Source organism: Mauremys mutica, chromosome 1, assembly GCF_020497125.1.
Source record: "Mauremys mutica isolate MM-2020 ecotype Southern chromosome 1, ASM2049712v1, whole genome shotgun sequence".
Classification (NCBI taxonomy): domain Eukaryota; kingdom Metazoa; phylum Chordata; order Testudines; family Geoemydidae; genus Mauremys; species Mauremys mutica.
The window spans coordinates 80,167,682-80,456,039 of record NC_059072.1 but is presented as its reverse complement, the minus strand read 5'-3'; the positions used below and the strand labels follow the sequence as shown (position 1 = coordinate 80,456,039).

Genomic DNA, 288,358 nt, shown 5'->3' with positions numbered 1-288,358 from the left:
ATGACTTTGGATTCTGAGTACTTTAAATGTTAATAGTCTCTTGTATATGATTGTCCTAGTCTTGTCAAAGACCAAAGGCTTCTGAATCTTTTTTGCAGTGGTGGTTCATGTTTCCCTTGGTAACAGTGAATTTTACTTTAAGAAAATCTGCCTCTGTATTCCAAGTAGTACTTTAATACAAAGTTTAAGAGTTATATTCTGTTTTATAAGACCTCTTCTCACTGACACATCTTCATGGGGCATAATGTGCTTTGGCTACATTCCATTCTTGTTTAGAGACCCTAAATTAGGAGTTACCAAGTGCATGCAAACCTAAAATCTAAACTTTTAGAACTATTGCAGTTGGTAGTACCTACCATTGTTTTTGAGGCGGGTGGGTGGGATAGAATAACCGTATCCAAGTTTCAAACAAATATCTTTTGTCTGTCGACAGGCAGAGGATTCTGGATGAGTGATACTGGCTGCTTAATACTTTCCCATATCTTGGATGCTGATCCAGATAATTGCTGTAAAGGGTGAACTCAAACCTGATACTACAATTGCCTGGCATAAATCATGTAACTGCTTGTGAGGCCTTCCAGATCCACCGCTCCCTCTCCGCAAAACCCAAGGACTTTACTGATACTCAGAAGCTAGGAGTAATTTGTCCATTGTTCCTTTGTGGTTCCCCTATCTTTCTCCTATAGTTCAGTTTATAAGCTATTTGGAACAAGGACTGTCTTATTTTTGTACTCTACCTAGCACAAAGGGGCCCCAGTCATGGATCAGGGCTCCAAGATGCTATTGTAATACAAAAATAGAAGCATTGCTTCCTTGTTTTCTGTCTGAAGATAGGAGAATCAAAGGAAGGCTGTCTTTCAGGTACACATGCAACTCTTATTTGATAGGTCAAAGAATATTCCTTTGTCTTTCAGCAAATTAAAGGGTTAGTCTAGGGGGTGTGTGGGGGTTGGGGGGGGTAAATCATAGCTCTTGAAACCATTAAACGTAAAGCTGAAAGGGATCAAGTAAGATGTCATGATCTTATACAGTTCTCAAGTAGCATCTGTTAACACAGCTCTCTCTCTAGGAATTTGAATTTTTTTCAGTGAGCTCTGCAAATCATTATTTGAGCTACTTATCTGAAAAAGCACAGGTTTTATAAGTTCAGTTGCCCCTTGTGTTTTAAACCCACGATTTCCTTTAGTAACTCTATTCTGTAATCAAATGGGGAGAGGGAATCTGCTGCTTTGTCATGTAAACTCTTGTAGCACAAACAAGAATACCGTGAAGTGTTCTGAAGTCTGACGCTTGTTTCCTTCCCTGGAAGCATTCTATAGTAGTACTATATTGCTGTGTAACTGGACTTGGAATATGTGACTGAGTCAGGAAGGGAAACTAAAGATTTTGAATGTCAGCAAACCACTTAGTGTTTCCGCTCCTCATTCTGCCCACATGTGGAACAAGAACAATATTCCTCTACTTCAGAAGAGTGCTGTGAGGCTTAGAGTGACTATGGTTCCTTTGAATGACGACTTACCATGGAATGTCTGTGCTTGTCAGAATCTGTCCTAGACCAAAGTCTCAGACCACATGTTAGCTTGTTTTTTCAAAGCTCTGTGGGCAACTTCTATTTTGTATCTGTTCTGGTTTAAATGGACATCAAGACTCTCTGCTGAATGAATTATACCAAAATGGTAGCCTCTTCCCTAGTTCAAAAGATGTGGGATATGGAAGGATATGCAGAGCAGCAGTTCTATTGTCCCATGCAAACACTAGTTTGGACCCCATTTTGCTTCTAGAAATGCCATCTATGAGGGTTGAGATTCCTATATGAATAACAGAAATTTTGGAGATGATAGTGACTAGAGATTTTTGAACTAAGTTTGTCTTGGTTTACTAAGTATGTAAGTTTTACCCTCTTTGAACTTTTCTGGCTCAGTCTTTGTTCCATGCTACTCAGTCTTGCTCTGTGAAGAGTTAAGTGCAGAGTTCTTGTAAGATTTTTATGCCTTTTCCACACTAAACAAAAAGACAGGATGGTAGACTAGAAGAGAGAGAGAGAATTCTTTTTGTCTGCATGTAGGCTTCTACACCAAAATAAAACTGCTAAGTTTAATTTCCAATTTTGATCATCTCCAACCTTTTATCAAAACTACAAAGATCAAAAATGATTTCCAGTGCCATGTCTCATGTCAAACTTTTTACATTTCAGACCATTGTAAATTGACAATATACTGCACTTGTGGACTTATGTCCACACAAAAACACTTGTTCCTTATTTCTCTAAGTGGAGCTTGTTTGTTTGCTTTCGCTTTTTAACCTATTGGAGCATGTGTTGGGTGTTAAGCTTTCCCTCCACTGGCTTGTCTCTTTGTATTGTTTAAAATTGTGGTCTCCAGGTGAGAAGGTAAAATTATTTTTGATATTCCCTCCATAGGAAATATCCAGTGTGCACAAGATTGTATCTAGCCTATACTGCCACCCATCGCCATATCAAAGCCTTTCCATGTAAAATTAAGTTCCGAGTGGATTTCATGAAGTCACTAGCACTTCTCCCGTTCTGGGGTAGAATTCTGTTTGGGGTAGGCAATTTCCAGAGGGATTTGGGAATAAAACTGTTTTTTGAATTGTCACTTACGATGGAAAGGACTTTTTCAAAGAGAAGCTTTGCAACTTTTCCTAAAGATGGTCAGATGTGGGATTCACATTTTCTCCTCTGAAAGATTTTGTGGCGAGATTCCCTTTCCAAAGATGCTTTGTCACCAGCTGTCATGTGCTTCATTCTGGGCTTTCTGATGTACTTTGTCTCAGGAGTGTACTTGCAGATATCATAAGGGTTCATAGATCAAAGCTGTCTGATATAACTAGTCTTGATCCATTAGTTGCTTTGAAAATTAGGACTATGGCCTTAAAGGACCATGGACCTACACTGCAATTTGCAGCTGATTCCTAGCATTGCACAGTGGCTCTAGTTCTTCTCTGATTAGCATGCCAAATGTATTGCCCATGGGCGGTGGCTCAGGCTAGCCCATGAGCTCAAACCTTAGGGGATCAGGTGGGCTTGGACTTGGACGGCTAGCCTAAGCTGCTGGCTGTGCTGCAACACACACTGCTATTTTTAATGTGACAGCTCAAGCAGAGCTAGTATGAGGCTGCCTACCTGGGCTGGGAATTGCACCTCCCAGCTGTACTACAGAAAGATCCAAAATGGCATTGAAGGCTGATTGGGAACAAGTAGAGAGACTTGAGCAAAGGCCTTATGTACTCTCAGCCATGGGGAATATGGGCAGTTCCATTCCATACATAACAGCCACCCTGAGTCAGACCAATAGGTCATCTAGCCCAGTATCCAGTCTTCAGATGGTGGACAATGCCAGATGCTTCAGAGAGAATGAACAGAACAGGTAATCATCAAGTGATCCTTGTTGCCCATTCCCAGCTTCTGGCAAACCGAGGGTAGAGACACTTCAGACCATGGGTTTTGCATCCCTGCCCATCCTGACTAATAGCCATTGATGGACCTATCCTCCATGAACTTATCTAATTCTTCTTTGAACGCTGTTGTTATAGTCTTGGCCTTCACAACATCCTCTGACAAGGAGTTCCACAGGTTGACTGTCATTGTGTGAAGAGAGACTTCCTTTTTGTTTCTTTTAAACCTGCTGCCTACTAATTTCATTTGGTGATCCCTAGTTCTTGTGTTTTGTGAAGGGGTAAAATAACACTTCCTTATTGACTTTCTCTACACCAGTCATGATATTATAGACCTCTATCATATCCCCCTTAGTTGTGTCTCTTCCAAGATGAATAGTCCTAATCTTTATTTCTCCTCCATATGGAAGCTATTCCATGTCCCTAATAATTTTTGTTGCCCTTTTCTGAACCTTTTCCAATTCCAATATATATCTTTTTTGAGGGGTGTGTGTGGCGAGGGGGGGAAGGGGGAGGGGACAGGACGGGGACCAGAACTGCATGCAGTATTCAAGATGTGGGCATTATATAAATCCATGGTGAGGCAATATGATTTTTCTCTATCCCTTTCCTAATGATTCACAACAGTATTTTAACCTTTTTCGACTGCCGTCGTACACTGAGTGGATGTTTTTCAGAGAATCATCCACAGTAACTCCAAGAGCTTTGAGTGGTAACAGCTAATTGATACCCCATCATTTTATATGTATAGTTGAGATTATTTTCCAGTGTGCATTACTTTGCATTTATCAACATTGAATTTCGTCTGCCATTTAGTTGCCCCGTCACCCAGTTTTGTGAGATTTCTTTTAACTCTTTGTGGTCAGGTTTGGACTTAACTATCTTGTGGTAAGTTTGTATCATCTGCAAATTTTGCCACCTCACTGTTTGCCCCTTTTTCCAGATCATTTATGAACATGTTGAAAAGTACTGGTCCCAGTACAGACCTCTGGAGGACACCACCATTTGCCTCTCTCCACTGTGAAAACTGACCCTACCCTTTGTTTCCTATCTTTTAACCAGTTACTGATCTGTGAGAGGTGTTTTCCCCCTTATCCCATGACCTCTTATTTTGCTTCAGAGACTTTGGTGAGGGATCACCATTGTCCACATGCTTGTTGACCCCGTCAAAGCATTCTAGTAGATAGGTGAGGCATGATTTCCCTTTACAAAAACCAAGTTGACTCTTCCCCAATAAATTGTTTTCATCTGTGTCTGATAATTCTGTTCTTTATTATAATTTCAACCACTTTGTCTGGTAATGAAATTAGGTTCACTGGCCTGTAATTGCTGGGATTGCCTCTGGAGTCTCTCTTAAAAATTGGCCTCACATTAGTTATCTTCCAGTCATTTGGTACAGAAGCTGACTTGTGGAGCCTGTGCATTGTCTTAATTCAATTTCAATAAATTATAGCAATCCAGCTGAGAGTAACCCATTCATGGATTATGGTGCCAAAGTCCTGATCTGGAAGGAATGGATGAAGTCTCCTAGCAAGCTGTAGTAACAGCCTTTTTGGGCGGGAGGGGGAGAAGTGATGCCATCTTGTCATCCAAGTTTAGCAAGGAGTCAAACAGGATTCTGAGACTTTTCACACAGCTTTGAAGGCATACAGTTCCCATTCATCAATGGAAGGTGGAGACGGTGACTTGACCAGCTTGTTGAAGCTTTTCTCCCTTCCATTTGGGTCTTCTGCCTGGGTTCAACCTGAGCCAACTGTTGTTCATCCAAAAGCTAATTTTCTATAGGCATACTGACTCTAGAGGTGGCTGTATCAGTTTAAGAATGAGATTTTTAGCTGAGTGTATCAGTATGCTGTTGGCAGGTAAACCCAGGGGATCATGTCTCCCGGTTATCTCATGTTGATCCTGAAAACCGCTTAATGTGGATTCCTATGCAATGCTGCAAGTGAGGGCCTTTGAAGAGGAACTTGAAACTATTGCTAGGCCATCTATTCCTGCTATGTAATGTAGGTGTGTTTAGTAGTATGTTATGGGCCACGGAATAAAAAACTGCAAAGAAGTCCAACAGCATGAGCATGCAGATCTTGACTATGTCTGTGGTCATGAGGAGGCAATCTTTGTGGTGCCACTAGAGCAGTCTATGTGCTGTGCCCTTGTCTGTGTCCTGGCTGTGAGGTATCCAGGATGTTGGCTGATGTGACGTTTTGGAGGTTGGTGGTTACTATTTTTTTTATTTTTTTATTTTTTTTTTTTGCATGCTTACTGAGGAACAGGATGATGGAATGGCAAACTATTGCATGTTTCAATGAGTTTGGTAGGTATGCTTCTGAGTCCTCCTTGAGACCATTCCTCGCTGAGGCCTCAGCAGCAGCAGTGGGGAGATGAGATAGTTTAGATGTTGTGGAAGTGCAGACAAGGTACCACTTAATGGAAGCCAGGCAGCCTCTTCTCCCGCTCCCTCAGGAGGTGGAGGTGAACCTGGCTGAATACACGCTTGGATTCTGGGACTTTGCTAAGTTCTGACACAAACTATGAGTGGGGCGCATTGGAGGGAAGGGGGAGTGGCATATTCAACTTTGAACACTTGTTCTTCAGATATTCATACCTGTAGGTGGGGAAAATGAGGTGAAGGCATACTGACAGATGTTGTAGGGGTGGGTGTTGGACTTATTAGTCACACAGATGATTCTCTGCTGTGCTTTTTTTTTTTCAGATTAATACTGCGTTCTCCTTTCCCTTGTTTGTTTTTTATACACATATACAACATTTGCAAGTGGAGAAGTCTTGCATATTAAGGGAGCCCAGGGGAAGATTTTTAGCTTCCTCAGTTTCTGGGTGGAGACATGAGCAGGCTTTATTTCTTGATTTAAGAGCAATCCCTTAGGTATTGTACCTGGCACTTGCTGCTGCCAGCAACACCTGGGAGAAGGTTTACAAGGAGGATGGTTCAAACCCTTTGAAGCATTTACTATTCCCATTAGGGTCACTTTGCCTCCTTGATTGCAGTGGCATAGTCCTGTAGATGTTTGTTTTTTGCTGCCGGCCATGGGATTTAGTGTGTGTTTTGCCACTAGCATCCTAACTTTTTCCATGTGCACTTCATCTGCCATAGTTAATCTGTGAATCATGATGATCTTGATTGGCATGGAGGGAGTGGACTGCTTGGAGCGACACTGCTGATAGTGGACAACAGGTGATTATACTGTTCTATTAACTCAGTGGCACCTCAGACTTGTGTTTTGGGTGGCTTGTTCTCCTAAGGCAAGTTGAAAACTTCAGGCGATCAGCAGTCTTTGGTAGTGGCCGACTGGTGTAAAGGAGCTGGATGTATCTGCCTGGATGAGGCAGAAATGGGACCAAAAGGGTGGTATGGTAGTGACATCTGATATCCAGTTCTAGGGTAAAGAAAGGATCCAGCCACATGTACATTTGCATGTGTAGGTCCAATGATTGCCTAGGAGAATTCTGTTGTCTATATGAAGACTGAGGACAAGGAATTTGGGGTTTTCCAGTACCATGGTGGGCAGCAGGTCTCTGTAACTTTCTCCAGGAAGCTGACTAGTTTCCATCTGGAGGCGCTACTAGGAGTCCTAGGTTCCCCTTTTTCATCACGTTAGAGGTCCCATAAATGCACTCAAATGGCTTTTGTTTCTAGGATGGAATGTCCTCTGCATCTGAGGCTTCAGGGGAACAGGACTGATACTCCACTTTTTTTCTAATATGTTCTGGAGTCTGTCTTGTCTTGTGACACTATCCTGTGTGGACTGGCCATGCCAGATTAAGATTGAAGATGGCATTGAACCATGTTTTAGTGATGCTCGCAAGTTTGGATGCTTCATCCAAAATGAAATCATGGATACTTGATGGTTTTGTTGACTACGGACTTTTCATTTGGCAGCAGGCGCGTCAAGCCCTCTTCTCTACTTAAAGTTGCTTCAGATGCCCAACTTTAGGATTTATCCTAGTGCATGGTAATAGTGGGGATTTGGGAGGGTGTGGGGAAATAGTTTGAAGTCCTTAGGAAGGTGCTGTTGTACCAATTTCTGGATCCGACAAGCAACATTTTGCTGTAGACCAGAAAATGTGCATGATAGTCCTCTGATGGGCACAACTGATTAAGTGGCGGTGTAGTGGATTGTGATGGGCCTTACTTCCCTTTCCCCTTTTTTACTCAATCAGCAACAGGGATTTCACATTCCTACGCAGGCTGCTGCTGTTGGGAGGATATGGAGGAGTCAGTAGGGTAAGGTAGGTAGTTGGAGTGAGTAGCCAACAAGGAGGGACTATTATGTTAAATCATCTACATGCTGGGGGGGAGGGAGTTGGAGAGATGGAGGGAGGAAAAAAAAATCCCTGCACTTCCATATATAGACAAGTTAGGAATCTGAGGTATTGCTGTTTATCTTTGTGAATATGAAAATAACCTTAAATCTTTGTAGAGCAAAGCCACAGAAAAGTTGATCTCAATTCTGATTCCCTAAGGAAGTGTAGGGAGAATGCTGTAAAATTTATGTAAACCAGAGTTGTTTCACAGAAATAGTGCTTGATATCCTATGTAGTAATGTATGCTGTCCATTTTCTGAGCATGTGAAATTTGTTTAGCTCATTCACTATGCTCCGAAAGAAAAGGGAAGATGTATGGCTTGGCTTCCATGAATGAGTCTTCAAATGAAGGTAAAAACATTTAAAAGGTTTGAGATTCAAAAGACAAAGTGGAAATAGGGAATCCTGCCCATTTAGGGGCTGCTGGAATGTAGGTATATCAGGCCTGGGATGGTTTGATAAAATGACTTGCTTTGATGTTTCCTTAATGGAGAGTGACAAGAGATGAGAGCCTAACTCCTTACTCTTTGAAAGGTAGTAAAAAGAAGAGTTTCAGCATAGTGAGCCACTTAGCTAGGGCAACATATCTTGCAGGAGGACCAGGCTCAGTCTTACTTTGCATCTCATCATTGTGTGGTCAAATATTGACTCCCTTTTATTTTTAGTGTATTATTGCACTGTATTACAAATTCTTAATGAGCATGTACACAATTTGATGCAACAAATGTCTAATGCCACAGGGATCTGAACTACAGGACCGTCACCCATGCCTCTTACCTCCCTGACTGCACATCTACTATCCCCTCAACAAAAGTCAGAGGTGCTGCTTATTATGCTGTGAAAGTGAATAAACAGAATTTATTTCTCTGCTGAGTCTCAGACAAGGATCCTCGAGTGAAGGAGCTTGACAATAGCTTGTTTAATCAGAAAGCTATTTTGGTGATAGGAAGCATATAAATGCTGTAGTGTTAACCAGCATACTCTACATTTTGATTATGCTTTAGAAGATAGTGTAATGCTTTCATGTAACCTGTTTGATTACAAAAAGGGTTATAGCTTCAAAAAGGTTTATGTTTTACATTGACACATCTTGCAGTTTCTGTCAAAGTATTGTGCCTGGCTAGAGATTTCCAGTATCTGGGGGAAAACTTCTGAAAGATTCCCATGCAGAACTTCCTGTAACTTAAATAATGTGCTCTTACATGACATGACTAGACTTCCTATATCCAATAATGTACTATATAGCATGCAACTCTGACCAGTTCACCACTCTTGCTTAGGGTTGTGGATTAAGTTAAAATATAGCACTTGGACTAATGTTCCTGCAGGGCTGTTCATTTGAGGTAAGTAGTACAATGTAGGCAACAAGAAATGTTAGAGGTGGAGTGAAAAAGCTCAGGTTTCAAAGTGGAGGATTTTCGTACTAACAGACTCAAGAGGCATTGGACAAATATGGATGTGGGGCAATGGGAAACTGTAAGAGGAGCTGTCTCATCAGGTGTGGCTGGGGGAGAGAAATCTGTTTCACTCCTTTTAAAATTTCAGTGTCAGAGAATCTGCTGATGGAGTAGAATTAATAATTTCACCTTCTAGCAGCTGTCCTATTTTAAATCTTAGCAGTTCCTCCATCTCAATTTTTATCCCTTTTGAGAGAGGACCAGCTTTATGTAGGCTGTAAACAGCATATTTAAACCACAGTGATTATACATATTTGGGGCAGTCAAAACAATTAAGGTATCTCCAGTAGAGGGGAAAAGTTTCTCCTCTAATAGCAAACAATCCAAATAATTGTATTTAAGAATGTAAAAGTCTCTAAATCAGACTTGACAGGCTAAAAAAAATGAATTGTTAGTGATTTATAAAGCCCTTGTAGAGCAGGTACTGGATGAGTTCAGTGGAAGTTTTTTCTGAAGCTTCCTTAAATTAGACCTAATCTGAAAAACTCAAGTATATCATTTAATGCAAAACTTTTGGATTGAGAATAGCAAATTAAACACTGTTTTAATACTTCAAGATATTTAAATTGGCCTTTCAAGAAATATCAGATAGTGGAACAGTGTCCTTGATGCAATTTTTGAAAAGCTTACTTTCAGTCATGAATAAAATTAAAAACAGCAGAAAAGTCCAATAATTTCTTTTCTCAACGTGTTGCTGTTTAATTGGTTCAAGAGGGAAATTAACAAAAGGCCTTTTGTATGGACAGTTCAGTGTCAAACATCCATCCATTAATTCTTAAAATAACTTTTTGTAATATAATAGGAGGATTATGTCCCTTCACTCTTTCAAGCTCTTATTCATAGGCTGAAGAATAAACACAGGGCCTCCAGGCCTCTCCAGTCTGTTTTGCAACATAGCCTTGTATTAATGCATGGGAATATTTTGAAAGAACTACTTAAATCCTTAAACCCTTGTATCAGTTTGGTCCTTTGCCATACTCAGGTTTGGAACTTCTGAATTTTAGAGGAATGTTAACAAGATTTGATCTTTCTTGGTAAGTTAGTAGGCATTTAAGGTAATATCCTCTTAATCAGGTGTTTAAACCTGGACACACTAAATGGGGGAGAGGGAGAACACTATGAATACATTAATATCTAGAGCCCCGGTCTTCTCTAATAACGGTAAATATAGAGTGGCCTAATAGTTTCTGATGGCTTGATTTCTCAAACGATCTGTTAAGTTCCAACTGGTAGACTGTTTTGAGTCTTAAACGGGTGCTGTTACTTGCAAGAGGTGGTCCCATGGCAGCAGGCTCTGCAGACACCAGCAGTTTCTAGTCTTCCATATTGCCACCAGGTGAAGGTCTTGGAGCAACAGCCAATTCACATTATTTTCAGTAAAAGGAACATTTACTAATGAGCTTCTGTTAGAAGCTAGGTAAGAGTGGAACTTCTGAAACTATTTAAATGTGCTATCAAATTATTCTTTGACCGATCAAAAGATTTCAGGACCTCTAACTTTTATTCTAAGGAACCCAGGAGCCATAGGCCTGGTCTGTTCTAGGAAACTAGTTCGGTATAATTACATTGCTCAGGGGTGTTAAAAATTCACACCCCTGAATGATGCATTTAAATCAACCAAATCCCTGGTGTAGATAGTGCTAGGTCTGTCAAACTTGCTACCACCTCTCAGGGAGGTGGGTCACCTACACTGATGGGAGAAGCTCTTCTGTCGATACTACCTATATCTTTACTGAAGCGCTGCAGTGGTGCCACTGCATTGTTTTTCTTCTCTTTTCTCTCTCCTCTTCTCGACAAGCTCATAGTAATGAAGCCTTATGTTGGTAGAGGCTGTCCTCCTTTCCACTGCAGGGCTGGACGTATATTAAATGAAAAACTTATCTATTGAAAATAGATGTCAACTAAAACTGTTTTCTGGGAGACTTTTAGCTATGCTAGTTAAGCTCCCTCCTTTTAAGCTGTTCATTCCACTGTCCACTCTCGAGCAAGTTGCACACAGAGAAGCAATGTCTCCAAAAGGGGCAGCAACATCATTCCATCAAAATTACCTAATCCAAGCACCTTTTCAGTTACTCCAATTAGGAATATCTCTTCCCCCCACCCCTTTTTTCTTCAGATTTCCTCTTTTTTTTTTTTAATGCCAACTTGTAACCTGGCTCCTGGTATCTGTTTAGTTTAGACTTCTCAATTTTGTATAAATCTGAATGCAAATTTTGCTTTTTATAAATAATTTTATGAAACTTGCCAAATTGGACCCTGTTATTTTACACTCTAATTGCAAAACACAGGCCTTTGTACAACAGTTCAGTCCCAAATCTCTTCTAATGTTGTGGGTTTGTTTTGTTTTGTTTTTTTATTTTTTTAAACCTACATACAATTTTAGACTTAGATAACTTTTTTTGTAAATTAGTCACAGGAACAAAATTTGAAGTGAACTTGTTCTCCTAAATAGTATAATTGCTAGCAAAGCAATTTTTCATCTTCTGCCTCCCCCCAGGAAGTGTCTGAGAGTCTCATTTATTTATACAGCAATTTATAGTGTGCTAGGAGCTTCATGGAACAAAACAGTACCTGCTGTGAGGATCTCAACCTAATTTGTACACAAATAACTTTGTTTTTTTGTTTTTGTTTTTTTAAAAGTACTTCAGTATAAAAATCCTGTTTGACACCAGCTATCTTAAAATTAATCTGTGAAATTTAAATGCTTGGAAATGGCAAGCGAATTCAAATATCTGGAGGCAGTTCTTACCAGAATGCAGACTTGTTGGTTCTTTGTTGAACTAATTAGATTAAGTCAGAGGCTTTCCCAAGATAATCACTTTGGGAGTCTTTTCCCATAATAAAGCTGGGCTGCTGATAATGTGCAGTTAAAGGTCAAATTCTTTGCGAAGAAGAGCATCAGCTAAGTCTTGCAACCTAAAAGTAACTTTGAACTATTTTAATAGTTCATAATCTAACCCAGTTGCAAAGGATATCTAACTTTGACATTTGAAGGTTCATGAAGTGTTTGAGTAAACTGACCACCATGTGAGTGAGATCTGATCCCCTCTGTGTGTGTGTGTGTGTGTGTGTGTGTTTACTTTCAACTTGCATATTGCTCTTACTTAAAGATTTGTTAAATACATATGAAAAACATCTGCCTGTGTTCTAATTGTATGCTGCAAATACCTTAAATATGGTGGTTTCAAGGCTGAGGAATTACTTGGCAAGATAGTATTTTAGCTAAAATTCCAATGGTATGTCATGAGGTTTGTCTCCAGTGTTTTATTTGTTGTTGCTGTGGTATATTGGCTTACTTGCATCCTGTCTTGCAAATATATGCTTATCCCCCATCTGCCTACTGCGGGATTCTTGAACTGTCATCAAAAGCTTTTAGCACTGGCTGCTGTCTAACCTGTTACTGGACTAGCTGGACCTCAGTTCTGATCCTGTAGGGCAATTGGGGGGAGGGATAGCTCAGTGGTTTGAGTATTGGCCTGCTAAACCCAGGGTTGTGAGTTCAATCCTTGAGGCGGCCACTTGGGGATCTGGGGCAAAAATTGGTCCTGCTAGTGAAGGCAGGGGGCTGGACTCAATGACCTTTCAAGATCCCTTCCAGTTCTAGGAGATTGGTATATCTCCAATTATTTATTTATTTTTTATTTTATAATTCCTTTAATCCTATTTTATGGAAGTAACACTTCGACTGTCCAGGCCTGACCTCTCATTGGGTGTCCAAAGTATGAGCCTTAATTGGGTAGCTTCTTCCTTTCATTAGAAAATACCAGTTAAAGCTTTGCTTACACATACTTGTATGAAAAATGTAGAATCCATTATGAAGGAAGGGGGGCTTTTCTTGTATTGAGTTATGTCAGGGGTAGGCAACCTATGGCTCGTGTGCCAAAGGCGGCACACGAGCTGATTTTTCAGCGGCACTCACACTGCCTGGGTGGTGGCCTCCGGTCTGAGGGACTCTGCATTTAAATTTAATTTTAAATGAAGCTTCTTAAACATTTTAAAAACCTTATTTAATTTACATACAACAATAGTTTAGTTATATATTATAGACTTATAGAAAGAGACCTTTTAAAAACTTTAATGTATTACAGACACCTGAAACCCTAAATTAGAGTGAATAAATGAAGACTCGGCACATCACTTTCGAAAGGTTGCCGACCCCTGAGTTATGTCAACAGGTCTAGCTGACTGAGAAGCTACAGTTCTGTCTCAAGCACATGAATTTGAATGCAGCTTGTTCTGTAGTGATTGTCAGTATCTTGATGATGATTTGGCCATGTGATTAAGTTTGCCTTATTGAGATGCTTATAGTAATAAAGGCTCCAGCTTTGTCCCTCAGAGGCTAATTACTAAGCATAGAGACTGAACTACTAGGTGACATGTACTGATAGTCCCTCTAGGTTATTGCTGACAGCCATGTAGGGAACTTCATACTTCTAGTACCCTGTTGTATTCCTTTTTGTGAGTAAATAAATGAGTCGGTTTCTAGAGCTGTCAATCTGGTACTTTTCATCAGCATTGTATATATTCTTAGTTCTCACCTCCAGCAGTTTTAAAATCACTTAGCTTAGCTGCAAGTATACCAAAATTTACATTGATTCTAACACAATCTTGCACTGAAATGATTGAAAGCCTTTTTTATATTTCAGAAGAAAATATTCTCATTTAACACTGTGTTGTACATGTGACTCCAGATTGCAGAAACAGCCAATTTTGCCTTTCTGTTCTCTAGTGTTCACCTCCAGTAAAACCATATCTCACTCTTAGAAGCACGTTCTGGGAGTTAAAACACTTGAGAAAGATAGGATCCAAACTAGGCCGATTAGCTGGACCTAAGATGCCATCTAGCTCCATCCTAGGAAAAGGAGTCACCTGGGTTTTTTGTTCTTTGATTGTGACCTTGGACAAATCACATTGCAGTGGAGAAACTGAGGCAAAGGGATAATGATACTTGCCTGCTTTTTTGAAAAGCACTCTGAGTTGGATGAAAAGTGTAATGTAAGAGTAACTATTTTTGTCATTCCATTAGTTATTGTAATTATAGTGATGAACATTGAAAGCTGGCTCAGAGGTCTTATTCAAATCTGATTTCTTAAAATGCAGTTTGTTTCAGGTCTGAGATCTAGTTGAAGTTCACCTTTTTTCTGGGTACCTGGAACAAAGGCCATATCAGAGCGTTAATTATCTTGATACTGTCCCTTAAGTCTAGATATTTACTTTTTCAGTTGCAGTATCTTTGCATCAAAGGAAGTAACAACTTGTGTAAAAGCATGATACTTCAAAAAAAATACTGTGGGGAGGAAACTATATTCAGTGCACTGTGAGCAAGCAAGCAGACTATTTTGGATCAAGTGAATGTATAAACTGGCCTGCTCAGAGAAAGTGCTTTATGTTATCCAGCAGAAGATATAGGTTTGTAACCAAAATCTATTCTCCGGGTGAACTAGAGCTAAGATCCTTCAGAGGCTGGTGGATTGAGGTTTGTCCAAATAGTGATACGATATTACCCAAACACTGAAGGGATCAAACTTCACAAGGATGCCCAATGGGGGTGTGGAGGTGAAGGCCAGGTTATCTGACTAGTTGTGGATGGAAGAAGCCTTGTTAAGTCCTAGGTTTTCTCTGAGACATCTACTAAGCCCTGGATTCTAGGACCTGAGCAGGTTTTTACACACTCCCACAGTCTTAACACAGTAATGCCATCTTTCATGAATGCAAGCACATGGGTGCTGTGGAAACTTTCTTTTCCGATGCTTTTGTAGCTGTTGGTTTTTATTAGAGTACCATCCAGAAGCCACGTTAAGATGGAACTCAATATTGCTGGGTACAATATATATAGAAGGAGGCAATCCCAGCTCTGAGGAGTTTACTAACAAAAGAAACAAGTGGGTGTAACACATGGAGAGAGTGCAAGGAGGATTGAGGGTAATGGGTACCAAGAATGTGTAAACCAGGAAAGGTTATGTAGCCTTTGTGCCCATTTCACAGAACTTAAAGACTCAAGACATAAGCGAGAACCGTTAATCTCTTTGACCAGATGACTGGCTATTACTGTTGGCAATTTATGGTAGGCATCAAGGTAGACATGTGTCTTAGGGATTTGAAGGACATGGTTGAAGCTTTATACATCTAATACTGCATCAGTGTAATGTACACTTTTTGCTATTTTGATGTAACTTTGTTTAAATAAGTTCTTCCAAAATAGTGTTTAAGAGATTTGAAAATACAGCTATAAATAGTGAGGAGTAACATGGCTACCACTCTGAAACCTGTCAGCTATAAATCATGGCTTTAATATTCTTTTTCCCTAGATTGTACACCTCATATGACTAACTTGAAGAAAAGGAGCTAACCATGGGACGACATTCAAGATTCCTCTCTGGAAAGGGTTGCTGATGTCTCACTCTTCTATTTGGGTGATGTGTATCTGCTCATCTGACTGTCTTCATATCTAAAGGATTTATTTTACTTTTGGAAGTACTTCAAGTCGAAATTTTTGTTCCTTTTTGGAAACTGTTTCCTCATTCTAAGGACTGTATACATCATGGGTGACATGGCTAACAACTCAGTTGCATACAGTGGTGTAAAAAACTCTGTAAAAGAATCTAATCATGGAGATTTTGGAATCTCACTTGAAGAGCTCCGTGCCCTTATGGAACTGCGATCTACAGATGCAGTGCATAAAATACAAGAATGTTATGGAGATGTCTATGCTATCTGTACAAGATTGAAAACTTCACCAAATGAAGGTAAGTGTGTTGCGGTAGCATGTGTCCAGAAGATCTTTATTTAAATTAGATCAGTTATTTTGGCTCTGAATGTGGTTATAAATAATTAAATAGAATGCTAGCTTGTGTTCGCTGTTGTAAGAATAGAATTATGATAATCAGTCATGGTAGTGAATAGCAAGGTTTGTTAACTAGACCAACTTTTGTAACTGATATAAAATTACACAGTCACATATTTCAAGATTTCAGAAACAATGTCATGATTCTCAGTTACAGATCGTAGCAATACATCAACTACACATTGCCAATATGAGCGCTCATCTGTTGGCCAAGATGGGGGAGGGGGAATGTTTTAATGCATGGGCCCCTTCTATTGCAGTTTAAGCAATGAATGTTTTGAGTTAAATTTTACATTTTTGAAAACTTGAATTTTAAAATGCTTGGAAATTGGAGGATCTGAAACACTGCATTTATTACTTCATCTTCATCCTCTGATAAACTCTTATTTCAACTATTTTGTCTAAATAAGGGAATTATGACTTTAAATTGTTCTGGTTTTTACATTTTTTTTCTTGTCTACTTCATTATTGTTGAATCCTGACGAGAAGCCTATTTGCTGCTCAGGCAAAATGGAGTAATGTCCTCAGGATTGACTTGACCTGCTCTAAATTTGAAGACAACTGTTTTTCCAGCATATTTACATGTTGTAAATAGAATTGTCAAACTTTTATATGTAACAGTACTTCAGATTTGTTCACGGCAAATTGCTTGTTCGTGAGTGTGAAAGTGATAAAGCACCATGAAAAATTTAATGGATGAATTTTGCAACTTTATCAAACAGACACATGAGGCTTATGTAATCTTACGGTATCTCTGAGCTACTTTTGTCAATCTTTTTTTTTTTTTTTTTTGCTGATTTGCATATTCTACAAAACCATCATTGACTATATCATTCAGTACTCTAATAAAGTATCATGAATTACAAATATGTCTAGAAGTGCTGAGAAGAAAATGCAGGCTTTTTTTAAAGCCGACAGAATGACTGCATGTTGATGCAAAAAAAACTCCTGCTGTACTCGTATTTCAATCTGCCATAGTCCACACATCGGTCACTTATGCAACTTCATATTAGCAGTCATTTTATTGTTACCAGTTTAAGAATCCTTGTAAGAGTTTTATTACTCTCTGGCTAAGCAGCAGCCCCTCAGATTGACCCAGGGATATTGAAACAAGAGCATCAGATGTTTTGGTGTTGAAAGTGGGGGGAGGGTGGCTTTCCTATTCTCCTGTGCTAGCAGAGATCTGGAATATTCCAAGCCAGAGTACAACATTAGTAGACCACCAAACAGGATATAAACTTGAGGATGAAACTGGTCTGAGGTGAGGGCAAGAACAGATATAAATATCTTAGACAATATACCATTTAGCATGATTAAAAGCACATGCAGTGGAGACAGTTTTGTGTAGGCCACTGCAGCAGATGAAGAGATCAGTTGATATCATTTGTCTTAAATTCAGATACTGGTGAAAAGTTGTTGTACAACTGTTTATTTGTTCCAGGAAAGGAACGGTAGCATTGTAGAAATAGAAACTTGAATGTTAATAAAAATTGTGCCTTAAACAGGACACTCCTTATACATTGTGATAAATGTATCTTAATGACTAATTCCAATTTTCTTTATTTTTTGTGATCTGAGTAAACCTTTAAGGGGTAGGGATATCATGAACACAACCATGGCTTGTAGGGCAAACTTAACAAGTTTGAAACTAGTTCTCAAGGGTTGTTTGTCTGGCACAAGATTGGGATTTACCATATGTGCCCAAACAGGCTGTTCCAGCACCAGTTCACTACCTGGCTCTTTTAGTGAACTGATCTCTTTGACCTCTACCTGGACCTACTGTTTTATGTTGCTTTCCCCAGTGGGGCATTCTTTGTCACTCCACCGGCAATGAAGTGAAACTTCTTGGTGGTATAAATTGTGGAGTGTCTTGTGGTATCTCTTTACTGCATAGTTAATCTGCATGATTAGTGCCCTAGTTTTGCTGTGGGGATGCTTGCACTTTTCCCGCATTACTGTTTCTGCACTTGCCCATGAGTCTGGGAGCATACCCCATGATTCCCTGTGCTGAAACACTTGGATTCTTTCCAGGTCATTTGTGTTAATTGCAGGAGAATTTGTCTATCATTGAGGAGAATTGTGGGAAGGGCATTGGAGGACTATTGGCAATCAAGTGACTTTTGCCTGTGTTCTTGCTGCTAAATAGGCAAGTACTAGTGAGAGAAAGTGGAGCCCCAGTTCTAACCTATTACCCTCTAGCCATGTAACCTGATGGTAGGAGAATTAAGAGTTAGCCCAGGTTTTGAGAGGAGTTTTAACTGTCCAGTGAACATACGTGCTTGGAAACATCACAGATCAGAAACTTCGTAAATTTCACTTAGCGGTCATTCAGTGCACTGTCAATACTGGAGTTGGGAGGATAGCGAAGACGCACAGAATGGGAGACAAGAGTGGAAAGATTAAATGAGCAAGACTACTAGCTGAATAGATTCAGTACACTCTCATTGTATGTCAGACAAATCCTCTGTGACCTTGCAGAGCTATTCACTACAGGACTTCCCATGTTACTGAAGCTTGTTGTATTATGTGCTGTCCTACGTGATTATTAGAGGCAAAGTAGAAAATGTGCCACAAATCCCTGAAACTTATCATAATGAAATGAGTAGCTTTTTGCTGCCAGTTGGGGGTCTTAATGGACACTAGACTACCAAACCACTAGACCAGTGGTTTTCAACCTTTTTTTTCATTTGCAGACCCTTAAATTTCAAATGGAGGCGCAGACTCTTTGTAGACTACGTTTAAGATTTCCAGACCCCCCAGAAGTCCATGGACTACAGGGTGAAAACTACTGCACTAGACAATCAGGCTAGCCATATTCTTGTATCTTCTGTTAGTGTGCTATCCCAATGGTGGAGCAGCACCTACTTTGCTTGAAAAGTGAATGCAGCAGGTGTAGCAGATGAAGTTAGTGGAATTGTCAGTCTCGTCTGCCATCAAAACTGCTAGAGAAGGTATGTGCCTGGCAGCACAGATATGATCTTCCACTGTAGTATTTATTTATTAAATAATTATTCTAAATGGAGCAGGAGAGAAAGGGATTTCTTGATTTCTATGCCCCGTTTAAATTCTTGCTCTGCATCCATACATTCAAAATTATTGTAGTGTATAGTGAATATGCTGATACTGGCAGTAAACTTTCTCCAGTGTATCTGAGGGGTAACTGATCAGCTAAGGAAGGTTGTACTCAATGTCTCTACAGGGTCAATATAACTGTAAACGAAGCAGAGTTTTTCTATTTGAGACACCTAGTTCAAAAATATGGCTCTGGACAGACACCAAATCATTTTATTTAAATAGGTGAGTAACTGTAATGGAGGATATAAAAATTCTTGTGGTATATACTCCTGTGTACCATGCAGCAATTTAGACCTAAATTCCCCAGAAGGACCCCAAATTACTGTATATAAATCACAGAATTTCTTGGTGAGCTGGCAACTCTGGTAACAGTAATGGACAATGAAATGATTTGACATTTAAATTTAATGGAAAAATTCTAAAGAAGTTAATGAACTAGTACATTTCATTATCACCATGGCCTATTTAGTTGTCTGTTCTCTGTTAATGTCTTTCAATTCTGCAAACTCTGCTGTTAACTCCTTGCATCCCAGTACTTTCTCGCTTTTTTTTCCCCCTGAAAGCTTTCTTTCCTTAGGTATAGATTCAAGCTTTTCTTTCCTCACGGTTCTTAAAATGCCAGCATTCTATACTCTGTTGGGCTGGTCAACTTAAAGTTCCCCTCCAACCAAGCCAAGATTGTAACTGTAATGTAACAATTATTAAATTAATGTCAAAAGGAAACATGAACAAGGAACCTAGACTTAGCAGTATGGCTGCACAACTGAGATTTGTGCAGCTTCAGCATAGGTATTAAACTCGGCATGTAGATCCATAACATAAAACATTAGTTGACCAATATGCAGTTACACAGCTTAAAACTTTAAAATTTGTGCATATACAAATTCCACTGTTGTTTTGTACTGTCCTACTTTTCAAATTGACCTTACAACTTGTAAGTGAGGACTAGCCACAGGTACAGTTGAAGTTCTAGCATTCAGTTATTATGATGCATTTCTTGCTTTAAGAACTTTTGTTGTCTTTATGTGGGAATGAAACTAAGCTTTGCCAATTACAGCCCAAAAAAGGGAAGACTTTCAAATAGCTGCATGAAAACTGTTACAGTAGAAGTTGTCTTCATAGTTTCATCTTCCATAAAAATCTATCAGATTTTTAATTTTAAACTTCAGTGTGTAACAGTTCCTGAACTAATTACCTTCTTGTTGGTGTTTACTACTGCTGACTTTCCTCTTTGAAGACTTCTTTTGCAAAGGCGTTTGAAATGTGTATATAGCATACTATAAACCCACCCCGGGCAAGTGACTTTTTAAAATATTCCTATAATTTTGTTCTACTCCCAGTGTAGGAGAACTTTAGCCTTCTAAAATTACTAAATTATAACTAACTTCAACTGTTAAATTGCTAGTGACTTAAGGAATTATCTAGTCCATTAAACTAAACATGTGGTGTTAGATTTACACTTAAAGTTTAGTGTTCACTTCTGCATGTACCAGAACAAATGGGGCAATCTGCGGGTGAGTGAATTCACATTAGGTTTAATACAATTTAATTTTGACAAACATTCTCCAAACTTGGGCTTGAAACAGGCTATGTTAGCAAAAACCTCATTCAGTTACAATCAGGAAGCCATACTGGCAATTCTTTTGTCTTTTTGATCTACAGAATTAAGAAGGCTTTGCCTGTTGACCAAAGCCTAGTCTATGCTACATAATAGTGTAAGTCCCCTTGCGCCAACCTGTTTGCACATGCGTCTGCACTCAAACGGACATAAGCACCCTGTTTAAAATGACTCATCTCCCCAGTGGTATAGAGTTATGGCTGGCTACTGAGGTTGACATGGTGCAGGTGTAGATACCGCATCACCTCTGTTGATCCTAACAGTTATCCAGCAGCTGTCCCCATGATCCCCATAACCATAGGAGAGTAGCTCTTTCTGCTGATGTAGTCTGTGACAAGGTGGGCTGGTGCCAAAACAGGATATGCATGCTGTCTATTGCCCCCTACTCCCCAATTTGGGAACCCCACTGCTGCAAATCCATCTACTAGTTGCTGAGAGTCAGTCCTGTGTAGTAGGAGATGATTAATGACCTCTACACACTTGCATAACAGCGGCCCCCATTGTGTAGTTTCCAACTCCAAAATGACTGTTACTGGGTAATGGGGAATCTGGCATTGCAAGCTTCCAAAATGCTATCACCACTCGCTTCTCCACTGACAATGCCACTCTCATGCTGGTGTCCACACACTGTAAGGCTGGGGTGAGCTCAGCACACAGACCCAGGAATGTGGCCTTTCACATCTGAAAGTTCTGCAGCTGTTGTTCGTAGTCCTAAACCTGCATTACAATGCAATCCCATCATCAGTGCTCGTTTTTCAGACCCAGAAGTGGTGTTCCTCCATCTGCAACTGCTCTGTGAATGCCCCAGCAACCTCGAATTGTACTTTCATTGTTTCTCAGCAAACTGTTCTTAAACACATCCTCACTTCCCCATTTGTTGCAGTACTTCCTGCAGGTCTGCAAGTACAGGAGAATCATACATACATCCTGTCTTTGCATATTCATGAGAATAGCTCAGAGCTCTGTGGGTTCTATGCTTCTGTCAGGGATAAGCGGAGACTGAGAATTGCTGCATGAGTTTGTGGGATTTTTTTTTTATTATGGGTTATGGATGATCTGATGGGTTGGAGAAGTTGCATGTTGGGAACCTCAGCCCAAGGTCCCAGAGATCCCTGGACATCCTTATTCTACCACAACTCACTTGAAAATTCTCAAAAGGTATTGCTCCAGATGGTGGGCATGTGGCACACTGGGATCCCTACCTGTGGTGTGCTGCATTTTGTATCAACGCATTCAGTATGCATTCGCCCTAGTGATATACAAACTTTGGTTGATGCAGTTACATCGGTGTAGAGCTGCTAAAGTTTATAAGACCTGAGCTAAATCCTAGGTGAATGTGTCTATGTCCCATTGGGAATTTCATTTGGTTTTGATAGCTATTCAGAAGTGTAACAGTAGTGGATTAGATCGTTCATGTTGTAGTAGGAACTTGACATGTTCAGAAAGCTGTAACAGAGCAATCAAGGAGCACTACTGAATGGCCATCCCTAGGTGAAATAACGGGATTGCTACCTCCAGGGCCTCTGCTTTTGAATGGACTCTTCATGGAAATCAGATGGTGTAGGGGGGCTATCTGCAATTCCCTCTGGTCTGCTCATATGGCTAGGAGAGCTGTAGTTCTTTTTTTTTCCTGTTACCAGAGAGGGACAGATACTCTTTTAAAAGGTGGACTTCTCCAAAGCTGCAGTATCCTCACAAGAACAGAAGACACAGCTAGAAGAAGTGGAGGCAGGCCTCTCTCAAAGGAATTGGACCAGATTCAGGGACTTGCAAAAAGTGAGAGATCCCACTGAGGAGGATTGTGTTTAAGAGTTTCTATAAATTGCTAACTTTTATGCTTTAAGAGTAAAATGTGTGTGAGAAAAGTCTTTGTAAGTCTGTTTCCTTACTTTACTATCACACTGTCCCTGATGGGTGTAATTCAGAACCAGATCACTCTCAACCAGGCAGACTGTGGAAGGAACATGTTGAAGCAACTAGAGGGCTCAGGAGGGTGGTGGCACTAGTTCCAAGGCCTAGGTGAGCAAGACTGCAGGATTGGACTCACAAGTGTCAGACATGGGGGTCTACAACTGGGGTGTGTGTCTGAGTGACGCAGCTCTAGGAACAGTAATCAGTCACTACCCAGACAGCTTTAACCGCATGTGGGATTCCCAACAGACTGGTGTCAGTTTAGACCATGGGACAGGATAGGTTGCAAATTAATGTTTTTCTGTGGTAGGGTTTGGCTTATTTTCAGTATCCAGTACTATTACTTGCAAGTAGGCTGCTACTTGAGCATTCAGCAAATGCCTCAGTAGTGGCAGCTTATCTGCATAAGGGTAGATAGTTGTTAGTTTTTTTCAAGCAGACTTGCAGAGAAGGAGCCCTAAAGATGTTGTGATCCTCACTTTAGGTATCAGGGAAACGGATATCTCCTGCAACTGCCTCATCCATATTACTATTGTTGAGCTACAGAAAATGGTTCTGTTCCTAGCAACACATTAATAAGTGTGCACTTAGTGCTGGGGGCGTGGGGAGAGAAGAGAATAACCTATTGGGGTTTGGCCTACTCACCTGTGTTTTGGCCTTTTCAGTTCAGTCATGAAGCAGTCCCCTGGTGATTATCTTGCTTTTTCTGGAAGTGTTAGTGAGAAATATCACTAACTATCCTGGGCTTGGTGCCATTCATTTAGTCGGCATCTTGTGTGCTTGCACTAGCATACTGAGAATGCAAGCCACAACTTGAGTGTCTTATTGCTCCTTATATGTGGATCTTCAAGTTACTCAACTTACAGATAGTGACATGTTTGACTTATGGATGTTGTTGGGGTACTGTTAAAAGCAACTAAATATTCAGGCCCTAAAATGGAGACACTCCTTCAAAATACAATGTTCAAAATTTTCCTGTGAAGTTTTTTTTTTGGTAGTGATTCTCAAACAAAACTGGACATTGAATAAAAAGGCCTTTGAAACCCTGTTTAAAGATTATAAGAAATGTTGACAGAAAAGGGTCATTCTTTTTCCATAGGCCCCCCCCCCCCTACACACACACACCCTTCAGGGGTAGAATAGGATAACATACTGAAAAAATATAAAAATGAAGAATTGCTAATAGTACAACTAAAAGCTCTGATAACTATACATTAATGATTTGTAACTAGGGATAGTGAATGAGTTTGTATGAGAACACTTATGCCAAGCCTTGCTAGCATAAGTGTGATTTTGCCAATTCGTCTTTTACATAGAATTGCTGATTTGCTTAAAGTGATTCTATTGCAAACAGAACAAAGGTAATGTGCTGGAAGTTTTGAGGTCAAAACACAAACTTGAAATGACAAGAAGCATTTTAGTGGGATGACCCAGAAACAGGATAACACAACATGACCTAAAAAAATGCAGAAGTTTATGTAAATTGAAGCTTGCGCATGTGTAGTGTACTGGTTACATAAAGTGTGATGTGCTAAAAAGCTGATTGGAGAAACATTCAGTAATATGGAATGTGAAAATGTAAAATAATCCAAGTGAACATGGCTCATACTGGAGAAATATTGAACCACAAACTGAAGGACAGGAATGAGGGGACCAGACCAAGGGATCGGAGGAGGCGACACCATCATGAGCTCCCTGTATGATTGAAGTGGCCAAAAGAGCTAATGTGATCCTGAGATGCACAAACAGGGAAATCTCAAGTAGGGGTAGAGGGCTTATTTTACTTTACCTTTTGTATTTGGCACTGGTGTGACCACTGCTGGAATACTGTGTCCAGTTCTAGTGCCCGCAATTCAAGAAGAATGTTGATAAATTAGAGATGGTTCAAAGAAGAGCCATGAGAATGATTTTAAAGGACTAGAAAACCTACCTTATAGTGACAGACTCAAGGAGCACCATCTATTTAGCTTATCAAAGAGAAGGTTAAGGGGTGACTTGATTACAGTGTAAAACTATGGGAACAAATATTTAATAACGGAATCTTCAATCTAGCAGAGAAAGGTAAAACACAATCCAATGGCTGTAAGCTGAAGTTAGAGAAATTCAGGCTGGAAATAAGGTATAAATTTTCAATAGGTGAGAGTAATTAACCATTGGTTCAAATTACCAAGGGTTGTAGTGGATTCTCCATCACTGATCATTTTAAAATCAAGATTGGATCTTTTTCTAAAAGATCTCCCCCCCCAAATAATTCCTAGAATAGTTCTATGGCCTGTTATACAGGAGGTCAGACTAGATCATAATGGCCTTTTCTGGCCTTAGTAGCTATGAGATATAAGAGAACTTCTTGGTGCCCCGCAATATGGTAGCTTGAGCCCCCTATCGATTCAGACTTGTCTATTGTCTGGCATACATATATGCTCAGATACGTAAGAGACAATAATTCTCTCTGAAATGGTATAAAAAAGGCAGAAATAGATTAAGCCTAAACTGGGTGGATTTGTGATTCAGTTTCCTGCTTTTTAACCCCAATAATTTAAAGATAACACTTTGTATTATGTAAGAATCATCCTTGGAATTACAGACCGGCAAGTCTAACGTCGGTACCGGGCAAATTAGTTGAAACAATAGTAAAGGATAAAATTGTCAGACACATAGAAAAACATAAACTCTTGAGCAATAGTCAACATGGTTTCTGTAAAGGGAAATCGTGTCTTACTAATCTATTAGAGTTCTTTGAAGGGGTCAACAAACATGTGGACAAGGGGGATCCGGTGGACATAGTGTACTTAGATTTCCAGAAAGCCTTTGACAAGGTCCCTCACCAAAGGCTCTTACGTAAATTAAGCTGTCATGGGATAAAAGGGAAGGTCCTTTCATGGATTGAGAACTGGTTAAAGGACAGGGAACAAAGGGTAGGAATTAATGGTAAATTCTCAGAATGGAGAGGGGAACTAGTGGTGTTCCCCAAGGGTCAGTCCTCGGACCAATCCTATTCAATTTATTCATCAATGATCTGGAGAAAGGGGTAAACAGTGAGGTGGCAAAGTTTGCAGATGATACTAAACTACTCAAGATAGTTAAGACCAAAGCAGATTGTGAAGAACTTCAAAAAGATCTCACAAAACTAAGTGATTGGGCAACAAAATGGCAAATGAAATTTAATGTGGATAAATGTAAAGTAATGCACATTGGAAAAAATAACCCCAACTAAACATACAACATGATGGGGGCTAATTTAGCTACAACGAGTCAGGAAAAAGATCTTGGCGTCATCGTGGATAGTTCTCTGAAGATGTCCACGCAGTGTGCAGAGGCGGTCAAAAAAGCAAACAGGATGTTAGGAATCATTAAAAAGGGGATAGAGAATAAGACTGAGAATATATTATTGCCCTTATATAAATCCATGGTACGCCCACATCTCGAATACTGTGTACAGATGTGGTCTCCTCACCTCAAAAAAGATATTCTAGCACTAGAAAAGGTTCAGAAAAGGGCAACTAAAATGATTAGGGGTTTAGAGAGGGTCCCATACGAGGAAAGATTAAAGAGGCTAGGACTCTTCAGCTTGGAAAAGAGGAGACTAAGAGGGGATATGATAGAGGTATATAAAATCATGAGTGATGTTGAGAAAGTGGATAAGGAAAAGTTATTTACTTATTCCCATAATACAAGAACTAGGGGTCACCAAATGAAATTAATAGACAGCAGGTTTAAAACAAATAAAAGGAAGTTCTTCTTCACACAGCGCACAGTCAACTTGTGGAACTCCTTACCTGAGGAGGTTGTGAAGGCTAGGACTATAACAATGTTTAAAAGGGGACTGGATAAATTCATGGTGGCTAAGTCCATAAATGGCTATTAGCCAGGATGGGTAAGAATGGTGTCCCTAGCCTCTGTTCGTCAGAGGATGGAGATGGATGGCAGGAGAGAGATCACTTGATCATTGCCTGTTAGGTTCACTCCCTCTGGGGCACCTGGCATTGGCCACTGTCGGTAGACAGATACTGGGCTAGATGGACCTTTGGTCTGACCCGGTACGGCCTTTCTTATGTTCTTATGTTCTTGGAAGGATTTAATATATAGTATCATGCTATATTCCTACCTTTTAAGTTAGCTGTGGTTATAGAGTGTGACGCTTCTGGCTTATACAGAGTTTCATGAATGGGAGATGCATATGATTATAAAAAAACAAATGCTGAAATTGACTTTTTTTTTTAAACCTTTAGGTCTAAGTGGAAATCCAGCCGATATAGAGAGAAGAGAAGCAGTGTTTGGGAAGAACTTTATACCTCCTAAAAAGCCAAAAACATTTCTTCAGTTAGTATGGGAAGCACTACAGGATGTTACCCTAATTATATTAGAAATTGCAGCCATAATATCATTGGGCCTTTCTTTTTACCAGCCTCCAGGAGGGAACGAAGCAGGTAAGTAAACCTTGAAGCTAGAAATATTTAATATATGTAAATTGCAGTGTTGTGAAACTTCAATTCTAAATTTTACATAAGATCAATTTTAATCAGCCAATGGAGGCCAAGAACATTCTTATTCAAAGTAATTTTGCTTGCTTTCCATTTCACTTCTCTACTGGGATAACACTAGCATAAAAAACAGGTGCATTGGTTGCATTTAAAATAGCAATTCCAATAATATTCTGTGTTCATAGTCACATTTGACTGTGAAGTGATATCGTACACAAGCTTTAATACTTCAGATGCGGTTTAAGCAGCAGGAACTGCTGGACTCGTCAAAAGTAAACAGCCCACACAGTTTGTTTTCATGCAATAAAATGCAAATGAATATTTAGCTTTTCTTTCTTGAAGATTCTGAATAAACAGAATTGTTTCCAGATAGTGTTGACCAGGTTTTTTCCACTGGGAGCTGGCATGTCTAGCAGTCTTCTGTTTCTCATTTATAAATGATAGTTAACACTGTCTTTGATCCTCCAATTCAGAAATGAAAAGATTCTGTCTGTACAGTCACTCAGAACTATCAGTTTAAAAACGTGAGCACCTTCTTTGGAGCAGGCTTTCAGTGAGGGTTTTTGTTTGGGTTTTTTTTTTGGGGGTGGGGGGCAAACATAATGGTGTCTGCTTTGCTTTGACAAGTTGAAGCTAGAATGCAAAGAAGTGTTTGACTAAATAAAAATGGACATACAACTGTTTCCAGTCTGGTGCTCTTTCACCCCGTTCCCAGACATCTTTCATGAGGTTGTAGAAGCTGACCCAGCCATCAAGACAAAGTGAAACCCTATCCAGGCTGCATAGATAGCAGAGTTCTTGCTACAAGTCCTTCTTCTCAAGTTCAGTGTAGACGTTCTAGTTCTTGTGACTAATGTGATCACAGGTCTGAGTCACCAAGCCATTTTCTCAATTGAGCCAGCTATTTCCATACCTGTCAAAGAATCTTCTAAAACCCTTCAGACCTAAGGGAGACAAGCAGATGATCTGACTGAATTTGAGTAACCTTCGCTGTTTCAGAAACTAGCATAAATATCAGCTAAACAGAATTGTTTGTAGTATAGCTCAAGGATGACTTCATAGCAGGTGGATTTCTTTAAATAAAATCAAATTTAATCATGATTTAAATCATCAAGCAGGATGCACTGATTTAAATTGTTTTAAATTATTTTCCATTTGTACTTTTTAGTTTTTCTGAAAGGTTGATTCTCATTAGTTGTAAGCATTAAAACATGTTGATTTGCTATTAATTATAGCCTTTACACTAAATTTAGGATATCTGTACACATTTATTTAAGCAATCATGTGGCTTAATTTACATCTGAATTTTACTTGGATTCTTAATTTTTAAATTTATTATAAATGGTGAATCTTATTTACTAGGGTTTTTTAATTTGATTTGTGTTGAGCTCTGATGGAAATGCAAATTAAATGCAAAAAAAATTTTTTAATGTATTAGATATAACAAATGTGATGAATGACTACATAAGAAAAAATGATCAAAGTTAACAAAACATATTTTACATTTAAAACTAAAGTGTTAACTGTTAGTGAACAGAACTGATTATTTCTGGTCACATCCTTCAAGATTTTAGAACTAGAAGATCTCATATTTTCACACCTAACTGTTTTTTTATTTTTTCACTCTATGAATAAAAAATTTCCCTGTGCGCGGTGGCAGGACTCCGGATGAGCGGGGAGTGTCTTTCCCTCCCCATGGAGCCAAACGCTGCCCTGCGGGAGTGTGCAGCCGCAGCCCCCAGAGCGCTGCGTGCGCGGCAGCAGGGCTCCAGGGGAAGGCGGGGGACAGGCAGGCAGCTTGCTGCACTTGGCAGGACGCTCCAGTCCAGGAGTGCACACCCTGCGGCTTGCCACACCGGCAGGCTTTTTAATGGCACACTGGAGTCCCAGCAGGCCCCAGTGTGCCATTTAAAAATCGGCTTGTGCGCCGTCTTTGGCACGCGTGCCATAGGTTGCCGATCCCTGCTGTAGATCATCCAGATTGACAGCTGCTGCTATCAATTTGGATGGCAGAGTTTAGTAACTGTTCCAATCATAAATCCAAAATAAGTTTCACAACTACCTTTTACAGCTTGTTTAGAAGCACTGTCGTTGAAGTCCTTGCCAGGGTTTCTTGAAATTTTCAAACTGAAATTTTTGCCAAAGCATGGCTTTTGTTTTTATGGTTCAAAATTTGAAGGAAAATCCACTGTTGCAGCCTTTGCCTCTACTGTGACATTTGAGGTGGGGGGAACATTTCTTCATGTAAACAGAAGTTAAAAGCATTGTCTGCTCTGGAAGACTTGAGGTGGTTCAGAAGATAACTAGAAATTAATTCTAGATTGAAAACATGACAATTTTTTTTAATTTCAATATCTCATCTTATTCTGTTCAGGACTGGAAAAAGCATACCAGGTAATGCTTGTAGTCAAAGGTAGATAAAACAAGACAGTGATGAAGATTTACCAGCCAGGTCAAGAGAAACATTGGGAGAGATCAGTTTCTGTGCAACACATAGCTGTTGAGATGGGGAGAGTACTAGGGTTTTCTGCCAACATAGTGGTGGTGGTAGAACCCTCTCAAGGGCTCATCTTTTGAATAAGCTTCTAGCTACTAACTATCTGGCACACTTAAAGCTCCACATCGTTTTAGCTGCTGGAACAGAGAAGAGTTTTTCTTCCTTTCCTGCCTAGAACCTCTTCCTAACTGTTGTTTTGGGAGGATCAGAGGGAGACTGAAAAGGGAGGTTAAATATTCGCTCTTCTGCTACTCCACTTCACATCCTGTTAGAGAGGGGAGGAAAGGTCTCCGTTCCTCTGGATCTTCCCCCAGCTGCTCAGAGTTTTCTCCAAGCAGCCAGAAGAGTGAAACAGGCGTTCTTCTGTTTCACTACTGGCAGAGTTCTGAATAGTAGTAGGGCAACTGACCAAAATCTTGTCACTGAGCAGCTGCCGGGTAAAAGTGAACAAAAAAGATTTGCTGGAGCTGGATAGCTGTTATCTTTGCAGTGATAAAGACCCTTAAAATTTTCAAACTTAAGCACCTAACTCTGATATCTAAATAAATGGTCTGATATTTTTAAACTGAGCACCTATAATTCCCACTGAAATCCTTCTTTGCCTTCCTGAGTTTCTGAACTACATTGCTTCTCTCCTCAGATCCTAATTGTTCCTACTCTCTCTTGTAATCTCTGAATGAGACATTGACCAGCTTTAATTTAAGCCTTTCTAAAGTCAGTGTGAATTTATTCCTTGTGAAAGTTAATATGGATTACAAAGGAGTTTGTTTTTGAACTTTTAAAAAAAAGTCTTTATTTCTTACAGCATGTGGAGCAGTGACTGTTGGTGAAGAAGAGGAGGAAGGTGAAACGGGTTGGATTGAAGGAGCTGCAATCCTTTTATCTGTCGTTTGTGTGGTATTGGTAACCGCTTTCAATGACTGGAGTAAAGAGAAACAATTTAGGGGGCTGCAGAGCCGCATTGAACAAGAACAGAAGTTCACTGTCATCAGGGGTGGACAAGTCATCCAGATACCAGTAGCCGACATAATTGTTGGGGATATTGCGCAAGTAAAATATGGTGAATATATATTTAACTCAATTATTTGACTTTATTAATAGTGTTTCAAGTTTGCAGTTTTTAATGCTCTGTATTTTAGGTGATCTTCTGCCAGCTGATGGTGTACTTATTCAAGGAAATGACCTTAAAATTGATGAAAGCTCATTGACTGGAGAATCAGATCAGGTTAAAAAGACTTTGGATAAAGATCCTATGCTGCTGTCAGGTGCGTGAATATTAATATTTAACTTATAGAATGCAGCAGTTGATACTAGGTTATAATTGATCCTGAAACTTGAATTTGTAGAATTCTGGTTTTCCTTCCTACTGGACATAATGACCCTGCTGAGGGCTTGTGCTATCGGGACTCTGCCATCAGAGGCAATGCCTAATAAATCTGTATATATTAGCTATTTTCACCTGCAAAGTGACTTGCAAAAGACTCTTCTAAAATGGGCTGTCTTGTTATCATTTATGATATGTAAACTAGACGTGAAAGCTTATTAGAAAGTTTTTTGAGGTTTATCTTTGAAATACCGGCAATATCAAGTCTGGTCTGGTCTTGGTTTTGTTGGAGGATTTGTTGGATGGCTCACAGTGTGTTCATGAGCCCATGCTTTATTGATGTTATCCATTCACAACGTTAACCAAGAAAGCTAAATGTTTAAAACAAAACCTGTGCCTTCAGCTTTGTTTCTTGTGCCTTTTGTCATTTCTTGAGTATTCTACTCACCATAATCTCAGGGCAGACAATATGAAATTTCTAATGCAAAACACAAGCATAGGCACAAAGTTTTGGCAGGGGAGAACCTTTTAGCTCTATATTCTACATAAGTATGTTCAGCTTTTTAAAGGTGGCTTGTAAAGAAGAGAAAATTGTATCTCACCACTTAACAGCAGAAATGTCTGAGGTTTGATAATTTTCTTTGTTATTTTTTTAGTCCCTACAGTGTAGCTAGCTGCGAGATTTTTTTTCTAGTACTTGGAATGAAGGAAGAAGACGACAATTCTTAGATTCACAGTTCTGCCAGTTTGCAGTGTGCTCTGGCCAAATCACTTAACGTTTGCTTTAGTTTCCCATATTTACAAACTCAAATCTTGCTTACCTCTCAGGACTAGTGGAACAGTTAGCTGTTTGTAAAGCACTCTGAAATTCCTGGGTGCAAATTCCTGGGTTAAGTTTGTGAGAATGTCTGAGTAATTGAGTGGGAAATAAATACTAGGATGTGGTAATTACGGTATCCCAAAACAATATAAATCCAACTAATAAATTTAGTTTTAACTATAGAAAAAAAATTCAAACATGTTACGGTATGGAAATGACTAACTTATAAATGTTCATAGTTTCAGAGTAAGGTAAATTGATTTTTAAAGACAGATTAAACTCTTAATTTTTTCTATTGTGCAGAGTTGTTTTGGATACCTAACTATATTCCTACACCTTAACATATTTGGATTTTTTAAATTTAGCCCCAACTCTAAATTGCTTAGTTTCATAATGCCTGGTTTTGAGATAAGTGATATCCCTGTAGGGTATTTTGTCCTAAACTGCTGATACGTACTCTTACTACTTTTGTCTAAGAATATAATTTATTTTAAAATAGGTTATTTTGCTGTCAAGACAGTGTTTACTCCTTAAGAGCTTGCCTTGGCTCTGATTGTGCAGTTGTAATATTAATGCTAGCTTTTTAACTAATTTTGTTGGCAAGTAGCTTACATAAGAATGTGACTATCTTTAAATTAATTGCAGGATTAAGCAGAATGAAAGCCTGGCCTGTGAACGGGAGAGTTTCTGTTAAAACAAGTTAGAATAGCAGAAGAAAGTGCAGGAAAATGCCTTATGCATTTTTAGATTGCCCTAGCATCCAATTAGTCTCTTAAGAACAATCTGTCTAAACTCTTTAAACTTTTCTACAATTTTAAACACAAATCAAGGGATTGTATATAATTTAATCAAGTATTTAGTGACTCTTCTATTAAAAAATACCACCACCACCAAAAAATTACAATAACATTTGATTGTATTGCTTTGCCAGCTGGCTACTTTTACACTTACTGGGAAAAGTATTAAGATGTACTCTGTTTCAGGTACCCATGTGATGGAAGGCTCTGGAAGAATGGTAGTTACTGCTGTAGGTGTGAACTCTCAAACTGGAATTATATTTACCTTACTTGGAGCTGGAGGAGATGATGAAGAGAAAGAGAAGGAGAAAAAGGACAAGAAAAGTAAGCATTTAAATTTTAAATGGCTGAAAAATGTAATATTAGAGTTCTTTAAAGTTTATATTCTCCTATCCTATCAGTACTGTTTGGCAAGGTCAGTCAGACTGCAGTGGCCTGTGCAGAGCACCTGTTCCCATGTAATGTCTTGCAGCCAAAAATCTTTCAACATGGCATCTACTGTCTTCTCAAGAAGACAAATCAATGGAGAACAGCTCTTTGGAAAAAGTTGTCTTACTCCTTATACTCTGTATGACTTTTTCCATAACTTCAGGTCTGACAACTGGCTATTGGAACTAAGTAGTACCAGAAATAAACATGAGGACTCCTAGAAGAGGGCCTTAATCATTACATCACTCACTAAAAATGTCTTCCCAGGTAGTTGGGAAGGACTTGAAGCAAAATATTCCTTCCACAATAATCTATATAAATTCTTATTGGGATGATATTCTGATTTAGGATCTCTGCCAAAGGCTAATTATATTTTTCCTATCTTAAATAATTCCATGTTCCTTTTTGAGGTACACAACTCCATATCTTATCCTAGAAACTTCCCCAGAACTTAAAAAAGGTGGTCCGGGTTACTAAAGCAAAACAGTAGCAGAAGATATGTTTGGCAATTACAGTTCCTTTGGAACCTTTTTATGGTAGCTCAGCACAGAGAGTATCTTTTCTCCTCTTAACCCTGTCTTTTCTTACTCCTATTAGAAATCAACAAAGGCTTCAGGTAAAGCAGGCTAATTCTTTAAATTTAAGAAAAACCAAACAAGCATTGACCCCTTGGCATGGAGTTAATGCATCTGTTCCCTTCCTCCTTCAATGCTATGTTTTTAACAGACTTTCTGATATAATTCACATTAGCCAAAGCAGACAAAGAACAAGACAGCCCTTTTGGCAAGTAACACTCTTTTGTTCAATATTGACTTGTCCCTACATATAATCTGAGTGCTCTTTCAAAAACTAGGAACATCTCTATTTCTCATAAATCTGGAAACAGCACTTTCTGAATTAATTCACAATGCAAAATTGCAGAGAAATCCTCAGCCTAGATCTGAGGATTCAAAAATCATGACTGTTTTTTTATTTTGTAGCTTAAGTGTCAACCTGGATACCTTTCCAGTTTCAGACAATAACCATTTATCAAGCCAGCATTGGTTGTGGAAATAAAGATCCACTTAACTAAAGTCATGGTTCCCTCGAGGGCAAAGAGAATAGTCAAGGCAATGACCTAGAATACATATTTACTAAGCAGCATGGACTGGATGCCAGCCTTTGTCTGGCACATGTTGATTGCTGTGGTGAGTCTTTCTCCTACCCAGTTACATTTAGGCTTATAGTAGAAACTACTGCTGTGTGGCTTATTGAATTAAACTAGAGACTTGACTACTGAAGTAACAGTGGGGGGGGTTTCTCTGCAGAAAACAACTTATTCTTCTGTCAAAGGTAGTATTGGAAGCCTATTCAAACTCGCTTTGGTGTCATTGCATATCAGTTTTCAATTAAAAATCCTATTTAGTTGCTTTGTTTCCATTGTCCTGATTAAAACATTTTTTGTATGTAGAAGCTATAGTAGTGTAGTTCAGCCTTGTATTCAGCTCTGTAAATGAGTTGCCTTAAACTAGGAGTGTCCAAATTTTGGTCCTTCTGGGCAAATGGTAAGAAAATGTGCACTTGTGTTCCCTGATAGCTCCTTCCCCCTCCTCTCTCAGTATGAGTGGATGAGTGAAGAGCAAAGCAGCCCCTGACCTGCTGCTCATTTAAGAGAGGGGAGCCACTTTTTGGAGAGCTGGAGCTGCGTAGCCTTCACAATGGAGGGGGGAAGTAAGGGGGAAAGGAAGCAAGCAGCTGGTGCAGGAGATGCTGGCGCTTTGAGGAAAGGGCAATAGAAAGAGAGGTGGGAGCAGCAGTGGTGGTCTCATAGAAAAAAAGACGGTTACTCACCGTAGTAACTGTTCTTCGAGATGTGTTGCTCCTATCCATTCCAGTTAGGTGTGCGCGCCGCGCGTGCACGGCTCTTTGGAAGATTTTTACCCTAGCAACTCCGGCGGGCCGGCTGGGCGCCCCCTGGAGTGGCGCCGCTATAGCACAGGATATATACCCCAGCCGGCCCGTCCGTTCCTCAGTTCCTTCTTGCCGGCTACTCCGACAGTGGGGAAGGAGGGCGGGTCTGGAATGGATAGGAGCAACACATCTCGAAGAACAACAGTTACTACGGTGAGTAACCGTCTTTTCTTCTTCGAGTGATTGCTCCTATGCATTCCAGTTAGGTGATTCCCAAGCCTTACGTAGGCGGTGGGGTCGGAGTTAGATGTTGCAGAACGCAACCGCTAAGCCAGAGGCTGCAACAGCTCTGGACTCCCGGACCAATGAGGCAAAGGTGTGGACCGAGGACCAGGTAGGTGTACAACACATCCCCCGAAAGGGAATGCGAGCCAGGAAGGCAGCTGAGAAGCGGACGCCCTGCAGATGTCGAAGGAGGGCAACCGTTGCTCTCCTTGCACAGAGAGTGGCTTCGGAAAGAAGACCGGAAGGAAGATATCCTGGTGGATATAAAAGGCCGACACCTCCTTGGGGAGGCAGGTCGGACGTGGTAATAACTGCCCTTGAGGAACACAGTATACCTTGGGCCTATTGTGAGAGTCTGAAGCTCGGAGACTCGTGTGGCCGCAGGAAAGACTACAGGAAACTGCCTTGCAGGACAGTTATATCAATGAGCATGTTGACATTGGCTCGAATAGGGCAGTCATAAAACTGGGTAGAACCAGATTGAAGAGCCAGGTTTATGGCGGGGCCCCACTTGGGGGGGTGTATAAACGCTCCAAGCCCTGAGGAACCAGATGGAATGGAGCGGGATCTCGGCGGGAGAAACATTGCGCGTTTCGGAGCAGCATGAGAAACGCTTCCACTCGGCAGATACTTTAACCGAATGGATGAATTTTCTACCACCCCGGAGAATCCCATAGAACCAAGACCGAACAACGTAACTCGGATCGGTTTAGCCACGCAGGAGTCCTGCTGTGAGGTGCAGGGATTACAAGACCGGGTGGTGAAGGTTGTCGTGATTCCGCGTCATGGGGTCTGTGCCAAGAGGGATGCTACCGACAGGTGTAGCAACATGGTGTGCCAGTGCTGCCCAGGTTACACTGGAGCGAACCCGATCAGGGGCGCTCTGTCCCTGCGGAGTTTGAGCAGGACCTTGTGAACCAGCAGGGACAGTGGACAGCGTACGGCAGATGGCTGATCCATGGCCTCAGGAAAATCCTCCAAGACCGAGCCTGGGGAGAGGCCTTGGAACGAGGAGAATTTCTCTCCCTCTTTCCGTTCTCGCGAAAGCGAGGAGGGCTATGCGGGGGAAGACCCACTTCTGGAAAACGGAATAGATAAAGACGGGAGGAAACCACCACTTGTGAGACAGGAAGGATCTGCTGAGATGATCCGCCAGCTGAATCGCCTGGTACACAAGGCAGACTGCTCTCAGCTTTCGGACATTGATGTGTAAGGCCAGCTCTTGCGCTGACCGAAGGCCGTGAGTGCGAAACTACACCAGGTGCGCACCCAGCTGAGAGATGGGCTGTCTGTCATGAGGGACCCAGAGGGGTGAATGAAACCGCATCCCCGGATACACCGGGGAGGACGCCGACTCCCGGTCGAGGGAGCCTAGGCTGCTCGGGGGAAACGAGACGACCACGAGTATGCCATCTCTGCCCGGGTGGCACCCCCAGGTGAGCCACGATTGAAGTGAACAGAGGCAAAGCCTGGTATGTTTAGTTGCAAACGTGTAGACAGCCATGTGACTCCGGAAACCGAGGCAAGGGCGAGCCCAAGTTGGCGGGAAGGTCCGTAGACCTTGTACAATTGTTACCTCGCCTGAAACCAAGGCTGAGGAAAGCAGGCTCTGGCGAGTCTGGAGTCCAGGACGGCCCCAATGAATTCCCTTCCCTATATGGGAATCAGAGTGGATTTTACTATTGATCATCAGGCCTAGACACAGGAAAAGGTTCGTGTCGATGCCCGCATGACTGGTACTTTGGGCCCAGGGGTTCTTCGAATGAGCCACTCGTCTAGACACGGAGAACGTGTATCAGACGGTGGCGAAGAAAGGCGGCGATTACAGCCATGCACCTTGAATACCCCTGGGCTGTATAGAGGCCAACCGGGAGGGCCGTATACTGGGAATAACGATGGTAGGCCCCAAACCGAGGGTACCTTCTGTGTGGAAGAGAAATGGCAATGTGAAAAACACGCGCCCTTCATATCGAGGGCGGCGTACCAGTCTCCGGGATCCCAGGATGGGATGACGGTTGCCCTGGGTACCATGCGGAACTCATCTGCATCGTGACTTGTTGAGTTCCTGCAGGCCTAGGATAGGTCTGAGACCTCCCTTCGCTTAGGGGAATAGGTTTCGCCCTTAGGTACCTCCTGTATAGCTCCGATGAGGAGGAGCGTCCGCACCTCTTGCCAGAGGAATCGCTCGTGAGAGGGGTCCTTAGGAGGGGCGAGGATGGGTAGGCTTTTGCCCCATTGGTGGTCAGAAGGACCCTAATTCTGGCTCCTTTGGGGTGCGGATTGATGGCCACGACCGTGTAAGCCACGCCCGCTGGCCATCTCCTGACCTTGTCAAGGCGCAGGGTAAGAGCGGAGGTTGGGGACGGAAGCGTCGGCGCTGAATTACCGGCGTGTGCATGCCGAGAGAGAGAGCAAAGTGACCCTGCTGCCCTTTAGGTTCTGCAGCCTAGGGCCAGTGTTGTCAGAGAACAGGCCTGTGCCACTGAAGGGCAAGATCTGTATAGCGTGCCGCAGCTGCGAGGGAAGGCTCGATAACTGGAGTCCTGAAACGCCCCGCGTGGCAACACCCGAGGCCAGAGTCATGGCAGCGGAGTCAGCTGCGTCCAACGAGGCCTGGAGGGAAGCTCTCTCCAGCTCCGTCCTTTGCTGCAGGAGGGCATCGAACTCTTGACGGGAGTGCCGAAGAACCGACTCTGTAAATTTGTCCACCGCCACCCACAGTAGCGGATAAGCAGGGCTTGCTGGTTCGCTACACGAAGTTGCAGGGCCCCCTCCGGGTACATCTTATGGCCCAGTAAGACCACACGCCCAGCCTCTTTGGATTTAGGGGCTGGTCGCATTTCGATTAGAGGAGGGCCGGAGGGGTATGTTCCTGCCCCCGCCTCATCTGGGTAGGAGGAGGAAGAAGAAAGGCCCGGGACAAGCGGGTCCTGTGTGGGCTCGAGCTCCTGGACGACCTCCTGATCCGGTGGGATCTGGGAGCCCGGTGCCGAACCGGGGGTTGCTCTGTACTGGTCGGACGGGGACGACTAATTGTCACCTCTGGCACCCAGAGCTCGGAGGGAACGGAGCGAGATGGGATCACCGGTACGCCTCTGGCGTGGTAGTACACCCACGGCGTCCAGAATGACCACTGATAGGTCTCCTGGAAGACTCTGGAGGGCACATCGGAAAACAGAGTGCTACGCATATGAAGTGTCCGCACGGGACGACACTGATGCGTGGCTGGATGGCCCTGGAGGAGCTGAAAGCTCTTGGTAGAGTCTCCGTCTGTAACTGACGTCGCTCGATGCGGCACCGGGGATCGGTACCGGTAGACAGACCGGTACCGAGAACGGGACCTGCCACCGAAGCTGTGCCGGGCAGTCGACCGAGGGCGGTGCCTGAGGCTTGATCGGAGCTGAGTGTCCCGGACCGGCGAACGGGATGCTGACCGGTGCCGCGAGCACTACTGGTACCAACATGGAGAACGGTACCGAGACCTAGATCGGTGACGGGACCGAGAACATCTGCGGAACCGCGACCCTGAACGGTGCCGCTGTGCGGTGCCGAGGTAGGGTGGTCTGATCAAGGCAGGCTTGCCCATCGACTATGTAACCCCCACCGGCGGTGCCGGGGGTTGAGGCAGCGTAGATGCTGTCGTTGCAATCAGCCCTCTCGCCGTGGACACTGTCTCCGGCGTGGAGGGAATAGTGAGCTCGACCATAGCTGGCACCCCGGATGCAGCTTCATAGTGAGCTCGACCACGGTCCGTACCGGGGAGTGTTCCAGCACCGGACTCGACGGCTCTTGCCTGGCCGGAGTTAATGGTGCGGGCATTGTCGGTGCCGCGGCAGACATCGGTGCCGGGCGGTCCCACTGAACATAGCGCTCGGCTGCGGAGCAGGCGGCTCGGACGCAGCTTCCTAGCGAGCTCGACCACGGTGCGTACCGGGGAGCTTTCCGGCACCGGACTCGACAGCTCTTGCCTGGCCGGAGCTAACGGTGCGGATATTTTCGGTGCCGGGCGATCCGACGGAGCATAGCGCTCGGCTGCGGAGCAGGCGGCTCGGACGCAGCTTCCGGGCGAGCTCGACCACGGTGCGTACCGGGGAGCTTTCCAGCACCGGACTCGACGGCTCTTGCCTGGCCGGAGTAACTCTTCATCCTCCAGGAGAGAGGTCCATGCCGAGGGTACGTCGGAGTCAGCGACGGTGGTGCCAGGAGGCCTTGGCGGCACCGGCGGTCCGGTGCCGACGGAGCGCGCCGTGAAAACTAACTAGTGCTCGGCGCCGAGAGCGGAGGAGCAAGAGCTGCCTCCCTCAGGAGCTGTTTAAAACGAAAGCCCCGCTCCCCTTTGTTCACGGATTAAGGGCCTCACAAATGCGGCACTTATCTGTGAGGTAAGATCCCTCGAGGCACTTAGGAGAAGATCTCTTGTCGGCAGCGGCTTGTGGCCGGCCGAGCATTAGAAAACCCTGTGGACCGGGCATCGGACCCGGCCCCGGGTGAGGGGAAGGAGATAAACCCCAACCCCTGTAAAATAAATACACTATACTATTCTACAAACAAACAGAGTTAACTACAACTATAAACAGAACGAGAGAAAACTACGAGTAGCTAGGGAAGTGGAGGTCAGCTGAGCTGTGCTCCCCTGTTCCAACGGCCGTCACGGGCGGAAAGAAGGAACTGAGGAGCGGATGGGCCGGCTGGGGTATATATCCTGCGCTATAGCGGCGCCACTCCAGGGGGCGCCCAGCCGGCCCGCCGGAGTTGCTAGGGTAAAAATCTTCCGAAGAGCCGTGCACGCGCGGCGCGCACACCTAACTGGAATGCATAGGAGCAATCACTCGAAGAAGAAGATAGCAGTTGCAGTAATTGATCTTAGGATCTTGATCTTGCCCCTACCACAGCTGACTTCTAGGAGGGCTGAGGTAGTTTTTCTAACACAAAACACGATGTGAAACTATCCAGATTTTACATATTTGCCCAGGTGGCCATTTTGTTGCAGATTGTCAAAAACCTTTGTGGATACCCACTAATGATATTCTCTTATATGGCAAATGACCAGACACATCTCATCTGCAGTATTGCTAAAACATTACTAAATTTGTGGTTTCAGTTTTGGCAGTTACCTCCCTGCTCAGGTTTCAGCTATGCTCCAAAGCTTTGTAGCATAGATATGTTAGCTTTGGGGGCGGGGGGGTAAAAATCGCATTGCCTAGCTGACATAGCTATGCTTGCAACCCCCTCAGCTTTTTCAACAGAGTATTTTTCTGTCAGCATAATTAATAGCATTCATGGAAGGTGTTTAGCTATGCTAGGAGAATTCCTGTCAGTTTATGCTGCATCTTCATTAGGTGGATATGCTGGCATACCTACACCAGTATAGCAGTGCTGGTGAGGCATCTGTAGTGTAAAAAGCCTAGTTCTGGTGCTGTAACAGTCCAACAGGTACTCCTGGGGGAATTCTGTGCCACTGCACAATGCAGAATTTTGCAGAAATTAATATTGTGTGTGCAGAATTTCCTTTTCCGCACAGAAATGGGTTGCAGTGCTGCTGGCCGCCACTAGTGGCCTGCTGGACCTGACAGAGCCCACCTCGGACATAGACACTACTGGGAGAAGGCGGGAGGGAGCTAGAGGGTTCCTGGTAGGTGTAGTTCCCTGCACGTTCTGGGGGAAGGAGATGGTGGCGCACAGGAAACTCCACACAAGCCTGGGACCCAGCATCAGACTGTTTCTCCCTCTGGATCCCTGGGCTCTGAGGGGTAGAGGAGCGGATGTCTGGGGTGGGGTGGGAGGGCACAGCTGGGCTCTGGGTGGTGGTAGGGGGTATATCTGGGCAAAGGCGGACCTTGAAGCTGGGATCTGAGGGGAGAAGGGGTGCGGATATCTGGGGGAATTTTTCTGTCTGTATTGTTAGATGTACTTACTGACAAGTATTTTGAAATAAATTATCAAATAATTGAAACTGGTTTGAATATGTAGTGTTATTTTGACAAAAAAATTGCATAATTTTGAAATACTGTGAGCAGAAATTTTTTTGTGCTGAATTTTTAATTTTTCGGCACAGAATTTCCCTAGGAGTAAACAGACTGAACTTCAAAACAGGAACGTCTAAGCTACCTGTTTTGCTGAGAGATGCAGATCTAACAAAGTTGATATTTATACTTAGATGATTAACCCATAGCTTGATGGCTCCATTATAAAACAAAAATTACACAAGAAGTTACTTTTCCTCCTAGGTATCCAGTCAAATTTCCTACATTTAAATGGAAGTTAATTGATGTGAGGTTACAGAAATAAGACTTGAGCAACTTATTTTTTTAATGCTTGTATGTTAGAGAGAGATGGAGCTTGAAAATTACAGTTCCTTATTTTTGTTCCTGACAGGTAAAAAACAAGATGGAGCTGTTGAGAACCGCAACAAAGGTAAGTATTTAATAACATTTCTTTTTGTATAGGTGCCTATTATAGAAAATAGCTTGTGTATCTTGATCAGCCTCACCTATATACAGTGGTTTGTTTAAATATTATAGATCTAGGTAAATGTTGTCAGAACCTAACCCAAAAATGCAAATATGAAATGTCCCTTATGATTAAAATCAAAAGTAGCAAACGTTAAGACCCACATTTCCTAACTTCACCCCAAATTTTCAAACAGTGTCCAATGTTAAATTTCAAAAAACCTTGGCTAAACACCTAAATAGAAGTGACTTGAGCCCCTCTAGGTCACATAGCATTCATTTCTGGTGGTGACCCTGAAGCCAGTTTTGACGTGATCAGGGATCACTGGTGACATTATTGATCAGCTGGGAATGACTGGCTTCAAGGACACTACTAAAGCTGATTTTAATGGGAGTTGGGATTGCTGAGCACATGCATCTCACACTGATTCCAGTGTCTGACTGGACTTTGTAATTATTCATTCATATGCAATTATTCATTCATATGTTCTCTACATTTCTAAATTTAGCCAAAGCTCAAGATGGTGCAGCCATGGAAATGCAGCCCTTGAAGAGTGAAGATGGTGGAGATGGCGATGAGAAAGACAAGAAGAGAGCAAACATGCCAAAGAAAGAAAAATCAGTTCTACAAGGCAAACTTACAAAGCTAGCAGTTCAGATTGGCAAAGCAGGTATGTTTTTTGGTTTTTTTTATTCATATTTTTGTGGTTTTTGACACTGAACAAATTTGGTGTCATTGTTCTGAAATATTCTGGTGGCCCTGCTCTGAAATAACCTACTCATAGGTAAGGTTTTTTTTGTTTTGTTTTGGAAAAGATCCTTTTCTAGTGTCACAATGGCTTATTTAATTAAAAAAATATGGCAAAGTCAAGTTAAAGCACATATACACTAATTGTAAAGTGAAAAGTTACAACAGACCTGTATGTGCTTTTCTCTGTGTGTATAATCGAATGAATGTATTGGTAGTTTCTCTTGATGAATATAACACTAGAAAGTACAGCTTTAGAACATTGGTTTCCAAGATGATTGTGTGTGATGTATTTTGTGAAATATTTCTACCTTTCACACTACTTCTCACTTTGGCATATTATATGCCAACAAATGTCTTTCCTGGAAAACTGTATGTTTGACTAGGCAGTGTACTACATAGAAATGTGATTGTAGGAACTGTTGTCCTTTGTCTGAGCAGAGGGAATGTGGATTTGTAATATTGACGTACACTGTTGAAGATCGAAGAAAAAGTCCTATTAGAGGGCCCACTATTGAGGCATTCTTCTCTGATTCCTCTTCCCACAAAGTATATCAAGGGCATCTTTATCGATTACTTTTGTTTCTTTTCTGAATATTTCTTTTGTGTATTGGTGTATATTCAGGTTTGAGAATCTGTTCCCACTCTAATCAAGCATGTTGTGTGTGTAGGGTTTGTTTGTTTGTTTGTTTTTTTGTGGTGGTGGTGGTGGTGCACAGAGGCTATAGGATACAAGTAAAGTTAAGTTACTACTAAAGTTGACATTTTGAATTCTTGACTCTGCCCTTCCAAAATAAATGGGGAAGTAGATGTGAAATGTCATTACTGAAGCTTATTTTTTTTCTTAAATTGATTAGTAATGACCTTGGAGCTTTCCTAGACGCTAATGATTGATGCCCTGACATACAGCTGATGAGCACTAGCTCAGTAACCAAGTTATATCAGCATGAGAGTAACTAGCTCCAAGATCACTATTGGTATCATCTAAGCTAAAATTTTAGAACAGACCCTTTTTGGCAGGCAGGAGCAGCTTGTTATTCCTAGGGTTTATTTTGTTGGGTTGGTGGCATGTGCCGGTGTATCCATAGAGTGTCATGTTGCATGTCCATCTTCATCTGATACTTCCAAAGGATGGTGTACCAACAAATTAGGTTTTTACATATGCTCTTTATTTTCTTAATATTGTAAACTAACACAACTATTCTTTCCACTCATTCCCCTTATTACTTTATCTTAAATATCAGAGGGGTAGTCGTGTTAGTCTGTATCCACAAAACAACTAGGAATCCAGTGGCATCTTAAAGACTTATTTGGGCATAAGCTTTCATGGGTAAAAAGCCCACTTCTTCAGATGCATAGAGTGAAAATTACAGATGGAGGTATAAATATACACAAATACAATATTTATCTTAAATATTTAGTTTTAATAATTAAGAGATTTATTTTAAAAGGTCTTAAAGACAAATGTGTCTCCATAATAAAAATAAACTACATAGTTTCAGCTCTGTTAGAAGCACATGACTAAATAAATGCTTGGCAAACAATTGCTTATTTGATGGGATGAGAAGGCTAATTGTTATGTTTATGAAGAGGAACTAGAAAGTGCACCATTTTTAAAGTAATTAAACTAAAATGACCTACTCATAGTTGCATTGTCCTAAAATTGTACCAAAACCATGAAAATTATTGCAGTAGGGCGTTTAACACAGGAGTCGTTTCTTGATGTACGTAGTTATGCTTATCTTATTGGAAGAGAGGAGGGAACAGATTTTTAGAAGTTGATGTGCAAAGAGTTCACATTCAGTTGCATTCAGTAATTATACTGAAGTGTTTCATATGTAATTCCACTTCCTCCAGGCATTCAATGCAAGTTTTTCTTTCTAAGCAATGTTTTACTTCACATTTGAGCAGCTCACTACAACTTTCTTCTGTGCCTTTCACTCCCTTGTTAACATAAGAAGAGGGATTTTATTTATCTTCAGCTTCTTTAAAGAGATCCTTTCATGCCTCTTCTTTCTGCTTGCACTCTCCTGCTCTCACTCTGAAGTGTTCTCCTTGTTTCTCTCAATTCTGTCTGCTCCTCTATCTGTCCCTAAAATTAATCCCATTTCTCCTCTTCCCCAGTCATTCCTCTGGCAACTTTTTTTTTCTATATGCATGCATGGTATTGTCCCACTAGTGTAAACTCTCCCTCTGACCCCAACTCTCTCTCCATCTACTTCCCTATCTCTCTCCTTTCATTTGCCTTTATGCTTAATCAATATGTTGTCTAGTTCTGTCTTGAATGTATTTTCACTAACTAGCATTATGATCCCCTACAGTCTAGCTTCCATTCACTCCACTGAAATTGCCCACACCAGTATCCTGTTGTGAAATATCAATGCGTCTTCTACATTTTCATCCTTCTTGATCAACCTGCTATCTTCAGTGCTATTCTTTCTCCTGAGAACTCTTCCCTCACGCATAAGTCTGTCACAAACGTGCTTTGCCCTGCACCTTTGTGATGACTCTTCCATTACTTGCATCTTAATATAGAGTGTAAGAGTTTATATAGCCAATAAAAAATTGTATTTGTGAGTTTGGGAGCTAAGTTTAGAACTGCTTTGAGAACCATCAAAATCTTCTGACTTACCTGTTACAATTTTATGCTTAAGATTTTTATTATTTTTCCCATTTTAAATAACATTCAGATTTTTGTATTTAATCTGAAAATGAGGGTAGGGTGTGGTTTTTTTGTTTTTCTTTTAAATCTTATTTTAGATGTTATTTGTATTGTAGATAAGATGTATCTCTTTTTAAAAATAACTGCTTATCCTTTTCTTTTTAACAAAAGGTTTGTTGATGTCTGCAATCACAGTCATTATCCTTATCTTGTATTTTGTAATTGATACCTTCTGGGTTCAGAAGCGACCTTGGCTTGCTGAATGCACACCAATTTATATTCAATACTTTGTGAAGTTCTTCATTATTGGAGTTACAGTCCTGGTGGTGGCGGTACCAGAAGGTCTTCCACTTGCAGTCACTATTTCACTGGCTTACTCTGTAAAGGTATGTGTAGAAATCATGCTTAAAGGTGGGCACATAAAACAGTTCTAAATCATGCAAAACAGGAAACTCTACACTGTTAAACTGTCTTCATTGGAGACTGAGGGAATCTTACTTCACTCATTCTCGTCTGTAGTACAGTACAACGAAAAAGCATTGTGGCGAGTTGGTATCTAATCCTCTGTGCATTAATATAAGTCAGGGGTTCCTTGGGGCAGAATAATGTAAACTTAGAAATAGTCTACTTGACATGAAGTGAAGCATAGTGGTTCTGGTGCATGGACTTGGAATAGAAGAACTTCTGTCATATGTGCATGTGTGTATAGTTTTAGCACTCCAGTATGCTTGTCATATTCATACCACAACCTCTTGTATTAACTTAAAATAAAGGTGTGTGTTAGGATTGCGCACTGAGCTATATAAGCTTCCCTTTCTGCCACTAACACACTTGTCCAATAAGCAATTACTAATTAGTAAATTTAAGCTGAAAATGATGCAATAATCCTTCATAGTCTGCTTGGGTACATGCCAGTTCATTGTTTTCCCCTACTTTTGAGTCAATATTGCAGAATATCTAGAGCCTACTATCTAGTATAAGGTATCTGCTACCTTGGTAAACTTCAGATTCTTAGATTTCTTTATTTTCTTCCAATACAGTAGTGATAATGAAAGGCTGAACAGTGCTTTGAGATTGGCATAGTGCAAACAGTGACTGTGTGCTGCTTTTTCATACAGCTCTGCTAATGTACCTTTATTGCAACTTGCAGCAGCATTGGTATTCAAGACCTATAGCCCATTTAACTGCCTTTTGGGAGCTAGAATGATTGAAACTAGGAGTTTGAACGAATGTCTATAGGCGAAACTCATGCACTACTTTTCTGCACCATCTGGTCTGTTTCTCTTGGCTGTTCAGTCCATTATCACAGATTTCTGTTCTTGAATAGTCAAACTTCACTGATTTACTTGAAACATTTTAAATAAAATTTGTGTGATGTTCTGACTATTTTTTGTTAAAATTCTAAGATGACTGAATAGTTGGCCTTTAAGCTAAAAAAAAAAAAAAAAAAGTTAACAAAGTAGTTCTGTCTTGCTTTCCAGTCAATGAATGGAGAGCACCCTTTAATGCAAGCTGAAGTATTTAAGTTGTATGCTAATCGAGAAAGGGCTCAACCTCCCTATATGTCTGTTCCCCTCCACACTCTTTTAAAAAAAAAAAAAAAAAAAAGCAGTTGTAATGCAACGGTCTTCTACAGCAGAGACATTCATCTTTGGAAACAGTTGAATATTCATCTCCGGTTGATCAGTCAGGAGTAGATGCTAAACAAAATGTCTTTTTATTAGAAGTGGTCTGCTCAGATCCCAGATTCTTTTAGTGTAGCGATACAGCTGATCTCACCTTGAGTAATTCGCTGGAATGTTACTACTTACTCACCTGAGTTTGACATACAAATGCAGCAGAATATGGACTCTGGCTCTAATAGACATGTTTAAAATGCAGTTTATTGTAGCATGGTATATTTGGGTGTGAATTTTCTGAGTTTGTATGTGTCAGTATTTGGGTTGCCAACCTGAGACACCTTTTAAAGAGGCCTGCCCTTCTGCAGGTAGGTATTAGCGCTTTCTGAAGATCAATAGTTAAAAAGTCAGAAGTTTTGAAAGTTGAAGCACTGGTGGTGGTGGTGGCAGCTAGATGTTCATATTTGCTTTTTTTTTTCTTAATAGAAAATGATGAAAGATAATAATTTGGTGAGACACCTGGATGCTTGTGAAACAATGGGCAATGCAACAGCCATTTGCTCAGATAAAACTGGAACATTGACCATGAACAGAATGACAGTGGTGCAGGCTTTTGTCAGTGAAAAACATTATAAAAAAATTCCAGAACCAGATGCTATTCCTGAGAAAACTCTGGCTCATCTTGTAACAGGAATTTCTGTTAATTGTGCTTATACTTCCAAAATACTGGTAAGTGAATTTCCTTACTTTTATACAATAGTAAAAATAAAAAGCCATTCATCTTTAGTTCTAAAAAAAACCCTGTACAAATAATGGTCATGTTTGACCATCAGCTAGCTGATTTAAATGTGTATAAACTGAGTTAAGGGTGAGGTACCTTTTTAACCTTACTGTAATTTAGGACACCACAATATTTCACTTGGTTTGGGAACCATTCAAAACACAAATACTGGCTTATTTTACAGTTGGCATTACTTTGAACTGGTGATTCAGAAATGCATTCTTCAAGAAGCTGACTTGCTTATAATACCTAATTCTTAGATGAACTTATGGATTTTGTTTTACAGGCTAGGGGCTGTCTCCTCTGCTTGGAAAGCATCTAGCACATTTTGGGTGCTACCACAATATAAACATGTGAGAGCAGTATAGTGTGTTCACTAGCTATAATGAAAAATGCAAGTACAAATAGTGGCTTCATTTAATTGATCAGTTTTTATTCCTGGATAATGTAATGTTAGTAGAATAAGTGCATAGATTAAGGGTCAATAATATCCATCACTGTTCATAACTTGATTCCTTTTCATTATGTTGAGCATTTGTGAAATGAATAGTTCAGTACCTGTATCACAAATCTATTGCACAACTTGATATCCAGTATAAATATTGCACTCTTTTTAGTTTACTTTTGTCTAGCAGTTTAATAGTGGGATCCACTTACCTGATTCCTATACACACCACCAATCGTGATCTCAGGAGATATTACATGCCATATATAATAAGGAAAAATATTGAGGTTGCTTTCTGAGTAGACAGAAAAGTGTGAAGCATATAGCAGAGTATGGCTTACTTGCCTTAAATACTCCAGCCAATTACATAAGTTTGCCAGTACCCATCTATATGTTAGGGAATATCAACTCTACAATATACAGCTAAATTAGAACTTTTTCTGTGGAAAAAGATGTTTGCTACTGACAGGCAACACTACCTGTAGGGAAAATTGGTGAAAATTTTCAGAAAGTAGACAGTACGGAGAGAAATATCCAGTAAGAGTACAATAGGTGCATATGAGTGGCTCAGTACTGAGGTTCATTCCAAGAACATGCGTTGCTCCAATTTCTCTTGTGCAGATGGTTCAGGACCTATAATATGCTTGCACAGGAAGAGTGATTTTTGTAGAAATAGTAGGAAACAACCCTTATGAATCAAGTATCAGAGGAGTAGCCATGTTAATCTGGATCTGTAAAAAGCAACAGAGTCTTGTGGCACCTTAAAGACTAACAGATGTATTGGAGCATAAGCTTTCGTGGGTGAATACCCACTTCGTCAGACGATATGATGAATGATATTAGTGTTACTATACCTGTAAAAAGGAAAGTTGCTCTAAGCCTTTTGCTATATCCAGTAACAGTGGTACCCCTGACTTTCCCCATCCCCCAAAAAACACCTTACAGAGAAGAGGCATCACAATACCGTGTCTAGATCCAAGCTACAATTTTTAACTCACTAGTATCTTAATATTCTAGAATCTGTGAAAAATACTAAACCATCTGCCTGTTGAAGTTGTTAATGTTATGTGTCATGTTAATCTGCAACAGCATGTCTTCTAATTTGAATAGGCAAATTTTGTCCAGAATATATTAACTATATATTAGGCTAGCTGGCATCAACTAACGGGAAAAACTTGGAAAAGACTTTTTTTAAAAGCACTACAAAAATCAACATAAAATGGGTTAACTGATATGAAAAATTTAAATGAGGTATCTTCTACCAATTGGAGGTGTTTCTAGTGAGTCCAGCAGAGATCTGGCATTGGCCAATGCTAATCAATCAATGTGGGAGGATATATAAAGAAGTTGGTAAAGTTTGCAGATGACACACATTGGTGGAGTGGTAAATAACGAATGGGAATAGATCGGTGTAATACAGACTAACCTAGATGGCTTGATAAGGTGGGCTCATTTGAACACCATGTGTGTTTAACGCAGCCAAATGCCAGATCCTACATCTAGGAATAAAGAATGTAGATCATAATTAAAAGATTCAGCGGTGTGTCTTGGGAAAGTGGGGGGTGGAAAATGACTCCTAAAATTATTTAGGGATTTTGGTGGGTAACAAACTGAACATGAACTTACAGTGCAGTCCTGTAGCTAAGAGGGCAAACTTTGTCACATAATGCAGTTTACCATGGAACTTGTTGCCAGGTGATGTTGTGAAGGCCAAAAGTATAACTGGGTTCAAAAAGGAATTAGATAAGTTCATGGAGAATAGGTCCATCAGTAGCTATTAGTTTGGATGGCCATGGACGCAACCCCATGCTCTGGGTGTGCCTAAACCTCTGGCTGCAAGAAGCCGGGGTTGGATGACATGGGATGGTTCACTCAACAGTTGCCCAGTTCTGTTCATCCCCTCTGAAGTATCTGGCACTGGCCACTGTTGGAAGACAGGATCCTGGACTAGACAGACCATTGGTATGGCCATTCTTTTTTATCCTTGGCTGTATAAGTAGAAAAATGGTGAGTAGGAATAATGAGGTGGTACTGTCCCTTTATATGGCATTAGTGGGATCAGTATTGGAATATGGTATCCAGTTCTGGTGTTAGCACTTCAAAAAGGATGCTGAAAAGTTGGAAAGGGTTCAGAAAAGAGCTAAAAATAGTTTGAGCTCTGTAAAATATGCCTTACAATCAGACTTAAGTACAATATAGTTAGTTTAGAGAAGGTTAATGGGTGACTTCATCATGGCCTACAAGTACCTACAAGGGGAAGAGATTTCATAGTAATAGGTTCTTTAATCTATCAGAAGAAGACATAATGAGTCAATTTTTGGAATCCAAAATTAAACAAATTTGGACTAGAAATAACTTTAACAATGAGGGCAATTAAGAATTGGAACAATTTGCCTTTGAATGTGGGGGATTCTATCATTTGTAGTCTTCAATCAAAAGTTGGATATCTTTTCATAAAGATGTTGTCACTTGAACAGAAGTTATGGGATCGGATGTAGAAACTGTTGGGTGGGATTCCTTGACCTGTTACAGGATGTCTGACTAAACAATCATAATTAGTCCCTTCCTGGCTTACAGTTTATGAAAGCTGCTGATTTCTTTTCACTTTGATCAGGGCATTTATAAAAACAGATTTTTTAACACTTGTAATAAGTGACTTTGATTTACAAATTCAGCAATTCATAAGTGGGGTATATCTGGTTCTAGGATGGTAATAACTTCACTTCTGCTACTCTAATAATGGAGTACTGTATTCTGCAAACGAGAATAGAATTGCATCTTTTTTTTGTTTACAGCCTCCTGAAAAAGAAGGTGGCCTACCACGTCATGTTGGTAATAAAACAGAATGTGCCTTGCTAGGATTGCTTCTGGATTTAAAACGAGATTATCAGGATGTAAGAAATGAAATACCAGAAGAGGCACTGTACAAAGTATACACCTTCAACTCAGTCAGAAAATCAATGAGTACGGTGTTAAAAAATTCTGATGGCAGTTTTCGGATATTCAGCAAGGGTGCCTCTGAGATAGTTCTTAAAAAGTAAGATTAATTTTTTTAAATGTTATGTACATGTAATTGACAAACTAATCAGATAATTTTATCTTCCCATTTGAGAACAGTAAAACTGTTAAACTATACCATGCAAAAGTACTGGCTCTTCTATGTATTGGCTGCCACCAGTGCATATTTTGGGATATACTCCTTTCTCCTGTTAGTCAAGAAGGTGACAACCAGCTGTAACAAAGACTTGTTTCCTACTATCCTGAGAGCTTCTCTTACTATATTTTGCCTTTTTCACACAACTGCTTTTTCCTATTTCAGTGAAACAGGAAAACAGTAAAGTAGGTTTCTCTTTTCCCTTTTGCTTCCCTAAAATTACATTGCAGAAGAGGGAAAACTTGCATAGAAGTTAAAGTGTGGTTCAGGTAATGGCACGCTTCTTCGTATACTTAAGCAAACTCTGAATTGGCTTTTGAGATAGGAAGCCGGTAAGTGGGCAGAGCAGAAGGCTAATCACAACCACAGTGCCATGATTTTAGGCTCAAGCAAAGTGGGAACTCTCTATCTGTGAGACAACCACTGCCCCAAAATGCTTGCTAGACAGAAATAGAAACAACAAACCATTACAAACATTACAAAATTGTGATTTGACTGCTTCATAGCTTTTGTTTGAGTAATAAAAAATTAATAATATTTAAATATACAACAATTGTGCATCTTTCCTTCTTTACTTTGCTTCTAGTCTCAACAAATCATGAGGTAGTTTGTGAATTTTCTATTTGTTTATTGACAAGTGTGGAGTTAAATGTGTAGTTTTTAGATCTCGGCCTTTTAAGAATTTAACTTAGTTTTCCTATATGCTTTTTGGGACACCTGAAATTCATATTTTGGCTATAATGGTGGTGGGGAATGGTTGAGTCATTTGGTACTTTAGAATGTTAACACATCTACTCAGTTGTATGTAATTATTACTTAATATTTAAAAAGCATCTTTCTTATGCTTCTGAAGTTAGTGTATATTGTACTGCATTGCAATGTATTTGAAGTTTTAAATAGTGTTTCGTTTTTTTTTAGTGCTTTGCGTGAGGAGGAAACACATTTTTGTATTTCCTGGCAATGAGAAATCAAACTCTTCTACTGTCAAAAATACACCTAATATTTCTTTCCTCATTAGTCAGGTCCTCTAAACTTACTACTTTCTGAAACAAATTACCTGCTGATTTTAGTGAATGTTTTTTACCATATCATTTGGATCAGTTTGTGCTATATTCAAGTATTTCAAGAGATGAAAGAATAAACCTATGAAGTGATAAACTGCTTTTGGGCTATTGCAATGCTCTCTTTTGTAGTCTGTCTAAAGAGAACTTGCAGTTCAGTTTACAGATTGTTGGCACTACCTTACTAATGACTACACTGCTTACTTGCTGTGGGTAGGGAGAGGTCACTTGTTTACTGCTAAACATTTATCAACTCACTACCAACTTTACTGACAATATATACAGACAATTCAAAACACAAGGGCACCCAGGGGAAGGGGTATAGCTTGAACACAAGAAAAACCAGGTGTAAAACTCAGACTTGCAAAAATAACAAGTCTGAAGCTAATCTTAGAAATATCATTTTTATTAAAACCTTGATTAAAATCACTGTGGTTTGGTCTGATGTCTTGCAGGCAGATATTTTGGTGTCAGACTAAATTAAGTACCATATAAATTGATAAGCACAATTGATTTTAAATCCTACTCCTGTACCATGTGAAACATTGGGCCTAGTTCTCAAATTGCTCAAAGCTAAATTTCTTAATGCTCACTCTGGCCAGCTGAGTCTATCTAAATACCAGTTTAGAGAGTTTTCATTCTTTGAAGGTAATGTTAGTTTATGCTCTCTCATCCACCATAGCTGCTGCTGCTTTTGGGCATTGTCTTGTGCTGTGGAGCACCCCACTGTCCATCTCTCACTGAACATAAAACACAGAAGTACAATAGACAGACAGACAAATATATTAACTTTCAATTTCTGCCATTTTAAGCGCCTGCAAAATCTAGTGCTTATATGAGGGGGAGTTAATGTAAGATTGACACCACTTTCCTTTGCCTTTTGGAGGGACTGAAAAAATTTGTCCTTTGAGGAAAATGATTAGTTATACCTGCAAGCATTACAATTTCATTTTATCAGGTGTTTAAGTATGTGGTTCTGAATCTTACCATAAACTGAATCCTTTATTTGGTATTTAGTCACTTCTTCCATTCTTTTTTTAGGTGCTTCAAAATATTGAGTGCTAATGGTGAACCAAAGGCATTCAGACCTAGGGACCGTGATGATATTATAAAAACTGTGATTGAACCTATGGCCTCTGAGGGACTCAGAACTATATGTCTAGCATTCAGAGACTTCCCAGCAGGAGAACCTGAGCCAGAGTGGGACAATGAAAATGATATTGTCACTGGTCTTACATGCATTGCTGTTGTAGGGATTGAAGATCCTGTGAGGCCTGAGGTAGGAAGAACTGTGAATTCATTGTAACTGTTAAACTATTTTTGCTAAAATAAATCTTCACCTATATCAATTTGTTAGGCATTTGGATTCTTGACATTCTTTACAGGACTGTTTGCCAAAAGACAGTCTCATTTATTTACTGTGCTTAAGATTTAATGTTGCTTATGTGATGAAAGGTGGTCCAGGAACCTAGTGAAAGTGTCATAGGTGGAGACTATAAATAATTAAGACTTTCATATTGCCAGTGTGTTCCTGTAGCCCTCTACAATGACCTGGAAGGCAAATGGAACAATCAGTAAGCACTCAGTAGTAATGCATTCACAAATTTGCACATTATTTAGAACCAAATATTGGCCATTGTATTCTGTGGGATTTGAGTCCAATCATAGAATATCAGGGTTGGAAGGGACCTCAGGAGGTCATCTAGTCCAACCCCCTGCTCAAAGCAGGACCAATCCCCCGACAGACTTTTATCCCAGTTTCCTAAATGGCCCCCTTAAGGATTGAACTCACAACCCTGGGTTTAGCAGGCCAATGCCCAAACCACAGAGCTATCCCAAAAGTGAGCACTACCAACTCTAGCGTACTGACAATTGGAAACAATGGCAAAATCATAAAACACGCAGAGAATACAATACTGGTATTTGTTTTTGTAAACCTTAACTCCAGAGCTTACTAACGTGGCATGTGGCTCTTTAAATATCTGCAAAGTATACGATTTATTTCATAGTGGTGCACTGCAGAAAGTCTGATAGTGAAATACACAATAATGGTCACTTGCGGGTATCCAACAGAAGAAGCTCTTTAAGTAATAACTAAAAAGAAAATAAATGTGTTTGCAAATTAAATTTTATGGGGAAAAGAAGTCTCTGCATGGACATGTGAATTATTGATGTTAGAACACCAGCTTTGCTTGGGTCAGCTGTTGAGGATTGAACTGAAGGACCTCTACTACTTGAGGCAGAGGCTAAGGCCATTATCTCAGAGGCAGTGGAATACTTGTAAACTTCTTTATGTAGTCCAGTACTAGAGGTGGCCATACAGTCTCATTGGGTTACTGTGGGTCATGTCAAGAATACAGTGCATCTTTTTTCAGTAGTGGAATTTGGAGGGCCAAATTTCTATTACTGTAATCACCCATTACTTTATTTGGTGGTGCTAGGACAAGTACTAGGCAATCAATATGAAAACTACAATAACAAGCTTTTTTGCATAAACAGGTACCAGATGCAATAAAAAAATGCCAGCGTGCTGGTATAACTGTGCGTATGGTCACTGGTGATAACATTAACACTGCTCGTGCTATTGCTTCAAAATGTGGCATTTTGAATCCTGGTGAAGACTTCATATGCCTAGAGGGGAAAGACTTCAACAGACGAATACGTAATGAAAAAGGAGAGGTGAGTCTGTTTTGTTTTGTTTTTTCTGTAGGTTTGCATTTGTCTTTTATAGTATTTTACTTGCACAGTATAACTAATCTGCATTCTTTGTACAGATAGAGCAAGAGCGAATAGATAAGATTTGGCCAAAGCTTCGTGTGCTTGCAAGATCTTCACCCACTGATAAACACACATTGGTAAAAGGTAAAGTGCATGTTCATTCAATGTTTCAAAAATTCAAAATGCAAGTTTTTACCAGACTCAGGCTTTTTAAAAACTAAATTAAGCTTGCCCACTGTGTCTGTTAAAATTGGATGAGCTCCGTACCTGAGGTCATGTCTCACATCCCAGTCCTTTCACCGAAGGAGTACTTGGCCCATCTGACCCAAGTATTGTGCATAAACACAGAGCACTACAGTCAGGCTGCCCCACAAACTTGTAATTACCAATACTAAAATTCAAATTTGTTTGCTTTCATTTTAGGTATAATTGACAGCACTGTCTCAGAGCAGAGACAAGTTGTAGCTGTAACTGGAGATGGCACTAATGATGGTCCAGCATTGAAGAAAGCAGATGTTGGCTTTGCCATGGTATGGACGCTAGTCTCTTTACTTTCAGTGGTTAAAAATTAACTTTGGTTTTTTTAGGCTTTTTTAGCTAAAGTATCAATCTTTCTTGTTGTGAGTGTCATGTGAATTGACAAAGCTGAACAAATTTGCTTGTAGCTTGGTAGCCCGCTGAGCTACCAGAAGTAGCATTGACAGCTACCGCTTCCCACACTCTATTTTCTTCAGACTTCCTTGCCTTTTAACCTAAGGTTCAGGTTTTCAGCTGTAGAGAATGGAGGTGTGTTCTTGTCTCATAAGATGTTGAATGAAATCTACTTAAAAGTATTCGTCTCCCATCAGTTTTAATAATTACAAATCAAACTGTTTTTATGCAGAAGTTCATTGCTACCTCTTCTGCTCCTTTTGTCATGAAATTCAGTGGTACTGTAATTTGATGCTTGTCAAAATGCCTAAAATGAGATGATCAATGTTTGTTTGCAATTGGTTTTCTATAGAAATAATCTTAGATCAACAACATAGCCTGTTGCAGCTTTGACTGGAATTAAAAACTTACTTCTAAAATTTACCACAGATATTTTCCTCCAGTACTTTATTGATCTCTGTTTTATACATTTGTCTAAAAGTGACCTGTTAGGAGTGAAAAGTTAAATGAGTTTTTGGACGCTCAGAGCTTCCAGTTCCTCACAAATGTATCAGATACAGAAGGATGTTGGATCTCCAGTCAGAGCAGTGTTTTGTAGAGACCATGGCCCATTGCATCTGGAAGCACCTTCAAAGAACAGAGACCAGGTCTTGGGCCACAGACTCTGATTGCATCTGTTTAACAAATTCCCTCCAAGATTCTCTTTTTCTAAAAGATGTGCTCTGATTCAAACAGGAATAATTTCAGGGTAGTTCTATGGGCCTGCATTATGCAGAAGGTCAGACTAGATGATCAGTTGTCCCTTCTGGCTTTAAAATCTATGAATAAATTTCTGCAATCCTCTATCAATCAGAGCTTAAACTCTGAATTTTCAAAATCCTCCTGTCCAAGTGACCATATGCATCAGATCTTGGCTGGGAGATCATACAAAAAAGTTTCTATACTTGGTGAGCTGCTTCCCTATAGTAGTCCAAGCTTTAGAAACTTCCAGAAAACAAATACATTTGTGATGCACCAGGTGGAGATTTCAGAGGTAGTGTCCCAAAACTGTGGTCTGATTTGAATTAGTTGGACCACAACCTCAACAAGAAAGGAAAGAGATCTTCTTCTGTTGGGAAAGCTTGACGTATGGGACTGGGCAGTATCTTGCCAAGTGCTTGTACTATTCAGTTTCCTAGTGCATTACAATTGCTTGATCTTACTGAGTGGGAGCACACTAAATTGTTGGCTTTAAGTATGTTGACCTTAAAGAATGGAGAGGAGGTATGGGTTACATGATCCTGATAATCCCACAGTATTAAAGACTAATTTTGTTCCCACATATATTGGCCATTGAGATTTCCAGTATAGTGAGACCCTTTCTGTTCAACCTGCGTCATCCAAATTCAGGCATCTCTTTATACTAGAATCTGGTAACTGTACCTGTCTGGCTAGATCCTGAGAGGGTAGAGAGCAGCTGGATTGCAACCTTAAATTCTCCAAGATGAATTTTCCATAGCTTATTAGAAAGTTCCAAGCCTGTTTTGAGTCAGATATTAATTTTGGACTGAATATATCAGGATTAACTAATATAGGTAAAACTCCCTATCATATGTCTATCGCAGGTTAATGATTGGAATTCATTATTACCTGATGGATGTTTAATCTACTTGATGAGTTTGGTCTCCATCTCCAGTTGACTGACTACATAACACCCAATGGTGATTTTCAAAAACAGGAGCTGAAAAGTTGGGCTCCCAAATCCAATTTTTAATTTTAGCTCTGACTAATATTATAGGCCCTTGTTGGATGCATTTGTGAAAAGGAATAAGGATTTGAATGGGCAGGGAGACTGAACTAATTCTTCATATTGTACCTATTCTGTGGATAAACCAAAGAGAGTTACTTTCTAGGACTTCTCGTTGGTACCCTTTGACTAAAACTACGTTAATGCTCTAAAAGATAAAGTAACTTCATATTGTCATGTGAAACTACTCGATTATTTTCTATGTCTGGGGTTGACATCCTTTTTTATTTGGCACCTATTTCATCTTTCTGTGAACATTTTTCTAGCTTCAACTTTATGTTCAGTTATTTATAATTAACTACCGTATATACTTGGTCATAAGCCGAATATTTTTGGTAAAAAAGTGACTCATCAAGGAGCAGGGGTTGGCTTATAAATGATTCTACAAAATTTGATGATTTTAAACACTATGGAATCATTTGAATTGAATATCTAAATTCTTGTTTTGTTTACCTAGAGCATTCACAGGCATGGAGCCCCTCAGCTCCCTCTGGGCGCAGCTCCCATTGGTTGGAAATGGCAAACTGTGGACACTAGGAGCTGAGGGGCTCCATGCCTGTGAACGCTCCAGGTAAACAAAACGTCCAGATACGCTAGTGGCTTAACCTAACAGGTCAGGAGCCAAAGTTTTGGCAACCCCTGAAATATATGGTCCGCTTATGAAAGGGTCATACAGTTTTTGCTATTTTTATCTAACTATCTTTGGGGTTGGCTTATAAACGAACGGGCTAACGAATGAGTATATACAGTAATTTTAATTAACTTTCACATTAGGAAGACAAAAACAACGAGGTGTCCGGTGGCAACTTAAAGACTAACAGATTTATTTGAGCATAAGCTTTTGTGGGTAAAAAAACCCCCACTCTTTCAGATGCATGGAGTGAAAGTTACAGATGCAGGCATAAATATACTGACACACATTACTCACGAAAGCTTATGCCCAAATAAATCGGTTAGTTTTTAAGGTGCCACCAGACTCCTTGTTGCTTTTTGTGGATACAGACTAACATGGCTACTCCTCTGATATTAGGAAGACAATTCATTTTACATTAACTTAATGTAAAAAAAATTAATTGTTCCAAGGTCTTACAAGAGAGGCATGGGATTGCAGTTGAGTAAGGCTGTGGAGAACATAAGTGGATTCCTGGAATTCGAATGCACTAGATGATGATAGTGCTCTCCCCTACACTTGAAATTACTTGAGTTACAAGGAGGGTTAATTTTAAAACTATCCTCAATCATGAGATGTTAATGCGGTCCATACAAAACTGATACCTCCTTTTAAGCACCTAGACTTGAGTTCAAGTTTCTTCTGTTTTTTCTGGCTACTTATCAAGGTGGAATTCTGACACCAACTTGAAGATAAGAATGTACACCACGTTATCTCTGTGGAATTTGGTGTCAGGCGGATTGGTTACAAGATCCTGAACCTTTCTTATTTTAGGGATTTTTTTTTAAATGCTGAAGCTAACATGGATGCATTTTTCCTAGAACAGAAGCAGATATGTAGACAGTAAAGCTTCACTTGGGAAAGCAAAACAATAATAACTCACATACCAGTCTCAATTAGCACTTTTCAGGAGCATAGCTTACTATTGTATTGATGCCAACATGTGAAAAATACTATTTTTCCTCTAACTAAAACAAGCACAGTTGCATCTATAATGACATTCTCCAGCCATCTGAATTTTATGAATTTTAAATGTTGAATTGAGATTTTTATTAAACTGATATATACCAGTATTGTGGCCTATGTATTTTTAATTTCTCGACACTGGGAGTTGACTTCCTGGCAAAAGAGTGCTTGCACAAATGAATATCATTAAATATTGCTACCAACGGGCCCAGTATCTTGCATTCAGTGGGGGAGGGGTATAGTCATATAATCTTCCTTGAAATCTATAAAACATAATTTAGCCTCCAATGGGATTTTTTTTTAAATTATAAAAGGTTAACTAATATATCTCAAGGCCCTCATTACCCAGTGCTTATGCCTTATATACATGCACACTTATTTTTCTGTTTTTTGCAGAGAAGCATTCTCTATTATAAAACAAAAGTTTCTTCCAAAAGGTGCATTGTTTCTAATCATATGAAGTTAATTTCTGTCAACCCATATAAATCAGCTAGATTTTGGAGCACAAGCTGCAGTACTGTACCACTGCACTATCTGGTGGCTCAAAAAGACTTAATAGTATTACTGTACTTAAGCCATTTCAACCAACCATGCTGGTTGGGGAGCCACATAAACTTAGATAATAAATGTCTGTGTATTTTCTCAATAACGAGAAACCACACAGACAAGTCTGTCATTATTTTGTGTAATTATTTCACCTTTTATGTTCTTTCGAAAATGAGAGCAGAAAGTTTCTGCTCTGATTGAGACTCTGTAGTTGTTTTACCTGTGCAGCACCTTTAGAGAGGCTCCTTTTAAATATTACTACACCATAGACAGATTACAGCTCACTTCAGTTTATAAACTATACTTTATATTTCTGTGATATACTTTACAGGGACAGTTTTACAATGGGGATGGCAAAGCATGAGTAGTACTTAAATTATAGCAAAATCATGACTGAGTCTTATCAGGAGAAGCACTATGGACCATGAATCTCTAGTATACTGAGGATGTGGGTGTTTGTTCTTTGTTTTTTTCCTCCAAGATTGCTAATCCATTGCCAACAAATGATGAATGAAATAAAAAAGACTCTAGGTTTAAAGGCTCCAGCTTTCTCTGCAGACTCCTGCTTTAATTAAAACAGCAATTGATCATCACTATCTTGAAATTTTGTGCTGGTATACATGGTAGGAAACGGACTGTTCCTGTAACCAAGCATTTAGTAAAGATAATCTGAGAGAATAAGTTAACTGGGCAGTGAAATAAAACTTTGATGGGAAAACTACCTTAACTTTTATAATTTCTTTATTGGATTGCCCAAGCTATTCATCTGCTTTTAAAAAAAACAAACAAAAAACTGTTTCCTCAATGCAGTTACATCTGGTTGTTTTTGTTTTTAACCATGTCAAGAGGTCAGGTTTATCTAATGGTTCAAATTAAAAACTGAAGAGATGCTTAAACTAAACAAAAGGATGATTTATTGTTTGAGCACAAGAGCTTAATCTGAGCATATAAAATGTGTTTATCCTTTGGTACCTGCCTCAGTGAAGTATTTCTTCAACTTTTGTATTTTATTGATAATTTTTAAATAATATCAACTTCGGTATCTTTAACTTGTTAAAATTTCAGTCTTGCATTTCAATTTTGTGCTTCAGACCTTTTAAGAAACAATATTTGTTCTCCAAAAGTGAGCTTATTGTATGCCTAATGCTCTAGAGTGTACTTTTCCTTAATTGAAAGTTGTGTAGTAGAAATGTAATTTTGCTAGATATCAGTTATTCCTGCTGTTTTGATTCACAGTGTTCCTATGTATGTTCTTCCTAACAGGGTATTGCTGGAACAGATGTAGCTAAAGAAGCTTCTGATATTATTCTCACAGATGATAACTTCACAAGCATTGTTAAAGCAGTTATGTGGGGACGAAATGTTTATGACAGTATCTCCAAATTTCTTCAGTTCCAGCTTACTGTCAATGTCGTAGCAGTAATTGTTGCTTTCACAGGAGCATGTATTACACAAGTAGGTACTGGTGGTAGCTGGTTTCAACTAATTTAAGATCTGAAAACATGTGCCTCTTTAACTGAACTCTTGCATACTGAAATCTTTTCAAAGTCATCATTTTGTGTGCTGTTCTAAAGAATGTACTGCTCTTTCAAAGCAATACACCAAATTTCCATATAGCAAATGTTTTTTTTAATGGCTGCAACTTGTTCATTTCTAGGATATTTATTGTGTTATCTATTAGGAAACATATCCTTTTTATAGGATTCTCCACTTAAAGCTGTGCAGATGTTGTGGGTAAATCTCATAATGGACACATTAGCATCTCTTGCTCTGGCAACGGAACCACCTACTGAATCTCTCTTGCTGCGGAAACCTTATGGTAGAAATAAACCTCTGATCTCTCGCACGATGATGAAGAATATTTTGGGTCATGCAGTCTATCAACTTGTGGTAGTCTTTACACTCCTGTTTGCTGGTAAGAATATTATAAAATCTTTGCTCATTTTCTAGAAGTTAAAGCTAATTTATTATGGCATTTCAATTTTAGTCATGTTAATCTTGACCTCTTTAATATTTTGATTCTAATTTTTTTTTTGTTAATTCATGATACTGAAATGTCTTATTACACAGGTGAGAAAATTTTTGATATTGATAGTGGAAGAAATGCACCTCTGCATGCTCCTCCTTCAGAGCATTACACTATTGTTTTTAATACATTTGTGATGATGCAACTTTTTAATGAAATCAATGCCCGGAAAATCCATGGTGAAAGAAATGTTTTTGAAGGAATCTTCAACAATGCCATCTTCTGTATTATTGTTCTGGGCACGTTTATTGTGCAGGTAGGTAATATAAGATTTTAGTTTAATATTGTTAGTCATATTTTATTTATTTGCACTAAAGGTGTATCACCATTTCCAGAGAAAATAGTGTCAAGTTTATATATCTATAAACGTGAACAGCTTCGTTTTCCCACATGGGAGGAAAAGTTGGTTCAAATAGACCATTTTCAATTGAGCTTTAAAACTTTGTTACAAATGTAAAATTTGAGCCTAAAATATTGGACCGTTTCCCATTATGGAAATCTATACTTTTAAATCTGACTTTGAAAAGTTATGTACCTAAATGTGTTCTAAATATAAATCACCCATTGTGAGAACACTTGTAAAGTGCAGCAGCTTCCTATATAATTAGCTGAACTAAGACCCATTAGAAGAAAAAGTGTACAGTTATCAAACATGCAGTGTTGATCAGTTTATACCCTTACAAAGTGAGAATTAATTATACCTACATCAGCTTGGAAATATCAGCATAATCAAATCAAGTATTTGAATGGCCTGCTGCAACAAACTACATAAATTGACTATACTCTGAGATTATATTTCCTTTAATTTATTGTAAGTTTAATGACTACAAACATCTGTACAGTCTGCTAAAATTTTAAATATTTCAATCACATGACATCTAACTTCCCAGGCCAAGTAATTCTAGTATCTTTCAGCTTCACACATGTGAATGACAATTTAACTATGTTTTCTGGACTCTTAAACTTGTGGTTTCACATTTGTTTCTAACACCACCTTTTTTTATGGTGGTAGTGGTTCATCAGGAAAACTAGAAATGTACTAAAACTTATATTTAATACTATGCTATGCTTAACATAACCTTTAACTGCCAAGTACAAAATAGCCACTTAGCCTTGCCGAGACACACCCACGCCTTTAAGATTGTTTTACCTGAAAACTTGAAATTCCATAAAATTATGAAACAAGGAAGCACTGTGATTTAGAGATAAGAACACAGGAATAGGATCAGGGAACTTGAAAATTCTAATCCTGGCTCTTACACTTGATTTGTTCTGTAACTCTGGGCAGGTTACTTCACTTTTCTATCCTCCCAGTCTATAAAATGGGGCTAAGACTAACCTACCTCAAAGGTGTTTTTTTAAAGATTGTTTATGTATCACTTAGCAAATGTAAAGTACTCTACAGAAACTGTAACACATTGGCACTCTGATACAGCATTGTGAAACACAGGATTTATCCTTACTTGTCAGCTAGATAAAACAAAACTTGAACTGGTCAGATGGCTTCCAGTTCATTAACTGAAGTCTCTTACTTTTACATCAGTGCCAACAATGTATTTAGTAGGTTGTCTCATACAGTTCCAGAGTTGAAAAAATTAACGCTTTGCTGAGTTGGGCAAAATGATTCCTTAAAAAGAGTAAAATAGGTATCCTTGGAACTGAATCTCTCTGCCTCAGTTCCCTATCCATAAAATGGGATTAGTACTTTCTCCTGTCCTTTTTTCTTGTCTTGGCTGTTTGGTTTGGGAACTTTTCAAAGAGAAGACATGTCTGTTTCTTACTATATGTATGTACAGTGCCGAGCACTGTGTGCTCCCCAGTCTTGGTTGGTGCTCCTTGAGGGCTCCATAATACAAATGACAGACAAAAAAACCCAAGAGTACAAGGTTAATTTTAAAGTAATTTGAGTTTTATTTTTTTAAAGCCTAAAATATAATATGTGAAGCTTTAGGAAAAAGATCTAGTTAGCCAAATGCTAACTTAAAATGATAATACACAAATGGAGTGCTACCATGCTGTAATGTGTATACACTACAAATATTAGTTTTTAATGCTGATATTTTGGTTTTCCTAAAATCTCTAAATTTTGACAGGTAAAGCATACAAATGTGTGTATGCTTATGATAGCATGTGTTTGGCTGCCCTCACTAAACAATACATGGATAATTACTACAATTTACACTTAACCTTAATTTCTGGTTTGATTTCAGATTTTCACTTTTGCTCATATTATGGTTCCTAATCAACTCTTCTTTGGTTTTATACTTGCTGCTAAGCTTGAAATGGATGTGCAGAAATGCTGTTTAATGAGTGCTGTGTTAATTGCTATTTTTTGGACAATCTTTAAAATAGGAAAATACTACTACTATGTCTAGTTCTGGGAGGGGAGTCCACTTGATACAGTACTTGCTTTTATACAACCTAGAGTTACAACTCTGCTTTGTAATACACATCTGTGTTTTGTCTAACAGGGAAAAAAAAAGTTGTAAACATAAATCTTGGTCTCTGTAAAATCTGCTGTTTTTCTAGATGTAGGCATAAAGAAAAATATTATTATATTATCTGTTAAATTGAACCAGATTAACTGTTTAAATGATCACTACAATCAGATTTTACTTTTGAAGTACAAGGTAAGCATGGGGGAGAACTCTTCTGTATCTAAGGTGAGGTTTAGATTGAAGATGGTGCCTGGGGAATTGCAGGGGATCAAAACACTAAAACGACAAACTAAAGTTAATATATTACGTAAACAGCTTCTGTGACTAGTGTTACATTTGAAGCACCAAGTAGCTAAAATTTACATCTACTACCTATATTCACTAATTCACAAACTTCAATAGGTATTGCTTTCTCTGACTTTTTTTCCTTTTTCCACAGATAATTATTGTACAGTTTGGTGGGAAACCTTTCAGTTGTTCAGAACTTACAATAGAACATTGGCTATGGTCCATTTTCCTGGGAATGGGAACACTACTCTGGGGCCAGGTAAGTGTGTGTACAAGCTAAGACAACCTGAGATGAATTCATGTTTTGCTTTGCTGATATATTTGGGTTTTTCCTTTTGGGTACATATGAGGATTGTATTGACATCCAAAAGATGTTAAGCGTGTTTCAAAATTTTAAGTGGGTGTTGCTGTGTGTGGGCTACATGAATAAATAGTAGACATGTAATTTGACAGTTTTTCTAACTTTTTTGTATTACCAGACTCTTTTTTAATATACTATAATGACAACTGTAACATTATATTAATGTAGTTTTATGCTTTTAATTTAAATTTTCTTTATTTAGTGAAGAGCTTGCACTTAATTTTAGAATTCCAATAGCCTGAGTTCAGCTGCACACCTTTGAAATGAGGTTGTAGGGGGATGAGTTCTCACATTTTTTGCAGCTGGAGAGTGTCCAGCAATACTGAGTGAATAGGGGGATATCGGGACAGTTGCTTTACACTGAAAGTTGCATCTCTGAAGTAGAAAGATATGTTTCATTTTTAAAATAGTTTTTGCGGAATATTATAGGTTAAAGGAAAAAGTGGCAAAGTCTTCAACATTGTATATTCAGTGACTTCAAATACATTTAAAAAAATATAATTTGTACTACCATTCTTCTTTCTGTTAATTCTTATACATCTTTTCCTTCATCTTTAGCTGATCTCAACAATTCCAACCAGCCGTTTGAAATTCCTTAAAGAAGCTGGGCATGGAACACAGAAGGAGGAGATTCCCGAAGAAGAGTTTTCAGAAGATGTAGAAGAGATTGATCATGCTGAAAGAGAACTGCGTCGTGGTCAGATCTTGTGGTTTAGGGGCCTGAACAGGATACAAACTCAGGTATGGTCTTGGAAAAGGTAGGAGGAGATGGTAGTTGAGGTTTTTAATTAAATCTTCCCCTTTGTCCCCTTTACCCCAATAAGGTGACAATTTTAAACTGTGTGACTGAGATTTTTCTCAAGATGGGGGTATGGATGGCTCTGTAATCCCTCAAGCTCCTTCTTTACTTCCTTCAGCTCTAAATGCAACTCTTGCTTGTGTATCACTCTATAAAAAGTGCCTTTTTTCTTTACTTCTTGTGTGTTTATAGATGGGATGGTCCTTTCTCTTGTTCTCTCTCTCTCTTGCTGAGCAAGCTGTCACAATCTCTGATTCCTTGCAGATGGATGTAGTGAATGCTTTCCAGAGTGGAAGTACCATTCAGGGGGCTCTAAGGCGGCAACCTTCCATCGCCAGCCAGCATCATGATGTAACAAATATTTCTACCCCTACACATGTAGTGTTTTCCTCTACTACTGCTTCTACTACTGTGGGGTGTGAGTGTGTGTTCCTAAGTGCATGAAATTAACATTTCCTAATTCACACACCTAACGTTTCTCATTTTCTCCTTAGTCTTTAAATTCATCGTTCAGGCTTTTCATAAAGCTTTCTTTTCACAAAGTGGAGTCCTCAAGACTTTTTTCTTAGAGGGCTAGAGAACAGATGGAAACAGTTGCAACAAAAGACTTAAACATGAAAGCTGTGAGCCTGTATGTACTGTGCCTTCATTCATTCATGTACAGAGGGACTTCTTAAAAACTGAAATAGGAAAACTGTTGTAAATTTTCGAGTATATGCCTCTAATGAATCATTAGATGAAAATGTTCATAATTTACTCAATGCAGCATATAACATTAAACTGGTCCAACGAAAGTAGGTAATACCAATTTGAAAATAAACCATAATCTAAAATAACATACAGTTGAAAGTTACATATTTTACATTTTAACACTTTCTCTGGCAAAATATATGATTTAAATTATTTAAATTAAAATTTACAAAGTTTAAAATGTAGACCAAAAAAAGCTTGCTTCTGATAGGAATGCTTCATAGACTGAATCTTACTTTTTGTTGGACTTGTTCTTAACCAGATGGCAATATTTATTTTTCAACTTCAGGGTACAGGTTAATAAAATAGGCTTGTTCCAGATAGTTACAATAGTAGTAAATTTACAACTATACAGAAAGCTGCAGAAGCATTCAGCCAATCAACCAGGGGCATTGGTAAGAACATTAAGATATTTGAACTGTAAAACACTTTATTTAATTCAAACTGGATAACTCTCTCTCTAGGTTCATTTGGCAGCAGTACATAAACTTCCAGTGCAAGTGATGTTTTGTCAGTTACTTAACTCTGTTCTCTTTACATTATGTTCTCCAAACTAAGTGGCATCTGGGTTTTTCAGCCTTCTTCTGTTAAGACTAGAAGTGTAATAGTTCGTTTTAAAATGGATACTTAAATGCATTATATCCTCAATCTCAAGTATATCTGTTTCGTGTAAGTATTTTCAGCACATTTATTTATAGGTTTAATATACAAGTATCTTATTTAAACAAATGTGTAAAGATTAAGCTTTTTTGACTAGATGAATTTCCCTCCTGTTTTAATAATTTACCTTTTAACATTTGCAAACATTCTTATGGGTTAACTAAGTGGCAAACTTAATTAGTTAGCTAAGTACTTTTCAGGATAGTTAACTTAAGAACTTTCACATTGCTGGCCTAAGTGCTGGCAGAGACTTTTTTTTTAAAGCTTTCAGGAGTTTTCTTCTTAAAAAGGAAGTGTGGTCCTCTGGGCTCTGTTTCTGATTCAGATTTCCTGTATGCGCTTGAGCAAATCACTTGTGTGTCTACCTGTTTTCCATTCTGTAAAATGAGGATCCTTCCCTACCTCACAGGGATGTTGTGAGGCTTAATTAATTTGATGTTTGTAAAGCACTTGGAATCTTTAAATGAAAAGTGCCACAAATACAAAGTACGTTCTGTTATTTGTGGGAATAGGGATGTGCAGTACAGCACTGTATTTTAAAATCTGATGTCTATGGGAATGTTCATTAGTTACTTCCCATATACGGAAAGAAACTTTGGGTTACATTCTGCCTGTTAAGCAGAGCATTCTGCAAGTGGTAGTACACAACCACATGACCCTCTGGTGGGCAGCCAGGAAGCATTTTGCTGTCCTGATGTGGAAAGGGGATTAATTTGCAACACTGCTTTAAGGAGCACAGCATCCTGTCCTGGCACCCACCTCTGATAGCCAGTGTCTCAAGGTGGAGAAGGAGCCATGCCCCCTCCTTGGCAATTACAGGGTCATTAAGCCTAGCTTCAGTATCAGGCATATGGGCTGAGACTACAGTAAAGAACAAAATTCAGACACACAGATGAACAAAATATGTTGGGAAAGAGTCAACATGGCTTTTATAAAGAGAAATCATGCCTCACCAATCTATTTGAAATCTTTGAGGTTCTCATCAAGCATGTGAACACAGGTGATCCAGTGGATATAGTTTATTTGAGCTTTCAGAAAGACATAAAAACAGCCATACTGGGTCAGACCAAAGTCCATCTAGCCCAGTATCCTGTCTTCCAAGAGTGGCCAATGTTAGGTGCCCCAGAAGGAATGAACAGAACAGGTGATCATCAAGTGATCCGTCCCCTGTCACCCATTTCCAGTTTCTGGCAAACAGAGGCTAGGAACACCCAAGGCTCTTAAGCAAAGTAAGAAGTCATGGGATAAGAGGGAAGGTCCTCTCATGGATCAGTAACTGGTTAAAAAGATAAGAAACAAAGGTAGGAATAATGGTCAGTTTTCACAGTGGAGAGAGGTAAATAGAGGGGTCTGCAAAAGATCTGTACTGTTCAACATACTCATGAATGATCTGAAAAATAGGGTAAATAGTGAGGAGGCAAAGTTTGCAGATGATACGAAATTACTCAAGATTGGTCCAAAGCAGACTGTGAAGAGTTAGAAAGGGATCTTACAAAACTGGGTGACTGGGCAACAAAATGGCAGATGAAATTCTTCATTGATAAATGCAAAGTAATGCACATGGGGAAAACATAATTCCAACTATACATACAAAATGGTGGGGTCTAAATTGGTTACCACCATTCAAGAAAGAGATCTTGGATTCACTGTGGATAATTCTCTGAAAACATCTGCTCAATATGCAGCAACTATCAAAAAAGCTAACATTAGGAATGGGATAGATAACAAGACAGTAAATATCAAATGCCACTATATAAATCCATTGTACTCTTGCACCTTGAATATTGGATGCAGTTCTGGTTGCCCCATCTCAAAAAGGATATATTAGATTTGGAACAAAGTACAGAGAAGGGCAACAAAAATTATTAGGAGTATGGAAAAGCTTCCATAGGGGAGAGATTAAAGAGACTTCTCAACTTGGAAAAGAGACAACTGAGAGAAGATATGGTAAAGGTCTATAAAATCTTGACTGGTGTAGAGAAAGTGAATAAGGAAGAGTTATTTACCAATTCACAATACAAGAACCAGGGGTCAACGGAATTAATAGCAGGTTGAAAAGAAACATAAGGAAGTACTACTTCACACAATACACAGTCTGTGTGGACCTCGGTGCCAGGGGATGTTGTGAAGGCCAAAAATAAAACTCGGTTCAGAAGAGAAGAAGTTTGTGGAGAACAGGTCTATTAATGGCTATTAGCCAAGATGTTCAGAGAGACAACCCTAAACCTCTGATTGCTAGAAGCTGGGACTGTACAACAGGGTGGATTACTGTTCTGTTCATTCCCTCTGAAGCATCTGGCACCAACCACAGTCATAAGACAGGATACTTGGCTAGATGGACCATTGGTCTGACCCAGTACGGCCATTCTTAACTTTTTTTTTTTTTTAAAGCTATCATTGGGGAGTAATTTGACCCTGTGTTCCCCTGAGCTTTGAGGCTGTAACTCTGAGCAGCCCTTATGCAAACCTCGTAGGTAGGGAAATGTGCATGGAGTGCTTATAACACTCCATCACTTTGTAGGCATGTAAGGGCAAGCTATAGTTTAGCCTTTATGGTGGGGAGCCTGATAAGATCAGCAGAATTATGTTTTATATGCTTATAATACATACCAAATTGTCTTCTAAAATACTCCCCGGATATATATTTATGCAGTACCTTTGTCTACGTAAACTGGGGAATTCATTTCTATCAAACTGTACAGTTTTACCATTTAAGAGTAACTAAGCTGCTGATACAATCTCTGAATTGTACAATCATCCCTAGATTTTGCAGGATCTTGTAGCAATGTGAAATTATGTACCACACATCGATATCTAGAGCAGAGGATCTCAAACTTTTTCATATTATGGACCACATCATAGTGGTGTTTTGAGAACTACTTCTCCACCCCCTTGAGATACCTTAACCTCCCTGTGGCAGCTATGGCATTACTTACATTGAAAAGTAATACTTTTTAATTTTTTAATGTGATTTACCAACTGGAGATAAGAACAAGCTGGCACCATGTGGCCAGCAAGTGCTCCTTGAACTATTGGTGAGTTGTGCACCACAATTTGAGAACCTCTGATCTAGACTAACAGTTGAAGTAAAAGGGACACTGTTACAAAAAACTGGTTATATTTTCAGATTTCCTTAATGGTTTTACTCTTAACCCTTCAGTTAATTAAAACTGAAAATGTACTATTCTTCACTCAGCTCGGACAATGGAGATGATCAGTCTAATTTAATGTATTTGATGCATTAACATGTTTGCAAAAAATAACCCTTGTGCCTGATCAACTGGGACCGGAGGATCCTTAACTTTGAATGTTCTTTCTTTTTAATTTGACACATTCTTAATGTGGCTCAAATGTTTGTGGTAATTAAGACAGTCATAGCAAAAATGAAGATGCTATATTGGAGCTTACCTCATACACATTAGGTCTAATTGGTAAAAGTTTTCTGCTGAATGAGTGCAGAGGTTATTTATGCAACATGCTGTGGATTGGTTTATGCTGATGTAATTTGTGGATTTTCCCCCTTCATGGGTTATTTTTAAATTCAGTGCTGTTAACAAAGCTCTTGCCAACTGCAGCAAATTCTTCCCTTTATATATTGCATTTGAGAAAGGCGTGAAGGAAATGAATCAGCAACCATCATTCACTTTATGGTGACTGCCATGATGGCCTCTATTTTAAATACTTCCATTCTTGAAGGGGTGCCTGGCTGTGGAGCTCTGCCATAAGAGATTAGGATGAACTCATGTAATCTTTGGAGCAAAACTCAACCTGTTTGACTGACTCTACTTCTCCTTTAAGGTGGAAAAGAAAACACAGTTCTAACTAGAACCACACCAGTTTTAAAACTAATGTTGGTTAATAGATTCTGTGGTGACTCTTTTTTGTATAAAAATACAACCATAGCATTCCTTCATGTGAGGTGCCTTTATAGACTCCAAAGACCTCATTTTGCTGAATGCACCAGATTTTGTTGATGCTTCTGATATACTGGGATCCCAGTCAAAGAAAAGGAATTAATTTTAATTCTTCATGGTCAAACATGTCTAGGAAGTCTAGTGAAAGTGTACCAGAGTCAGACATGGTTTCCCTGATATTTAAAGCTGTAAGTCATTAATAATGCAGAGATATAAGTGGTCCTAGATGTGCTAAATACCTTGTCAACTATTTGTAACAAGGCCTTTCCTTGTTGAAACTAGTGTAAGGACTCAACCCTTTAACTCAGTAACAATAAGACTTTTCTGATTGTAGGGAGGTACATACACAGCTTTACTGATTTGAGACATTAGAAGCTAGGCTCTCTAGGATTCTTTGCATGAGATGGTGCCAAAATGCACTTTCTGTGACTAGATGGAGTGCAGTCCTTGACAGAATGGTGCCAGTCTTGTATGTAGATTGTATTTTCTTTTCACTGTTAATTGGTTTTTGCATGCACTTCCTCAGTGCCTCTCATGTCTTGGGTTCTGTCAGTGTACATTCTTTTATTGCTCAGGTGCTATAATGATGGATGTGAGAACGTGTCTGTTTTTATATAAAATAAATCAAAGGGAAGTCATGGCTGAATGGCCTTAGTGCTAAATTAATAGGAGCAAAGAACCTGAGTTATTTTATTTTAATGGGACTCTTCATCTGAAGTTAAACACATGCTTAAATTCTTTACTGAATCAGGGCCTAACTGAATAGTACTGAACCAGCTGATCATGGGAATCTGCTGATGAAGGCAGAGGACTCGGAATCAGACCTGCATATTATTCCAGAGTTCTGTGCTGATTTACTCAGTGATCTTGGGCAAGTTACTTACTCTCTGTACATCCATTTTCCACCGGTAAAATGGTAATAATACCCAACTTCTATTACACTGCTGAGAGAACCTCAGTGAAAGGAGCTACAGAAGTGACGAAGCATTTCTATTCCTTTTTGTCAATGTCAGTTTTGCCTGGAAAAATGTATTTGATATTAGTGTTGATTTTTATAGGTACTCATTTAATTACAAGTTAATAGTTAAGGATTTTGATTTCAGACTGAACAGTTAGCAAAACAAATACTTTACTCTGAGGGATTATATGGCAAAGCTAAAGTAAATTCTTAAAGATGCTAAATGCAAAGGTTAATTTTTGGATCTCGACATGTTACCTAAGAGTTCTGTAACCTGTTAGAATGTACACTCCGTAAAAGTTATCAGCTTCTCATTAAGTAACAAATTCTATTAAGTTGGTAGAAAATCATTTTTTGGCTCTAAATTGCAAATTAACAGACCACTTCTAATGTCATGAACCTAATAGTTGTAAATGGTACATAAGCCATACAACTTCAGCAGTATATATGAAGCTTTTTGGACTCTCTTCTTGTGTGCATCTCTGCACCAAAAGCAGAGAACTGACCTCTTAATAGAAGACAGACGTGGCCATGTGTATATATATAAAATTTGTTATAATTAGCCAGTGACAGCTTACACATTGGTTGGTTGTCTTGTATGTTTTTGTCATCTGAGATGCACACTTGTGTATATAAAGGTGATTACTTAAATCTCAGTGGTGGCCTTCATACTGAAATGTGCAGCAATTCCAATACTTGTGTGTCTTGGAAATTTTCATACACTATTCTCAAAAAGAGGTTCTTGTATCTGCCACTTAGCTTGTGTGAAGGCATTTAAAATGCTTAACTTTTTCGCCTTTTGAAAGGCATCAGGAAAAACTTAATTTTGCACATAATGGAAAACAATTGCAAAATGTAACTTGTAATTCATTACAACTTTTAACAAATTGGGGCACAGAACATATTACTTATTATGGGGGGGGAAATGTATTTTGTTGTGGCAAATAGGTATATACTCGAATATTTACAGCTGTTATAGAGGTATCTTTTGCATGAGTCCTGCTGGTAAATGTCCAATCATTGTGACATTCGGTGAACACTTGCTTGGCTTTTTCATAGTCAGTGACATCCTAATCCCCAGCATGAGAAATAGTAAACCTGCGTGCCCCAACTTTTTTAGCCTTTTCCCTTTGGTGTTGAATAAAACATTCCTTAGTAAAACTTGTTGAATTTGTGAATAAGTACATTGGATAAAATTTTCATGTTGACTTCATTTTTTGAAAACATTTAGCCCACGTCAAGCAATGAAATAATTCTAGCACTACTTTGAATTTTTAGACATTTCAGTTTTTTTACAGTACACTTTACAATTTTTATTCCAACTGTAGATTGGCAGTGCTCTACTGAAATGCTCCTCATTTTTTACAGTTTATTGCAAGTTCCACTACATTACATACAAATTCGATTCACTCATGTCTAGCTGTTTGTGGATTCAAACTCATAAGAACCATATTCACTACTAGTAAATCTGCAGCATACTAACAGTGTTTTGTATTTCTTTCATGTTTACAGATCCGAGTGGTGAATGCATTTCGTAGTTCCTTATATGAAGGATTAGAAAAACCTGAGACACGAAGTTCAATTCACAATTTTATGACGCATCCTGAGTTTAGAATAGAAGATTCTGAGCCTCATATTCCCCTTATTGATGATACTGATGCTGAAGATGATGCTCCAACAAAACGCAACTCCACTCCTCCCCCTTCTCCCAACAAAAATAACAATGCGGTTGACAGTGGAATTCACCTTACAACAGACATGAACAAGTCTGCTACCTCTTCATCCCCAGGGAGCCCACTACATAGTTTGGAAACATCACTCTGATTGTAAGCTGAATGTTAACACACTAGCTGCATTGTAAAGAAACAAATTGAAACTGGGTCTTTTCACACATTGTGATGGACAAGATAGTAGTCTTGTCCTGGACTTCAACAGAAGACACACTTGTACGAATGTAGATTTATTTTTTTAAAAAAGCTTTCTGCCAGACTTGAGGGTGCTTTTTGGGGGGCGGGGATAATAATGAACTCTGACAGATAAACGGTAACTCGGCATAAGTGACCTGCGGATCATCAGTTGTACTGATGATGGTCCTGAACAGTGTGTTAGAACTTTAGTTTATCTTGATCCTTTTGAGGGGAGGGCTGGGAAGGGCAAAGAAGCCCTGGATCATTGAATTGATACTTAAATTTCTGCTGTTGGCTGTTAATAATTTGGATTATTTATGTTTATAAATGATACAGATCTGTTTACAAGGTTTGTAGATACTTTTTTGTTCCTGTTCTTAGATGGGAAGCTTCCTTATAAATGATGCAGAGAAAAAAATTAGTCCTTCAAATACTGCTGTATTTTCAGGAAAAGGGTGTTTCTATTGAAACTGTACTAAATTTTGCCTGCAATTTACTTTGTTAAATATTGTAGATAAATTGCTAATACTAATAGCCAAATAGATAACACTAATGCTTTGTAAAAACATGAGCAGTGGTGTTCTAATGAAGTTATGGCCTCTGTCCTAATTAGTTTCTTAAATACATTTACTACTTAATGGTTTTGAAACAACTGTTTAATTTTTAAAAATTTTGAGAAACTTACTGAATAACTTTTTTTTGTTCAGAATTTAGTAGAGGATTGTTTAATGCGGGACATCAATATGTGATGGAACTTGCTTGAAATACTTTTGTTATCTCAGGCAAAATGGATTAAATCAAAATACATCAGAACCTTAGTCCTTTTTGTTTTTGTCTAAACATGTTAGCATAGTGCTGTCTTGGTGAATTGTGAGTGGAACTGTGTTGATTTTTCTAATATATAGAATCCTTCATACAGCATGAGGGCTGTTGGCATTTTGAAAGGTTGTTAGTAGGTAGCATACCTGTTTTCCTTTTTGTTTTTGGAATTTGTTTGTAAACATGAATAAATCTGCCCTTTTATTAAAATAAATATGCAGCGATGGTTTTTTACAGATTTTTCTCAGCTTCATTGGAACCCTTAAAAAGGTAGACTGCTTTATATTGCTAGTAAAAATTAAACTACAATTTCAAGATGGTAACAGCCCCATTTAAAAAGCACTTTTATAAATCAGATGTTGGTGATGGCCCTACAGAATGGATGTAACTTAAGGCACCCAAAAAAATCTTCATTGAGTCAAATACTTCTGGGTGACTGTGGCTGAAAAATTATCTCAGGGTGAAAAGACGTAATGTGAATAGTAAATGTCTTTTTTCATTTATATAACTTACTGTATTAAACCCTTCAAAATCTGAATAAAATCAGGTTAGCTCACATGGGGTAGCTGACAAGTTGTTTGCATGTTCTTAGTTAAGCAGTAGTTTTTGGCACCAAAAAATGACCTGCTAGCCACTGGGTGAGTAAGAGTCACATTGTCTCCACCAATTGGATTATTGTTCTACCAAACATTCCCCCACTCCAGAATCCCATTCTTCCATAGCTTTCCTCTTCTGCATGTAACTTTTTCACCTTTACCTGTCTCCTAGTTTTGTTTTTAGCCAGTGGAACTAATTCTGGGTGAGTGTCCTGATATTCACTAGCTCAGATAAGTAGTCCAGATATAGACATGGTTGACAAGGGGAGACCGCCTACATCCCTAAAGATAGTGTTTTCCTTTGAGCTATGGTAGCAGGTACCATCAGGGTTCAAACTATTAAATCAGTTTTGTGAGCTGTTGTAGATTTTTCATAAGTGCTGCACTAGCCACACAAGGGATCCTGGTGTATGTCTGAACCTGAAGGTAGACACCAGTTGCCCACATAGTAGAGGAGTGCATAAACTAAACTACTTGAAGGAATCAGGCTAGTAATGACAGGAAAGAGGGGAAAAAAATCTAAAAGCTCAGGATGCACAAGAAATTGGGTTAAAAGGCATTACTATTAGAGTGAGAAGACTGCTCTCTCTTATGGGTGTGATCTATATAAACTCTCTGGAGTTCTTGGGAAAACAATGAAAATATTGATTGTTAAAACTGAAAAAAAAATTAGTGGGGGCAATCTTCTTGGGGTTTCAAGCACTGTATCCCACTGTCAACCATTCTTTAAGCCGTCCAAGATATATTTTTTTTCTGTTATGCCCATAGACTTGAAAAGAAGGAGGCTTCCTTTCTAGGCACAGGATATTTGTATTTAACACTTTTATATGACTTCTCCCAAAGCATCTTAGAATACTCGATGTAACTGGAAAAAAATATAAGTTAGGAACTAGGTAGAGTTCTGACTTCAAATAGGCTCAGATGTTCTCCCTACCTAGTTCAGAATAACTTCCTCAATAAATGATAGATTAAAATGGAAGGAAGCTGTTTAAGTCTTTTCTTAAAATGACCCTGCCCGGTGCAATTGAAATTGCATGCTAACTTTTACCTTAATTTAAAATTAAAACTCTCCCCCCTCCCTCCCCCCCCCCGTCCTAATAGTGGTCATGATTCCATTATACTTTAAAAAAAAACTGAATTATACACTTAAGCAGTTGGGGGAAACCTAAAAATGTGTAGGCTTTGTGCACAAATGATTCCTTCTGATCATGTTGACATGCAGTACATTGACTTTGCCTCATAGCAAGTGTAAGTGAAACCTGAAATTAGGAATACTTGTTTAAAAAGGGAAATGCTTTCTTTCTTGTTGTGATCTCAACAAACCATGACATGTTGTTGTTAAGCTTATACAAATAATTATCACTTTTAGCTGCTGAGCCCTTGATTACCTTTCTGGTTGTAAGGTTTACTTGTCTTGCTCATTGTAACACAAATAAATAAATGTGCTGTTCATCTCCAGTCTGATTGGGGACTGATTTGAATGTAATGCAGTACAGTTTAAGATTTTGGAAATGGATAGTTAATGCTACTACTGTAATCACTTTGCTCCTGAAATGTTACAACTTATCTCAATACTGAGTTTGTTACATGCTGTAAAATGTGTACTGTACTATGATCATGCAACATTGACTTTTTCTATTTGTACTGAATTAGCATTTTAGCCAGAAGAATGGTTTAATATAAATCTTGTTTACAAAATAGTGGTTAATTATATCAAATATCAGTCATTGTAAATAGGATGAATAATGGGATGCAAAGAATAACTTACATAAAGGCAGCAAGTCTTGTTCAAACTGAAATTAAGTGTCTTAAATGGGGCAAAAAGTAGTAGTAATTGCTACACATGGAACCTCTTTGTTTCTGTATCCACTTTACTGTCTGTCGTCCTCCCTGATAAGATCTAAATTGTGGAATAGTCTCCTAAGAGAGGTAATGGAAACAGATGATTCTAGTCACCCCAAAGCAATGCTAAGTATACTGTAGGGTACAAAGGTCCTTTAGCAAGGACTAGATACAAACCCATGTCATTCCTACTTCTTCAGATCAACTACACTGGATAAACATATTACAGGTAGCTTTGATTAAACAATTCAGAGAAACTGAACTCTGACTTTACCATCATTATTGATTAATTGCAGATGTTACCACTTCTTCAGGCTATTGTTTGAGGCTTGCTGCAGACTCCAGAAGACGCGTCATGGGCTTATATTTGGAAATTGTCCTAAAGGGCTGATAAGACTTAAATAAATTCTGCAGAAATTGGAACCACTGGAATTATCAGATTCATATTGAATTTTGCGTGGATTTAAACAGAGTAAAATGTCCATCTTAAATTCAGTAATACTTCTTCAGATGCAGAAACTAGTTATTGGTTCTAAAGACTTTTTTCCTTTGAGTGCATGTCTGCTGATCCTCTTGTATGTTGGAGCCCCTCTGCTGTTTGGACTGATGTAACTAAAGCTTTGTTGGATTAGCCTGGCCACCGGGGGAGGCCTGTCCATCTATTTTCTTCCACATGGACAGCCCAGGAGATCTCCATTCTTTTCACCATTTTCTGTTGAAAGCCTCTGAGGAAGTCTTGCATGGACCTCTCTTCCTCATTTTTCCTATTCCTGTCTATTTTCTTTTTCCCGGTTTGCATACAGAGTTTTTACATTCCTCTGAAGAGCCTGTAGCAACAATCAAGAGATTGTTTATGCCATGTCTAAGCCCAGGAGTCTGTTCCCTCTCCTCTAAAGGCACCTACTAAATGCCTTTTTGCTCACAGGCTTCTTCCTGAGCAGGAGAATACAGAAGCTATGGGATGGGTTGGGGCCCACACAGAACATAGCAGCACAGAATGCTTAGCTCAGAGCCAAAAAAGTATTAAAAGAGAACCAACTGCATGTACGGCAGCACTACTTTAGAGACTAAAGTGAGGTACTTTGCACCACAAAAAAAGAAATCTAGCAACAAGAGAGAAGGCAAATTTCTCAGTAGCAGGGGCAAGGGGTTAAAAATATGCACTCCTAATCATTCACCATCTTTGACAGCAAGTACCATTATCCTCTTCCCTCCCCAATGGCTGTGCTCACAGAGCTGGTGTACTAGATGGTTATAACTTGAGGAAAGCAAGCAGGCCTCTTTCCTCTAGCTACACAGGGACTCTTCTGCTGTTCTATGTCCATTACAGGTCATTCATGGACACTTTCCACCTGGTCTATCACTGCCTGGGATGTGCTTATGGAAGTCAAGCATGGGATGCTTAGGGCTGCAAGAAGAGGGGAAATATCTCACCCCAGCTACTGTGACCTTCACTAGGACCTAGTTTTATTTACCTGTCCTGCTGTCATCCCAGTGATACTTGCTAAACTATATCATTATGTCTTTTAACAAAAGACCGAACTCTGGTGCAGGGACAAAAACCAGTGTCAGAATGGGATTGCAAGGTCAAAATAGTCATGCCTACTGAAAAATTATAATGGATCAAATGGATTAAAATAGAGGCCAATGCCTGCTTCTGTAGAAGGAGTGAAGCAATGCTGGCATCGTGGAGGCCTTCACTTCAGTCACCGGCTTTGCTAGGATGTCCCTTCTTTAAGCATGAAGCTTAAAAGCCCAATGTAAAAGACAATATGCACCAGCCCAATAGAACAAAACTTCGGCAGCTTCATCCCTTACTGCTGACTGTACTGGAGGAACCAATCCTCTTCATGTTCTGTTGCCACCATTATGGTGAGAAAGGATGTAAGCATCTGTTCTTGGAAGACTAATAGGAAAAACTGTTTATAGCATCTGTCCCACCCAGGGGCGGCTCTAGCGATTTTGCTGCCCCAAGCATGGCGGCATGCCGCGGGGGGCGCTCTGCCGGTTGCCGGTCCTGCAGCTCCGGTGGACCTCCCGCAGGCACGCCTGCTGATGCTCCACCGAAGCCGCGGGACCAGCGGACCCTCCGCAGGCACGCCTGCGGGAGGGCCGCCGGAGCTGCCTGCCGCCCTCCCGGCGACCGGCAGAGCGCCCCCCGCGGCATGCCGCCCCAAGCACGCGCTTGGCATGCTGGGGTCTAGAGCCGGCCCTGGTCCTGCCTTTCAAGATGGATGTCTAGTTGGAGTCTTGCTTGACCAAAAGTGGCAGAGAATGGTAAAGGAGAATTGATCACCCCATCCTCTTAAAGAATCAAAGGAAAAAGAGAAACCTTGCCCTCAGAACGTATGTTCCCTTTCACCTACAGGTTCTATAGAACAAAAACATTCATGACTGAGCTGAAAAAGCTGTAGAAACAGGCCCTCCAGATAGCTGTCATTGGGATCCATGCCATATTACCTTCGTGTGACACCAACGAACCTTCAAGATTGCCTGCAAGAACCAGAAGATAGTGTGGAAACCCCCTCTTTCCCGTCCGTCGCCCCCCCCCCCCCCGTTTCCTCCATGCCTGAAGGAAATTTGCCTTAAACAAGGAGGTCCTGGAGTAGTTGTTCTGGGATTCTTTTGAAGCATAGAAGGGTTTCTTTCTTTGTGGGGTGGGGGGTGAGAATGGGACTAAATTCCAAATTCATCCTTGTTTTCCCTTCTGGAAGTAGTCATACATCCTCTCGTCTCTAAAGGGGAGAAACTGATACAGTTCCTTCTCAGTTTTCCTTTCCATTCTGAACTTTGGAAGAATGAGGCCTTCCAAAACAACAAGGTCCTGATAAATGTATCTGTCAACCTAGGAGCTTTATGATGGAAACTTATCTTCTGCACTAGTGAGTATCCACCCATGATTTTTCTTAGTTACTTCCATATGGGCTTTTTCACTCCCCTCTACTCTTCTGGCTGTGTGTGTGAGAGGATTTCAGGTTAAAAAGTCATCCTTTCGTATGCACATCCATACACGCCTTTCCCTGCCTGTTCAACTGGAAGACTCGACATACTGTCTCCTCACCCCGAGATAGGAAATGGATGGCAGTTCCCCTATCACTACCTTGACTCCCTCCCCTCCCCCAGACCCAGCAGTATCTCCTCCTTGGGAATTCTCCTTTTTCCTGACTCTCCTTTCTTTTGCCTCCAGGACCATCTCACTGCTATAGGACCATATATTGAAGGCAGGGCAGATCTGTAACCCTAAAAGCTTTCACACAGCTCTGCCAAGCCTGAAAATTGTGGGATCAGAGAAGCTTCTTTCATCATAACAGATCCTCCTGCTAGCACCTAACATCCTGTGACTTGTGATCAATTCATGTGATTTGGCAACACTGTGAGGCTTCTTGGAGGGGACTCCCCTTCCCCACCTCTACCCCCAGGCTGGAGGAGCTGCCATTCTATCCCTTCCATCTCCTCCTCCCTCCCCATCCACCTTTCACAGGGTCTCTGCTGCTCCTCATAGTTCCTGTGTCCTGTCTACCTGTTGAACCATAGAGTGGCAGCCATTTTGCCTGTGCACATGGCTTCAGTCTCACTGAAAACAATGGGAGATAGCAACCTCACTTCCACATGCAGATAGACTGTAGAGAAATGGCAGCCATCTTGCTGGCTCCAGACCAACTGACAGCAATAGAGAAAAAATTGTTTGTTGGGACCTCCCATCCTGGTTTTTGAGACAGGTAAACACCCAAAAGTACTAGTCACAACAATTGTGAGCATTGGCAACACTGCATAATTATATTAACCTTCTGACAGGACTTGAAATGTATGGGGAAACTAGTTCTAGATGCTTTGGGCTGATATTAGCCCTGCTATGTACTCATGCATAACACAAACTGGCCCTGTGGAGAAAGCAGAGCACTTCTCTGACAATTTTAAAAATCAAGATTGGATGTTTTCTAAAAGATCTGCTCTTGGAATTATTTTGGGGAAGATTTATGGCTTTTGTATACAGGCCTTTGTTGAGGTCAGACTAGACGATCACAATAGTCCCTTCTGGCCTTGGAATTTTATGAATACCCATGGCAGAGTACTTCAGGTTTGCATTCACAGCCTCACACTCCAGTACAAGGTGATCCTATTCAGCCTTATGGTGCCAGCCAACCTCAAAGAGCAGAGAATACACATGTGCACTTCTGGATGATCGCTATATTAATACAACTAGCCAACTTTTTTCAAATTTAAATGACCATTTCAAATTTAATTCAATGAAGTGTGAATTCAAATTCTCATGAAATTTGTCTCCCTGATTTTGACCAGAAGTACTTATGCTCACTGTTACAGAGATTGGATTACCAGAGTCCTCTGACTGGGTTTTATGAACTACCAGATGATCAACACACCTATACAAAGGCAGGAACTTCACCATAGACCAGACCCACCCATGAAGGGAGGCAAATACTTGGGACTCAATCAGCTTGTTGTGAAATGGTAAACTCATTTTGAAGTGCTGCCCTTATGTGATGGAAAAATGAAGTAATTGCAGCATTTTCTACTGTAGTTCAAAGCACAGTTACAAAGATGGATGAGAGTTCCCTAAGCAGTCCGCATCTTCCTACAATGGTGAACGTAAACACTCCAAATGGAAGCAATACTATTGTTTCATTGGAAAGGACATCAACAATTCATCAAGAATGATCACCTAAGAGGCAACTTTAAATGTAACAGCATCTAAGTGGAAAAATGTCCCCTGGAAAGTATGTGTTTGTTTGCTAAGGGTTATAAGAGTCCCTACAGATGGTTCAGGCACTCCTTGACTTTGTTGCAGCTAACAAATAAGTTAACTCTTTTTAGGACAAGATGATACAGTTCAGAACAAAAAAAAAGTGGTAGCTGAAACCTAGTTGACTGCTGTATGATTAGTTTTACTCATACAGAAGACCAGTCATCAATGGAATCACACTAGTCAATGAAGATGAGATTAGGCCATAGGGCTACAATTACCTTGAGAAATCCTGGTTCTGAGGTCACTCACCTCATTATGAATCTACTCCTTTGCCTTCTACCTCAAGAAGATCTTAACTCACTGCCCATTGAAACATGGGTCTGAAAAGACTCAGGTTGCAGCATGGCTGCTGAACAGAACCAGTTGAAGAAAGCATGGTATTCCAGGGAAGTCACTTAACACTTGCTCTTTTAAAGGTATCCATATCCAGAACATACTTGACTTATTGAAATTAATGTATAGAATGCTGTGCAGAATTGAATATAAATCCTTGAATAATATATTCCATCTATCTGATCTTAGTGGCTCTTGCACATTCAAACCCGTTGTGTACTTCCTTATCCTTTTAAGGTCACATTGATGGAGGCATCACAACTCAACAGCTGAAGAGAGGCCTTCCTCAGGTAGGATTTCATAACTCTCTAGTTTTTTGGGTCTGAAGATTCCACACTTAAAATGACATTTCATAAATCCAAAAACGTAGCTCAGTGATCTTTCTGCTGGAATCCCAAACATCAAGGAAATTGGCATGCATTAGATTTTCAGTTGTCAAGGTTAATCTTGAGGTTGGTCTTGATGTCTAAAGTCCTTTTTTAACTATCATGAGGTGCAGGGCTGAGACATGAGTTACACATGGATCTTATATTTCTGGTTGGACAACTTTTTAATGAGTGGAAAAGGCAGGCAAGTAAAATGTAAGCTGACTACCTGTTCCAATATTCATGCTCTTACAAAATACAAGCTCAACATGCAGTCTTGGCAACAGATCTTCAGTTCAGTGGTACTGATTTAGCTGATTTGTCTACATAGTGTGTGAGTAATTTCTATACTGTGTCCCCTATTTACGCCCCCTTCACTCTTGTAACTGATATTCCTCCTCCTAGCTCATTTTAGTTTTGATCAGAAAAGTTCAAATATACTTCTACAAGTGTTAGTCACTTACAGTAGCTATAGAGGAACACAGTCTGGAGGGAATCCAATGAGCAGGCATTCAACTGCCCAGGCTTGCCCACATGTGAAGCTCTAGCTGCCTCCATTGATTGACTTGAGACCTGACCCTACATGTAATCAACAAGTGTTCCTTCTTCAAAAGGAGTAACTGAAAAGTAGGGACTTTTCATTTTGCTGTGCATTTGTCTTTAGTTGCAATATATTCTCCACTACCTCTCCTGTACCCTTTTTAAAACAAATGGTACTCTCAATGAAAAGACCTGTTTTCCCTTTCTAAAACCAATTTAGCATAACTTGCTTTTTTTTAAAAATAGATGTGAATTCTAATATACCTCTCAATCTGCCAAGATCCAAATAATGGGACTCTGACTTTTTTTGAAAAGCACACAATGAGACACAACTCCAAGCATGAATAGTTTAAATTGGTGTGGAAATCTTTCGTCAGTAAAAATATTCTATAGCCTTAGCTTCATGATTCTGCATTACGGTTGTGAGTTATTTGAAACAAAACTATGCACTAGATATGTGGGAGGTGGAAAGTTTGGTCTCCACAATAGAATGATGTATGCTAGAATTTAAAAGCATACTTCTGTGTGGGTCTTTTGCTAGAGAGTAACAAAGGCTTTACAAATAAAGATAAAAGGATCTTGTTACAAATATTAAATCTTAAAGAGGCACAGGGTAAAAGGGTCTTAATGCAAGTTCAAAGGTATAGTTTTGTTTTTCAACTTCAGAGCCCTCCTCATCAAGAAAAAATATTCTATTTAAATTTCTAGTTGTGGAGAGTAAGGATTAATGTAAACTGTGTCCTGAATGGAACAGAGAGCAGTTATATGGTGACTTAAATTTTTTAGTATAGATGAGATTTATGCACAAGGCTCGGGTGCTTTAAGAACAGTTACACATGATATCACATTTAATTACAAAGCTGATTGTGATTTATATACTGGTCAAACTTGCACATTAAAAAAATTTTAGAGCCAAATGTATTGGGGCTTCTGAGCATTTTGGGGAGAGAGTCTAAGGACAAGGACACTCTCCAGCTGGCTCAGGGAATAAGTCCCACTCCAGATGTTGGCTAGGGAGAGGAAACCATTGAAAGGATCCAAAAGCCTCCCCACTCCCAAAAGACTGGAGTCGAGCCTAATTCCTTGGAAGAAGAAGCAGGGCTCCACACTCCCCTTCTTCCCACTGTGCACTGGGATTCTTACGATGCTCAGGCATAAATCTTGCAACCTCCAGTGGCACTGGGGTCCCAGAAAGGCAAAACCAAGCATGACTTTTGCCAGGCATCAAATTAATGTTAATGAACAAATCATGGGATAAACCCTCTCCCTTGCTTTTCCCAGCCTGGGAAAGTGTCCACCTCTGAAGACCCCAGCTGCCTCCCAGTGCTCCTATAGGGTGTACTGCCCCTCCCTCACCTGGCAATATGTCTAGGCTTGCAGCTAATCCTGTTACCCCAGTGAAGCCTGTCCTCATGCTGCGGTGTAATGGGAATCGGGTGTCTGGCTGCCATGGAAGGGAGATCACAGTTTGAAAAGGGGGGGAAGAGGTCACTCTTCACCCCTCTTCCACTCCATAAGCTAGCTCCACTCAAGCATCAGGAGCACATCAGGCATTTTGTGACGAGAACAGAGGCATGTAAATATTAGAGTAGTAAATGAGATCTTGCAATGTTCAAAATAACTCTTGTATTAAGTAAAGACCCCAATGGCATTGGGTCGCTCCTACAGTAATCATGTGGGTGCTAGCAAGCCTGGCCAGGCAGGCAGGTAGCCTTTAAGGCTCCTAGGGACATCGAGCAAGCTATTCCCACAGTTGAGGTATTTGTAACAGTACCCATTCATGGTTGAGTGGTCCCCATGCCAGGATCAATATCCTTCCTGTAAAGAGCTGGGGAAGTAGCACAGGTGCATCACCAAAACGAAGCCTCTATGATTTCCAGGGCATGAAGCAAATGGTTTGTAAGGAATTAAATGTTACACAAGAACACAAAGAAACCTCATATATTGGGAATCTCAGGTTTGTGCAGCAGAAGCTCCACCTGTGAAGGACATTGTCACCTTCAGAAGGGGGCTTCATTCCAGAAGCCTCAACCATAACCATTCAGAAAATAAAATCCTATATTTTGTAAGGAAAATATACTTTGTTATTTGGTCAGGGGGATGAATCTTCCTTGGAGTGAAAGGTCTCAGGTTCTGTTTTGTGTCAATCCTTCATGAAATTTGTGACAAGCTCTGACTCCTAAATCAGTGGCTACAAGGAAATGATGAGGTTGTCAAGTGGTGAAGCAGCCATAAATAATCAGTAATCCTAAACTGATACCTTGTGCATCCAAACACACAGGTGAAGAGTTGTCTGCAATCCCAGCTATTAATTTCAATAACATTTCCCCAGAGGAGCTTCAACCCTCACTATCAAAGCCAACATGGCAATGTGTTGGTTGCTACCAACTTCAAGGGTATTCAAGAAGGCACTCTCCCCCTAGCAGAGGGAGGAGGGAACAAACTCAAGCCGATGTGTACAAAGAAACCAAGATAAATTCCTCCCAAACCAACTAAATTCTCAGCATGACAAAGACAAAATGACCACTTGTGTATGAGAGTGTTAATTCCTGCACAAGACTCTTCCCTGTGATCCACCCTCTCCACCCATCTATTCCCATTCATAGACAACATACCAATCAGCATCCTGTAGAGAGGAAAAGACCCAGTCAGCACTAGCCAGCGGCAAAATCAAGAACCTCTGGACCCACTGCAGAGAATTGCTTACCCAGGATTCAAAACAGGCATGGCTCTGGCCATATTTTTACTACCATGGGAAAGATTTGTAAAGATCCAAAACATCATTGCATCAGTCATGTGTTGACAGTGGTCACCAGTAGGCAGTTATCTCCCAGGGCTAGGATGCTGGTGCCATGCATAGGCTTCATCCCCTGAATGGTATTTCTCAAAATGTGCCTCCAGAAATTCCTTCAGAGAACATGGAAATGCTTACCTTGTACAATGCAAAATTTAACCTCCATTCCTGGATCACATCAATGCTGCTTTCTTGGCAAGTAAGTACAAACTCATTCTGAATGCCACCCCAAATTCCATCGTACACTCTTGCATACTCATGATGGAAGTAAGCCTCACAGGTTGAGGCGCATACTTGAAAGACCCAATTCCAAATCTCAGAACACATCCTTTTAGTTCACTTTGACAGCTCTATCAAGGGCATAGCTGAATAATAACAAATATGGCTATATGGGATTGTACCAATGGTTCATCGAGTCCAGTGTCCTGTCTGACAGCGGCCAATACCAGCTGCATCAGAAAAAGAAGCAAGAAACAATGCCCTAGGCAATTATGGTGCTCGTAGGAAGTTTCCTCCTACTTCCTGTTAACTTGGCTTTCGAGTAATGTGTAAGTATTTATATGCTGTTGGACTTGATAAGCAGCCAAGGATCCTCTATTGCACTGGAAGAAGACCAGACTTCCTGAAGAAAGGATGACTCCATCTGGACTCAGACCACGTACACTTCCATAGTTTTATTTTGCAGAGCTTATGGCCAGAAGAGACTATTATATCATCTAGTCTGACCTCCTGTATTTCACAAGCCCTTAAACTTTACCTAGTTGCCCCTGTATTCAAACTATTAACTTATGACCGGAAGGCTTCTCCTGGGTCACTGAGGTTAATCCTCTGCCATCACATTCATCCCCACCACTTAATCCTGTTCATAAACTTATTGAGCTCCCTCTTAAACACAGGTTGTTTGCTCCAACTACTCCTATTGGGAGGCTGTTCCAGAACCTCACTCTTTTGATAGTTAGAAACCTTCTTCAAACTTGGGTTTGACTAAAACATATTTTCCCAGAAGATATCCAGTTTTGATTTTTGAAGACCTCAAGAGATGGAGAATTCACCACTCTCCTCAGTCTCCTATTCTAGTAATTAATCAACCTTACCTCCTTTTGTTTGTTTTTAAAGTGCCTTATTTCCAGTATGAATTTGTCTGGCTTCAGCTTCCAGCCATTGGTTCTCTTTATGCCTTTCTCCATGAGATAAGAGTTCTTTAGTACCTGGCAATTCCCCCCCTTGATGGTACTTTCACACTGTATTCAAAGTCGCCTCTCACCCATCTTTTTTTTTATTAAGTGGGTTAAGGTTTTTAGGGCTTTCAGTATAAGTGCTTTTCTCCAGCCCTCAAACCACTTTTGTGCTTTTCTCCAATTTTTCAACATCCTCTTCAAAGTGTGGACACCAGAAATGAACACGATACTCTAGTAACACTCTCACTAATGCTGTATATAAAGGTGAAAATCATTTCCCTTGTTTACACAGCCAAGAATCACATTAGCCCTTTTAGCGACACCACTGCACTGGTTGCTCATGGTGATCTGACTGTCCACAATGAGCTCTAGAACCTTTTCATATTCACTGCATTCCAATATAGTCCCCCATTCTCTAGGTATGGTCTGCATTCCTTGTTCCTAGATGTATAACGGTGCACTTGGCTGTAATAAAATACATTTTGTTTGAATGGACCCAACTAACGAAATGATCCAGAATACTGTGTGACTGCCCTCTCCTCATTCTTTACTATGCTGCTAATCTTTGTGTAATCTGCAAACTTGATCAGCAATGATTTTATATTTACTTCCAGATCATTGGTGAAAATGTTGACTACCATGGAGCCCACTAGAAATCCACCCACTTTCAAAGTGATACCCCTTTGAAAGCTACTTTTTGCCATTTGTCCAATAGCCAGTTCTTAATTGATTTAATGTCTGCTTTATTGTACAGTGCTAGTTTTTAATCAATGTAATGTCATGTGGTACTAGACCGAATACCTCCCAGAAGGTTTGCAAAGTAGATTTCCAGTCGTTGGTATAAGTATCCTTTGCTAGGAAGGTGCGACTGAGTTGATTCCCAACAGTTCTTTAAATTATATAGCTCTGGCTTCATATGCGGATGTGGAGTGGGGATGGAGGGAGACCACTCCCATTTCTACCTATTGTACTATAATACTTTGCTTCTCTCTCTCTCCCTGCCCCCAACTTCCCCTTTGTTATGAGGGGCAGAAAGCTTTGTGATGCAGAAGGCAAAACTTATTACCAGACTTTTCTTTTGCTAGCAACTTCTCCTCAGTCAACCTATGCGGGTAGCCCAAAAACAACTCTCACCTCCCCCCCCCCCCCGATTTAGTCTTGGAACCTCCCGCAATATTGGACTACCTCTGAATTCCACAGATGGGAGGAGGGTATTAACCCATTATTGATGAAAGAGCAGAAAAGTCTTAAATATGTTACAGAGGAGTGAAGAGGTCCTGAGCTTCATTGTTCCTGTATGGGAGGAAATGCAGAGTTTATTACCACAGAAGAGCAGTGGGTGTGAGGAAAGGGAGGGAGATGAGGTTTCTAGGAAAAATTAATATAAGGAATAATTCCTGTACAAAGTTACCCAAGCTTCCTTTGCTTTCATGGTCTGTGTTCAGGTGGCAGGACTGGCTAGACTCCAGAATCGTTTCAAATAGCTCCTGGCTTGCGGCATGATTTGAGTTCCCTGCTGCAATGCCGTGGCTTTGCCATTCATGGCAGGGGTCTCCACTTCAGACTCCTGCAAAGTGCCCACAGTTCTACATGGGGTGCTGGTGGGGTCCCCAGCAAGTATGGCATGCAGTTCTTCATCAAAGTGGCAGGTCTGTGGGGCCATGCCAGATTTCTTCTTGCCTTCCCTTGCCTTCTGGTATGACTAGTTGAAGTTCCTTCACTTTCCCGTGGCACTGCTTCTGCTCTCTGTCATGCCCCTTTGCCAGCATCCCCCACCCAATGTGCCTGGAGATGGCAACATTTCTGGCAGTGCTTGGGCAGCCTCTTCACCCCAGGGCAAGAGGATTGAATACTACTTGTCCGCTCCAGGCAGGAGCACATCTAGCAGCTCTGTGTTCATGGACCCAGCATAGTTGGACAATCAGATGCAAATGACAAAAGTGATCTGGTAGGCATGCTCGCCAAGGTGGGCAATCAGGAAAAGGCATTTCAAAAACATGTGCAAGGTTTGAAGGCAGAGTGTAGGGCAGGGAGAGCAGGCCTCCAGTGTCTGTGACCCTTGGGAATGGAATTCCAAATTGTAACCAGAGTGGCCACTGTCACAGCGACAAGGGAAATGTGGGACAGCTGCTGAAGGGCTGTTAGGTTGATGCAATATGAGTGTAGACATTTCATGACCTGTGTCAACCCTAGGTAAGTCGACCATGGCTGTGTAGTCATTCGAGGACATGGTGTTTATTGCATCAGAGTAACAGGGACCTTACATTGATACAAAACAAAATTTGGTACAGATAGCACTGCATCAACCTAGTGCCTGTGATGCATGTATCCGCGTATGTACACATATAATCAACATATTACAGTTGGTGGTTATATGCCAGCATAACTTGTATCGACTGAACTTTATAGGGTAGACGTGGCCTGAGTCTGATTTTAAGGAATGACTCACCTGACTGAAAACTTCACTGACTCTATTGACATTACAATGATTCTTAACAACAGCAAGTTTCAATGGATTTCTACAAAGCTTCTCTTATGCACGTGTGAAAGCTTTAGAAATGTGTGGGTTTAACCTTTTAAAAATAACAGGATTATAATGTGTAGGAAAACCCATAGGACCTTATGGGGTCTTCAGTGTGCTTTTGCAGCATTGCAGTTGTTTGCCAACACACATGTTAGGCATAGTATACACCATATTGATGGGTATTATGCACATGGTGTGTGTGTAATTATAGTAAGTGCTGCGAAGTTAACTGAATGTATTATCCCACAATTCTGTTCACCCATGTTAAGCATCCCACAACACTTTACAAAGCTGCGTGAATACTTTGTACCAAGCACAGTTAAGGAGTACTTGCATGGCTCATCAACACTTGGAATATAGTGTTCAAAATGAGATATGAGGAAGTAGAGGGAGGTACCAAGGACAAAGATGGCACAAACAAGTGGATCAAGGTTACACATCACTAAAAGTTTAAGAAGTTTTATAATTTGTCAAATCATACTATGAATATTGCTAGCTGAAATGCCAATCTTTGAAGGACACCATCTGCAAGGTGAACATGCGCTGAGGATTTGCTTCCCAGGAGGGTTTGTATGTCTCCTTTCTGTGTTACACTATTAGTTTTAGACAAATTTGGCTAAGTTCGGTTATTTGGTCTCTTAAACATTTTTAAGAATGAATGGCGAGTATAGTCAACCACTTGACTACAACCTTTAGTCAATGGGGGAGAGGGGAACTGATCTGTCCTGCACATAAGTGTGTGTACTCTACCTGCACCACCAGAAAAGCCTCCTACTTTGAGTCTTCTGTTTCAGTTGCAGGCTGGCTTTCCCAAACCTTCCCAAAGGAGAGCACCGAACACAATTAGCTATTCTAAAAAACAAGCAGCTGATTTATTTGCTGAGCTTGGTGCCTAGGCTGCAGGGCCTTATCTTGGAGTCTTTCACAGGGAAGTTGCTCCCTTTCACTGAAATACTACATTGGCTGTGGCCTCAGCTGTGCAATGTGGCACACACAGGAATGGTGGAGGACAAGCCCAGGAGGAAGGGGAAGATAAATGATTTGCAAGAGACTATGCTGCATCATTAAATGCATTGCTAGGATCTTTGTATCTTGTGCAAACTGCAGTCAGACTTGTGCCTTTTTTTTTTTTTGCTCATGTATAAAGACTTGAAACATGCTGCTAAAAAAGGGAGATTCTGCTTGTTCTTACACTTTCTTTGTTAAGAATATCCCTCTCAAGGCCTCTGAGTCCACTGAGTCTATTCCTTTTAAAAAGAGAGATTTATGGTGGAAATGGGGTGGAGCATTATCTTTTAGAGATTAATCTTTGTAGATTTAGTTTGTAAAAATCACAGGTTGTGAAATCAAGTACTCAAAGTTGTTAGTGCTAGAATTAAGGTAATCTGGGCAACATTAATTTGCCCCCTTGTGTGCATGCATGATTGATAGTCTTTAATTATGATCACATACTAATTTTTCCACAGGAACTTGGCCCATTTAGTGACTGAGTTACTTGTATTACCATAACACCTAGGAACTTTAGTCAGAGACCAGGACCCCATTGTGCTAAGTGCTGTATAAACGCAGACCATTCAATAGTTTTTGTTTCTTTGTTTTATCCTCCCTTATGTGGCACCAGACTTACCCATTACACCCATCCCTTGCATCGAACTCCTGCATTCAATTCAAAGCTTTGAACATGCTCTCAACATTGTGTGAATGCTTCACAGGTGTTAATGAATGTATCTTCACCCTACCTCTTGGTAGTATTTATCCCCATTTTACAGTTAGGGTAGGGAGACACAAAAATTATGGCTAAAGTGTTGGGTGGCCAACTTGAGGTATTTACAGCTTGATATTTCACACCTCAGGATTTTTATAACTCTGTATGTTCAAAGCACAGCTCCTCCAATCAACTGCAGTGGCAGCTCAGAGTGTGCACCCTGCTACAAATCAGACCCCTGAGGTTTCACATTGAGCAATCAGATGATAAACACATGATTAGTGATCACCTCTGAAAAGTATGGTTTAAGTGCCTTGCCTAGCATCAGATTAGCAGTTCTGTAGCAGAGGCAGGGATAGAACAATGCAAGAAAGCCTTCCAGCGAAACATAGCAGTGAATTGCTCAGAAATGCGCTTAAATAACTCCTGGATAGCTGTACTCTTACCAATGAATGTAGCGGACATTTTCAGACAGGCCATCATGTGACTGCCTTATATGTAGACCATCCTTTCTCTTCCTGCAGTCCCCTGACTCAATCCATATTTCACTCTGGTCCCATCACTTGGTGGGAATATTACCTGGTGGCTCCTTCAGGGAGCCATAAGCACATGAGTGTACCTGGCACAGTTCACAAACTCTCCCAACATCTGTTCCTTTTGCGGCAAGAGGGAGATGCTGGCGCACCTCTAGGCAGAGTTGCAGCCCATCTGCTGGCTCTTCAGTACCTCCTACTGGGTTTCTGGCTGCACTTCTCCCCACACCTCCTGATTTCGCACTCCTCACAAGACCTCGTCAACTGAAAACATCCGCTCAATGTTCAGTCACAGTCAAAAAAGCAAACCATGTTGGGAATCATAAGAAAGGGATAGATAATGAGACAGAAAATATCATATTGCCTCTATATAAATCCATGGTACGCCCACCTCTTGAATACTGTGTGCAGATGCGGTTGCCCCCTCTCAAAAAAGATACACTGGAATTGGAAAAGGTTCAGAAAAGGGCAACAAAAATGATTAGGGATATGGAATGGCTTCCATATGAGGAGTGATTTAATAAGACTGGGACACTTGCGCTTGGAAAAGAGACGTCTGAGGGGGGGAAGGGGTATGACTGAGGTCTATAAAACCAAGACTGGTGTGGAGAAAGTAAATAAGGAAGTATTATTTACTCCTTGTAACACAAGAACTAGGGGTCACCAAATGAAATCAATAGGCAGCAGGTTTAAAACAAAAGGAAGTATTTTTTCACACAACACAGGGTCAGTCTTTGGAACTCTTTGCAAGAGGATGTTGTGAAGGCCAAGATCATACCAGGGTTCAAAAAAGAACTAGGTAAGTTCATGGAGGATAGGTCCATCAATGGCTATTAGCCAGGATGGGCTGGTGTCCCTGACCTCTGTTTGCTAGAGGCTGGGAATGGGCAACAGGGGATGATTTGATCACTTGATGGTTACCTGTTCTGTTCATTCCCTCTGGGGCACCTGGTACTGGCCACTGTCTGAAGACAAGATACTGAGCTAGATAGACTGTTGCTCTGACCCAGTATGGCTGTTCTTATGTTCTTAACTTCCTCCTGGTGCTGGTTAAGACAGCCATCCATCACACCAGAAGGAAGAAGCTGGCTGTCAGGCCTGTTTCTGGTTCCTAGTTCAATTGTGTCCCCAGCTACAGGTCCATGGGGCACTGTCTGGGGTTCTCTGCTCAGTGTCCCCTTCTGGTTCCCTGATTTTTCAACCTTTGTTCTCACTCCTGTCCATTTTTTTCATTTATCCCCAGTTTTCAGTTGCATCCTGGATCCAATAGCTCCTCCCTGTCAGGTGAGGGGGAAGATCTAGATCTGCCTGTATCAGTACTTGTAATTAGTACACACCACCTATTCTGCTGCAACAAATGAAGCAGGGGTCCTAAAAACAGCCTCTTTCATAACACAATCCTAATTCACTCTCAGAGCAGGGCCATTCTGTCTACTGAATGAGGCATGGATTCTCTGGAGAAAATAGTATGTGATCATGTAATTACAGTATCATAATTCAGACGCACAAGGAAGGGTGAATTAAATTTACACAGGAAATGCCAGAAGTAAAATTGCCTAACTTTTGCTTGCTTGACTTTGTAGCTTTACTGATTTTTTTTTAACATAGGTATTTTGAATGAACTTTCCTTTTTTTTTAAAGGAAAATATAAAAAAGCAGGTATTCTATCATGTAGAACCATATTGTCACCCAACTTGGGTCACCGTCTAGTTTCAAACGTTTAAATGCACATCATAGACTTCTACTCACTTTGTGAATGCATTTTACAGCTCTTTGCTGATAGCAGCTGAACATAGTGACACAGCACTCCTGTATTCAGTTCCATGTTTTGGAGGATGTGTTCTCTAGTGCTTATGCCCTTCTGCCCATGTCTCTCTCCGTCTGCTCCTAGCCAACCCTTCTCCCCAGCTCCAATCCCCATCTCCATCACCAGCTCGCTAACTATTTCTAAGAAAGGGTAGCTAGAGCAATAAATAAAGTTGACAGTGCTGTAGGCTACTCAAGATACAACCACTCATTGTTTAAGGGTTGTTTGTAGCTTTCTGTCTTACAACAATACACTAATTTGTCAGCAGCTGGCCCAAGCACTCCTCATTTAAGCCAGTTTTATGGATGAACGTTAGTCTATCAATTCCTACTTGATAGAGTAGAAATACTGGGAAAAGGAAACAGTACAAAAATATAAATCCAGTTGCTTTCAAGACAGTTTGAATTATTCAAACTAACATCTCCAGCCAAAGACAACTAACATACAAACCAGGATCCAGCTGCCTTGACAGTTTAGGATGACTGATTTTGCCTGAACCTTAAAGCGGCATTTAAAAAGCTAGAGTGGAAACTGGGAAAGTACTTTCAGAGCTATATAGAATGGGTGCTGAAAACAGTCATCATGCAAAATAGACGCTAGGTGGCACACCTGATCAAACATTACATTGTTGACATGCTGACGTAAACTTGACCCAATGAAGTGACTGTCAGACACTTACACTACTGATTAAAGATTGTAAGGAACTGGGATTGAAAGGAGGTATGAAACAAGACTCCTGAAACCAATAACTGCGTCTCTGAAATGGTACCAATCCAAGTGGATCAGAGAGTCGGAAAAGTTATTAGAAATGTAAGATGTGTTTTTGCTTCCCTACAACTAAGCTTAAGATGTACCTAGGTGACTTAGTTTTTGCTCAGGTTCAGATAACGTATTATACATACTGCTACTGTTTTAATCGGATATATGTAAGTAAATTTTGTTTTTAATTAGACCACTGAATCATAGAATAGTAATTTCACACAGTCCTGAATCCAGAATTGGGAATCAGGTATGAGTCCTGTTCCCAGCTTTGCTGCTAACTGCTTGGGTGGCCTTGAACATTTCATTTAACCTTTTTGAGTTTTAGTTTCTTTAAAATTGGAATCATCTTCTAGATCTGTAGATGGCCTCTGTGACTGCACAATGAGTTCTTCTGAAGTATTAGACAGAGAAATAGCTATTTCTATGTCCCCAGCCTGTAGATGAAATAACTTGCCCACACTTAGAAAATTCTTCAAGATCTATGGATACAAAGCACTACATAACTATGAATTACCTTATTACTACCATATTTTTTTTAATGAAGATAGGTTTTTTTGGAGCTCTTTCAGCTTTCCTGGAATCCCTACAGCAGCACCTTTATACACTCTCCTGCCTCAGACTTCAACCTTCATTCTTTCAAGTTCAACAGCGTACTAGACAATCCAGGGCTCTAGTCTCTATTAGCAACAGCCAATGACAGTCTGTCCTCATCAGTATGCCCTGCCTAATTATGCCTCCCACCCTCTTCCTCCTCGCCTTAACATTGTCTTCCAACCTTTTCCTCCTCGCCATCATCCCCCTTCTCCATATTCTCTCACTTGTCACTCAAGCTCAACTTTCACCTATTGAAGTAAAACAAATAAGTACTGGATAGATAATTAGGAACTGTACCCACTACATATATTAGTAACTACATCATCTTTTAAACTCCCTTTCCTTCCTTCTTGTGAACAATGTATGGATGACATGTGTTTCATCTCCTCTTACTTTTAGACTGCAAACTTCTGAACAGGGAATGGGCCTTATTTGTGAAGCTCCTAGCATCGCTTTACGTTACTGGAAAATAATACTAAATACTAATAACTGGTACAAGTGAAAACTGACTTCCATGAATTTTTTGACCAGCTCTAATGCTTGTTGGATTTTTCTTGTGAAAATGAAGTAAAGTTTATATAGTCTGGTAAAGTGCTATCACTTCTAGATTCTTCAATTTTATCTTCAATTTAAGCGTTGAACCCCTCACTGCATTTTTCAGTGCAGTTTGATGGAAAATATTTATCACTAACTTATGCCATAGTGCAGTTAAATATGAATTCAGTGATGTGAAAATACTATAATGTTTATATTAAGGCTTTCTTCTTGACTTAAAACTAGTGCTTGTTAGATTTGTCTCCTTTTTTTATTAATTAAGTTAATCAAAAAGCCAAAAGTTGGGCTCACAAAAGCCCGGGGTTCAGACAAAGCAGCCTTGCCTAACACTGAATGAATGAATTCAGATTTCAAGATCCCATTCTCTCCCTTCCCACCCCCCCACCCCCGCTTTAAGCTCTCATTTCCTTTGCCTCTTCTCTCTCCACTCATATATTTACCTAACATGTCACTTTTTTGTTTTTTTCATTTCCATATACTCAATTTTTAAATCAATATCCACTTTCATGCTAGTGTTTACTATTGTTGCTTTGTACTAAATTGGATTATTGTATCAACCCCACTGGATATAGCAACAACTGAAGCATGAATAAACTTGCTTTAACTGTTTGTTCTTTTGTGCCCAGGTAAAAGACATCTAAAATCAGAGTTGTTCTGCTAACATAAGTACATGTAATTCTAAAATAAGCATCCTTAGTCAATCAAATCTGTTAAGCTGCCTTTTTAGGTACTATATACAATGAGAAATCGACATCAACACAGTATGATACCTATTTTAGCAACAACAGAACTGCTCAGTTCTTTAATGATGCAAATTGAAGTTTTTGGTTGGAAGAGCTAGAAAAAAATTTGTTGCAATGAGAACTGAGTTAATGAAGAATAATGCATAAGATATAGCTATTCTGCTGCAAGTATTGTAGAGAGTGTTGCCATCGATTGCTAGATGTAGGTTCCTGTATTTTCTAAGGGAAGTGGGAAGAGTTTTTAAATTTAGAAATGTGTGTGGGTGTACAATCATATGGTGATGTCACTGCTATAAAAAATCATAATAGGATTTATCCACAGAAAATTCCATTACTCAGGCCAATCCCATGTTCAGAAAAGAATCAGCATGGTAGCGAACAGGTGCAGGCAGTGCACATACAGTATAAGATTTCAAGGTTTATGTAAAGCCCTTTGCATACTCCGATTGCATGCTGTATAGGATGCTTCCACTTTTCTGTTGACTTAGGCCTGTTAGGTGAACCCAGCTACGTCACTCAGGTGTGCAAAATCTACAGCCCTGAGCAATGCTAGTTTAGACAGGGCTAGGTCAATGGAAGAAATAGATACTGCCTCTTGAGGAGGTGGAATACCTACATCAATGGGTAGGTATAGATACTACCTTCAGTGCAGACACTACCTACACCAACAGCAGTGGTTCTCCCATTGGCATAAGTAACCCATCTTCCAAAGAATCAGTAGCTAAGTCAATGGAAGAATTCTTTGTCAACCTAGCACTGTCTACACTAGGGGTTATATCAGCTTAACTACATCATTCAGGGTGTGGATTTTTCACACCCCTGAGTGACATAAATGAGTCAACCTACCTTTTTTTAGTGTAGACCAGGCCTCAGCCCTTGTCAACAATGTGATTTTATTTAGGAACTGTAGACTTCAGCACCCTCTTTCCTAAGGCTGCATCAGTTGAAATTGAGGTATAGAAGTAGTATTTGATCTACATTCAACCTCTATCAGACACGTTGAGGCTAGTGTCCTTTCAGCCAGGAAGTAGCTACAGCTTTTAGAATGCATTACAACTAGAGCTGTGTGAGTAACTGATTTTTCAATTCACTGGCAGTTCTGATTAAAAATTCAGTTGGGGTCAAACAGAAACCAAAATTAATTGAAAGTTGGACAAAAAATTGTTTTGGATCAAACAATGTTAAGTTTCAATTATTTTAAACTTTTTAATAGAAGCAAAGGCAATGAAGGGCTAGATTCAGGAAACTGAGGCAGAGGTAAAGCCCTCTCTTATTCCCTGTGGACAGGGCACTCACCTGAGATATGGGAGACCTAAGTCTGGATCCCTGCTCTGGAACAGAGATTTGAATCCAAGTCACCCCACTCCTAGGTTACTGCCTTGCCAAAATGGTTATAGGCGATTTTGGTATGGGTCTCTGTCTCTCCTATTAAAGCTGTTCCACTTTGTATAAAATACTTGAATAGTCATTGGGCCAGAATGGGCAAATGACTCTATGGTCCAGTGATTCGGGCATTCACTTAGGAGATGAGACACCTGGGTTCCAGTTCCTTCTCCAGAACGGAAGTCAAACTGGTAATCTCCCGCATCCTAGGTGAGTGCCCTAACATGGGGCTAATAGGCATAAGGGGACACCGTCTCCTCCCTGGTTTTGTCAATGACACCTATTTCCACTTGTGCATCTAGCCCCCCCAAAAATCTCAACATTTTGTTTTGATAATATAGAACTAATTGTTTTGGCATTTCTAAAATTCTTGTTTGTTTCAACCAAAACAGCTCACTGAAATTGACATGAAGTTGCAAAATGTTTTGGTTGATCTGAATCTGCATTTTTCATAAGAAAAAAAAAAGGTTATAAAAAAATTTCACCCAGCTCTAATTACCATGCTAATGGTAGCACATTTGTCAGCTGGTAAATTTGTGTCTCAGATGCAGCATTTCATCTATCCAGTTATGGAGAATTTAAGATTCTGTACCTTGACCATGAAAAACGTTTGCACATCATGTGTATGAAAGAAATTAACACGACCATGGACATCAATTTTATGTCAAAGTTGTTTCAGGTGTTTGGTCAAAAAAGGAGGAACACTGTGGAAAGAGGAAGTTACTTTTGATATTTATATCAGTGAAGCCTCCATGCTATTCTGTTATAATTGACAACAGCGATGTAGGATCCTTGTCAATAATTCATCATTACCAGCTTGGGCCATATTTAAACAAAATGCCTGGGTGTGAAAAGTTCTACACCCTGTTTCGGGCAAAGAGTGGGCTCAGAATCAATGTACTGAATTTAAGATGATTTTTACATGTTCTTAAATAAATGGCAGCCAAGAATACAAATTTATATTATATCATAGTATGGTGTATTTGGAAATAGTAAAACTTCCTTCCACCCCTATTACCATATTTCCATTATGAATGATAGCAGCCCTACTTTATTGCAACTCCACTATAATAAAACTATATTTCCCCAAAACAACCTTATATTTTTTGTTTTTTTCTGGAATCAAAGTTATTCGATATTACATGGTGGCTCTATTAGTCATCAGAAGCTAAGTGATCAGAAGCTGAAAGTTTTACATTAAGAATCTCAAGGAGTGGTTTGGCTAAATAAATCAGCAGCTTTGTCTCCTTAAACATCTGTTTTATTCTACAGGATATTGATGAAAGTTGGCAGCAAATGCTCTTTTACAAATAACTGAACTTGCACAAAAGTCTGAGCCACAATGTACACTGATAAACAAGGGTAAACAATGGGGACCTGCTCAGCTTCAGTGCATCTCAGAGCTGTGTAAAGCAGCTTATACTATAGGAAGTTTAACTTATAGCTGATGGATGGTTTGATTTTATTAATTTTCAGATGAAGGGTAATTTTCAGACTTTGATACCTCAGGCTGAGTATGCATAAGGGGAAAAAAGAGCTCTAATGTAATTAAACAGCAGCATTATAAGCCAAATAATATAAACAGTAGAGTTAGCAGCTGACAGTTATTCTGCCACAGGACACATCTCAAAGCTGTTAAAATCTGTAGGGTAAAAGTGGGTGGAATCCATTTGATTAGTCTTTTGTCAGACATGCTGTAAATCCTTCCAGTGGCTTCAGGCATCAGATTCCTTCTAACTGTCCTAGCACCTCTGTTCTATTTTTCTGTGTCTTTCCTGCTCCTACTATAGCATTTATGACTTCACTGATTACGACAAGCATGAAAAAAAATGCCTGTTAATGTCTCTCAATTCCACAAGATAGTCAAAACATGTTTTGCAGTTTACTTTTTGTTCTATCATGGGTGGTGTATGTAGTTCACATTAGTTTTAGGTTAAACTAAATTGATTTATAAGGGCATGTCTACACTGGCAGAGTTACAGCGCCGCTCAGAGAGCGTTGAAGGGAAACCGCTGTTGTGTGTTCACATGGTCAGCTGCCTGCACAATAGCGTGTTCACACTTGTGGCACTTGTAGTGGTATTTGGAGCGGTGCACTCTGGGCAGCTATCCCATAGAGCCCCTCTTTCTCTTCTGCAGCTAAGAGCTGTGGGAAGGCAGAGGGGGTCACGGGGCATCCTGGGTCCTGCCCCATGTCCCATGATGCATTGCTTCACATCCCAGCAATCCCTGTGCTTCTGTCCGCATTTGGCACCATCTTTCAACGGTTTGTGTACTGCATGCTCTGCCTCTTGGGCTGCAGGAATGGATCCTGAACTGTTGACCAGTATGCTGCTCGCTCTGACCAACGCATCACGAGTGGCAGTGGAGTTATTCCTTAAACTACAAAGGCAAGAGGAGTGTGACATTGATCTTGCCATGCGTAGTAGCTACGACACGAGATTGCTTGTGGCATTCACGGAGGTGCTAACCACAGTGGGATGATGCTTTTGGGCTCGGGAAACAAGCACTGAGTGGTGGGATCACATCGTGATGCATATCTGGGATAACAAGCAGTGGCTGCAGAACTTTTGGATGAGGAAAGCCACATTCCTGGGACTGTGTGATGAGCTCGCCCAGCCCTCTGGCACAAGAACATGAGAATGAGAGCTGCCCTGCCGTTGGAGAACTGGGTGGCAATTGCACTGTGGAAGCTGGCTACTCCAGACTGCTACCGATCGGTCGCTAACCAATTCGGAGTGGGAAAGTCGATCATTGGACTCGTGTTGACGGAAGTCTGCAGGGCCATTAACTGCATCCTGCTCTGAAAGACCGTCGCTCTGGGCAACATGTGTGACATTGTAGATGGCTTTGCACAAATGGACCTCCCTAACTGCGGTGGGGCGATAGATGGCACGCATATTCCAATTCTGGCACCAGACCACCTAGTCACCGACTACATTAATCGCAAGGGGTATCTCTCCAGGCACTTGTGGATCACCATGGGCATTTCACAGACATTAACGCAGGCTGGTGCAGAAAGGTGCATGACGCACGCATCTTTCGGAATGCTGGCCTGTTCAGGAAGCTGCAAGCAGGGACTTTCTTCCCGGACCAGATCACCGTAGGGGAAGTCAAAATGCCCATTGTGATCCTTGGAGACCCCACCTACCCCTTAATGCCATGGCTTAAGAAGCCATACACGGGGCAACTTGACAGCAGCAAGAAGCGGTTCAACAGGCTGAACAAATGCAGAATGACTGTTGAGTGTGCTTTTGGCTGTTTAAAAGCCTGCTGGCGCTGCCTATATGGGAAGCTGGACCTGGCCAGTGACAATATTCCTATGCTTATAGCCATGTGCTGTACGCTCCATAATATTTGTGAAGGGAAGTGTGAAAGTTGGCTGGACCGCAGAGGCTCAGCGCCTGGAGGCTGCTTGAGACCAAGGCTATTAGAGGGCTACATGTGGGGCCATAAGGATCAGGGATGCCTTGAGGCAGCAATTAGAAACTGAAAGCCACTAATATTAGTTGCTATGCTCGGGAGTGCAGTGCTTGTAATGCTAGGAGGTGATTGTGATTGGTGCAGACGATGCAATATGAAGGTTTAACATAACTGTCTGTTGCTTTGCAGGGCTCTGTTTGCTTTCAATTAATAGACTAAAGATTGCTTTGAAACCAACACAACTCTTTTATTAAAAAACAACAACTGGAGGAGAGAGGCAAACAAAAAAACCCATAAACACTGAGGGGGATGGTGGAAGGGAAGGTCCCAGGAGGAGGTGGTGTCCCGGGGCGGCTAAAGATTTGTGTATGTCTAGGGATCGTATCCAACCTTCTCCTTTGAAGTACAATGCAGTGGGTACTGTATTTCAGCAGGGCCAAACTGCAGAGGGATAGGTGTCGAGTGCAGTGGGTAGTGGGAGTCCACAGTGGAATGCTGCGGGTATAGACTGGAGCCAGGTTGATAAGAGTGTGGTGGTGGCTGAAGCATGGGAAAGAGTTTTGCGACAGCGGCTGCACAGGAGGGTGGGCACAGAACTGCTCGGTTTTAAGAGCTAGTATCACCTGGAGCATGTTTTCTTGGCGCTCCACAACCTTTAAGAGCTGCTCCGTGGCTTCATTCTGGCATACCACGTTCTTTCGGTCCCTCTTCTCACTGTCCCGTCACTCGTTCAATTTCTGTTTCTCAGTGGCAGAGTGCATCATAAAATCATGCAGAAAGTCCTCCTTTGTTATTTTTGGCTGCTTTCTAGTTCTGCACAGCCATTCAGCTGCTGCTAAGAGTGAGGCTGGGCTCCCAATGTCATCTCTGTGAATTTAAATGCGTAGCGGCAGGACAGGATAAATCACTCTTCCCAGATCCTGCTGTACACTGGGCACATGGCTCTTGAGGAGAGCCAGCACTGTAGGGTGGGCCTGATGATCATTCCTCTCCCCACACTTTCCACAGGATGTTACCTTTATGGAAGATATCTCACTGCTGAGGGTGAGCAGGGAATCAAGGGAGAGTCTTCTCCAAGACTGCGGCTTCCGCCCTGGCCCTTATATGGCTTGTCTGTGTGCAATGGTTCTCCCCACCCCCTTGTCCCCCTGTGACAATACAGTGGCACAGGGAAGTTACCAAGAAACAAAGCAGCTCTGCTGAAGAACCTGCAGCAGCGGATTGCCCAGTATCTCCACGAGAGTTTCCTGGAGATCTCTGAGGAAGATTCCCGTGTGAAGTGAGGGAGTCAATCAACAGCGTGTACTGCCACTCCGACAAGGCATGCAGTGGGAGACAAGCCTGCTTTCTGCAATCCTCCTCCCCCAACAACTTGCTTCAGTGATTCCCAAAATCAGATCCACTTACCAATTCACCAACATCTGATAGCTGTGACTGGTTAGCCTCCTCCGGGGTAGAAAAGAGCTTCTGGCTGCATGCATCTCTGACCTCAGAGTCATCCTTTCCCTCTGGGTCCCCCTCCACATCCTCATCCAAGATTTCCTCCTCCCGCCTCAGTCCACTTTTGACTGGCACGCGAGTAACCGAAGTATCCACAGTGGTCTTTGCAGTGGAGGTGAGGTTGCTGCCAAACATCACATCCAGCTCTCTGTAGAACCAGCAGCTCGTGGACATAGCACCAGAGCGGCAGTTTGCCTCCCACGCCTTGTGGTAGGCATTCCGCAGCTCCTTCACTTTGACCCTGCACTGCAACGTGTCCTGGTCATGGCCCCTTTCTGTCATGCATCGTGAAATCTGTCCATGGGTATCATCATTCCTACAGCTGGAGCGCAGTTGGGACGGGACATCCTCCTCTCCCCAAATGCTGATGAGGTCCAGCAGCTCGGCATTGCTCCAAGCGGGGGATTGCCTGGTGCATGGAGCAGGCATGGCCACCTGGAAAGATGCGCTGAGACCACTGCACACATCACCGAGCAAACAGGAAAATTCCAAAGTTCAAACCGATGACCAGAGAGGCAAAAACAGGCATTGTGGGACACCTCCCGCAGGCCAATTGCAGCATTGTAATCGACCACGGTGTCTACACTGGCACTGCAGCGCTGTAGCCCCTGCGCAGAAAGCTGTACGTCTCTTGTTGGGGTGGTTTTTTACAGCACTACAACTGCACAGTTTCTACACACTAAATGGCATGGCAGTGTGTCCACTTTGGGAGTTACAGCACAAAAAGTTGCTTTATGTGCAGAAACTTGCCAGTGTAGACAAGGCCTAAATGTTAAGGCTGAAAGTTACTTACCTTCCATTAAAACAGCTGTGAAAGGGGAAGTAGAAGAAATATGGCCTAAATTCCACATTCCCTTTTGAAAACTCTTAAAGGGACACTGTCAACAGGAGTGCTTTAATTTCCAAAAATAAATGTTCAGGGAGCTCCCTTTAAATAGTATGTTCTGACCTTTTCAAAACGTGGAAATCTCCTTTCCTGCTTCATGCTGATATTTATAGGGGTCTTTTAGGCAGGAGCAACACCAAATGTTCAGAAGCACACCTGCTTCTCCCTCCCCTTCATCTCTGCATACACTTACCTGCTATTTTTTCAGTTTCAGCTCGTCTGCTGTTGAACACCCTTTCACAGGGCCTGGCCAGAAAAGGCACATGAGCAATGCAAGAGAAATTATGACAGCACTTTATGTATAGTCAAAGCAAGAAAACAAACTTGGGGTGGAGGAGAAAATTTGTTTTTTGTTTTTTATAAAAATCTCAGATATTACAAGTAATACTACTACATGCAATTTTGAAATGGAAACTTTGACTTCAAGCTGATGTTTTTTAAAATAAAAGACAATCTCCAGTACCATATCAGAAGAAAATGAGAAGAAATAAGAGATATTTCTTTTAACAGATTGAGGCCCTCAGTGGGGTTGCAGGAACATACATGCATCTGCCCATATGGTGCTCACTGCAGGATTGGAGCCTAAACTTTGTAAATGGAGGAGAAAGGGTGGTGGAGGAGAATTGTGCAGGAGAATGGCCTGAATTTTAGTGTGTGTGTAGGCTAACCATGAGCTAGAAATGATACTGACATGTCTGGCATATTAAATATCTGGAATGAGCCATGCTCTGATATCTGTAGTCAATTCTATATGGAGGAGCCAGAGGATGAGAGGCAGGGGAGGGAGCAGCAGCCAGGGACTTGAGGGGTATACAGGAGTGGGGGAACTAGCATAGGAGCTGGGAGTAAGGGAGAGGGAGCTAGGGGTCTATAATCATGAGTGCACAGTCCCCTCTAGAACTTGGAACTGAACCCAGGAGTCTTGAATCTCTGCATTCCTTTGTCAGCAAACAGCTCTGAAACTCACTGGCAAAGTGTCGCACCCCCTCTAGTGCCTAACTATATACTCAACCTACTGCTGCTACCAGTCACTCTGTTAAAACTATGCTGTGCTCTAAAGGTCTGACCCCTGCTGGTGACCAAAGTTGGGGGTCAATATGGTCCCACATAATAGGATTTCTGATATTTCAATGTTGTTTTAAAAATTAGGGAACTACAGTTAAAAAAATCTATACAAAGATAAATAAGGTTGCAAAGTAAAACACTCAAGCTAGGAAAGGACTGACTTAAGATTGCCTCTGCAACTTTAATTCAGCCACCTTGTGGATATGTATTATAGTAGTCTTAAATTACATGAAAAGTATGTGATCAATAATTAACATTTTTTATCCTACTGTATATGCATAAGGTGGCAAAATGTAAGGTTACACAGGCAACCATAGTTCTGTTCTTTCCTAACTTGAGTGTTTGACTTTGCAGCCTTTTCATTTAGCCTAGTTTTTTGAATGTTTATATATAAAATAGTTTTCCCTAGGGATGTCAGCCATTAAAAGAATGCTTTTGTTCCCAGGCTTGGGAAAAGACATTTTTTACGTGGTGACTTTCTCATTCAGAATGATGAGGATTTTCATGTTGGACTGACATTTCTAGCGAAAACGAACCATTTTCACTCAGTATCTGAGGCACTTCCACACAGCTATTGGAGTGACTGCCAACTGAAACAGTATTTTGATGCTATTTTTTGAGGCATCATTTATTATGCCATCGAAGCTGTGCAATAACTTGGTACAGTAGATGGCACTTTTGTATCACAGAAGAATTATTCTGAACCTTAAAAGGACATAGGCAAATACGAGAATTGACAGAATTATTATAAATTTTGTTACCAATCTCGGATTACTTTTTTTTTTAAATGAGAGCGGAACAAATATTTTCATTTTTTATTATGTGTATTTGCCAGCTCTTTGTGTATAACTTTAGTTTAACTTACTATCATGCACTGCTTTGGGGAGCTCACATGCACATTCAAGAGCTTGGACCAGGGGTCGGCAACCTATGGCACGCGGTTCGCCAGGGTAAGCGGCGGGCGGGCTGGGCCAGTTTGTTTACCTGGCGCATCCGCAGGTTTGGCCTTTCGCGGCTCCCACTGGCCGTGGTTCGCCGCTCCAGGCCAATGGGGGCTGCGGGCAGCGGCATGGGCTGAAGGATGTGCTGGCCACGGCTTCTCGCCTCCCCCGTTGGCCTTGAAAGAGAGTTTTTATCAGTAAAAGAGGCAGAGCTGCTGCTGTTTCGGAATTTTGGACCAAGTGTTTCTTTCTGAAAGCAATGGGAACTGACTGTGGAGGCCCCTATCTGCCCAAACCCCTCAACTCTGCTTGGACTACAGATCGTCTCACAGGGACTTTAGGAATCTGTCCCTTTCCCCCTTCCTCTGACCTTTTTGCCGAAAGCTAAGGACTGCCCTTTTCATTCTACAGACATTTGCACTGGGAGGCTGAGGGAACCCATTTCTTCACTGCTCAGGACATACTCCTCCTTGCTCCTCACTGGACTGAGAAACTATCTGTGACATCCATGCAAAGGGAGGGGCAGCTCTTTTTCATCTTCATTCTTTCTTGTCAGCTATCCTTCTATTTCCTCTTCCAAAATCTCCAGTCCCTCTACCCAACACCTAATATTCTTCTACCCCAAAGGTTTCAAATGTACACCTATGATGGTCCACCACTCTGCCTCCCATGATCTCACTTTGCTTTATGACCCCCCTGTCCCTCATGTTTTCACTATTTTCTTTTGCTCTGCTTCTCCCAGGGCTCCGGGGTCAATCCAGACACCCATATTCACGCCTCTTCCAGATCTCCACACTCCCCTACCCTGCCCAATCTCCCTCACCTACACCTTCTGTTCCCCATCTATTCACACAAATGAGCACCTCCATCGCAAAGGCTTTGTCTCCCAAGTGCCCCGTTCATCCATGTTTTGCCCATCCCTAAGGCTTCCTCCTCTCCGACTTACTCACTGTATCTGTCCCCCAAGGGCGAAGGAGAAGAAGTTGCGGGCTGCTGGCAGGCCAGCAGCCGGGACTCCATTCTCCAATCTGCACAGCTCATTCTCTACTCAGGCAGCTAGTAGGTTCCCAACTCTGCCCTATTGTGACACAGAGCTAGCTGGAAGGGTAGAGGAGCTCAGGCAGGGTAAGAGTTGAGCTGGCTGTGAACAAGTGTCTGCTTCTTCAACCCCCTGCCTCCCTACCAGGGGGAGGGCAGATAGAGGCAAGACAAGAGACAGTGCTGCTGCCTCAAGCCTACTGAGATACTTCGCTAATCAATAGCCTGCATGCAGGGTGGTGGTGAAGTTCTGAGAGGCACAGTATTTGCCTGTGTTTACTCATAACTACAATAGAGTTTGTTAGTCTACCCACTTTTTTTTTTACCACTACACCATTGGTGAGGCCTGCAACAGCCACTCTCCTCTGCTACTTTTCCTTTCTCTGTAGTCAGCTGAAATTTAGGAGGTGAGAGGACAGATCCCCATTGCTGAGCAGTAGAATACAATTTCCCAGTTCTCGAGAAGGAACACCCTTCCCACTAGTCCTAAAGACCCCTACCTCTGCTTCCTAGTCATATTCATAGCTTCCAAGTTTTATGCAGATCCTTGTAACATTTTATGTAAATTAGCTCATGAAATAATTTGCACATGACTGTAAACTTCAGCTTAAGGCCAATAAACCTTGCAGCGAGCAGAGACTGGGATAAGACATGGAGTTGCACAAAACTTGGCAGGCGGGTGGAGGGCTGGAGGCTAAAGGGTGTCAAGGGGTGTAGGGGGAGAAGGTGAAGGGAGAATTGTTAAGGGACAATGCCTAGACTACTAGCTTTGATTTTTGCCTCCCCTTTAGCTACTTTACAAAAGTGCTTTGCCCTAGGACAGGAAAAGGCCTGTGATCCCAGGCAATCAAAAGAACTCTGGTGGGTTTAAAAGGGAACATTCAACCAAGGGTAGCTGTTTTAGGGGAAACAGACTGAGACACGTGACATTCCACTAAGGGTGCCTGAAGAAGTTAATCCTGCCTAGGATACAATCAGGGGATGGGACAGAAGCCTTTCGGTAAGATCAAGTCTACACGTCGTCTTAAAATCCTTTTTTAAATTTTAATTGCTTTGTTCTTACTATTAAAATAAATAATATTCTGGTTTTAAGAAGGCGGTCTCATTGTATACAACCAACTACAGCCTCCCTAAGGGAAGAACTGTGCAGGTACCCAAACACTGTCAGCCCTAAAGGGCAAGCCTGGTTTATAGACCAGGCTTTGAGCTACAATACACTGTGGGGTTGCATTCAGAGGCCAGAAGTGCAGCTAATCCCATAACTATGACACCAAGATTTTCAAAAGTGACTAATGAGTTTTAGTATCCAACTTGGGACACCTTTTAAAGGAGCCAGATTTTCAGAGGAGAGGTGATCAGCCCTTTCTAACAATTTGGATCCCTTAAGGTCTCAAGTTGGATACCCAGAATCACTAGGAAAATCAAAAGTTTCTGAAAATCTTGGCCTTTGGTATCTTCTACTCCCCCCCACAACCACCCACCCCCAAAAGCCCACCAAGGTCAACAAATTGAAAGAAACATGAAGTTTATAGACCAAACCATTGTGGGGATACGAGCCAAAATTTAAATTTCCTGACTAGGATGAGATGTAGTATGTGAAATTTAAGGAGGATTAACTTTTTGGGGGGTAGCTGTGTGGGGGAGAGAGAAAGGGTTGAAAATCAGGCTTGTAAGTGGAAGCTAGCCCAAACTATGAAGTAGTTACTGCCACTCCATAATAAGTTCACCTTATCTGTCTCTGCCAAAATATCAAATAACAAATGTGTTATTTTAGAGAGAGCTTCTAACTAAAATTCTCAGTGCAAATATAAAAGTTTGCCAAATCTATTTACAGAAGCCCCAAAGATTTCATAAATGTTTACCATGAAAATGCAGCAAAGAGTCCTGTGGCACATTATAGACTAACAGACCTTCTATAAGTGCCACAGGACTCTTTGCTGCTTTTACAGATCCAGACTAACAAGGCTACCTCTCTGATACTTGATACCATGAAAATGAGATTCATAAAATGACCAATAGGAAACTACGATGCAACCCGAAGTCCTCCCAAATCTTGCCCTTTTCCTGGTCCCTAGCCTTCCCATATCCTGGCAGCATAATTTAAAGCCCCATCTCACCCTTTGTCTATGCTTTATCAAATGCTCAAGGTACAACACCTTCTCCTTTTAGCACTGATTTATTTCTTCTGCTGGGGAATCTCCTCAGTAACAGCCACCAGTTCCAATTACTTAAATAGAGCAATAATATTTGACATAGAAAATACAGAAAAGTAAATTGTATAGAATAAAAGCGTACTAAGCTAGCCTATATTACATTACCTTTTCTCCTTTCCTTGAGATCAGTAAGCAGTTTCCTTCGTGATTGCTCTATTCGGGGTTTATCCATTTCTGCCAGTGTGGCTTTAAGGAATGCAACATCTGGGAGGAGTTTTTGTGATCTGATTCAGTTCATACCCCATTAAATGATAGGTAAACAAATTTTGGATTCTGCCCATTTTCAGCCATTTCCATACATATTTTTATGGCAAGAGTCAGTAGATAGCACTGTTACCTGTAGGTTTAATGTTTTTTCTTATTGGACAGGTACTGTTCAGTCTTGAAGAAATGCTGCTGCTGTTAGTTCTGCAATGTTTCTTTTGGGAAGCAGCTGCAGGAAAGCAAGCAGCAGGAAAGGTTGCTCTATATTCGTGTCTCTAACTAGTCAGTTTTTGGGTTAGAGTTTCTCCCTGGGTATTGGTGAAAGAAGAGGTTGCTTGTGTGTCGCTTGACTGCCTTTGTTCAAGGAGTGGTGTAAATCTGTCTTTGAGGATTTATATGCCCTCCTCTATTACTGTAATTTCTGATCACAATCTTTGAGATATTGATTTTATACAGTGTAAATTAAAACAAGTAACCTGATTTAAAATATTTAGATTCTGCATCACTGATTTCTTCTATAATGGGAAACCAACCTGCAACCCCCTGAAATCTGCTACTGTGCAGCAGATTCCCTAACTACGTGGAATTCATACAGCATCATACTTCTTCAGGTAGAAGTAGTTTTGGCAGAATTCTTTTTTTTTTATTTTAAGCATTTAAAAAAAATAAATTAAATTTTCACAGTTATGGGAAATTATGGGGGAAGACAATTATTTAATGACAGTGAGATTTTAAAAGTCAGAGCTTTATAACTGTTAAAACACCAACTCTCAATACCACCTGTTAAAATATACAAAGTGAATAGCCTTCAGTTCAACTCTTGTCCTCAAGCAGCAGTTTGCTGACTTTGCCTGGCCTAGATTGGTGCAGATGAATGTCTTTTTTTCAACCCTGTGTGTGAAATTTAAATTCACTGACATTTGCCCACATTTACCATACAAATCTCATCCTTCCAAGCCTGGCTAGGAAGCCACGGCACAGCCCCCAGACGAGGTCCTTTTCCCGCCCCAAACGCCCCCTCCACAACATGGATGTGGCATGGCTGAGACGAGGGGGATTTGACTCTGAACCTCAAGGCGTTAGGAAGGAAGGTGGTTCTTCCCCCTCCCAGTGCAGCTCCCCCCAGCTGGCTCTGCCGGGTGATTCCCCCACCCCGGCCTACGGGCTCGGCCCGCGCCTCCCCCGGGCGGCGGGTCAGCGCGCGGAAGCACCGTTGCGCGTTCAGTCCCGCTGGGCTCGTGCTGCTGAGGCAGAGGAGGCCGCGCTGCAGCGGGGGCGGGGACAAGCCAGACCCGGAGCGCGCGCGGAGCTTTGGGGCTAGAGCAGTCGCGCGCGTGCCTCTCTGGGGGCGTGGTTCAGGGGAGGGGGCTGCGCAGGACACGGACGCTCACGGTAACCAAGCAACTGGGCTGGGGAGCTCACTGTCTCTGTAAGGGCGAGTCGAGTGCCTATCGCATGGATGCGGCTCTAAGCTCGGCGCCGCGCTCACAGGCTTGGAAGGGGCCCGCAGCCAGGCAGGGGCTGCCGCTGGGGTCGAATTCGGGGCTCAGCTAGTCGGGTCTGGAGCGCGGGGGGTTTGACTGGGCCGCGGCGCGGCTGCTGGTGTTTCAGGGCAGGGGATCGCGGCGCCTGTCCCATGGCGTCCGTGCTGGTAAGGAAGCGGGCGGGCGGGTCTGGGGAGACGCTGCCCGCCGAGCCCCGCTCCTGCGGCAGAGGGGGGGAGGGAGCCGGTAGCCCTGCCGTGCGCGCTGGGAGGGGCGAGCCCCGGGCCGCCGCCCGCCCGGCCCCGAACTGATGAGCGTGTCTCCAGCTGGGCACCAAGCGGCGCAGGAGGTTGGGGTCCGCGCCCCCTGGCCCTGCCCCTTCTCCACCGGGACCCGCTTGTCTCGGGCCGAGCTCTGGGTTCAAGCTGCCCCCCGGGGCGTGCGAGCCAGCGCCGCGGCACTGGAGCACGTTACCCGGCCCCCCGCCGCGCCCAGGGGAGGCGCCAAGCCCCGCTAGTGCCCCTCTAGCCCTGCTGTTACCGCTACGGGCAGCGCTCAGCTGTCACGGTGATGGGCGTTTGGGGGGCTGGGCAGATCGGTGACGGACGCTCCTCAGTGAGCGAACTGGCCAACTGGCAGGGGGCCTGGAGCCCCCAGGGAACGGGGAAAAGTTTGTCACAGCTCGCTCTGCCAATGGAAAACCCCTGCCCTTGAAACAGGGAGGGCGGGGGGCGTCCAACAGCTGTGCAAGGGTTTTCGTTGGCGGTAACCAAATCAAAACGCATTCAAAACGCCCTCTCACTTTGATTTGTCAGAGGAGAGATACAGTCCCTTAAAGGGGAGCAGGAGGGTGGCCTTGCATATATCAGTCCTGTTTTTTTCTTTCTGGTTTTAAATGTTTGTTTATAAGAAACATATTTTTCTACCCATATGGCCAACAAAAAAAGTTAATTTTTCAAAAATTTTAAACCATCAGTTTACCTTTTCCTGTAAGTTTCAGCATCAATGTTTTATTTAAAATAATAATTTAAAAAAGTCTAAATTTTGCAGGGCATTTTACTGCCATCCAGGGCCAGAATTCACACGGGCGGCGGGTTGTTGCTCAGGAACATCTGTGCTATAGGGACATTCTGTAGGGCCTGTCTTCTCGGGATTTTTCTCCATGTCAACATCGAGAGACCAGCACCTATGCCTGGTGCCCCTTCCTGTCACCGCACTTCTCAGAGTAATGCAACCTGTGCAGTACTCTCCTTCCCCCCTATTATTATAATGGCAGGAAGTTTTATTCTGGGCTAACGCGCTGCTGCTTTCCCAGAATCTATAAATTGTATCTGAGAGAAGCTACCTCCTTTCAATATTGATCTTGGTGTTATCTTAACATGGCGAGTTCCGGGTTGACACAGAGAACAACAATCAGGTGGTGACTCAAAACCGAGTTCTCAGATATTACAACTTCTTCTCCAGGAGGATCCTATCTTAATTCGTCCCTTTAAAGGCCACAAAGCTGCAGTCACCGGCGTTGACTTCAGCCCGACCACCACGGCACTTGGTGAGTTTGTTACCTTTGGTAGCGCGTTAGCGTGCCAGCTTGTGCTGAACGCTTCGTGGAGGATCCAGATGCCCAGCTCCTGCAACGGGACTGTACTCAATGGGGAGGGAGGGTCCAGTGCCGCTGGAGCGCGCGGAGGAGGAGGAGGAGCGAGAGGATGGCTACAGGTGGGTGGCCCCTACAGGTTGTCGCTTGGCCCGGAGGCGGTGTTTGCTCTCCGGGACGAGCGAGGAAAGTTACCCCGCGGCTTCCGGAGAAGCGTGTTTGTGTGGCTAGCTCCGGCCCCCGTCGGGTGGGGCTGGCGCACAGGGTGGGAGGCGTTTCTCTCGGTCGGGCGGGCCAAGGGCTCCCTGCCCCTTTCTTAAGCGACAACTTTTTGAGCAAACCACAAGGCGGAGGGAGAGTGCGCGAGGGAGGGGTTTGTCCCGGGGACAGAGAGGAGGAAGTAAGACGCGAGAGAGCTGGGGCGGGGGCGCGCTGCGCTGGCGGCGGGGAGCGGGCCGGGGGAGGGACGCTGCTTCCTTGTTTTTTTTGCTGCTCCGCATCCCCGCTCCGGACTCTATATCCGGGAAGAAGAGGACCTGCTGCAACCCTCCCGCCCCCCTCCGCAGCACCCTGAGCCCGGAACTGCTGCCCGCCCGCGGCTCCCGGCCGTGCCAGGAAGGGGCAGAGCGCTGCAAGAACTTACAGCTCGCCCGTCTGCCCGCGGCTGGTTTAATCGCGTGCAATGAGGATCCGTCTGGCCAGAAGATGGACTTGGCTTGGCAGAAGCTGCCTGTTGCTTGGCCTCTTGATGGTTGCCTACTTCGTAGTGGAGCTGTCTGTTTCTACCTTCCATGCCGCCTCCACCGGAGACAGCGTCACCAATGGGAGATGGGAGAGACACTTTTCTGACAGAGCAGAAAAAGCAGAGGATTTGGCTCGTCCAGTTTATGAAAAATCCCCTCCTGATTCTTCTGCGCCAGGAGAATGGGGTAAGGCCACTCGTCCACAGTTGACTCCTGAGGAAAAGAAACTTGAAGAAGAGCTGATTGAAAAATATGCAATTAATATTTATTTGAGTGACAAAATATCTCTACATCGTCACATACAGGACAATCGAATGTATGAATGTAAAGCCAAATCTTACAACTATAGAAAACTTCCAACTACATCTGTTATAATTGCTTTCTATAATGAAGCTTGGTCAACCTTACTGCGGACAGTTCACAGCGTTCTTGAAACATCTCCTGCAGTACTTCTAAAAGAAATTATATTAGTGGATGACTTGAGCGATAAAATATATCTGAAGGCTGAACTCGAAAAGTACATTAGTAACCTGAAAAGAGTTCGTTTGATAAGAACCAGCAAACGAGAAGGACTGGTTCGTGCACGCTTAATTGGAGCTACCTTTGCTACTGGTGATGTCCTCACATTCCTAGATTGTCATTGTGAGTGTAACTCTGGTTGGCTGGAACCACTTTTAGAGAGGATTGCTGAGAACGAGACTGTGATCATTTGTCCTGTTATAGATACCATTGATTGGAATACATTTGAATTCTACATGCAGACGGGTGAGCCCATGATTGGGGGATTTGACTGGCGATTGACATTTCAGTGGCATTCTGTGCCTGAACATGAACGTCAAAGATGGAAATCTAAAACGGACCCTATTAGATCCCCAACTATGGCTGGTGGGCTATTTGCAGTTAGTAAGAAGTATTTTGAGTATCTTGGTACATATGACACAGGGATGGATGTCTGGGGTGGGGAGAATTTAGAACTATCATTCAGGGTGTGGCAATGTGGCGGCACGTTGGAGATCCATCCTTGTTCCCATGTAGGCCATGTGTTTCCAAAGCGGGCTCCATATGCGAGGCCAAATTTCCTTCAGAACACTGCACGTGCTGCTGAAGTGTGGATGGATGAGTATAAAGAACATTTTTACAATAGAAATCCTCCAGCAAGAAAAGAAAATTACGGTGATATTTCTGAAAGAAAACTACTAAGAGAGCGTTTGAAATGTAAGAGTTTTGACTGGTATTTGAAAAATATTTTTTCCAACTTACATGTACCAGAGGATCGTCCGGGCTGGCATGGAGCTATCCACAGTATGGGAATATCATCAGAATGTTTAGACTACAATTCACCTGAACATAATCCTACTGGGACTCATGTGTCTCTCTTTGGATGTCATGGTCAAGGAGGCAATCAGTTCTTTGAATATACATTGAGTAAAGAAATTAGGTTTAACTCTGTGACTGAACTATGTGCTGAAGTCCCTGAACAAAAGGATTTCATTGGCATGAGGAGCTGCCCAAAAGATAAATCCCCTATCCCAGAAAATATCATATGGCATTTTAAAGAGGATGGGACTATTTATCATCCTCATTCAGGAAAGTGCCTTAGTGCTTATCGTACTTCTGAGGGTCGGCCTGATGTGCAAATGAGGACTTGTAATGCTGCAGATAAAAATCAAATTTGGAAGTTTGAGAAATAAAAAAGCCACTGATGATAGTTGTTATCTGAAGAACTTTAGCGTAAATTAGTGGCTGGCTGTGCTTTGATACACGGATGTCCTCTGAGAGCCTTCCCTATAGTAGTTTAGAAACTGAATCTCTTATGCTGAAGTGTACGAAAGTGGGTTGGCAAATACTGGGAATTAATATTTAAAAGTGCCTTTTTGTACTGACTTAAGGTTTTTATTTTTGTAGAGTTTTTGATTAATTATTGCTTGCATTTCAGTTTATATTTTAGTTTTAGGAAGAGCATGACCTGTTTTAGACCTGTTTTAGACCTTACATCAAGTGAAAGAAAATCTATGTTACTTCCGTATTACGGTTAAGAATTTAAATCTACAGAAGTTAAGGTTCTCACAGCAGTGTTTACTTAGCTATATTGCAGATAGTCACAGAATAAATAATACAGTAGTACGTGGCTGAGTTAACATTGGTGTGGGAAGTCAAACCTTAATCCTTAGTACGTTGTATAATCATCCAGGCATTTATTGGGGATCTGCCAACTCCTAAGGGTGTTGAAGAGGTCATATTATTTTGAAAGGAATGAAAGTTTCTATTTTCTAACTACTTGGAAGACGGGAAACATTAGGACTGGCCCTGCTTCATTCCCTAATTCAGTCTTGCCCTAGTTCCTGAAAGCAACTTGGTTCTTCAACACCCCCGCCCCGCACCCTAATACTAGAGATAGCGGAACTAGGAAGATGGGCTAGCAGTATGAGAATGTTGGCCAGATGGAGGTTGGGGGTGGGAAGGGGATGGTTGGGGGTTGGAGACGATAGAGTGTGTGGTGCATTTATCTTGAGTGTGAGAGAGAAAAGGATGGGTCTCATGTTGACATCTGTCTCTCATCTTTGAATTCTTAGAACTAGTATGCACATCCTGAGTCCTCTAAGCATTAGTGAGTACTCAATTTCTGGACACTTGTTTATAGTCTCAACACTACCATTATGTTTACATAATCTTTTGCATTCTTTCTTGTTTTTTTTTTTAAATATATGTAATATTTTATATATCAGTATGTTAGGAGGTGAAGGAAAGAGGTGCTTGTGTAGGTCTTTTCATAATGATATTAAGGCAGTGGTTCTCCACCTATTTACTGTTGCGGGCTGCATATGCAGCCCGCATGTGTTATGTGGGCCACATTCACTCCATATGTATACGGCCTATGTGGCCCTGAGGACGTCACATGGGTTGCAGCTGTGTGCTGATTGGACCGCAAGCGACCTGCAGGTTGAGAACCATTGCATTAAGGTGTTTGTTTAAATATGTGATCATAGATAGGATGTTCAAATAAAGTTTCTTCGGTGTGTGATCATTGGATTGCATATTCTAGAAAAAGTACAATGCCAGTACCAAGTGTGTTGGGGCCTCTACATGATTCTTCAAGGCATTGGCTTAAGCTTTCGCAAATCCAGGTGGTTTTATTTTGGAGGGGTGTGGGGGGGGGGGTTCGATGTTCATCTTGTGCTGTCTAGCAGTAGCCACCAGATACCAAATCTTGATCTTGGACTGACAGCTCTTACCTTCAGATAAAGTCACAAATTAATAACAGGAAGTGAGCAATACAAAATCTGGGGACAGGCTAGTGGGATATAGTATGTGGTGTTGGTTCATTACAGCCAGGGCTAGGCAGAAGGGAAAGGAGATGGCTGTTTGGAGGGAGAAAGTGGGGTCGTAAAAGGGCTAGGGACTTTCTAGAAATAATGAGACAAGAAGGAAAAGGGCGTGTGTTCAGGGGTATTTCTAAGGACTTTGGAAGGATTGGAGGGAGGAAGGGAAAGAAGTGGCCAGCAAGTTGAGGCAAGAGTCTCTGGGGCTGGGCTGAAAGAGGGACTAGATGAGGAAGATTCTGGATTAGGAGTGTAGTGCAGGGCCATAGTAAAAATGATTGCCACTATGTGGCACTGGGCATTATAAGTCTTTGTAATTTATTTTAAAATGACTAATTTGAAATCTGATTTGTATAAATTGGTATAGAATAAGGGAATTGTAACATTATATTGATCAGCAAGGCATTCCTTGGCACATTCACCAAACTTGATGTGCCAAGGAATACCTCTGCATTCCGTTGTAGACCTACTGCTTTGAGAGACTACAGCCCATGACATTCTGAAAGAGCAAGCTTTATAAGGTCACATGCATTTGTGAAAGCCTTACCATAAATAAATTTGTTTCAGCATGCACACTTCCAAATGGATTCATGCTTGCATGTGCATCTACCTTGTATGCCATGCATACTTATTTAGTAAGGGAAATGAAGTACTGTGCATGCAGACTATGCAATTTTTATTCAATTCTAACTTTTTTTTTTTTAAAAACCTAGCAACTCTTGTTCTCCTCTTGGTGGACTATTTTATGAATTGGAAGTTTAAAAATAAGTTGTTGCGCTATCTGAGCAGAAAATAAGAATGAACAAGTTTCTTAAATATTACACTTTTTTCAATGCACTTATAACTGACAAACAATTCAAGAGAATTTTCTTATCCCATATTTCAGGATTTTTAAACAGAAAAATAAGACTAAGAATGCAACACTTCTGCCCAATTGGAGCAATTTTTATTATAATATAAATATCTGATAATAGGAATTTGGAAATGGCAATCTCAACCATAACTGAAGCATTGCTACTGTAATCTTTTAATTCTGTGTACAGATTTCTGGAAAATCTGATACTCTGAGAAACAAAGGTATAAATATATCTATTTTTAATTCTATCATAGTTTTATGGGAATTTGGGGGGAAATAAAATTACTATATGTGGATTTTAAACTACTGATTTTAAATGACGAAAGTATGTAAATTTAACATTTATTAAATGTAATTTTTTTTTAAAACAGTAATAAAAATGATAACTGAACGTTGGTTAGTTTTCTGGCTTTTGTTTTGTTTTTGATCTTTGCCACTTATATTAGTGCCCACTACATTTAGAACGAACTCCAGTATTTTGGCATTTTATAAAGGTTAATAATATTAAACCTCTTCTGCTTAATACCCAATGAAGTTTCTGAATTTAAGCAGCCTCTCCATCCCTTTGACAGAAACTTACTTATCATCGAATAGAAACTCCTTAGAATTACTGTTGTATATGTATTTACCACTGTAACTAATGATGAAAGTCTATTTGAAAGAGGCATAGTTGTTTTAATGTCCCCATTTGATTTGAGTATTTAAGTTCATCTACACTGTAATTCCTATTTTACTGCATGACCTGGTTACAGCAAGGTAGCCTCCTGATATAGTTGAGCATTAAGTAGATGAGACCAAATCATGTGTTTAACTGTCTAGCAGTTCTACAAAAGGTCAAAGCTGTAGCACAGTTCAGTCCTACTAAATCTTGTTAACAATATCAGCACTGCTGTGGTGTTCTGTGGGGGTTTGAGTACAGTAGGAGTTCCATTCTAGATGGAACCTTACTGTCTTTGGTAGACATGTGATCAATATGGCCAATAACTTTTATTCTGAATTTGGCAGTATTGAGGGGTGGGGGAGAGCCTATATACTTCTAGAACTAAGTCCAGATGTCTTTATTTACTGCCAAAGAAGTATCCTTGATTGAGTGCCCTTTTACTAATAATTGCAGCCCAGAAATGTATAAACCTGGTGTTTGTTTCATAGAATGTCAGGGTTGGAAGGGACCTCAGGAGGTCATCTAGTCCAACCCCCTGCTCAAAGTAGGACCAATCCCCAGACAGATTTTTGCCCCAGATTCCCCAAGTGGCCCCCTCAAGGATTTAACTGACAACTCTGGGTTTAGCAGGCCAATGCTCAAACCACTGAGCTAGTCTTTGATTCATATGAAGAAAAGCAAAATATGTAGAGAAAAATCTATTGTTAATTTCTGTTTCTATTGCCTGTATCATTAGATACTTAAGTAAAACTGTGGTTGTAATGTTGTTTTTTGTACACAGACAAGAATCAACAATGTTATGACATGAGGTTTGTGCAGTCAAGTTTTTGCCCTGCTAAAACATCATTAATGTAGTGTAGGCGGATACTTTACTAGAACCATGTTTGAACATGAAAGGTGCTCACATATCTCCTGTGGGTAGTGCATATACCAGACCTGCTCATGTTATAAACAATTTTACAAAACTAGTCCATGGATCTACCTAGTGTGTTTAAACATGGCAATGTATCATACCTATATAAAGATCAAACAGCATTATACCACACTACATTTTCCAGTATTGATGCATCCAGTAACACATTTTGTTACAATTAGGCTTGGCCTACAATGGCTTGGGACATCATATTTTGCCCCTGCCTGGCAAGAGCCACGTTTAAATAGGTATTTTAACATTTTATTTGAATTTTGTAGAACTTAATGCATTTATAATATCTTATTGAGGAAAAGGAAAACGGTGCAAAAAGGGAATCAATTTTATAAAAAATTCTGTGAAATACTTTGCTTGGATAACTCAGAGAACCATCTTAAACTGGAATAAAGAAACAGAAGAATTAATTTAAATGTAATAATTATTAATCACTTATAAAGTGCATTTTGTTACAGATAAAGAATAATTAAAATTCAGTTGCAGCTAATATGGTTTTAACACCACTGTTGAAGAGATAAGTTGTTGCTGTTATAAATACATCTATGGTTAATATTGCTAATAATTATTTTCCACCATGTTGTGTTCACAAAAGACAAATAAGGAAAGAAATCCTGAAATATCTTAATTTATATTATTGTGCTAAGGTATTGCAGAGGTTTAAGATCGTGTGAAGTCTTATGTAGAAGGTACACCACAGTTAGTCCCAGTTCTTGGAAGCAGAAATATTCAGCCTGTCTCAGGATCCCATTGAAATTAATGGGACTCAGTTCTCTTTCCAGAATTGGGGCCTTAGTTAAGGATGGAATGAGAGCTTCTGCTCAGAATTTCCTTCCTTTTCATTGTGCTCGTGCCTATCTCTCTGTCTCCTTTTTTTCTTTCAGCTTGATTTAGACCGATACTTATTTGTGGTTATTTTAAAAAAATGAGTAAAGCAGTAAAAGGAAGGAGTTAGAATGCAATTTAAAAATATGTTTAATGTCTGAAAGCAAGGAAGAGAGCCAGTGCTATGTGATATGCTAGCTTGTGCTCAATGGGTTGCTGGTGGTTTGTGGGTTATATTTAGTTTAGGAAGTAGTGGCCTAATAAATAATCTGTCCTATTATTTCAAAGGTGGTGAACTCAAATTCCCGCCCCCCCAAAAAAGACACAAAATATTATCAGAAAGGGCCTACTATAAAATAACGTACTCTCAAAGTTTGAAAAACTTATCATATACCTACTAACCACACATCCTCCAAAGTAGGGGATCCAGTGACAACACCTTGCCTCAGAGACTACCCTTCTCCTTGGCTTCTGGGAAAAGCGGGGATTAGATCCATGGAGAGGACTGTGTAGACTCTACTGGGGGGCTCATCATCTTATGTACTAGTCTTGCCTTGTGCTGTATATGTCTCTTTAAATTTAGAGCTCTCTTCCACATCTCTTGCCTCCCAAATTACTGCCCTCGCTGGTGCAGATTGGGAAGAGAAGTATTAACTTCTTCACATCTTCTGCAATTGCAAGGGAGATCCTATTCTCCCATCCCCTCTTTTCCTACTTGCAGTGAGGAAGGAATTCTTTTTGTTCTCTCCTTTCTTTTTTTTGTTTTTTTTTCTTTTCTGATTACGCCATCCCCACCCACTACACATCAGTCATTCCCTTGCCTTCCCTGCCTTCATCTTTTCCAAGCACTGACATAGAACTTTACCTAGGGTGACCAGATGTCCCGTTTTTTGGGACTCTTTCTTATATAGGCGCCTATTACCCCCATCCACTCCCATCCCATTTTTTCACAGTTGCTATCTGGTAACCCTAACTTTACCAGACTGGTCATTTTCATTCAGCTGCTCAGAAACTTCCAGGCAAAGTCTGGAAAACATTTTGCTTAAAAAGTTAAACACATCATTATACAGAATTATGTCCAGTATAAGATCAGCTGTTCTGACTGCAAAAGCACACAAATATGTTCCAGTGCTTGCTGTTATTTAACCAACAACCTCAGTTTCCCATTAAATTCACACTAACTCAAAGACACTGCAAAATGTTCAAATTTGAGTACTTAGATACCTAATTACTTTTTTGGACACCTATGTTCCAATTTAGGTGACTGAAACAGATATTAGGAGTGGAATTTTCAAGTACAGCTTTAGCACAAGCCTTCCTCTGTGGAGTTAGGCCAACACTTAGTGCTTTTTGAAAATCCCACAGTAGAGACGGAACTTTAGGCACCTATCTGTGAAAATGTGGCTCATGTCACCACTATGACTTTAAATAGCTGCAGATAGAAAAGGCAGTATTTGCTAGCCTGTTTCCAGGTGTTTAAAATTTTGTTCAGCATTGTCAAACCTGTGTTTATAATTATCGGAATATTTACAGTATTTTCATCTTCAGAGTGCTTTGCAAACTAATTTGCTCAATATACCTCAAAAAATAATGTCCTTATGTCACAGATGAGAACATTTTTATAGTGACTTGTCTGAAGTCACAGTGAGCCAACGTTAGTGTCAAAATTTCTGTTTAGGAGTTCCTGGCTGGCTCCCAGACTTTGTACTAGGGCCACTAGACCAAACCTTTCTCTCGAAACATTAAATAGATAATACATTCAGTGGCGTTGACAAAATCCACGGTTATTGTTTTTGTAGGCATTTTTTGTCATTTGACTTCCATATTAAAAATTAAAAGATTGTTAATGATAGTGGAATTTAAGGTACTGTCACCAGTTAAGTATGTAGCTATAATACATGTGTATTTTAAATTTGAATAATTATCGGAGTTCTTATTATTTCAAGTGATCTAGTTGTTTGCCAGAAAATAGCTTTCAAATTATTTCTTGCCAGCCTCATCATCTTTGGATAGGTTTCTTATGATATGGAATTTGAAGCCACAGTCCAGAGCTTTCAGATTTGTGGGTCACGTGGAAGCTGTGACCAGTGTACAGTTTTCACCAGATGGGCACCTCATGGCATCTGCTTCTCAGGATCGGACTGTTAGACTATGGATTCCCTGTATGTGAGTATAACTGAAGTGTATTGGTTATATATTTTGATACTGCAATACCAATATAGGAGAAACTTCAGATCTGTAGATTATTGCCCCCTTCCCACATCAGGTGGACTTAAGAGATGATGGGAGTCTGCCGGCAGCTGGAAGCAAGGTTCTTCATTCTCCTTGGTTCCTCTGCAGTTATATAAGAGTACAGAAATTAGGAGGCCTTAGCTCAAAGCAAGCAAGCATGAGTGGGTGGCAGGAGGAGGAAGGCCTAAAATTCATGTGGCAGTGTTTCTTTCAAACTCAAAGGATACATTTACTTAAATGGGAGTTGTGTGGCTAAAATTCTGTGCAACCGTTTGCAATTTGGAGGTAAGTGATGAAGGAAGCCAAGACAACACTGCAACTTTTATTCATTCAATCAAAATTTGTCTGTTCCTTTAGAGAAAAATGGTAGTATTATGAACAAAAAATATCATAAAGCCATTTTACAGTACAGAGGCTTTTACCTTCACTCTTAAGATTGTTAGATTAAAATATTTTTATTTCATTAATTACATATTCTGAACTAAGTAGCAAGGCAAATGCTGGCAAGGCAAAGTACTTTTATATTTTAGAGTTAGTCATCTAGATAAATAAACTTCTGCTAGATTAGAAAACCTTTTTTTTTTTTCTTCAAAATGTCTGTGTGGCTTTTTCTAAAGCCCATAATCAGGTTTTACCAAGAGAGATTGTTCTTGTGTATAGGTGTATTCAGGGAGGAATAGATTAATTTTGATCTTTTAATCAGTGTCAGATTATTATTGAGTTTTATATTCTCTACAAGGTTAATATTGTGTAAAATGTTAACATATATTTTCAGTCATGGAGAATCTTCAGCCCTGAAAGCCCATACTGCACCTGTCCGTAGTGTGAACTTCTCACATGATAGCCAGTTCCTAGTTACAGCGTCCAATGACAAATCAATAAAAGTATGGAGTGTCCACCGTCAGCGCCTTTTGTTTTCCTTATTCCAGCACACACACTGGGTTCGCTGTGCCAAGTGAGTGTTGTATTGTGTTCTTTCATAGTGAGTTTGTAAAGGAGGAGCATTATATGCCAATTTCCTTGTTTAGAACGTCAAACAAGGCATTTTATTTTCCAGAGGCTGACCAAGCATGCAGAAAAATGTGTAAATGGTAGAAAGCTGTTAAATGTGAATCATGTATCCTCAGGTATATTATTAAAATGATATAAGTTTAGTGCTATAGGCCCAGATTTTTAAAGGTACTTGGGTGTAGCTGAGCTCTGTGTACAATGCCTAATTAATTTAGAAGCCAAAATCCCCTAGCCAGTTGCTGGAATTTGGGCTCCGAAGTTCCTAAATCCCCTTTGAAAATGAAATTTAGCCTCCTAAATCAGTTAGGCTTTGTACATCGAGTGCAGCATGCCTAAATACCTTTAAATATCTGGGCTATAATACGTAAATGTATCTAGTTGTTTACTTATCACTGTACACAAAAAATATTGAAAAAAAATAGATATGGGAATTTTTTTGAAGAAAAAGTAAGACGTATTTTTATCCTGTTTTTCCTATATTCTGTAATTGTGTTTGAAACTTATGTTTTAGCTTTTCCGCATACATGCAGTTTCTTTCAAATTCCTGTTTTTCTCTTCAGATAGTAAGGTTATATAGGGATGGTTACAAGCCAAAGTACAAAGCAGGTTGTTATTTATGACTTACAGAAATGGATAGTGCACCAGAAAATTTCTTTAAATGCACAGTTGGTTGCAGTGTTGAGGCTGTATTGGTCCCAGGATATGAGACTGACCAGGGGGATGAGGGTAATGTCTTTTATTGGGCCAACTTCTTTTGGTGAAAGAGCCGTGCTTTCGAGCTGCACAGCGCTCTTCAGAGGAAGAAGAGCTCTGTGCATCTCTTGCACCATCAGAATTTGGCCCAATAACAGACATTACCTCGTTCACCTGGTCTCTCTCTCTAAATAAAGCAAAAATAGGGCTGGCCCACTACTTAAAGACAGAGTAAATCTCCAAGGACAGTGAGAGGGTGAATTGCCCATTATTGTTCTGCTTGGTTCTAAAGGAGAGGTACATCAATTGTTTGATTAACATCAGCATTGATATTGAAAAATATGAATATATTGTGATAGCAGCACATAATGAAATTCACTATAGAGCACTAGAGGAAAGTGGTAAAAAGAAGAACAGAACATAAGGCAATCGGTTTTGAAAACTCGCAGAGGATTACAGAAGTGCAATACTGCACCTGTATTAAAAAAGAGAAGTAATGAGTACTGGAGAAACTAGACTAATAAGTTTGACTTTGATTCATGGAAAAATTGTTTTTAAAAATAAGAAACAAAAAAAAACAGATTAGCCAGTCTGGGAGAGTTTAGGGTAATTATTGATGGATCATTGTTAGTTTAGAAAGACTTACCTAGTGAAAACTCTCAAGTATGTGTACGTTTAATACCACTAAAATATTCATGGTAGAGAAAGCCTTAGTTTAAAATTTAAATGCACAGTTCTAGTATGACCCTCTGTTTCCATTCACTTGAAATGTTTCTGCAAATTTCTCCTTTAGAGCTGAAACTTTCATACCTGGATTCAGCCTACAGGTCATTCTTCTACTCTCCTCCCCCATTCAGCTGTATGGGTGTTTAAAAATATATTTTAGATTTCAGGGGTGGAAGAGGTTTTTTTTTAATAAATGGTGTAGGAAGGGGTAATCTTTTCTGCCTAGTTTTGTGAACTTGACATTTCTCAGTAAGTATAACACCCTTAAACTTAAAACCTGAGATTGTCCTAGAAAATACCTCTTAATATTTATTTACTATTCAGTTATCTGTATTACTGAATATTTGATACTACTTCTTAAATAGAAACCTTTTTTATACTTTACAGATTTTCACCTGATGGAAGATTAATAGCATCTTGCAGTGAGGATAAAACTGTTAAAATCTGGGATGCAGCAAATAAAATATGCATTGATAGCTTTACAGACTATGAAGGGTAAGTGCCATGCAATGGAAGAGTGCAGAAGTATATTTAACATGATACAAAGTTCATATTTTGTGCTGCCTTAAATCAAATTTCACCAACATCTCTATGCAATACTTGAAAATAGATGCAAACTTTTCTACCAGCAGATGGAAATCAAAGAAATGCAAAAAAAAATTATTTTTAAGAAGTTAGCTGTCTGTCTAAATGTGCCCATCTCTTTTTCTGTCTTCAGGAGATGAGACCAAACCTGTCTTGAGAAGATGACTGGGTTAGACTTCTGACTACTTTTATCTTTGAATTTTTCCCCAATATTTTCCTTTCTGTTAATTTAGAGTAGGATGTTTGTTAGTGAAGAATTCTTAATTTTTCCCCTCATACTCATTAATTAGTTGATAAGGGGGTTAATATACAGTGTGTTCTGCCCAGGGCCGGCTCTAGACCCCAGCGCGCCAAGCGCGCGCTTGGGGCGGCGTCCCGCGGGAGGGCGGCAGGTGGCTCCGGTGGACCTCCCACAGGCATGCCTGCAGACGGTCTGCTGGTCCCGCGGCTCCGGCCACTGGAGCTGCGGGACCAGTGGACCCTCCACAGGCACGTCTGTGGGAGGTCCACCGGAGCCGCGGGACCGGCGACCGCCAGAGCGCCCCCTGCGGCGTGCCGCCGTGCTTGGGGCAGCGGAAATCCTAGAGCCGCCCCTGGTTCTGCCTTCTTTGGCTGTAGAAAATACTTTGGTATCATATTATCCTATCCCATAAAGGGAGTCAGCTTTTGGGATGCATGGAACCTCCTGGAAGAGCCCAATATATGCACTTTATTAGTTTCACTAGTGCTATACTATCTCTCTCCACCCTTTGTCTGAGCTGAAAAGTACTTTGAGCTCTGCGGCCTGTCACTATCTCAGTCTTCCTGCAAGTATAGCAGCAACAGCACTTCAATTTTACTATTGAGAGCTTGAGACTTGCTTTCTAGAATGAAATGAGTTTTCTAGGTTTAAGGCTTCAAGCACTCCTGTAATGGAGAGCTTTTTCCTGTTGTTGAACTCAAGGAAGGAAATTTAACCCCTATCCTTAGTAGGATGGCAGAAAGGAAACCAGATTATTTTTTTTTCCCCCAGCATGTTTTCTGTTTTTTTGTTTTGTTTTTGTTTTTTCCCATTCTTGGTTAGTCCAAGCTGCTTATTATAGTCATCTGCTGTTTTATACCAGTGATGTTCAGATGTGGAAAAATAAGCGTAAACAAATACATAACCGGAGCTTTGGCAGATTCCTCAACAGTCAGACCTCACTGAGCTCACTATTTTTGTCTTTGTCCCTAATCTTGCTCAATATAAATATGTCAACAGGAGAATCGTTCAGAAATATTAAAATTATTAAAATAAGCCAGTTCCTGGACAAATTCTACAAATCTATAGCTGAACCCCCAGCACTTTGTAGCCATTGACACTGTACAAAATAGTTTTATCCTTCCTCTATAAGGACATTTGCTAGTACATCAACTCTTTGAATAATCAAGATGATTTGACCCATTGCTGTTCAATGCATAGTCCTTCATATTTCTGTGCAAGGGATAGATCATGTTTTTCTGAAGCAATCACTGTAATGGAACAGGAATGGTGGGCTCCCAAGTGTCTTACGTAGACCTTTGATGCTATGGAAGCCTGCTGTGAGTGAGGGGCAAGGTAGTGTGGGGCTTTTCTTTGGTGTAACAATAAGAGTTCAGAAGCTGGGAGGGAACGCAGGAGGGAAATCCCTTTTTCTAATTTTTTTCCTTTTGCTGCTATGATTGGTGATTATGTTAGGGACACTTGTTGCTGCTGATGCTGCCATGAGAAGGCAGATTTTAAACTATTCTGTTTTTCTAGATACTCTTCCTAGGTCTATTCTGTTCATTTGGTATGTCTGTGTGTGCTCCCACTGTCTGAGGAGACTTGAAGGGATGTTTAATAACATCGGTTCCTTAGTTGTAATTTGTGTTTTCCAAGTCTCTGTGCCAGCCAAAACCTTCCGTTCCATTGGCGGAGTTAGGACTGTCTTTTGTCTAAGTATTTTCTTTAGAATAAATAGAATTTTAATTGCTCTGAAAATCCAAAGTCCCTAACTGAGCAGAGTCAGCCATCCAGTGTAGCAAGAGTGTTCTGTTTTCCCCAAGAATATCATAGAATCATGGAATATCAGGGTTGGAAGGGACCTCAGGAGGTCATCTAGTCCAACCCCCTGCTCAAAGCAGGACCAATTCCCAACTAAATCATCCCAGCCAGGGGTTTGTCAAGCCTGACCTTAAAAACCTCTAAGGAAGTAGATTCCACCACCTCCCTAGGTAACCCATTCCAGTGCTTCACCACTCTCTGAGTGAAAAAGTTTTTTTCCTAATATTCAACCTAAACCTCCCCCACTGCAACTTGAGACCATTACTCCTTGTTCTGTCATCAGGTACCACTGAGAACAGTCTAGATCCATCCTCTTTGGAACCCCCTTTCAGGTAGTTGAAAGCAGCTATCAAATCCCCCCTCATTCTTCTCTTCTGCAGACTAAACAATCCCAGTTCCGTCAGCCTCTCCTCATAAGTCATGTGCTCCAGCCCCCTAATCATTTTTGTTCCCCTATTTCTTCCTGTTGATTAGGTGAATTTAGATCCATGACTAGAACTAGATGAATGTGAAGAACCCAAATTACCAGGTGGCAAATCACCATATAATGACTGCTTGGAGTAACTAAGTCCTGGAACCCACCAGGGGAGAGGCAATTCTTGATTTAGTCCTAAGTGGAGGACAGAATCTGATCCAAGAGGTGCATATGTCTGAACCACTCAATAATAGTACCTGTAATGTAATTAAATTTAACATCCTATCACCAGGACTAGATGGTATTCAACAAAGAATTCTGAAGAAATTCAAATATGAAATTGCAAAACTACTAACTGTGTTATGTAATCTATCATTTAAATCTGTTTCTGTGCCAGATGACTGGCAGCATACTAGCTATCATCCAATTTTTTAAAAAGATTCCATAGGTGTTCCTGGCAGTTACAGGCTTGTAAGCCTAACTTCAGTACCACACAAATTGGTTGAAACTATAATCAAGAACAGAATTAATTATCAGATACATAGGTAAATAAAATATGTTGGAAAAAGTCAACCTGGCTTTTGTAAAGGGAAATCATGCCTCACCAATCTATTAGAATTCTTTGAGGGGGTTCAACAAGCATGTGGACAAGAATGAGAATAGTGGATAATAGTGTACTTTGACATTCAGAAAGCCTTTGACAAGGTCCCTCACCAAAGGCTCTTAAGTAAAGTAAGCAGTCATGGGATAAGAGGGAAGGTCCTCTCATGGATCAGTAACTGATTAAAAGACAGGAGGAAAAAAAGAGTATAAATAAATAGTCAGGTTTCACTGTGGAGAGAAGTAAACAGCAGTGTCCCCCAGGGATCTGTACTGGGACCAGTGCTGTTCATCATATTCATGAATGATTTGGAAAAGGGTGAACAGTCAGCTGGCAAAGTTTGTAGATGATACAAAATTACTCAAGATACTTAAGTCCAAAGCTACTGCGAAGAATTACAAAGGGATCTTGCCAAACTGGATGACTGGGCAACAAAATGGCAGATGAAAATCAATGTAAATAAATGCAAAGTAATGCACGTGGGAAAACATAATCCAAATTATACATGCAAAATGATGGGCTCTAAATTAGCTATTGCCACTCAAGAAAGAGGTCTTGGAGTCATAGTGGATAGTGTTCTGAAAACATCTGCTCAATGTGCAGCGGAAGCTTTTTTTTTTTTTTTTAAAAAGCTAACAGGATGTTAGGAGCAATTAGGAAAGGGATAGATAATAAGACAGAAAATATCTTAATGCCACTGTATAAATCTGTGGTATGCCCACAACTTAAATATCACATGCAGTTCTGATTGCTCCAGCTCAAAAAGGATATATTAGAATTGGAAAAAGTACAGAAAAAGGCAACAAAAACTATTAGGGGTATGGAACAGCTTCCATATGAGGAGAGACTAGGACTAGTCATCTTAGAAAAGAGACAACTAACACGGAATATGATAGAGCTCTATAAAATTATGAGTGGTGTGGAGAAAGTTAATAGGAGAGTGTAACCTTCCCTTCACATAACACAAGAACTGGGGGAACCCAGTGAAATTCATAGGAGGTTTACACACACAGAAGTGCTTCTTCACACAATGTACAGTCAACCTGTGGAACTTGTTGCCAGGGGGTGTTGTGAGGGCCAAAATAGAGCTAGGTTGAAAAAAGAATTAGATATGTTCATGGAGGATAGGTCCATCAATGGCTCTCAGCCAGGATGGTCAGGGATGCAACCCCATGGTTTGGGTGTCCCAAACCTCTGATTGCCAGAAGTTGGGAGTAGATGATGGCATGGATCACTTGATGATTGATCTGTTCTGTTCATTCCCTCTGAAGCTTCTGGCACTGGCCACTGTTGGAAGAAAGGATACTGGACTAGATGGATCATTCATCTAACCCAGTATAGCTGTTCTTACGTGCTTATTAATTCTCTTGAATTATAGCTATTGCTGTTAAAACAGCAAAACTCATTAAATCTATTTTCATGATTTCCATCTAGGTTTGCAAACTACGTTGATTTCAATCCAAGTGGTACGTGTGTAGTTTCTGCAGGTTCTAATCATACAGTGAAGCTCTGGGATATTCGAATGAACAAGTTGCTGCAGCATTACCGAGGTAAAAGCTTACATAGCTCATGGTAACTAAACCTGTTTACTTAATTCTTCTATAATTATATTATAAATTAAATTATATTAGAATTTCTTTAAAATGGAAGCAATAAAATATCTTGTAACATTAAGAAATAATATTCCCTTAACTATCCTTTATTTACATTTTAGTGTACCTTGATCTCATTTTATACTGCTGAGAATACTTTTCCTTTTCCCTTCCGCTAATTCTCCTTGAGAGAAGACTGATGAAATTATGCCCAAAATGGAATTATAAAGTGGCCACACAAGGTTTATTTCATTCAGTTTAAGAGTTGACTTGTGAGGTTTTCTTGGCAGGAAATCCCACTGCCTCTTGGATTTGAAGACAAATGCTGTTTTCTAGTTTTTAATGCAGAATCTTCTACCTGGCCATTGCGAAAGTGACACATGCGCTAGACTCCTCAATGACAATAAACAGCTATAAGAAAGTTGTTGCTTAATAACAGATGTTGCTTATTAACAGCTTACTCTGAGAAAGTGTGGTCCAGTGGTTAGAGCGTGAGATTGGGAGTTAGAGCATGGGACTTCTGTCTTTTAATGCAAATTATGCCGCTGAGTAGTTCTCTGGTCTTGGACAAGTTACTTATCCTTTCAGTGTTTGGCTTTCCATATAGGTGTTGCAAGTAATAGTTAACATTTGAAAAGTGCTCTGGAAAATAGTTATGAAAAGATAAGTATTATTATTATTCAAATAAGGCAAAATGTGGGAGAAATAAATGGCATGAAAATTAACGTTCAAGTAGTTTTCATGTTACGTTGAAATAATACTCTGAATTTCAAGTTCTAGTCTACAAATTTAGGAAAGACTGGAGATATGGGGAGGAGACAGATGCATGATGGGGGATACTGTTCTAAATAAAAATTCTGAATTAGAAGCTGAAAGCTCATCCTGTTGCATGGGTGAAATTCCTAAATGTGTGTGTCAAAAAGCTGATTAAAAAGGGCTCTTGTTTCCATGTGTTGTGTTGCAGGGAGCAATGTTGCTGTTTGTACATGTTCCCCAAAGTTTGTACACAGAGCAGCCCCTTGGTTGGCAGCACAACCATCTCCTTGTTACCCCACATAGCTGTTACTCCCACTTTCTCTGATCAACTGTCACATTCCAACCACCATGGAACCTTTGGACTCCAGCATTCCATCTGGTTCTGACAGCCCCACTGATGCTTGAACTTCATGATATTCCAAATAAAAAAGAGCCATCAGCCATGGTTCTAGCTGTTTCACTTCAGTGATTCACCAGACATGCTAGGCTTTAGGGCTGTCACCCACAAAAGCTTATGCTCAAATAAATTTGTTAGGGTACGTCTTCACTACCTGCCGGATCGGCGGGTAGCAATCGATTTCTCAGAGTTCGATATATCGGATCTCATCTAGACGCGATATATCGAACCCCGAACGCGCTCCCGTCGACTCCGGAACTCCACCGGAGCGAGTGGCGGTAGCGGAGTCGATGGGGGAGCCGCGGACGTCGATCCCGCGCCGTGAGGACGGGTAAGTAATTCGAGCTAAGGTACTTCGACTTCAGCCACGCTATTCACGTAACTGAAGTTGCGTACCTTAGATCGACCCCCCCTCCCCCCGCCAGTGTAGACCAGGCCTTAGTCTCTAAGGTGCCACAAGTACTCCTGTTCTTTTTATACAGACAGAGTGACAGTCCTGGAAGATTTGTGTCGATTTTGTGCAGGTGGCAAATGAGCAGTGTGTGCTGCTGTGACGGGGTGTGTGTGTGTTGGTTGTGTTGTTCTGTAAGTGGTTTTGAAAAACTGGCAGTTGGGCCAACTAATCCACCTTCTGTGCAGTCTTCCTCATACAACCAATTAAAGTGTTGCATAAAAATTAGTTGTAATGCAGTGGTTTTCAGCCTGTGGTCCCCAAACCTTTCAGGGTCCACAGACAATATCTAAAATTTCCAAAGGGATCCACACCAAAAATTTTTTAGATGTCTGCAAATGGAAAAAAAAGTTGAACACCATGTGTAAGGGTGGCAGTTGGTTGAGTTACCTCTGATATCACAATGGTGTAGGTCTCTTGGCGTACCATAGACACATGCTTTACTATAGCTGTACTGCACAGCTATAATTAGTAAAGTCAGAGTGGCTGAGAACTTAAAAATTGGATGGTAACAGACCGCGAAACTCAGTGATAATTTAACCTGGTGATATTCTAAACAAAAAGGGTCGTCAGTCATGTTTGTAGCTATTTCCAGTTTTGTGTTGACTCTGCAGACATTCTAGTCTACAGTGACAATCCGTGAATCTTATTAAGTAGGTGTTATTTTTCTTCGTCTTCCTCCTTTTGATTTTCAATATGTTACAGTATTTCAGTATATTACAGTATGAAAGTTTTAGAAAACATAGTATCAGAGGGATAGCCCTGTTAATCTGGATCTGTAAAAGCAGCAAAGAGTTCTGTGGCATGTTGTAGACTAACAGACGTATTGGAGCATGAGCTTTCATGAGTGAATACCGACTTCATCGGATGCATGTAGTGGAAATTTCCAGGGGCAGGTATATATATGCAAGCAAGAAGCATGCTAGAGATAACGAGGTTAGTTCAATCAGGGAGGATGAGGCCCTCTTCTAGCATCCATCTGTTAATCTGTAAGGTGCCAAAGGACTCTTTGCTGCTTTTAGAAAACATACACATCTGTGATTAATAGAATAATTCAATATTTATAGAATATCAGTTTCCTACTAATGGCTGGTTTACACTACAAATTTAGGTAGATGGAAGCCACCTTACATTGACCTAATAATATATGCGTCAATACTACCAGGTTTCTTCCTCTGACCTAACTCATCTGTGACATCGATTTAATTACTCCACCTCCGTGAGAGGCATAGTGCTTAATTCAATGTTGATGGGTCAACAGAGAGGCAGTGTAGACACAGTGTTGTATAAGTTGACTGAATTGGTCTCCAGGAAGTGTCCCATGATGCTCTGCTGTGACTGCTCTGGAGATCATTTTCAACTCCGCTGCACAGGAGCCAGGTACACAGGAAACAGTCCCTCCCTTGTTAGAACTTTTGAATTCCTATTTCCTGTTTGATCAGCATGGAGAGCTTGCCAGTCCAGCTGATCATGGCGACTCAATACCTCACACACACTCCAGCCTGGCGTGCACAGGAGGTGGTGGATCTTATTGGTCTGTGGGGAGAAGAGTCTGTGCGGGCACAGCTCCGATCCAGCCAAAGAAGCGTAATCATCTACGCAAAGACTGCACAGGGCATGGGAGAGAGGGGCTACAGCAGGGACATGCAGGAGTTCCGTGTAAAAATCAAAGAACTTGGCAGGCATACCAGAAGACAAGGGAGACAAACAGTCGTTCTGGTTCTGCATCACAGACATGCCGCTTCTACAATGAGCTGCATGAGATTCTCAACGGCAACCCCATCACTACCCCCAAACATCAAGTGGATACCTCCCAGGAGTCTGAGTCCTGGGCTACCTCAGGCAACAACGAGGAGGACACTCTGGACAAGGAAGAGGAGGAGAATGGGAGACAGGCAAGCAGTGGATCCATTTACCTTGAGAACCAGGAGCTATTTTTAACCTCGGAGCCCAGCCAGTCACAGGACAATATGGTGGCTGAGCGTGATGCCAGGGAAGGCACCTCTAGTTTGTATGCAATTCCAATCAAACTGTAGGGGTTACATGCTCTTATATTTTGTTTAATCTTATGAAAAAGTGAGGTGCAGTGGATATCTGCTTCACAGTGGCTGCTCCAGCTACATAGAGAGTGCCCTCCGGAAAAGACTGTGTGCACAGGAATGGCCTGGGAATCCTCAATGGAGATCTCTAGGAAACTTTCCGGGGAGGGCTGCCTAATTTCTTCTACCACGGTATGACACTTTCCCATGGCACTCCAGTATTAACTCTGCTGGCACTGCGATACACAGCATAGCATGTAAGGACTGGGTCCGTTCACAAACGCTTGCAACATCTGCTCTCTTGCCACCTCTGTTTCCTTCAGGAGACTGATATCACATAAGGTCACCTGGGGAGATGGTGGAAGTTTTCATTACGAGTGCTCGTACTGCAAATATTAGAGCATGTGATCCACCACCCATGTGACTTTTGGGCCCCTCAGCCACACTTCCTTTAACATGCTGGTGGTTTTGTTGCAGGGATCGGTGCTGACCTCACATTCTGCAAATCCAGGATGACTATTACCAGCAGCATTAAGAGAAGTGGGGAGTGGGCTTCTGTGCTCTCTTGTGGCCACAAACCCCTGCCCCTCCTCCTTGGACAAAGACCACAATTTTGGAGGCTTAACGCTGGTCCCTGGTCTCAAAGCTACATCCATGTTGCTAGGGGGTAGGGTCATGGTCCACATGTGCTCCCAATGTGGATTTCCCACAAGTTGCAGCACCGGGCCTGCGCCCAAGCCACTGAGCCGTGCTCACCATGGTTGAAACAGCAAATCGGTTCATTGAATAGCTAAGGATTCTGATTATGTTCTGGCTTGAACTTGAGTGTAATAAGGGAGTGATTTTTAAATAGCAACCTTGCACTAGACCCATGGTATGCACTGACAATGGTTTCCTTGTGCTTTGCGTGCCTTACAGTGGAAAGCTTGTCCTTCAGCACATCCTCCACACCAGCAGAGAGGCTTTCACAGATTAGAAGGTGGAAAAAGAGAACACGTGATGACATGTTCAGTGAGATAATGAATGCCTCTGGGACCGCTGACATGGCGCTAAGAGCCTGGAGTATTTCATTGTCTGAAAAACTGGACATGGATATGGAGAGCATCCCAGGAGCATGAGGGTGGCATGCAGAATGAGATGCAGATTATGAAGGACCAATCAGACATGTTGAGGCATCTGGTTGAGCTTCAAGAAAAACACCTTGAGGCTAGACTCCCTTTGCAGCCCCTGCAAAACTGCCTGCAAGCATCGCCCTGTTCCCAAGCCCCCTCCCCAAAACGTTCCAGGAGGTTGGGTGAGGGGGAAGTTCAGTATCCTTTTCACTCAACTCTGGGAGAAGGTACTAAGAACAAACGGTAGCCATTCAAAGATCTTTGATGGCAAGACTACTGTGCTTTCACAGGCAAGCTGACTTGGTTTCTTCCTTCCCAATTTTATCACATTGTTTGCCCAAGGTTAAATTATTTTCCTGGTCTTTCAATTTCTTTATGCTTGTGCAATAAAAATCAATGTTTCAAGAATGAAATGCTCTTTATTCCAATTGTGGGGACTTAGGAGCGGGAGGGCGGTACAGGGAAACTGATGCAACTAGGAGATTGTATGGGAAGGCACAACGCAGATAAGTGGTGCACATTACTGTGGTTCATTACTGAAACAGGTTTTCAAACCCTCCTGGAGATGCAGAGCTCCTTGCTGGACTCTTCTTTTTGCCCTGGTATCTGGGTGTTCAAAATTAGCTGTGAACCTATCTGTCTCCATGCCCCACCCCTGCAGAAACGTCTCTCCCTTTGCCTCCCAGATATTATGGAGCGCACAGCAGGCAGTGATGATAATAATAGGGATATTGCTTTCACTGAGGTCTAACCTAGTAACCAAACTGCGCCAGTGACCCTTTAAATGGCCAAAGGCACATTCCACCACCAGTCTGCACTTGCTCCGCCTATTGTTGAACCATTCCTTACTGCTGTCCACGTGGCCACTGTATGGCTTCATGAACCATGGGAGCAAGAGGTAGGCTGGGTCTCCCAGGTTCACTATTGGTGTTTCAATGTCATCAGTAGTTATTTTGTGATCTGGAAAGGAGGTTCCTGCTTGCATCTTTCTGAACAGACTTGTGTTCCTATAGATGCGCATGTCATGCACCTTTCCTGACTATCCCACCTTGATGATGGTTACACGCCCCCTGTGATCCACCCGTATTTGCAACACCATTGAAAAGTATCCCTAACAGTTACTAAGTGGTCTGGTGCTAAGATAAGGATATGCATTCTATCGCCCCACCGTTCAAAACCATCCACTATGTCCCGCACGTTGCCCACAGTCATGACCCTTCTTAGCAAAAGTTGATTAATGGCCCTGCACACTTGGATCACAACAGCTCCCACAGAGGATTTAGCAACTCTGGTAGCAGTCTGGCACTGTAAGCTTCCACAGAGCGATCACTGCTCGCTTCTCCACTGTCAGAGCATGTCTCATTTTGGTGTTGCTGCATTTCAGGGCTGGGGAAAGCTCTGCACAAAGTTCCTGGAAGGTGACCTTCCACATCTGAAAGTTCTGTAGCCAAAGTTCATCATGTCATAGCCGCATAACAAAGCAATCCCAACAGTCAGTTCTTGTTTCCCAGGACCAGAAACGGCGTTCCACTTGTGCTCAGCTGCTCTATGACTGCCAGAAGTAACCGGGAATTGTTTCTTTCTATGGCTTGCAGCTGGGCTGCTTGAATGACATTGCAATGTTCCGCGCTGTGGCTCCTGTCTCGGCTCTGGAAATACTGCAGGATAAGGCACAAGGTGTTTGTAATGCTCACAACAATAATGCACATCTGAGCGAGGTCCCTGCTTCTCTGGCTATTGCATACGTGTGCCTAAGCCAGGCTTTCGAAAAAAGACACAAGAAAATATGGGTTGTTTGCCGTTGATATCAGGGGAGGGATGGAGGAAGCGGGATCATGGGAGGCCGAAGCCATGTTTGCATTCCTCCCTGTGACAATGTTTTGGTCCCATGAGGTGTTGCAAGCCCTTCTCATAACCCCCTGCAGCTAGTTACACTGTAGGATAGCTACCTGTGGTGCACTACTCTGTGCATCAGTGCAAGCGCTGCTAGTGAGGATGCACTCCACGGATACAATCGACCGACTTATTTACTGCAGTGTCTGTGTGTCGACTTACATTACATTGACTTAACTTAGTAGTGTAGACATGCCCTAAATCTATTTTCAAATGTTTAGAAAACAGCTAAAATACAGACATTTCCTTTTCTTCCTCCAAAAACAATTTTTCCTTAAAAGTCATAATTTTGAGTTTTTATAGTGGCATGACTGCTCAAAGAGACTTTTTTGTGAGTGGAGTTTAGTATAAAACAACTTTTTTCTGTTTTTTGTACTATTAAATATAGCTGCTACCCATTTGTATATTGAAATTCACCAAGCCATTAGCTTGTAGCAAAGACTAATATTTTCCACCAAATAGCCAAATTTTAAAAAATATTAAAAAGAGCTATAGTTACTGTGATACTTTTGTTTATTGGGGCAAGGAAAGGACATTCTTAATCTGTTTTTTTATGTCTGGGCCACCATCCTTATGACCGAATAGGAGGATGGGCTCCATTCAGTGTCTGTTGCCACTCGGTAATGGGCAGGTCGTACGATTTGCTGATTGTCCAGCTACAGTTGGTTTAAAGTCAGTAGGATCCAAGGAAAGTCAATAGGAGATGAATGTGCTCTGCATCTCACAAGATCCAGCCCTGATTGACTAGGGCCCTGATCCAGTGAAGCACATGTTTAAGCATATGTTTAACTTTAAGCCTGTGCATAGTCCCATTGAAGTTAGCTATATGCCGAAGTATTTTGCTACATCAGGATGTGACAGTGTGATTAATATCACTCGGTCCCTCTTCTCCAAGAACAGAAACTGACAGTACAGAAAACAATAATGTAAACATTTAATATTTATTAAATATGTCTTTTTTATATGTTTTAGTGACTCAATATTACATATTATCTACCTTTTTAGCTTTCAGGAGAATGCCATTTGAGTTAAAAACTGCAACGTATATCAACTTGGTTCCTTTGAAACTGTCCTATAATTTCACAGACTCTGAGAAGTTGCTATAATCTTAAGAATTCATATTTATTTTATTTTAAAAATCCCCATGTGAAAGTCAGCTTAACCATCTGAGTTTGGCCAATAAAAGATGGGACATTCAATGCTAAGGCTTTCTTTTCATCCTAAGCTCATGTTATTGGGTCTAGGTACCAGAAAACACACTCACCGGTATGTGATCATAAGGAGTTTAGGTTTAACAGTATGAAATTAACCACAGAAAATAGCCTTTGCTTTGAATTGCTTTATATTTTTTGGTTTGTCAAACTCTTTAATATTATGATTTTTAACATGCTATATGTTAGTGTCTGGATTCTTTGTGTCTCTTGATAAATTTAATACATGATGTCAACAAAGCTCCTCCTACACCATGAATGCTTTCTGTAATCAAGCTGCAATTATACTCAGATACACCGCTACCTCGATATAACGCCACCCGATACAACACGAATTTGAATATAACGCGGTAAAGTAGTGCTCTGGGGGGGCAGGGCTGTGCACTCTGGTGGATCAAAGCAAGTTCAATATAACACGGTTTCACCTATAACGCAGTAAGATTTTTTTTTTTGGCTCCCAAGGACAGTATTATATTGAGGTAGAGGTATATTTTCTCTTTGTTAAATTAATATCTTTTTAAATGAATTTAAATTAATTCCCCCTGCTAATTGGAAAGCAAACAAGTCTGCATCCTTTATTTTAATAAAAGCATTAATTACTTTAGCATCTCAGAATTTTTCTTCATTTTGTAATTTTTCTGTTGTATTGGCATGGAACTGAGTAACTGCTTTCTTTCACATTTGTTTTTCTTTTCTCTCAGTAATAATGGGAGTTGATTATTGTTTTGAGCACTAGAAAGCAACTACTATAAGAAACGTAGATTTTTATTTTCAATAGTTAGTATCAACATCTGAATTTTGTCTCTTGTGAATTAGTTCACAGAGGAGGAGTTAATTGTGTATCATTCCATCCTTCTGGTAACTATCTCATCACTGCTTCTGCTGATGGTACCCTTAAAATTATGGATCTCTTAGAAGGAAGACTTATATATACGCTTCATGGACACAAGGTATAGTAGTACTTAGTAGTTCTTTTTTTAACTGAAATGTTAGTAGATTTTATCATATCAATATGTTTAATAACTTCATTAGAGGAGAAATAATACACTTGCATAGTGCACTAATGATGGCAGTTATTTGCCAGTGCATGACATTTTCAATGGAAAACAAACTCTTGCAGTAATGCAGCTTCTCACAAGTTGACTGAAATTGCATGACTTTACGTGACAGTCATGCCACTACAGTGTATGTGCTTAGTGCTGTGTAACAGTTTTCATACTGAATTAATATCTGAAATCAAGAGGGTTATGTTCTTCAGTCATTTGCAGATGAACAACTAATCATCTAATAGATAAGTACATGTGCTGTATAAACCTTCTGTAGTTAACGGAGGAGTGTGTGACAGTCTTAACAAGAACCTCCTATCACCACTTTCCTTTTCTTTCTTCCTCCCTAATATGCAGCAAGCCCTACTTTCTGATTGAATTATTTATGATAAAAATATCAAATATATAATAAAGTAAATATAAAGTAAAATAGATATGGGAAATACAGTATTGTTTAAAATAATAAGTAATACGGCAATAATCATGACCTAATATTTTCCTGTGATTTGTAGTAGTCATCTTTCACTCAACTTTAATTTTGTAGAAATCATCATTGCAATTGGACTATATCTCATTAATTGTTTGCAGTGTTGTTGTAGCCATGTTAGTCCCAGGATATTAGAGCGACAAGGTGAGTGAGGTAATATCTTTTAGTGAACCAATTTCTGTTGGTGAAAGGGACCAGCTTTCAAGCTGTACAGAGCTCCTCCTCTTCAGAAAGTTGAAAGCTTGTCTATTTCATGAACAGAAGGTAGTCCAATAAAAATATTACCTCATCCACTTTGTCTATCTTATTCATTAGCCTTAGAAAGTTGTTGCAGTTCTGGAGTTCTGTTGAACAATAGATGACTATCTATATTTCAATGTAAAGAGAGAGACTGTAATAGAAATAAATTATTTTAGCATATTACTGAACTTGCTTTTAATTTTACAGGGACCTGTGCTTTCTGTGGCCTTTTCCAAAGGTGGGGAAAAATTTGCATCAGGTGGAGCTGATGCACAGGTTTGTTTAAAAACTTGAATTTCTATATAAAACAATTATTCTTTCAGTATTTATTACAGCGAGTGAATGAGTTAAATAGTGTTTTGAAACATGAGAATTACAGTAGACTTATTTGATCCATTTTTCATGTTTTTAGTAATTGTTTCTAGTACAAGTTTAATTTGCGATATCTTATTTTTGTTTTGTGTAATAAAATTACATTTTTACAGTCACCAGTTCCAACTGAGTATTACCATAAAAAAACAGGACTGCACTCAATTTGTATTTTATGAGTCCTATATCATAAGAAAGACATCAGAAGTAATGATTCAAGTTCAGGGAAACAATGTGGATCATAATACAGTAATTCAGACAAATCTCTTCTATTCAGAAGTGCACAGCAGGAAAGTAATTTTGCTGTTACTAGTGTGCTTTGATTAAAGATGATGATTTTGATGATATGCACAGAGGATATATATATCTACATACATGCTCTGTTTGCTAGGTTGTCCCTTCTAATTAGAGGAAGGTACCTAGTCTGTTAGTGCACAAATTAATGAGATATTAGAAAATTTGGACTGAGATGGGGTAAAATCTGTTTAGATTATTGTTCTGCCAGTTTAAATTAGCCAAAGCACTAGATTTCATATAGAGTATCAGTTTAATAATTCCAGGCAAAATAAGTTTTATTAAACCAGTGAGTCATATAATTAATCCTTATCTCAACTGTGGGTGCAGTAGGTTGTGCCACTGTGGGTAAATCTGGTCACTATGAAATGCCACCATATCTGGTCTTAGAGCCGGTTCTCCAGGTCTTTACATCATAAAAGAATAAAGGGGCACAATTAAGGAAGATAGAAATCATTTAGCACTTGGATTAGAACTTTATAGTCTGTAAAATGCTTCCTCAGTATTAGGTGGCAACAACAAAAAAAGAACAAAATATGTTTTGGGAGCCCATGATGTAGGCACAGAGAACAGCTTTGTGGAAGTGACACTCCGGGGAGTTACTACAAACATGTTTCATATTTTGTTGGGGGAAGAAAAGGGTGGCATTTTACTCAACAACTAATAGAAAACACAGCTCGAAGGAATAAAATTCAAACTAAAGACTCAGGTGGTATTAGAAAGAAGACACTACTGTCTTACGTAAGTGCAATCAGTTGCAAAGAACCAGAGATGTAGCTTCACGTGGCACCTTTTCTAGAAATAAGTTGGGGAAACTCAAAGGAAATAAAAGAACTGCTGACATGACAATGAATCTGCAACAGCAATCAAAAGACTGGCAAATATTGGAGAGAAATTAATTCTAACTGAAGCAAGGATATTGATGCTGGAGGATTTTGCTAGTAAAAAAGATTGAAACTTGACGTGGAAAAAATTTGCAGAAAGACACGTGGTCAATAAATGAAATCATTATGAAAATGAAGCTAGATGTAACAACTAAAATATTTGAGCATAAAAGGAGGAAATCTTACCAAATTTGTGCAAATACTTTTTCACTTTATTATGTGCTAATTAAAGACTGCAGTTTGGAGGTGAAAAAAGCACACCAAATAGTCGTATAGTGAAATTGTTATGGTAAGCTTAATAGTCTTCAAAAGGTACAAAGTTCTTATGAATTTACCTGTCAAGGAACACAACACTTTATTTATCCATACATCTCAAGATGATGAATAGGGCACTTTGCATCTCTTGGATGCTCTTCACAACCATGAAGGATAGAAACATTTTAATCTACAGCCTCTTGAGCATTTATTCAATGACAAAAATACTCCATTATTTCAATGGGAGTAGAAATGGTTAAAAATAACAATGTTAATTAAAAAAAAAATTAAAGTAGCCTATACCTTACATTTTGCTGCACATGAGAAGTGAGTCAGACTTCAGATCTGAAAAATTACTAGGAATTTTATTTGCATTAAGGAGCCAAAACAGATTTAGCAAAAACAATTCTTAAAGGGCTCATTGTAAAATAATTATAATTAATAAACTAATTAACAGATTTACATGGAAATTCTGAGGAGTGTGTTTCTTACTAAAAAGAATAAATGCTGTTCTACGGAGGATACAGTACATTATTCTGTGAGGGGCATATAAACCCTCCACTGTAACAGCCAGGAAGGGGTGAATGGGCAGAACAGTTACTTCCCAAGCTGTGACTAAGCTGAGTTGAGATAAATGGCTGTTCTTGGCAAGAAGAGCCTCCAGAATAAAAGAGAACAGAACAGGGAGGAGAACTCCCAGGAAAAAGAATTTAAAGAGACTTCCCAAACAGTTGGAGAAGGCTCATGGTGCAAGGGGCTGCACGCAGACAAAGAACTCAAGGGGACAGTCCCCTTGGACACGCTGGCAGCATGCAGCCTCTTGCATCAGCCTGACAGCAGGAAGTGGCACAGGGAAACAGCAGGGAGTCTATGGAAGCACTCTAGATGCTTAATAAGAGTCCCTGGGCCAGAACCCAGAGAAGAGGGAAGGCCTGGGTTCCCACACTGATCCTCCAAAGTTATCAAACCTACAGTGGGGCTGCCAGGTCATTAGACTTCTGCTTTATTGGAGTCTTTATTACTCTGGAAGGGATAGGACTATAGATGACCCGACTGGAGGGCTGAGTCATAAAAAGGGGTGCAAGCTACCTCAGTCTCAGAGTGAGCAAGGATGCGGGCACCAGAGAGAAAGAGACTGCTCAACTATGCTCAGCCCAGGGAGGTTGCACTGGCCAGCCAGTGACCGCTCTATAATTCTCAAAAGAGGTTTTTAATTCCTGGTCTAAGCTGAAATCTCAACTCAACTTTCTGGAACTGCTATAGTGCTTCTCTAATAATCTCTACACTAAATGTATTCATTTTAGGGGATGTCTGGAGGTAATTATTAAGACTTTTTAGTAAATAGCTACAGTTAGTAGCACAGTTGATGGACATAAAGGACACAGATTTCCCTGTAGTAATTCCTTAGGAGATCTAGTAACATTTGTCATCTGTTGAAAAGGCTACTTTATGTAAAGACAATAGAACAAAAATGTCTTCCAAAATTTGTCGTTATGAAGTGGATTATTTTGTCCAATTACATGGAATAGATAAAGCTCAATCAGATGTCACTTGCTTACATTTCCAGTCTATATGGAGGTTTAAATTGGAATTTGTTTTGGATTTTTTCTTTCCTTTTAAAATGCTTAAGAAGCATGGTTGAGTGATGCTTTTGCGCATCTTGAAATCCTCACCTTCCCTCCCCCGCCGCCCACATTACATAGTATTTTCTTTATAGCTGTCTGTCTTCAAGCTATTCTGTGTTACAGTATTGGCATCTCTTGTTGTATTAAAGGTTTTTTTTTTTAAATATTTTTTAACTTTCACATAAATCTCTGCATTGTAGATATTTTCAGTTCTTAAGGGAGCACCTAATTTGATGCAAGAGAATCCTGCATATCACATGCTTTTTTATTTTGGTGGTATTGTTATTACATGACATTTTTGTGAAGATTTTCCATAGGAACATACTCCATATCATGTTGGCTATTGCTCTCGAAAATGTATAAAGTCTCTCTGTCAATCCTATTTTACCCTGTTTTTATTTACCTTTCAAAGAGCTCTCTTTCTTTCCCATTCATAATTCTAGCCAGTTATCATTTTCTTGGTGCCCTGTGTATTTTGCTACAGTTTACATTAATATATCTTAATCTTTAAAATTTGGCACAACAGACCATGGGACCTTTCATTTTTCTTTTTTTAAGAGTAGCAGGCTATAGTTATTCACATGAACAGTGTTAACCAAATTCTGTCCAGTGAGAAGAGGAAATGGCGTAGGTAAATTGAGTGGTCACCCACAGAGATGAAAGGAGGAATGTAACAGGGTCTACAAACCCTGTACTGAACATAGACAGAGCAGGGAGGAGAGTCCCTCCTTTTTACAAGCAAGCATCTTGATCACAACCCCTTGCAGCTGCCAGACCTACCAATGATGGAGGCAGGCACCCACAGCTGCAGCCAATAAAGGAAATAGGGTCTGCTATAAAGAGAAGAGGGCAGAGAAAGAAGGGGAGGCAGAAAGGCCTGGGGTAGCAAAGTGGTGACAGCCTTGCACCAGGTTGCCTCCAAGAAAACAGCCAGGAGACTAGCAGAGACACACACCTAGGAAGTGACAGGCTTTAAGAAATGTATGGGTGCAAACACTGACCTCACTGACAGCAAGTTAATGGGGGGAGGCAGTTAGGTGAAGCTGAGGCCCCTCGAGAGGCCACCCCGAGAGGCCATGATAGCGAACAATTCCATAAGGAATGTGTAACCTTCTAGGACCAGAGTTTTTGTTTTTTTTTCTTTAAATGTTTTGTACAGTTGACACTTTAGATTTCCACTCAAGAAGCAGCAGTATGGAAGAGGTGAGACTTGAAACAATCGTGTAATGCAGATTTTTAATAGTCAAAAGTAACAATAACAGTCCAGTTATTTGGCAATAGAGTAAAGGTTGAACTGCCCAAAAACTACGTCAGACTTTCTTCCAAGAATTAATAAGTGATGAGCGCATTCTCTGTACCCTACCTGTCTCTGAAAAGGGCATGTTCTGTGAAAGCTCCCAGTCAAGGGAGTAGTCAAATAGTTAACGTTACTGAATTTCCATGAACCCTTTTTTTTCTTTTCCTGCTATACACACAGTTATTGTAATTTCCTCCCCACAAACATTTTAGTACAGTTTCCCTGGTCTCTGTCATGACTCCAACAAATAACTTTTGAGGAGCTAGTCAAGAAGCTATAAAATGAACATGTGAACAGAGCACTATATTGTGTCTTCTCCATACCAATCTTTCTTAATTTGAAGAGAGGCTACATAATTGTCAGATTTTGTTCAAACTGGCATGTTGGAAATAATTTCCCCAATAGATTTATCAAGGTTTGCCAGGATTCTTTTTCCACGCAAACATTTCTTTCGTATTCCAGAGTTCATTTGGTGTTGGTTATATCAAAAATAACAATATAACTATATACACACTTATACGCTGTATCTTACTAACAATTCAGTTATAAGCATTGGCCAAAATACTTACAACAGAATCAGGCCCTGGGTGATACCTTCTCATCATGGTGTGATTCCAGAGGGGTAAGGAAAAGCTCTCATGAAGACATTCATTCCTAAAAAAAAAAAAACCCTGATTTTTATATACTATAATAAACAAGTGATGTCATTGCTGGTAATTGGACCTTAGCTAAAGCCAAGGAAAGGAATTTTTGGGCTGAGCCCTGGACCTAGCACCCAATTGACCATGTTTTCTTCATTTCTGTTACTTCAACCTAAACCTTAAATAAGATAACACTAGTATTGCATGGGTCATTACATCTTTAACAATCCTCCTTTCTTGTGATCTCATTCTTTTTGGTCAAATGCTTTGGGCCTATCACTCATGCTAATATCTAAATCCAACTTAAAACAATATCTCATTGAGGCCAAAACTAGGCCTATAGTCCTACATGGAGTCCTTCCACTAAAGAAATTTAAAGGAAACAGACATTTGATTTGGTACTGCATGACATTTCAATTAAAAAAAACACTAGAACAATACAAAATTAACATGGCCCATATTAAATGGATTAAAAACTGAGTAACTGATGGGTCTCAAAATGTAATTGTAAATGGGGAATCATCATTGAGTTGTGTTTCTAGTGGGGATTTGAAGGGATTGATTCTTGGTCTAAGGTATTTAATTTTTATCAATGACCTGTAAGAAAACATAAAATCCTACTAATAAAATTTACAGGTTACACAAAGATTAGGTGAGTGGTAAATAATGAAGAGGACAGGTCACTGGTACAGGTAATCTAGATTGTGTCCAGTTTACCAAGCAATCAAAAATGCATTTCAGTATGGCCAAATGTAAGGTCACATATAGAAACAAAGAATGTAGGTCATACTTACAGGTTGGGAGACTCTACCCTGAGAAGCAGTGATTCCGAAAAGGACTTTAGAATCATGGTGGATAATCAGGGCAACATGAGTTCCTAGTATGGTGCTTTGGCCAAAGGGCTAACACAATTCTCGGATGCATGAATGAGGGGATATTGAATAGAAACTGAGCAGCTCTATTTACTTTGTATTTGGCTCAGGTGGGACGGCTGATAGACTATGGTGTCTAGTTCTGGTGTCCAAAATTCAAGAAGGATGTTGAAAAATCAGAGGGCTCAGAGAAGATCCGTCTACTAACTGAAGGATTGGAAAACGTGTCTATAAGAAAATACTTAAGGAGCTCAATCTGTTTGGCTTATCAAAAAGAAGGTTGAGATGACTTGACAATAGTACTTACACGGGGAATGGAAATTTGATAATAGAGGGTTCTTCAGTATAGCGCAGATCCATATAACAAGATCAAATGATTGGAAGTTGAAGCTAGGAAAAATTCAGATTAAAAATAAAGTGATTTTTTTTAACTGTGATGGAATTAACTATTGGAACAATTTACCAAATATGGTGGTGGTTTAGGCTTAATCAATTTTTTCCCTTTATAAAATTTGACAAAATCATTGTTACTTACAGTGTCTGAACCTATATTTATGCCATGCAGTAATAACAGAGAAGACAGAATTGGTAAACAACCCAAGTTACCATGTTCTGGGGCCCTGGGAAGTCCTTTCATCTTCCATGATGGTCATTGCCTCCTCTGATCTCCTAGTCTGGTCCTTTAGTCCTGTACTTCTGTTTCTGGTTCAGTGTTTCTACAGTTTGGACCTTGTTCACTTAGGTCTTTTGTACCTTTCTGTGTTCCAAATTACTTCATTTTATCCAATTGGCCGTAGCACATTAGCACATCGCCTGTTCAATTTTTATATGTACCAATACATTACATATGAGTAAGCTTCAGTTACCCAACTTCTGCATTTTTCTGGATAGTTTTGCAGGTTCTGGATCATGTTGTTCTGTGTCACCATGTTCCTGGATCTTCCCAGAAAAAGGGGTTTTTATTTATCATTACATGATTGTGTACCTCTTACTTGCATCTTCCAACACAATACATTACTTATCTTGACAGCAAATAACATCATCTTAAACAATTCAGCAATTTTATATCAAAGAATTGACAAAACCACACTCATACCAGTCAAGGACTTGACCTAAGTGTTAGCTTATCTATAATTAATTATTCATCATTACAAATTAGTAAAATATAGCTATATCAAAGCTCTTAATCTTATTTAACAATCCTTCATTTTCTAGTTCAGTATAAGTATGTTACCCTGTTTTATTCTTTAATCTATTAGAATTGGGGTGGGGTCTGGAGCATATGCTATAATTCGTTAACATTTCTTTATCTTCTGCAAGCATAGGTTTGTCAGGGGACAAACCCTTATATTTATATTTCAGTTCAAAGTCCAAAACCTTATATTGCCAAGTCTTGTTAGGGTTTTTTTTTTCTGTTACAAATTTTGAGGTGCTTGTATTTTTAACTGTAATCAACAGAATATCACTAAACAGTTATGGTTTGGATATTAGAATATGCTGAAAGTAAAATTCATAACATTGAACCTTTATTATTTTAAACAGTGTTTTTGCCTTTAAAATGATATTGTAGGTTCTTTATGGAAATTGCACATAGCTATTGTATTGCAATTTGGAGAGCAGAAGATTTGCACCATTATTTTTTGAAAATCAAGTTCTTGTAGTTTTCCTTTTGGATAGTTATTTTCCTTATTTAAAAAACTATTCAGTTTTAATAAGGTTGATGCTTGATTTACAGGTATTACTGTGGAAGACCAATTTTGATACATTTAACTATAAGGAAGTTCTTAAACAACATATTAGAAGAATACATACTGATGACCCACCTCACCTTCTTGATATTTATCCAAGATCACCTCATCCCCATGATGGGCAATCTCAGTCAATTGAAGTAAGTTCCATGATTATCCACACTAATATTTACAGTTTCTCTCTCTAACGAACATTGGCTGTCAAAATACCATTTCTGCTGAGATGAGGCCTGTGTGGCACCAGATAATGCAGTGCTAAGCAATTTCTTGTCCTTTATTATCAGTATCAGCGTTTTCTTTTTTTCAAAAAATATAAATTTTTTAGAAACAGACACTGAATGTATTGAAATATCTTTATTAGCCTTTCTAAAAGTTATTGACATCCTCATTTTCATAATATGAAAATAAGACTTATGATTATTATAATTCAGAAATTATTCCCTCTCATTAATGACACGTAAAACAATGAACACTGTAAAGATTTAGAATTGTTTAAAGTAAATTATCAGGTGTGGCTTGATCAATTTTTTTTTTCCTATCACTGCAAATTCTTGATCGTAGTGAGGAAGATTTGGGTCTATATTTTGGATACAAGCTCTGTGTTCTTGTGAGCAACTAAGGGCAGAAGGCTGTCTCTTGGCATTTCTCATTAGCACTAACTATACTTGAAAGTTTGTGGTACTTCACTTTGTTGGCCCTCATGTTTATAATCAGACAGAGAGAATCATAGAAGATTAGAGTAGAGTTGGAAGAGACCTCAGACGGTCATCTAGTGCAATCCCCTGCTCAAAGCAGGACCAACACCAACTTAATCATCCCAGCCAGGACTTTGTCAAGCTGGGCCTTAAAAACCTCTAAGGATAGATTTCACCACCTCCCTAGGTAACCCCTTCCAGTGCTTCACCACCCTTCTAGTGAAATAGCTTTTCCTAATATCCAACCTAGACCTCCCCAACTGCACTGGAGACCATTGTTCCTTGTTCTGTCATCTGTCACCACTGAGAACAGCCTAGCTCTATCCTCTTTGGAACCCCCCTTCAGGTAGTTGAAGGCTGCTATCAAATCTCCCTTTACTCTTCTTTTCTGCAGATAGTTATGCTAGCTGTAACATTTTGTCATATTAAAAAGCAATGGTTTCAGCATGATAGCACAAATAAAAAATGTGACAAACTCAGTCAGCAACAATATGTAGATCACCAATAATAACTTTGGCAATTTATTGTTGTTTCTGTGATTTAAGTCCTCCATTCTAATGTCTGATTCAGTCAGCAAAATTAAAAAAATGTTACAATGTTACCAATAGATAATAATGAAATAAGTACTGTAACTTCTCTCCAGCTGTTTCATATGGTATAAATGGTCTTTGATGAATTATCAGAGCAGCAAATAATAATGCTGGTGATAGCAAGAGGTTGCCTTAAAATTTTGAATGACCAATTATTAGCTAAATCTTTGAGGTGGCATTTGTTAGTAAAAGCATTTACCATCTCTGAAAGTTTCCAGATCCAGTGTACTCAGTTTCTATGTGAAAGAAATTGTTTTTTGGGTTTTTTTTTTAAGAACATTGAGACTTGCAAACTAAGATGAAAATTTAGTGAGGAATTTATCCAGTCCTGCTTAAAATTCAGATGCATTATGTGTCTTAATGCACGGCACCAAATTCCATCTTTATAGCTTATAAAATTTTACGATTTTGATAAATTAACATAATTTAAAATGATCAGTCTGATGATTGAGATTAGGAGTAACCAGATCTCCAAGTATTCTGCACTTCTCAAAAGTAAGCTTTCATTTAAAAAAAACAAAAAAAACACCTTATAAAGAATATGTCTACAATGTGATGAGACTCATGGCTAGCCAAGGTAAGCTGGCTCAGCTATGGGGCTATAACAGTACAGTGTAGATTAGGGATGGGCAAACTATGGCCCATGGGCTGGATCCGGCCCCTCAGGACTTTGGATCTGGTCCACGGTATTACCCCCCGTGGCGCCGTGGGCCCCGTGCCGCTCTCAGAAACAGCCGGCACCACTTCCCTGCGGCCCCCAGTGAGGGGGCAGAGGGCTCTGTGCATTGTCTCCAGGCACCCCCCCCACACAGCTTCCATTGGCTGCAGTTCCTGGCCAATGGGAGCTTCAGGGGAGGTACCTGGAGGCCTGGCAAGGGCAGCGCGCGCAGAGCCCTCCGTCCTCCCTCCCCCTGGGGACACAGCGCTTTCTGGAGCAGCGTGGGGCTGAGGACAGGGCAGGCATGCAGGGAGCCTGCCCTGGCCCTGGTGCATGCCGCTGCCACCCTGGAGCCACTTTAGGTAAGCGGCGCCGGGCCAGAGCCCAAACCCTTCCTGCCCCTCACCCCCCAACTCCCTACCCTGAGTCCCCTCGTACACCCCTCACCCTTCCTCCCTGCCCTGAGCTTCCTGCTGCACCCTGCACCCCTGTGCACCCCAACCCCCTGCCCTGAGTACCCTGCCGCATCCTAACCCGCTGGCCTAAGCCCCCTCCTGCAGTCCGCACCCCTCTGCACTCCTGCCCTGAGCCCCCTCCTGGACTCTGCATCCCTTCTGCACCCCAGCCCCCTTCCCTGAGCCCCCTCATACATCCTGCACCCCTCCTCTGCCCCAATCCCTTGCCCTGAGCCCCTTCCTGCAGCCTGCACCCCCTCCCGCACCGCACACTCCCTCCCGCACCCCAACCTCCTGCCCCAGCCCTGCATACAATTTCCCCACCCAGATGTGGCCCTCGGCCCAAAAAGTTTGCCCACCCCGTGTGTAGGTATTCAGGCTTGGGTTGGAGTCTGGGCACAGAGACCCTGTGAAAGAGATGTGCCTCAGCCCAAGCTCCACAAACCTGAGTCAGCTGACTCTGGCTCTGAGACTCAGTGCCTCAGGTTTTTTAATACAGTGTAGACATACCCATAGTTGCTGAGATAGTCTTGAGAATGTCTATAGGGTGTAAATCAGGGGTTCTCAAACTGGGGGTCAGAACCCCTCAGGGGGTCGTGAGGTTCTTACATGGGGGGTTGCGAGCTGTCAGCCTCCACCCCAAACCCCGCTTTGCCTCCAGCATTTATAATGGTGTTAAATATATTAAAAGTGTTTTTAATTTATAAGGAGGGATCACACTCAGAGGCTTGCTATGTGAGAAGTCTGAGAACCACTGGTATAAATAGATCCAGTGTTGTCTTCCTGTGTTAACAAGAAGCCTGAAATAGTAGCTCTGAATTGTCCCATTCATCTTAATTAAGACCTCCTGATTGTGTAGCTGCAAATATTGGCATTTTTCAGATATGCCATAAATTTTACCATTTTGGTTGATGCAAGCATCTGATATTTTATCTTGTCTCCATGACCTGGGGCCTGATTGTTTCTGCCTCTTACTACCCATCTTCCCCACAAGGAGGAATTAATTGGATTACAGGTCATACTTCCTCCATGTTCATAAGCTAAACAATTTAAGAATTTCTCCCAATAGATCAGACTATAGGTCCATGGAGCCAGAAAGTTAGGGAGCCAGAGCTGGAGTCCGGTTTACAGCCTGTGAACAGAGAAAAATTAGAAATATAGTTTGAACTACCTAGAGAACAACACAGAAGTCAAGGCCTGGAAAAGTGAGTTGCTGAAGCCAGCTGCAAGCTTCTCTCTTTCTTGGCCTAAATGGGGACAAGAAGGTTCTGAGCCAGGCCACCTAGTCGATCGCTCTGCAGGAGTTGAGGCCCACAGATTGGAGCTGGGTACCATATTTGAAAATAAGCATTGATTTATTTTACATCTGAATATCGTAAACCCCTAAATTGCCATTGAATGTTTTTCAAGGCATAACTGGATGGGAAAGCGTGTTTGGACTACAGAGTAATTTTAACATTACTGTAGAACAGTGGTTCCCAAACTTTAACAACCTGTGAACCCCTTTCACTAAAATATCAAGTCTCACGAACTCCCCCTAAAAATGAATATTTCCAGGGATTTTCTCCTTTATCTGATTATAAAAGCAGCGATCTTGGAAATATAAAATTTGTTTTTATGACATGCTTATTATACACTATTTATTATTTATTGTTACAGTATTTTTATTACATTATGAAAACAGCAACATTCTTCCAAGATCTCACTTTCGTAGCTTATATCATTTTGAATAAGCCTATTATAAGAGAAGGCTCCTAGGCTCAAGCCTATTATAAGAGAAGGCTCAAGGAGTATCAGATGTGAAACAGCATGAAGATATTTAAGAAGCCAACTCAAAGCGTTCCTCCTACACAAGCATTCAGGTCTTGAGCAGTCCAGGCAAACAATGCACGTTACAATAAAGCTTAAACTTGTAACTAGCTGCTTATTTAATTTAAAAAACAGCAAAAAATACTACTTCCCTTTCCATTTCTTATAAGGAGTCTTCAAGTTTAAATCTCCTCCATGTGATAGATATGCTTGCTTTGATCTGGCTAGCTCTCGGAAGTCCAGGGGCTCCGGGCTGCTGGCTCCGTGCTGCCTGGGGTCCCAACGGACAGCTCTGTCAACCATTAGGGAATTTTTTCCCAAGAACCCCCGTACCATTTTGTGAACCCCCAGGAGTTCACGAACCCCAGTTTGGGAACCACTGCTGTAGAATTTAGGCATTCTTGCCATGGAATTTAGTCTCCTTTGGCTATGGAATACATATCGGCGTTGGGAGTAACCAAATAAATTGCTATATGTGCAGTAATTAACATCATAATTATCTAGATAATAATCTAGAATTATAGTAGGAAACACTGAATAAAAAGACTAGATTAAAATCTACACAATACAAAACTGGTTTAGATTTACAGTTAAACTTTTAACGGGAAGAACATGTTCTGTACATAAGGGACGTCTTGTCTTTCATGCAATATGTTTTTTTAAATGGATTTTCTGTGAAAACATAAGTTGTGTATTATTTATCTGGAGATAGCAAGGTTTGCTTTAGGTTTAATTATTCAGGCGTACAGTTGTAGTGTAATATGCTAAGTTATGTGCACCACTCTGGAAGAGACTAAGTTGTGTTTTTTGAGCTTTCTGTATTTCTGCTTTAATTGAATCCTCTGTATGTAGTCGAGGTTTTTAAATGGATGGAAGGTTGAGCTAGTACATCACTTTAAAAAGATGTTCAAACTTGAATGTAATATTCTGTTATATTTCAGTGCATTGTGTTTGTATTATGAGTTTGAATATGTTTTGCTTGTCCAGTTGCACATTTAAATTTTCTGCGTAATTTTAAATCAGCATTTTTCTTAGATGAACAGACTACTAATCCACACTAGGTGGCAGTGAAAATCAGAGAATATTTTCTTGGTTTGTTTTACCTTGAGGACGTCAACCCAGCACAAAATCAGATTTTCAGATTAAATTCACTATAAAACTATAGTGTATAACAATATTTTTATATTTACTCTCTTCAAGCCAGTTAATGGAGGTCAGTAGAATAACAATCGTGGTTGAAGCACAGAAGTAGGAGACAGTAGACCTTGATTCTAGTAATTTTTTCTGCCATACTTTTTTCCCTGTGATCTTCAGCAAATGACCTAATCTCAGTCTACCTCATTTTCTTTAGCTATTATCCTCTACTTTAAGACCAAATTCCCTTTAATAATTAATACTCGGAAAGTGCTGAGAGATCTTTGAATGGAAATTTCTGTAGAAGTGCTTATTTTTTATTGCATAGGTCAAAGGTTAATATTCCTTTAGAAATTATTAGAGTAGATTAATGAACATATTTAATATTATAACCTAATTGATTAGGTACTGTTTTAACTAAGGAAGATTCTCCAGTCAATCATCCTGTCAATGGAGAATTATCTGATACACTGTACTTTCTAGGGTTTTGGCCAGTCTCACTCTTTTTTTTTTTTTTTTTTTTTATATAAAGTTAAATGAAATTTCCACCAATACCCTTGGGGAGACTATTCTACAATCTAATTCATCTTGATGTCAGGAAATATTTTGAGAGATTTGTCTTAAATATTCTCTCTTAGCCTCATTCCATTGCTTTAGATTATGCTTATCTGTATTACACTAAATAATTATCCTCAGTATTTGTACCCTTGAAATATTTGTACACTGTTTCATGTCCTGCCCTCCCTACTTTCTTGCTTTATCTATACATATTTAGTTCTCGTTTTTATCTTGTAGACAAGCTCTGCAGCCCTTATTTTGTTGTTGTTGTTGTTGTTTTTTTAATTCTTTCCACCTTGTCGGCATCTTTCTGTTGTGCCCAGGAAGCATATTGCAGACTCGCATAAAGAGAGACTGTTACCTTCCTGCTCCAGGATGAGATTGGTATTGCATGAAAAGTTCTAAGTCCCCTTGCCTTCTTTAGTCCGATCACGTATCTATTGGCTTTCCAGTATCACTTCTAGGTCTCTTTCAGGATGACCACTTCCCATGTTTCTCCCCCCTATTAAGTAGAGCTGGGTAAATAATGGATATTTCAGTTTGCTGGCACTCGTGAAATATCATGAGTGCCACAAAAATTGTTTTGTGTTGAACCAAAACCAATATTCTTTTTTTAAATTTTTCTTCAAATTGGAGAAGTAAAAAAATTTCAAGTTGGGTTAAAACAAACTATTTTGGTTCATTTTGTTCCAATGTTTTTTGTTTCAATTTCAGACATTTTCAGAAAAGCCAAAGGGAGGGGAGGAAAACCACCCATATAACTTCTAGCCCTTTTGTTAGGGTACTCTCCTGGGATATGGGAGACCCAGCTTTAATATTCCCCTCCGCCTTATGCGGAGAAAGGATTTGAACTTGGCAAGAGAATGCTCTAGCCACTGGGTTATGGAGTATTCTGTTGTGGGTCTTTCTCAGTCTGTCCTGTTGAAGCTGTTCCATGGTGTGTAAATAAAGTCATTAGAGCAAGGACATGAACTTGGGCTTCTCACATCCTAGGTGAGTGGCCTAACCACCAGGGTCTAGAATAATTCTTGCTCTTTCCATGGGCAGGTGATTCATTGTCCTTCGCAATGGCAGTTCATAGTCATTCATGTCTAGAGTTTCCTCTTGTTTACAGTTATCAAGCCACTGCATTAAGTTCTTATCTAAGCCAATTTTAATTGTTTTTTTGAAACAGTAATAAATGTTTTATTAAAACCCAAATATATTACATGCAGTATGCTTCTGTTGTCAACTGATTTTGCATTTTTTTAATATATAAAACCACAATCAGGTTTGTTTGGCAGTGCTTATTCTTTATCAGCCTATGCTGCCTATTGCTCATGATTCACCTTACTCTATAAATGGCTAGGGATTTTTTATTTATTTATTTATTTATTTATTTTTTACTGAATTTCCTTGCTCTACGTCCTGTACAGCACAGTTACAGAACAGAATATATAGCTATCTTTGGTAAAAAGCCACATGATGGAAAACACCAAATGACTTGTTTTCATCCATGCAAGCATCTTTACATATTATTGGAGATTATAGTTGTAGAGAGGAACGGGAAATTATGCCTACATTTTTCATTCTTCTTGGTGTCTACAGCTTGCTCTAAACAAAGTTGCACCGGTTTAACTCAAACTGCAATGTTCCATCTATTTAGTGAAACTGGTGCAACTTTTTGTGTGGTCATCCTTACGCCAGATTAAATCTGTTTTACATGAGTTTAGTTTGCCTCTAAAGATGAGCTAAACCAAAGTAAACCAGATTTAAACCAATGAAGAATGGTCATACACAAACTTGCACCAGTTTAAATCAGTACTACATCCATTCTTTATTTAAACTAATGTAACCTGTGTGTAGACAAGTAGATATCTTTGCTGAAAAAACTTTAGAAATAAATCTGCGGATGGTTATTTCAGTATTTTTGGTTATTACGTAAGTGTAATAGGATAGCTGTAGTCTAACCAAACTAAAATAAGATAATTTTAAAATGCCACTTGAGTACAAATGTTAATATCATTTTTTTTACAAAAGTGCAAATTATGCTCTGTACAGAGTTTCATTTTCTTTGCTTAATATTGTTGCATATGCCTTGAAATGGGAAATAGTTTAGTTTCACTATAACTTCTGTAAAATAGCTCTATGTCCTTTTCTGAAATTCTGGTTTTGAACTAATGACAGCAGTACTCCTCAGTGAATCACAGCAAGTATCCCTAATGTTTGTAAAGCTCTTGGAAAATGGAAAAAGGTGGTGAAATGTGCTTATTATTGTATTTTATTTGCTTTAAGATTGTATTGAATAGTGTGCCCTTGGAATTGAAATTAAACTATGGATGTGGTTTGTCATGTATGTTGTTGTAATGATCCTTTACAGAAAGTAAAGGTGCTACAAGCAATAGTGAGAAGAGAGATTGGTTGAGCAGTTACAGTTGGGGGCCAAATTTTGCTCACATATACACTGTGGTAAATTCAGAGCAACTCCTAGAGTTATTCCCTCAATATTTTAAGTGTATTTTATAAGGTTTTTTTGATTGTTAATACATTCAGCTCAATTGTGTTGTACAATACGGCTTGCATTATGATATACCACAGCTATACATTATGTAAGATACTTTCTTTTTACAAGTATCAGAAGGGTAGCCGTGTTAGTCTGGTTCTGTAGAAGCAGCAAAGAATCCTGTGGCACCTTATAGACTAACCGACGTTTTGCAGCATGAGCTTTCGTGGGTGAATACCCACTTCTTCGGATGCAAGAAGTGCATCTTCTTCTTTTTACAGGTACCCTATTCCTCACACTGGCCATGCAATTCATTTACTATTCCTTAGCTCTATGACACACTCTTCTACTTTTTATCCAGTCCAAATATTTGGACTGTAAGAACATATTTGGACCAAACATGTTTGAACCGAAGAACATATCAGAGGGTTTGATGTTCAGATAACAAGGTGATGGAAATGGTGTAAAAACATAGGGTTCCACAGACATGCATAGCACTTCACATAAACAAGATAGATTCCCTAACCAGAAACACCTAGTGTAGGGTCCTGATCTGCAGGTTGCTCCATGTAGGCAGGCCCTTGCTCCTATGTACAGCCTCACTAACTTCACTGGGCCTCCTCATGGGTGTTAGGATCCGTCAACATGAAGCAGCTTTGTGTGACTGGGGCCAAAATAAACAAAGGGCTAGCAAGAGGGGAAAACAAAGGGAAAGGATGGGGAAAGAATAGGACAGCAGTGAGAACACAAAGATTATATAGTCACATGGGATGATGTATGTTTTGGTGGTGGTTTGGATTTAATTAAAGTTATGGTTTATAGGCAAGCTTATATCAATTGGATTTTAAGAAGGGATTTTAAGGAAGAGACACTGTAATACACAAGAGAAGCAGATATCGGGTTTTATAATAATTTTGAGTTTGATGCTTATGAGTCATTGATGCATAGGGGATAAGTTTCCAAAGTCTTCAGCATATTTTGGAATAATATATGACCTACATGACATAGCAGGAGTGCAGGGCTCAGCATTCAGTGGCTTCAGTTGTTCCTCTCCATCAGAGCTCTGTGTCATAATGGGTAATTGGTCTTTCTTTCCAAAGGCTGCACATGGAGATCCGTATTATCTCCTCTCTTCAATATCTACATGAAATCAGTGCAAAATATAGTGAGATGCCATGTACTCAGCTGTCAACAGTATGCTGATGACACTCAACTCATTTGCCTCCTTCACCCAGAAACTCTCCCAGACAGTAACTCTCAGCACCACCTAGTGCTGATAACAAACTTAGACAATATAGGACAACATAGAGAAAAGGGTTCTGCACCATCTGGGCTCAGCTTTCAGTTGTTTCCTCATCCGCTATAGAGCTCTGACTCTCAGGGCTTTTCCCCTGTGGGAGTCTTCCCTCATCCTCTTCCAGGCTGTCTTCCTGGGAGTTATCCTTCTCCAGGGCCTGCCAGAGGTGCAATTTGCCCTTCTGCAGCTCCTCTCTCCAGACTGAGCTCTCCACAGGCATCCCATGCTCCCTTCCCTACTGGGTCTAATAAATACATAGGGCCATCTGATTCCTAGCCAGTCAGGTCAGCTGGGACAGTAGCTAATCTGTCACAGCCAAGGCTGCATCCAACGCCCCTTAAGGGGCCAGCCAGCCTGTGACAAATCTCCCCCAACTATTTTACTCAAAAACAAAATCACTCTGAAGTCCACAATAAACTATTGTGTATTTTACATGCAAGATGCTCAGATACTATGGTAATCGGCAGTCATATAAAACCTTATGATAGGTGTAAGAAGAATTTTCCTTCTATGTTTTCATGAGGTTTTTATATTACATTCACATTAATATTTCTCTTAGCTCTCCCATTTTAGATAAAGAAGATTTTCAGAACCATAACTAAAGGTACAAATCAAGCACTTCTAACTTCTGTTCAAACATGAACCAAACAATATCAAATAAATTAGTATCTTGACAGCACAGACTTCTGATATTTTGTGGTGTGTAGCTATGTAATGCATGTCAGGCAGAATGCAGATCTTCATAGTCAATCACTTTCATATAGTAGCTCACCATGAATCAGTTTTTGCATGTTTTTCAGACATCGTGACTTCTATTCAGACGCTTGACCTACCACAGAAACCACTGTTGCCTCATAACCTAAAAAAGAACCATGATTTGCAAATGAGAATTAGAGTTCTTTTGAAAGTAGGGCTTAGGCTTCTAAATGACTTAGATGCTTTTGAAAATTGTACTCATAGTCTAGCTACGTGCAATCATATTTCCAGAGCGGAAAAAGATGAAAGCATAGCAGAAATTTTACAAGGAATCTTCAGAAGAATAGACTGCAGAAACTACATACTTCCCTTTATTAGTTTGGGCTTCAGATCACATGAGAAAATATATAGCGGCCACATTTGGAAGCTTGGAAAAAAGCTTCCTGGAATGCATTTCTTCAAAGGTCATTAGTGATTCTATTGGAGATCAGCAGCTGGCTTAAATTTTGGGTAACATCAGTGTTAACTGCCCTGATTAAATCAATTTTATAATTGCTATTTCCACTCGTACATTTTCATATTCTATCATAAAATTTTACTTCTTGATTCGTAGCTCCTGTGCTAAGAATAAGAACCTTTGAGTCAATTTATTTTTTGGGGGTGTTTGAGGTTTATAACAAAAGTATGGACTGTCGACCTATTTGATATGATCTGCGTTAATATAATTGGTTTCTTTAATGTGTAGTTACCAATACATTATGATTATGATAACAGGAAAGGCTTCAAGAAAGCAGTTTCTTTTATGAATATATTACCCTTACCTGTAGCTGTGTTGATAGGGATGCCCTCATTTAACATATGGTCTTTGTGGGCTCAGTCTTGTTTCCATTTTCTATTGATACAGAAATACTAACAGCAAAATTTGTTTTTGACAGATAGATCCTAGCTTCGATGTGACAGATACACAAACGCTTGACCCACCTGTTGTAGATATTAGTTCCTCCGTGTATTTCAGTTCTCCGGTAAGTTTCGTGGGGGGGACATGTTTGGAAGGACAAAGCATAGTTTAAATTAATAGGTTAGTGGCAATGTGGACTTCTCTAAATTGATAAAATGTAGTCAGAGTCCAATAAATAGTTTTACTATTAAGAGAGTCTTAACGTCTTAGCCACCATGTTCAAATTTCCTTCCACAATTCAGTGTTAACCAGAAGATGGTGCAAGAGTGAAGTTTTCACTTGGCTTAAGAGATTTAATCTTTTATTGTACTGAAGAGAAGCTCATAATTAGCTGTTGAAAAATCACATATTGTTTCTGTGTAAATATTTAATTTATGAAATATTTGACTTTGCTAACTTAAGTTGCAGACAAGTAGACGTCCTGGAAAAACAAAGAACAGTCTTCTTATTGATTGAGTGCTAATAATGATACGATTTGATTTTTCTCCTTTTATGGTGTCAGCTAGCGCACATCATTCTAAGAAGGAATGATAGGATTAGTTCCTTTTAGTGTTCACTTTCATGTAACAGTGGCGTGTGGGAGGAAAGAAAGGCAATATTTAAATGGTGCTTTCGTAGGAGGAGAAAAATGCACACTTAGTGTTGGATAATAAAAGATGTACTGTTCTAGAGTTAGGTTAAAATGAGAGATCCTTTACTAGGATGAGAATGTTTCCTCCTTCCCTCTCCCTCCCCCTGAATTATTAGCTCTGAAATTGTTCCACTGAATTTAATTATTAGATGACAGGATTTGTAAAGAGGGTGCTTTCTAAGGCAATGGTAATCACCATAAGTAGGTTTCATCTGGCTAGAGTGGATGGATGATTTTATGGTTAAAGCACTGGACTGTGCAACAGATGTGTGTTTTGCTCCCTGTCTTCCCTCAGATTTTGTGTCACTTGATCTCTCTGCCCCCATCTATAAAATGGTGGCAGTAACACCTACATACAGGTGTGTGGTAAGTTATTTAATGTTTTAAAAGTGGTTTGAGATCCTTGGATGAAATGCTGTTCAGAGGTTCTAGTGGTGAGGTTAACCCTCTTTCCTCCCAAACTGAAATACTCACATAACATTTGGCTGTTGCAATTCAGATGCTTTGACCTCCTTAGCAATTTTGCTGTTGTGTTTTCAGTGTCACCAAGAAAATGTAGCTCTTTAACCTAGCTGGGGTCAAAATAATCCACTCACTTTACTGTGTATTTATTTTATAATTCTTGTAAGTAGTGGGAGAGAAAATACCCAAAAAAAGACCACCATAGAAGCATTTAACTTCAGAAAGATTAACTATACAAAAATGAGGAAGCTATTTAAGTGAAAATTAAAAGTTAGTCACAAGAGTGAAACAGCAAAAAAAACCAATTAAGCGCATCAGAAGTAGGAAGCCTGCCCAACAATCAATGGGACTACTGGATGATTGAGGTGGTAAAAGAGCACTCAAGGAAGACAAGGCCATTATGAAGAAGCTAAATTAATTCTTTGCATCAGTTTTCATTACAAAGGATGTGAGGGAAATTCCCACACCTAAGCCATTCTTTTTAGGTGACAGATTTGAGGAACTGTCCCAGATTGAAGTATCAGTAGAAGAGTTTTTGGAACAACTTGTTAAATTAAACAGTAATAACTCACCAGGACTAGATGGTATTTACCCAAGAGTTCTGAAGACATTCAAATATGAAATTGCAGAACTACTAACTATGTTATGTAATCTATCATTTAAATCTGTTTCTGTATCAGATGACTGGCAGCACATTAGCTATCATCCAATTTTTAAAAAAAGGGTTCCATAGGTGATCCTGGCAGTTACTGAAGTTAGGCTTAGAAGCCTGTAACATGCAAATTGATTGAAAATATAGTAAAAAAAACCAGGATTACCAGACTCATAAAAGAGCACAATATTTTGGAGACTAGTCAACTTGGCTTTAGTAAAGGGAAATGATGCCTCACTGAACATGTGTACAAGGGTGATCTAGTGGATAAAGTGTACTTGGACTTTCAGAAAGCCTTTCACTAGGTCCTTCACTAAAGGCTCTTAAGCAAAGTAAGCAGTCATGGGGTAAGAGGGACCTTTCCTTTCATGGATCAGTAACTGATTAAAAGATAGGAAACAAAGGGTAGAGGTAAATGGTCAGTTTTCAGAATGGAGAGAGGCAAATAGCTGTGTCCCCCAGGAATTTGCATTGCGACCAGTACTGTTCAACACATTCATAAATGATCTGGAAAAAGGGGTAAACAGTGAGGTGGTAAAATTTGCAGATGATACAGATTTCTCAAGATAGTTAAGTCCAAAACAGACTGTGAAGAGTTACAAAGGGATCTCACAAAACTGAGTGACTGGACAACAAAATGGCAGATGAAATTCAGTATCGATAAATCCAAAGTAGTGCACATGGGAAAACATAATCACAACTATACATATAAAATGATGGGGTCTAAATTAGCAGTTATCACCCAAGAAAAAGATCTTGGACTCATTGGGGATACTTCTCTGAAAACATTTGCTTAATGTGCAGCGGCAGTCAAAAAAGCTAACAATGTTAGGAACCATTAGGAAAGGGATAAATAATACAGTAAATATCATAATACCATTATATAAATCCATGATACACCCACAGCTTGAATATTGTGTACAGTTCTGGTTGCCCCCATATAAATAAATAAATAAATATTGGTATTGGAGAAGGTACAGCAGAGAAGGCCAACAAAAATGACTAGGGGTATGGAACAGCTTCCATATGAGGAGAGATGAAAAAGACTGGGACTGTTCCACTTCAAAAAGAGATGACTAAGTGGGGGCGGAAGGGCATGATAGAGGTCTATAACGCGGTGACCCCTTTCACGCAGCAAGCCTCTGATTGCGACCCTCCTTATACATTAAAAACACTTTTTTATATATTTAACACCATCATAAATGCTGGAGGCAAAGTGGGTTGGGGCTGGAGGCTGACCGCTCACAACCCCCCATGTAATAAGCTTGGGACCCCCCCTAGGGTCCCATCCCCCAGTTTGAGAATCACTGGGCTATAAAATCATGAATGATGTGGTGAAAGTGAATAGGGAAGTGTTATTTACCCCTTCACATAACATAAGAACCAGGAGCCACCCAACGAAATTAACAGGCAGCAGATTTAAAACAAACGAAAGGAAGTACATCACACAATTCACAGTCAACCTGTCGAACTCATTAACAAGATGTGAAGGCCAAAAGTATAACAGGGTTCAAAAGGGAATTTGATAAGTTCATGGAGGATAGGTCCATCAATGACTATTAGCCAAGATGATCAGGAATGCAACCCCATGCTCTGGGTGACCTAAGTCTCTGACTGCCAGAAGCTGGGAGTGAATGACAGGGAATGGATCAGTCAGTGATTGCCTGTTCTGTTCATTCCCTCTGGGGTATATAGCATTGGCCACTGTTGAAACACAGGATACTGGGCTAGATGGACCTGTGGTCTGACCCAGTAGGGCCACTCAACAGACAGAATTTTCTGGCTATTCAATAATTTTTGAAGTGTGTTGCATCTGAATCTTAACACTGATTGCAGGACTCAAGTGTACATGTATAGATAACAAAGAGAGATATTATAAAGCGCCCAATCACTTAATTTAATCTCATTCATTTATTTACCTGACCTATGACTGCTTTATGAAACATTTGTGTCCAGAATGCATCTTGTGGAGTTGAATAATAACATGAAGTGTTGATACATCCCTGGTAGCATCCCCTTGATTGCTGACAGCATCCCTTTCACTTTATAGCCTTTTGTCGTCCTTATTATAAGAGAGAGAACTACAAAACTCACCTATATGACTCTGCCAATAATGTACCAAATGTGAGTGGGTTTCTTGGTTAGCTTGTCCATCTATCACCCAGCCATGGCTCTCACCACACCCTTCTGCATCATAGAATCTGTGCTTGTCCCTTTCTTTCCTCCCTCTGGCTGCATTTCAACATAATTGTTCCCCTTACCCTCTACAGTCCCCACCTTCTCCTTTCCCCACCAGCACAAATCCAGATCCCACATCTACACCCTCCACTTCCCCCTCACCTATGATGACATTTGCCCCACCTTCCCTCCATCACCTGTTCATCCCTCTTGTGCCATCATTCCTAATCTCACCCGCCCCCCTTGCTGTCTCTGGGACACCCACTCCATCTCTTAAAGAAAAATGAAACAAAATGCTCCCTCCCTCGGAAAGCTACAGAAGGCTTCTTTCCCCAAAATCGTTACAAATTTTAGATTAGTTGGGGGAGCTCTCGCTAAACCTTCCCACAGCGAGCCTAATCCTTTGTCGCTTTGAGGGCCTTCTGTATACCTTGCCTTAGGACCCTTGTATAGGGGCCCTGTAAACCATAGGAAACTCAGTAGGGCCCCAACCTTCCAGGAAGAATGTTTCTATCTATTGCGGGGGGAGAGGGGAATTGCTACAAAGTGTCAAAAATGTTAATTTTTTAAATTTTGAACTACCTTTTTAGGGTATTCTAATTCACTTTATACTTGTTGGAAAAATTCTACCTTAAACCAAGATCTATCCTACCATCTTTGAGAATAAGACTTTTTTGTGTATTTTAGATTAAGGGACAGAATTAGACTTCTAATGAGAAAAGTCTCTATAACCTTAATTATGGAGTGTCTTGCTGCCTTATTAAAATTATGAAAGCTTTGGGAGTTACTGAATTATATGTTGAAATAGTTCTTGGGCACTATGGACTATTGATTGTTAGTTCTGTTGTCTGTTGCAGTAAAATGAGGAAAGAACGCAATCCCTAGATGTGGCTGTGTGTTAGCTTTTCCTTGTTTGGTTTTTTGTTGCTGTTGTTCATACAAGAATAATAAAATAACTGGAATTTGCACCATTGTTAGCAAGAAGAGACTGCCAGTTCTGAATATTTCCCCCCTGCAATCCTATTGTAGCCAATAAATACTACAAACTGGGGAGGGGGTCACGAAGGAACATTCAGGGGGACACAGCGGGGCCCAGGCTAGCCTCCACAGGGGGTGGGGGAGGGAGCACCACCTTGCCCCACACCCAGCTGCAGCTCCAGCCCCAGCTCCAGCACTCCTGGCCCCAACCACAGGCCTGCTCCTAGCCCCAACTGCGGCTCTGCTCCCAACCCCAGATCCCAACCACAGTTTTGGGGTGTGTGGGGGGCCCAGACAACTTCCATTACAGGTGGGGAGGGGGTGTGCCAGAAAACTTTTTGGGACCACTGAAATATTATTTTATGTACAAAATATATTCAGGAGGAGAGAGTTCACTTGTGAAGACAGAAAATATTTCAGTAAATGTTGTGACACCGGGGTATCCTAGTTACTAGACAACATTGCAAAACCAGTTAGGAGCCACATCCTAACTACTTGCGTAAGCAGAGATTTGAAAAAATCTACTCGAAAGAACACAATTTATAAAGATGTAAAAGTTTAAAAACTAAATGTTGTACTATCTTCAAAATCAATGTGGAAAAAAGGGTATTCACCTATTGTCCCCCTCAAATAATGCCAGTAATTTGTAATTAATCTGCTAAACTTATAATGAATAGTAAATGTAGCTCATTAAAAATACATTGATCTTTAGGATAACAACATTCTTCATTGGCAAGATATAGAATCACAGATTACAGTTCTTTAATGTGTGAGGATCTCAGGCTAGTTTGTTTTTGTTATAAAGGTGGCTTTCTCTCTTCCATTCAAAACACGACTTGCCTTCTCCCTCCCCTCCCCCGCCCCCACTGTACTACTGACATCTTAGTATTGTCTTTGTGTTCCTGAGTTACCAAAAAGTAAAAGTTGGAAAGGACTTTTTTTTTCTTCCCGTAGGACTGTTTCTTTCTGCCCCACCCTTTGGTTTTTGCTTATATGTTGAGGGTGTATTTTTTCAATTAAATGTGCAAACCAATGCACAGTTAACCTCAGGTCCCATGATAAACCTGGGGTAAGCTGATGTCTCGCTAGCTGTTCTGACAGCAGCAGGAAATCACTCTGAAGGCTCTCTAGTGTTCCATCTGTTGACCTTGCTCATGTAAACAGGATTTGAAGGAAGCAGAGCAGTGTGAAGTCTGAACTAGCTATGTTGCCTGTAATACATATTTGCTGCCCTCTCCTCCATTGATACTTATCAAATGCAAGATGTATTTTTTGTTCGTACACAATATCGACTCTACAATTAAGACCGTGTGCTAAATATTTTAAGGGGGGGATAAGCATTGTTCCTTTTTGCTTGGTGAGGAGTAGATTAATTTGAAGGTTTTCAAAATGTTTTAAGTGATCAAATTTTTTTTTTTTTTTTGGAGGCAGCGTAACATTTTAAAGAAGGGGTTAGGAACAAAGTTAATGCTCAGAAATTATCATTCAGAAAGATGAAATATTGCTAACTAGTCCATGCCCCTTTAGTAGTAGGTGTCTGGATTTCTCGATGCTAAAAGCAGAAAAGATTTTGTCTTATTTATTTTCACAGACATTAACCTAGACTCCCCTACTTCTCCCACAACCTCTCCCAAGAAAGGTGCCTATCCACAACTCTAGCAGTTTTTTTACACACAATTGAAATTACCTTCTGGGATGTGACTACTACCAGTATAGATTAATTGTCATCATATGCCACGTAGGCAAGTAGTAGCCAATCTGGCAGCAAGATTTTGCACCATTTTCCCCTCCCAATGTACAGGCAGTCTTCTCCAGCTCTTTCCCTATCTTACTGGAAGAAGCTGCCATTGATACCGCTGGCTGGGGCACCATCTTTCTTCCTTGGCTTAACGCAGCATCAGAATTACATGGAACAGAGGAGAACAAAGAAAATCTCCTCTAAGAAAAAGTGAAGGAAGAAGGGACCCTTCTGTTCCTCTCTCTACAGTTTTGAACAGGGATCTACATTGTTCATCCTCCTCCGGCCTGACCTGTACAATACACTAAATGAGCGTGCTCTTAAACTTCCCTTGGTCAGTGTAGGCTACAATACTGTCTCTCTTTGGCCCCTCTTGCACATTTCCTGGGCACAAGCTCTCTCTGTTACTCCTTCAAGAAAATGGGATCCTGCAGCCCATCTGCTCTAGGCCCCAAAACCAGTGTTGACCCACCCAGCCTCCCCACTAGCTTGAGCACACTCATTCCCTCCGCTCCAACAGTGTGGTCACTCTAGGTTTATGACTTAACTCTCTAGGAGCATGTGATAGGTGAAGCAAACAGACACATAGATAGGCCTTGCAAAGGTTTCCGAGCACACTCATTCTTTTTACTTAGGTAGCATAGAAGACCTACAGATCCAGAAAAGTTATAATAAAACACTACACACACTTTCCTGCCTCAGTTTCCTCCTCATTCTGGAGCATTTCCTTTGCTTATGTCAGAGTTCTCTGAGGAATTCTGAATTCTTCTCCTCCAAATCATGGAGTCTCTACTCCTCCTCCAAGTCAGCTTCCTTTTACCTTGCCTCGTTCCAGAGTTAAACAGCCCCTGCACTCCCTGTGCCCTCCTCGCAGGAGAGCATGCCCCTCTCTTTCTTTCTCTTGAGTTTATAAATCTTACCACTAACACCTGGTTCCTTTGTTCTGCTGCTGGGAAAATTCTGCTGCTCCAAATCCTACCCGTCTGCAGACAAACTTGCTTGGGCTAGTTACTCAACTGGAGTACAGTCGTTAGCCTTAACAACTATCCATTGTCCCTGGTCTTGGAAATACGTAATACAGCCCCATGGCTGACTGCACAGACATCTAATGAAACAACAATTTAATAATTTCATCAGTCAGAATTCATAAGTTGTACATAGGCAGAATCCCCAAATTGTCTCAGGTTTTGATTCTCTGGTTCTGGAATGCAGTCACATCACAATTACTTGACATGTGCAGTATACGTGACTTTAAGAGGCATGCTAGTGCAATTGATAATGGATCTAAAAATTAGCTATACACAAGAGGGAAGTAATACATATGTAATAAGGGAGAAATATGATCTTAATGGCCTTTCTTTGCACTGTTTATAATGATGATATTCTAACAGGACATGTAACTACTAGTATACTAAGAAAGAATTGGGAATGTATGTTGCATTGCTGCATAATTAAGTATTAATATATGCCAGGGTGTTCATTAATAGTGCTTTGAGTAAATTGAAGACTGAACTTGACTTAATATCCTATATAGTTGGAGAGGAAGATTTCCTGTGCTATTTTTAAGTATGTAGCCTGTGCCCAATAATTACATTCGTTCAGCTATAGTATTAGTTAATAAGTAAAGTCGTTAATCATGTTTATAACAGTAGTGCGTAAGGGCCAACCAAGACCAAGGCCCTATTTTGCTAGGCACTGTACAAATGCAAAGTAGTGGACTGTACCAGATGTAGTCAAGCTCCCTTGGCTGGACACTTGCAAAACTGCTGCTGGGGGATCCAATCTCTGCATTCCATGTACCACTAGTGTTCTGGGGCTGGGCATAGTTTAAGCACTGTCTCTGGCTTTGGGCCTCTAGGCAGACACACAGGTGCAAACCTTATGTCTGACCCCATGTTCTTGGCAATGGACTCCCTGCGATCCCATTATCCAAAGTTAAGCCATTAGAAGAGTAGCAGCCAAAGCCGGGATCTCTGGACAGTCAGGGCTTGTCCAGGTGGAGATATTTAGTATGCAGCCTTCACCAGGGTGTGAATGTACAGTGCTATTGCCACACACACAGCTTCACTCAGCACCTGCACCTCTTCTCCCCTGTCCTTCTTCCTCCTGTCCCTTTCCGTTTGTTTCCATTTAGCCAATCCCCTCCCAAGTAATCCCACCCAAAGGGTGGAAAGAATCATGGAACTGACATATTTGCCACCATCATCTCGTTCACTCTGCTTTTGTGTTATGCTCAGTGGCGGATTATCCACTGGGCTAATGGGGCACATGTTCTGGGGCCCTGGGAAAATGGAGGGCCTAGGAAAATGGGTGCCCCCCGACCCAACCCACTCCTCCCACCCAGCACTCCTGCCAGGGAAGCCCCTGTGCCCCAACTCTGCTCCCCAGCAGGAGTGCTGGGTAAGAGTGGGGCAAGCTCCCATGTCCCAACCCCATTTATCCAACAGGAACATCAGGGAGGGGCAGGGGAGACTGCAGGCAGAAGGGGTGGGGAGGGGCTCTCACTTGCTCTGGCCCAGGGCCCCATAAAATCCACCTCTAGTTATACCCCTTCCCCCACCCCGTGTCTGTCTTGTCTATTTAGATGGTAAGCTCTTTAAGACAGGATTGGCAATGGGGCCCTATTCTTGGTTGGCCCTTAGGCAATACTATAATAAACATGATTAATAATGAAATTCTTAATATTTTGTTTCATGTTGTAAAATTAACTGATTATTTTCTAGTAGATGAGTTATAGCTGGCAAAAAAAAGTCAATTTTTTTTAATGTGGCAGCAAAACACAGTGTTAAGTGAAATGGTTAAAGAAAGTTTATCAAGTCAGTCTGTTCTTTATTGTAGTTCCTTTAGCAAATCAGCACATTTCTGGGAACTGGTTGTGTAAAAGTTCCAGGTATTAATTCTGTGTCATAACTTCCTGAGATACTGTACTTGTAAGCTGTCATAGTAATTTTTTTCCCTAGGCTGGGAATCTAAGCTGTTTATCCAAGTTCTCACAGCTGATTCTCAGGCATGTAGAAAATGTCCGGCAGCTATCAACCCACGCATCCAATAACAACTGGTTCCTTCCTCTTCCTGTGGAAGAGTAACATCCTCTGAGAAGAACTGTACCCTGAGGAATGCAAAAACTAGCAGCTAGTCTTTCACACAGGAAATAACTACTAAAGCACTTTCAGAAAAGCGCTTCTTTCACTTGGACTGTCAGCTTGTAATGATCTTTCTGCTGACCTAGGATATGATTTATTACTGGTCTAAATGCCATTTGTGAGTCTGTTAGTTCAATGGAAAATAAAGAACCTAGCATTCACCAGTTCCGTAAATCTTTTAAACCCCTCTTGTTTTGGATATAGTGGCACAAGTGAATTTAGTTGAGTATTTTATTCAGTTAATTTAACTGAATTTTAAAATGATGAAAATGTTTGGTGGTGGTTGTGTTTATAGTGTGTGTAATGTGTGGTTTCCCCTTCCCTTAAAAGTTAATGGGTTACATTTTTTTATCTGAAGTTGTGTGCTAAGGCTGTGACACAAACTGACACAAAGCTTGGGAACAAGACATTGAGGCTGGAGCAGTGCCCTTGACTTACCCTGTTATTCCTAACCATTGCACGAGTCGGAGCTTGGTACAGGATGCTGACAACCATGTGTGCTGCAAAATTTGAATGTGAACTGAAATGCTTATTTAACAAAACAAAAAAATACAAATATTTAAGATTTAAAATGAGTGATCAAGCACTTTCAAATAAAGTGTATTTCTCTTTGTAACTGATTTTAAAGCTGTTCCTCCTTTGCTTATCTGACAGCTGTCAAGTCAAGCCCGTAGAATTCTGTTTATCCTGTTACTGACTACACTGCTAACATCTCGTTCAGTCACGGAATGCAGCCACCTGCTCCACTTTAAATGATGGAAGTGACTTATGTCCATGTCAGCTCCATTACAGTGGCTCTCCCTGCTGCTATCGTGGTACTCCCTATGTGGTCAATAACTAGCAATAAGAGCAGCATTGCAGTTCCTATTGTGTTTCTGTGCATGAGGAAAAAGTACTTATTAATAGTTAAGAGCAGAAGGGACCATTATGATTGTCCAGGCTAACCACCTGCATATCTCAGGCCATGGAATTTCACCTAGTAATTTCTGCATGAAGCTAACATCTGCTTGAGCTAGAGCATTTTTTTTTTTAAGAAAGATCTCCAATCTTGACTTTGTTATGCATTTATCTGTTACTATCAGAAAACTTCTCTTCTTTTAGGTGTTTATGAATCCAGACCACATGAGCTCTTTTAACCTTCTCTTCAATAAATTAAACAATGTTTTAAGACTCTCACTATAAGTTTTCCAGACCTTGAATCATTCTTGTAGCTCTCTTTCTGAACCTCTTGCAGTTTTTCCACATCCTTTTTGATGTGCGGACACCAGAACTGGACAAAGTAATCAAACAATGGTCTTACCAATGCAGTAATACATATGTAATATCAACTTCCTCCTACTACTTGATATTTCCCTACTTATTATACAACCAATGATTACCTTTGCACTCTCAGATGTTATATCACACTGCAAACTCTTGTTCAGTTGATTATATACCATAACACCTTAGTTCTTTTTAGTGTCACTGCTTTCCAAGATAGATCCACTCCCACATCCTGCAAGTTTGATCTAGTTTATTTGTTCCTAGATGTGTGTCCTTGTTGGCTATATTAAAATTCATGGTGTTTGAATGAGCCATGCTTACCAAGTGACCCAGATTACTCTGTAGAGTTGACCTGTCTTCATTATTTACCATTCCACCAATCTTTGTGATATGTAAACTTTTTCAGAAATTATTTTGTTTTCTTCTTGATTATTGATAAAGATATTGACCAGCAGTGGGCCAGTAACAGATTCTACTGGAATTACTAGAAACACCACCATTTGTTGATGATTCAACATTTACTTTTGGAGATTCATCAACTAACTAGTTTTTAACCTATTTCATGTGTTACACTGACTTTCTATAGTACTAATTTTAGTCAGAATATTGTGCAGTATGAAATCAAATGTATTACAGAAGTCTAGGTATATTTTGTCAACATATTTCCTTTTTTTCAATCAAGATTACAGTCTAATTGAAAAAGAGTATTAAGTTTGTTTGACAAGATCTGTTTTTCATTAAAGCTCCCTGACTGGCATTAATTATGCTACCATTCTTCACTGATTGCATCTCATATCAGCTGTTCACTGATTTTTTTTGCCGGACATCATTATCAAGCTATCCTATCTAAAGTTACATAGGTCATTCTGTTTGCCCATTTTAAATATTGATGCATTAAATTTGGAAAAATTCCAGAGGACTGGAAACAGTGTTCCAAGATATATTATAAAATAAACATCAGTGGTTCACTGGTTCAATTTTTTTTTAAAGATTTTGGGATGCAAGTTATCTAGTTCCCCAGAATTAAAAATGTTTAAACATAGATGCTGTTTAACACTCTCCTTAGTTGTTGTTGGAATAGAAATTATTTCTTTACCACTGTAAAATATGAATATACATCCATCTTTCAAAATAAAGAACAGAAATACTTATTAAACACACACTTTTTGTGCATCATCATTAACAATCTTAACACTGCCATACTATGTCTACTATTTTTGTTTTGTTTTGGTATATTTAAGAACAATCCTTATTGTCCTTTGCCCTAATAGCCATAGACATGTTCCTTGATACCTTTAGCTTCCCATATCAGATGTCTACATGTCAACTTCCCCTTTGTTTATATTTATACTATATTATTGCTTTATAATAACTATGAAGGCACTAGGCCCCCAGCCAGCAGAGTGGCACTTTGAGCTGTTGATCTGAGATTATAGTGCCAACTGCTATTTCTGGGCACTGCAGGTTTTCTTTATATTGTCATTTTAACAATGCTTTTAAAAAATCATTGTATTCTGTACCATACTGTATGGGTTTATCTGATACCATCTCCTGATCAATAGAGAGTGTTTTATCTCCAGACTCAGGAGAGGGTGTGTGTGTACCTCTCCATGCCCCCAGAGAGGGGAGGAGAAGCTTGGAATTGCACTGTACTTCATGACAGGAGTTAAGCAGCCAATTACCAAGCCTGTGTGGGGTAATGTGAAAGCAGGAAGGAGAGCAGCCGTCAGCCTGCTACTCTGTTGTTAGATGCAGGCTTTGTGTTTTAGTGATATCAAGAACTGTTGCAGGAGATGCAAAAACAAAAAGCAAACATCCACAACACTCTTGAGGCTTGTCTGCACTGCAAAGTTAACACAACTGTTGCTCCGAACTTCAATCCTGTCTGCACACAAAGCCCTTAACTCAGGATCTGTGGTCCTATTAATTTGAGTTGGCCAGCCCAAAAGGGTATAGACTAAAACATAAGTGAGCACAACTTGTCAGCTACTAACACAAGCATTCTAATGTAGACATAGGTTAGTGCCACTCAAGCGCTGCAAGCCCTCTAATGCCATCCCACAATTTCCACCCATGTGCCCAGAAAGACAGACAAGTTCCCCCATAGTCCACTGGGAAAGAATTCAAAAGCAGCTTAGCTTACTGCAGTGCTAAGAGCCAGAGGATCTGCACCACAAACAAGTGAATACCATGTCAGTGTGGACACAATAACGTGAGTGTTTCACAGTGTGGTTGCTCTCTCTTGAGGTAGACTAACTCAAGAACAGTAGATAACTCGAATCAATTCTTGAGTGAAGATTTACATTTAAGGTATGTCTACACTGTGTTAAAACATCCGCAGCACTGAATCTCACAGCCTGGGCCAATTGACTTGAGCTTGCAGGGCTTGGGCTGCAGAGCTATGAAATTGCAATGTAGGCATTCAAGCTCAGGCCTTAGAGCCTGGGCTCCAGCCCAAGCCCAAATGTCTACACTACAATTTCATAGCCCTGCAAGCATGACGCAGCTGATGGGAGCCAGCTGAGGCCATGCTGCAGGTCTTTTAATGCACCGTAGACACACCATAAAGGCCTGAACTTTGAAGAACAAAAGCTGTCAATTTCTCTTCAATCTAAATATAGATGGTAAAAGTAATCTGTCCCTGTTCTGGAATCTCAAACAGAGGGGAGTTGTATTTGATGGTAATGGGAGTGAGGTTACAGATCAATGGCAGTGTGATTTATTTTGTTTGGGAAGTGCTTGTAGGGAGATTGAGAAATGAACTAGGTAGGGAATGGGTAGGTAGGATAATTCAGTGGCTATTGTAGTCTCCCCTAGGTGTTTCTATTCTGGTATCTAGCTGTGGTGGTTGCATCCTTTGACTGGCCACCTTCAGGTGGTTGTGAAGGTGGAACAGTGCTGACATTTACAGGGGTTATGGGATGGGGTTTTTGGTTATGAGGACTTTGGCTCCTCAGTTAACTTGGGAGTGGACAGATGGAGACAAGGCATGAAGAAATCTTGTTTACAGTTTAAACCAGAACCTAGATGTGTTGTGTATTTGATTGTCATGGTTTTTGGTTCCTATGGTAACTGAGTTAGATTATTAGGGGATAGCTCAGCCAGCTTCAGCCGGCTGGGTGAGTTCTCCGAGTCTGTAAATAAAATGGTGGTTTTGTTAGCTGTCTGCTGTCTGGCCTCAAGTGATTTCTTCCTAAACCGGCTGCCCCCAAGGATATAACAAGTGGCGACGAGGGTGAGATTCCGGTGCTGCTCCAGTAACAGAAGGAAGTAGAAGTCAAGGTAAAGAACAAACAAACAAAAAAGCTGCTTGTTTGCACTGATTGTGAAAGTGAAACTAAAATCATGGCTACTCTGACCAAGCCACTGGAACCTTTTGATGAGAATATAGAGCAATGGCTATTACGCTCTATACTGAGCGTTTTGAGCTTTTTTTTATTGCAAATGACATTACAGAAGCGAAGAAGGTGCCAATATTCTTAAGTGTTGTAGGGGCTAAAACCTACTCCCTGCTACGCAGCTTACTACACCCTGTTAAGCCAGCAACTAAATCTTACAGTGACATTGTGGAAGTCCTGGGGTCCCATTTTTCCCCAAAACCACTGGTAATTGCTGAAAGATATAGGTTCCACAAAAGAGACCAAAAGGAAGATGAAACAGTTGTACAATTTGTAGCCATTTTAAAAAAGCTAGCAGAACACTGTAAATTTAAAGAAATGTTAAATGATGCCCTGCGTGACAGGTTAGTGTGTGGCCTCTACAGTGAAGCTATACGGAAGCGCCTACTGACAGAGGCTCAACTTACCTTACAGAAGGCTGTTGATATTGCTGTCTCCATGGAACTGGCTACAAGGGAGGCGCAATACATCGGTGCATCCCCTAGGGTGCAAAAAGTGTCACAAGAACTGACCCACAAAACGGTGCAGAGTCAAGAATGTTACCGCTGTGGTAAGCTGGGTCACCAGGCATCGGAATGCTGGTGTAAGGACCTGGTGTGTCGACACTGTGGCAAAAAGGGACACATAGAGTGTGCCTGTAAACAAAAGAAAAGGAGGCCTGTGGTCTGGCCGACAAAAAGAGGAACCCTGCATACCCTAGAGCAGACCCAGGATGATCAAGGTGACACCTCATCGCAAGAGGAAGTGCCACTGCATGTTTTGTCTTTGGCAATGGGCTCACATGAATACTGGGTAACCCCGTTATTGGATGGCAAACGTATACGCATGGAACTGGACACCGGTGCAGCCGTCTCACTGATCTCCGAGACTGTGTATAAAGAAAAGCTACAGCATCTTCCGCTTAAGGCAACAAAAACTGTTCTGAAGACGTATACGGGAGAAGCTGTGCCTATGCTGGGCACTATTGATGTTATGGTGGAGCTCAATGGACAGGTGGCTAAATTGCCACTGTTTGTGGTGAGAGGTAACTACCCAGCCTTAATGGGTAGGTCTTGGCTTGGGACGATTCAACTGAACTGGGCAGAAGTGCACCGGATGACTAAAGAAGAAACCAGTCTAACCCCTATACTAAGGAAACATGCTGCTGTTTTTGGAGATGATTTGGGAAGTATGAAGGGAATCACTGTGACATTGAACATTAAACCTGACAGTCCACCAAAATATCTGAAAGCCCGAACTGTGCCATATGCCATCAGGCCAAAAGTTGAAGCAGACCTGGAGCGCCTGGTCACCAATTGAGTCCTAATACCAGTTACCCATAGCTCATGGGCCACTCCTATCGTTCCAATAGTGAAGAAAGATGGCTCTCTCCGGATTTGCGGTGATTTTAAAGTCACTATCAACCCAGTGTTGTGTGCAGAGCAATACCCGCTTCCCCGCATCGATGACCTCTTCGCAGGCCTGGCTGGGGGACAAAAGTTCAGTAAGATTGATCTGAGTCAAGCATATTTACAGATGCACGTCGATGAAAAGTCCCAAGAGCTGTTGACTATTGTGACTCATAAGGGGCTTTATCGATACTGCCGCCTACCCTTCGGAATAACATCTGTTCCAGAGGGCTATGGACCAGATCTTGTGTGGCTTGTCAGGAGTTCAGTGCTATCTGGATGATATCCTGGTCACTGAAAGAAATGAAGAGGATCACTTAAAGAATTTAGAGGCTACCCTACAAAGACTGGAAGAGTATGGCCTACGAGTTCGCAAAGACAAGTGTGAATTCTTCAAGCCCTCTGTTGAATATTTGGGACACATCATTGATTCTGCAGGTCTTCATAAGGCCCCTGCAAAAGTTAAAGCTATTGTGGAGGCTCCCCCACCTCGAAATGTAAGCCAGCTGCGCTCGTTTCTAGGACTACTGAACTACTATGGAAAGTTCATCTCACAGTTAGCCACACTGCTAAAACCACTTCATGAGCTCCTTGGGCAGAACAAGGCCTGGAAGTGGACTGAAGCCTGTGATGTTGCATTTAACAAAGCTAAGGATGCATTGCTAAATTCTGAAGTTCTAACGCACTTTGATCCATCCTTACACCTACAATTGGCCTGCGATGCCTCCCCTTATGGAGTGGGAGCAGTCGTGTCACACATTATGCCTTCGGGAGAAGAGACACCTATTGCTTTTGCTTCACGCACTCTAAGCAAAGCAGAAACTAACTATGCCCAAATCGAACGTGATGCCAGGTCATGCCAGTCCTCAGGACACATCTGCAATTGAGGGGTCTGACTTCACCTCTTCTGGTGAGACACCGAATCACGAATCACCTATTCCTGACTGTCCTCCTCCATTACTGCTGTCGGCTGAGATGCCCCTTTGCCCAGCACGAGCTGATACCACCTCCTCACCCGTTCATGCTGCGGACCCTGAGCCCATGGTACTTTCGGATGCAACAACACCAGAAGTTCGCCGTAATCCACCTAGAGACAGAAGGCCTCCTCATCGGCTGGATCTTTAGCTAGGGCGAACCCATGGTTATGGGGCAAAATAATCCCCAGGGTTTAGCCGGGAATGGAGGCAGTCTACCCTCCTTCTCTAGTCTAGTGTGTGTTTTATTTAGGGGATGTTCTTATTAGGGGGGGAGGAATATGTTGTGTATTTGGTTGTCATGGTTTTTGGTTCCTATGGTAACTGAGTTAGATTATTAGGGGATAGCTCAGCCAGCTTCAGCCGGCTGGGTGAGTTCTCTGAGTCTGTAAATAAAATGGTGGTTTTGTTAGCTGTCTGCTGTCTGGCCTCAAGTGATTTCTTCCTAAACCGGCTGCCCCCAAGGATATAACAAGATGCTTATTTTCAGCCCCGGATATTTCACCTCTAGGTAACTCTCAACTTATATCAGGCACCTACAGTTCTAAACTTTTAAATAAATCACAATACATTTGCAATTTACAGCAATGAAATAGGTAGTCAGATTTTGTATTTCAGTATGTAAACTGATTATCGGTGGGGATCAGGAAGTAGTTCTCTCTCCATGTACAAAATTAAATAAGTGCAATTTATAATTTTCATATTCTCTTGAAGCAACAGGTTTTGGCTGCTGTTAGAGGCTGAATATCAGGGTAGATGGGCTGATCCAGCATAGCAGGCTCTCTTCCCATATTGCTAAGTAAAAACAAAACATTTTTCATGTTACTGTAGCGTTTGGGTGATTTCTGTTTTAAAGTAAACATCTGATGCCATGCAATACATATATGATAATTAAAAATTGATAGCCTGATTAAATATTCAAATTAATTATTTGGTGCTGTTGTAAACATGCGTTCAACAAATGAAAAGTAGTAATGAATGGGGAGTAGTATAATGTTCCTGTTAATGCATGTCTTTCTTCTACCACAGTTGATCTTAATGATTCTCTTAGTTATTCCCCTAGTATGTGATGTATAATGTACTATTAATATAATTACTTTAGTAAAGCAATTAAATGTTCTTGGCATCTTTAATTGCGCCTTGACATATTGATCTCACGTTGAGCTTTAAAATGTCTTTTAAATATAAATGAGACCTTAAGCCTGCATTCTAATCAGCACAGGCAGATCCTTGTGCCTGTGCAGAGACCATTCATTTTTTATGGTACTGCTACATGGGTGGACCCTTATGCTTACACAAATGAATGGCAGGATCTGGACCAATGTTTGTACCAACAATATCTTGTGTGTAAACAAGCTGTGCATTTAATCTGATCTTTGTAGATGGTCTTTGCGTATGTTTCATCACCCTTTTAAAAGTGCTTAGTGCATTTTACTTTCCCTGATATAGGGAAGCGTATAGATGGCATATAGCATTACAGTCTGCACCTGTCTTAAAAAATAATTAAAATCAGTAGCCCAGACCTAAAATTCTTGTCTTTCATGCTGCAGCTGCTGCTTTTTGCATTAATTCAAAAACAGTGCACTCCAAGGTTAACGTGCTTTTCTTGTGCATAATATCCTTGCACTTATAGTTAGTTTCATCAGAGGCTCTTGTACTTATAAAAAGATGGATGAGCATTATCCTATTTTACAGATGCCTTGTCCCACACTCATTGAAATCTGTGGCAAAGTTCCCATTAGAAATAGAACCCAAGTTTCAGGACTCCAATTGTCCTGTTCTAGCGATAAGAGCACAATTTTCTAGACCAAATCTCCAGTTGTTTATTATTGTATAGCAATACAAGAAACACATATTGTACAGAGCTCAAATATGAGGTACCACACACTTTGACTTTCTATCCTAGTTTTGGTATGTACCTGTATTTGTGTGTCAGCTGCCAGTGTAAATTAATCACATTAAAAGGAAGTTCATTTAAACTGGAAAAAATGATTTATGTTAGATCTGAAATTTTGTCTCAAGGATTTGATGTGGCATTTTTAGGGGGATACACCAATTTGTGCAGACCTAGCTAATAAAAATTGACATTGAGTAATATAATTCTTGACAGTTCCTATCTGGAGGTCACTGATGTGAATATAACATTGCATGCCACTGTATTGTGGAGCAACAGAAGAGTTAACAAGGGTTGAGCAACGTTTGTGAATATAGTGGTGTATAAACTTCCCTTTGTGTGCAAAATAGAAAACAAAGTGAATGCTAATCTATACCAATACTGTGTAGTTCTGTGTAGTAACCTCCAAAAGTTGGTAATTGTCTAGGGATATATTTATTATTTTTAAATCTTCTATTTTGTGATGCTGGCATTTTGTGTAAAAGATCTGCAGCAATGTTTGGGAAGTGAATTTGCCTGGGTACGTGGTATGAATAAAACACATCTATAATATTGCATTAGATATAGTAACTTATCTTTAAATGATACGCATTTTATTCAATATCCTATTTTCTTTATACTTAAGTTTATATTTACAGGGTGTGTGTGTGCGTGTGTGCACACACACTGTTATGCCATTTACATTATGGGGTAATAAGGTTTAAATTTTTCACTTAACAACAATATTGCCATACAGTTAAAATTATGCACACAATTAAATTGATACGCTACATTTGCATGCATTTAATGATGTGGAATGTACACTGAATATATAGTGTATTTCTAAATACTAATCAATCCACAGTGAACCTGTTCTTTAATTTTTTTTTAAAGTTGTGGCACTAAATTACCACATAATTACCATGCTGGTGGATGATAGAATGGGAATGTCCCTAATGTCCCCTATTTTCCTAATGTTGGCACCTCAGCTAGGCAAAAACTTCCTAAACATACCAATAGTGGCATTAGTTAGTATGTAAATTTGATCTTCAAACTCCAGTAGCCAACAAGTTCCCTGAACAATTGCTCACATTTGCTGTCTTGTCACAGTTGTGACTTGAATTGCATCCTGGTGCTCTTTAATGGGCTTCTAGAACCATGACCCTTCTGATACCTAGGTATCTGTTTCAATTTGGGGTTTTATTTTTTCTTTTAAGTTTCAACAACAGCAGCCCAAAAAGCTCTAGTCAGCTATAAAAGTGCTTCAAAACATAGTTCTTTACAGCAATCTTGAAAAATTACATCCAAAGTATTACCAGTGAATTCTCTGGTCTTAGTGCAGCCAAACAGAACTTGTCTTTGTATACCTACCAAGCTTATGTACCACCATATTTAACACTTTAATTGTTGCTGGACAATGTACATGTTTTGATAGAACTTCTAATAGAATCATAGAATATCAGGGTTGGAAGGGACCTCAGGAGGTCATCAAGTCCAACCCCCTGCTCAAAGCAGGACCAATCCCCAACTAAATCATCCCAGCCAGGGCTTTGTCAAGCCTGACAGTAGAAACCTCTAAGGAAGGAGATTCCCCCACCTCCCTAGGTAACCCATTCCAGTGCTTCACCCTCTCAGTGAAAAAGTTTTTCCTAATATCCAACTTCCCATACTGCAACTTGAGACCATTACTCCTTGTTCTGTCATCTGGTACCACTGAGAACAGCCTAACTCCATCCTCTTTGGAACCCCCTTTCAGGTAGTTGAAGGCAGCTATCAAATCCCCCCTCATTCTTCTCTTCTGCAGACTAAACAATCCCAGTTCCCTGAGCCTCTCCTCATTAGTCTTGTGCTCTAGCCCCCTAATCATTTTTGGTGTCCTCTGCTGGACTCTTTCCAATTTTTCCACATCCTTCTTGTACTGTGGGGCCCAAAACTGGGCACAATACTCAAGATGAGACATCACCAATGTCGAATAGAGGGGAATGATCACATCCCTCGATCTGCTGGCAGTGCTTCTATACAGCCCAATATGCTGTTAACCTTCTTGGTAACAAGGGCACGCTGTTGACTCATATCCAGCTTCTCGTCCACTGTAACCCCTAGGCCCTTTTCTGCAGAACTGCTGCCTAGCCACTTGGTCTCTAGTCTGTAGCAGTGCATGGGATTCTTCCATCCTTAGTGCAGGACTCTGCACTTGTGGCCTTGTTGAACCTCATCAGATCTCTTTTGTCCCAATCCTCTAATTTGTCTAAGTCCCTCTGTATCCTATCCCTACCCTCCAGCATATCTACCTCTCCTCCGAGTTTAGTGTCATCTGCAAACTTGCTGAGGGTGCAATCCATGCCATCTTCCAGGTCATTAATGAAGATATTGAACAAAACTGGCCCCAGGACCGACTCTGGGGGCACTCCGCTTGATACCTGCTGCCAACTAGACATGGAGCCATTGATCACTACCCGTTGAGCCCAATGATCTAGCCAGCTTTCTATCCACCTTATAATCCATTCGTCCAGCCCATACTACTTTAATTTGGTGGCAAGAATACTGTGGGAGACTGTATCAAAAGCTTAGTATAATAGAATACTAATGACAATAAATGAGATGTCAAAAATATACCAAGTATGTCAGACCACCCTACAGAAACGTTTCTTGAACATTTAGGATGAGATTCTCCAAAACTTTCAGCAATGGCTTAATTCTTCTTCCATTGGCTGCAGTAGAGGCAAGGTTAGGCCAGTGCTGAGTGCTTCTGAAAATCCCACCCTTGTGTTCTTCTAGGCTGCACTGTGTGTTACATTTATCCATACAAATTAGAGAGCATGTCCCAAATGGTCTATGCATTACTAAAACTCCCCAATGAAATTGATTAACATGGTCTTTTTCCTCATACTCCAATTATTGAATAAAAATAGCATATACATAGTTTTTCAAAATAATTTTTCAAACATGTTTTCACTTGGAATGTTTTCTCGGACAAGTATTGTTAGAGCACTTTTTGTCCTTTTGAAACCTTACTTCATCCACCATTTTAAATGTAATGTTTATTAATAACGTTTTAGTCAAGTACTGAAGTGCTGTCACCATTACATAGTACTATTTCTCATTTTCCTGGCTGGCAGTCAGGGGTTTAGATGGCAAGCTGTGAAATACTATTTTTCTGGCACTAGCATCTGGCTCTTTGGCTGACTCCTCAGTCAGTTGTGCTGGGGATCTCTTGTGGCTGTGTTGCAGATGGGTTTCTCGTGCTTCTTACTCCATGACATATTCTTGCAAATGATTTGACTTGGAGGGATTTGCGTTTCTCCACAGAAATAGAGCAACATATCTGGTGCTGTTGTAGGTAGCTTCCTGTTGTTAAATTCTCCCTCCCCCATCATAAGGGGAGAGAGACTGATAGCTCTTTTACAATCTCAGATCTGCCAATGAAGCATGTTTTTTAAAAAGAAAATAAATCTCTCTCTCTCTCTCTCTCTCTCTCTGGAAAGTTAGGAACTGGGATGCCAGGCTCCCTCCTGACAGCAGCTAAAAATGAATTCTAGAAAGATAACGATCATAGAGTTATCTGTTGTATGTTGTGGTACCAGAGTATCTGAACACCTCACAAACATTAATTAATTTATCCTCACAAAACTCTTGTGTTGGGAGAGTATTATCTTTGTTATACACATGAGGAACTAATGTACTAGTGACCCTTACTTGTTGCCTGCTCATGCAGGGATCCAAGGAACCATCTTATTCCCCCTGCACTTGCTACCCATATCACAATTAGCAGCACTGGAGGGAAAGCAGCAGCCACAGGGCTGCTGTTCTTCCTCCTATACTGAAGAATGAGCAGGCATAGGTGAACCTTAGCTCCCTGCCTTCCTTCCACGCCCATGTACTGGCCAATGCAGAGTAGATTGTGACTCCGAGTCACTCCTGGTCTGCTCCTGAGCCGGTACAACTATGCACCACCCCTTACTCAGTGCAGATTGTAAAACTACACTCTAGCATAGTACAACTGTAGACAGTCACATTCACATGGGAAGTGTCTAGTATATCAGGAAGAGAACAGTTCTGAATCCCAATCCAGTGCTTTACCCAAAAGACCATTTTGTGTGTATGTGCACGTGCACATCTACATGATCAGAAACACCAAATCTACTGATGCCACATTTTAGGAAGTCTTCCTAAATGTAGTTGTGGCTCTAATCGGGCTTTGTGTTCTGGAAGAGGTGGGTTTTTGTTTTGTTTTTGTTTTTTTGGTAAGAGAAAATAGTTAATTTAATGGAAATCTGCAGTAGCTTCAAAATAGTTGTGGCTGGGAATACACTTAGAACTAGAGCTGGCTGAAATTTTTTTACCAACTATTTTTTTTGATGTAAAATGCCATTTTAATTAAACTTTCATGAAAAATATTCTGTTTCTGTCAAAAAAAAATCAGATTTCATTGAAAAAAAAAGCAAAAAAAAATCCTCAGTTTTGCCATTTTGGAAAAATCCAAAAACTGCCAATGAAAATTTTTGACAAAAATAAACTTTAATTTTCTCCTAAAATTTTTAGTGGAAAATAAAATACACTTTGCAAACAGATCCTCTTAGAATTATGTTTCCATTTATCTCCCTTTTCTTTGTTTTTATTGAGTTTTGCTCTGTATATGGGTATCCCAAAGTCTCCAGGCTTCAAGCACTGTTCTGGCTGCAGTAAGTTGTTGCCAATCAGCAGTCCTTACTCCAGCTGCTTAAAATGTTTGGCTGAGGACCTTGTTTGGGATAAGTGCCCCATCTGCAAGGTTTTTAAACCCTGAACCAAAAATAGCAGAGTGGTTTATTTTAGGGATCTTCTGATGGAGGCAACTATGTGCCCTCATTTAATACCCAGCTACTCAATATGGGAAAATTCTGTCTAAACCCCCTCCAAGAGGGTGCTGCCAGACTTAGCAGCTTCTCTGTGCGAAAGGGAGTGGGATAGAAGACACCATTCCCCATAATCATAGAATATCAGGTTGGAAGGGACCTCAGGAGATCATCTAGTCCAACCCCTGCTCAAAGCTGGACCAATCTCCAGACAGATTTTTACCCCACTTCCCCAAATGGCCCCCTCAAGGATTGAATTTACAATCCTGGGTTTAGCAGGACAATGCTCAAACCACTGAGCTATCCCTCCCCCCCCCCCCCACCACGTAAGCATCTAAATAAGTCTGGTGATTTGGCTTTGTCTAGCCATAAGAAATCTGGGGTTTTCATTTCATGCAGCCACAGTCTCTTCTCCTTCAAGGGCTAGATTCTTGTCAGACTCCCATAAGGAGAAATCAATTTCAATGTTGGCATCATTGGACAGGTGATCCCCTTTACTGCATTCTGCCGTAAACCGTACCAAGTTGTCAATTCTGCCAAGTCAAGGGATACCATCAAAAAAGACTCAATTTCCTGCTTTGTCTGAGGCTGAGTTTTGTTCCCCCAGCTGTTTTATCAGTACTACCTACGGCCAAGGCATATGTGGTGGCATGGGATCTCTTACATTTGTTAATACTGGATTTGCTGCTCGTGCAGGATGACTCTGTCACAGTTTCAGGATAACAGCGCCTGTATTCCTTTCCTCCATAACCCACCAAGGACACCTATTTAAAGGTTTCTGGCTCCCAGCTGTTACCTCTTGGACAAAGACCTATATCTCTCTCACTCCTGATCAGAGATTTCTAAGTTGCACAGCTCCCTGGATTTACACTGTGATATCGCCAGCCAGCCAGACTGCCTAAAAGGCCACTGTTTGTGCTTTTCTTTCTCTTTGAAGGCTAGGAACAGTGTAATTGCAAGCAGTTGCAAGTTGTCACACAGCTCTTTCTAAGCAAGTGTATTTATTCTTAAGGTGAAAGTATAACATAAAAAGCATCCTAAAAACAATAAAAACATACACGTGAGCTAAAAGGCTTACCAGAGGTCACCCCAACTGTAGTAGGTTTTCCCATGGTTGCAAGTTCACAACTGTCTCAGATTCAGAACCAGAATTCAGACTGGGTAGTTCAGCTGTTTCTTCACGCACTCGGGCCTTTGATCTTGTCTCAGGGATCACGTAATCGGCAGACAATGACCCACTCCTCAGGACATAGCTTCAGAAGGCTGAGGTTTAGCATAGCCAGAGCTGGGGGATTTGCATTAACCTCTCCCTAGGTATTCCCCAGGAAATCCACTTCACATAATTGTTCCCAAAATCCATTCTTTTCTGGCACATTTTCCATATAGTCCTCTGAACTCCCAGGCCTCAAATCACTTTTCTCCTCTAGAGAGGTTACATACAATCCTAACCCCCAATAATACATAAATTTTGCATTTATTACTATGGATCCCAAAGATATATAAACTTAATTCAATAAGGTTTTTCAATGATATTGTAGGAAATTGGCCCTTCTGGAAGTTATGGGGCGTTCCCTCAGATTTAAGGTCCTCTTCTTGTTGGTATTGGACGAGATTGTCCTGCCAGTGCCATCCAAAGTCCTACCATCCTCGATACTAATATGACACTAGACCACCTTCTAAATGCTGTTTCCCAACTGGGACTATCCTTGATACCAACGATAGGCCAGCTTCACCAACAAGATGCTGTTCCCCAGCTTGGTACTGCCTCTGGTACCCATCAGCTACATGAGGATTTATCTACAGCTATTCTTTCTTCCTCAGAGGTTCTTATACTAACAAACCAGCCTGATACACTAATACACCCCCTGATGAGGCTACTGTCTTTGAGTCATCATCTCCTGTCACGATGACTATAACATTTACCAGGAGCCTTTGAAGAGGATTGAGGAATTCTCTGGGGATTCAAGGTGCGTTGGTTCAAAACGACCACCATTCATGCCCCTACTAGTGTGGCTTTGGGGCTCACCAAAATCCTTTGACAGACTCCCTCGTCTTTAGCACCCCTGGCCAAAAGAACAGAGAAGAGGTATCAAGCTCAGGGGCATGAATATTTTGACTTGCATGTTATCCTAATGTCTTTAGTGGTGACAGCTGTAATCAAAAAATTGAGGCAAAGCCAGATAAAATTGACTCCCAAGGACAAAGAGCCTAAAAAATTGATTTGTTTGGGTGAAAGCCAGTTTACAATTTAGAATGGCAAACCGCCACCACGTTTGTTCTCAGACAAAATGGATGAGGCTCTGTACTCCTTAAAAGATTCCAGGATGACCCTAAAATCTTTGAGCATTTATACTCCTGCTATAAAAAAGAAGCAGTTTAAGCCTCAGATCCACCAGAAATATCCATCATACTAACCAGTGAGTCAGACTGACACCTCAGACACGACGTAAGTTTAAAAGGAGGAGATCTCTGCCTCCACCTCCTACATCAGAGGTTCTCAAACTTCATTGCACTACAACCCCTTTCTGACAACAGAAATTACTATATCACCCCAGGAAAGGGGACTGAAGCCTGAGCCTGCCTGAGCCCCGCTGCCCCTAGTAAGGGGGCGGAAGCCTGAGCCTGACCACCCTGCGTGGGGGAGCCAAAGCTGAAGCCCAAGGACTTCAGCCGCAGGCAGGGGGCCTGTAACCTGAGCCACGCCACCCCGGGCAGTGGGGCTCAGGCTTCAGCTTCAGCCCCAGGCAATGGAGCTCAGGCTTTGCCCCCAGGCCCTAGTAAGTCTAAGACAGCCCTGGTGACCCCATTAAAATGTCCTACATCTATTACAGCCATCAATTTCCAAATAGTCTGTTTGACTTCTTGGTCGAGGGCAGCAAACCACTCATGCAGACTTCTCCCTCCCTGGCCTTGTCAAAATTGGTTTTCAAATCTGTTCATAGAATCATAGAATATCAGGGTTGGAAGGGACCTCAGGAGATCATCTAGTCCAACCCCCTGCTCAATGCAGGACCAATTCCCAGACAGATTTTTGCCCCCGATCCCCAAATGCCCCCCTCAAGGATTGAACTCTCAACCCTGGGTTTAGGAGGGCAATGCTCAAACCACTGTTGAACCTCTCCATTCAAGATCTGGTTTCCCCTCCTTTGAATCCAGTCATAATATCACAAAATTATGGCTAGGCTGCATATCCCAACCTGATCAGTATGCATCTAACCACCTGGATGCTCAATGGTTAGATTCTCTGGAGTCTGCCAGTTCTGTGGCAATTCAGTAATAAGTAATTTTAAGTAATAAGAAGATATACATACATACTTTGTAAAATCGAATACGTCTCCTTCCAAGGCTACTATCCAGTTTGTCCTGGATGACCTTCTTCACCTAAAGCAGATGGGGCTGTCAGTTAGCTCACTGAGGGAACACCTCATTGCATTTTGTCCTCTTATAGCTGACAAGCCTGTGTCCTCCGACCCTATCACTATCAGATTCTTGAAAGGTTTGGACAGACTCTTCCCTTATGTAAAGGATACAATTCATTCCTAGGACTTAAACTTGGTTCTTTCAGGATTGATGGAACTTCCTTTGAAACCCAAGTTGCATTTTAATAGCTGTTAGCTCAGCTAGGAGGGTGGTTGTGCTCCAGGCTCTCATGACTGACTCTCCATATATAACTTTTTAAAACAAGGACAAAGTGGCCCTATGTCCTCATCCAAAATTTCTTATGGAGGGGTTTTTGGAGTTCCATTTGAATCAGACTGTTTGCCAACCTTCTTTCTGAAGCCTCACTCTCACAAAGATTTATGCAAGACATTAGAAGGGCATTGGCCTTCTATTTGGACAGGACTAAAGACTTTTTGGGCATCTCCTCAACTGTTTGTTTCATTTGCTGATCGAATGAAAGGGAAACCAGTTACCTCCCAAAGGATCTCCACCTGGATTTCCACTTGTATTCATTTGTGATGACCTAGCTAATGGGGCATTAGGTCACTCCAAAAGGACTTACGCGGCTTCAGCACCTTTCTTAGCTTATATTCCCATTTCTGACATTTGCATTGTTGCCCCTTGGTCTTTGGTTTGTACATTTACCACTCATTATACCAGGGGTAGGCAACCTATATACCAAAGGTGGCATGCAAGCTGATTTTCAGTGGCACTCACACTTCCTGGGTCCTAGCCACCAGTCCGGGGGGCTCTGCATTTTAATTTTAAATTAAGCTTCTTAAACATTTTTAAAAACCTTATTTACTTTACATACAACAATAGTTTAGTTATATAGTATAGACTTGTAAAGAGACCTTCTAAAAATGTTAAAATGTATTACTGGCACGCGAAACCTTAAATTAGAGTGAATAAATGAAGACTCGGCACACCACTTCTGAAAGGTTGCCAACCCCTGCATTATACCATCTCCCAGGCCTCCAGAGACCATGCTAATTTGGGAGAGTAGTGTTGCAGTCCTTGTTTAGATAGACTCTGATACCTTCCTCCATCAGGAACTGCTTGTGATTCACTCAAGTGGAATGGATATGTGCAACACTTGAGGAAGGCAAAATAGTTATAAACCTGTTCCATAACTGCTGTTCTTCCAGATGTGTTGCACACATCCATTCTACACCCCACGCTCCTCCTCTTCATCTGAGTTATCACACATATGGTCTTCCAATGTGTGAAGGAAGTGAGAGTGGTTGGGGCAGCCTGCCCTTTATGCTCCTAGCAGACAGCACAAGCACATGGAGGGTGCATGCTCTTCCCCAAAGGGTACCACTATGGGAAAAAATTCTCCAATTCCAATGTACTGGCCACATACAACATGTCTCGAAGAACAGTTACAGAAGAGGTTTTCAACTATTTTTTCTGGTTCTTAGCCCAAATGTGAACTTGCTCATAGAGCCTGATAAAATTCTCTTAAGCCATCAATCATAATGTTTTCTAAGAAAGTGTAAAAGGAGTTTTTTTCTCACTTAATTTTTCTCACAAACTTTTTTACTCTGACAAATGACAAAAGGCTTCTTTTTGAAATGCCAGTCTTTCTATGGACTTTAGCTTCAGTGATGAGTCATACTTTTTTCTGATAATCAATGCTTTGTTGTTCTGTGTCATTACAGCTGCTATAGTACTCTGTGTGTGTGTGTGTGTGTGTGTGTGTGTGTGTGTGTGTGTATAATACATTTGATAAGCAACACAAGTAGTGCTGCCTGTAGTTAAAGTTATAAAACCCGGTTAAGGTTCTTATTGAGCTTGTTTTTATTTGCATATAACTAGAGCCGAATGAAGTTTTTCCACCAAAACTTTTTTTGATGAAAAATGCATATTTGGTGACACTGAAACATATAGCAAATTCCTGTTGATTTTGCTAAATTATTTTGGCTAGAAGAAAAACCAACCAATCTGAAAAAATTGAAATGTTTTGTTTTGACATTTTTGAAATGAAATGTTTTTATTTTTGATTCAAACAACTTTGTTTCAAAATTTTCTCTTGAATTTTATTTAAAAAATTATAAAACCCAAAATGTTAGAAATCAAAACTAAACATTTTGTTGCTGGTGTAACAAAAAGTTTTGACCAGAAACAAATTATTTTTTATTCTTTGATTTGATTTTCATTTTTGGTTCAATCCAAAGATAATCTTTTCTTTTCTTTTCTTTTTTTTGTCAATATATAGAAAAATCCATTATTCACCCAGCTGTACTTATAATTTAGGCAAACTTAAACCATTTTAAACTTCAGGCAGAGGTTTTTTTGTTTGGTTGGTTGTTTTTTTGTGTTTTTTTGCTTGGTTGGTTTTTTTGTTTGTTTTTTTTTGTTTCAGCTTAAACAGTTCTGCCATTTCTGAGAATACAATTAGGAGAAAATGTGTTTTTGCCCAGGTTTTAAAAAATGCTTAGAACCATTTCACTGAGAAACTCTAATGCCTCTATCCTTTAAATTTAGCCAGGGGTTTCCCCTGATGTCAGGATGTGCCTTTTGCTGTCCATTTAAAAATTTCCCAAATGTTCCCGAACTATAAACCTCTGAAAATCAGTGTTTGTGTGTTATCAGTAGAGACTTGTTAGATTTTGGCTGCTAAATGTTCTGAAGATTCCATCTGCAGTGAACTCAGAGCTCCTATCTCTGACTAGGCCAGGGGTCTCAATCACGCGGCCCATGGGCCACATGCGGCCCGCGAAGTTATTTTTTGCAGCCCGCGAGCTCCTCACAGCTCCCCCGCCCCCCAGCATTTACCTAGAGCGGCTCTGTCCCTGCGTGCACTGGGGGCAGGGCAGGCTCCCTGCCTGCCCTGCCCCTGCGCTGCTCCAGGAAGCAGAAAGTGGGGGAAGAGAGGCGCAGGGGCGTGTGTTGATGTTGCTTCAGGCACTGCCCCCAGCAGCTCCCATTGGTTGTGGTTCCCTGTTCCCAGCCAATGGGAGATGCTGAGGGTGGTGCCTAAAGCAACAGCAACACACGCCCCTGTGCCCTTGCTCTCCCACGTGCCAGCTGCTTCCCAGAGCAGCTCGAGGGCAGGGCGGGCAGGCAGGCAGCCTGCCCTTCCCACAGTGCGTGCCGGGCCAGAGCCCGCCCCCCAAGCCCCTCCTGCAGTTGAACCCCCTGCCCTGAGCCCCTTGCTGCACCCTGCACCCTGACCTCCTGCCACACCCCACCTCCACCCCAACCCACTGCCTTGAGCCCCCTGCCGCACCCCAACCCCCTGCTGCACCCTGCACCCCTCCTGCACCCCAACGTCCTTCCCTGAGCTGCCTGCCACACCCTGCACCCCTCCTGCACCCCAGTCCCCTTCCCTGAGCCGCTTGCTGCACCCTGACCCCTTGTCTTGAGCCCCCTGCTGCACCCCACACCCCTCCTGTACCCCAACCCCCTTACCTGCATCTGACCCCCTGCCCTGAGCCCACTGCCACATCCCGCACCCCTCCTACACCCTGATCCCCTGCCTCACCCCTCCTGCACCCCACACCAACTCCATGCCCTGAGCCCCCTGCCGCACTCCTCCTGCACCCTGACCCCCTGCCGCACCCCTCATCCCTCCTGCACCCCACACCTCAATTCCCTGCCCTGAGCCCCTGCCACACCCCTCCTGCACCCCCTGGGGGCAGGGAGGGGGCAGAGTTGGGGTGGGGATTTCGGGGAACAGGTTGGAATGGAGGCAGGGAAGGGGTAGGAAGAGGCGGGGCAGGGCCTCATGGAAGGGGTGGAGTGGGGGCGGGCCGAGGGCAGCGGGGGAGAGGTGTCAGTAATGCGGCTCTCGGGCCAATGTACTAGTCCTCATGTGGTCCTCATGGTCATTTGAGTTTGAGACCCCTGGACTAGACAGTCCTGTAGAGCAACTGAGCAATGTGGGGCTGAGCAGCGTTTTGCCAACAGTTGCTTCTCCTGGAGCCACTCTGACATAGGACATAGGAACTGAGAGCCAAGAGAGCACAAAGGAGACAACAGTCTCATTCACTACACAACCCTGATTCATCTCCAGAGCAGCTCCATCCTGTGCACTGAATGAAGCAGCAGTCCCGTGGGAAAAAATGGTATGTGGTAATGTAAATGAAGGCTGTCTCATGCATACACACAAAGTGGCTGAATTAAGGTTTCACAGACAGCCTTGATTCCGGCATTTTCTAACTTTGAGTCATTAACTTTGCCACCTTATTGTTCTTTTAATGCAGTTTTTGTATATATAATAACATAATGAACTGCTGTAGCAGATCCAGTTATATACCATTATAGGAATATAATTCTTTTTCTGTGAACTTTTACTTTCCAAACTGTAGGAACCAAGGAAACAGGGAGAATCCCTAGGGTGAAAGTGTTCATTAGCATGCTAGCAAACTGCCCCAAGGAAGTTGTGTCCTCAAACACATGAGAGGTGTGACGTATACTTTGAAGTGCTCCACGGTACTGAAGTTAAATCATATGAACTACTGGATTCGTTTTTATACAGAACATTTGTGTATCCCATTTAAAGGAATCACTACTTAAACAGGTTCCAAGACATCTTTGAAAATTGGTGGAAGAATGGAAATGCAGCTGCAAACCCAAACAAATTAATGGAAGGGAAGACATTGCATATCTGGAGAAAATATGAATCCAGTAAGTTGGAAGTGTCACTGGACTTATGTGCTGTTACTTGGTCTAAGAATAAGTTAATATATAACATGTTAATGAACACTAACACCTGGACTTACTGGCCATGTTTATGCTAGAAAAAAGCATCATGTTTTAAAAGGGTTAACTAATATGATATTAAACACTATTTGGCTTTTAGTGTAGACCAGGAAAGTTGTGCTAAATCATGGTTACTTACCTAAATTTAAAACACAATGCTTGATCTTAGTGTGGTCATAACCTTAAAGATACACTGGGGAGAAATGGAGCTAGAAAGAGAGACACTGGCTAGATACCAAAGGCTATATATTTATGTGCTATATAATGTGTTTGATTTTTTGCTTTGCTTTCTACCCTAAACTAAGTAAACTACTTTTATTTAAGATAACTGGAACTACTTGTGTATTAGTTGTGTAGACTAATAGCTAAGGAACAACTGCTGTCAGGCACCTCAGAGAGAAAGAAACTGAGCTGTGAATTTCCGCTCAGTTGGTGGTGCAGGGAAGCTGAAGCATGATGGGATGAGTCACACTTGCTATGTTTTTAGGAAATGTCCTTAGGAAAAAATAAAGTGTAAAGGGAAAGCTGTGTATTGAATATGCATGATAATGGCTCAGTTTGTGAAATTTCGACACAGCCTGGTCTTGGGCAGGGAAGCAGCACCAGGAGGCATTTTGCCTTAGGGAGGTAGAATAGCTACTTGGAGTGGCTGTACAGTGGCTTTGCACCTGCTAATGGCCCTTTGAGGGGTGCAACTTAGGCCTGGTCTACACTAGGACTTTAATTCGAATTTAGCAGCGTTAATTCGAACTAACCGCTCAACCGTCCACACCAGGAAGCCATTTAATTCGAACTAGAGGGCTCTTTAGTTCGAATTTGGTACTCCACCCCGGCAGGTGGAGTAACGCTAAATTCGACATGGCTAGCTCGAATTAGGCTAGGTGTGGATGCAAATCGAACTTAGTAGCTCCGGGAGCTATCCCACAGTGCACCACTCTGTTGACGCTCTGGACAGCAGTCCGAGCTTGGATTCTCTGACCAGCCACACAGGAAATGACCTGGGAAAATTTGAATTCATTTTCCTGTCTGGGCACTTTGAATCTGACGTCCTGGCTGGACATCGGGGCGAGCTCCGCAGCACCTGCAACGATGCAGAGCTCTCCAGCAGAGGAGTCCGGCCAATCCAAGAATAGAAAGAGGTCCCCAGCATGGACAGACCAGGAAGTCCTGGATCTGATCGGTGTGTGGGGCGAGGAGTCTGTGCTGTCGGAGCTGCGCTCCAGCAAGCGGAATGCAAAGACCTTCAAGAAGGTCTCCAAAGCAATGATAGAGAAAGGATACAGCCGGGATGCAATGCAGTGCCGCGTGAAAATCAAGGACCTGAGACAAGGCTACAAAAAAGTCAGGGCGGCAAACGGACGCTCCGGAGCCCTGCCCCAGACATGCCGCTTCTACGAGGCACTGCATGCCATTCTAGGTGGGTCTGCCACCACTGCCCCACCAGTGACCGTGGACTCAGTGGATGGCATAGTGAACCTGGACAGTTCCTCCTCGATGTTCGCCGATGGGGAAGATGAGGAAGGGTCTGTGGAGGACGGCGCAGGCGACAGCGAACACAATACCGCTTTCCCTGACAGCCAGGATCTCTTCATCACCCTCACAGAGATCCCCTACCAACCCTCCCCGGCCGTTAACCCGGACTCTGAATCAGGGGAAGGATCAGGCGGTAAGTGCTAGAAACATGTAAACATTTATTTTTTATAAAACAGGTATAAAAATAGAAATACTATATATAAAATTTTCAATGAAAAACTATATGAAAAGTAGGTCCACACATATAGGGATTGAACAATAATCCTCCAGGGACAATTCAAGAAAGGTCTCATTTAGGTCCTCGAAAAGCCTCCGCAGGAGGTTCCTGGGGAGAGGTGCCTTGTTGGGTGCTCCGTGGAAGCACACTCTTCCACGCCAGGACATCCTTATGTAGATGGGAATCATCGCCTCTACAAGCATGGCCGCATATGGTCCTGGTCTCTGCAGGGCTTCCCTTAGCATCCGCTCTTTGTGACTCCGAGGGACCCACATCAGGGTGATCTCGTTCATGAAATGCTGCATCTAATTAGGGCAATTAGTGTATTGTTACTGTTGTGAATGGTTGACTTTTACTTTGCATAACAATGACCCTCGCTTAACAGCCACGTGTTGTAGGCCACATAGGAAAAGCATACATTGATCTTTCCCATGCACTGGCGGGAGTGGCTGGAAAAGGGTCAGAGTATATGATTTCCAGATTGCCTTTAGCGGGAGGGCACAGCTATCCATTAACTGATAAGCAGAATGTACTGTAAGGCTTACCAGGACTGTCTGCTAGACGGATTCAGCTGTCTCTCCCCACTTGTCCGCTCTCCTGTGCAATGCCGCAGCCAATGAGAGCGTATTCCGAAATCTCGAACTTGTCCCGAGATCTCGTGAGACTTGTTGCCCTGTATGGTCTTGTTCAGAGAAACTGACTAGACTGTGTTCACTGTTCGCAAACATGTATCTGTTCAAGGAAATCAGTTACTTTTCCCATCACACAGCTTCGGCTCTTTCCTGGACTGCCCCGGCATCCCCCTCGCAGAGGCTGGCGCAGATTAGGCGGCGAAAGAAAAAGACTAGGGACGAGATGTTCGCGGAACTGATGGCTTCCTCCAGAGCCGAGGCGGCAGAGCAGACACAGTGGAGGGAGACCCTATGTCAACAGCATCGCACACACATCGAACGGGAGGATAGGTGGCGGCAGGAAGACCAGCAGGCGACTCAAACGCTGCTTGGGCTAATGAGGGAGCAAACGGACACGCTCCGGCGCCTTGTTGATGTTCTGCAGGACCGCAGGCAGGAGGACAGAGACCCCCTGCAGTGTATCTGCAACCGCCCTCCCCCGCCAAGAAGTCCTGCCCCCCCCCTCACCCAAAAGTACAAGACGGAGGGGCGGTAGGGGCCGTGAGAACTGTCACTGCACCACTGCATAGCGCTAATGTACCACACACCTCTCACGCTATACATTTGTAGAAGTGCTTCCCTTACAGGCTCACCCAGTCCCAAATCCAAGTTTCATCCCCCCACTGTGTATTAGATTATTAAAAGCTGTTTGCTGTTATTCACTGTTTTGGTCACGTCTTTCGTGTCAGAGGATTTTTTTGTGTATGGGGGGGGGATTTATAATTGCACGATATAGCCTACATTACCAGGGTACAGACTTGGGGGCATGATCAACTGCAGGGCACACACACACTGCAGTCAGTAGGCACCAGGGTCACTCTGTGTGGTGTATGCTGCCCCGGGTCATTCTGTGATGTGTATGCTTGTCCAGGGTCCTAGCACCTGCCACCCCCTTAATGTTAAGGCCCGCTGCCCTTACCATGCACTTCCACCGTAGCAACGAGCCTCTCCGCTGCCCTGAGCCCCAGCAAGAGCCCTCATCCACGGACAGATACTCACCCTTCCCCCACACCCCTCACCCCTTCCTACGCCCAAACCCGCAGCCCACTGCCGTCATCCAAACCCCTATCCAAAGAAGGCACCACTCGCCCCTTCCTGCAAACCCACCCCTTCCTGCAAACCCTCCCCTTCATGCACAACCACTTGCAACCATCCCCCACCCCAGAGACCTATGTAGGAGCAGGAGGATGTCATTCCTCTATGGAACAAGCGGTCTGTACATCAGTGCACACCGTGCCCAGCACAGTATGCGTCCATGTTTCAACAACTGAACAGAAATGCAAAGTAAAACAAAGATTTATTAATAATGAGTGTAACAATTAATTGTATTTAAAACGTGCTTTGGAAGTGGGGGAAACTTGGAGAACGGGGTATGTAACCGCAGATCGAAATCGACACATACAGACACAGGCCCAGGGTCAGTTTCTATTGAAAGCAAGTGGAGAGTCAAAGGTTACCCTGCTCTCCGAGGAAACTAGCTTTCAAAGCCTCCCGGATACACAGCGCTTCCCGCTGGGATATTCTCTCGGCACGGGTGTCTGGCTGAGCGTAAACTGCAGCCAGGCGATTTGCCTCAACCTCCCATCCGGACAAAAAGGTCTCGCCCTTGCTCTCACAGAGATTGTGGAGCACACAGCAAGCAGCAATAACTACGGGGATATTCTTTTCGCTGATGTCCGAGCGAGTCAGTAAGCTCCGCCATCTCCCCTTGAGACGTCCGAAAGCACACACCACCACCATTCTGCACTTGCTCAGCCAGTAGTTGAAGAGTTCCTTCTCTCTGTCCAAGGCGCCTGTATAGGGCTTCATGAGCCAGGGCATTAGCAGGTAGGCTGGGTCCCCGAGGATCACTGTAGGCATCTGCACATCCCCAACCGTTACTTTGTGGTCCTGGAAGAAAGTTCCTGCCTGGAGGCGTCTAAACAGACCAGAGTTCCTGAACACACGCGCATCATGAACCTTGCCCGCCCACCCAACGAAGATGTTGGTAAAACGTCCCCTATGGTCCACCAGTGCTTGCAGCACCATAGAAAAGTAGCCCTTTCGGTTAATGTACTCGCTGGCCTGGTGGGCCGGTGCCAGGATAGGGATGTATGTCCCATCTATAGCCCCACCGCAGTTTGGGAATCCCATCGCGGCGAAGCCATCTATGATGTCCTGGACGTTTCCGAGAGTCACTACCTTTGAGAGCAGTTGCTCAACGATTGCGTGGGCTACTTCAATCACAGCAACCCCCACGGTAGATTTGCCCACGCCAAAGTGGTTCGCTACTGACCGGTAGCTGTCTGGCGTTGCAAGTTTCCAGAGGGCTATGGCCACTCGCTTCTGCACACTCAGGGCTGCTCGCATCCGGGTGTCCTGGCGCTTCAGGGCAGGGGACAGCAAGTCACAGAGTTCAAGGAAAGTGCCCTTACGCATCCTGAAGTTTCGCAGCCACTGTGATTCATCCCAGACCTGCAGCACTATGCGGTCCCACCAGTCCGTGCTTGTTTCCTGGGCCCAGAATCGCCGTTCCACACCATGAACTTGACCCATTGCCACCATGATCTCCACGGCGCCGCGTACCCTGCTTTGTGAGAGGTCTGCGCCATTCTCCTCACCGCGCTGCCGGAGCCTCCTCGCCCGATTTCTCAGCAGCTGACTGTGGAAGAGGTGGACGATAAGGTGCGAGGAGTTGACAACGGCCATAAGTGCAGCGATGATCGCAGCGGGCTCCATGCTCGCAGTGCTGTGGCGTACGCGCTGTAACTGACCAGAGAAGGGCGCGAACAGATTTCCCGCCGGAGCTTTCAGGGAGGGAGGGCGTGATTGACGGTTCTATGATGAGTTACCCAAAACCACCCTCGACACATTTTTCCCCCCAGCAGGCATTGGGGGCTCTACCCAGCATTCCAATGGGCAGCGGGGACTGCGGGAACTGTGGGATAGCTTCCCACAGTGCACCGCTTCCAAAGTCGACGCCAGCCCCGTTACTGTGGACTCAGAAATTCGAATTAGTGTATTTACTGTGGATCCACAAATTCGACTTCATAAGGTCGAATCCACAAATTCGACTTAAGTAGATTCGAAATAGTCTTGTAGTGTAGACAAGGCCTTAGTCTTCTCCTGTGCAGCTGGCCAGCTCTGCTGGTGTGTTTTATAAGAAGCACAGGGATTGGAGCTGTGGTTCCGCCTCTTCCCACAGATGGTAGAGCATGAGGAGCTCTTTGCACTCCCTGGAGTACATGAGCTGCAATTCTGCTTGGCCCCCTTATGCATGCAGTGCAAAGTGAGGGGTAGGTTCTTCATGTCCTCTTCTTCGCCTACCCCCTGCTCACCCACATAAGGGCAAGGCTCAAACTGACCTTCAGTGATTTTCTGCTACCTTTTTTCCCCACTGAGGTTTGGTGCACCAGATACATACATATTTCATTAGCTCCTCCCTCCAAGTACAGTGCAAACTAGTAAAGACAGGTTTTTCCCAGCTACCTGAAATCAAAAGATTATAAGCTTATTAACTCCAAGAGTTAATTTTTTTAAATTTAATTTCTATGTGATTTGGCTTTGGAACATAAAACTGAATGAATGGTATCTGGCCTGTCTTCCCTAGTGTTAGCAAGTAATCAAAGTGGGGCCCTTCATTAATTGACATTTTATGTAGAGGTTTGTCTCTTCATAATGAATCATTGGCTCAACAGCCACTGTTTCTTTGCAGTGTCTAGTTTGGTCTATGTGGTAGTTGGTCTAAGGTTTATTTTTTAGCTTATCCCTTTCTAGTATCCAAGACAGGACAAAATACCATTCCCAGTAGTGGAAATCAGGATCTGGTGCCAAGTAGATATAATTTTCTGACTTGGATATTTTTCTTATGTTGCCAGTTACTGGAAAAAGAAAATTCTTTTTCTCACAGAGCTAAATGAAAGTTCTGTAAGCTGAGTCTGATATTTCAAAGCACTTTTTAGAACAAAGGTCAATATATCGACAAAGCCAACTCATCACGTAACGCTTTACTGTTAATTCTACCTATAAGATGTTTCCCTGAATGTGTACATATGTAGTCTGAAGTAATTCACTGTAAATTAAAATTGGCTAGTTTATTTTGATTGTGAATAGTGGGAAAGTTTCAGTGGTTTCATGTTATCTGTCCTGAGTTTTAAGAGCTTCCTGCTGCAGCTATTTACAGATAAATTGAGGACCAGCCTTTACTACGTTTCTTTACCTTTTTTCCATGGTGTGCACATCGTTATTTTTAGTCTGTGAGGTCTTCATAAGTATTTTTGTAATTTATGAAAGTATTTCAATATGCTTCTTCCTGAATTGTTATATTTAGAATTGACTCTCTGGTATGGAATTTCTCACCTTTGGAAATGGAACTTTTAATGGTTTCAATCTCCTGTGTGGTGGTTGCATTTTTTGTTTTGTTTTTTACCTGTGGTGCTTTGCTGGTGGAAGAAAATGGAACCTTATCCAATTTGTTTTTTCTCTAAGCACTTCAGTAAATGGCAAAATCTGATTAAAATGGCGGGTTTTTTCTGTTACTAATTCCAATAATACTTTGTTTACATAACACTTGTATACTTGCAGTAACTTTATCAAAATTTAGTTGTGGGATGAATCAGGAAAATAAGAATATTAAGGAAATGGAATCAAATAACAAAAGAAACTAACTAGGTCCCTTCTCCTGCAATGGGATTTGCATGTGTAAATCTATATTCATCCAGGGAATCCCATTGATATGAAGCATTTGAGTCCATGCATGTGGATCCCTTCGCAGGATTGGGGCCTGAAAATACAGAGAAAACTGTGATCCAAGCTATAAACAAAGTGCTGTCAGTTGAACAAAGTGAACAAACAGTGAGGAAAAAAGAAACTCTATCTCTGACAGCTATAGAAATTGTGGGTGTTAGTGGTAACTATAGGAGGTTTTAAAAAAACAAAACTTCAGACATAAGTGATTTGTTTTTCAGTTGACTTTGATCCTAAAGTATATCAGATATACATGTCTACCCCGATATAACATGAATTCGGATATAACGCAGTAAAGCAGCGCTCGGTGGGGGGGGGTTGCGCACTCCGGTGGATCAAATCAAGTTTGCTATAATGCGGTTTCACCTATAACGCAGTAAGATTTATTGGCTCCCGAGGACAGCGTTATATAGGGGTAGAGGGGTGTGTGTATAGACAGAGAGTGAGAGATCAGGGACTACAGAAGTTTTTGCTATTTGCAAGCAAAACTACATTTCTTTTTATTTGGGAAATAATTATATATACTTGATTACCTACATTTACACTGGACTAGTGTATCCATTGCAGCCTAGACCTCATGCACTCCAGCGTGAGCAGAACATAAACATTGCCACAAGGCCCCTGATTTCTCCAGCAATCTACTGCAGCAAAATTTTAAAAAATGGAAGGTTTTACTGAGTTAAATATGAAAATACCTTTTGCATATTTTGATGTTAATTGCAATTTGTTTTACTCTCTCCCTAAAATTTTGATTTTTCAATATGTTGCCAGGTCTTGTATTGTACAAAACTGCATTGTAAAGTTGTCAGTGTGAAGCTGAAGATTTTAATAGCTGGGTACAGGGAACACTTGGGGACTTGGCATCTAGAAAATTGAGGCGCAGTTTTGGTTTATGGGATAAGTACAACTTGATGTTTCTGTCTGTCAAATACTTAACAATGCTAACATTTTGTCCTCACTTGCCTTCGGAGTGAATACCCTGCGGTCTTAGGAAGAGAACATTGTTTACACTTGGTTAACATTTGGTAGGTTTCATTATCATAGGGGCTATAAATATAATTTTTCTAATGAAAGCTTGGAAGCTGGAGCAAAATTCTGTTTGATGGATTCTGCAGGCATGGAATCGCACAATATACCATGCACTGATTATAGGCAAGTGTATTGTATCTTCTCAGTGGATAAGTATTGAGTATAGTCACAATCGTGAGGAAATTAGCAATAGAAAACTGTTAGTTTTAATACTTGTTTGCAATAATACTCACAACGTCCTGTGCACTTTCCAGACATATAAGAAGGGTCAATCCCTCTGCTGTGCAACTACATCTATTCAAAATACTCCTAGATCTACTTATTGCTATGAACGTGGCTCAGAGAAGCTTGCTATTTGATGCTGTCACAGTTGTGCTAAATTTAACACAGCTGTAATCCTGGCAAATAAATAAATAACTGATTTATCAGAGCACAGCTGCAGATGCAGCAAGGACTTAAATGTGTTTTTAATACAACCAAGCCACCAGTTTTTCTTGTTCTCCAATGACCCAGTCACCTCTAAAAGTTCAATCCACTTAAGGCTGAATTTATTAGTTGAACGAATAATAAAGTGCTCAGCAATTTTAGGTGAAATGATCTGCTTTACTAAGGAAAATAGTTTAACCCTTTTCAGTTTTCAGAGTAGTAGCCATGTTAGTCTGTATCCGCAAAAAGAATAGGAGTACTTGTGGCACCTTAGAGACTAACAAATTTATTGTAGCATAAGCTTTCGTGGGCTACAGCTCACTTTATCGGCTCTACATGCATCTGATGAAGTGAGCTGTAGCCCACGAAAGCTTATGCTACAATAAATTTGTTAGTCTCTAAGGTGCCACAAGTGCTCCTATCCTTTTCAGTTTGTTGACTGTGAATGTGGGTTCCAGTACTGCCACTCAGAGTTGGGCTCTAAATTAACACACTGGTTGCCTCACTGGAGTGAAAGAGGCCAAATGTTTACTCTCTGTGTGGGTAATATGAGATATACCTGCACTTCAAAGTTCTTTTGGTTCTTACGACTTTTTTAATTCAGGTGCTTTTTTAAGATTTGGAGATGACTAAGATGGATAAGAGACCATGCAAGACTCTGCGTGTAATTTTTGGCCTGAATTTCTGTATTATGGTCTGGTACCAAGAGAGTTTTGCTTAGACTAGGAATATCTAGCTAGATTTTGGGCAAATTATTTAGCCCACTTGTGTTTTATTGGTATGACTACAAACTGTAATAACTGATTTGATTACACAAACTAAATATACCAACTGTCTCACCAATTAGTGAAATGCAACAGTCTCTAAATTGGAACATGGAGAAGGAAGTGAGAATGAAACTACAGAGAAGTTTAGATCAACAGAATATACTTAATGTGGATTCTGATTAGGATGCTTGGGTTACCCTCATACTTGATACAAGTGCTATAGGGTCTTTAATGACCACAAGACCATACCACCATGGCCCAATATCATTTTACATTATTTATCATTTTAAATAGGAATGCATCTGTCACATTCTCTAGGTAATCACTAAAGCCAAATAAATTAAAACTTAACACTATTGACTCAACTATAGAAAAATCAACTAATTCTTCAGTAACAGAAACAAAAACTTCTCTTAAGCCATGTTGTCAAGCAGAAGCTTGGGTAAATAGATACAGCTTGCATCACTTCTTTGAAGATTAACAAATTCTCTGGCTTTGTCCAGTGAATGAGGAAAGCAAGTTTCAGAAAAAAGGACTCTCCTCAAAGCCTGCTCTGTCTCTAGCTTCAGTCATACAAATCTAGCCATTGCCAGTGAGAGCCATGTAGCTGGTCTCAAATGTCTGGACAGAACATAAAGTAAAACACAGTCTAAGAGCCAAACTGACCATGCTAAAGGATTGTTATAACATAGTGATGCCTTGACCATGCTGTTAACACGGCATGATTTGTCTTTATTGAGCGAATTAAATCACATAATATGTTAGCAAAAACTTTAGAGGGAAACTTGTGGTATGCTGTGGCTTATGATACACTCCCCCATTTCAGACTGCCTTTGTAAATGAGCTATAAGATACCTAGTGCCTAAACTATACTGGGCTTTAAAGATTAAAATCAGCAGCTTGAATGGCACACAGAACTAAAAAGAAGCCAGTGCAGTCTGTGCAGTGCAGATGTGATATGTTCCAAGTGAGAGAAACTGTTAAATGGGGATACACGTTTCACACTACAGCAGCTGATAATCTTTTAAGCTTGTCCCAGGGAGAGCACACTGCAGTAATCCATTTTGGAGGTGACAAAGTCATGGATAATGCTGACAAGATTTGCATTTGAAATGAAAGGTCACAGCTCCTGCCCAAGCAGGCACCTTTAATGTAGCTGCCACTACTACATGATGATCCAGAAGCGACTGAGAATCTAACAAAAGACCCCAAAATATGAACCTAGTTAACAAAAATATTGTCCTATCCTTACCTCCCTTCCCCCAGCTGCACTTCATCTAGCTAGCTCTTACCTCGGTCCCACAATTATTCTCCATTCTTTTGTATTCAGCTTATGGACAATTTTTAATAAACTAAAGCAGGGGTCAGCAACCTTTCAGACGTGGTGTGCCGAGTCTTCATTTAATCACTCTAATTTAAGGTTTTGCATGCCAGTAATATATTTTAACATTTTTAGTAGGTCTCTTTTTATAAGTCTATAATATATAACTAAACTATTGTTGTATGTAAAGTAAATAAGGTTTTTAAAATGTTTAAGAAGCTTCATTTAAAATTAAATTAAAATGGAGAGCGCCCCCCCCCCCCCCGACCGGTGGCTAGGACCCAGGCAGTGTGAGCGCCACTGAAAATCAGCTTGCATGCCGCCTTTGGCACACATGCCATAGGTTGCTATCCCTGAACTAAAGTGTTATATTGTGACTTACATTATCTTGGGAACTCCAGGATTGCCATTAATGTGACTGGGTAGAATAGTCCAGATCTTGTAATAATGTGAGGGAGGGAGTTTTGTAAACTGCCAAATACAAAAATAACATTGAAATTCTTGCTCAGTATAAGCTCATTTTATTGATGGGTCGTTCATTGTATGTGGGAGATAGGCTAGGTTGTGATGCTTTTGTTCTTTGGTCTATTTGGACTTGTCTTGTTTGTGACGCAATGTTTTTAGTTATTTTAATGTTAACAGGCAAGTAGACCATATGCTCATAACTGAAAGGATGATTATTAAATAACAGGCCTTGCCAACTTTGGGATTCATTATAAAGCTTGTCACATTGGTAAGTTCTACCTTCAATTCCATCCTTGTTATAAGACGATTAGGATATTCCACAGGAAGCTATCAAATATGCTTTCTATATGTGAAGATTTACAGAAGATTAAAGGCAGATGTTTTGCAGTTGTGTGGGTTGGGTTTCTGTTTTTCTCATTCTTTCTCCAAAAGAATTTTTTTTTAATTTCTTTTTCAATAAACAAGAACGTGATCAGATCACCTATATATATGAATACATCCATTTTAATAAATTATTATGATATATGAGGAAAAGAGAGTCTTTACAATATTTGTTTCTAGTTAAGTGCAAAAGCTCCATGGGAAAACATGCAGGGGTATGCAAGGGTGATCAGGTTACATGAAAGTTCCTTTCACAGATTTCACAGAGTGCCACCCACAGAGTTTTGGCCATTTTGCTTGACAAAAAGTGAAGATGATCAATTATCATGTGCTGACTATGACATCATTCATAGTCTAAATTTAATTTCCTACTAAACATCCGCTTGGTAATGCTATAGAAATAGCTTCCTATTGATTCATTATCTCTGCTCCTTGTCCTTCTAATTTGTCAGTTACATGAAGTTGCTCAAATGTGAATCAGTTTCACTGTTAACAGGCAGTGAATAGAAATACTGTACCTATTTTAATTTTCTTTTTAGCTTTGTTTAAAAGTAATAATTCAAAATACGGCTAATTCTTGCCTAGTCCAACTGTATTCATTAAAAACATGCTATTTCTCTAAAATCTTACATAGCAGTTACTTGTTTGAACAGTAACCTAATTTCCCAACGTCATTTGCAGTAAATTGAATTATCAGTGTTTATGAATTGTTAGTATTCTGTGTGCTCTAAAGAAAAAGGCTGCTTTGAAGGGATGGGGACACTCAGACTTCATTATATAAACCATCCCATGAAAAACAGCACTGTTAGGTAGAAGCAGTTAATTGAAAAAATTGTTTGTTAAAGATCGCTTGACAGTGAGTAAAAATGATGGATATGTACTAAAAATTATGCATATGGACTAATAATCAATAGTTTTCCCTTACCACTTTAATAGCATTGAATGTCATTCCTTGACACCAGACCTTAGCCATTTGAATACTAATTTGAATTCTGTTGCACAGCTTCTCTCTGAGTTCATTACTCATGGACTAATTCGTGCCACCTGTGGAATTCAGTGGCGGACCACTGTTGATGCTGGAGACTCCAGGACAAGGCTCCAACCTTCTGCTCATGGAAACTTTTAAATAACACCATAATACAGGTTCAAACTAAATGTATACCCCAAATTAATTGTTTTTAAAAAGCAAGAGGAGCAAAAATATACCACCATGACTAAACAACAAAGTAAGAGGTGCTTAAAGATAAAAAGACATCCTTGAAAAATTGGAAGTCAAATCCTACTAAGGAAAATAGGAAGGCGCATGAAATCAGGAAAGTTTAATGTAAAACTATAATTAGACAGGCCAAAAAGAATTTGAAGCGCAACTAGCAAAAGAAATAAAAACTAAGCAAATAAATTTTAAGTACATCAGAAGCAGAAAGTAAGACAAAAGATCAGTGGGTCCACAGGACGATCAAGGTGCTAAAGGAGCTCTCAAGAAAGACCAAGACAGAGAAGCTAAATGAGTTTTTTGTGTTGATCTTTGCTGCAGAGAATGTGAAGGAGATTCACACAGCGGAGCCATTCTTTTTAGGAGACATCTGAGGAACTGTCCCAGATTGTGATGTCTATAGGGGAGGTTTTGGAACAAATTGATAAATTAAACAGTAATAATTCACCAAGAGTTCTGAAGGAACTCAAATATCGCTTAAATCACCCTCAGTACCAAATGACTGGAGGATAGCTATTGTAACACCTATTTTTAGAAAAGGCTGCAGGGGTGATCCTGGCAATTACAGGCCGGTAAACCTAACTTCAGTACCAGACAAATTAATTGAAACTATAGTAAATAACAGAATTATTAGACACATAGATGAATGTGGTATGTTAAGGACGAGTCCACATTGCTTTTGTAAACTGAAGTCATGCCTCAACAATCTATTTGAATTATTTGAGGAGGTCAACAAGCATGTGTTCAAGAGTGATTCAGTGGATATAGTATACTTGTACTTTTAGAAAGTCTGCGACAAAATCCCACACCAAAGGCTCTTAAGCAAAGTAAGCAGTCATTGGATAAGAGGGAAGGTCCTCTCATGGATCAGTAACTGGTTAAAAGACAGGAAATTAAGGTTAGGAATAAATGGTCAGTTTTCACAGTGGAGAGAGGCAAGTAGCTTTTTCCCCCAAGGATTTATACTGGGACCAGTGCTGTCCAGCATATTCATAAGTACTCTGGAAAAAGCGCTGAACGGTGAGGTGGTAAAGTTTGCAGGTAAATCAAAATTACTCAAGATAGTTAAGTCCAAAGCTGACTGCAAAGAGTTAAAAGAAATCTCACAAAACTGGGTGACTGGGCAATTAAGTGGCAAATGAAATTCAATGGTGATAAACGCAAAGTAACGCACATTAGAAAATATAATCCCAACTATATGTACAAAATGGTGGGATCTCAATTAGCTGTTTCCACTCAAGAAAAAGATCTTAGACTCATTGGGGAAAATTCTCTGAAAAGGTCTGTTTACTGTGCAACAGTAGTCTAAAAAGCTAACAATGTTAGGAACTATTAGGAAAGGGATAGGAAATAAGGCAAAAATATCATAATGCCACTATAGAAATCCATAGTATGCCTACACTTTGAATACTGCATGCAGTTCTGGTCGCCCCATCTTAAAAAAGATATTTCATCTTAGAGAAGGGACAACCTGGGGTGGGGGGGGAGAGATATGATAGAAGTTTCTCATATCATGAATGATATGGAGAAAGTGAATGGGGAAGTATTTACCCCTTCACATAACACAGCGGTCACCCAATGAAATTAATGGGCAGCAGGTTTAAAACAAACATAAGGAAGTACTTCACACAATGCACAGTGAACCTGTGGAACTTGTTGCTAGAAGATGTTATGAAGGCCAAAAGTATAACTGAGTTGAAAAAAGAATGAGAAGTTAATGGGGGATAGGTCTGTCAGTGGCTATTAGGAAAGTGGTCAGGGATGCAGTCCCATGCTGTGAGTGTCTCTTAAACCCCTGACTGCCAGAAGCTGGGACTAGATGACAGGAGATGGATCACTTGTTCATTGGCCTGTTCTGTTCCCCCTCCCCCTGAAGCATCTGGCACTGGCCATTGTCAGAGAACAGGATACTGGGCTAGATGTACCATTGGTCTGACCCAGTATGGCCATTCTTATGTTCCAGGTCCAAAAATGAAAAAGCTTGTGTTTCCTTCCTAAGGCAGCAGTTAATATTGTTAATGAACAAGTGGGGCAAAAATGAGAGGTTAACACCCTTCTCCTTTGCCTTCTCCCTTGAGGGAGTGTTTCCTGGGGCTTTTCTCCTACACAAGAGGTTCTCTCAGTACTCTGTATCTTGTCACCACCGCTACCCACCCTGCAGCAAATCTGGGCTTCAGAGAAACCTGTTCTTCCCGTGCAGCCCTATTTCAGGTTGCATCCTAATGTGAATTGTGCCTGTCTGGCTTTCAACCCAAGGACCCTCGTTGTGCCATGGAAAAGGGATCAAATTTCATGAATCAATGGAATGGGAATTGTGCCATCAGATCATCAGCCGTAAACCCTTGGTCTGCCAGGGGAAGAGTTTCAGACTCTGTAAGGTAGAAATGAGTGTCTCTGTCTCTCTCTCTCTACCCCTCCTCTGCTCTGCAGGCTGGCTCCACATAAAAAACATATGAACAGGGTCACCTGAATGGTCCATCTAGCCCAGTGGCCGGTGCCAGATGCTCCAAAGATGATGAACAGAATAGGATTATTTTGAGTGATCCATCCCTTGTCATCCCTTGTCATGCAGTTCCAGAGTCTGGCAGTTGGAGGTTTAAGGACCTCTTGCCTGATCGTCATTGATGAACCTATCCTCCATGAATTTACCTAATTCTTTTTTTAATCCAGTTGTACTTTTGTCCTTCACTATGTCCCCTGGCACTGAGTTCCACAGGTTGGCTGTGCGTTGTGTGAAGAAGCAGTACTTCCTTATGTTTGTTTTAAACCTGCTGCCTATTAATTTCATTGGGTGACCCCCTAGTCCTTGTGTTATGTGAAGGGGTAAATAACACTTCCTTATTCACTTTCTCCACACCATTAATGATTTTGTAGACTTCTATCATATCCCTGCTTAGTCATTTCTTCTCTAAATTGAACAGGCCATTCTATACCCCTAATCATTTTTGTTGCCCTTCTCTGCAACTTTTCTGATGCTAATATATCTTTTTTGAGATGGAGCGTCCAGAACTGCATGCAGTATTCAAGGTGTAGGCATACCATGGATTTCTATAGTGACTTCATGATATTTTCTGTTTTATTTTCTATCCCTTTCCTAATGGTTCTTAACTTTGTAAGCTTTTTTTGACTGCTGACGGATATTGAGGAGATGTTTTCAGAGAACTATCCCTAATGACTTCAAGATCTTTCTTGAGTGGAAACAACTAATTGAGATCCCATCATTTTGTATTATAGTTAGGATTATGTTTTCCCATATGCATTACTTTGCACTTATCAACACTGAATTTCATCTGTCATTTTTGTATGTAGTGTAGTTGAAGCCATGTCGGTCCCAGGATATTAGAGACACAAGGTACACGAGTTAATAAATTTTATTGAACCAACTTCCGTTGGTGAGAGAGATGACAGACAGACAACCCACAGATCACCACATCTACCTTCATAGACCCAATAACCACCCCCAGATACACCAAGAAATCTGTTTTCTGCAGCCAGGCACTCAGATCACACAGAATATGCTGTAAGAAGTAAATCTGCGATATACATCTTAACACACTTGAACCTCCTTCACCAGACAAGGACCCTCCACCAGAGAAGTAGATCACATCAGGGAACGGGCCACCCAAATACTCTGAGAGTAACTTTTATCAATACTGAAATAAAACCCTCTCTGAGCACACACCCCTAGTTGTTACCTACCACCCCACACCGGAAGCCATATGGGGGATCATCAAATAACTACAACCCATACTCCATGAGGACCCCATCCTGACAGAAATCTTTCCTGACCTCCCACTTCTGGCCTTCAAACAACTCTCCAACCTTTCCAAACTCATCATCAGAAGCAGGAAGCCTGCTAAACAACCAGTGGGGCCCCTTGACGATGAAAATACAAAAGGAGCGCTTAAAGATGATAAAGTCATTGCGGAGAAACTAAATGGATTCTTTGCTTCAGTCTTCACGGCTGAGGATGTTAGGGAGATTCCCAGACCTGAGCTGGCTTTTGTAGGTGACAAATCTGAGGAACTGTCACAGATTGAAGTGTCACTAGAGGAGGTTTTGGAATTAATTGATAAACTCAACACTAACAAGTCACCGGGACCAGATGGCATTCACCCAAGAGTTCTGAAAGAACTCAAATGTGAAGTTGCGGAACTATTAACCAAGGTTTGTAACCTGTCCTTTAAATCGGCTTCGGTACCCAATGACTGGAAGTTAGCTAATGTAACGCCAATATTTAAAAAGGGCTCTAGGGGTGATCCTGGCAATTACAGACCGGTAAGTCTAACGTCGGTACCGGGCAAATTAGTTGAAACAATAGTAAAGAATAAAATTGTCAGACACATAGAAAAACATAAACTCTTGAGCAATAGTCAACATGGTTTCTGTAAAGGGAAATCGTGTCTTACTAATCTATTAGAGTTCTTTGAAGGGGTCAACAAACATGTGGACAAGGGGAATCCGGTGGACATAGTGTACTTAGATTTCCAGAAAGCCTTTGACAAGGTCCCTCACCAAAGGCTCTTACGTAAATGAAGCTGTCATGGGATAAAAGGAAAGGTCCTTTCATGGATTGAGAACTGGTTAAAGGACAGGGAACAAAGGGTAGGAATTAATGGTAAATTCTCAGAATGGAGAGGGGTAACTAGTGGTGTTCCCCAAGGGTCAGTCCTAGGACCAATCCTATTCAATTTATTCATAAATGATCTGGAGAAAGGGGTAAACAGTGAGGTGGCAAAGTTTGCAGATGACACTAAACTACTCAAGATAGTTAAGACCAAAGCAGATTGTGAAGAACTTCAAAAAGATCTCACAAAACTAAGTGATTGGGCAACAAAATGGCAAATGAAATTTAATGTGGATAAATGTAAAGTAATGCACATTGGAAAAAATAACCCCAACTATACATACAACATGATGGGGGCTAATTTAGCTACAACGAGTCAGGAAAAAGATCTTGGAGTTATCGTGGATAGTTCTCTGAAGATGTCCACGCAGTGTGCAGAGGCGGTCAAAAAAGCAAACAGGATGTTAGGAATCATTAAAAAGGGGATAGAGAATAAGACTGAGAATATATTATTGCCCTTATATAAATCCATGGTACGCCCACATCTCGAATACTGTGTACAGATGTGGTCTCCTCACCTCAAAAAAGATATTCTAGCACTAGAAAAGGTTCAGAAAAGAGCAACTAAAATGATTAGGGGTTTAGAGAGGGTCCCATATGAGGAAAGATTAAAGAGGCTAGGACTCTTCAGTTTGGAAAAGAGGAGACTAAGGGGGGACATGATAGAGGTATATAAAATCATGAGTGATGTTGAGAAAGTGGATAAGGAAAAGTTATTTACTTATTCCCATAATACAAGAACTAGGGGTCACCAAATGAAATTAATAGGCAGCAGGTTTAAAACAAATAAAAGGAAGTTCTTCTTCACGCAGCGCACAGTCAACTTGTGGAACTCCTTACCTGAGGAGGTTGTGAAGGCTAGGACTATAACAATGTTTAAAAGGGGACTGGATAAATTCATGGTGGCTAAGTCCATAAATGGCTATTAGCCAGGATGGGTAAGAATGGTGTCCCTAGCCTCTGTTCGTCAGAGGATGGAGATGGATGGCAGGAGAGAGATCACTTGATCATTGCCTGTTAGGTTCACTCCCTCAGGGACACCTGGCATTGGCCACTGTCGGTAGACAGATACTGGGCTAGATGGACCTTTGGTCTGACCCGGTACGGCCTTTCTTATGTTCTTATGTTCTTATAAGCTCTCCATAGACCAGGACACCAACTCAAAGCAGCACCAGAACAACAGATGCAAAACCTGCAGACATATCTTCACTGCTACAGTGATCAACACCCCCCACAACACACCTTTCAAAATCCATGGTTACTACACATGCCTGTCACAACAAGTGGTATTCTTCATCCAATGCACTAAATGCCTCAGTAACAACTATGTGAGTGAAACCAGACAATCACCATGCTCTCAAATGAACTCACACAGGAAAATAAGACAAAAACACCATATCAATTGTGGGTGAACACTTCACAAACCGATCACTCTATATCTGACCTGTCAGTCCTCATCCTCAAAGGAAACCTGCACAACACCTTCAAAAGACAAGCCTGGGAACTTAAATTCATAACTTTGCTTTACTCTAAAAATCATGGACACAGGATTTATGGTTTATTACAACAATCTGCTAATCCCTTTTTTTTGTCCTATGACTGCAGAGGTGTTAACAGTCCACTCTACTTTGAATAGTCCTTTTCAATATGTGCTAACTACTTATGCTAAACAATCTGTTCCACCTTGTGTTTAGCTGTAACGCAAGAGCTTCTATGTGTCTTGAAAGCTTCTCTCTCTCACCAGCAGAAGTAGTCCAAAAAGAGATATTACCTCACCCATCTTTTTTCTCTAATCTGCCATTTTGTCACCCAGTTAGTGAGATCCCTTTGTAACTCTTCGCAGTCAGCTTTGGACTTAACTATCTTGAGTAATTTTGTACAGTCTGAAAACTCTGCCACCTCATTTTTTCCTTAAAGCTGTCACTTCAGGCAATCAGTGACTAGAACAGAGGCACATGAGGATCCCTCTCCCAACAAAATTGAACCTTTGTGGGATTACAGAGGGGTAAGTGAGAAATCTCTTCCCATATTCAGAATGATTCTGATTTACTGAGTAAAGTCCTAAGTGGTACTAAGTTACTCCTACAGTACTTTCTTGGATGTTAGCCAGACAATGGGAGCAGGCAGACCACCTTTCAGGCTCCCAGGGCCATTTAGCAAGTTACTTCCCAGTTGAGATAGGTTTACAGGTATCTCTCTGTTGTGTGGTTCCCAGGCCAAGATGAATAGAGTCCTGGCTGTTTACAGGGGGTAGTACGACATATGCATCACCCCCTGACACACACACGAAAGTAATAATTATTAATGCCTTTGAAGGTATCATAAAATCCAAATGTGAACATCTGACTAAACTAAATGTTTAACTAAAATGTTTATGTAAAAACCAAGAAATTGTGTACATTTGGGATGCCTAAAATTGGTGCAGAAATAGCTTTACCAGTGAAAGACACAGTTGTACCTTCAGAAAGGGACTTCCTTATAAAGGACACCATAGACTATATGAGTGATGACACACTGCACAGCAATTTCAACGCCTTGGTTATAGATTTTCAGATGAAAGCTTTTTCGTCTATTTAGTAAGGAAAGCTTCCATTGTGACAAACAAGTGGCTTATTGTCTAGAGGTACGAGCCTTGCTTGGAGGGAGACATCTCGGGTTTTTTCTTGGTTAAACCTTTGATGTGATTTGTGATGAGCAATGGATTCTAACTTGGTGGCTATAAGGAAGCCATTTTATATGCAGTAATAACCATTACTCATTCTAAACAGATATCCTATGAATGCAGATTTGCTGGTGTGGAGTTATTGCGGGAAATATTAGAGAAATTAGTAGCTGAGATTGCAGAGAGGCCTTAACTCTCACTGTCAAAGCTAGCATAGCAATCCATTGGTTGCTACTAACACCAAGAGTATCCAAGATTACTCTGGCAGGTGGAAAAATCTGGAACAAAAGCTTCCAAGGAAACCTAGATAATTTTTTCTCCAAACCAACAAAATCCTCTGCACCACAGACACAAAAAGAGCATTTGTGTACAAGAGCTCACAATTCCTATTCAAGATTCTTCCTTTTGATCCACCTCTGCCCCCAGAATTTTAAGAGGCTGGTTGTAGTCACAGCAGAGCATAGATCACACATTACGCACCTATACCCATGCACTGACAACGTGCAAATCAGTACCATGTCCAAAGAAGCAGACCTCTTCATAAAGGAATTGCTGCTGGAAAAGATTCATAACCACCACCACTTCAAAATCAAGAGAAGCTTCTGATCCCAGTGCAGAGAATTGTTCATCCTAAGGTAAAATCAGACATGGTTCTGGCTGTAATCTTACCATAATGGTAAAGATTTGCTAAAATCTAAAACTTCATTGCGTTAGTCATTTCCTGAAGTGTCATCAGTAGTCAATTATTTCCAGTGGCTAGGATTGCTGGTGCTATGCATCAGCTTCATCTCCTCAGTGGGTTTCTCAAAATGCGACTACTGAAAATCCTTCTTAGGACATAGAACAATGCACTTGATTCAGTGCAAAATTAGATATTCTCAGATAACATCCAAATGCCTCTTTGGGTATGTCTGTACTGCAATTAGACATCCTCGGCTGGCCTGTGCCAGCTGATTTGGGCTAAGGGGCTTGGGCTAAAAGGCTATTTAATTGTGCTGTAGACATTCAGGCTCACTGGGATCCTCCCACCTCTCAGAGTCCCAGAGCTCAGGCTCCAGCCCGATCCCAAACATCTACACCACATTTGAACAGCCCCTTAGCCTGAGCCCTGCAAGCCTAAGTCAGCTGGCATGGGCCACCTGTGGGTTTTTAAATGCAGTTAGACATGTCCTTTGTGGGTAGATAACTACAAACAACATGCTGAACGCCAACCCAGCTTCCACTGTAGACCCTTACATACTCACTGTGGAAGGAAACGTGCTTTCAAGACAATTTTCCATCCTTATAGTACACATCGTTTTAGTTCATTACACACCTCTGTCGGGATGTCTTTTTAAAAAAAATAAATAAACATCAAAATCTGCAAACACGGCCATACAGGGTCAAATCCCTGGTCCATCTAGTCCAATATCTTTTCTCTGACAGTAACCAATACCAGATCCAACAGTAAAAGTGGAAGAACCCATACAATGGTTTGAAAACTAGGGAGTAAGCATAGGTCATAGCTTCTCTGTGGCATAGGAAATAATGTCCTGGTTAGAGAAGAATTTGTTACCTTTCAAGACAGTTCACATAAAGGATACAGTTGGCATGTTAGGCTTCTGGGAAACTATTCAGAGAAGTCCATCAGAGGCACTGGGTGGAAAAGTATATGAACCTCGTCTCAGAAAGTTTTGCAAAGTAAGTTTCAGTTCCTCTGCAGAAAGCATCCGTTGATTTCCATGTAACGTCTTAATTTATAAAGATCTTGCTTTATCGGTGCGGGAGCTCCCGTTCCTTCCTATTATTCTTCTGGAATAATTAAACTCTGTTTATCCTTTTCCTCCTTCTGGCATTCGCTTGCTACTTTCCGTGAATAATGAATGAGTAGAGAAGCTGTGCAACCAAATGAGAAATATCTTACACGATAATTTCCTTTCTGCTAGCACTTCTCTCTGGATTCAACCCACCCTGGCAGTTTGGTAAATGACCAGAATATACATTGAAATTTTTCTCTAAAAGGAGACAGACATATGGTGCCTTAAGGTTAATTTAATATATTAGATCAAGTTGTTTTAATCTAATAATTGATTGCTGGAGTGTTTCTTTGGCTGTGGAAGAACTCTTTTGGTGGCCTAGTCCTGGAGCTTCCAGCTACATGGGACTGCCTCCAAATTCCACAGGTGGGAATCATTGGCCCATGAGTAATGAATGTGGAGAGAAGCTGCAAATGGAAAATTAGGTAAGAGTTCTCATTTCTACAGTTATGGCTCCTTCACTGAAGTGAAGAAGATTGCTGCTCTTATACCATCTAATGTGGGCCATATTTTGATAGAAACATATCTAGATGTCTTTAATGCCATTAATCGTTAAGTACGTAGTCATACTCATAAATTATCTGACTGAATTTTTAAACCTTAACCAGTGCTCTTTCCTTGTTTATAACTAAGTTACAGATTCTTTGGGCACAATTTACGATAAATAATTTTTTCTTTAGAACACTGGTTTGTCTTATGTTTGTGGCTTTCCTCTGCATGGTTTGTTTTTGCATTGAAGGTATTTGGTCCTTTCAAGTTTGACAACTATTAAGTTTCTTTGTCTCCCCCTTATTTATGTAGCCCTTCCCTGCCATGTCATGTCCTGAAGTCTTTGCAGACAATATCAGTGTCCCAGGGGTCCTACTCAAGACACTAAGATAATATAAGACTTTCCGCCTGATGTACCTAGCTGCAAAACACTCTCCACTGCCCGTTCAACTGCTAATGTTCTAGAATGTTAGAGCATTTTTCTGTTGTTAAATCAACAAAAAAAAATTTTATTTATTTCCTCATGCTGCTTATTCAAGTTGACAGATTTTTCTCCCTGGAGTTTTAAGGATACATTTGTATTGGATTTAGTAACAAAAGTTGTAGGAGTTGATAATGAAATTTCTGTCTGATTTACTTACAGTCTGCAGAAATTCAAAAATACATCGGTTGTATCAGCACCGAGACTAACAGGAAACCTCAGCTACCAAGTAGGTCACTGTTTAGGGCAGAGATTCTCAAACTGGGGCAGGCAGAGTGGAATGTATTAGGGGGAGGAAATATACTGCACACATTTTCCTCACAGCAATGAATAACTAGCTAAGCTGATTCTTCCAGATACATCAAGTCCTCGGTTGCGCTGTGCATTTGACTCTAGATGACGCTGTGTGTTTTGATGGATTTCTGTTAAGCGTTGCATAGCATTATACAGAGTCATTGCCATCTGTACATTAATCCGTTTCCTACGATGCAGTGTGGATATTTAATTGAAGGTAGAAGGGGATCTCTGGATAGCTTTCTCAAGCACTACCCAGTATGGAATTGCTGTGCTCCAAAAAACAGGTGCACCCGTCACACTGGTAACAGCATTGTGATGCAAGTATGATCTCACTTAAAATGTATATTACTCTATACTTAGATGGCTCGGTTTGAATCAATGCCTTACTGTTTTTAATATTTACTAAGAGTTGCCTGTTTTATTAAATCGGTATATGTACTTGTGTAGTGCGGGGCCGGGGGGCGTTAACCACTACAGACACAAAGAAGGGGGGCACGATCAAGTATGTTTGAGAACCACAGGTTTAGGGTAGACTTGTCAGTGTCTAATATTCTTAGGAATTCTCCATTCCCCGCCCCCAAAAAATGAATGTGTGTGTGTTTTGTTTTGAACTACTTGGCAATCATTTTAATAGCTTATCAGAAAACTTGATTTATAAAGCAGTAAGCATTCAGAAAAGACCAGGATTGTGTTCTGTATTGCTTAACCACATTTATAATCTTTTCATTTTTATCTCACAAAAAGATGTATTACTCATGGAGCAAGAAAATGAATTTGCTTTTCAAAAATATTATCAGAAAAAAAATAACATTCTTGCAGTTTCCTGTTATAATTAAACCTGAGAATCAAATTTCTTCTGATATATTAATAGGTTGTAAGACGAGAATGATTTTTGGTATATAGCAGCACAATTTTTTTTTCTTGTTTTTCTCCATTAACCAATTTTGGAGAACTTTTCCAGTTGGTAGGCTGGCACACATGCAGAAGAGCCTTATTAATCTTATTTCCTAAGGATCCTAAAAAACTAAAAACATCTTAGTGAGTTTGAGGTACTTTTATGATCTGGAGGAAGGACATTCCACATACCCAAAGCTACAGAGGCAAGATATGAACAGTACCCCTTCTGCCACAACAATTCTCAAGCTGCAACAGCCCCATTTTCTTCTTACATGTCTAAAAATACATAAAGTCAACAGCACCAACTTTCTAATGTGCCGGTGGAGGCGGGGGGGCTAAAACCCCCGAGCTCTGCCCCAGGTCCTGACCCCACTCTACCCCTTCCCCCAGACTCTTGCCTCTTCCTGCCCCCACTCCATCCCTTCCCTACAACTAGAATACTATATTCTTGAATATACAGTGTTGATGCGTATAAATGTTATGGATTATCTGATAGCAGCAGCTAGCAACGCTATACTGAAAGTTCAGTACAGTGTATCCTTTATAAACTCTCTCTCCTGAGTTTATAAACATTGACATGCAAGAAATTGCTGCAGGTTCAAGCTTTGCAGACAAGGTCTTGACTGGCAAACAACTTTAAAATAAACTACATTCCAAATGCCAGATTTTCAGACTCTGGTGCTTAACATTTGGGCACCTAAATCTCTATTTAAATGCCTAATCTCTCTCTTTTATTTATTTATTTTATGCATTTACTGTTCCGGTCCTATTCCTATGGAAGTCCGTGTAAAGACAACTTTTGATTTCAATGGGATTTAGATCCAATTTTTAGCTAACTACTGATTGATTTGCCTAAATCAACACCTAGCACCCCAGCTTTGAAAATTGGACACTAAATCAATTCAGCGATTTAAGTTCTAGAAAGTTATGTTGGTGCTGAGAAGGATTTTTTATTAATTAAGATGTATTTTACGATTCTCTAATTTGAAAATATATCCAGGTTTAAATCATTAGTATTTTGGAGGATTAGATAGGTAAAATTTCAGAATTTTATCTTTCCATTGCTAAGCTTATTGGGTCGTTTTACAAGACTTAAAGAACCTTTAGAGAGACCATTCCAATTTTAACTTCTCGTGTATTCTGTTTTCTTTTGTAATCTACTGGATATTACAAGGCTAATTTGTGTAAGAAAACAAATTGTGGCTGCTAACATTAGTTTATTTAGAGGGAAGATATCTGAGGCATTAAAAGAATGTGACCCTTGGCATCTTGATAGAGCCAGGTAAAGTTGATGTGAGTGACCATCTGGTGACTGCTGACTTCACAGCCTCTCCTCGCACGAGAGTGCCATTAGGACTCCTGAGGGTGCAAAGAAAAACAGAAATAAAGCAGCATGAAAGGAACTGATACTGTCACTGTGATCTTGAGGCAATGCTCATATATCAGCGTTGTTTATTAGTTTAATCTCCTCTCTCTCCCTTGACTTCAGGTTGTGTGTACCCTTTCAACCTTTTCCTCCTCTTGTTCTTTGGGGAAGTCAGTTTCCCAGGAAAATGTAGCTGAATGAGTAACTAAAAACTATCTATGGCTGTTTTCCATTGTATAGGATACCTTTCTCTTTTATTAAAGAAAGATTTACATTGACTTTAATCTCCAGTAGTAAAACCTCTTAATCCCTCAGTCATATGTACCCAACATATAGTAGTTGGTGTTGACATCATCTGTGAGGATTGCTGAATTTTCTCCATATACTGTGAACTTTTGTTCCCTCATATATCTGCCACAGCCAAAATTCTCTCCTTAGTGAGAATGAATGGATGTGATATAAAATTGGACCTTATACAGAAAGCAAAACTGACCCTTTTGTATGTGCTTATGTATGTGCCAATATATTTTTGAAGCATAAAAAAGTAGATCTTTATACCTTCCTTTCCCTTTGATTCCAACTGAATGAAGTCAAGGACAACTGGCTCTTCAAATGGAATTTCCCCATTCAAAGATGATATGAGCAGTGAAGATCTGCGGTATCGTCCTGCTTTGTTCTCACCCACAAGCTCAAGAAGGAGGCTGGAGGATGAGGTTGAACCAGCTGTGTGTACCGTGGACAAGCGCATAGGCATCTCGCCAGCTCTGGGTAATGCTTTAGAGCACATTGTGGAGCAGCTGGATGTTTTGACTTTAGTGAGTATGCAATGCTTCCTTAATTAATATGGTAATTCCCTCATTACTGGGTAAAAAACCTGGAGCAACGCTCATAACCCGAAGTATTAAAATGTTGTGTGGGCTGACTTTACAGATGATTAGAGCCCTGCTGAATTCTTTCAATCTTATGAAATGTTGGCCATATGAATTAAATTCATTAAAGTCAACATAGAAGTTTCTGTAAAAAGCTTTTTCTTGTTATGCAACTGCCAATAGCATTTTAAAACTTTGAAAGGCTATTGTTATATTTTTAACTCTTTGGCTGGGGAAATTGGTATTTTTCAGTAGTAACTGCTAATGTTGATTTACCAGAAGCCTGCTGTTGACTAGAGAGTGTTAGATTCCAATTTCAGCAATCATGCTCTGGCAGAGGATGAACAAGGTAAGAAAGGCAGAACAGTTAAGAGAAGAGCATCCCCATCTTTTGGTAGTTCCAGGAGTATAGACATTTTCAGCCTGAGGGCTCCAGGTTCTAGGTATCAAGGTGGAGTCCAGGCACTGGCATAATTCTAATAATCAGTGTGAGACAGAGCAAATACCAGCATTAATCAATGGCTTCTGATTCAGTTGAAAATTCTCAACATTTCCTCTCAGTAACTCAGCTCCAGCCAATTTATATTTAAGGTATTGCACTTTGCTTGGTAATTTATTCAAAGTCTGCCTAATTGAAATGGGGTAGTCAGATAAATGTAGTGAAAGAAATGCAGAGAGAAAATGCTTAATTTATCAGAAGAATCAAAAGGGCTATCAGTTAATTGTGGAATAATGTAGATTAAAGCAGAACTGTCTAGAAAGTTACCTTTCTAGAAATAAAATGAATTCTTGGAGGATGCCTTTTATTTAGTACTTAAAAAAAATAAGACTCTTTTTTTGGTTGTTTCTGCGGTACTTGTTTTTGTAGCTGGAGACCCAAACAATATGTTCCATTAATGGATATTTTATTTTATTTATATTAAAGCTTGTGTAGATGAATAATTATCCAGGGATACAGTACCTTCCAGTAAGTTTTGTTGAGGCAGGTTTATGCCTTTTGACAATCTTCTTAGTTAAAAAGGCATAGTATTAATTTTGGGTTTAAATGGTAGACTATCTGAAGCCAGTATTGCAGCCATAGTATTTTCTGTTATTCAGTACAAGCCATTGTTTTTGTGTGTAAAGCATTGTGCACATTTATGATATTGCAGAAATATGTAAAAAATACACTACTGTTCTCTTCTTGCAGACTATTTCAATCCTGGAGCAGCGACTGACTTTGACCGAAGATAAACTGAAAGAATGCTTAGAAAATCAACACAAAATGTTACTTCAAGCCAGGCAAGGAGAATAAAAAGTACAAATGTATTTGATCTGTACTGCTGAATATGTTTCATACATTCTCAGGGAACTAATAAATGATGATGCCTTATTTAATCTCACAATAAGCAAAAAGGAAATTTTGTCTCTTATTTAACCTATTGCTGTAAGGAGAAAAAAGTGAAAAGGCACATGCAGTATATTTTAAAAATCACAGTGGGAAACTAACGTTTGGTTAACATATTTAATAAAATGTAGTTTAGCAGAAGATTAATACAGTTATAATACACATTTTGGGTGACTCTTTGACATCCATAGAGTGAGGATTTCACTTTTATTTTGTTTGTTAGCTCTCAACCTTTCATCCTCATTACATTCCACCAGTTGGCAGCCTATACTTAAATATTTTTCCAGGCCTAGAAACTTTTTTAAAAGCACTGAACAACAAACTATGCAATTTTAGATGGAAGGCATTTATTGTGAAAGGAGGTAAGGCAGCTTTTTCAACCTAAGTGAGACTTACTTAAAATGAAGTTGCCTAAAGAACAGCAGGTAGAAATTGTACACATAGAGAAGTGATAAGACCTGCCCAACTCCGAAGAAATTTCAGGGGGATTTTAGGGAATTCCGTTTTTCTAAGGGTAAGCAGATTTTTTTATTACACTCCTGCACCCCAAGCCTCTGCCCCAGCCCGGAGCCCCCTCCAGCACCCATACTCCCTCCCAGAGCTTGCATCCCTCACCCCCTCCTGCACCCCAACCCCTGCCCAAGGTTCAGCCTGGAGCCCCCTCCCACACTGCGAACCCCTTGGCACCAGCCCAGAGCCTGCACCCACTCCTGAACCCCTGCCCCATCCCTGTGAAAGTGAGTGAGAGTGGGGAGAATGAGCAATGGAGGGAGGGGTGGATGTAGTGAGCAGGCCGGAGCTTCGGGGAAGGGGTGGGACATCAGGGAAGGAGCAGGGTACATCCTGGGTTGCCCTTACATTCAAAAAATGATCTTGGGTGTAAAAAGGTTGGAGACCACTGGTATAGCTGAACCCCTTTTCCTGCATTGAGCTGCACTGAAATCACTAGAGCTCTGCTTGAGCACAAGGGCACACCCGTGGAGATTTGATTGCAGAACTGGGGTCAAAGGGGCAAACAACATGTCTCAAACATTGTTATTTAAAACTCTGTCATGATCACCCATTTCTGACCATGTATCACCGGAATCTGTGATGCATAATAATCTGTGAATTTGGTCGATCGATATATATAACTAATCAGATCACATATTTACATTTTGGTCTTGAACTGTACTTGTTGTTGGGGAAGAGATATTTCATAGGGAACTAGCCTTTCAATTTGGTTGTCTGGGTGCAGACTTATAAAATGTCTTCCATAATGAAAGTCATTGTTGCAGTCGTATCTATAAGTTTAAGATAGATCTTACCTTGGATTATGCAATTATTTATACCACTGTACAATGTGTGGCTACATAAATGCTAGCTTTTAGATCAATGTACTTTGCTTATTATATTTTAATATTTTCACATTCTTCCTTAACACTGAGTTTTCCTCATTTGATTGAGAGGATTAGGGGCTTGTCTACACAGAGCAGCAATGCTCACTACAAGGTGTGATTTCTGAAGTACACTAATGTGTTTCACATTAATTGGTCCATGTAGACCCTGCTGGTGTACACTAAAGGTTCCCTAGAGTACACTTTAACAAAGTGCTGTTTGAAATAGGAAATCACCTCCCGAGGATTTATTATCCCATCATGTAGATAAGCCCTTAGAAATGTAGCCCTTTAAATCTCATGCAGTTGCTATTTTCTCCTAATGAGCTATCCTTTATTAAAAATAAAAATCAACCTTATCAACAGAATAATTTTGTTGTTCTTTGAGTGATTGCAGATGTCCATTCCACTGTAGGTGTGCAGTTCTTGAAGAGTCTTTCCCTGAGCAGTCCCATTGGGGTGGCACGAGCACCCTCTGGTGTTTTCTACCTCATGTGCAGACATAAAGGGCTGAACTTCCCCCCGATCCCCTTAGTTCCTTCCTACTGCCTGAGATGGTTGTTGGAGCGCCCTTTCCTTGCTTCTGTAAGTCACTAATGAAATCTGTAAATAGTACCTGTTGTATAGTTTTAGTAATTGGTTAGTGTAAAAAAATGTTTTGTTTGTGTGGGTCCGTCACCTAGTCTGGATACCAGCTCCAGTACCAGAGATATGCCACACTCTTCATGTTTCAAGCCCTGCCAGTATTGTGGTAAGGCAATGCTTGATAGTGACCCTCACTCCAGTTGCCTTGGGGGAGCTCACATGAGACATTTGTAAGGGCTATAATACCCACTCCAAAAAAGACAGGGCAGCTAGATTGAAATATCTGCTGCTGGAATCGTGGCTATGTCCTGAGCCATCTACCATGGTCCAGGTACCAACAACCTTGGCGTTGGTTAGTAGCACACCTCCAGCATTACCAGCACCAAGAGACTGTTTTCCTCAGGCATTTGAGGCTATGAGAGACTTGTTAAACCTCTCAGTGCTGCCATCACCAGCAGTTAGTCTTACCCAGCACCGGTGCCCAAGGTACCAACATCAGCGGCTTCACCTCCACACCAGGCAGTTCTAACTGATTTGGCCATTAGGACACCAATGAAGGTGGTGTTGTCTAAGGGAAAGCCACAGATGATCTCCCCAGCTCCCCTTTCTTCAGAGTCTGAACCTTCTTCACTAGTCCTGATGGTTACACTATTGCCATGGTCACAAGGAATAAGCTTCTTCCTCGGATGCTGAAGTGGGATCCCATGTGTCCCAACCTAGCCAGTCCCACCATATACCACCTGCCTGCCCTGTTTTCAGCCTCAGTACTAGCATGGTACCTTGGGGGACACACAGTTGGGGACTGGGGCTGTACCAATGTCCCTTTTGGAACCTAAGAGATTCTCCCCTCAATCAAGTGTGTCCCCATAGCCACCGCACCTGGCTCCATCTACTGGCCATCGGGAGCATCAATGCCACAAGTACCCTAGCGTAATGAGCCTGGCACTGAACAGATTCAGGATCTCTCTCACGAGCAGCCACAAGAGGAGCAGGAACTGGACTGGCTCCCAGTACCATTGACATCCACTTCCTCATCCCCCAATGAGACAATTGTGCTAGAAACGATTTCTCTACCTCCTGATGATTTAAGACTTATCAGGATGAGGAAGATGGCTATCACCCCTGACATCCACCCAAAGAAACTCCAGAAAAAAACCCACAGGTTGGTGGACATATTGGCATCTGCAGCCCCAGAGAGAATAGCTCTCCCTATTAATGATGCTATTTTAGAGCCTACCAAGGTCCTCAGGCAGACCCCAGCTTCCCTGTCAGACTGCAAAAAGAGTGGCGAGAAGGTACTATGTCCCCCATCAAAGGTTCAAACTCCTATATAATTACCCTTTCCAGGCTCCCTTGTAGAAGCTGCAGCCAATGAGAAAGGAAGACAGGGGCACTAGGCATCAACCCCTAAAAATAAATGGGCTAAGAGGCTGGACTTGTTTGGGCGGAGGCTTTATTCCATAGACAGATTACAGCTTTGTATTGCAAATCAGCATGCTTTGCTGGGGCACTATGATTTCACCCCGTGGGATATGGTTTCAGAGTTCAAAGACAGGCTCCCAGATGAGATTAAACAGGAGTTCCAAACATTAATAAAGGAGTACAAGTTGGTTTCCAGAACAGCTCTGAAGGCCTGGCTGAATACAGCAGATTCTGTAGCTCGCAGCATGCCCTTTTGCCATCACGATGAAGAGCTGTCCTGATTACTCTCTTCTGGCCTCCCTCCAGAGATATTCAGCAGACCATCCAGGACCTCCCTTTTGAAGGGCCTTTGCTCTTTCAGAAAAGACTCATGAAACTCTGCATAGTCCCAAAGACTAGCGCAACACTGAAATCCCTGGGCATTTGAAGTGGAAGACATTCTGTCCTCATCGGTCCCAGCATTTCCCAGGCTTTGCCCCTCGAGCCCAGGACCTGCCAAGGAGAAAGAGCAGAGATTATGAAAGATGCCCACCAGCACCCTCTGCTTCAGCAGCCACTGGTGGTCATCTACACAAGTGGCATCTTCCAAGAGCTCACTACCAGTTCGTAGAGTGCCATCTTTTTCTTTTCCAATTTTTGCAAACCACCTGTCCCACTTCCATTGTGCTTGGGACCCACATCACAACAGATCAGTGGGTTGTAAGCATGGTGGAAGTGAGATATACACTCCAATTTATTTCTACCTGCCTCCCATTCCCCTCCCTCTTCAGCAACCTCTCCCATGAGGCAGTGTTACTGCAAGAAATACAATCGCTTCTCCTGGTAGGACCTATGGAAGAGGTCCCTCCTTTGTTCCAGGGAAAGGGCTTTTACTCCCAATACTTTCTGATCCTGAAAGCAAAATGGGGTCTCAAGCCTATTTTAGATCTAAGGGAGTTAAACAACTTCCTAAAAAAATCAAAATTCCTGATGGTCTTTCCAGCCTCCATTATTACTTCCCTGGAGTGAGGGGACTGGTATGCTGTTCTTGACTTAAAGGATGCTTACTTTCAGTGGCAATTCATCAGAACCACAGAAAGTTTGAGATTCATCTCAGCATTCGCCATTGTTTGTTCACGACCCTTCCCTTTGATCTCTTAGCTGCCCTTTATATATTTACAAAGTGTATGTCAACAGTAGCAGCGTTCCTCTGGAGGTGAGGGGTCCATGTCTTTCCTTACCTAGACAACTGGCTGATAAGAGGTTGATTCAGGTCACAGGTGATGTCCAGCATAAGCATAATCTGATCCAATTGATGCACTTGGCCTGCTGATCAACCTAGATAAGTCCTGTCTCTGATATAGAAAATCTAATTTATTGGAGGCTCCTGGACTCGACAATGGCCAGGGCCTTACTACCTCAGGCAAGGCTTTGTGCAATGGAAACCTTCATTCTAGACTTAAAGGCTTATCCCCTCGTCATGGTGAGAAACTTTTTAAGGCTTCTGGGGCATATGGCAGCATGCACCTACATAGTTCAGTACACCCTGTGTTTCAGAGGGTGTACTGTGTAGCAGAGTTGTTTTCTCCAAGAAGGTACCACATAGACATGTTAGTGCATGTATGAGGTCATCCGTTAGCCTCCCTAGCTTGGTGGATAGACCTAATCAGTGTCTGCAAGAGAGTTCTTTTCCCCCCACCTCAACAATCTCTTACCTTAGGCCTGGTCTACACTACAATGTTAGGTTGATACAAGGCATCTTATGTCGACCTAGTCATGCATGTGTCTACACTTAAATTGGTCTCCCACTGATGTAAGCGCCCTGTTAGGCCAACATAGTAGCACCACCTCCCCAAGCAGCGTAGAGCAGAGGTGGGCAAACTAACCAGCCTTCCATTCAATTTTGGAAACCCGATGTGGCACTCGGGCCAAAAAGTTTGCCCGCCCCTGGTGTAGAGCCACAGTCGATGTACTTAGGCCTATGCAGTGCGAGTGTAGACACTGTATTACTTATATCGACCCTAACTGTCTTCCAGTAGCTGTCTTTCAATGCCCCACACTGACTGCTCTGGTCACCATTGTGAACTCCACTACCCAGGGTCACAGAGTGCAGAAGCGCCCCCGCCCCCTTGTAAAGCCCTGTGAATTTTTGAAATTCCTTTGCCTGGCCTGGCAAGCAGACCTAGCAGCCCTCCATTATTGAGTGTACTGCCCGGCTTACCGCGCTGGCTACATGCTCCTGCCTGGAGTAGACAGAAGATATTGGCTCTCCTGGCCTGTGGGGAGAAGAGACTGTGCCGGCACAGATCCAAACCAGCCATAGAAATGTCGACATCTGTGAGGAGATTGCTGTTTAGCATTAGTTCTGCTCGGGGTATTTCAAAGAGTAATTACACAGATCTTTGAGGGATCACTAAGAACTGAAGTTATAATGGATGATGTTTTAATAGTAGAGGCCTTAAAAAATACAACTATTTAGGCAAATTGTGCGGAGAGCAAGAGCTCTTATTCCTAACACTGAAATATATGAAATGACATATTGGCCTAACAGTAGTTGTGTATAAATTGAGCAAAAATGGCTTAATTGCAGATTCAAGTGAAATAAATCATTGAAGTGTCCATTTTAAACTGCCTAATGGCTCCTCAGAAGTTTAGTGCACTGATAAACTGTTTGGCAAAGTTAATTTCACTTCTGCTTACGGTCACAGTAACATTATCACTGGGAAGACAGACAAAAACAAGAATTTGAAAAACAGCGGTCAAGCTACAAATTTCACAATACTATGACTAACTAAGTCAATTGCATTGTCAGATACAGGAAGAGAGGTGGTTACATTTCCCTAAAAAGAGGCAGAACGCAACTGTATCCAAGTTGACAGAGATGCTGTAAATTGCTAGTTTGCCTTAAATATTGTCTACGTATTTGTAATCCCAACACAAGTTTGAAAGTTAGATAAAAGTTTCTTTAAACTATCTTTAGGAACTACGTGTTTCGCCGTTGGTATGTCAAATTTAAATTTGTAAACTCCTGTGGGCAGGAATCATGCCTTCTTTTCATTATAGGAAACATTTAGCACACCTTTGGGTGTCCACAAAAATAATAATACTACTTAAATACTGGAGATTCCTAGATTCCTATTGACCCAGGAGAAAAAAAAAAGGGGGGGGGGAATGATTCCTTAAGCAACAGTCAAGATAATTAGAAAGCCTGTGTCAATGCTGGAACCAGCAGAATCACTGGTCACTAGCAATGCTGAGGTTGCCAAGTCCAAGTTGCATCTCTCTGAGACCGCAATATAATCTTGCTGGAGTGAGTCATGTTAGCAGTTTGTCTTGGGGGGGAAAAAAACAGCCAAATACATTCAGGATTGGAATAAACTGTAATTGACTAATGAAGTGACTTTGAAAAATATTTCAAAATATATTGATCAGTTACATGTTATTTTAAAGTTAATCATGTTACTTTAGAGGAAGTAAAGAGGGTACAAGAATAGATATCAAATAACAAGTGCACAAAAAGAAGGAGTTTTAGTATGGAAGTGCGTGACCTAAGGACCTTTTGATGCCTATTGGCAGAGAGCACAGGCTTACATAAGGATGCTGGGATCCCCTGGATTCACAAAAAAAAGTCATGTAAGGTTTCTAATGAAAGCCTGTGTCATTAGTCATCATAGTCCTTGCAAGGTGTATGTATGGAAAATATATAAGAAGTTATGTATATATGCTGAAAATTATGTTCTCTGGGCTTTGTAGCTAAAGTTGGGTCACTCAAAGGTACCATGCCTGGAGAAAAACTACTTCAGGCAGGAGGTAGGAGACAGTTATCTCCTGAGTGGACCTCTGTGTATTCTATGTCTCACATAAGAAGTTTATTAGCATAGTAAGCAGGGTGACCAGATAGCAACTTTGAAAAAATGGGATGGGGGTGGGGGGTAATAGGCGCCTATATAAGAAAAAGTCCCAAAAAATGGGACCGTCCCTATAAAAATGGGACATCTGGTCACCCTCATAGTGAGTCAAATGCTTACGAAGAAGTTATGGAAATGTCAGAATGAAATTAACAGGAAAAGGTAAATAGCGGGAGGAAACAGGTACCTTATTTTCAGATGAACATCAAAGGGCTGGGCTAGTGTATTTGGGGATGCAGAGAGATGCTCTGGCATCCTTCCATCTGTGAGGACAAGCTGCCATTGGACTTGATCTTATGAAAGGGGGATGTCAGCCACCCTTGCTGAAAACGTTTGGAAAAGGACTTGGGGTAAGCGATTCTGTAGGAAACGGCGGAATGTCTAGTGAGTTTAAATTTAGGCTCCAGAAAGCATGTTATGACTTGTTTCCAATATTCTTACTTAACTATCATTTGAATCTCTGTTCTTCGATAATAAACTTATTCTTGTTTTCACTATAAATATATCTAAGTTCTGAGTGTTAAGCAGACTGGTGATTCAGAGTTAAAACTAGTCAGCTGGTGTGTACTATTCAGGGGTGGCTCCAGGCACCAGCGCACCAAGTGCGTGCCTGGGGCAGCAAGCCGCAGGGGACAGCCTGTCGGTCGCCATGAAGGCAGCAGTCAGGCTGACTTTGGCGGAATGCCTGCAGGAGGTCCGGTAGCCCCGCGGCTTCGGTGGCAATTGGGCAACAGGGACGCTGAAGGTGCGGGACCAGAGGACCTCCTGCAGGCATGCTGCCAAATCCACGTTACCAGTGGACCTCCCGTAGGCATGCCGCCGAAAGCCACCTGACTGCCATGCTTGGGGCGGCAAAATACATAGAGCTGCCCCGGTACTATTTCTTTGGGAGCAGTGGATCAGAGTTCTGTGAGTGGGCAGTGGGCTAGGGGCTGGGCACTCCAGTGGGATGCTTCAAGGGCTCAGAGGTTGATGTATACCTATTACTTGCCTGTAAAGGGACAGTGTGGCCTGCAGGGGCTGAGAGGGGAGTATTTGTGCTGCCTGTGGCCAGGGTTGTCTGAGAGCTGACTCTTGGCAGGCACAGAGAAGGCTCTCTCATGCTAAAAGCAGATGGTAGCAAGGTGCATCACCCCTGTGAAGCATCACCAAGTGACTATGTTACAGCCTATCTTAAGCTTCTAACCATGCTTAATGTGAACTAGATGTTTCTAGATACCACAGCAAATTCAGACTGAAGTAACTGTTCATGCCATGAATAAAACGTACTGTGCCTTTTCTCTTGACTAGAGCTGCTGAAAAATTTGGTTCAGGGGATGAACTAAAAACATCTGGAAAAAAAATTGGTTTGCTTCTGACTTTTCAGTTTTTCTCACCGAAAAGGAAAAAAAATACATTTTATTTGACCCAAAACGAATGGGGTTTTGGGGGAGGCATGTTTCATTTTTGGTCATTTTTAAAAAAAGCTACATTTCTAAATGAAAACAACATTCTGAAATGAAGTCAAATACCTAGTTTCTAAATGGTCAAAATTGAATGTTTAGTTTCAAAATGCTCCATGCATTTCATTTAGAAATGGGCAAAATGAACAATTCTGGCTTTTTGTTTAAACAGTTTTTCCATTTAGTTTTTGCCTTAATTATTCGCTGAATTGAACCCGAATAGTTTCAATGGCCCCCAAAATGCATTTTTGGCTAATTTATTATTCACCAGAAATCTTTCACCCAGCTCTACTCCTGGCAAACCTGATTCCTAAAACGTTATATGATGTCGGATATTATATTGACCCAGAGCAGTTTCTTCCTCCAAGGCACCTGAGTACTTACTCAACACGATTGTCAATGTATCAATTATCATCCTTGGGCTTCAGAGCTACAATTTCTCGAGATGAAGGTACCTGAGATACTCCCACATCTCTTAGGGATTGATTGTGCTTAGTTGCAGACTCATTAAGGCCAACACTGCACGTTTCACATTCATAATCTTTAAAACTAGAAACTTTTACAATGAAAGTGTAAATTCTGAAGAAACTAACAAACCCAGGAGAAAAGTGTTGGTTGAGTTTACAAACTGCTATTGGCTCAATCCACCCACTAATAGAAAGGTCAGGTCTCTTTACCCCTCTGCAGTCTGGCAACTCCTCACTTTTCTGACATGATGATTAGTCACAAACTCTGAATGTTTAGCTCTTAGAGTTTCCCTGTGAAATTTTACTTCTTGTGATTTTTCATGGGAGAGCATCATCTGGCACTAAATAGCTCAATTATAATAATTTATGCACTCAGCACAGTCTCCTGAAATACAGCTATCTCTGGAGAGGTGATCGGCAACTAACCTGAGCAGGTCACAATGGAATGAAAGGAGGAGGAATTTGATTAAGGACATCTGGGGAAAAAAAAGAAAAAAGTGCTGTGGGACTTTTACTGTCCATATAAGCAGGCAGAACTTCCTTCTTAAATATTCTATTACAGAGACCTTGCCATTGATCTGATCATTGTCTTTCACACACCTCTTTGAATACAATGGTGTGAGATCAGAATCTAGCCCCAAGACTATCATTGCTCATTTCTACTCTATGTACTTGCAAGCTTTGTGAAGTAGAGAAATTCTGGACTCTTTGCCCCAAATGGTTAAAGAATGCGTTCTTGTGCATTGGATCCAGGAACACCATGTATTTGTCAGAGTGTCCCCTCCGGGAATTTTTCATGCTTCAGATGCATAATACAATAGAAGCCCTTGCTTTGTGGGAAAATTAAAGGCAACTGTTAATTGGAAAAAGCACATAAAGGTATTTTTCTTTGCAAGGAATGTAGATTGCATTTGTTGTGGTATTGCACCTGTTCTAGGAAGTGAGTCACAATACCCTTTATCTGTGTATCAAAAGTTGCTCTCTAAGTACAATATTGATTTGATTGTAGATTTTAAAATTAAGCTGGAAAATTTGTTCCCAAGCCAGTTCAGTGAATGGTAAATAAGCTACATTTACTACTCAGTGTTACAAGGCAGGTTCATGACACATTAATGTAGTTGCTGTTATTTTAGTGTCTTTTTAATAATAAAGACACAAGGCTTTCTTTTATTTAACCATATATTGATGAGCTATGGTACTTAGCATTGATGCAGCTAATATAACACAAAATGACTTTTTCTGCCATTATTCAGATTATTCTGCCATGGAAGTTAGCAGTTCCATGGGCAGTACTAGATAAGGGGCCTTTAACATATTCATAAATGCACATTACAGGTGTGTTATAAATAATCAGAAAATGGTTCATTTTCATCTTTGTGCTTTACTGCCTCTACATTGTAAAATTAAATTAAATCTCTTCTCTCAACCTCCTTTCAGTTCCTGCCCTTATCAGCAAAAGGAGAGATGGGGTTGGGTAGGAGGTATAACATCATGGTATGGGTGGGAAAAGAAAAGGATCTTTGAGCCTGACCCAGAGCCTATTCAAATCAATGGAAAAACTCCTGCTGATCTCAGTGTCCAGAGCCTTTGGATCAGGCTCTTATTCAACAAAACATCCTCAGCTGTGCTAAATTTCTCAGATCACTTTCTTGAAAAAAAATCCCAATTGAGAGTCCTAGGAGCAACAAGGATTTACAGACTTGGTTAAAACAAATGCAGCAGCTTCTCCCGTTCAGCTGTCGAAGAGGTAGTAATTGCCAAGACAAGGGGGGGAAAAAGAATTCTGTTATATAGTCACTTTTTTCATCCTTTCGTGCTTTGTCTTGTAATGACCTCTATCTCAGGTTGCTTCCTACTTCTAATCCCCAGAGGAAATCCCTATTCCTTTCAGAGAGATAAAACTTTAGAACAAAGGGAAAGTAGCAGGAACTTGCCTGTCTCTGTACTATAGAATTTCACTGAAGCCTTTCCAGGCCCTGATGATGGAACCCAAAGGCTTACGGTGTTTATTCCTACACCTGTATTGAATATCAAGGTCTGGGATAAGATTAATCATTTAGAAGCAGAGCGTGCTTGCAGGGGCCATTATTTATTAGGGCTTTACAAACAACTGTGTCAGCGATAGAATTATGTGATGTTCAAAGCTATCAAACCTTCCGCCTGATTTTTTTAAAAGTAGGTGAAATCCAGAATAGTCACATGCAAAAGGCCTGCTGCTTCATGTTACCTTCATCTTGCACATTTTGGAAAACGAAACATTAAAGATGCAATACGTGGGAGATGAAAAGGACAAAATACTCCAGGCAGCATTTCTTCCTCATGAGAGCACCTGTCTAACACATTAGGAGCTTTTTAATCATTGTTTTATTTTTTACCCTAAAATATATGTTGTGAGCACAGAGCCCAGGGTTTGGGTTAGAACATAAATAAAGTGATTTGAAAGAGGGCAATTTAAGATGGATAAATTCCTAATTTATGACCAAATTCAGCATTCAGTTACACCATAGTACATCTAGAGTAATTCAATTAAAGTTAAATTGAGCTACACTATATTTACAGTGTTGTTGCTATGCTCAGAATTTAGCCCTTAGTTTTTTATTTGTTGCAAACACTTATCCTGGTAAATTCACAGTTCCCCAGAGAGTTTTGCACTTGCAGTAATCTGTAGTTAAACAGTAAATGTAAACAACGGTGGGATAATGGAATACAGATTTAAGTACAATTAACCACACTTGGTGCCCTCAGTCCAGTAACTGGTGCCTATTTATCTGCATCACAAAAACACCACATGCTTTGGCATGACTTTTGCTATCTACTCAGCAAAAGGTCTAGCCTTGGAATAGGCACAGTATTACAGGACAGCAGTGAGATTCATTGGAGAAGCTTGGGCAGCACTTGTTATGCTCTATTCTGGCTATTGCTAATATATTATAACCCTGATTCAACGAGGTACTTACACAAGTAAGTAACTTTTGGCACAAGTAGTCTCATTGAAGGAATGGTTCCATTGAAGTCAATGGGACTATTTGCATTCTTAAAGTTACCTGCATACTTAAATATTTTGTTGAGTCTGCCATCATACTGAGCACTACGTTCTCCGAACTCAACAAAATTAATAGCAATTGAAGACTAACTTTTCCATAAGGTAAATTAAAGACAGATTTATAAGTTGAACTTAAATTCCTATTTTCTTTATTGATATCTACATAACAAACAGTCTTTGGTTTTTTGCTTCATAGTTAACTGATTTAGGTCCTAAAAGCTCTTGGCTCATGGAACTTCTGCTGAACTGAATGGAGAGCATGCAGGATTGGGCCCTTAACTTGAACAAATATGTTGTTCTACAGCCTCCTGGATTCACTTTAGGAAGACATGCAGACATATAAGGCTTTTCCAGTGCAATTAAAAATTATAACAAATGAAATGTCAGTAATTTTGCCCTGATTTTATTAAGAAAGAAAAATGCTCTGAAGACTGCGCTGCTCAGCAATTATAAATTATACATGTATAATTTACACTCTGAGATTTATTCCTCTTTTCTTGTGTCAAATAGTGGCTACGGTAGGAATTTCAAGGTGGAGAATTGTGCCTTTGCTCTGTATTTTGAGTATCTGAGAGGTCAACATGCAGTTTAGAAGGGAAATACCCAGGAATGCGTATTCTTCTACTTAATAGATTTGGCAGGGCCAGAGAAGGAGAATATAAACCCAATTACTTATAGAATTTGAAAGATCCTACATAGAACAAACTATTGATCAGGATAAAATGATCACTGACCCACTGACTAGCTTATAATTTCTTTTTCTATATGCAACTATTTAGGAAGTTCTAACAGGCTGACAAATCATTGCCATGTAAACATCAGAAATAAAACGTTAACCGTTACAACACAGAGTTTACAATTTGGTTTAGAGAAATAGGTTGTAATATAATCATCAAATCTCTCTGTTTAGCAGATTATTTACCATACTGAAGAGTGAGCTTCTTTACACCACTCAGGACATGTTGTTTCTGGTGATTTTATTAAATTAAATTAAAATATTGACTCAACTCATATTAATCAAACCAAACATGTCTGTCAAACATTAAAATTCCAAAAAATAGAACTGGTGGGTCCACCCCCATCCCCTGCAGACAAATGTATTTTGTCTGAATAGTGAATAAATGGTAACAAAATATTTAAGTATCTATTTGTCATCTCTCTATTTTGCTAGATACAAAATTGATTAATTTGTTTTTCTATAATAACTTTCTATATTTTTAAAAATCATTTATCTAATTTTGGGCAGCTTTTCATTGGAATAACTGTCAGTAGCCTAGAAGCTACTAGCAAATGAGAGATTAGTTCTTCATCTCTTTGGGTGTGATCATTTCTGCAAATAAAAGTTTTTTGTACAAGATCTGGTTTTATCCTTCAGTATTCTCAGGCAGTCTCTTAATTCTGATATTGCTTCTCCTCTTTCTATTTTCTACATCAGGGATCGACAACCTTTGGCATGCAGCCTTCCAGGGTAAGCACCCTGGTGGGCCAGGACAGTTTGTTTACCTGCCGCATCCGCAGGTTCGGCCGATCACAGCTCCCACTGGCCGCACTTCACTGCTCCAGGCCAATGGGGACAGCGGGAAGCAGCACCAGCACATCCCTCAGCCTGTGCCGCTTCCCGTAGCCCCCATTGGCCTGGAGTGGCAAACCATGGCCAATGGGAGCCATGATTGGCCAAACCTGCAGACGCAGCAGGTAAAAAAACCGGCACAGCCTGCCAGGGTGCTTACCCTGGCGGACCACATGCCAAAGGTTGCCGATCCCTGTTCTACATCATCTAATTTAAGATGCATCTCCCTTTTTCTCTGCTCCAGCAGCTCTGTCTCTCTCACTTGTTTCTAGTAGGCCATTTTCTAGAACAGTGACGTGATCTTCCCAAGTCAGTAACTTCCTGCTTTTCTGCTAGAATCGTGGACATCAGATTCTTTCTCAGGGCCTTAAATTCAGAGATGAACTCCCTGATGTCTGCAATTGTGGCCAGTTAATTTACTGCCCTGTCATTTCTGCCAGTTTTGACCTCCATGTCTTCAGTTAGTCAGAGAGGCCCATGTGCGAGCCTGAAATGCTCTTCTTAGTGAGGTTTATTTAGTATTTAATTTTCTGATTTTTTTCTTTGGAGGCGGGGGGCATTCTCTGCAATTTGTGCTCTGCACTCTTGTGTGGATAGGAAAATGAGATGTAGGAGATCAATGGAAACATATTACTTTGCTATCCACTGATGGGTCAGGCTTCAGACAGCCATCCCAGTTCAGCCCCTTACACTAGTTCCCCATCTCTCAGTTTCTAACACCCTACAGTTGATTGTTTTTCCTGCTTCAGCCAACCATGTCTGCCCATCAGGGTGTAAATTCTACCCACTTATTTGCACCTCCACTTTTGGTGTCTTAAATGCACTTAATGGGGATGATTTGGCCGGTGCTGAGTGGCTGTGACAATTTAAGCTCTGTTTTTTTAGCACAGTAGTTACCAAACAATGTAGAAGCTTGCAGTGAATATCATTTTTAGTCTTGTATTTTAACCACCACTTTTTAGATTGGCATTTTCTTATTCAGGAGAACTGCTTCATCAGAAAGATAGACTGTCCATCAAGCAGGCCCACCCAACCGGATTAGTCTGTATTCATCATAGTTAGTCACTCTACATAATCTATAAGATCATAGTTCTTATTCTTCCCAAACACAGCCTCTGCTTCCCTGCCTACCAATCCTTTATCTGATTCCCTGCTGTGTGTCCTATTCTCAGTCTACCAATTCACTGCTTATCTCTTCCCCTCTCTGTTTTCACCAAGTCTTCTCTCCCATCCCTTTCCTCTGAAAATATTTTGGAGCTTTCAGTCGTGCAGTTGGCTGCTACCTTGTTGGGCATATCAAGAAGCTTTCCTGATCCTTGGTGGGTGGAGTTTCCCAAAAGCGTCAATTCAGTATTAATGTTGTATAAACAACAGGCCTGCCAAACGCTGTAAAAGTGAGAGACAGCATCAAAATACTGTGCTTGCAAATCTCTCTTTGTGTTGATTACTGCCTGGTATGCGGTAGAAATCTTGATTCTGTTCACGTTCACATGGCATATCATTGGCATAGTTCCATTCAATGTAATTACAGCAGGAAGAAAATTGGTTCCCTTGGTGTTAGCCATTTGCTTTGGATCAACTTGTAGCTTCAGTTTAAAACTTCTTGGTAACTGAAATTACCAAGGTAGTTTCTACGAGCTGTCATGAGATAAGTTACATAATAAGGACATAATTTGCAGCTCTGGAATTAAGTTTGAATCAGAGGATTGTGTCAGCAGGAGGATTTTGAGTTGAAATTACAGTTCAGACAGCATTATGTAACCTTGAATTACTTGGTTCATTTGAGAGTTTTTACCCCTAGAGAGAGGGAGAGGTGGGTAAGAAGTCTCAAATACTTTTACCCAGAAAACTCTATGTCGGTGGAATTTTTATTGGTGGGGCTGGTAACACGACCTGTTATTAAGGTTGTCCAACATTTCCCATTCTAAGATGCTGTTCTTTTTTGAGTGCCTGCTCATGTTGATTCCAAGTAGGTGGGTGCGCGCCGCATGCACAGTCCTCGGAAGGTTTTTCCCCTAGCGATACCCATCAAGTTGGTTCAGGCACCCCCTGGAGTCGTGCCTTCATGGCACCCTGCCAACCTGCCATCTCTTCAGTTCCTTCTTACTGCCCGTGACAGTCGTTGGGCGTTTCTCTTCTCTTGCTTCAGCAAATTTTCCCCTAGTGGTCACTATTGTTGAAACCTGTAAATAGTTAGATTAGAATTAGTGTTTTTATAGTAGTTTAGCTGTAGTTAGTTAAGTTTCTGTTTGTGGGTTTCCCTCCCCCCTCCATCATGTTTTCTCTTCCCTGGGACCGGGGCATGCCTTGGTCCCAAGGGTTCAAGCCGTGCAGGACCTGCCATAAACCTATGCCAAAAGGCGATCCCCACAAATCCTGTTTGAAGTCCCATCAGACAGACCGGTGCAGGATTTGCAAGGGATTCTGACCAAGGACTAAAAAAGAGGGACTTCAAACTAAAACAGTTGTTGAAACAGCTAGGTCTGGCAGAGTCATCTTTAAAGGTTCACCTGACAGTGATCTCTGCGTTCGGTCCAGGGATTGACGGTCGATCAATCTTTGCTAGTCCGATGATGGGCCGCTTTCTCAAGGGACTAGATAGGTTATACCCTCAAGTTCGAAATCCAATACCTGCATGGGACCTTAACCTGGTGCTTTCCAAGATAATGCTAAGGGCTCAAAGGGGGGTGGGGAAGCAACAGGATCACTCCTCTACCTTTCATGGAAGGTGGCATCCCTGGTCTTGATAACTTCAGCCAGGAGGGTGTCTGAGCTCAAGGCCTTGACATCTGAACCTCCATATACAGTTTTCTATAAAGATAAAGTCTAGTTACAGCCTCACCCAGCCTTTCTTCCAAAGGTGGAATCAGTTTCATACAAGCCAGAACATTTTCCTCCTAGGTTTCTACCCTAAGCCACATGCCAACAGGTTGGGGCAAAAGCTCCATTCCCTAGACATTCGGCAGGCATTGCCTTTTATATAGAAAGAATAAAACTATTTTGTAACTCAAACCAACTCTTCATCACAGTAGAGGACAGGAGGAAGGGCTTCTCGGTGTCGTCCCAGAGATTTCATCATGGGTCACGTCCTGCATTTGCACTTGCTACGACTTGGCAAAGGTACCAGCCCCTGCACTGACAGTGCATTCCATGAAGGTGCAGGCTTCCTTGTCTGCATTCCTGGCATAAGTCCCCATATAGGAGATTTGCAGGGCTGTGACATGGGCATAGATATACACTTTCACCTCACATTTTGCCATCACTCAGCAGGCGAGGGACAATGCAGCATTTGGCAGAGTGGTGCTTCAATCAGCGAATCCATTAACTCTGACACCTCATAGGAACTGCTTGGGAATCACCTACTTGGAATCAACATGAGCAAGCATTTGAAGAATAAAAAATGGTTACTCATCTTCTTGTAACTGTTGTTCTTTGAGATGTGTTGCTCATGTCCATTCCAAGACCCACCCACTTACCCCTCTGTAAACGGGCCGACTCACCGCCGTGGCGCCTCCTGCTGGTTTTCCTGGGGAATTGGCTCTTTTTCAGCGCGGAGCGCCCTCGGCAGGCCGGTGATCCCCCTTTTTACTATCGGCACCGGGTCCCTCCCAGGACCCGGTGCCCCTTTTACTATAATAGGGTCTTCCCCTCCCAGGGGAACCCCCACCCTACTATCCCCACTTCGCCTCAGTAGTGGCCACTGACAGTCATGGTCTAGCCCCACACCCTGGGGCAGACTGCAGTATCAGCCCACTCATCACAGGCAAAGGGGTTTGGACCTGCTGCTTTGTCCTACCCCTGGGCTGCCCTCTGCAACTCCCAGTACCTTTGGCCCTTTGCTAGGCCGCAGCCTGGGGCTTTCCAGGCTGGAGCTTCCCTAGCTCCTCAGCCTGTCCCCCAGCCCTGCTTCACTCAGGTATCTAGTCTCAAGCCCTAAGCAGCCAGGCCCATCTCCCTCTAGCAACAGAGAGAGACTGACTGCTCCTGGCTTCCCTGCCTTCTTATAAGCCCTGTTCAGTTTGGGCGTGGCCTCCAGCTGCAGCCACTTCCCCAAACAGCCCAGCCAAAAAGCCCCTTCCCAGGGCTGTTTTAAAGCCCCAAAGGGCAGGAGCGGGTAGCCACCCCGCTACACCCTCTGTCTGAACCAGCCAACAAGAAGGAACCAAAGAAGTGGCAGGTCGGCAGGGCCCTATATGCAGTGCCATGAAGGCACGAGTCTGAGGAGCACCTGGACCAACCCTATGGGTACCGTTAGGGGAAAAACCTCCTGACGACTGTGCCTGCGACATGCACACACCTAATTGGAATGAACATGAGCAACACATCTCTAAGAACAACAGTTACAAAAGGGAGATAACCATTGTTTTTTTTCCCCCCCAGTTGTTTATAACTTTGTCTAACTTTAACTGCTTGGCTGTAATTTCCTGTGCCGGGTGTCTGCCTCGGGCTGAATTTTTTTGGAATTTGAGCCAAAATGGTTTAATTTCTGAGAACAAAACTATTAAAAATGTTATTTTATCCATGTTAAAAAAATTGGGTGACCTTTTCTTTAAGAAGCATTAAGATGTCCTATGCTTTGCAGCAGAGACTTAACATTTGGCCAGGGTGTGGTCTTTTGGTCAGTGACATGCTCATCACATCCCCATGAAAATCCACTCAAATGTGACCAAGTTATTAGTCTTTGAAAAATCATGTTTTCTCTTGCTAGAACTTTGCAAACAAAAACTCTGAAGATTCCATCTGCACTGGGCATGCTCTGTCCAGGGCTCAGCAGGACTTTTCTTTACAGTTCTGGGCTTTTGTGGATTTGGGCTGAGTCTGGGCACCAGAACAAAGAGCAGGGAACTTGTGGTCTTAATGCCTGCCCTGCTGTGCCCAGGTACCATGGAGAAGGAAGCTGCCTGATTAAAATACAAAGAGCACTTGGGATGGGGTAGTAGATTGGTACAAGGAGCTATGTGGAGAGGGGATTTGGAAGCTGGCAGTTGGGAGGAGACTGGGAGCTGAGAAGGGAGACTGGGGGTGGCTGAGTAAGGAGACTGCAACTGGGAGCCAGAGAAGGGGTGAAATTGGAAGCCGGGCGGGGGTGTTCAGACAAGGAGCTAAAGGGGTAACTGGGACTATCAGGGCAAGGAGATCGAGAGTGGGAGCAAGGAGGAGATGGGGAGTCGACTGGATGAGATTAGGACTAGCTGGGAAAGGAGACTGGGACTGGGATGAGAAGCATAAGCAGTGGAGACTGGGACTAGGTATGCGTGGAGAATGTGTATGGGATGAAGAGCCAGAAATGGGGAAAGGACAGGACTAGGACAGGAACAGGTTGGAAGGAACAGAGCAGAAGGGGCTAAACTTGGGGGAAACTGGTAGAAGAGTCTGCCCACTAGAGTACATTCACCTCCAGTGTCTGGAATGGAATCCAAGAATCCTGAGTCTCACCATTCCCCTGCTGTCAGCAAGTATCTGCGAAACCCACATATGAGTCTTATTGATGCACATAGAGGATGACAACCTGCTACTGCTATCAGTTACTGTGACCGAGATCTGTGCAGTGGATCTTTCCAACTCCTCTGATGAACCATTTGGGTGTCCATATGATGCCACATGGTGGAATTTCTGGTTTTTCAGTTTGCTTTTTTTTAAAAACCTATAACATTACACATAAAAAAACTACATTAAACGAACAATCAGATTGCAAAATCAAGCCCTCAAAAGTTAGGATATGCCAGTATTAAGGTTGCCTGTGAAACCTTAATTCATCCCCCATGTGTATGCATTATGATATAGTTTTTTTAATTACGTGACCACATACTATTTTCTTCATGTGACCTCTGCCTCCTTCAGTTCATGGGATAGCCTTGTTCTGGGGTGAATCAGGGTTGTGTAGTGAAGTGGAGACAATCGGAGACTTCTCTGTATACATTGTTTTACTCTACAGCTGTTCAATAGAGGCTCCTGCCATCTTTTAGCAACAGATTAAGGAGCAGAGTAGCAATGAGTACATGGAGGATGTCAGCAGTTCCACATGCACATAGTCCATTGACAGCTGGCTAGTTAGGCTTTTACTGTTACCGTGGTATATTTAACATTATGTAAATGGCTATTTAGGGAGCTGTTCCCTCAGTTGTGCTGCCATTTGTTAGTTGTAAGATTTAGACATAAACCTTTTATTATGTCTAGCATCTTTTGAGAAAGTAATTTCTGCTCTCTCCTACAGCATCCAACTTCTTGGAATGCCTCTGTGTGTGGAGGTGTGAGCAGGCTACCCTTTAATATGGCTTTAAATGATCACAGCAACATTATTTAACATCTATTACAAAAGATTGCTCCCCTCTGCCCAGTTTTTTTTCTTTGGACAGCAGTTGTGTAAGGGAGGCAAATAATTTCAGAAACTTTTTTACAAGGTTAGATATAGTGGGCCAACCCTTTGTCTGGTATAAACCAATGCAGGTCAATAACAGATGAGGATCTGGCTCAGAAACATTATTTAGAGATAAATTGCAATCCTTTTTTAACAAATAAGCACCTTTCAAAATATTCCAGTGAGGCTCCTTTAGTTGTTTTCCAAAAACTGCATTCAGATAATGTCTGAGTAATAGGAATAGCCAGAAATAACTAGCTGCATATTAAATGTAAAGAAAGATTGAAGCTAAAATTTGCAAAAGGGCCCATGTGATTTAGGAGCCTATGTCCACTTTCAAAAGTGGCTTATTCACTCAGGTGCCTAAGCCTCGCTCTACGTCAATGGGACTTCAGCTTCTAATCACTTTGGTGCTTTTGAAAATTTTACTCTGGGGATTTTTTTACATATGGTTTGGAAATGCAGGAAAAACTGCAACATTTTGGTTCAACATAATTCAATATATTCTACATTTGCTGATACTTGTGGTTCCTTTCATCCAGATGTTTCCTTATTAAACAATTAGGAAGAAGTTACATTAAACAGACATCAAAGAAAACGTATGGAAGTAGCAGGATGAGTAGCAAAAACATGCATAATATGACACTGAACAAAGGAATCTGCACCTTCAGTGTCAGAATGGATTGCGTATGAACATAAGTATTCATTAGAGCACATTACTTACAAACTCAGAAGTAATTCAGAGAAGATTTGGGACCCATATCTGAGGTTAAATTTGATATCCATTTTTAAATGTTATCATAGTGATTATACTGTAGGTTTTTGTAGATTTGTTATTAGTCACCTCTCTCTGTGTGCGTGTGTGTGTGTACACAACATAATGTGTTGTATATGCTTTTATATACAGGATGTTTTAGAAGGTGTACATTTTAGGTATTTCAAATTATTAAAATATATGTGCATGAAAGATCCTGAACTATTAACATTAATGGACTCCTGCTCCTGCTTAGGCCCTCACTGAATTCAAATAAACAATATAAGATTCCAAATATCTAGTGAAATGTGTAGCTAGCCTCAAAAGGTTTACCTTTCATCTAAAACTAAATGTCTGAAATCAGTTTCCTGTATACTTGTAAACTAGGCCCAGAGCTCGTGGGACTCTGTTTTTTTCACAAGAGTTTGCCATGTCAGCTTTTGCTGGTGAAAATTAGATCTTGGGAAAGGCCTGGGGCTCTGTGTGGGTGAAGGAGGCCACCTGTGCAGAGCAGGTTTCAGGGCGAGGGCCCCAGATCTGAGTGAAGGGTTCTTGTTCTTTCTTGCAAGAACTGATGACCTCACAGTCTCTCACAGAAGAAACTCAGACTCTTCGATACAGGCCCTGGTTTACGAATATTACAAATATTTATGAATTTTAAATATTTTATGTTAGAAATGGTTGTGCTTGTCATTTGTCAGCACTTCCCACATTTTTGTTAAATATTTGGAATTTTAAACAGTCACTGGCAATTATTTAGAAAGCATCTCAGCTTTACATTGGCAGTGATTCTGACTCCTATTTGGCTGTCCATTCTTTCCTTTCACCCCCCCATCCCACCCCAAATCAGGAAGAGTGCCTGATTGGCTGGCACTTAGGGTCAGAGTTGGAAGGGCTCAACACCTGCATTTAGGGCCACATTTTTAAAAGAGCTCATTACTCATTAAAGTGAGCTCTTTTAAAAACCCAGCCCCTTATTTTGGTGCATGAATTACTCCTGGGGGAATTCTGCGCTAAAAAGTTAAAAATTCTGTGCATAATATTTTAAAATGTTGCATATTTTATTTGTCAAAATTACGCAATATAATCATGCTGGTTTCAATTATTTTGTTAATTTATTTAAACTACAATACAATGCATGGAGAATGGGAGTTGGGATCATTGGAGGAAATCCCCAAGCCCCCTTGCCTAACAGTAAGTAGCTAGGTCATCATAGGCAACTGAAGAGCAAGTGAGGGCAGGGGAATCAACTCACAATTTATATTGGCTACTGACCATCTCCAGAAAGGTCAGTAGCAAACAGTTCATGGAGCACATTTTGATGAGAAATTTTTTCAGTCCAAAAATTTAGACCAGTTGTAATCACTAAAGCACCATAAGCATTTATAAGGCCATACTGTCCTTTACACCCCTCTGGCCCTGTAAAGGAGCCTTAAAACTTTTACACCTGTTTTATACTCCTGGGGGAATTCACAAAGACAATGGGAGCAATTCACTAAGTAGGCAGGCTGCTACATTCTGCTCTGCCTGAGGGGACAGCCTGCGTCATGCCTACCTCCTCAGACACACCCTGAAGTCCCGCCCCTCCATGCCGAGCATGCTGCAATAGTGAGCGAGGACAGCTCGCTCTGTCTCTCACGCACAACTCCCATCCCTTCACACACTCCTGGTGGTGATTTACGTCTCTATTGGCTGCTCCAGGCACCTGACCCAACCTGTCTATGCTGCCAGAGAGGCGCACATGACTGCTCTTGTGGCTTCCCTTTGCTACTCTGTCACAAGTTATTTCTCTGCGGGGAGCAAAGAAATCTGCGGAGGACATGAATTCTGTGCACTCACAGTGATGCAGAATTCCCCCAGGAGTAATAAATGGGAGCTGAGATCTTTTGAAAATCTGGCCCCAGCTGTGTATACTGAGCTCTTTCAAATATCTGTTCCTGTGTCAGTCACAATGCTGCCATTTAGTACTTAGTTACAACTATGCTGTACATAATGGTCCTGGGTTTGAAATGTCTACTCTGTATAACCTGAATCAGGCAGATAATTTCTTTTTTTAAATATTAAAATGAGGTCTCTTCAAGCTGTGAGGCAGGCTGGGCCACTGAACAGCAGAAAATTGAGACTCCTGAATGTTACACAGTGACAGAAAAGTGCATGTATACTGGTGCAAATAGCATGTTTCCAAAGCCAGACATCTGGCCCATAGTGTGCAGTGATTCCTATGAAATTTGCCACTTGAGTTGCAGAACCTTATACCTAAACATACTAGAATTTAAAATCAACCTTGAAATAATGGCTTTCGTGTACAGTGACCAGTAGAACTTCCTTTGGTTCCCTTTCCCTGAGTAGGCTCCTTGAATTACCCTCCCAAGGATTGGGGCCAATGGTGAAAAGCGGCCTATATGACAACCTGAGGATATGGAATTCTGTTTATCTACAGGCCTGGTGGACACCTCTAACTTGGCCTCCAGAACTAGCCCAGGCCTTGTGGACACCTCTAACTTGGCCTCTAGAACTAGCCCATGTGGGGAGCAAAGTAAAGGATTGCAGGTTAAGAGCTTAAAAACCCAACCCCAGCCATTACAAAAAGACTAAGAGCCCATTTACGCAGGCAAAACTGCTGTGTCTGGGGATGTTGTCATAACCCAATATGGTCTTGTCTATGTAAACAAAATTATTTTCCAGCACAATTGGGTACCATCCCCCCACCACCGTAGAGTTGTGTTTGTGTAAGAGTTCTAAATCTCTGCAGATATTCAGTATACTGCCAGCAAGCTCAGGGCCACGTTCCCATAACCCATAAAGGAAGGGTGGAGAAGACAGGGTGAAATCCTGGCTCCAGTGAAGTCAGTGGGAGTTTTGCCACTTACTTCACTAGGGCTAGGACTTAACTCCCCAGTCTTTTCTTGGCTTGTAGTTGGCTCTTATCTTTCCCTGACTGTGAATGGATGAATATGTCTAGCAATAGCCATTTGCGCTCTCCCTCTCTTTTTAAAAATAGTGAGGGGGAGGGCCCGCTGCCACTGAAATCTATCTAGAGTGTGCTGGTGACCATCAGTCCCCAGAAAAGAGAATTTCACAGATGGTATTTCTTGGCTACAGGTTGGTTCCCAGGACTATGTTACATTTTGGTTATTGGTTTGGTTATTTGTTAGATGTTCTTTTTAACATAAGGTCAAATGACAGATTTGAAAGATCTCAACTGGAGGAAAAATATGGAGAAGTCTTTGGCTAAAGGAGTGTAAAAATTTGCACACTGAAAAGGATCAGTCACAATCTGGTCTGTACTTATAGAACAGGTCCACAAAATAGAATTGGCAGATGAGAAATTGTCATGTGGTTGTCTCTAAATATGCACATATACACACACTGGGTGAAATCCCAGCCCCACTGAAGTCGATGGGAGTTTTATCATTGACTTCAGTGAAGCCAGGATTTCATCCGCTGTCTGTATACACACATATTGTGTACATACAAGTATAGCATATCAGATAGGAAAGCATCCGCCTGTATTTCATGTTTTCCACTCAAGCCCTGATTTCACATATCCTATCTACCTTGGGCTAAGAAATAGGTTAACCGATGGACATAATTTTTGTCTTAAATATTCTCTCTTTGCTTTAGAGGATTTAAGTCAGACCCTTAGATAACATCATTTCTTGTGGTTTAATGGAGTAAAAAAACTCTTCTTGCTTCTGAGTTCTGCAATAACAATCACATTCTCAGGAAGAGGAAATGAGCAGTGTAGTACACACTGTATCTTTTAAACATTAACCATTGTTAAGAGCATGTTGCTGCAGACAGAGTGGCAGCAGGGCAGGAGGGTGGGAAGCAGGTGTTACCTGCGGGGAGCACAAGGCTAGCAAAAACAGTTTGTTAATTCAGATAAGTTACCCACCCTGACTCTACCCTCTACCAAATGGAAAGACTTTTTAACATCACTCATTGCCAGTATGGGAAAGCTTAACAAATGCCTGAATGAAATGAACATTTAAATTTCTCATCTTTGGCCTCTTACTGGAAAAGACCGTGATCTCCTTCATTCAGTCTCCATAGGATTACATTTCACACCTAATACTTTAGTCTGAGATAACTTGGCTTCCAGATACCCTGCTATAGATGGGTTCTTTGCATTACAAAGAAATCAAAACTCTCTCCCTTCTTGCTAATCCTTCTTTTGTCCTTAACCTAGCCCTTTCTCCCTCTCTTCTACCTCAGAAAGTGAATGGCTTCACTGTAGAGTGAGCTCAGACTTGCCTATCCCAGGTGGAGCATCTCCATTGCAAAACCATCCTCATGCCAGATCCATGTAGCTATGTCCACACTAGCGCTGTACCAGACTTGGGTTGGATACCCCAGCATTACATTGGCCAAAAGTGAGACTGAATGTAGGTTAAGTTGAACAAGAGGAACTTTATTAAACCCTGTGCACTGCTCTGTCCATGTGGTGCTGTTTCTTCTAGCATAACTCCACCCATTTCCATTTCCCCTGGTGTCCCATCAGTATCAGTGTCTCCAGAGAACATGGGCCTTCTGATTCCACTTCTACTGATCATGCTACATCTGTCCTATTTTATAAACATTTTAATATAAACATTAAAACCAAATAACTGGCACCCAGACACCAAGCCATCATCCTTTCAACCTGAAGTAGCTAGCACGTTACTGAGTTGGAGTCTCATCTTTACGACAGACTCAGATAGCTACATAGTCTTTGAGATAGTATGGGCTCTTCAACTGGCAGCCACACTGGGAGCGATCTTTCTCTGTGTCCCTGTCATGTGTCTCCAAGTCCAGCAAACTAGTTCTGTGGAGTCTCCTCCCACCCTTGTGGGATTGGCCTCTAGACAGTTCTCTGCCTCTCTGTTTTGGAATGATCTCTATATCTCTATAGGCTCTCTCTGGGTGTGGTGTCTGCTGACTTCTGTTCCTTTGGATCACTTGTCTCTCTGGCATAGTCACCTTATATGACTTGGGTGCCACTGCACCCCTCATGACTCCTTTATTCCACACTTAAGGTGTCTCTCTAATGGCTAGATCATGCCAGTCTCCAGGGCTGGTAGGTCATGGGCCGACCTGTCATATTCTAGTGCCTGCTTTCTCAGATTGTTGGCCATCTCCTATCAGCTGCACCTCCATCCTGCTGGCTGCAAGAGGTCTTTCCTCACTGGTAGCAGGGTTTTGGTCCTTTGTTTCGCCCGTGCCTGCGTTGGATGTTTTGGCAACCCTGTAATGAGGTATTCCTGTGTGCCAAAAATGCTTAACAATCCTACGCCAGAAGAAACATCCTTGAGTAACAGCTCTTAGCTGTTTTCACCCCTGATTCCACCTTACCGATACCCTGGGGGTATGCTGCGGGGCGAGATAGCATGGAGGAGAGGCCACTGGAGAAGGCTGGACTGGGAGTGGGCTGGCATCCGGGCTGGCACTTTCCGCTGCCTGCTGGCTATCATGCCAAGCAGCCACTCCATCAGCTCCCTATGTTGCTGTTGCTCTCCCCACTGCAGCTGTCAGTCCTACTCCCTCATGGCATGGTCTTGGGTGACATAGTCCGCTACCATCTTCTCTGTCCTCTCCAGTATCTTCTCAACTGCAGCCTGGCTCTTGTACAACCAGCTGTTAAAGTCTCTGTGTATCTCCTGCAGCAGTTCGTCTCTGGCCTTTTTTTCTTCTCTCTTGAAGGTTCTTGTACCTCTCACTGACAGTCAATGGCATTCTTGAGTGGGGAGGGGGATTCATCCTGACTGGTGTAGATGTCTCAGAAAAACAGCTTTTGTCCTGTTTGGGGAGGGACTGTCTCTCCTTTAAGGTTCTGCATCACGGGTGTAAAAAGTTGCAATTTTTCTCTCATTGGCATGTGGACTCCTTAGTTCCTCTGCATTTCTCTGCTCTGCAGCTGTTGTGACCAGTTTCTCCACACCAAAAGTATGGTGAGTGATTATATGTTGTTCTATTATATAATCGCTATATGTATATAAAAACCTGAACCTTGCTTGTTGTGGTTTGGGTGGTGGGTGTCAGTATGAGGAAAAAGCACCCCAGCAAAATATATAGGCATCCCTGCATTTGTGGACATGTACTAGTGCTCCCTGCTTTGCATGCATGCAACACTGCATGCCACAATACCATACTGTTTGCATGTTAAATTCCCCCCACCCCCTGCTTTTAGAATCCATCTTAGATCACAGGTGACTGGGTAAGAGGGAGAGGAGGATGGGGAAACAGCAATTCCTCAACCCTCAACTGAAGCTTTGCAAGCAAAGCCCAGCCCACAGCATGCGTGATTAAGACTGGTCATAACAAGGCAAAGCCCCATTCTCTTATTTTGTAATACCCGCCATAGCAATAACAGACATGCATAACTGCTTCTTGCCTGGCTGCAGTGATGCTGGTTCCTCTGCCTGTTGCTCTTGGGTCTGTCCCTCCATCACATTCCTAAAGATATCCTGGGTGTCCAGTAAGAGAAACTCATGGGTGTGCCCCAAAGCAGTTGAAGGGGTGGAAGGTATACATCAGCTCTATGTCCCCTCCTCCCTCTGCCCCCAGTCCCTGCTGCTCCACTCCCTCTACCCCTTCTTCATTCTCCAATAGCTCCAGCCGAAACGATGGGTCTGTACTCAGGGCAGAGCCCATCAACTGAATGGGCATGCTTTTGCTGAGCTGGACATGGCATTTTGATCCTTGGTCTTCCTGTATGCTGTCTTTGGGGTTTTGAATTTTCTCTCTGCACTGAGGTCTGTCAGCTGAATCTCCTCCACTGCCAGCTTCTTGGAGATCTAGAATTGCTGATTTTAGATACATCTGCCCAATTATGGGTCTAATTGACTTCATACCAGATGTTCACCAGAACCTTGGTGTCAACTCTTGGCCAGCTGGCAGCACTCTGGGAGGAGAATTTCTCAGATGGCATCTGTTCAGATGCTGTGGAAGTGCAGCAGAAATGTTGCAGGCAAACATGGGGTTTAAACACTAAGCCCAGTGTCATTGACTTCCAGTGCAGAAGAAGGGAGGAGGTAGAGAGGGAGAGGATGGGAAAATGCAGCCCAGGTGGAACAGTGGGAAGGCATTAGAGGACTATCAGCACCTAGGCTTAAATAGTCTGTGTCTTCACTTCAAAACAGGTGGATTGCCAGCCCAGGCAGAAGTCAAAACTGAGCCCTAAACCCTGAGCTGTGTATGCTAGTCCATGCTTGAAGCACCCTCAAATCTGGGTGAGAGCTTTTTCTGTGTAGACAAGGGGTTTAAGGGCACCACCTGGGTTAGAGCCTGGGCTAACTCTGCAATAAAGATGTATCCTAAGTATTCTTATATGCGTTCCTTCCAGTCTTGATGGCCTCCAATCGATTTGGGTTGAAAGCTGCCTCCCATTTCACGTGCCCAGCACCTGTAATTGGAGACTATAATATAGTACATAGCCACTCTGTACAAGTCAGATCCCCTTCTAGTTGTTTTGGAACGCCCGCTGCTGAGTATAAATGCTGCCCTCCGAGTGTTCCAGTCAGTTTCTTCAACTGAACAGGTGGTGAAGCTCCCCGGAGGAGAACTCAAGATGATCAACACAAGATCAAGAATGTGCCTCAGAGAAAATTTAAAAAAAATAGGGAAGCGTATCTCCAAAAGGGTATGCGCCAAACTTTCAGGGGAGGGGTGTGTGTGAGAGGGTGTGAGAATCCAGCCAGATGATCTCATCAGAGAAACAGAATTGCAAGGTAATTAATTTCCCCTTCTCTAAAGTTACCATCTGTGCAACATTATCTGTCTCCTGGAGAGGTAAAATCTCAAGGGATGCCCACAAAGGAAACAGAGCATGGTGCTGCCATGAGCAAAAATAACAAGGCCAGTACCCACTGTGTGAAGAGGGAAGGTTTGTTTATATATGGCTGTTGTTGAGTGAGGAGATCTAAAAGATAGGAGAAAAGAGCCAGAAGAATGTCTAAGGTACTGTAAAGAGCCTGGTTCTATGGCTATGTCTTTACTGCCGAATTAAAGTGAGTTTTTACATGGAGATTGCTAACTTGGGTTATGTATTTCACTGTAAAAAGCCTTGCAGAGACAAGGCTTGGGAATTTTTTTTATCAGTGTGGCTACAATAGTTAACCCCCACCCGAAGTTAAATTCGACTGAATTAGGGTAAAAGTTTTACTGCCTTGTCTCCACTAGGATTTTACAAAGTGAAATCGCCAGCTTGAGCTAGCTATCTCCCTGTAAAAACACATCTTTTTGGTCAGTCAAACATAGCCTGTATCCAGCAGTCTGCTACCCACAGATCCTGAAACTGGCCAAGAAGCCACTGGCTGATAACGGCCTCCGCAAGTATCAGTCAACTGTTAAAATAAAGTGGGACAAACTAAAATGTAACTACTTCAGACCTATGACTGAGCTATGGAAAAGAACAGTAGGAAATTTCAGACATTCGACCAAGTCTCTGAACTATTCATTTGCAAGCTTAAAATTAACATGTTATCCTCTGTTACAGGCTACGTTTCAAAAGCTGCTCTTCGTGCTCCGCGCCTTTGATAAATCTGTGATATGAATAGAGACCTGCCAAGTCTCACTTATTTTGCATTCATTTTAAGGCAGTGTTTAAAGCAGCTCTCACTTATGAAGAAGTCTTTTGCTTTGTTTTTTCAATGAGACATTTAAGATCTCATGCTGATTCTGAAGTCCCTTTTTTTTTTCAATCAGGCTGTCACGGTTCTGACAGCTTTGTGTATAGCTTAGCATTTTCTTCAACCAGTGTGAAAGGATAGGATGATGATAAGCAGCGAAAACAAAACATCTTGTAGCAGAATAAAATTCCTAAGGTTCTTCCATCAAACATCCCCTCTTGCCCCCTCCCCAAAATAGCTTATATTTTTATATTCATCTCTATCTTAGAAGAAGAAGAATTTCTAGCTCTTATAAAGCACTTTTCATCAGTAGATCTGAGAGCTTTACAAAGCAGGTCAGTGTCATTATTGCTATTTTGGAGATGAAGAAACTGAGGCACAGAGCGACAGTAATTTTCCCAATATCACCCAATGGGTCAGTGGCAGAGCAGAGAATTGAACCCAGGTCTCCTGAGTCCCAGTCCAATGTCCCACACTGCCAAACCGAATGTGTGCACTTAGAGTTTTTATGGGGAGAAAATTCCAATAATTACATAAACAACCCTAAACAAAATAGATGGTATCATTATCCAGCTTAATCGGTGTAGAGTTAGCTCACAAGTGTTTAGAAATTTCATTTTATTTCTTCCTGTTGGAAGGAGATTTTTCTGTTCATCACAACTATTATTGGGTGGTATAAAACAAAAAAGTCAGAAATGGGTAATGATTTTGAAACTAAAGTGTTGTTGTGATGGAGGGTGTTGGTGGCTACCAGTAGGTGTGTCTTTGATCTTTGGACAATCACAACCCTCACTGAAGCTGATGGGAGTGGTAGCCACTCTTTATTCAGGCTAACTGGAAGAAGCAATTGGGCTCCTTTATGGAATAAGATAGCTGAAACCATAGAAGCCACTGCCCAAGGCGTTGGTCCATGTAGGAAGGCCTCATCAAGAACAAACTCAGAAAGAATGAGAGGGGTTATCCTGGCACTGATGGAAAATGCAAGAGCTGGGGCATTGACTGGTAAAGCTCTGCATGTCTGTGTGTCAGAAGCAGAAAGAATCCAGAAAGCAAGGTGATAGCCAGAGAAGCACTAATAGCATGGCCTTGAGAAAGAGCAGAGACAGAGCTCCTTGTGGCACAGGACTGGATGGAAAGCAGGCTTGGATTTCTGAACAAGCAAACTGCTGTTATTTATTCCTACTGTGTTCAGGGAAGCAGAACTTTGTGTACTTTTTCAAATTGTGGCCCACATTTGCTCATGTACAACTTTGCATATGCAAATCACTTGTATACACATGCCTTGAAAATATATCCCTTAGAATTTGGATGCTACAAATTCCTGTACCTTCAGTAACTGAAATAAAACTGCTGTTTGCTGTATAGCCAACGCTCATGATTTTTTTGCAACTCTAGAGATTTTGGGGTGTTTTTACCTGTCTCATGAAAACATGATGAAAGGCGCCAATTCATGAATTTTCCCTTATTCAAAATGGCCACCATCTCCTATTACTGTTAATGGGGCTGAAGCCAGCAAGATGGCCACCATTTCCCTATAGCTGCATATCAAGGCTAATACAGTTGGCTGCCACCTCCCACTGTTTCTAATCAGCTTAAGGCTGTGCCCACTGGCAAAAGGGCTGCCACTCTGTGTTTCATGGGGCTAGACAGGATTCAGGGACTGTGAGGAGCAGCAAAGACACTGAAGATGCATGGGGAGAGTGAGGGGAAGTAGGGCAGTGGCATTAGTATGAGGCAGATTTAGGAGGTGCAGGGGAATGGGGTGCATGGGGATATGGAGCAGGAGGGAGGCTGAGGGAGATGCAGAGGGCAGTGATGGGGGTGGGAGATGAAGAGGATAGAATGGCAGCTCCCCTCCAGCTAGTGGTGATGAAAGCAGACCCCCTCAGAAAGCCAGTGGAATACAGTGTTGCCAACTCTCATGAAATAATTGTGAGTCACAGAATTTTTGTGTCTGCAGGAGGAGCTGTCACAAGGACATGATACACTCCTCTGAGCCCACCGTTTTCAGGGCTGGGCATGCAGGCAAAGCTCTGTGCAAGAGCCTTGGGGCTGAGGATGCAGACTAAGCTAAACAGGGAAGACTTGGTATAAAATGTCACTTGCTAGGTGAACTCTAGGGCAGCTAACAGGAGAGTTTCAGAGAGAGTTTGGAGCAGGAGTGTGAGAAGCTTTCCTTCCAGGATCGGTACTATGTGTGATATCAAGATGGCCAGTGATGGAACGGTGGTGACCTGCAAAAAAACGTGCTATGTTCTCTCCCTGAAGCCAGATGGGATTTACTGTTCATGAAATGCAAGCTGGGAGCTGTGTTGGAGGAAAAGATTATTGGATTTGACATTGATGAGGCCTCATCTGGAGTACTGTGTCCAGTTTTGGGCCCCCCACTACAAGAAGGATGTGGAAAAACTGGAAAGAGTCCAGCGGAGGGCAACAAAAATGATTAGGGGGCTGGAGCACATGATTTATGAGGAGAGGCTGAGGGAACTGGGATTGTTTAGTCTGCAGAAGAGAAGAACGAGGGCGGATTTGATAGCTGCTTTCAACTATCTGAAAGGGGGTTCCAAAGAGGATGGATCTAGACTGTTCTCAGTGGTACCAGATGACAGAACAAGGAGTAATGGTCTCAAGTTGCAGTGGAGGAGGTTTAGGTTGGATATTAGGAAAAACTTTTTCACTGGGAGGGTGGTGAAGCACTGGAATGGATTACCTAGGGAGGTGGTGAAATCTCCTTCCTTAGAGGTTTTTAAGGTCAGGCTTGACAAAGCCCTGGCTGGGATGATTTAGTTGGGAATTGGTCCTGCTTTGAGCAGGGGTTTGGACTAGATGACCTCCTGAGGTCCCTTCCAACCCTGATATGCTGATTCTATGGGTTGGAGGGCAAATTATGCTACTGAGATCAGAGAAGCTGATTTGTTCCTAGACAACCAGGTTCAGGTTCAAAGAAATATGGAGCTGGCCACCAAGAAGTCAGAGAGAAAGGAAATCAGAGAGGAGGCCTGGCAGTTTGTAACCACCAGAGGCAAGAGGTCACGGTGGCATTCTGCACAGCTGGACACAGATGAAGATAGGCAGGCTGTGGCCACCAGAGAGAAGAGGACTGAGAAGAATTCCACACAGCTAGAAGTTTCAAATCAATACTAGGCCCTCGACATGGAAACTCTGAAGATATATCTCAAGATCCAGCAGATCCAAGGGAACAGAGAGATGTATGAAACATACATGTGGATGGCAGCTCTGCCCAACCTTGTAAGAAAATCAACCTTGCCCACAAAGTTTTCCAACTATCCAAGGAATACAAGTGATCCTTATTGGAGATTTACTACTCAGAAGACTTGAAAGAACTTAAGGAAAATACATCCTGTCAAACTAACTTAATATCTTTTTTTTTTTTATGTGATTACAAGTTTGGTTGATAAAGGTAATAGTGTTGATGTAATATACTTAGACTTCTGTAAGGCATTTGAGTTGGTATCAGAACATTTTGATTAAAAAAACTAGACAAATTCAGACTGGAAATAAGGCATACATTTTAATGGTGAGAGTAAATAACAATTGGAGCAACTGTCGAAGGGTCATAGTGGATTCTCCATCACTGACCATTTTAAAATCAATATTGGACGTTTTTCTAAAAGATCTTCTCTTGGAATTATTTTGGGGAAGTTCTGTGGCCTGTGTTATAGAGGACATCAGACTAGATGATGGTCTTGTCAGGCCTGGGAATCTGTGGATCTATGAATCTATCCTGACACTGAATCCTGCCTTCATGTATGGCCCTGTAGCAGAGAGAGGAACATGGGCCAGAGGAAGGCAGAGTGGAGGGGAGTCATGGAAGTGGTGCTGCTGGGTTCCAGATAGAGAAGTCCAAGGGCAGCAGGAGGCAGAAAAGTGCTTCTGCTAGGTCCAGACAGTAATAGGAAATGGACAGCTGTTCCCCCATCTTGGGGGAGCGGGGAAGAGAGGTTAAATGGAGTCTCCAGCTGAGCAGCCAGGGAGAAATAATCATTTTGTGTGCATTAAAGGTTGACTTTTCAGTCTTTTTATCACACACATATTGGCAGAGGAATATAGAGGAGTCAAAAAGAAAAAAAAAAGACTAAAAACTTTTTTTTAAAAAAGGAATATGACTTTTGGGGCCAATCTCATGACTTTTGAGGGTTTGACCTGAAATTTTTGCTCTCTTGAGGTTGGCAATACTGTGTTTGTCAACCCTATAGTGATTGATCAATACACAGAGGAGGGTGAGGAGTAACTGTGTTTTCCATTATCTGAAGCACATGCTGCTCAAAAACACCTTCCAATAAATTTGAATCTCCCTAAAAAGCAGCATGGTGCCTGGTGACACACAAACAATCTGATGTAATCGGGAGTAGTGACTGAGGACCTGTAAGAATTTAACAGAGGGGCATCTCTATAATGATACCTTATACAGAGTGCATAAGGGGTGTGTATATTTGAACAGCTAATCTGATAAATTTGAACTTTACATTTAAAGTGTTTTAATAGATTGTGTAAAAACTTGCTGATGCGATAAACTATAATCTCTTTTTCTCTCTTGCTCCCACTTGTTTATAGGAATAGAAAACCACAATATTGGTTAGAACTTTCTTTACTTTATAAACTGCTCTTTATTTTTCACATTTTATTTATTTATTTATTTATTTTATTTCACATTTTATTGATTCTTCCGCTGTTCGCATTAACACTAGCCTATAAAAAACCCTGCCTGAATTAACTGCTGGGCACATATGAATCCTACTTATTTATTTATTTGTTGTTTTTTTTAAATTTTATTAAATCAATTTGAAGGGTGTATTTGGCCCTGAACAGAACAAAAGAAGACACGGGGCCTGTGTCCCTAATGGAACTTGCAATCTCAGGGCCCAATTCTGAAGACGTTACTTACCATAGGTTTTACTGTCATGAATCATCGCCACTGATGTTAAGTGCGTTGTAATGGGAATCTTGGTAATTTCCAGGATTAACCCTTTTGTAGACAAACAAAGAAAATACTAATATTACCCACCCCAAAAATCTTGAGTCGGGCCTCAAAAATCATGTGATTGGCTTAAAAATCATGAGGGTTTTTGTTTTTTTAATTATACATTTGGAGGTTATTTTCTTTCTCTTCTGGTTTAAGAATTTGGGGTGCATTTGCTTCACACTTTCAAGCTTTCCTCCACAATCATGAAGGCTAGACATATACTTTCTTTTTTAGATGACAGCTAAGAAGCTCAGGAAATCCCATGACTTGAGGAGCTGGGTCATTAAGAAAAACACCAAAGATCATGAGACATGATAAAATCACGAGAGCTGGCAACACTGCACTGGACGATCAGTACATAGAAGGTACCAAATTAATTACAGAGCAATAACAACTCCATCCTAAGGCAATAGACTTTTGAGTTAAAAATGTCTTTTAAAGCTTCATTTTGATCTAATTTGAAATAGCTGTAGCAGTGTGTTGCACTGAAATAAGCCAATGGACCCCACACGGTGTTCCAACAGACTCAATTCTGTTACCATTACAAAAACCCATTGAAATCCGTAGGAAGCTGCCACTCCAAGCTGCATGAAGACTGCATTTGTGCAGCCAGTTTGTACTGTAGTGTGTGAAGAAAATCTTTCCTTTCAGTTACCATATCAGGTTTTCAGATCAGAACCCTTCCCAGCCTTTCCACCTCCAGGCTGTTCACAGTGTCGAGTGTTCTTTTCCTGTTTATCCTACATGCCTCTTTATTACTGGGCGTTTTAAAAGCACATTCAGGCGCCCTGCTTGTTTTTTCTAAAGCTCTACGGGGATCTGCTGGCGTCTTACAGCGGGTCATCCTGTTTTCAGACAAAGTTCCGGCCTTGTTAAAAACAATCATTTCTGGATGTCTCTCTGCACCACTCTTTTGTTTAATCATCCTTAATCCTTGAGATATGAAACTGAAACCCCAAATGTTTATTTATCGCCCAAAACTTTGAGTTTCCATAAAAAAGAAAGTCCCATGGAACTTAATGAAGAGAAGATCTATCCAAACCCCGTAACGCTATCAAACAGCTGCATTCAGAGGCACTTTGCACCCTCAGAAGGAAGGCTACAACTTAAAAAAATATTTTATTTTTATTTTAAAGAAAACCTCCCACCCCCACCACAAATTCTCCCTGTCTGCTGCCGGTAGCATTATTTACCCAGATGGGATTTGCAGCCTTACTCCCTGGGGACTGGCATAGGGAAGAGTCCACTACAAGAAAATTCCAGGCAACTGTTCACTGGTACAGAAGCAGATTTGAAGGACATAAATGGGAACACGGGGCCAAAAGCTGGGCTGATCAAATGTTTGGGCATAATCCTGCTCTCAGGGTACAGGTTACAGCTCTCTACTGAGTGGGGTGGAGGGCCTCTGTTCAAATCCTTCCTCCCCCTCGTGCAGGGGAGGGGGGATATTGAACATGGGTTTCCCACATCCCAGGTGAGTAAGTGCTCAAACCACTTGACTAAAAGTTACAAAGTGGTCTCCACCTCCTACCTGGTGTGGAGGGAGGCAGATGCCTGGTTGACTTAGGCACTGCAGGAGAGGGGTGCCTGTTCATGGATTGCTAACAGAGCTAGGCACCTTCCTACAGCTCAGATTTAGGTGCCTCTATCTCTATGAGAGGGGTGGGGCTTAACGCACACCCTTGTCATCAGTATCCCTCATTGGCTAGCTTAGGCAGCTCCCTACCTAGCATGCCGGCTTTTGTGGATCACATTCCTAGGTGCCTAGCTCTCCCCACTCATTGTATTGGGAGCCTCGGTGCCCAGCTCAGGCTTTGCGACTCGCAGTGCTGTTCCTGTGATTTTTCTAGGCCACTAAAAGTTGGGCATTACTATGCTGAGTGTCACAACACCTGAGACCCTTTTGTGAGACCAGCTCAGGGTCACATAGGGAGTCTGAAGTAAAGCAGCTAAATGAACCCTGGTGTCATAAGCCCCAGGCTACGACTCTCCTCACCTCTCAAAATATTGCCGTGGTGGTGGCGGCGGGGGGAATCAACTGGCTTCCTTTCCTTAACAGCCCCAAAATGGGCACTACAACAAAGCACATCTTAAACAATCTTCACATTGCTTTCTTGTATTGATTCACTCATTAGGATAAAGCTAAATTTCAAGCATCTCTTTAGAGGTCTGTGTACTGTTACATTTTAGAAGGTGTTTAAATATATATCAAGATATATATTTAAAGGTACTATTGTCTCCAATCCCATTATGAGAACCGGATGCTGAGTACTCATGCAAAATGATCATAAAGTTTTAGGCTTTGGTAAGTTTTACCCATGACAGTCCTTATGAGTCGATGTTACACAATCTCCAACCCAGCCACTTTGATCTTCTACGTTAAAGTCAATGTGGCCAGCTGGATAAATAACATTAAGCTCAGCTGTGCTTCCTGTGCAAGTGATAAAAAATTGATCATGTCCTAACTTTTTAGACGCACAGGTGCTTGAAATCAGTGGAGTGAAGCTCACTGAAGCTGTTAATACTGCGCCAGAGCCCGCACCTGAAACAAAAGCTTTGATATGTTCATAGTCTTTTATTCAGATCTGGAGTTTAAATGAGCTGATTTTTAGGTAGTTGCAAACAATGGGCCAAGTCCTCAACACAGCTCCACTGGCCCCACTGGAATTGCATTGACTTACAGCAGCTGGGGCTCTGCCCCATGATCTTTTCAGCTTCTCTAAAACCTAAATGGATTGTTAACTTTCAGAGAGACACTCTGAACCCTCTGCTACAACAGCAACATCCTATGATAGTTGCTGACTTCCTGCTTGTGGTTTTTTCCCCTCAAAAATAATGACACTCTTGAAAGCTCGAGATAAATATCCTGTTAAAAACAGATGATCAGGCTGAATATTATCATTCTCATCTAAGTCATTACTTGTGGGGGAGTGGAGATAACCTGTTTAACCATATGGATGCTTTTTATGACTTACAAATGGTATTTCTTGTAGAGCAAAACTTTAATTTTTTGTGTGTGATCTTTGGGTGTTTTCAGTTAAAACCCTCCACCCCCTTCTTAATTCTCTGAGGGTGAAATTCATCCCCATGCAGAGGTCCTTGGACAAAGACATAGATGGGACTGACACGATGCAGAAGCCTTGTGCTGAGTTTCATTCTTAGAGAGAATCTCCTTTGACATAAGAAATTAAGGTCTTGAAATTGTATCTTTGATTAAACTGAGTCACTCTGGGGATGGGGAAGAGAGGCACTAGAGGCTGAATGCCTTTAAAAGCATCTTGCTTGTAGTGGCTGAGGGGAGGCACCTATGCTACAGCTGTTCCACAAAGGTAGCCAGTGCTTTCCCACAGGTGCAGCCATCCCAGCTCTGCAAGGGCTGGATGTAGGTCTAGCTCATGCCACATCAATTAACCCAACACTGCCACTCTTCAGTGTTGGAGACCAGCCTGCCCCCCTATGAGCACGTTTGTCTCCCTCGTGCAAAGTGCCCTCTCACACATAAGTAGAGGTAAAACAAAACAACAACCCTGCAGTGCCAGAGTCTGTCTTTCCTATATGCAGATGACAAAGAACTAAGTAAAATGGTTCCTGTTTGGGAAAATACTTGTAAAGGCTTTTTTCTTCTCAAGTCAGTAACAGAAATCAAATCCGGAACATCTGATGAGGAGGACAGACTGTGTGCTCAGGGCCCACAAATTCCACTTCCTCCTTGATCTTTAGTCATTTCCCATGCTCCAGCCTAACCACAGTCCGAGTTCAGTGACACCACATTGAATGGACATGCCCAATGAGCACTCTTGTATCTCCTATTCACCCCACCCAGTCCTCCATTTCTCGGCCTCTCACCAAAGATCAGAAGTTCATTTTCCTTTTCTTCTTTTTAAAGACAGTGTACTGCCATCCACTTGTTGGGTGACCAGGGTACTTGCTCAGTTTTAAGCACCAGAACTGAACTGGAGTGAATATATAGAGCTTCTGAGTAACCGAGCGGCTGGATTCATTTCTTTCTGACTTTTTATCTGATTTTCTTCTGTTGGTAATAGAGAACATATTTTTGTAGTGACTCAGTTGAGAGGCAATGTGGAGTAGGAAACAGGTAATTAACACTCCTGGCTCCTATTCCTGACATTGACACTGGCTTGCTATGTATGGTACTTACCTGCTCAATGCCTCAGTTTATCCATTTACCCAGTTTACTTTCCGTAAGAGAGATTTCTTGTTGTACAGCTTCTGCAGCTGTCCTAGCTGCTTGTGTTTAGAAGCTCATGCAAAGACTGAGTAGGCTGAACAAGTAACCTCGCCAGCACGTGCCCCATACTTCTTACACACCTGACGCAGTGGAGGCATTGCATGTATTAATGAGTCTCTAAGGAGTCAGACCAGTTATTTTTAAATAATTAGCCTACCTCTGAAGCTAATAGAGACTGATTTTATAAGTGAGCATATAGAGTTCCTGCGTATGTCAGATCTTGTGCTTATTTCTCTCTAACCTTCTCTGTATAAATATATGTAATAATACAGGTGACAGTTTATAGCACTGATTTAGATATTCTGGAGAGCACACGCCTATCAAGTACTTATTAGGAAGACATTTATTTACTTTACACAAATGCTAGGGAGGAACAGGGGAATATGTGGCACTGAAAGTCTCTTTGTTTTTGCTCATTGGATTTAAGTAATTCCTCCCGCACACATCAGAACAAAGAATCCCTTCAGTTTACTAGTCTGCAGGAGATATGATACCATAGATTTGCACTGCAGGTCTCCAGCAGTTGGTAGCATTTAAGGACTGAATTGAAAAATTACACTGACTGGAGATCCAAACCTTAGAGTGCCAGATTCTGAGGTGAAGTATAAATGAGACCCCCACTCCTGCACTAACTTGCACCCATACTGTTGATGCCTAAAGGAGTCTTAGTTGATGTTACATACTCACCAGTGAACCACAAGATGGTGTCAGAAGATCTGTGTTAAAATAGCTCCTACTAATTAATTAGACACATACTTGGCTAACAACTAGGCTTGTACTCAGAGGACACAGGGTTAATAATTGAATTCCTAACTGTGCACTGCCACTGCTAGAGGCCTAATACTCTGTGTGGTCTCTGTATGTAGTTAGTCACACAGTTAATTTGGTGGGTGGATGAGCACCCCAACTGCGCCACGGCAGCTGATAAATTCAGTCCTCCCTCCTTTCATTACTAGATCTCGCAGATCATGTTGTAGTTGCCACTCTTTGTGAATGACAGCGGGGAGCTCATCCCTTAGGCATAAAAGTATCCCAGGGGCCTTATCTGGGCATCCAGAAGCCATAGGCACATTTAAAATGACTGTAACTTGTTTTGGTGGACATATCACTCACACACACTTGGATAGGCATCATTGTCCAGAGAGCTGTGACCTGCCCATCAACTGTATCTCAACTATGAAGAAACCGAGACAGTACATGGGGTCCAAAGGGGAGATGAAGACTCTGCTGATTCTCTAGAATGAGGAGTGTATTATTTGATTTGAATTGTGCCAAACAGTCACAAAGTGCACCAATGAATCTCTGAAGGCCTTGCTGACGGCAGGATCCAACACTGCCATGCGGTGTCAGGACACAGTATAGTCAATGAAGATTTCCTACTGTGGCAGATTGCCAGCACTATTATGATGGGTCTCACGCTTTCTCTTCTTTGGTGGGGGTTCAGGGCGCCATTTCTTGCCCCTAAATTGGAGTATTAATTGCCCCACTAGTGTCCTAGAGGAGGGGAGTGGAGAGGAAGGGACCTGGGCCCGCCCTCTACTCCAGGTCCCAGCCCAGGGGCCCTGAGGATAGTGGTGAACCACTTGAACTGACGGTTCCTTCCCCTGGGCTACTTCCCTCTCCTGCCCTTCAGCTTGGGGGGGGGGGCTTCCTGCCCTCCCTCTGCACAAGCCAGGTGCCCCTTACCTAGGGTCTAGGACTTCTTAGCCCACCGCAGCACTCCTCCAAACTGTCCTCTGCTTCCCTTCAAACTGTTCTCTGCTCCAGCACCAATCCTTTCTGCTCCAACTCCTTCAAACTGTTCTCTGCTCCAATACTAATCCTTTCTGTTCCAACTCCCTGATTGAAGCAGGGGGGGGGATTATCATGCAACTGACTGCAGGTGCTCTAATTGGCATCAGGTGCTCTAGTTAATCTATAGCAAACTTTCTTCCCCTTACAGGGAATAAGGCTCCCTTCTAACCCTCTCCTGCTGCCCTCTGGCCATGCTGTATCACACTACAATCAGGTGAAAGACTAGAATAAGGTTCCTGCCAATTAGTGGATCACTTGTCCCTTTGTCAAGGATCTGGATCAGGTGCTCACAAGTAGACCCACCATGGAACCTATGAATCACATGGCCAATGGGAGACCTGGACCTGGACCTAAGGTGCCAGTGGAGGTGGAGCGGGAAGATGAAGTTCAGGCATTGAGTTATGGCTTTATTAATGTGTATTGTTTGGCAGTGCAGCATGTAGCTTGTGTCATGTTAAAGGCGAATGATAGTGCAGAGGGTGAGTAGTTTGAATGCAGCCATGGTGTGTATGTTCCTGTTTGATTTTTGATGGCAGAACTGACCACCCATTACTTCCAGTCTGCAATATGCCTCCTGATAAAATGGTTTTCCTCTTTTGCATCTAGTGTTCAGTCATTTCAAATCAACAGTCAGTAATGTTGGGTCTATGCCCCGGAGAGAGGTGCTGGGAGGATTTCCAATGTGAGATCTGCTTTCACTTAGGACAATTTCAGATCTCTTTCTTGAGGAATGGGGATTAACCTAGGTAGAAGCAGAATGCAGGAGGCCAGTAACAGTTACATATTTATAGAGAATTTATTGATACCTGAATACACAAAGATTTGAAAGATGTGGTATTTATCTAGGAATAATATTTATGCACTAGCTTGTGTTTTTGCATTTTAATAATAAAAGCCCTTACTTGTGGACTGTGCCTTGACATAATGGGAAGGCATTTCTATGATTCTGAGAGCTATGTTGGCGGCTACTCTAACTTCCAGTAGAGCCACCCAACTTGGACAGAGACAAAAAGTAGGGACCAGACAAAAAGCAGTTCACTGATCCTCCAGGTTAGAGGCTGAGTGACCTGCCAACAACCTCGCCTTGTTAAAAAAAAAAAAAAAAGTTAAGTTATAGAAACACAACTAAATAGCCATTCCAGCCACCAGCATGCTGAGACGAGATGGTGGAGCCTTGTTCATGTTCTAAGCGATGGCTGGCAATGCGGGAAGGATTTCCCCCCCTTTTATCAACTCTCTTCCTGTTTCAGTGGGACAGTGGTGAGATGTGTGGCTCTGACGAACTCACAGATGCCTGCATGACGGGAGCACAGCAAACGGGACAAGATGAAATTATCGACCAGCACAAAGAGACTGGAAAACAGCTGGACCATGGCATCAGGGATTTTCCTGCCATGGAGGACTCCCCAGTAGTGTGAACTGGCAAAGGGCATAGCGGTTCCTGCACCATATCCCTAGCATAAGGGAGCATGTTGGTGGCATGGGCAGAGCACTACTCTACTCTGGTAGTCCCTTGCTGGCCAATGGCTCATTAAAGGCCATAACCAACCAGCATACAATAGAGCAACCCCTAGGCACAGAACCCACTAGGCAACACTGTCTCCCTTAGACTAGCCCTTTGTCTTTGACTCCTTGAATTAAAATTGGCCTATTTTACCCCTCAGCTAATCCAGCTCTGGACTGTAGAAAATTTCAGGAGTTTGGAATAACAATGTTCACCATCTTTTTCTGTTTTAAGGCAGTTCCCACAGATATACTCCTGACTGCAACTCTGATGATCTCTATTTTGCTCAAGAGTAAAACTGCTCCAATGTCTTGCGCTAACAAATTACACTTTTTAAACACTCCAAAATTGATTTAATTTAATGCTCATCAATTATGTGCATTAAGTACATGAGAACAACAATTAGAACATTTTTGGCTGTGAAAAGAACTCGGGGAAGCTGCCTCCAACGTCAAAAGTTCTTCGCTACCCTGACACTTATGTAATTGTTCTGTGAACACCCACGCACCGGAATAGACCTACCATGCCTGAGTCACTGAGTATTTCTATATGAATCTAAAATCTGTTCAGCCAGGATACATCATCCATAACGTAAGGAACACAGTGTAAGTATAATTTTAAAGTGATATCCATGATTCAATTATGTTACAGCTCACTTAGGCAGAAGGCAGTAATAAACTATTGCATTTTTATGGCCCCGCCATGCTTTAGGGCTCTGCCTCTGTGAGTGGGAGAGAAAGAAAGACTGGCTGAGAGAGATGCAGTTGCAGGGAACAGCCAGCTCTGTAGCATACTACCCCTAAGTAACTCCCCACAGGCCCCTTCGGCTGCATTGTGTCCTACCTTCATGGGAGGGCAGAGCTGGTTGGCCATACTGCACTGGATTTCCCCACTCAAATGTGATGCAGAATTGACACAGTTTATAGTAACCTGCACGTTTTTCTCTTTGCACTATAGAATGCCCTCTTCCCTTCCCCACCCTCCAAGCATAGGTGCCGACTCTGTGGGTGCTCCGGGGCAAAATTGGTGGGTGCTCTTCACCCATTGGCAGCTAAGATCCCCACCTCGCCTCCTCCTCCCCTGAGCACGCCATGTTCCCTCTTCTCCTCCCAGCACTTGCCGCTGCAAAACAGCTGTTTTGCGCCATAACAAGCTCTGGGAGGGAGGCAGGAGGAGCAGGAACGCAGTGCGCTCGGGGAAGAGGTGGGGCCGGGGCAGGGATTTGGGGAAGGGATTGGAATAGGGGCAGGGAGGGGACGGAGTTGGGGCGGGGACTTTGGGGAACAGGTTGGAATGGGGGCGGGGCAGGAGTGGAGTTGGGCTGGGGTGGGGTCAGGGGCAGAGTGGGGACGAGCACCCACTGGTGCCAGCAGAAGTCTGCGCCTATGCCTCCATTAGGCTAGGGCTACCACATTACTTAGGGAAAAGAATACCTGGTGTCATTTATTTTTATGATATGCCTATGGCACCAATCCATTGAATAAATACCAAGAGTTGAAACAATGAATGGCATTGTTATCATGATAACAGCGCATTGAAAAATCCCTAACGGTGACTGGAGGGTTGTGCAGGGCAGTTGTCACACTCCTCATAAAAACTAACATTGGTAAACACCTGTTTAAACCAATAAACATTAATTCTCTTCTCAACATTTCAGGAAATTACCCTTCCAGTTCCACCAACAGCAAATCTCTGGATCAAAGTTATAGTAGGGATTATGCATGTATAACATTATGTATATATGCATTTTTAATAAGGCTCTTATCCCAGAAAGATACAATTTCTGTATAACTTCCTAGGAGTTGGCAGAAATCAGCATTGTCCAATGAATTTTTAAAAAGTCACTCAACTTTTAGGGGTTCAAGTGTATTTACCCTCTTTGCCCTGTTCTGTTCACACCAGATTCTCCCTTTACTATTTCCCGCTCCTGACAAGCTAATGCTTGAAGCTTCCAGAGAAAGAGAGGGAATTAAGATGATTTCTAGGACATCAGGAGCGTGAGGGATTCTTTGAACAACTCAAGTCTGGCAGTTTTCTTTATGTGTGTGCTTTGTCTCTCCTGCCTCTGCTTTTTGGGAAATGCAGCAAATTAAAACAGAATCTTAGTTCCCAAGTTACAAAAATACAACTTTAAGCACACGAGTTGTCCCACTGAAGCCAATGATGCCATTCACATCCTTAAAGTTATGCACAGGCATTAAGCACTTTGCCGAATTGGGCTCTTATTTAGGATTATTTGCAGATTTAAACTGTGAGCAAAAGGGAAATTCTTCAAGTCTTTCAGGTGCAAATGTATATGCCAGCCCAAATCCCTAGCACTGCAATATTCTGGAGCTAAAGTACATGCTGATCTTCATCAGGTCTGCAGTGCACAATCCAACTCCTACAGAAAAATGTAATGTGAAAATTGGGTTGTTCATGCCTAGATTAGATTCCTAATTTCTTCCTATTTGGAACTAGGATATAAGAGAGCTGGAGCATATTTGTTTTCTTAAATAGACCAGTCCCAGCATGAGAACTATCCCTTTTGGTTTACATTCATTTTCTTTTCTTTCTCTGCCCTTTGCATGCATGGGTTAACCTGTGCTGTGCAAACTTGGTGCTTGTTTACTCTTTTCATGCTGTAGAACAAACCTTCAGTCCTCCAAAGACCTCATCCTCAGGAGGAAGAGCAACTATCTAGAGAGAGGTTTGGGACAGAGGGATCCTGGAAACCCAGAATAAAACAAATCTGTAACACAGGGAACAGAGACTTGTGTTGGACATTTTCTCACTACTACTAGGGGAAAGGAAATCTAAGCTTCTTAAATTACTTGCCATGTAGCATTAGTGACCCTGATGCCCTCACACTGAGTCAGATCTGCAGATGGTGTCAAGTCGCATAGCTCTATTGAAGTCACGATGCTTCAATGACGTTCTCACTGTACCACCAGGTTAGCCCTTATTTTGCTGTGTCATATCTTCAGAGCCTTTTGAGGTACAGCCAGGGCCAATCAGAGGGGGGCCAGGAGGACCATTTGGCCTGGGCCGCATGCTCAAAGAGGGCCTCAAATTTAGACACTTGTTAATTTTTTGGCATTTGATAAGTTTCGCAACTTGTTTTTATGTGCATCCCTATTGGACCAAAATGTGACACACTCTCTCAGCTTAGAACTGCAAACGTAAGCAAATAAGAGATGTGGTTTGGTAAAAGACATATTTTTTTGTTAACTGATATAGATTTTGTCATATTAAATAATTTAAAATGTTCATAAATATTAATAAAACTATATCAGTTCTGATGGCACAAGATTAGACCATGTGTCATCATTTTTTATTTTTATTATGGCTAAAGGCCTCAAAAGCTGGAAGTGGTCTGGACCTCTCTGGACCTCTGAGAGGGCCTGGATACAGCGTGAAATATCTCAGTTGAGCATGAAATCTTGTAAAAGATAAATGAGGCAGTCACTTTGGACAATGCACTGTGGAATCCAGTGTCCTGAATGAAAGGCACAATATGCCTACATCATGAATAAACAGATCTTTTATTGGCTGTTGCTATTTTTTTTTTCAAAATCAAGGTAATTGAACCACTTACACAAGCACGAATATCTTGATTTTTGATTCTTCACTTTAGTCTATAAAACAAGACTACACAGTTCATTTACCTTGTCATTTAAAAGCTTCAATCCCTGTCTTCTAAATTAACTAACTTTCTTAATTAAAAGAAAATAATTTAAGTGAGTTTTATTATTTGTTCAGTTTGGATCCTGCCTTCAGGGTCTATAGTCCTCCTGATGCGTGATGGATTTACTCAGACCTGTCTCCCATGAATGCTTAACAGGTTGCTCGTGAAAATCCTATGCACAGTGGCATGGGCAGCGAGTATAATAGGCAAGGGGAGGCGTTGCTTCCCCTAGCACAGCCGCCCCTGCCGCCTGGGCCATGGTGCCTGCCCACATACCCCACACCGCCTCTTCCCCTCCCTGCTCTGACTCAAGCTTGCTGCTGCTACCTGGGGTGAGTCTTCCTTCTCTCCTCTCCTCCACCCCCCCCCTCGGAGGTCCCTGCAGCTGCCAGCGGTGTCTCTCCTCACCCCCCCCCATGAGGCGTGGGGTGTGTGTGAGAATGCCAGTGGGGAGTCAGTGGCAGATGGGGGGGGGAGAGTGAGGAGGTGAGCAGAGGGGATCCCTGAGTAACTTTACACTGTGACGAAGCCTTCCAGAGACCTAGTAGCAGAAATCACTGAAACTGTTAATGAGCCACTGAAGTGGTAATAGCAGCAAAGAATCCTGTGGCACCTTATAGACTAACAGAAGTTTTGGAGCATGAGCTTTCGTGGGTGAATAAGGTGCCACAGGACTCTTTGCTGCTTTTACAGATCCAGACGAACACGGCTACCCCTCTGAAGTGGTAATGAAGCCATTTAAGAGGCATTTGCCAACGCCCAGGAAGCCTTTGGCCACACTCAGCTGGCTTTTATATTATAGGAAAATGTGTTATTGGAGTTAAAAACAGTTTCCAAAGAATGACCCGTCAGTTATTCTCTGTACCCAGAAGAAGCAGCTGCTAACCTGGCTCAAGGAGGAGCTGACATAGCCAGTGAGTTTATTTCTAGGGGCTTGGCTACACTTGAACAATCAGCGCTGAGAGTCCTTACAGCGCTGGTCGTGAACAGCTGTGGAGCCCTCCGTTGCCGTGCTGTGGCCACACTCAACAAACAAAGCTCCTGTGTGTGGCCACATTTGCAGCATTTACAGCGCTGTTGGGAGTGCTGCATTATGGGCAGCTATCCCAGCATTCAAGTGGCAACAACGTGCTTTTCAAAAGAGGGGGGTGAAGGGTGGTGTACTGTGACAGGGAGCGGGGAAGATAGAGAGAGTGGATTTTCAAGTCAGGAGCTAACACACACTGTGTGTTGGCTTCCTGGATTGAAAAATCCACTGTCTCACGAGCCCTTAGTCTTAACTTTTAATTGCAAACAGCCTGCCTCCAACACGGACTCCCCGCTGTTTCACTCACTCCCTGTGGTGTACTGTGACAGGGAGCGGGGAAGATAGAGAGAGTGGATTTTTGGAGCCAACACTGTGTGTTAGCTTCCCTGGATTGAAAAATGCTGCAAATGTTCGCCACACACCCTTAGCTTAATTGGCCACACACCAGCGCTGCATCCACACGCTGGATGACTCTGTCAAGCAAACTGCTTGCAAACTCTCATTTGATCGTTCACAGCCCAAACAGATAGCTCCTGTTTGCTGTGATCATGTTTGTTTTTTAGATAAGCAGTTCAACGGAGCTCCGATCGTAGTTCACAACAAAACAAAGAGAGGCTGCATAACAGAAACAACACGGAAGTAATTTAGTGGTAAAAGCCATTCTAAGAGGATATCTCCTTATTCCCCAGGAAGCGCTGGTGTGTGTCCACACTTGATGAGCAGCTGGCTGGATATTATAGGAAAATGTGTTATTGGAGTTACAGTTTCCAAAGCGCTGCAGCCAGGGAGTTGCAGCGCTGGATGTGCCTTGCAGGTGTGGACGGTTACTAATTGCAGCACTGGAAAGCCTCTACCAGTGCTGCAACTTGCAAGTGTAGCCAAGCCCTAGATCTAGTTGGTTGATTCAAACCCAGTTTAAGTAAAGGAGTCTGGCAGGGAATTCTGTGTAAGGAAAGGTGATTAAATTACTGCCTCAAAGCAGGCTGTCAATGACAAGCACTTTTCAAAAGGAGAGATCAGGCTTCAGGTTGGCGCAGGTAGCCTGGCTTTTTGTCTCTCTCTGTACAGCATACACCGAACTCCCTGCCACGCAGAGGAGAATCTGTCTGGCAATTGAGCAATACCTGTTGCCTGTTCAGTTCCCTTGGGGAATGTTATTAGTGCTTTAAGATGAAAAGGGGAGAGGGTATCACGGTGGGAAGGGAAGCAGGGTGAGGAGCCGAGTGGTGAGCCAGCTGCTCAGCAGGTGGTTGTGGAGTCTCATGGCAGGCGGGGGAAGGGTCTGGTGGAGCGTGGTGAGGAGGCGAGCAGCAAGCGGGCAGGGGAGGTGAGTGGAGGGGGGGTTTCGGGGGGGGTGAAGAGGTGAGTGGTGAGTCAACAGTGGGTGGGGGTGGGGCCTGGGGCAGAGCAGGGGTGGAGTGTGGGCAGGGCTGTGAGCAGAAGAGGCAGGACAAGGAGCTCGCCTCCCCCAGGGGAAGTTTCACCCACCACCCATGCACAGTAGGTGAAAATTCACCACTGTGCAGAGTGCCAGCATATCACTTGAGCCACATTTGAGCATAAATCTCGTGCTACCCTTCTACACAGGGTGAATTCCGCTCACGGAGAGACGAGACACCCTGAATTGTTTGTGTCTTGCTGCCAGTAAACTTCCTGCTATTTAATACATTAATTGGCTGCTTGTGATATTAGAGAGTATAACCAGCTTTGTGTAATCATGTTCTTAGCAAGGGAGAATAGAGTATCCAGTCTCCTAAATGCCCAAGTGCTGTCCTTTACTTTATGCACAAAGCTATTGTCCCCTCCCCCCTGTGTCTCATCTCCCAAACTCCTGGTCTTTGCCCTTCCCGCCAGGCAGTTCCAGATGTGTGTACTGATTACAATTACATTTTTTCCCCCGCTCACTATTATGATGGCAATGGGAAGACTAAATTCAGAGGGGAACTTGGTTTATAAAATTTACACGTCAATGCATTTCTGGAGTAACCGGTAAGTATTTTTAAAGCACCACTCCTAAGTCATTGCTAACTACATTCCATTATTATGTGGCACAATTAAAAAAGTACTTGGGTCATAAAGCAATTTCCAGTTCCAAGGAAAGCACTCGAGTCAAAAGGATTTCCTAAATGGACTAATTCAATGTGTTATTTCTCTGACTTCAGGAATTATTATTTAAGATGTGCAACATAAATGGACATTAGATAATCAGCTATGCGTCATTTCCCTAAATTGTTATTGGTGTACATAACTCAAGTAAAATGCTTTATGGAGCATTTTCATTCTGCCTTAAGTACCCTATACTAACAATTCTAGTTGGTACTCACAAAATACTGGGCTTCATAGACAAATAGTCTAGCCTTCTAGGGCACATCCTATGCACCTATGTCTGAAACTTATTTTTCACTTTTATTCTCTTAATTCCTCCATCCACTTAAAACCTAGGTTGAGACTTTCAATGCTGCCTAAGGAATTTAGACACACAGCTTCCATTGAAATGAATAGAAATTGTGCATCTAAATCCCCTAAATGTTTTTGAAAAGCTCAGGCCTTAAGTGCCACTTAAATGTTCCAAGGATTTTACAGGGGTCCTCTGGACTGGAGTGGGAAATTCACCCCTAAGCACAGAATATGCATAAGGTCTGTGCAACTCAAGCAATCAAAATATGATGTAAGTGGGGCATATGGCTTATGCTGGGCCCCAGTGCACGGGAGAATTTCACTCCTAACAAGCCCCCAAATCAGGGGTTGGGAGTGGGCACAGCTCTAACCTTTGCAGGATCCAAAGACCAGATATGTCTGTGACTGACTGGAAATGGGATGGCTAACATGCCTGGCAGTTCTTACCACTTTCCTTCTAGAAGGTTATGTAACATATAGGGTATGCAAAGAGCAGCTTCCAGCTGAGACTCAGTTGTTGGTCTGTGTAGACAGCCATCACGTGGGACTTTGATTAATGGGCTAAGCCTGACCCAGTGTGCAGCCAACAGTTGACAGGTATAACATGACTCTTTACTGCCTGTATCCCCTCCCCACACAAACCACCCTGAATTGCGTTTTGCCAATTTGTTTTAATTCTCTGAGCGTGATTAGTCAGGTAAGGTGTGCTGGGGAGAGGTTCTGGTCCCCTACTAAAAAGCTGCTGCTAGCTATCCACTTGCTTAAGTCTCACATGGCACAGCATTTTCAACTTGCATCACAACTCTGCAACACTGAGGTGTTGCACTGCAAACCTCATCACATGATGACTTGGTGTAGTGAGGTGGAGTGGCCTCTGTTGGAACTGGAGTGTGAGGGACCACTACAGTCCCCTGGGTGGACAGAGGCAAAATCCACCCTGATCCCCTCACTGGAAGTACCAGAGTGGGACAGGAAGTAGAAAAGGAGAGCCCAGGAGCTCAGTTGCTGCTGAGCCATGGGGGAGTCTCTTCATGGATGTCTCTTCTAGGGAGCAGACACCTCCGCAAGAACCCGGCCCAGCCCCAGAGTGGCCTGACAACTTGCCATCAGGGGAGACTGACGAGGACCCTAGGAGCTGACGGAGCTGCCAGAAGCTGATTACCCTGAGGAGATGGAGGATCTTTGGACCACGAGGCACTACACCCTGACTCTGGTAGGAAGTAGCCCAGAGGGACCAGACTCTAGTCCAGTTCTGATGCCTGAGGGTGAGTCAGTGTTTCAGGACGATCCCCACTGACCCAGTGGCAGACCCATCTGCCACTGTTAGGGACCTGGGCTGGGACCTGATGAAGTAGGGTGGGCCTGGGCCCCCCTACCTGCCTGCTGCCAACCCCCACCCCTGGGGTGGTGGCCTATGCACCCGTAGGCAGAAGGCCTGTGTGTTGCTTGTACTCTCTGCCCTGTCCAGAGGGCCAGAGCTCCTCTATAGACTGTTGGTAGCTGTTTGACCTCTGCCAAGTGGCTGCAGGCTATAGACTGTTTGTGGCTCTGCCCCTCCCAGAGGGCCAGAGCTCCCTGATAGACTGCTAATTATAGGCTGTTAATTACTGATTGTCCCAACCAGGCAACTGTGGGCCAAAGACTGCTGTGCTTCGCCCCACCCACGAGGTTGGAGCTTTCCCAGATAAAACCGTCACTTGCGACCTGCCAATAGTGAGGCAGAGCAGCCTCCCTCCAAACTGCAGTGTGAGGGACCATGACACTTGGCAACACAATATCATGGCATTGTGACACTCAAAATTTGTGGGCACAACTCCACTCAGAAAATACATACCCACTTCTTAGAATGAAGGCACTTTGTTTTACTTTTCACCATCTTCTTTGGTTTGGGTCTCATTGTTTGTAAAATTTCAATCATATCTGGCAATAATAATGCTTTTTCGTCTTTGTTAAGCATTTTGAGGTTAGTGGCTATGACAAGGAAAATCTCTAGGTCTTAAGTAGTATTATTTCATTAGTATCAGGCAAATACTTTGTTAGGGTTGATAGGGCTGCATAACATTCAGTTAAACTGTTGAATGACTAAGATTTTATTTTGAATCACTGCCATTAAAACGGCACTGAAAATGATGATAATCCAAATATTTTTTCTTCCAAAAAATGTTCCTAGGAAACTTTATCAGAAAGGTAAATATATATTTATCATAAGACTATAAAGTATTAAATTAATATTCTAAACAAGGGTATTCATTCTTTTATCACTTACATGTGGTTTACAGAATTGAAGCTGCATTGACATCAGAGGAGTTAATTGTGTTCAGAATGGTGTAACTAAGAGCAGAATCAGGCCCAGTATTAAGAAATAGTTATTTTTCCATAACTGTGAAATATTCTGGCATTTATCCCAAGGCTTGTCTTCACTGGAAAATATGGTTGTGTTAGAAGATAATCTTGAAGAATCATGTTAACTAATCTGATGCTAAACATAACTTAGCAGTCAGTGTAGACAGGGACAAGCTGGGTTTAATATCATATCAGCTAGCCATCTGAAATATCTCTGAGTGATTCTGGATCATAGCTTCACGTATCGCCAACATCTGACGGAGGCCGCTGCCAAGATAAAGGCTAGGAATAGTATAAGCCACAAACTAGCGAGGATCAGCTGTTTACACCTTGTGGACAGCTACTTTGGGCCTTGTCTTCTCAGCAGCTGAACATTGTGCACTAATATGGACAGGTAGTGCATATACAAAATTCTCATAGCAGTACAGTTGGACACTGCTACCAGAATTGTTACAGGAGTGTTGAAGTCAGAACCAGCAGTCTGGCTCCCTGAACTCGCAAATACCTTTCCATCATCCCTTTGAAGAGAAGCAGCACTAATCTGAGAATACAGCCATGAAGTAATTAACCCAAACTTGCTCATCTATGAAGATCTCACCCCCGCCCCCTGAGATGCCACCTAAAGCCAAGACCTTTTCTAGCTAGATGCCAAAACTCCCAAAACCTCAGGACTGTCACCAATAGAAAAGTGGTGGAGGCTGTGGGAAAACAGAAGGGTCAAGAATCAATATCTGGTTACAGATCCTACAGACCAACCATCTAGCTTCACCATGCCATATAAGATATGGATCATAGTGAATTGTATCAGAACCTCAAACTGGTATTGCAATTATTTACTACACAAAGACAGCCTGATATGTGGATGTGAAGAAGACACCCAAACCATGGAACATCAAGCAGGACTGGTCTTACCATGAGGTGAACTGAGGTGGCCGCCTCAGGTACCAGACTTTGCGAGGGGCGCCACTAAAACCCAGAGTGTAGAAAATTGTGCCTGCTGCTGGTGCATATGTATTCTCTCTGCTCTGGATGCACAGAGATAGTGGAGTGCTGGAGGAAGGAGGGCACAAGAGACATAACAGGCAGGCAACGAAAAGGTGAGAGGGAATAGCAGAAAGCAGCAGGAGCTGCAGGGAGAGAGAGGAGGAGGAGGAGCCTCTTACGTACCTCTCTAGCACCCCCACGAGCCTGGACTGATTAACACCAGCTTCTCAGGGAGCTTCCTGTTTCCTGCTGCTTCCCTGAACCCACTTGAGGAGAACAGGCAGTCAACTGAAGTAGTAGGAGCCAGTTAGGCCCTTAAGATGCTGATATCTTCCCTCACTCAGGCCCTGCTACCAGCCTGCTTATTTGTCCCCTTCAGTTGAGTGTTGAGAGCCACTATAGCTGGCACAGAACAGCAGTCATGAGTGAAAGAAGAAAACACCCCTCTAGGGCAGCATTCAGAAAAAGCAAGCAAGCAAAGGAAGCTTTTCTATCTAAGCAGGCAGGAGCTCTCTTGAGATACATAGACACAAATGTTCACGATGAGCCTTCCGGCCCCAGGGAGGATGTGAGTGGTGAGGAGGTGCCTGATCTTCCAGTTAGTCAGAGTACAGGTGACCTGGCAGCTATTGCAGCATCCATATTTCCATCTCAAATGGATATAACCATGCACATTCCTGGTAGTAGATCAGTGTAGATCAGAGAAGAGTGTGGTGGAGGCACAAGAAACAGCTGCTGCTGAGTTTAGTTCCTTAAGTCTAGATGATCCAGGACTGTGGACCCACTTAAGCAGTAGCCCGAGGGACTTTCTTGTACTGCATGGGCCACAGCAAGTGAAAAACTTCATGTTCCCCAAAGACAATGAAAATAGAAGTTTCCATCCAACACATTACTGGCGTAAAATCTCCAATGGTGACAAGGTGGAGAGGCCATGGCTTATGTACTCAAAAACCCAGAATGCTGCATACTGTTTTTGTTGCAAACTCTTCCAGTCACATTGGGTTCTACAGGAACAAAGGACTGGAAAAATCTGGCTAGAAATCTGGCATGCCATGAGAAGGCAGCAAATCATCAGAGAGTATTCCATAGGTGGAAAGAGCATGAGATGAGACTAAGGTTAAAGGCCACCATAGATGATCAGCATCAAGAGAAGATTGCATCAGAGTCTCTTTACTGGCAAAATGTTCTGAAAAGGCTCATTGCCATTGTGAGAATGCTTGCTACCCAAAACCTAGCACTGCGCTGGCATTTCAGATCAGCTGTATGTGCCAAACAATGGAAACTTCCTTAAAATTGTGGAGCTGATGGCTGAGTTTGATGCTGTACTCAAGGAGCATCTATGAAGAGTCACCACCCAAGAAATATACACACACAGCTACCTTGGAAAAACAAGTCAAAATGAGATCATACAGTTACTGACAACAAAAGTCAAACAGAAGATTCTGTTATTCTGGACTGCACACCTGACATCAGCCATAGGGAACAAATGACTTTAATGATGCGTTTTGTAACACAACAGAACGTAGTGAAAATGTCCCTGCAATGGCGACCTTGATATATCTGGAGCAATGGAACAACTGGACAAAGGAAAGTCATACCTACAATCTTACCAGTCAGATGAGGGATTTCAAAACGTTCTGAAGAGTGCACAGAAGTTGGCAGAGGAACTTCACACTGAAGCTATTTTCCCATCCATTCAAGAATACAAGAGGCACCGAAGAAGACGACATTTTGATTACGAGGCATGGGATAATCCCATAAGAGACCCCAAACATCAATTCAGAGTTGAATTATTTAACCAGGCGCTAGATTGTGCAATACAGTCAGTTGAAGAACGTTTCATGAAGCTCAAGGAACACAGCAGTATATTTGGGATGTTGTATGATATTCCAAAACTCCTCACTATACCTGAAGAAGACCTACACCAGCAATGCAGGGCACTAGAGACAGTGTTGACACATGATGACATGCGCAATATTGATGCGAGTGATTTAGGTGATGAACTGAAAGCCCTTTCAAGATACATTTCAGCAGGACCAACTCCAAAGGCTGTTCTGGAATATATGTGCACAAATAAGATGACCACCCTCTTTCCAAATGCTTTTGTTGCTCTGTGCATACTTCTAACACTTCTTGTAACAGTTGCCAGTGAAGAATGCAGATTCTCCAAGCTGAAGTTAATAAAAACACATCTACGCTCTACAATGACACAAGAGAGGCTGGTCAGCCTTTCAACCATCTCAACAGAGCATGAGCTGGCCCAGACTGTGGACTTTCAGGAAGCAGTTCAAATCTTTGCAACCAAGAAGGCACGGAAAGCACCACTTTGATTACTCAAACAGATACAAATGCCAGTGTTTACTATGCAGACAAGAAAAGTTACATTTGCTGTTCAGGCATTTGAAAGTTAAGTGTTACTTAAAAATTTTAAACAAGGCATTTTAAGTTGGCAATTGTTAGTAGGTAGGTAGCAGAGCAGTACCATGAGAGGAGCAGAACAGAAGAAGGCAGAATTGAGACCTTTCAAAGTTTTGGCCCAAGCGAGGAGGCATGCGGGCATCATTTGAGCTCCCCACCTCAGGTGCCAAAATGTTAGGGGCTGGCCCTGAGTGAACAGCTGTCCACTAAGATCCTCCAGAGGGCGGCCTTGATTCATTCCATGCCCCCACCAGCCATAGAGTAGATGACAAACTTGAAGGTTGACCTTTAATATTATTTTTCAAGTTCACCATACAAAAGAAGAAAAAAATGGCCATGGTTTGTCACAATGCTAAACCCAACTTGTCCCGCTCTATGTTGATTTTTAAATCATGTTTTACATCATGTTAGCATGACTCCTTCAGCTCCTATTCTAACACGATCTATTTTTTTCTAATAAAGATAAGCCATCACATTCTTCAGACTGCAGCTCTTGTTGGGAAGGAGGTTAAGACAGAAAATATAGCTGATTATTTAAAAAATAGGTAACCAGAAGTATTCAAAGCTGTTGTAAGGTAAATCTATTAATATAACTGGAGTTCTAGGGGTAATTACAGTTAAGATTACCTAGGAGTTTCCATTCTGGTACCCTCTTTTCAGTTGCTTATCCTTTAAATAATTTTCACCTTGAGAGCTGAAATTTTCCTGGCCTTGTGTCCAAATCGAGAGCACATTTTTGTAAAATTTTAACAAAAACAGTTCAGAGATGTTTGAGAATGTGGGGAGTAGGGGAAAAACCTTGGAGTTTTAAAAATTGCTGTAGCACTGAAGTGGGTGACAGCAGAAAGTTGAAATGTGGCAGGGAGAAGAAAGTTCACTGTTCCTGTAAAAATCTGTTTTGATTTGCCCACGTAATGGGCATTAAATTGTAGTTTGTGTGTGCAAAGTTTAACAATGATAGCACTTTATAATAACATGAACATAAGAACATAAGAAAGGCCGTACCGGGTCAGACCAAAGGTCCATCTAGCCCAGTATCTGTCTACCGACAGTGGCCAATGCCAGGTGCCCCTGAGGGAGTGAACCTAACAGGCAATGATCAAGTGATCTCTCTCCTGCCATCCATCTCCATCCTCTGACGAACAGAGGCTAGGGACACCATTCTTACCCATCCTGGCTAATAGCCATTTATGGACTTAGCCACCATGAATTTATCCAGTCCCCTTTTAAACATTGTTATAGTCCTAGCCTTCACAACCTCCTCAGGTAAGGAGTTCCACAAGTTGACTGTGCGCTGCGTGAAGAAGAACTTCCTTTTATTTGTTTTAAACCTGCTGCCTATTAATTTCATTTGGTGACCCCTAGTTCTTGTATTATGGGAATAAGTAAATAACTTTTCCTTATCCACTTTCTCAACATCACTCATGATTTTATATACCTCTATCATGTCCCCCCTTAGTCTTCTCTTTTCCAAACTGAAGAGTCCTAGCCTCTTTAATCTTTCCTCATATGGGACCCTCTCTAAACCCCTAATCATTTTAGTTGCTCTTTTCTGAACCTTTTCTAGTGCTAGAATATCTTTTTTGAGGTGAGGAGACCACATCTGTACACAGTATTCGAGATGTGGGCGTACCATGGATTTATATAAGGGCAATAATATATTCTCAGTCTTATTCTCTATCCCCTTTTTAATGATTCCTAACATCCTGTTTGCTTTTTTGACCGCCTCTGCACACTGCGTGGACATCTTTAGAGAACTATACATGATAACTCCAAGATCTTTTTCCTGACTCGTTGTAGCTAAATTAGCCCCCATCATGTTGTATGTATAGTTGGGGTTATTTTTTCCAATGTGCATTACTTTACATTTATCCACATTAAATTTCATTTGCCATTTTGTTGCCCAATCACTTAGTTTTGTGAGATCTTTTTGAAGTTCTTCACAATCTGCTTTGGTCTTAACTATCTTGAGTAGTTTAGTATCATCTGCAAACTTTGCCACCTCACTGTTTACCCCTTTCTCCAGATCATTTATGAATAAATTGAATAGGATTGGTCCTAGGACTGACCCTTGGGGAACACCACTAGTTACCCCTCTCCATTCTGAGAAAGAAAGAGCTGTACTGCACATATGTGACTAATGTAGGACCATAGTTAAAATAGTGAGCCCTTCAGTATTCAGGCTGAACAGTGCTGACAGATATCACAAAGTCTGGGCATTACTGAAACCCCACTTTTAAGCCTCCAAAATAGGTAGTGAAGCAGAATGCTATGAAAATAGTGTGTATGTGACTGAATGGTTAAGGCACTTGACTGCAACCCTGAGTTGGAGTCTCCACTTGATATCTTGCTGAAAGGCCAACTCCAGTTAACCCAGCTGCAAAATAGGTCTCTGATCCATCAGGACAGTCAAAGGTGGTGGGATGTGATGCTGGATACATCACTTCCTTGTGTGCAGTTGGCTCAATGTCACCTATGGGACCTTTGCCATCATTAATTATACTGTTGTACCATGTGCAACCTTCATTTTGGCAGTTCCTGAATGTTTAGTGACTTACCCTTGCAGTTTTAATGTTCTTCCAAATGTAGGTTTTTTAGCAGAATACATGGGAATATTCATGCAACGGGATTGTCTAGGACAGTGGTTCTCAACCAGGGGTAAGTGTACCCCAGGCATATACAGAGGTCTTCCAGGGGGTACATCAACGCATCTAGGTATTGCCTAGTTTTACAACAGGCTACATAAAAAACACTAGCAAAGTCAGTACAAATAAAATTTCATACAGACAATGCTTTGTTTATACTGTTCTACTTACTAGACACTGAAATGTAAGTACAATATTTATATTCCAATTGATTTATTTATAATTATATGATAGAAATGAGAAAGAAAGCAATTTTTCAATAATAATGTGCTGTGATACTTTTGTATTTTTTGTCTGCTTTTGTAAGCAAATCGTTTTAAAATAGGGTGACCAGACAGCAAGTGTGAAAAATCAGGACAGGGGGTGGGGGGTAATAGGAGCCTATATATGAAAAGACCCCAAAATCAGGACATCTGGTCACCCTGTTTTTAAGTGAGGTGAAACTTGGGTGTACTGCAAGACAAATCAGACTCCTGAAAGGGGTACAGTAAGATTGAGAGCCACTGCTCCAGGAGGCCCCAGGGACTGGACAATCTAATTATTGCATAACCCTGGCTGTCTGTGGAGCCTCCTGATGCCTCAGATAAAAATGTGGCTCCAGTCCAGCAGTGGTAACGTAAATGAGGTGAGCCTTTTAGAACCGGTTTTGCACCGAGCCAGCTGTTAGCAACAGGCTCAGAGGTCAGATCAGGCTTGTGAATTGTGCCTTTCAATACCCCAAGCAGCTCAGTGTCAAAGCCGCGGCCCTCGCTCGCTCCAGGCAGATAACCCCTACGTGGGGGTTTTACACCGCATGGGCCCTTCCTCTGGGCCGGACTCACGGAGCAGGGCAGCAACTGGACCTGCTGAACCGCGAGGAGCGGAGAGCCCCGCGCTGCAGGTGGCGCTATCTGCGCCGGGGGCACCGGCACATTGTCCTGCTCCAGCTCAGCCGAGCAGCGCTCAGCGGCTGCTCTCCCTGCCCAGGCCGCTCAGCCCCTGTGCACGCACGAAGGGCCCCTCCCAGGGAATGCCGCGGCCGGCTCGGAGCCCCGCACAATCCCCTTTGTCTCCAGGCCGGAGCCTCGCTGGCTGCTGCGCTAGGGGAGGTCGCTTGTGCAGCGGCTCCCCGCACAGAGGTGGTGGCGGTGGCGGTGCCCGGGGGGGGGGGGGCGGCGGGTGATGAGCAGCAGAGCTGAGTGGGCTCCGCTCAGTCACGATTCCAGCTCCCGAAGCCAATAGCTGCATTGGGCTCGCTGCGGCTGCCGATCGGGCTTCCCCCCTTTTTTAAACACACGCTGGGAGGCCCTTGCTTCTGAAATGCGTTTCCCCTCCTTTATTGTCAATGGAACAGCTACAGCTTGGCACGGGAACTATGTCATGGGCCTGGGAGCCGGGCTACCCCCTCTGGCCAGGCGTCCTCAGGCCCGCGGGGGCTTTGTGCTACAGAAATGATTAACGAGGAAAGGATCCCTCTGCAATACAGGACTCTTTGATGTCAGGCTCTCAGAACAATGGACAATAAACCTACAGGCGGACACCAAGGCAAATGCCACATGACTTTCTAAAACACACATTAACTCTGGCCCACGCCTAGCCCTATTTAAAACTGGCACTTGGACAATTAGCGTTGCTTGCCTGCAGGGGAGAACAAAACCTGCATTTTCTTACAGCAGGCCGCTTTCTCTCAGGAGGCTGTTTAAGGTCAGCCGCAGAAACAATGCAGAACTCTTCACAATCAACCGTATGTTTATTCTTAAAGTGATAGCGGCGTTTCAGCTCTTATGTCCGATTGTAGCGAGAGCCCGGCTTGTGTGGGGAATCATTAGATTAGAGCGGTACACTTCACCGCTGCAAAGAGCAATCAAGGACAAATACAACACACACACCCCCATCTCTCGGCCGGGCTTTCCAAAAAAAAATTGTAATTAAAAGCCAGGCTAAAATCAACACAGACGAGTTAGGGGAGATACGACGGCCTAACCTGTTCCTATAAAGATCATGATTTTGAGGAGACAATTCGGAGAGGGAGACGGTGCCTTTTGTGCCTCATACAATTGCACCATTTGTTGTCTAATGGCTCTGCTGCTATGTGTGAACTTTACCAGAAGGAAACATGAGCCTCAGCAGCACGGCCCGGGTTGCTGCGTCTCCCCCCCTCACCTGCCCCCACTCCTCCACCGCCTCTTTCGCCTTCCTCCCGCTGAGCTGCTGTTGCTGCTTGTTTGCACTCAGCTTATCCGGAGCGGAAATTCCTTTCCGTTTTTGTGAATGACAAACTCATTAACAATTCATCAACACAACCTGTTCCAGCCGGTCCGTCTCCAGGGCAACAGCCCCTTCCGCGCGCCCTCATTGGCTGGGCGAGAGAATGTATCCATTGAGACGTTCCGTGTTTGTATCCATTGAGGAGCTGCCTGGCGCTGGGGATTCAAAGGGACATTGATCACATCAAGGGGACGGAGCGGAGGAGGAGGGGAAATCACGTTGTGCGAAGCAGGGGGCGGGGGGAGCCGGGGCTGACGAGCCGCACACAAGGGGGGCAGAGGGAGAGGGATCACACAAGAGCAGGGGGCAGTGCAGTATTTTTGTGCTCAGCGAAAGGAGGGCAAGTCAATGGCACGTTAATTGGATTTCATTCACTTGGGGAGGAGAAAGAGCCCGAGCGTCTGGACGGGGCCGGCGATTAGACAGGTTCATTCAGGGACTCATTGACAAAAAGCTGCAGGCACCCGCCTTCGGGAGTCCGAGCGCTGGTGGTACCGCCCCGAAATCTATTGCTGCCCGTGCAGGGGAGGCGACCCGAGGGCGGGGGTGAGTGGTTTTTCTGGGGTGGCGGGAGTTCGGTGTAGGGGTGCCGGGGGGGTTCAGCCTTATGCCTCAGGGAGCGGGCAGTTTCTAAGCCACACGCCGCTCTCCCCCAGCCTTTCCTCATGCTAGATACGTTCAGGCCCGTGCCCTTCGTGTCGGAGATGGCTGTCAGTAAAACGGTGGCTTGGCTGAACGAGCAGCTGGAGCTGGGCAACGGCCGGCTGCTGCTCATGGACTGCCGCTCGCAGGAGTTGTACGAGTCGTCCCACATCGAGTCGGCCATCAGCGTGGCCCTGCCCGGCATCATGCTGAGGCGGCTGCAGAAGGGCAACCTGCCCCTGCGCGCCCTCTTCTCCACCAGCGACCAGGACCGGGAGAAGTTCGCCCGGCGCTGCGGGACCGACACCGTGGTGCTGTACGACGAGAACAGCAGCGAGTGGAACGAGAACACGGGCGGGGAGTCGGTGCTGGGCTTGCTGCTCAAGCGGCTGAAGGATGAAGGCTGCAAAGCGTTTTATCTGGAAGGTGAGGGGTTAAACGGACCTGCTTGGGACCGGCCCCAAATCCGCGGCTGGCGGGGGGTTGTTCTTTGTCTGGCGCCTGCGGTATTGCAGCCATAGCCGGGCTGTGCACATGCCTCAAGCTTATCTAGGCTTATGACCCTCGATGGCGTTGAATCCAGCGCGTGCGGGAGCCATTTGGGGACACGCTGTCTCGCGCCTGCACACCTGGGTGCAAATCCCTGCAAGCCACAGACAGGGGGGAGAGGGGACTTTCTCGGGTGGGGAGCTAGCGGAGCCCGGGACAGAGCTGACGGTGCTAACCCGTTAGCTGCCCGGGAGGCAAGGAAGGGTTGTGGCTGAAGGAATGCGCGGCTATCCATTGCTGTAGCGAGCCCCAGCAGGAGGGAAATGCATTGAGCCCCGCTGTGCAATGCATTCCTGGCCCCCGCTCACAGCAATGCGGCTTCCCCAAACCTGGCCGCCGCACGTGGCTTTATCTGTTCCCCTCTCTCTGTGTGTGACTTGGGGGGGGGATACAGAGTCTATCTAGGCAGAGAAGAGACGCTAGGAACTCGCCGCCGCATCTCAGGTTGCATTTGTGCTGTGCTTTCCTCCCCAGGTGGCTTCAGCAAGTTTCAGACCGAATTCGCCCTGCACTGCGAAACTAACCTAGACAGTTCATGTAGCAGCAGCTCTCCTTCTCTGCCAGTCCTGGGGTTAGGAGGCCTGCGAATCAGCTCCGATTCCTCTTCCGACATTGAATCTGACACGGACCGAGACCCCAATAGTGCCACTGACTCGGATGGCAGCCCTCTGTCCAACAACCAGCCTTCCTTCCCGGTCGAGATTTTGCCCTACCTCTACTTGGGCTGTGCTAAGGACTCCACCAATCTGGACGTTTTAGAAGAGTTTGGCATTAAATACATCTTGAATGTGACCCCCAATCTGCCTAATCTCTTTGAGAACGCCGGAGAGTTTAAATACAAGCAGATCCCCATCTCCGACCACTGGAGTCAAAACTTGTCTCAGTTCTTTCCCGAGGCCATCTCTTTCATAGGTGAGCCCTAATGAATTATGACCGCTAAAGGACCACCAGATGTTTATCATTTCCAAAGTTTAAACCCTTAATCTTTTGTATTGGTCAGCCGCATGTCTCACATAGCCGCTGCGCAGTGTTCGACTTTCAGAAGTGATTGAAATTAAAAGGGCGGTTATAATTTGTTTTTCTAGATTTAGGCGACAAGCCCTGTTGAATTGGCAACTGTATTCACAGGTTGCAAATATGATTATTTGTATATCGAGCTGATATGGGATCGACCCATAACAATCTATCCCAATGTGCTAAATTTGGGGAATAAAGAGAATCCGCACTAGTGAATTTAGTAGTAGTAGTTTTATTATTTACCTAGTTTATAGTCTTAAAAACAGGTGATGTTTTATTTATTTTTGTTTCCAAGAGAGAATTACAATTAAAAGTAATTTCAGATTTATAGTGGTATAGTTAGATATAGCCTGTAAATAACTGTATCCTTTCCAGAGGTATAGTGTTTTTAAAGGTAACTCTCCAATAAATAATTGTATTCCTTTCAGATTTAGCGCTTTAGCTAGATCTCCTTTAAATAATTTTGTCCAGCAGTTTCCCAAATGTAAATCAGTGAAGAGTTCTGCCTAAACTCTAGGGTGCAGGATACAGTCACTTCACACATATCACCCTAGGTAGATAATACACACACCTCAAACCTCTTTCATGTTGCCTATTCAGATTGATATTGTTTTTCTCGCAGAACCACCATGGGGATTTCTGATCTCCTCTTAGTATTATTATTAGTTTATTCTTTTCTTATTTGAGGCGGGGCAGAGGGGGTTATGCATGGGCATATTGCGTGTTGGAAAACTGTGTTGTAATCCGGTGGAGAGATACCGGTGCTAGTGAAGTATGTAGGTAATCGGAGCCTACCAAGGAGAAATGTGGGCTGGAAGCCACGAAGAAACTAATCTCCAGTCATTGTAATGCATTTCCTTTTACAAAGGAACCCATTTTCCAGCAACGTTGACATCCTGTTCCTCCTAATGGGCTGTCCCCTGTGACTTCCCTTTTTCTTTTCAAATGCCTGAATACCTCCATTGTTAGCAGCACAACAGTTGGAGAATAATTTAATAGACCTTTGCAGTCTGCTGGTCTGTGTAAAAAGCATTCAGCGGCATATGGCGTGGTTTCTAGTTTTCACATGCTGGGGGAAATGTACGCAGGGAGAATGGGTTTTTTTGGGCCAGCATTCAGTACAAATAGCATCTTTTGAAAATAAAAATAAAAAGTCTTGGCTGGGTCACAGCATGTTTCCACTGTGCCACTGTGAAGTTTCATCAGCCTTCTGATTTACATGCTGTTCTGATCTGAGGATCCGATTCTGATCTCACTTCAGTTTTGCACTAGTATAACTGTCTCTGTTGACCTCAGTGGAGTCACTCTTGATTCACACTGGTAATAAGTGAGATCTGAATCAGCCCCCCTTGATATTTCTCCTATGTCACAGCTGGATCATGAGCATCTCTTTTCTCTTGTGTTCCCTCTCTGTGTGTGCAGATGAAGCTCGAGGGAAGAACTGCGGAGTCCTGGTGCACTGCTTAGCAGGGATCAGCCGCTCAGTCACCGTGACCGTCGCATACCTCATGCAAAAGCTCAACTTGTCCATGAATGACGCCTACGACATTGTCAAGATGAAGAAATCCAACATCTCGCCCAACTTCAACTTCATGGGCCAGCTGCTGGACTTCGAGCGGACCCTGGGGCTCAGCAGCCCCTGCGACAATCGCGTGCCCAGCCAGCAGCTGTACTTCACCACTCCCTCCAACCAGAATGTCTTCCAAGTGGATTCCCGGCAGTCCACGTGAGCGCTCCCCAATGGCCTCCCCGCCAGATCTGGATCATGTGATCATTCCTCAATGGTTTCCCTCTGGCAGCAGGAAGGAGATGGAGCTTTGCTCTCTCGTAGCCCCTGCCAGTGCACGCTGGGAAAGGTACAAGGGAACTTGCCGAGGTCTCCCAGAAGGAACATGTGGCACTGCCCCAAGGCAGGAAGCACACCTGCTGGCTGCACAAGCACCCACCTGGCCAGGGGCTTGGAACTGAGGACTTCCAACATGTAGAGGGAGACTAGGCATTCTGAGCACGTGTTCTCTAGCGACTGGGAATTTCCTACTTCCTTCTTTGCTTTGGGATCTGTAACATAGATTGTTGTCTTCAGTGAAGACTGGTTCTTTTTTAATTTAGAGGAGCCAAAGAAAGAGGTTTCAGCTCAGTGTATTTGGAGTACTTGTTTGCTGCCAGTTCTGTAGTGTGCTATTTGATCAGTGTAAATATTTAATCTTAAATCCATGGGCAATGTTTTTATTTTTTAACTTTTGCCTATAGAAAAGAAATCAACCCAAAGGACTGCTACATTTTTGTGCTCTTCATGAATTATGTTTCTGTCCCCCTGACCCCTTGCAAAGAATACATTTGCAGAATGCTTGATTTTATTGTTCAGTTGAACTGAGGCAAACTTGAGAGACAACGGCTATGGTCAGAAATTTGCTGTTCACATTCTGGGAATCAGTGGAGTCTCTTCCTTTTTTATTTTTCTTTTCCTTGTAAGTTTCCCCCCCACTCCCACCCCTCTTGTGCTGCTGTTTCTCCTTTTTTTTTAACCTTTGTAAATAGATTGTCTTGGAAGAGATTTGTCTTCAGAAACATTTCAGATACGCTAAACAGTGCTTTATCTCTGTACAAACTCTTCAGGGAGCTTCACCTCAAATGCAATATTTTGTCTTTTTATTTTTATTTTTTTGGTTTAGAACTGGAAGTACATGTGAACATGTGTACTTGTGCGTACGCAAGGTGAACTTGAACACGATTGCCAATGAGGGAGAGCCTAATTCATGGTGTAAAAGGTTTAAGCTGGAATTTATTATAAGAATGTACATTTTTAAATTATTAATAAATAACTATTTTTGGCTATTGAGAAACTGAGTGGTTTATTTCCCTCCTAGTGATGAATTGCATACACATCGGAATATTTTTAAGGAGGGCATGTCTCTTAACAACATGTTTGTACAGCCCTAGCACCATAAAGGCCTGATCCCTGCTTTGGCCCACCGTAATCTAAATTAATAGTTAATGCTCACATAACACTATCATCTTAGCCTGGTGGGGAGGATGGACTTCTATAGCCTCTGCTTAATCACAGAAAAGACAGACCATATATAGAAAAAACTCAGACTTCCCCCACACTGCAACAGGGCTACTTCTAGGGATGGGGTAATAGTTGAATGAATTAGTCTATGCTTATCGAATGAATAATTTTTGCCTTTCTGCTGAGCATGCCAAAAGATCTGTGTTTTCTGTGGTGTCATTACTTATCTGCTAATAATGGGTTTGAAACCACCAACTCATGTCACTGAGACCCATAGGCAGTCCACAGAGAATAAATGACTGTCAGTCACTGCTGACCTGTGCTGGAACTGTGCAGGTTCTAGATACAGTTAACAATGCTTGAGACATCCAGTTTCTTCTTTAGCTGCACTGAAACAATTCTGTCTGTGCAGAAGGAACAGGTTAGATTTTAGCCATGGTAACACTTTAGACTGTAACTTCCTGTTTGTTATAGTTAATTTAAGTAGCAAGGATGGTAATATACATTTCACCCTAAATCTGCATGTTGTCAAGTCAGGATTGGCTGATTCTCCAGCATACGCTGCAGACTGGGGTGCTTTAGAATTCCTGGCAACCAAAACATGTTTCCTGTAACTTTAGGAACTGCAAGTGTGTGAAATGAAAAACAAACAAAACACAGCCAAAAAAAAAAAAGTTGGTGTCTCTTGTAGTAGTGACCTAGATTGAGTGCATAAACTGTGAAAGTAGAAGTGGGTTGCAGTTAAACTTGGCTTGTGCTAATCCAGTTTTGAACGGTTTCCGCTCCTGGCATTCCCCATGCTGTGCTGTTCAAAGTGGAGATTTGCAAGCAGCTCTAGCAATTTCCTGTCCAGCTGCAGCTCAAGTGACTTTTTTTTTTTAATATGGTCTGTGGATAATTTTAGCCAGTTTCCTCTTTGTGGATTATTAATCTGCTTTCCTTGTAGAAGCAGCATAGCTATGTTCCTACTGTTCTGCTGAAGCCAACAGATGGCCTCCCCATCACTTCCTCTCATTTCAGTGTGGGTTTGTTGTCAGGCCACTTCTGAAATTAATAATGTTTTCTGGCTGAGTGCCACAGGCCATTACCACAAAAGGGAAGTAACACATGTGAATAGCAGGAAGCCAGGCAGGGTCACTGTGAACTGAACCTGTTGAGCGCAATTGAGCCTCTCCCATTGAGCAAGTGTATGACTTCCTCTTTTTTGTTAAAGGGAGTCCACTGAACTATCCTGCAACTAAGCAATTCATGCTGTGAAAAGGTTGCTGCTAAATTAGTAGCAAATGCTAATTGTGGTGAGGTACCCAGCAGATGGAGAGGCAGAAATGTAGCACCAGGTTGGCCCATAAAGATCTAGTTTTCTTTGCAAACTGTGCTTTGAGAACTTAGTATTCACATGGGTTTCCTGCTTCCTTCCTGTTTCGCCAAATGACTAACACTAAACTGGTAGTTCTGCAATTCATCATTTTTTTTTCCAGAACTAGCAAATAGCGAAGGTCAGTTCTTCAGCTGTTGGAGATCAGTGTTGCTATGTTGATTTTTTTCAATACACCTGAGGTGCTGTCCCTGACTGTTTAGTCACACATGATTTTAGAGGTGGAAGGAGATCGACCCCTTTCCAGCAGGAGCCCTCTTTAGCCCCATGTAACTCTGGTTACTCGGAACTAGTAGTTGTCAAACATCCTGAGCCCTGGGTCCTCTTGCTAATTCCTCCTCCTACCCCACCCCACCCCTCCAAGCGTTCTCCTGCCAACTCTTGTCTTCAGTGTTAATTAACATCATTCTCTCCCTCCACTCCTGCTTCGATCTTTGCTGGGGTTAGTGAGAGGTCTCAGGCTTGGGGGAGAGGGATGGCAAGGGCTGGCAGCTGCTGTAGTGGCTTGGCCAATCATTTGTAAGGGGGGAGAATAAATCCTCTGTATTTGTGGGGAAACCCAGTGAGGGGATCCTCCCTTGGAAATTAAAAATATCCCTGCCCTGCCCTCTGCTGTAATGTGGTACATTCCAAAGGGAGGCAGATATTGAATTTTCAGAGTAGCAGCCGTGTTAGTCTGTATCCACAAAAAGAACAGGAGTACTTGTGGCACCTCAGAGACTAACAAATTTATTTCAGCATAAGTTTTCGTGGGCTACAGCTCGCTTCTTTGGATGCATAGAATGGAACACACAGAAAGAAGATATTTATACATACATACTTCCACCTTTTAATGTTCTCTGTATGAATAAATATCTTCTTTCTGTGTGTTCCATTCTATGCATCCGAAGAAGCGGGCTGTAGCCCACGAAAGCTTATGCTGAAATACATTTGTTAGTCTCTGAGGTGCCACAAGTACTCCTGTTCTTTTTGCAGATATTGAATTGCTGTACAGAAGTTTCTAAGATTTTAGCAGAGAAAGTGGTACCTGGCAGGCTTGAGTTCCACCGGTTCGGGGAAATCACACCCCACTCATGTCTTCAGCACTGGGGGTGAAGTCCTGCCCCCTTAAAGTCAGTTGGAAAACTCCCCTTGACTTCAAGTGGCCTGGCAAGACTGTGCACCCGCATTAGCATTTTGCTTTCAACCTTCTATTTACCGGTAATAATGTCACATAATTAATGCATTGTGTCTGTCACTGCTTTTCCTCTCCCTTCTTAACCTTTAACGTCTTTTCCAGCCACTTCCCCCTTTAAAATGTTTTACCCCTTTTTGTCTGTCATTTTTTCTTTCCTCAAACCTATCGCCTCCTTCCCCTTTCCTCCTTTCTTTGCACTGTTTTCTCCCTCCTCCCAAGCAGTACTTTTACTCTTTTTCTACATCCCCTTCATTTCATGCTCTCTCTCTCTTGTCTGACCCAGGAACCTCCTTCCCTCTCTTTTCTTCCCCATTAATCTGTTACTGCTTTCCTTATGCCCCCAAATCTGCTCCCGCCTTCCCTCTCTATCAGTCAGTCATCTCTCCTGCTCTCCCTCTAGATGGTTTTAGTGAAAAAAAACAAAACCTCCTCCAATTTGGGGGAATTCGCAGGGGACAGTCTTGATGGACACAGGGGAACAGTGCACAGAAGGACAAGAGAGATAAAAATGCCTACTCTTCCCTGTCCAGAGCCAAGCAAATTCCCTTCCTCCCATTTCCTCCCCCCACTAGGTCAGTTTCACTCTGTGTAATTGCTTGAGGAGTCATGTGGAGGGGGAATCACTGGGAGGCAGAGTGCCATCAAGTCAGGGGCTTGCTAGAGGATGTCCTTGAGATGTGTATGTGCTGCTTCAATCTGCCATCAGTTTCATCAATTTCAGGTAGCCAGGTGTGCTGAGTCTCGCAAAACCGGGACAAATCACAAGTATTATTGTAAAACCAACAGACAGGGCCCCTGAAACAAGACCAATCCAGATAGTCAGGGGCAGTTCATCACCCTACTCTCTTCTCCACGTCCTCCTCCACAGCTCTGGTTCTTGACCCTCTCTCTCCTTTCTCACATAGCACAGTCAGTGCTCTCTGATTCAGTGCAGGTGAGATGCCTATGACTATGGATGCCAGCTCCCTGTGCTGTGGGCACAAGCACCCCAGTACCATACTGTCCCTCTTCAGGAAAGAAATGGTGCTAGGAACAGCCTAGCTCTCAGCCCAGCTTCTCTGCTGCTTCCATGAAGAGCTGAATAGGGCGTCTACCTCTGCATAGCACAGGCAGCCCCGTTTACATGTTTGCTTTGATCTTAAATAACTTAAGTGAGGAGGTTTCCACCCCAGGGCCGGCTCCAGCTTTTTTGCTGCCCCAAGCGGTGAAGCGGAAAAAAAAAAAGATAATGCCGCGATCGGCTCTACTGTGTTGCTTCAGTCTTTGGCAGCAATTTGGCAGTGGGTCCTTCGCTCCAAGAGGGACTGAGGGACCTGCCGCTGAATTGCCTCCGAAGACCCGTATGTGCTGCCCCTTCCCATTGGCTGTCCTAAGCACCTGCTTCCTTTGCTGTTGCCTGGAGCCAGCCCTGTTTCCACCAAATACTTTGAGAGGCTGTTCCGCAGTCTCACTACAAGGATGGTTTTTTCTTCTTCATCTTTTCCCTAGTTTTCTTCTGTTCAGTTTCTTCCCATTCTTGCTAGTGGTACATTATTACCCCCATGCTTTCACTGTCTGAATAACTCACTGCTCAGTGACATTTTCTACACTCTCTACCTGATCGTGAGATCCATTTCTGGGAGTTTAAGTAAAATCCTTTCAGCTTCTTTTGAGCTCTGGTGAACTGATGAAAGAATTTTCCCAGTCAAAAGTTCTAATCACGCTTGTTTAGTCAGGGCTATAGTAAAAATAGCTGAAGTCTGAAACTTTACATTTGGCTTGATCTTGATTCCATTTTGCTGTCTTTACTTCCACTGAAGTCAGTGGGAGTTTTGTGTGAGTAAGGACTGCCATACTGACCTCACAGACCTCAGAGTATGTCTTCACTGCACAGTTAACCCAGGATGTTACCCGGATTTTAGCCCAAAGCCATCATTCATGCATAAAAAATCTCTGACTACATGTGCAGGTGCTTTAAACCCAGGCTACCTTACCTGGCTGTGGTATAAATTCACTCAACTCTGATGGTCTGGTGCCTCCCCACAATTCTCCCACCCCCCTGAAGGACAGACAAGTTCTTCCACAGTTGACAGGGCAAGAATCCTAGACCTAGAGCATCTTAGCACAAAGAACTGTGGGATATGCCTCCCGACACAATAGGTGAGTGCAGAAACAGTGAGGACACAGTAGTGTGAGTAGGGCTTTGCTCTGGGAACACTCAAACCTGGGCTAGGTTAACTTGGGTGCTTAGACATGGAAGACAATCACCTGGGTTAACTGTGCATTGAAGACATACCCTCCACTCATTCAAGCTTCAGGCATATAGAGAAGCTAGCAGTGCAAGTGTTGGGGGTGTTACAGCACCATGCTAATATTGCAAAAACAAACACAAGGCCAAATTCTGCCCTGGGACGTGCACAATCACTCCTGCTGACTTCAATGAGAAATGTGCTCATGTTCCAGAGGGCTGAATTTGGCCCATAGACTTGATGCCAGGAGCCCTCATAGCTTGAGGGCAATACAAAGGACTCTCATGTCATGGTAAGTGGTGACACAAAGGAATCCATGGTCCCCCAAGACGTTGGCAGGTATGGATGCTGCATCATCTTTCCTTTATATCTGAATTTTGGCAATAAGCATGTGCTGTTACTGACTAGACTGGCCAGGCAGAGAGCTAGAGTGGGTATTTCTCTCTTTTGAGAAAAGTGATTGTCTTCATAAGGCAAGGGAAGAACTAGAGGTAGAGGGTTTCTGTTGTTTGTTAACTGAGGAGTCTGCACATACCAAGTGGATTCTGGAGTGTTTGGTGAAGGATGTTGACATACAAGAAATATAGAGAGATTAGTATAAAATGTAAAGTGGGAGTATAGAGTCAGTTTAGAAAATATTTCCTGATGACAAACTGAAATGCAGGATTGTATGTGGGTGAAGCAGGGGTGATGCATAGTGATCTATTTCACAACTGTCTTCCACAAGGCTCAGGAAAGCACCGCAGATACTGGAGACATAAAATGATACTATGTGGGAGGTCTGTTTGCTTTAGCATGGAGACCAGGGTGAAGCACTTTGCTCCCAGTGCCAGACGCATAAGTGCTTTGGAAATTCCTGCTGTAGAGGTTTGTTCCACACATCTGCTTTTCCAAATGGGTAACGTTTGTACAGAACCACAGGGTCTTTGGGTTTTTAAATGAATTTTTCCATCTTTTTTGTTCAAGATGCAGTTTGGGGGCATTGCTGAATTCTCCTGTTTCTTTTTTCTTTTCTTTGGCTGATTTTATCTGTGTAAGAAAGGAATCCCCATCTGAATTTGTAGGGATCTGAGAAACAGACCGCAGACTTCCCACTTGGTTTGCCCAGGGCAGAAGTACTTGCCTCTAGTTTAAATGTGGTTTGTATTCTTTTCACAAAGCTGAGTATATGTGCTAGTCCTAGAAACATCACCTTTAAAAAAATAGGATAGAACTTCTTCTGCTGGCTTAGTATTTGGGAAAACACATCTACAGTTCAGTCAAGGGGCTTGATCTTCAGCGGGTGTAAATCTGCATAGCTACAGTGATTTACACCATCTGACGCTCTGGCCCAAAGGCTTGACCTTGCTCTCATTGATATTAATAAGCTGTTGACCTCAGTGGGAAAGGGCTTCAGTTTGTATACAGAATTGATTAGCAA

General features: G+C 41.7%; 4 protein-coding genes across 10 annotated transcripts; all 4 read left to right on the top strand.

The window, feature by feature from the left end:
* Window positions 1-15,502: 15,502 nt before the first annotated feature.
* Window positions 15,503-76,672, top strand: ATP2B1 (ATPase plasma membrane Ca2+ transporting 1). Of its 2 annotated transcripts, XM_044980417.1 has the most exons (21): window positions 15,503-15,940; window positions 26,872-27,069; window positions 30,426-30,680; window positions 30,760-30,885; window positions 32,748-32,885; window positions 41,541-41,579; window positions 42,124-42,285; window positions 45,196-45,410; window positions 47,130-47,372; window positions 50,665-50,906; window positions 53,126-53,363; window positions 54,584-54,763; window positions 54,859-54,946; window positions 55,226-55,332; window positions 60,685-60,876; window positions 61,123-61,336; window positions 61,492-61,703; window positions 64,325-64,432; window positions 65,093-65,275; window positions 65,598-65,751; window positions 73,128-73,295. In XM_044980417.1, the coding sequence occupies exons 1-21, from the start codon at window positions 15,736-15,738 to the stop codon at window positions 73,151-73,153; spliced, it is 3,525 nt and encodes a 1,174-aa protein (XP_044836352.1). In that variant the 5' UTR covers window positions 15,503-15,735; the 3' UTR covers window positions 73,154-73,295. The 2 variants fall into 2 exon arrangements, with proteins under 2 accessions (XP_044836352.1, XP_044836348.1); XM_044980413.1 differs by lacking the exon at window positions 65,598-65,751 and having other exon boundaries at window positions 15,523-15,940; window positions 73,128-76,672.
* A 33,472-nt stretch (window positions 76,673-110,144) lies between these two features.
* POC1B (POC1 centriolar protein B) lies at window positions 110,145-259,063 on the top strand. 6 transcript variants are annotated; one of them, XM_044980387.1, is made up of 12 exons: window positions 110,145-110,280; window positions 111,578-111,662; window positions 121,032-121,203; window positions 122,045-122,224; window positions 124,087-124,194; window positions 128,779-128,894; window positions 137,612-137,745; window positions 138,776-138,844; window positions 146,541-146,693; window positions 157,863-157,949; window positions 212,515-212,581; window positions 215,503-215,688. In XM_044980387.1, exons 1-12 carry the CDS (start codon window positions 110,266-110,268, stop codon window positions 215,547-215,549), a joined length of 1,233 nt encoding a protein of 410 aa, XP_044836322.1. In that variant the 5' UTR covers window positions 110,145-110,265; the 3' UTR covers window positions 215,550-215,688. The 6 variants fall into 6 exon arrangements, 5 of the variants coding, with proteins under 5 accessions (XP_044836322.1, XP_044836306.1, XP_044836336.1 ...); XR_006572511.1 differs by lacking the exons at window positions 212,515-212,581; window positions 215,503-215,688 and adding exons at window positions 251,900-252,030; window positions 258,959-259,063; XM_044980361.1 differs by lacking the exon at window positions 212,515-212,581 and adding an exon at window positions 216,971-217,802 and having other exon boundaries at window positions 110,147-110,280; window positions 215,503-215,727.
* LOC123344294 (polypeptide N-acetylgalactosaminyltransferase 4-like) lies at window positions 112,151-117,017 on the top strand. The gene has a single exon (XM_044980348.1). The coding sequence runs from the start codon at window positions 112,390-112,392 to the stop codon at window positions 114,139-114,141; it is 1,752 nt and encodes a 583-aa protein (XP_044836283.1). The 5' UTR covers window positions 112,151-112,389; the 3' UTR covers window positions 114,142-117,017.
* An 18,140-nt stretch (window positions 259,064-277,203) lies between the features above and the next one.
* On the top strand, window positions 277,204-281,981 carry DUSP6 (dual specificity phosphatase 6). Its single transcript, XM_045000961.1, has 3 exons — window positions 277,204-278,008; window positions 278,606-279,043; window positions 280,571-281,981. The coding sequence occupies exons 1-3, from the start codon at window positions 277,606-277,608 to the stop codon at window positions 280,876-280,878; spliced, it is 1,149 nt and encodes a 382-aa protein (XP_044856896.1). The 5' UTR covers window positions 277,204-277,605; the 3' UTR covers window positions 280,879-281,981.
* Window positions 281,982-288,358: the final 6,377 nt, after the last annotated feature.

Excerpts from the sequence above, each read along its gene's own strand:
- LOC123344294 (XM_044980348.1), top strand. The coding sequence starts at position 112,390 with ATGAGGATCCGTCTGGCCAGAAGATGGACTTGGCTTGGCAGAAGCTGC.
- DUSP6 (XM_045000961.1), top strand. The coding sequence starts at position 277,606 with ATGCTAGATACGTTCAGGCCCGTGCCCTTCGTGTCGGAGATGGCTGTC. Across the intron at positions 278,009-278,605 it reads CAAAGCGTTTTATCTGGAAG|GTGGCTTCAGCAAGTTTCAG; the intron begins GTGAGGGGTTAA and ends TTTCCTCCCCAG. Across the intron at positions 279,044-280,570 it reads CGAGGCCATCTCTTTCATAG|ATGAAGCTCGAGGGAAGAAC; the intron begins GTGAGCCCTAAT and ends CTGTGTGTGCAG.
- POC1B (XM_044980361.1), top strand. Across the intron at positions 121,204-122,044 it reads AGACTATGGATTCCCTGTAT|TCATGGAGAATCTTCAGCCC; the intron begins GTGAGTATAACT and ends ATATATTTTCAG. Across the intron at positions 137,746-138,775 it reads ATACGCTTCATGGACACAAG|GGACCTGTGCTTTCTGTGGC; the intron begins GTATAGTAGTAC and ends TTAATTTTACAG.
- ATP2B1 (XM_044980413.1), top strand. The coding sequence starts at position 15,736 with ATGGGTGACATGGCTAACAACTCAGTTGCATACAGTGGTGTAAAAAAC. Across the intron at positions 42,286-45,195 it reads AGTTCAGATTGGCAAAGCAG|GTTTGTTGATGTCTGCAATC; the intron begins GTATGTTTTTTG and ends TTTTAACAAAAG. Across the intron at positions 54,947-55,225 it reads TAAACACACATTGGTAAAAG|GTATAATTGACAGCACTGTC; the intron begins GTAAAGTGCATG and ends CTTTCATTTTAG.